The 248,159-nt window shown below is 46.4% G+C and overlaps 2 protein-coding genes across 4 annotated transcripts in view; one reads left to right on the plus strand and one right to left on the minus strand.

Moving 5' to 3' along the window:
• The first annotated feature begins 11,427 nt into the window (after positions 1–11,427).
• Positions 11,428–161,045, plus strand: HGH1 (HGH1 cochaperone). 3 transcript variants are annotated; one of them, XR_014444043.1, is made up of 7 exons: positions 11,428–11,537; positions 13,432–13,977; positions 41,904–42,004; positions 45,944–46,042; positions 71,769–71,860; positions 76,891–77,062; positions 112,610–112,732. XR_014444043.1 is itself a non-coding variant. In XM_083145063.1 (7 exons), the coding sequence occupies exons 2-7, from the start codon at positions 13,445–13,447 to the stop codon at positions 124,577–124,579; spliced, it is 1,071 nt and encodes a 356-aa protein (XP_083001189.1). In that variant the 5' UTR covers positions 11,486–11,537; positions 13,432–13,444; the 3' UTR covers positions 124,580–124,765. The 3 variants fall into 3 exon arrangements, 2 of the variants coding, with proteins under 2 accessions (XP_083001188.1, XP_083001189.1); XM_083145063.1 differs by lacking the exon at positions 76,891–77,062 and adding an exon at positions 124,457–124,765 and having other exon boundaries at positions 11,486–11,537; XM_083145062.1 differs by lacking the exons at positions 76,891–77,062; positions 112,610–112,732 and adding an exon at positions 160,879–161,045.
• Positions 161,046–194,011: 32,966 nt separating this feature from the next.
• The window catches only part of MAPK15 (mitogen-activated protein kinase 15), a 124,990-nt gene continuing 70,842 nt past the window's right edge, over positions 194,012–248,159 (minus strand). The window contains 5 exon segments of the mRNA XM_083145064.1: positions 194,012–194,496; positions 210,455–210,619; positions 210,777–210,874; positions 218,664–218,925; positions 235,894–235,999. Coding sequence (XP_083001190.1) covers positions 194,293–194,496; positions 210,455–210,619; positions 210,777–210,874; positions 218,664–218,925; positions 235,894–235,999 — 835 coding nt within the window. The 3' untranslated portion in view covers positions 194,012–194,292.

Here is a 248,159-nt window from a genome sequence, read left to right on the forward strand (position 1 = left end):
CCTACATTACCCATACCTCCCAGCATGCCCCTCTCCAGGACACAATGCTCTGTTCCTGGGCTTCCCTGGTAATGTATGATTGCCAGCACCTGTGGTGACACCTTTCTTATCAGTTACCTAGCTCCCCACAGGTGCTGGCAATCCTACATTACCCATACCTCCCAGCATGCCCCTCTCCAGGAGGACACAATGCTCTGCTCCTGGACTTCACTGGTAATGTAGGATTGCCATCACCTGTGGTGACACCTTTACCTAGCTCCCCACAGGTGCTGGCAATCATACATTATCCATACTTCCCAGCATGCCCCTCTCCAGGAGGACACAATGCTCTGTTCCTGGGCATCCCTGGTAATGTATGATTGCCAGCACCTGTGGTGACACCTTTCTTATCAGTTACCCAGCTCCCCACAGGTGCTGGTAATCCTACATTATCCATACCTCCCAGCATGCCCCTCTCCAGGAGGACACGGTGCTCTGTTCCTGGGCTTCCCTGGTAATGTAGGATTGCCATCACCTGTGGTGACACCTTTTTTATCAGTTACCTAGATCCCCACAGGTGTTGGCAATCATACACTATCCATACCTCCCAGCATGCCTCTCTCCAGGAGGACACAATGCTCTGTTCCTGGGCTTCCCTGGTAATGTATGATTGCCATCACCTGTGGTGACACCTTTCTTATCAGTTACCTAGCTCCCCACAGGTGCTGGTAATCATACATTATCCATACCTCCCAGCATGCCCCTCTCCAGGAGGATACAATGCTCTGTTCCTGGGCTTCCCTGGTAATGTAGGATTGCCAGCACCTGTGGTGACACCTTTCTTATTAGTTACCTAGCTCCCCACAGGTGCTGGCAATCATACATTATCCATACCTCCCAGCATGCCCCTCTCCAGGAGGACACAATGCTCTGCTCCTGGGCTTCCCTGGTAATGTATGACTGCCAGCACCTGTGGTGACACCGTTCATATTAGTTACCTAGCTCCCCACAGGTGCTGGCAATCCTACATTATCCATACCTCCCAGCATGCCCCTCTCCAGGAGGACACAATGCTCTGTTCCTGGGCTTCCCTGGTAATGTATGATTGCCAGCACCTGTAGTGACACCTTTCTTATCAGTTACCTAGCTCTCCACAGGTGCTGGCAATCATACATTATCCATACCTCCCAGCATGCCCCTCTCCAGGAGGACACAATGCTCTGTTCCTGGGCTTCCCTGGTAATGTATGATTGCCAGCACCTGTGGTGACACCTTTCTTATCAGTTACCTAGCTCCCCACAGGTGCTGGCAATCTTACATTATCCATACCTACCAGCATGCCCCTCTCCAGGAGGACACAATGCTCTGTTCCTGGGCTTCCCTGGTAATATATGATTGCCAGCACCTGTAGTGACACCTTTCTTATCAGTTACCTAGCTCTCCACAGGTGCTGGCAATCCTACATTATCCATACCTCCCAGCATGCCCCTCTCCAGGAGGACACAATGCTCTGTTCCTGGGCTTCCCTGGTAATGTATGATTGCCAGCACCTGTGGTGACACCTTTCTTATCAGTTACCTAGCTCCCCACAGGTGCTGGCAATCTTACATTATCCATACCTACCAGCATGCCCCTCTCCAGGAGGACACAATGCTCTGTTCTTGGGCTTCCCTGGTAATGCATGATTGCCAGCACCTGTGGTGACACCTTTCTTATCAGTTACCTAGCTCCCCACAGGTGCTGGCAATCCTACATTACCCATACCTCCCAGCATGCCCCTCTCCAGGACACAATGCTCTGTTCCTGGGCTTCCCTGGTAATGTATGATTGCCAGCACCTGTGGTGACACCTTTCTTATCAGTTACCTAGCTCCCCACAGGTGCTGGCAATCCTACATTACCCATACCTCCCAGCATGCCCCTCTCCAGGAGGACACAATGCTCTGTTCCTGGACTTCCCTGGTAATGTATGATTGCCAGCACCTGTGGTGACACCTTTCTTATCAGTTCCCTAGCTCCCCACAGGTGCTGGTAATCATACATTATCCATACCTCCCAGCATGCCCCTCTCCAGGAGGACACAATGCTCTGCTCCTGGGCTTCCCTGGTAATGTATGATTGCCAGCACCTGTGGTGACACCTTTCTTATCAGTTACCTAGCTCCCCACAGGTGCTGGTAATCCTACATTATCCATACCTCCCAGCATGCCCCTCTCCAGGAGGACACAATGCTCTGTTCCTGGGCTTCCCAGGTAATGTATGATTGCCAGCACCTGTGGTGACACCTTTCTTATCAGTTACCTAGCTCCCCACAGGTGCTGGCAATCATACATTATCCATACCTCCCAGCATGCCCCTCTCCAGGAGGACACAATGCTCTGTTCCTGGGCTTCCCTTGTAATGTATGATTGCCAGCACCTGTGGTGACACCTTTCTTATCAGTTACCTAGCTCCCCACAGGTGCTGGCAATCATACATTATCCATACCTCCCCGCATGCCCCTCTCCAGGAGGACACAATGCTCTGCTCCTTGGCTTCATTGGTAATGTATGATTACCAGCACCTGTGGTGACACCGTTCATATTAGTTACCTAGCTCCCCACAGGTGCTGGCAATCCTACATTATCCATACCTCGCAAAAAAGGGGGGAGGGGGAGAGGCCGAGGGCACTGGGCTATTATGACAGAGGATGAGAAGGCATTCTCCAATCAACACAATCAAATGTTTTATATCGTTATAAGGTTGTGGAGGTGCTCCCAGGGAGTAGGGTGAATATAGGCAAAAAAAATTGATATCCAAGGGAGGATATCAGCAAAGTCTCCCGGGTGGGGCACAGCCTTCTAAAAAAGTGTAACTGTTAATACTAAACTTTATTAAGTTAAAACATGACCCTAAAGTTGGGTCAGACAAGGACAGAAGACGAAAACAAACAGATAACACTTATAAACGCTATATGAGAGAAAGTAGTGAAATATAATATTATACAAGATGTCTGTGGATTTTGGGAGGGAAAATCCCTCCAAGTACCAATAACTGTATATGAATGTACTTGAATAAATTTCTGAAAATCCTATCAGACAATAAACACCTCCAATAACAATGTATGTTCTCAGTTTGTGAATCAATGTTCCCTGTAAATCCCAATACTATCGCTGATAATGTTTCACCAGAGTATCTATAAGTAGCAAAGTGAGAGGAGGTAGAAAAGATACCCGAGTTTTAGTTTGCTAAGGGAGTCGCTGCTGCCTGTGCATGTGACAGATGTCAGTGAATGTACAGTTGAGCGGACCTTGAGAGCGTCACAGGTGTTGGAATATAGATGAGACAGTTTCTGCTGTTTCCAGGGGTGACCTGCCTGGCTCTGTTATACAAACGACAGCGCAGAGTCGGGTCTCGGGTCCCCTAGAAATGAGAGAACCCTGAGTGAGTAAAGGTAGTGAGTAAAGAATACTCCTTCACTCTATCCCTGGTGTATGCTGCTGTCCTCTGTGTACAGTAGTGACTGTAGTGAACAGAGGTTGAGCGATACCACCCTGGTAGTGAGGTGTAGAAAGAAGTATGGTCTGCACATTAGTTGGTGGTGGCAGGATTACCTAGGTCTTCTCCTGTTGTCAGGTGAGTGACATTGCAGGAAGATTGACACTTGGGATCCCACTATTTGCTGCTAAAATGGCAGAGAAAATAGGTTGAAATAGAGACGCAGGTAAATGAGTTGCTATCAAGCCTATTATTCCTATTAATGGGAGTTGGATAAACAGTAGGTAAATAATTTAAACAAATATATTAGACTTTATGGTCATAAGTCAAACCATTATTATGTACATACAGTGCTACAATACTTGGATTACCATAGATACTCAGATAATGGTAGTTTAGACAGGTGTATCGGAAATCATAAGCCAAACCAACTAATAGTGTTAGTGCACTATTTTGAATTATAGGTGGCAGTTTGATATCACATATAATGCGTAAAGTGCTGCAATAATTTCATTAGCACAAATGCTCAGATAATGCCACTAGGGCTGATACACTCACGGACATGGACCCCAGGGCGGCCGTTTTGCAGGTGATGCAGAGATCTGTATGGTGCACCCAGGCAAGGTAAGAGCGCTGTAGTAGGGTGAACGCAAGTGCCGGCAGAGGAGACGCGTGCCTCCGTGATGTACAGGCGCCGGAGTCCCGGTGCTGTGTGTTCAGCGGGAGCCGGCAAAAGATAATCTGGGGATTGAGGTGTCCAGGTGCCGGAGTCCCATAGTCCAGCGCTGAATGTCCGCCACTCCTCCAACGCAGATTTGACTGCCAGTAACTCCTGCTCCCCAATGGGGTAATTCTTCTCCGCTGGAAGAAACTTCTTGAAGAAGAAGGCACAGGGGTGAAGCACCTGATCCTCTCCTCTCTGCGACAAGATTGCCCCTACCCCCTCTGAGGATGCGTCCACCTCAAGAATAAAGGGTTTGTCGAGGTTTGGCTGGAGAAGGATTGGGGCGGAGACAAAAGCATCCTTTAGTTGTAGGAAGGCTTGGGAGGCCTCAGGTGACCACTGACTTGGATCTGAGCCCTTACGGGTAAGAGCAGTAGGGGGTGCAGCAAGGGTGGAGAAGTTCCGGATGAAACGACGATAATAATTTGAGAAGCCCAGAAACCTCTGGATGCCTTTAAGCGTGGTGGGCGCTGTCCAGTCTAAGATGGCTTTTACTTTTTCTGGATCCATCTCTATCCCAGTGCTGGAGAGAATGTGGCCAAGAAATGGAATGGAAGTGACCTCAAAGACGCACTTGTCTAGCTTGCAGAACAATTTATTTTGTCGAAGGCGCCGCAAGACCTCAGCTACAGTTTGCCGATGGAGATGGAGGTTAGATGAGAAGATGAGGATGTCATCGAGATACACCACAACGGAATGATACAGTAGATCTCGAAATATGTCGTTTACAAATTGCTGGAAGACGGCTGGAGCGTTGCAAAGACCAAATGGCATCACCAGATATTCGTAGTGGCCGTCTCAAGTGTTGAAAGCCGTCTTCCACTCATCTCCAGATCGAATTCGGATCAAGTTGTACGCCCCTCTTAGATCCAGTTTAGTAAAGAGGAAAGCCCCTCGGATTTTATCGAATAATTCAGTGATAAGGGGCAAAGGATAGCGGTTCTTGATCGTTATATCGTTCAGACCCCTGTAGTCGATACATGGCCGGAGGGTTCCATCTTTCTTTTTTACAAAGAAAAACCCCGCTCCGGCTGGCGAAGTAGATGGGCGAATGAACCCTTTATTCAAGTTCTCACGAATGTAGTCAGACATGACTTTGGTCTCAGGCAGAGACAAGGGGTAGATGCGGCCCCGCGGAGGGTACTTCCCACGTATCAATTCTATCGGACAGTCCCAGGGACGATGAGGTGGCAGGGTATCGGCACCTCCCTTGCTGAAGACGTCAGAAAAAGGAAGATATGGTGTGGGTAACGACAAGGGTAAAGCTGGCGAAGGCGAAAGACTGGGACCTCCCACTTCTTAAGGATTAGTTTGATGGAGTGGAATGACACGAGACATGCAAGTAGTTAGGCAGTTCGTACCCCATGCTTTGATCTCCATACGGGTCCAATCAATATGAGGGTTGTGTTTAGTAAGCCATGGTAGGCCCAGGACTACCTGGTGTGAGGACTGAGGAAGGACAAGAAATTCTAGAGTCTCTTGATGTAAAGCACCCACGAAAACTGTCATTGGATTGGTTTGAAGGGTGATTTGCCCACTGCTGATGCGACTCCCATCTACTGCAGTAAGAACCAACGGATGGGCCAAAGGTTGCACCATCAAGGAATGTTGAAGGACGAAAGACGAAGAAAGGAAGTTCCCAGCAGCTCCGGAATCTAGTAGAGCCTGGATCTTGATTTTCCCCTGAGGGCACACAAGGGTAACAGGAATGGTGGGTACAGTTGAAGAGGGAGATGAAAGCAGGACTCCTAACCTGGCCTCCCTCGGGGAGGTTAGGAGCGGCCGTTTCCCGGACGCAGTGGACAGGAAGACAGCAGATGAGCGGAAGAACCGCAGTACATGCAAAGATTCTCACAACTTCTACGGGACTTTTCTTCAAAGGAAAGCCGAGAGCGGTTGATCTGCATGGGTTCGTCTGGAGGTGTGGTTGTGGAGGGACCTGGTCTAGAAACAGGAACAGCATTGATGGTGAGACGAGGACGGAGACGATCGGAACGATTTCTCTCTAGTTGACGCTCCTGCATCCGTAGATCTACTTTGTTGCACAAGGAGATGAGTTCAGCCAAAGTAGCAGGGGAGTCATGGGTAGTTAATTCGTCCTTGATACGACCTGCCAGCCCATTCCAGAAGGCGGAGACGAGAGCCTCTTCGTTGCATTTTAATTCCGAAGCCAAAGTCTGAAACTGCACAGCATATTGTCCCACTGAATGACTACCCTGGCGAATCCTCAGGATCTCAGTAGCGGCAGAAGACACTCTGCCAGGCTCGTCGAAGATACGACGAAAAGAGGTAATGAAAGCTTCATAGTCATGGAGCAGGGGATCAGCACGTTCCCAGAGTGGGGACACCCAGTCCAGAGCTGACCCTGCTAGGAGAGACACAATATAAGCCACCTTTGCCTTGGAGGTAGGAAAGTGAGAGGACTGCAAGGTGAAATGAACTTCGCATTGGTTCAGAAACCCACGGCATCCTTTCGGTGAACCATCATATTTGCTGGGGGTTGGTAATTGCATGTGATGAGGGACTACGGGTCCAGGTGTAGGAACAGGAACTGGAACCTCTGGTGCTGGAGCCACAGAAACTGAGGGAGCCGCCTGGGGCGGAGACAAGGCCTGAAGAAACTGAGCCACTTGGCGTTGGGTAGCCTCTACTTGCTCCAGACGAGCCACGATGCTGTGAAATGCGTCCGCCATGGAAGCCTGTTCTTCACCCGACTCCATCGAGTCAGTACAAACTGTCACAACTGAAGGGCTGGATGAAGTCGTGTGGTGTGTAGCAACCGGAGACAGACCAGAGGAGGAAGGATTAAATCGTGCAGGTTTAATAATAGAATTCATAAATGGAACGATACACACTTGAATACTTTCTTTAAGTGGCAGTTAGTGGTAATAATAATAATTGGCCAGCAAGGCACTTGAAAGAAGAAAAAGTTAATTTAAACAATGACAGTTCAGGACACAGAGGACGGCAGGCTGGGGTCTTGAAGAATGAGGGAATCCGGAAAGAGAATGTGCTTGATGGAAATGAGGGATCCTTGAAGACTGAAAGAAGATGGATGATGACTGAAGAATGGGAAGTTGCTTGGAAGCAGACGGCTTGAAGAGCTAGGCCAGGAAGCTCAGGGATGCAGGCAGAGACCAGACTGTGGAGAGAACTGGCAGCGATGGGGTTAAGCTGAACCGAAACCAAACACAGAGCACTGGAAGCAAGGCACCAAGTCAGGAGAGGTGAGTCAGAGAGCCGGAGTCAGCTGGGAGCTGTGAACACCTCTGGAGACTCTTTGTACTGACACTGAACAGGCCTAGGCAGATCCCCTATATCCCTAGATCGCGGCTGCCATTGGCTGTCAGGTCAGTATGGGCGGAAACCTCAGACATGGACCAATCTGCTTATTTGCCCTTAATCAAGATGGCGGCGCCGGCCTCCCGGCGCCCCTACAGCACATCCTGCTACACTTGCCGGCGTCCCACGCTGCCTGCTGCCATCCAGACTGCCGCTGCCTGCTGCCGCTGACCTGGAGACCACTACACGCTAGCCGACGGCGGGCGCGAACGGGTGAGTAGTATGCCCGCCGCGCACCGCCGCGGCGGCGTGTGACACCAGGATAAAATGACAGGGGGGGCACTATGATAAAAGAGGGTTTAGGTGGGGGAGGGGCAGTGTTAGTGGTGCCAGTGTACATGCTAGGAGAGCGGCAGAGAGAGGGTGGGAATTGGATTAAAAATAGGCCCTGGCATTTAAAGTATGCAGGCCCACTATGGCGACAAAAGTGAAGGATGTAGTTGTGCGCACGCCGAAGGCGTGCTCTGGAAAGGGGGCGGGGACACTCAACAGGGGGCGTGTCCTTTAGTGTAGTGTACAACACCATATACAACTTCTACACATTATGCAACAAAATACTAGACCCCATTATACTTGCCCCTTACACATGATGCCAAATGGAATGAGCCAAAATTCACATAATGCCACATGGATTGAGCCAAAATTCAAATAATTCCACATGGATTGTGTCAAAATTCACATAATGCCAAATGGATTGAGCCAAAATTCACATAATGCCACACGGATTGAGCCAAAATTCACATAATGCCAAATGGATTGAGCCAAAATTCACATAATGCCAAATGGATTGAGCCAAAATTCACATAATGTCACATGGATTGAGCCAAAATTCACATAATGCCACATGGATTGAGCCAAAATTCACATAATGCCAGACGGATTGAGACAAAATTCACATAATGCCACACGGATTGAGACAAAATTCACATAATGCCACATGGATTGAGCCAAAATTCACATAATGCCACACGACACGGATTGAGACAAAATTCACATAATGCCACACGGATTGAGACAAAATTCACATAATGCCACATGGATTGAGCCAAAATTCACATAATGCCACACGGATTGAGCCAGAATTCACATAATGCCACACAGATTAAGCCAAAATTCACAATACGCTTCATAAACAGGGACATTGTGCGCCAAAGGCGCGCATTAAACATTTACACCATAATGTCCATTACACATTAAGTTACACGCCATTACGTCCATTATGCCAAACACCATAATGCCTATTAAAAATTATGCTATATAAGTGCTGATTATCTACATGCTCATTGCCAAGGGTTCCATGCTCATTGCCAGAGGTTCCATGCTCGTTGCCATGTGGGATTACATGCTCATTGCCAAAGGGGAATACATGCTCGCGGTAAATGGGGGACAGCCGCCGCCAGGACAGTGGCAGAGCCTGGCTGTATTCAGAGCACTGCAGGTCCTGGCTATTTTAAATAATACCCCTTTCACACCAGAAAATGCATTCCCAGGTTGGCCCCTTTTACACCAGCCCAGTCCCTGCATTTTCTGGTTTGAGGGGGAGAGAAAACCACCCCTCCCCCCCTTTAACCTCGGAACCAACTGACCCATTTACATGCGACAAGTATCATATTGAAGAACTGTTGAGTGGGCTTTGAATGATTTTGGTCCAGTGAAACTGGAACGTTTGGTTCCAGAGTAATCTGCCCTCAAAGAACATGAACTGCCATGAAATTACATTTCAACAATAAAAAAATCAAGCTTCTGTGATGCCAGGGGGGGAACTGGCAGCCGTCGGAACCGGGTAGGGGTCGGAATTGACGGGTCCCATATTATCCTATAGGGAAAAAACGTTACAGCTTTGCCAGGCGATATCTCTGTTTCCCGGGGGGCTAGAGACACGGGGCTGGGCTCGTTGGAAAGCCCTGGTCCTCAGCTAAATGACAAATTAAATGACAGGGGGGGCACGTGCCCTCCCCCCCTGAATCCGCCACTGGGAGGTAACTATGATATAACAGTGTAATGTGATCTAGGTGACATGAGGGAGATTGCTAGACTAATGAGGGAGATAGGGAGATTGCTGCTATGTCAGGGAGTCTCCTGCAGAATGCAGATGGGGAGGTAACTATGATATAACAGTGTAATGTGGGCTAGGTGACATGAGGGAGATTGCTAGACTAATGAGGGAGAGAGGGAGATTGCTGCTATGTCAGGGAGTCTCCTGCAGAATGCAGGAGGGGAGTTACTATGATGTAACAGTGTAATGTGAGCTAGGTGACATGAGGGAGATTGCTAGACTAATGAGGGAGAGAGGGAGATTGCTGCTATGTCAGGGAGTCTCCTGCAGAATGCAGGAGGGGAGGTAACTATCATGTAACAGTGTAATGTGGGCTAGGTGACATGAGGGAGATTGCTAGACTAATGAGGGAGAGAGGGAGATTGCTGCTATGTCAGGGAGTCTCCTGCAGAATGCAGGAGGGGAGGTAACTATGATGTAACAGTGTAATGTGGGCTAGGTGACATGAGGGAGATTGCTAGACTAATGAGGGAGAGAGGGAGATTGCTGCTATGTCAGGGAGTCTCCTGCAGAATGCAGGAGGGGAGGTAACTATCATGTAACAGTGTAATGTGGGCTAGGTGACATGAGGGAGATTGCTAGACTAATGAGGGAGAAAGGGAGATTGCTGCTATGTCAGGGAGTCTCCTGCAGAATGAAGGAGGGGAGGTAACTATGATGTAACAGTGTAATATGAGCTAGGTGACATGAGGGAGATTGCTAGACTAATGATGGAGAGGGAGATTTCTGCTATGTCAGGGAGTCCCCTGCAGGATGAAGGAGGGGAGGTAACTATGATGTAACAGTGTAATGTGATCTAGGTGACATGAGGGAGATTGCTAGACTAATGAGGGAGATAGGGAGATTGCTGCTATGTCAGGGAGTCTCCTGCAGAATGCAGATGGGGAGGTAACTATGCTATAACAGTGTAATGTGGGCTAGGTGACATGAGGGAGATTGCTAGACTAATGAGGGAGAGAGGGAGATTGCTGCTATGTCAGGGAGTCTCCTGCAGAATGCAGGAGGGGAGTTACTATGATGTAACAGTGTAATGTGGGCTAGGTGACATGAGGGAGATTGCTAGACTAATGAGGGAGAGAGGGAGATTGCTGCTATGTCAGGGAGTCTCCTGCAGAATGCAGGAGGGGAGGTAACTATCATGTAACAGTGTAATGTGGGCTAGGTGACATGAGGGAGATTGCTAGACTAATGAGGGAGAGAGGGAGATTGCTGCTATGTCAGGGAGTCTCCTGCAGAATGCAGGAGGGGAGGTAACTATGATGTAACAGTGTAATGTGGGCTAGGTGACATGAGGGAGATTGCTAGACTAATGAGGGAGAGAGGGAGATTGCTGCTATGTCAGGGAGTCTCCTGCAGAATGAAGGAGGGGAGGTAACTATGATGTAACAGTGTAATATGAGCTAGGTGACATGAGGGAGATTGCTAGACTAATGATAGAGAGAGGGAGATTTCTGCTATGTCAGGGAGTCCCCTGCAGAATGAAGGAGGGGAGGTAACTATGATGTAACAGTGTAATATGAGCTAGGTGACATGAGGGAGATTGCTAGACTAATGAGGGAGAGAGGGAGATTGCTGCTATGTCAGGGAGTCTCCTGCAGAATTCAGGGGGGGGGGGGGGTAGCTATGTGGTAATCATACATTAAGAAGAAAGTGTAGGAACAGAGCATTGTGTCCCTCCTGGAGAGGGTCATGGTGCGAGGTATGGTGTTATGTATGAGGGTAATTTCATTAGTCATCCTAAAAATGCACAAATACATGTATTATTAGAGATCGCAGACTTTGGACTCCGGTAAAATGGCCGCCACCAAGCGGCACCACAGACTCCTCCACTGTCTGCTGTGTAATGTTACTGTACTCCTCTAGTTCCTTCTCCTAAGCCCCGCCCTAATAGTCATCAGTGTACGACGGAGAACAAGCGACAGACATTCGGGGAAGCGTCCGTCACATGTGCAGCTCACACGTGAGTGTTCTGCCCCATACTGTCCCGGGATTCTCCATACTGTCCCTTTATTATCCATACTGCGCCCACTTACATTATGAATACTGCCCCACTTATATTATCCATACTACCCCCACTTATATTATCCATACTACCCCCACTTACATTATCCATACTGCCCCACTTATATTATCCATGCTGATCCCACTTATATGATTCATACTGATCCCACTTATATTATCCATACTGATCCCACTTATATTATCCATACTACCCCCACTTATATGGTTCATGCTGATCCCACTTATATGATTCATGCTGCCCCACTTATATTATCCATACTACCCCCACTTATCTTATCCATACTGCCCCACTTATATTATCCATACTGTCCCCTTATTATCCATACTGCTCCCACTTATACGATTCATACTGATCCCACTTATATTATCCATACTGTCCCCTTATTATCGATACTGCTCCCACTTATATGATTCATACTGACCCCACTTATATGATTCATACTGCCCCCACTTATATTATCTATACTACCCCCACTTATATTATCCATACTAACCCCACTTATATTATCCATACTACCCCCACTTACATTATCCATACTGCCCCACTTATATTATCCATACTGTCCCCTTATTATCGATACTGCTCCCACTTATATGATTCATACTACCCCACTTATATTATCCACACTGTCCTAGCATTATCCATACAGCCCCCTTATTATCCATACAGCCCCAGCATTATCTATATTGACCCCCCCTTATATTATCCATACTGTCCTAGCATTATCCATACTGATCCCACTTATATTATCCATACTGTCCTAGCATTATCCATACTGATCCCACATATATTATCCATACTGCCCTCCACTTATCCATACTGCCCCCCTTATTATCCATACTGTCCTAGCATAATCCATACTGATCCCACATATATTATCCATACTGCCCTCCACTTATCCATACTGCCCCCTTATTATCCACACAGCCCCAGCATTATCTATACTGACCCCCCTTATATTATCCATACTGCTCCCACTTATCCATACTGTCATAGCATTATCCATACTGTCCCCCCCTCATATTATCCACACCGCTCCCACTTATATTATCTATACTGTCCTAGCATTATCCATACTGCTGTGGTTGTGTGCTGTGTGCTGTGTGTGTGTGTGGTGTGTTGTGCTGTGTGTGAGTTGTGTGGTTTTGTGTGTGTGTGTAGTCTGCTGTGGTTGTGTGTGTGTGGTCTGCTGTGGTTGTGTGTGTGTGTGTGGTCTGCTGTGGTTGTGTGTGTGGTGTGCTGTGTGAGGGTTGTGTGTGTGTGGTCTGCTGTGGTTGTGTGTGTGGTCTGCTGTGGTTGTGTGTGTGGTCTGCTGGCTGTGGTTGTGTGTGTGGTCTGCTGGCTGTGGTTGTGTGTGTGGTCTGCTGTGGTTGTGTGTGTGGTCTGCTGTGGTTGTGTGTGTGGTTGCGTGTGGTGTGTGTGCGGCCTGCTGTGGTGGTCTGCTGTGTGTGAGTTGCGTGTGGTTGCGTGTGGTGTGGTCTGCTGTGGTTGTGTGGTGTGGTCTGCTGTGGTTGTGTGGTGTGGTCTGCTGTGGTTGTGTGGTGTGGTCTGCTGTGGTTGTGTGGTGTGGTCTGCTGTGGTTGTGTGGTGTGGTCTGCTGTGGTTGTGTGTGGTGTGGTGTGCTGTGGTTGCGTGTGGTGTGGTCTGCTGTGGTTGCGTGTGTGTGCGGCCTGCTGTGGTGGTCTGCTGTGTGTGAGTTGTGTGGTTGTGTGTGTGTGTGCGGCCTGCTGTGGTTATGTGCCCTATAAGTCCACTATTCGCAGAGACTGTACATAAATGTCTGCGTGTACCCAGGATCCATTGCGCTCATGTCTTATTGTTCCCTCCTCAGGTTTAAGAATCTTATGGAGCCATCGCTTTGCTGCGAGTTCCTCTCCTTCCTGAGCCCAGGGACTCGGGCTGATGTAAAGAGCCAGGCACTGGAGTATGTGCTCGGGGTGAGTGCGACACCTCAGGGGAGGAGGAGCCTGTGCGAGTTGCCAGGATTACTGCAAACTTTGCTAGACTTGACCTCTAACATATCACCACCAGTTGTCCAGGATTCCTATCACATACTGGTGAATTTGACCTCTGACCCATGCACTCACCTTGCTCTTCTGGATATCCCCATGCTGCTCCCTACACTGATCAATCGCCTGTGTGATGCGCAGTACATTTATGCTGACTCTGTCTGCACAGCACTCTGCAACCTGAGCCGTGAGGAGGAGACCTGTCGCTCGGTGCTTTCTGCTCTAAAACCTTTGGGAATGAACCAAATTGTGGAAATGATCTGTTGTCCCAAATACAATTCAGCTGCTAAACTGGACTATCTCGGACCTCTACTGTGTAATCTGACTCAGCTAGCAGAAGGCAGAGACTTTATACTGGACAGAACCAGGTGAGATCTGGCCTGTGTCACTGCACGCCGGGTAATCTGTGCCGGGCGCCTGTGTCACTGCACGCCGGGTAATCTGTGCCGGGCGCCTGTGTAACAGCACGCCGGGTGATCTGTGCTGGGTGCATGTGTCACTGCACGCTGGGTGATCTGTGCTGGGTGCCTGTGTCACTGCACGCTGGGTGCCTGTGTCACTGCGTGCTGGGTGATCTGTGCCGAGCGCCTGTGTCACTGCGCGCTGGGTAATCTGTGCCGAGCGCCTGTGTCACTGCGCGCTGGGTAATCTGTGCCGAGCGCCTGTGTCACTGCGCGCTGGGTAATCTGTGCCGAGCGCCTGTGTCACTGCGCGCTGGGTAATCTGTGCCCGGCGCCTGTGTCACTGCGCGCTGGGTAATCTGTGCCCGGCGCCTTTGTCACTGCGTTCTGGGTAATCTGTGCCGAGCGCCTGTGTCACTGCGCGCTGGGTGATCTGTGCCGGGCGCCTGTGTCACTGCACGCCGTGTAATCTGTGCCCGGCGCCTGTGTCACTGCGTGCCGGGTAATCTGTGTCACTGCGCGCTGAGTAATCTGTGCCGGGCGCCTGTGTCACTGCGCGCTGAGTAATCTGTGCCGGGCACCTATGTCACTGCACGCTGGGTAATCTGTGCCGGGCGCCTGTGTCACTGCGCGCTGGGTAATCTGTGCCGGGAGCCTGTGTCACTGCGTGCCGGGAGCCTGTGTCACTGCGTGCCGGGAGCCTGTGTCACTGCGTGCCGGGTCCCTGTGTCACTGCGCGCCGGGTAATCTGTGCCGGGCGCCTGTGTCACTGCGCTCTGGGTAATCTGTACTGCGCGCCGGGTGATCTGTACCGGGCGCCCGTGTCACTGCACGCCGGGTGATCTGTGCCGGGCGCCTGTGTCACTGCGCGCCGGGTAATCTGTGCCGGGCGCCTGTGTCACTGCGCTCTGGGTAATCTGTGCCGGGCGCCCGTGTCACTACGCGCCGGGTGATCTGTGCCGGGCGCCCGTGTCACTGCACGCCGGGTTATCTGTACCGGGCGCCTGTGTCACTGCGCGCCGGGTAATCTGTGCCGGGCGTCTGTGTCACTACGCGCCGGGTGATCTGTACCGGGCGCCCGTGTCACTGAGCGCCAGGTGATCTGTACCGGGCTCCAGTGTAACTGCACGCCGGGTTATCTGTACCGGGCGCCCGTGTAACGCTGCACTACTGTTATATATCCAATACACATAGATTACAATAAGTAATAGAGTAACAAATTCTGGAAGTCAAAGTAATAATGGTGAACACCATCACGGTAACGGACGCGGTAATTCATCAGTACAGGTGTAATAGGGGTTTCAGAGTGATAGTCACATGGTATAATAGTATGTTATTACACTCCCAGCTAGGAAGAGACTGAATGACTCTCTTATATTTCACCCGTGTCTATTTACCATGCAGCACTTTCAGATGAAAACATAAAGCGGAACTCATTAAGTGTAAAGTGCGACAGCCCGGAGACAAGCTGCTGCCACTTTGGTAATGTAGCCCTTCTACTCATTCCCTGTCATTCCTCTGGGTGTCCCTGCAGCACCACTATCTAAGCCTCACCCATGCAACTGGGACCGCCATAGTCATGTGCTTCGGGGCACCCATGTGACAGCAGGATATGAATGGTCACTGTAATTCCCCATCAGTTTCGCGCCATGTGATATGGATGCTCACTGTAATTCCCGGTCAGCCCCGCGCCATGTGATATGAATGGTCACTGTAATTCCCGGTCAGCCCCGCGCCATGTGATATGAATGGTCACTGTAATTCCCCATCAGTTTCGCGGCATGTGATATGGATGCTCACTGTAATTCCCGGTCAGTCCCGCGCCATGTGATATGAATGCTCACTGTAATTCCCGGTCAGTCCCACGCCATGTGATATGAATGGTCACTGTAATTCCCTGTCAGCCCCGCGCCCTGTGATATGGATGCTCACTGTAATTCCCGGTCAGTCCCGCGCCATGTGATATGAATGGTCACTGTAATTCCAGGTCAGTCTTGCGCCATGTGATATGAATGGTCACTGTAATTCCCGGTCAGTCCTGCGCCATGTGATATGAATGGTCACTGTAATTCCCGGTCAGTCCTGCGCCATGTGATATGAATGGTCACTGTAATTCCCGGTCAGTCCTGCGCCATGTGATATGAATGGTCACTGTAATTCCCGGTCAGTCCTGCGCCATGTGATATGAATGGTCACTGTAATTCCCGGTCAGTCCCTCGCCATGTGATATGAATGGTCACTGTAATTCCCGGTCAGTCCTGCGCCATGTGATATGAATGGTCACTGTAATTCCCGGTCAGCCCCGCGCCATGTTATATGAATGGTCACTGTAATTCCCGGTCAGCCTCGCGCCATGTGATATGAATGCTCACTGTAATTCCCGGTCAGTCCCGCACCATGTGATATGGATGCTCACTGTAATTCCTGGTCAGTCCTGCGCCATGTGATATGGATGCTCACTGTAATTCCCGGTCAGTCCCGCGCCATGTGATATGGATGCTCACTGTAATTCCCGGTCAGTCCCGCGCCATGTGATATGGATGCTCACTGTAATTCCCGGTCAGTCCCGCGCCATGTGATATGAATGGTCACTGTAATTCCCGGTCAGTCCCGCGCCATGTGATATGAATGGTCACTGTAATTCCAGGTCAGTCCTGCGCCATGGGATATGAATGGTCACTGTAATTCCCAGTCAGTCCCGCGCCATGTGATATGAATGGTCACTGTAATTCCAGGTCAGTCCTGCGCCATGTGATATGAATGGTCACTGTAATTCCCGGTCAGCCCCGCGCCATGTTATATGAATGGTCACTGTAATTCCCGGTCAGCACTGCACCATGTGATATGAATGGTCACTGTAATTCCCGGTCAGTCCCGCGCCATGTGATATGGATGCTCACTGTAATTCCCGGTCAGTCCTGCGCCATGTGATATGAATGGTCACTGTAATTCCCGGTCAGTCCCGCGCCATGTGATATGAATGGTCACTGTAATTCCCGGTCAGTCCTGCGCCATGTGATATGAATGGTCACTGTAATTCCCGGTCAGTCCCGCGCCATGTGATATGAATGCTCACTGTAATTCCCGGTCAGTCCCACGCCATGTGATATGGATGGTCACTGTAATTCCCTGTCAGCCCCGCGCCCTGTGATATGGATGCTCACTGTAATTCCCGGTCAGTCCCGCGCCATGTGATATGAATGGTCACTGTAATTCCAGGTCAGTCTTGCGCCATGTGATATGAATGGTCACTGTAATTCCCGGTCAGTCCTGCGCCATGTGATATGAATGGTCACTGTAATTCCCGGTCAGTCCTGCGCCATGTGATATGAATGGTCACTGTAATTCCCGGTCAGTCCTGCGCCATGTGATATGAATGGTCACTGTAATTCCCGGTCAGTCCCGCGCCATGTGATATGAATGGTCACTGTAATTCCCGGTCAGTCCCTCGCCATGTGATATGAATGGTCACTGTAATTCCAGGTCAGTCCTGCGCCATGTGATATGAATGGTCACTGTAATTCCCGGTCAGTCCTGCGCCATGTGATATGAATGGTCACTGTAATTCCCGGTCAGCCCCGCGCCATGTTATATGAATGGTCACTGTAATTCCCGGTCAGCCTCGCGCCATGTGATATGAATGCTCACTGTAATTCCCGGTCAGTCCCGCGCCATGTGATATGGATGCTCACTGTAATTCCTGGTCAGTCCCGCGCCATGTGATATGGATGCTCACTGTAATTCCCGGTCAGTCCCGCGCCATGTGATATGGATGCTCACTGTAATTCCCGGTCAGTCCCGCGCCATGTGATATGGATGCTCACTGTAATTCCCGGTCAGTCCCGCGCCATGTGATATGAATGGTCACTGTAATTCCCGGTCAGTCCCGCGCCATGTGATATGAATGGTCACTGTAATTCCAGGTCAGTCCTGCGCCATGTGATATGAATGCTCACTGTAATTCCCGGTCAGTCCCGCGCCATGTGATATGGATGCTCACTGTAATTCCTGGTCAGTCCCGCGCCATGTGATATGGATGCTCACTGTAATTCCCGGTCAGTCCCGCGCCATGTGATATGGATGCTCACTGTAATTCCCGGTCAGTCCCGCGCCATGTGATATGGATGCTCACTGTAATTCCAGGTCAGTCCCGCGCCATGTGATATGAATGGTCACTGTAATTCCAGGTCAGTCCTGCGCCATGGGATATGAATGGTCACTGTAATTCCTGGTCAGTCCCGCACCATGTGATATGGATGCTCACTGTAATTCCCGGTCAGTCCCGCGCCATGTGATATGGATGCTCACTGTAATTCCCGGTCAGTCCCGCGCCATGTGATATGGATGCTCACTGTAATTCCCGGTCAGTCCCGCGCCATGTGATATGGATGCTCACTGTAATTCCCGGTCAGCCCCGCGCCATGTGATATGGATGCTCACTGTAATTCCTGGTCAGTCCCGCGCCATGTGATATGAATGGTCACTGTAATTCCTGGTCAGTCCCGCGCCATGTGATATGGATGCTCACTGTAATTCCCGGTCAGTCCCGCGCCATGTGATATGAATGGTCACTGTAATTCCAGGTCAGTCCTGCGCCATGTGATATGAATGGTCACTGTAATTCCCGGTCAGTCCCAGTGAGAGCAGTTCTGTGGGTCTATCACCTCTGCACACACATTATGGCGTGCCACACTGGTGACAATTGGAGTAGGAATTATGTAAACACATGTACGGGTGTTAATGGCGGTGATTTACGCTTTATTGATTTTCGGTAGGCGAAGCACCTATACTCACAGTTTAGGTATCCCAATGGCAATGCTTAGTGGGAGAATGTGAGCGGAATCTTCCACCATTGTCTGTATCCCTGGCAGGCTGCTTATTACATTGTCCACCTCTAGTCAGCGATAAACCAGTGTCCCAACGTCGGGTAAATGACTGTCGGGACCGCGTCCGGCACCCGTATGTGTGGAGCACTCTTTCCACAACTAAGGGATGTTGTCAATAGCAACCAGTCAGAGTCTACTTATCTAGAAGATAGTTGAATCTGGTTGGTCACTATGGGCAACATGTGCATGTGGGGCGCTTGCATCCGCTCGCCAGCGGGGGTGTTCTGGCGGGCCCCTGCGCAGGATGAGCGGCACTACATCTGTATGGTCATCTTTACCTGATATTGTTGCGAAGAATTTGTTTTCTAAATCATTCACTTTAGTTCAGAGTTGTGTAAGTGGTGAGATATGAACTTTAGCTGCGATTCTCGTCTCTGCAAATGAGATCCTTTCAGCGAGGTGTTGAAGCTGCCTGGTGGTATTAATGGCATCTACGTTGCTAGTATGAGAAACGGGGGGGGGGCTGCCTGCGTTGCGCAGCACTGGACTTCTCTTTTTCTCTGTGATGTGGCCTTTGGTATCCAAATTGTATGAAGTCTTCAAATCATTGATGCATACATTTATAAATCTTTCAGAAAAGCATACATACATGTACATAAGAGAAGCCGAAGAGTATCTTCTGACATAGGGCCTGATTCAGAGGTTACTGCAAGTGCGGTTCTCTCCATAATCAGTGAAGACTCATATGCAGCCTATAAGCCAGAACGGCTGGAGGAGGTCTAATGGTCACTTCCAGTCCGCTTTCAGGGAGTGCCTGTGACGTCAGCGCCAGAGTCGTAGATGACCACTAGGGGCAGACGTACAGTTGCAGAGACGGAGGATTCAATGGTTTGTGAATTACGTATGGAATAGCGGGTTGATAGTGAAGTGATGAATTTACTCGCAGACTTGTACGGGTTTTCTTTCTGTCTGAGCGACGGATATATACTGGCAGTGATCTCTCTGATCACATAACAGAAATTATTGTAGATTTGTACAACTACAGGGCACAAGCATAGCCCCACACAGATAATTACATTGTACTGCCCCAGGAGCCCATTCCCCACCGCTACAGTCATTACAGAATTATAAAATAAAGGCAATTTTCTTTCATCCACTAGGAGACATTGGAGGGAGATTGCACTGGGGGGTAAAGATGGTGGTAAGTGGGAGCTCCTCCCCTTCTATGACCCAGCAGCCCCCACCCCCAGTCTTTAACATGTGCATTGGGAGCCAGTCACTGTTGCACTGAGCTCCAGCATACAATTGATTATTTTTTTTCTCAGTTCTTCTGGACAACTTAGCAGCCACCTCAGGAAGAGCCCCCCCCCCCCCCCCCACCTACTATAGAAGTGGGGTCCCTGCGACCTGTGGTCCCCAGACTGTATACTGCACAACTCCCCACTTGCTGCCTCTGCTAACCTCCCCGCTGTATGTTAAGTGGTGGCCCACACAGGATTCCACGGACAGCAAAGTGCACAACTGGGGCTGCCATTGGGGAACAAACAACAGGACTGGGTACTGTTACCAGCACAGGCGAATCTAAAAATATGTTAAGGGGTGGTCCCAGATACAACTACTCCTGAAGTAGGGACCCTTACGCGTCTAAACAGCCTGCACCGAAAAGGTGGCGTGGCCTCACAAAATGGGGGCATGGCTTAGGTCTGGGGTAGCCAACCCTAGTCCTCGAGAGCTACCAACAGGGCATGTTTTGCAGGTCTCCTCACAGAATCACAAGTGAGCTAATTAGCTCCATCTGTGGATCTTTTAAATTGTGTCAGTGATTAATGAGTGCAGCTGTGCAGCAGCTAGGTTGTCTGGAAAATGTGAACTGTTGGTAGCTCTCGTAGGCTAGGGTTGGCTACCACTGGCTTAGGCCCTCACCTGCTGCCTGTGACTGTGCCACCTTCTCATTGACACTCAGTCAGACACAGCCGGCGTGTGCAGGAACTCATTTTACTGTGCCTCATGGGCAGAATGCAGGTGGGTGCACAACTTGCGATTACTCGTTATTACGCCACCCATGTCGCACACAGCCAGAGAAAGCAGGGCGGCTGCGTGCACCTCGTGACGTCATCACACCTGGTCGTGAACTTGACTATTTACATTGGGGCTTGACAAAGCTGTGTTAGACAGTGAAACGTATACGTTGGCATAGAGCCATTTTGAAATGCTTGTTAGCCTGAGATAAAATTGTGATATATTATGTTGTATTAGCACTGAAATATAGGATCCCAGAGCACGAAGTAGAGCTATTATACCATAATTGAAATATAGGATAAAGATAGGAAGCTCTGTGGGATAATCACACAAAGGAATATATGTGATACTATATCAGTGCAATAGTAACTGAGTGTGATATCCTCAAGTGATCAGCAGAGAGCACCAAAGGTCCACTATTCTATAAGTGACCTATACACCACTGTATAATCACATATAAACTGATTGTGGCATTCTCAGTGACCAGCAGAGGGTACTAAAGGTCTACCATTCTATAAGTGACCTATACACCACTGTATAATCACATAAAAACTGAGTGTGATATCCTCAAGTGACCAGCAGAGAGCACCAAAGGTCCACTATTCTATAAGTGACCTATACACCACCGTATAATCACATATAAACTGAGTGTGGCATTCTCAGTGACCAGCAGAGGGTACTAAAGGTCTACCATCCTATAAGTGACCTATACACCACTGTATAATCACATATAAACTGAGTGTGGCATTCTCAGTGACCAGCAGAGGGTACTAAAGGTCTACCATTCTATAAGTGACCTGTACACCACTGTATAATCACATATAAACTGAGTGTGACATTCTCAGTGACCAGCAAAGGGTACTAAAGGTCCATTATACACACCAGGGATTATATCCTCTAAAACCCTATAATAACTTAAACTTGTATACCACCGTACAAACTACATACAAACTATAAAAATCAAGTGTGATATACTATATGACCAGCAGAGGACATTAAAAAGGTTTAATATACATACAAGTGACTAATAAACGACAGGTATATTTCCTGAAAATCTGTGTAACCCTCAAAAATTAACCAGCAGAGGGCATTTATATATAAAAACGTTCAAGAAAACACAGGGATTTTTCCTTGAGACACACAAATTGGACCTATAAACTATAATTAATGTACCCCATATTCTGCAAAAGGCAAATGTGAGTTCCCCTGTGGGGATTGTTTACCGACCCATTAAGCTAAACTGCATGCTGAGCTATGGGATGTCTGTGTCCTTGCAACCACCACGGCCTCAGAGAGCCCCCAGAAGACATTCTGCCTGGACTGCTGTGGGCTCTGAAAGGCAGAGACTGACAGAGGGCATCAGACACATTCCCCAAGTGGTCACACTGCAAAACTCATATGCTACTCTTGCAGGGTTGGAATGTATGACCAACATAGGCAATAAAGAACAGGAAGATATGAGGACTTCTACCTCTTCTAACTGTAGGACCAGGAAAAAAAAAGGACTGCACTTCTTTTGGGAGATTCCATAATTAGAGGAGTTAATCTGGGAAATGCTACTAAAGTAGAGAAACAAGTAAGGTGCTTACCTGGAGCCACAGCTCCAAGAGATAAAGAACGCATGCTAAGAATTGTAAAGGCAGCAAGAAAAGATGGGGAGGTGGATGTCATTGTCCACCTAGGCACAAATGACCTGGTTAATGCTGAAGTCATGGCCGTAAAAGATGAATTTAGAAAGTTAGGAACTGCTCTAAAACAGGTGGCAACCACTGTAACTTTTTCAGAAGTATTGCCAATACACCAAGGGGAAGATAGAACTCTGAGAATTAGAAACTTCAATATTTGGCTAAGGAATTGGTGCAACGAGGAGAGATTTGGATATTTAGGTCAAAGTCAAGCTACCTGGCAAGACAGAGCCTTATATAAAAGTGATGGCCTGCACCCATCTTCAAGGGGAACGAGAATATTAAGTGAGAAGTTTGGAAGCTTCATAAGCAACTATTTTAACTAGCAGAGGGGGGCAGTGAACCAAATAAGAATGAAGAAATCTGCTCTCCCAACCTAGAGGTATTGTCTCTGCAGGCAAATGGAACAGAAAGCCTATCCACTGCAACAGAAGATAATGCCGATCAAAACCGAATAGATATAGGCAGAAAGATGAACATAGCTAGCAGCAGGAGAAGCAAAAACACAACTTTAAGAGCTATGTGTGCAAATGCTAGGAGCTTAGGAAATAAAATCCCAGAACTAATTGCAATAATGACAAGGGATGAACTGGATATTGTGGCTATTACAGAGACATGGTGCAATGAAAATCATGACTGGGACATAGCTATACCAGGATATACTTTATTTAGGAAGGACAGAATCGGAAAAATTGGAGGAGGGGTTGCAATATATGTGAAAAAATATATAAAGACTACCTTAATACAAAGTATTGAAGAAAAAACGGAGGCCCTTTGGGTGACCATAGAAACAGGGGAGAAGGCGATTCTTCGTATAGGGGTGATCTACAGACCACCAGGTCAGGAAGAGGAACTAGACAAGAGCCTATTGCAGGACATCAATAAAATGGCATTAAAAGGAGAGGTGATAATCATGGGAGACTTTAATCTACCTGATGTAAACTGGGAGCTGCCTGTTGCAAGTTCCACCAGAAGTAGGGACATGCTGAATTCCTTGCAAGGAGCATCCCTCTAGCAATTGGTGAGGGAGCCCACTCGTAAGGACGCAATATTAGACTTAATACTTACAAATGGTGACAGAATATCTGACATAAATGTGGGTGAAAATCTGGGATCCAGTGACCATCAAGCAGTATGGTTTAAAATAAAGACAGAGACTGACTCATCGCACACAAAAACAAAGGTGTTAGATTTTAGGAAGGCTGATTTTGTAGAGATGGGAAACTCTGTAAGGGATTATTTGGCAGAGTGGAAGAACTTGGAAGGAGTGCAGGATAAGTGGGAAAAATTAAAAAGTGCAATTCTAAAAGCAACAGAACTGTGTCAAAAGAGTTAGGAAAAACACAAGAAAAAGAAAGCCATTGTGGTTTGCAAAAGAAGTAGCAAGTATTGTGAAAGCAAAAAAGTTGGCCTTTAAGAAATTTAAGCAGACGCAGAAGAATGAGGACAAAGAGGTGTATCTTGTTAGACAGAAGGAGGCTAAGAAGGTAATCAGATGTGCAAAAGCACAGGCTGAAGAGAAAAGGGCCCAGTCAGTGGGTAAAGGGGGGGGGGGGGGACTTTTTTTTAGGTATATAAGTGAAAGGAGAAAAACAAAAAGTGGAATAATTAGACTGAAGACAGAGAGTGGAAGTTTTCTTGAGGGGGACAATGTAATAGCAGATAATATTAATAATTATTTCTGCTCAGTATTCACTGCTGAAAGAGAGGGGAAGGGGCCACAGTTAAGTTGCAAGTATAGTCAGAAAACTGAGGGAGAGACAATTACATTTACAGAGGAGAAAGTCCTCACAGAACTCTCAAAACTGAAAGTGGATAAATCAATGGGGCCAGATGGGATACATCCAAGGATACTAAAAGAGCTTAAAGGGGAGCTGGTAAAACCAATAACATAATTATTCAACCAGTCACTAGCTACTGGAGTAATCCCAGAGGACTGGAAAACAGCGAATGTAGTCCCACTGCACAAAAGTGGAAGCAAGGAAGAGGTAAGCAACTATCGACCAGTGAGCCTTACATCAGTAGTAGGGAAATTGATGGAAACACTCTTAAAACAAAGAGTTGTAGAATATCTCAAAACCAGCAATTTACAGGATCCAAAACAGCATGGGTTTACTTGGGGAAGATCATGTCAAACAAATCTTATTGACTTTTTTGACTGGGTGACTAAAGTAATAGATCAAGGTGGGGCTGTAGATGTAGCTTATCTAGACTTTAGTAAAGCTTTTGACACTGTCCCACATCGCAGACTGTTAAATAAACTTGAAAGCTTGGGATTGGATTCTAAGATAGTTGAATGGATAAGAGCGTGGTTGCAGGACAGAAAACAGAGAGTTGTAGTAAACGGAGTACAGTCAAAGGAGGGAAAGGTTACAAGTGGAGTACCCCAGGGATCTGTACTTGGACCAGTGCTTTTTAATATCTTTATTGGTGATATTGCAAATGGAATTGAGGGTAAAATGTGCCTTTTTGCAGATGACACAAAGGTATGCAACAGGGTAGACACACCAGGAGGGGTAAAACAAATGATTGAGGATCTAGGCAGATTAGAGAAATGGTCAAGAGAATGGCAACTACAGTTTAATGCCAAAAAATGCAAAATCATGCACTTGGGTCTCAGAAATCCAAAGACTCAATATAGTATAAATGGCACTTTAATGGAAACTACTGAGGAAGAGAGGGATCTAGGTGTCACTATTTCAGGGGACTTAAAAGCAGGTAGGAAATGTAACAAAGCAATGAAGAAGGCAAGTCAGATGCTTGGTTGCATAGGGAGAGGTATCAGCAGTAGAAAGAAAGAAGTAATAGTGCCACTGTATAGGTCATTGGTACGACCTCACCTAGAGTATTGTGTTCAGTTCTGGAGGCCATATCTCCAGAAGGATATAAATACATTAGAGACTGTACAAAGAAGAGCAACTAAAATGGTGCATGGCCTACATCACAAAACGTACCAGGAAAGACTAAAAGATCTTAATATGTATACTTTAGAGCAGAGAAGGGAAAGGGGGGACATGATAGAAACTTTCACATATATCAAGGGCTTTAACAAGGTACAGGTGGGAGACATTCTTCACAGGAAGAGGACATGCACTGAAACTAGAGGGAGGAAGATTCAGGGGAAATGTGAGGAAGAATTTTTTCACAGAAAGAGTAGTAGATAAGTGGAATAGCCTCCCAACAGAGGTGGTAGACACAAATACAGTAGTACAATTTAAACATGCTTGGGATAAGCATATTGATATCCTTACATAAAAATAAGGATCAAATATGGTTTGAGGTAACATGTTTAAAAAAAGGGGCAGACTAGATGGGCCAAGTGGTTCTTATCTGCCGTCAAATTCTATGTTTCTATTAAGGTCACGGCACAAGAATAATATCACTGGCCACAATACAACAAGCCTCTTTCAGGTGGACTTCTGTGTTGTTATAATACACTGATTTCTTTCACGAAGTGTTTATATGTTCCTATGTCGATGTCTTTACCTCTATTTTTCATGGTGATTCCAATTTTCCATATAAAGTAATATAGGAAATATTAACGAAAAACCTATTAAAAGTAATATTTTATTGTAATACTGACTTCTAGTGCGTTCTCCACAAACCGTCCCTTTCCCTCTTCTTTTTGAAAACTATTTACATTGGGGAAAAGGCAGGGGAGGCGGAGCTAGTCATCCCGTCAAGCTCCGCTAATATGTTCCTGACCACCGGGTTGACCTAGTTATAAAATGTGCAGATCGGCAGTATTTCTAATGCGTGGTACCCAGTTACCATCTCTGTGTTTTTTTACAACAGCACTTGTTTAGCAGCAGACCTTGTCATACAGTATGTACTGAACGGGTCCCAGGGAGGAGCAGGCGGAGCCTATTCAGGGCGGTCTCTCAGAAATGGGAGACTTTCAGTATACGGCTGCTGGTTGGTCTTTGCTACAGCAGCTTTCTCACAAGATGGAATAATCCTGTTCCCAGCATCCATTTTATAACCAGATCCCTGTTAGTGGCCCTTATTCAAATCTGATCGCGGTACAAATTTGTTCTCAAAATGGGCAATACCATGTGCACTGCAGGTGGGGCAGATGTAACATGTATAGAGAGAGTTATGGGCCCCACACACTACTAAATCACTCATGTAAATCGCTGTGTGTGTAGATGTGCCCAAGATTCAGAAGGGACGGCTCAGATAATTTCAGGGCAGTCGCTTAGGAGCTCCTGTGTGGCACAGGCAGATGAGCAGGGCCTTCTGAATGGATGATGCGCCCCCCCCCCCCACCCGCGTCACCTCCGACCCCTCCCCCACTCGCAGCACATACAAACCGCCCTCCCCCACCCCTTCATCTGCATAACTTACCCTGGTCTCGGCGGCAATCCTGGTCTCCAGTGGTGTCGGTCAGGCTCCCCCTCATCTATTGGTGGCGAAAGCAGAAAAAAAAAATTAAAAATGGCCACAGCCAGCCATTGGGCCTATGGTGACTTCACTGTCCCTCCCTATGCGCTATTTTCTGACAATATTCCTTTTAATTGATAATAATTATCGTTTAAACAGTATATCACTATTGTTGGGTATAATTTGTTTTTTTTTTTTTTTTTTTTTTTTTGGTACCCCATGTGGGAGGACCGTTTGGACCCGAAAGACCATTTGATTTAGAGTTTCAGCACTCAGAAACATACCAAGGTCCTTTTCTGTGGTAATGCATGGATCTTGGATTAAAAGGGGAAAGTGAACAGACCCAGCAATCTCTTAATTTAAATTTTTGCTACTTGGTAATGGGCCTGTACTATTTGAGTCAGCCCATGTCTGAGGCTTCTCTGCTTTATCAGAAACGTAATCAGGTATCTTCATTATCATTACCATAAACCATATTACTGTCACTTATCGTAGCTGCTAGGCACAAAATACAGCCTCAGACCCTTATCAGGTTTGGGCCTTAATAACATTTTAGCAAACTGCATCGTTGAATTTAACTTTCAGCTTTTGAGCTTTGCAGATGTTGGAGTAGTCAGTTTGGACTTGTAGTTCAGGCATATACTGCAGTTCTGTGCTTTTTGGTACTGTAACTGCTTCTTTCTTTCTGTGGACTTGTCATTGCAGCTGGCTTTGCTTCAGCATCTGCTAGATTGCTTTCTTTGGTCTGGTTCCCTGTGTGTGCTTGTATCTTTATGATAGTTACTTTGTATGACTTCATCAATGCTTGGAAAAGTTTTTTTTATGAGGTCAGCGTGCTGTATCTGGAATCTGTATAAAGGTTTGCTGTTGTGTTCTTCGCATGTTTCAATGCTTTAGTGAGGGCCACAAGTTCTGCTGCTTATGCTGACAGCTCTACTGGTAAGGCTCTAGAAATCACCACCTCACTCTCTGTGGTGACATCATAGTCAGTGTAGGGTGTGCCATCTTCATAATATCTGGACCCATCAATATACAGTTCATAATGAGCATTGGGTATGGGGATGTCATGGACGTATGGGAATGTCTGAGTCTCTTGTTTCATCTAAGCAAGTCAATCATGGGAAAAATTTATGACATGAATATTCGCTTCTCACCTCCACCTTCTTCCGAATCTACTTCCATTCTCTGGGCTGCTGTAGATAAAGGTGTGCTTGTAGAAGGTGCTTGTTCCAATATTCTCCCTCATTTTGAACATTTGATGTTCACACGAGAATTGTTGGCGGGTTAAGATGCATCTCTTTATTGTCGCATTGGTTGCACTCAATATGGAACTTCATACTTGGTGAGTCTGGCTGCTGATAGGTGCTTAGTTCTGGCTTATTGCAGAATTTCAGTTACCACATGTGGTACTTGTATAGTCAGTTCATGATTGAGAACAATGTCTTTTAATACAGCCGCAGGTGCTTCTTGGATAATATTTTCAGGCTTGTGGAGTAGTAAGCAAGAGGTCTTGTCCCATGTAGCTGCGTAAGGACTCCCAGTGCGTGTTCCTTTTCCTTATGACAGTAGAGGAAAAAGGATTTTGAATAGTCTGTAAAGCCTAGAGCCAGTGAAGAAGCTATGGCTGCCTTTAGTTGCTGAATTGCTTGAGACATTTCTTCATCTGATGGGCATGGACTTCTTTGTAGCATCATACAAGGTTTGCATATAAACGGATGCAAGAGGGATCCAGTCCCTGCAATAGCCAACCAGGCATAGGAATGACCTTATTTGTTTAACAGTCTTTGGTACCTTGGCTTGCAGTATGAGCTTATTCCTCTCTTCTGTCAGGTATCTGATGCCTTGAGAAATGCAGTGGCCCAAGAATATGACTTTGTGTTTGCAGAGCTGTAATTTTGTCTTTCGATGCCCTGCAGTCTTGCTCTTCCTGGAACTTGAGTCTTTGATGATAAGCATAGAGCAGAGTGCATTGGCCAATCATTCACCGTAAACCAGGCCCCTGATGGTGGGATCTGATCCAGCAAGGTGTGTCGATTTTAGGCACAATGGGACAGTTTATTAGCAGTCTTTCAATGACTTATTTTGTACCAGTCTGTATTGAACTTCACCAGAACCGGTGACATCATATTTCTGGACAGAACAGGTGTATTGCTGTGGAGATCTGCACTGCACAAGGACACCAGACCACAGGAAGGCTTGGACTTATTTGCTGATGGCTGCTGGCTGCTGTTTGTTCTGTGGTGAGTGGACATTGCAGTTGCATGCTGACATCCAATATTCATTTTTTTTTTCTTTCCAAATCGGGCAGCATGGTATCAGCAAAGTCTGCAGGAAAACTTTCTAAAAGAACACAAAATACAGCAACTTCTATTTCTGGCATATAGTTTTTTTTATACTATTTGACCTTTATTTCATGCCTGTCTTTGATGCTTGCATAAATTGCAGAATATCAGCTCCTAATAGGTTAACACAACATGTTGGTGATGTGAGGAATTAAACTTTGTATGGGCGTTCATTTATCATTGATAGGTTAAGGGGTTGGCTTACTCTTCTGGAGTAGGAGTGTCTGTCCGCCCACCCAAGTACCTTTTAATGTACTTCCTCATTTAGTCCATTTTGCTACTTCATACACAGACATTACACATAATTGTATTACTAAGAGACTGTAGTTTCTGCCCTGTGTGAAGATCAACATGGAGTACTGCGTCTTCATACCTTCCCACGAGGTTAGTCAAGATGTTCTTTTTCCTTGAATATCTATCTGTGCTAAAACATTACCTTTTGGGTTTATTTGATGATCAACTATAAGGTCTGTCTCTAAAGTTGAACAACATTTTATACGGGTGGCTTTGTTCTAATACATATACATATTTCCTCTTTTCTATATTTTTTTCCAACTTCCTCTAAATCTTTAAAAATCTGTAATTACACTTAATATTACATATGAACAAATTTAATTCAGGGCATAAAGCCGTGATTCCCAAAACTGTGTGCCTAGGCATCTTGGGGTGCCTCAGGACACTTGCAGTGGTGCCTTGGGTTGGTGGACCAGGATCAATTCATATTAGTTATGTGCAATGTAACAGGCAAAACAGTGCTGGTGGCTGCTAATTATAATATATGTAGACAAACAGGAGCAAATCCTGTCCCTCACCAGATAACTGTGACACATAAACACAATGTACATAATTTTATATATTTTCTGAATAAGAAACATTTGGCCTAGGGGTGCCTTGAAAACATTTTTATGCTAACAATCTATAGTTAGCAGCATTTGTCATTATAGTGTTCTACTGTACCATTTCAAATGGTCTGCTTCTGACAATTTGCTCTAAATCTATTCAACAAAAATCTACACATACACATATATATACATATACATATACATAACAATAGCTTATTATAACTAAATTCTAGAGGACTTAACAATATTAAGCATTTCATTCAGGTCTTGGAATTAGTTCCCCTTTTTTTTTTATTTCGTGTCACAGGAAGCATCTGGACTGTGAAATACATCTCTGTCTTTTGTATGTGGTATGAGTTCTGATTGCGCTACACTGAGTAATATTGTGCTCTGGTGGGTTCATTTATCACAATGCTGTAAGTACATATACTTGTGATACTGTAAGTCTCAAATACCCAAATAATCCTGTAACCAATAACCGTGTATAACCTGGCTCCCCTTCCTTTCTTTATCTGCAACAACCTGACAATCGGAACGCTCCATTCAAGCCCCTGCTCCCTCTCCAATGGACTGATCAAATCCAATGAGTGTGGCCTTATCCACTTGCGGCGAGGCAGGATGTGATGTTGTGCAAGGAAGTATAACTGTGTATTACTGGCTTTGGATTTGTTATGGATCTGTCTAAGGCTGCTGTATGAAAATCAACAAACCCCTTCCACCATCTCAATCTATCTCTATGAATGAGACATTGACCAATAGTACCTGTGAGAGTGCTGCTATTTTGAATGCATTTAAACACCAAGAATAAACGCGACCTACAACCTTTTTCACAAATTCTGTCTCTAAATGGCAACCAACCATAATAACAAATTCTATTACTTTGTTTTCATTAGTGACCTGAACAGTTAACTGAATTTATACTGGATCTTTAATGCTAGCCGTTTGTACATTTACAATCTGAACAAGGTATGACATGGAACAATGTGACAATGTGAATTTGCAAGTCTCCTTTCTTTAGTCACTATTAAAAAAACCTCATAATATTAATTTCAAAAACCTCTGTTTCAAATATGACAACTCAATACTAGGATAGTTTGTCTGATCACATCATTTTGTACATTAACTGTAGTTTTAAAATCTGTTGGTCTTGCTACCGCAATTGTGATTCTCTATAATAATCTTTTATCTTATAACATAGGACTATACTATTTCTACACTTTACACAAGTTCCACGTAGTGACATAGGTCATAGAGACCACTATTCCATAAGAGCTGTGTCCTAATTGGTTCAATTATAACACTGTGTACACACAGCACAATTTAGCATGAAATTTTAGATGACACTGAACCTTATTCACCTTAATATTTACCTTAGACAGAACAGTATAAGAAACATTTCTACTGCCACAAAAAACTATTTCAAAATACAATGCATTGTTAAATGTGTGTGATCTGAATATTTCGGGTTACTAAAAATGGCGTAAAAAGGGTGACATAAATGTATAATTTGTTCCATATAAACGTGGCTAGACTGATGCACAGAGAGGGTCTGACTAAGCAACAGTGATCGTAAAGCAACCAATCTTCTGTTTGCTTACCCGGGGTTGTGTCAGAGTCTCCCTGCGATATCTAGCATAGAACTGAGACCATTAGATATCTCCCCTTTGCTTGCCATCCCGGACGAGCCCCCATATAATAACGTGAAATAATTACCTTCGATATATTCAGTCACCTCTGCTTTACCTTACCTTTACTGATCTGATCAGGAGAATACAAGAAATAAGATACCAGACAGTTGGATCATAATTGCAAGTATTCTATCGTTTATTTGCACGGACACATATTTATACATAGTAACAAAAGCATGGAACCTCCCTTCAGGGGTAGGTCTTACAGGAAATTCATACATATTCATTATGACCCTCCTCAATAGGGTTGGGCTTCAATCAGAATATTGGTTCAAACATGATTTGCGTAGCAGACGTGCACTTCCATTTTGTAACAAAGGAGTGGTCTTCCAGTAAACTGGATTACCCTAGACCTCCCATATTCCTGCCCCCTAATGCTGTTTGTCTGTAAATAACTTATGCCTTACATGGTCCGAAATCTGGTTCTAGCTGCCTCTTGTGGTCACTGACCACTGTCTGGAAACACAGCACTTCCTCAAACCTAGGTGTAACTTCTTATGTTTCAGCAAACGCTGCAAAAGCCAAATGTCAGCTTACAAATCACATTGTTTAACTTATTGTGAAATTTATTAGCTCATATGTGCTTTGTCTATTACCCATATGAATATGCAGACCCCAGGGGGGTCTCTATCATGGGTCTCTATCACTATCAACCCTGCAGCCACCACCCAGGGCTGCAGGGGATAGCCCTGGAGAGGGAAGCGACTCCTTTATTTGGTTGGTCCCCGCCTCCCCAAAAACTCACGGCCTGGACTGACTAGTTAGAGTAATGCTTTGGCCACGGGACCCCGTCAAGTGTGTTCCCTGGCTATGGCATTACACTCCCTGCTAGTGGAGCCCGGGGCTGGTCATGGTGGGGACCCACGCCATTTATTTACATTATTTTTCTTATATAGACAAAGAAAGTTACACTCCCCAGGCTTTATTCCAACCCATTATTTAAATTTGAAGACTTTTTTTTTTTTTTTATTCCCCTGAAGTCACCTTCACATTCTGTGAGAGATTTGAAATCTCTGATGCTGAATCTCTGGAACAAATCTCTCTGTGTATAGGGCCTTTAGATTTGTGTGAGTTATTTTGTTTCTGTGCAGGGTAAATACTGGCTGCTTTATTTTTAGACTGCAATTTAGATTTCAGTTTCAACACACCCCACCCAAATTGAACTCTCTGCACATGTTACATCTGCCCCACCTGCAGCGCACATGGTTTGCCCATTTAGAGAACAAAGTTGTACTGTGACAAGATCTGAATAAGGGCCAGTCTATAAGTCTGTGGGAAAGGTTTATATCATATTGAAGGAACGACTTTGCCTCCCTCTGTGCCCTATAGGCCTCCAGGTCTCTCTCTCTGTGAGTGAGACAGTGTTTGTGTCTCCTACATCACATGACTGGCAAAGGTGCAGCTACTAGCTCCTAGTTGTCTCAGGCAGATACTTGCGCTACTATTCCCACCATGTGTTATATATACGGGGCAGTACGGATGGTGTAATGGTTATATTACTGCCTCACAGTGCTGAGGTCATGGGTTCTATTCCCACCATGTGTTATATATACGGGGCAGTACGGATGGTGTAATGGTTACATTGCTGTCTCACAGCGCTGAGGTCATGGGTTCTATCCACACCATGTGTTATATATACGGGGCAGTACGGATGGTGTAATGGTTACATTAGTGCCTCACAGCAGTGAGGTCATGGGTTCTATTCCCACCATGTGTTATATATACGGGGCAGTACGGATGGTGTAATGGTTACATTACTGTCTCACAGCGCTGAGGTCATGGGTTCTATCCCCACCATGTGTTATATATACGGGGCAGCACAGATGGTGTAGTGGTTAGCATTACTGCCTCAAAGCAGTGAGGTCATGGATTCCCACATGACCCTAACTGCAGAGTTTGTATAATCTCTCCCGTGCTTGCATGGAGTCTTTCCAACCTTTGACACTAGTCCTATTGTTCATTCTAGCACCCACCATCTTTGAAAACCCATGCAGTTCCTCTTCCCTGCATGGGGTGTCGCTGTCTGCTGTGGTGTTTCTAGCACAGGTCTGGTTTGCATATCAGTGCTGATATACAGACCACACTGTGCAAGAAGCACTACAGCAGACAGCGACACCCCAGGCAGGGAAGAGGAAGGGTTTTCAAAGATGGCGAGTGCTAGAATGAACACTACTAGTCCCACACACCTCTGTGCCTCAGTGAGGGTTATATAGTTACATAGTAGTTAAGGCTGAATAAAGACTTGCGTCCATCGAGTTCAACCTCTGATGATTTAACTGCAGAACTGGCAGCTTCCCATGGGGTACTGACCTTACTTAAGCTCGTCTGAACCCTTTTTGGGCCCCCCTCCTCTTCTTCCACCTCAGCCTGCTTTAGTCATCAGGCTTGGCTAAGTTGTAGTTGGCCTGGGAAAGCTTATGGGTTCTGTGACTTTCTACGTATTCTGTACTAATTATCCTCCAGTAGGATAGTTCAATTCTGACATGCTGTCCCAGGAACAGGAGGAGGACAGAGACTTAAGTGAGGTGTTGGATATTAATGATCCTTTCCAACAAGTGTTCCCTCGGGTTGTGAAATCTCTCAATCTGGTGATCTGTCCCGTCTTAAAGATTCAGGATACAGACTTTCAGGAATCTCTTTGTAAGAAACAATGAGCTCCCATGGTTTTTCCTTTTTCACAGCAATTGGTAGACCAGTTACTAGTAGCTTGGAGACCCCAAGGCAGATGTTTTCAGGTACCCAGACATTGCTTGTCGAATTATCCTTTGCCGGCATATATTGATTGAGTGATGGGAAACCCTCCTCTGGTAGACTCTTCTGTGTCTCGGTTGTCCAATGTAGGTACACTTCCATTTTTTGGAGTTGTGTCTCTGAGGAAACTGAAGATGAAGCTCAAGTCCATTTATATTGCTGCAGTTGTGTTGCTCATACTGGCACTTGCTGGTTCATGGGTCATCAAGACCCACAGCTTTGGGCTGAGGAATTGGTTTACTGGTCTCCGGAGTTCCTCGGGTCAGAGTACTGACTGAGCATATTCAGGAGTCGGCTGCCTTCTCAGGGGATGTCTTCAGGGATATCGTTCAGGTCAGCTCCCTCATCTGCTTCTCCTCAGGAAGTCATATTCTGGGCCGCCTTTTCAGACCTTTTGGGTCCCCAGATTTTTTTGTAGTAGATCCAGGGGCCACTAACATCCTGCACACCCCAATCTGGGAGCTTTCATGTGATTCGCTGTTTAGTGAGACTATTTCCAATTTTTAAAATTTAATAACACAATAAAGTGCTGGAAAGGGTGTAGGACCTGTACCTCTGACACCCTTTCCAGCACTTTATTGCACCTCACCCCAGATCCAGACCAGCCGCCCCAACAATAGAACTTGTCCACCCACTCCATCACCTCCAAAGCACCACCTATGGACTTCCTCTTCACCACCCCATGGTCCTAAAATGGAATAAAATCTCCTGGTGACTGCACTGTGGTAACTATAACCAATCTTACAAACAAACCATATGTGGAGTGTGGCGCACTTAGCCTGAAAGATGTTCAAGGACTCAAATCCAATTTTTCACAGGATTTATTAAAATACAACAAACACATATGTGATGCAAACAAGGGGGGGGAACAAAAGATGCAATACTTGTTGGAATACAAATTTTACACTCCAGTCTCAGGATACAAATAATCAATCATAAAATGGATATCTCTCCATCTATGAGCACTGCGGTGGGCTATACTATGATGGTAAAAGTCTGCGGCACCACTGCAGTGAGCTTTTTCCGATTGGTTCCAGAGTCCAGAAAGTGCTTGGTGCGTTTCCAATAAAGTGCATCCACGATAAAGTGTAGAGTGCCTAGGTGCTTTGTTCAGAAAGTGCAGTGGCATAGGGTAAACAGCAACGTGTTTCGGAGACTAAGATCTTAGTCTCCGAAAGGCTTCAACTAAACAGCCTTTCTCTATCATTCTTATGGGATACAGGGAGTCGTTCTTAACGATAGGGAAAAGAGCTTATCCGAAGGAGACAGGCACATATAAAACTTTATACAGGGTGTACTGGCTCCTCCCCTCTGCTCCCCTCCCTCTAGCTTCAGTTTGAGAACTGTGCCTCAGGAGAAGCACAGATCAGGAAGAGCCTAACATGGAAGACAGTGGTCTTACTAGCCCTAGCTTCGGCTAGGAGGGTCTCGGAGCTAGGGGCATTGACTTGCAAGAGTCCATATTTGATATTCTTTGAAGACAGGGCAGAATTGCGCACTAACCCGCGCTTTCTACCCAAAGTGGTGTCTGCGTTCCATGTGAACCAGCCAATTGTGGTTCCAGCTGGTGGGCCTCATTCTGAGGTGCCAACGTCTTTGGACGTGGTAAGGATTCTCCGTGTCTACATCAGGAGAACAGCGAGGATTCGCAAAACTGATGGACTTTTTGTCTTTTATGACGCCCAAAAGATTGGGCATCCTGCTTCCAAGCAGTCTATTGCACGATGGATATGTGCAACCATTAAACAGGCTTATGTGGTAGCTGCCCATGCCGGTTGGGGTGAAAGCTCACTCTACTTGTTCTGTGGGGACATCCTGGGCGGCTGCCCGAGGAGTTTCGGCCTTACAATTGTGTAGAGCAGCCACATGGTCTGGCCAACACACTTTTGTCAAATTCTACAAGTTTGACGCTCTGGCCACTGAAGATACTCAGTTTGGGCAAGCGGTGCTGCGGCAATAGGTTCCGCACAATCCCGCCCGTTCTAATATCTTTGGTATATCCACATCGTTAAGAACGACTCCCTGTATCCCATAAGAATGATAGAGAAAATAGGATTTTAATACCTACCGGTAAATCCTTTTCTCGAAGTTCTTATGGGATACAGGGCGCCCGCCTCTGTGCGGAGGTTTGCCTTGCTCACTTTGTGAGTTGTGGACCAATACTGGGTCCTTCTGCTACCCTTTTGTTCCTGGCGGGGTGTAGGTTACCTAGGTAACTTACTGTTACATAGTGTACCTTAAAGGTTCACGAGTGTAAATTGTCACTTAGGTGATAATTCCTAAATACATTGTTCCAGTGGGAACACAGTTCAAAAAAAAAAAAAAAAGTTGTCATGTTGACATATTCTTAGGCCTTAGACTTCCCAGGTTCTGGGGTTGCTAATGTGGTCTGTTATGTTGAATGTTGGGTGTGCTGGATGAATCTCACAACGGTAAATATACACATATTCCTCTCATATTGTTCTTCTCCTTCGGCACAGTTCACTTAACTGAAGCTAGAGGGAGGGGAGCAGAGGGGAGGAGCCAGTACACCCTGTATAAAGTTTTATATGTGCCTGTCTCCTTCGGATAAGCTCTTTTCCCCATCGTTAAGAACGACTTCCTGTATCCCATAAGAACTTCGAGAAAAGGATTTACCGGTAGGTATTAAAATCCTATTTTTTACGGTTTGGAATTGGGTAATTCTTACGACACTAGCAGCTTGAGAGGTTAGGGCAGTGGTTCCCAAACTGTGCGCCTAGGCTCCCTGGGGTGCCTCGGGACACTTGCAGGGGTGCCTCGGGTTGGTTGTCCAGGACCAATTCTAATTATTTCTGGACAAAACCAGTGCTGGTGGCTGCGTACCACATAACTGTCCTTTACCACATAACTGAACCTAAGAAGCACATATAAACACAATCTACTTAATTTGATATATATTTTTTGGGGCCATGGGGTGCCTTGGAAAAATTCTGATGCTCTAAGGTGCCGTGATTAAAAAAAAGATTGGGAACCCCTGGGTTAGGGTTTAGCGTTCTGGATTGTCACCTTTGTGATTGTTGGTAAACCCCTGAAACCAGTCTTCAAATAAATATCTTGGAGCTCCTGTCCATGCGAATTGTAGCCAGGATTCTCCGATGGACGGCACAACCATCAAGTGCCTCAGTATGTTCAGAACTCGGGATCCAGAGGTTATGGGGGTGGATGCACTTTTGGCCTCTTGGCCATACTGCCTGGTTTCCTTTTCTACTCAGGGTAATCTTTCTGGACTCTGTCATGGGCTGCTGGCTCTGGTTTGGCCACGTTGGGTCTGGTTTTCGGATCTTCAACTTACAGATGACCTGTGGTCTCTTCCTCTTCAAAGAGATCTTCTGCAACAAGGTCCACCATGACTTAGTGTGGTTGCAGTTAATGGGGTGACGGGTAAGGCTGAGATTCTGAGGCGTTGGAGCTTTTCAGACTCTGTCATCCCAGGATGTTTAGGGCTCAGATCCCAGACTTGTTTGCGCACTACCATCATGTGTGAAAAGCTTATGGTGTATTATCTGTCTGTTTTTTTTTCTTCCTTTTTTTCTTTTTTGCAAATGCTTGTAAACCCCCATGATTCGATATTGTGCACTACATTCATTCTGTGGATACATTGTGAGCTTCTTTGTTTGCTTGCTTTGTTTTGCATGGCTCTCCTGCTCGTAGTAAAAACTTTGGGATGTCCATCCAGTGTCTCCTAGTGGATGGAAGAGAAAATAGGATTTTGGTACTCACTGATAAATCTTCTGAGTCCACAGGAGACATTGGACGCGTGCCCAGAGTGGCTTCTCCTGCCTAGTTATGTGTTCTTTTTGTGTTTCTTGTTGTGTTTTTGTGAATGTTCTACCCTTTCACTGTTAAGGATCCCTTCCGCCCATTTCTTGACTGGGGGCTGCCAGCTCACACTGACACTCGTCTATATTTATTATTTATTAACAGTGTCTTATATAGCAAAGCAGATTCCGTTACAGTGTCTTATATAACGCAGCAGATTCTGTTACAGTGTCTTATATAGCGCAGCAGTTTCCGTTACAGTGTCTTATATAGCGCAGCAGATTCCGTTACAGTGTATTATATAGTGCAGCAGATTCCGTTAGTGTCTTATATAGCGCAGCAGATTCCGTTACAGTGTCTTATATAGCGCAGCAGTTTCCGTTACAGTGTCTTATATAGTGCAGCAGATTCCGTTACAGTGTCTTATATAGCGCAGCAGATTCCGTTACAGTGTCTTATATAGCGCAGCAGATTCCGTTACAGGTTCTTATATAGCGTAGCAGATTCCGTTACAGCGTCTTATATAGCGCAGCAGATTCCGTTAGTGTCTTATATAGTGCAGCAGATTCCGTTACAGCGTCTTATATAGCGCAGCAGATTCCGTTACAGTGTATTATATAGTGCAGCAGATTCCGTTACAGTGTCTTATATAGCGCAGCAGATTCCGTTACAGTGTCTTATATATTGCAGCAGATTCCGTAACAGCGTCTTATATAGCGCAGCAGATTCCGTTACAGCGTCTTATATAGCGCAGCAGATTCCGTTACAGTGTATTATATAGCGCAGCAGATTCCGTTACAGTGTCTTATATAGCGCAGCAGATTCCGTTACAGCGTCTTATATAGCGCAGCAGATTCTGTTACAGCGTCTTATATAACGCAGCAGATTCCGTTACAGTGTATTATATAGCGCAGCAGATTCCGTTAGTGTCTTATATATCGCAGCAGATTCCGTTACAGTGTCTTATATAGCGCAGCAGATTCAGTAAGTGTCTTATATAGCGCAGCAGATACCGTTAGTGTCTTATATAGCGCAGCAGATTCCGTTAGTGTCTTATATAGCGCAGCAGTTTCCGTTACAGCGTCTTCTATAGCGCATCAGATTCCGTTACAGCGTCTTATATAGCGCAGCAGATTCCGTTACAGCGTCTTATATAGCGCAGCAGATTCCGTTACAGCGTCTTATATAGCGCAGCAGATTCTGTTAGTGTCTTATATAGCGCAGCAGATTCCGTTACAGCGTCTTATATAGCGCAGCAGATTCCGTTACAGTGTCTTATATAGCGCAGCAGATTTCGTTACAGCGTCTTTTATATAGCGCAGCAGATTCCGTTACAGTGTCTTATATAGCGCCGCAGATTCCTTTACAGCGTCTTATATAGCGCAGCAGATTCCGTTACAGCGTCTTATATAGCGCAGAAGATCCCGTTACAGCGTCTTATATAGTGCAGCAGATCCCGTTACAGCGTCTTATATAGCGCAGCAGATTCCGTTACAGTGTATTATATAGCGCAGCAGATTCCGTTACAGTGTATTATATAACGCAGCAGATTCTGTTACAGCGTCTTATATAGCGCAGCAGATTCCGTTACAGGTTCTTATATAGCGCAGCAGATTCCGTTACAGGTTCTTATATAGCGCAGCAGATTCCGTTACAGTGTCTTATATAGCGCAGCAGATTCCGTTACAGTGTATTATATAGTGCAGCAGATTCCGTTACAGTGTCTTATATAGCGCAGCAGATTCCGTTCCAGTGTCTTATATATTGCAGCAGATTCCGTTACAGCGTCTTATATAGCGCAGCAGATTCCGTTACAGCGTCTTATATAGCGCAGCAGATTCCGTTACAGTGTATTATATAGCGCAGCAGATTCCGTTACAGTGTCTTATATAGCGCAGCAGATTCCGTTACAGCGTCTTGTATAGGGCAGCAGATTCTGTTACAGCGTCTTATATAACGCAGCAGATTCCGTTACAGTGTATTATATAGCGCAGCAGATTCCGTTACAGTGTCTTATATATCGCAGCAGATTCCGTTACAGTGTCTTATATAGCGCAGCAGATTCAGTAAGTGTCTTATATAGCGCAGCAGATACCGTTAGTGTCTTATATAGCGCAGCAGATTCCGTTAGTGTCTTATATAGCGCAGCAGATTCTGTTAAAGTGTCTTATATAGCGCAGCAGTTTCCGTTACAGCGTCTTCTATAGCGCATCAGATTCCGTTACAGCGTCTTATATAGCGCAGCAGATTCCGTTACAGCGTCTTATATAGCGCAGCAGATTCCGTTACAGCGTCTTATATAGCGCAGCAGATTCTGTTAGTGTCTTATATAGCGCAGCAGATTCCGTTACAGCGTCTTATATAGCGCAGCAGATTCCGTTACAGTGTCTTATATAGCGCAGCAGATTTCGTTACAGCGTCTTTTATATAGCGCAGCAGATTCCGTTACAGTGTCTTATATAGCGCCGCAGATTCCTTTACAGCGTCTTATATAGCGCAGCAGATTCCGTTACAGCGTCTTATATAGCGCAGAAGATCCCGTTACAGCGTCTTATATAGTGCAGCAGATCCCGTTACAGCGTCTTATATAGCGCAGCAGATTCCGTTACAGTGTATTATATAGCGCAGCAGATTCCGTTACAGTGTATTATATAGCGCAGCAGATTCCGTTACAGCGTCTTATATAGCGCAGCAGATTCCGTTACAGGTTCTTATATAGCGCAGCAGATTCCGTTACAGGTTCTTATATAGCGCAGCAGATTCCGTTACAGCGTCTTATATAGCGCAGCAGATTCCGTTACAGGTTCTTATATAGCGCAGCAGATTCCGTTACAGTGTATTATATAGTGCAGCAGATTCCGTTACAGCGTCTTATATAGCGCAGCAGATTACGTTAGTGTATTATATAGCGCAGCAGATTCCGTTACAGCGTCTTATATAGCGCAGCAGATTCCGTTACAGTGTCTTATATAGCGCAGCAGATTCCGTTACAGTGTCTTATATAGCACAGCAGATCCCGTTAGTGTCTTATATAGCGCAGCAGATACCGTTACAGCGTCTTATATAGCGCAGCAGATACCGTTACAGCGTCTTATATAGCGCAGCAAATTCCGTTACAGTGTCTTATATAGCGCAGCAGATTCCGTTACAGTGTCTTATATAGCGCAGCAGATTCCGTTACAGTGTCTTATATAGCGCAGCAGATTCCGTTAGTGTCTTATATAGCGCAGCAGATTCCGTTACAGTGTATTATATAGCGCAGCAGATTCCGTTACAGTGTATTATATAGCGCAGCAGATTCCGTTACAGTGTCTTATATAGCGCAGCAGATTCCGTTGCGCTTTACAAAGGAGACGGTGATATAACAAGCAGGGTATTTACAGACAGTCAGAGGTAGAAGGGCCCTGCTCGCAAGCTTACAATCTATAGCGAAATACCCATTGTAATCTCCTTCCAGTGTCTCTTGTGGACTCAGAGAAACAGATTTATCAGTGAGTGCCAATATCCTATTTTTGTGTATATATGAACATTCTGCTACCATTTTTCTTGTCTTGTAATTGGATATCTTGTGTCCTAGGTGTGTGGTGCAGCGTCTGCTCCCCTATACCCATAGCCAAGGGTCAAATGTGCACAGAGGGGGAATTGTGGGGACACTGAGGAACTGCTGCTTCAATCACAGTGAGTCACACAGTAATCTCTTCAAATCCTTCTGTCTGTATCGCTGTGATCCTGGCCCGCACCCCCTGTGTATGGCTGTGACCCTGGCCCCTTGTGCATGGCTGTGATCCTGGCCCCGCACCCCCTGTGTATGGCTGTGACCCTGGCCCCTTGTGCATGGCTGTGATCCTGGCCCCGCACCCCCTGTGTATGGCTGTGACCCTGGCCCCTTGTGCATGGCTGTGATCCTGGCCCCGCACCCCCTGTGTATGGCTGTGACCCTGGCCCCTTGTGCATGGCTGTGATCCTGGCCCCGCACCCCCTGTGTATGGCTGTGACCCTGGCCCCTTGTGCATGGCTGTGATCCTGGCCCCGCACCCCCTGTGTATGGCTGTGACCCTGGCCCCGCACCCCCTGTGTATGGCTGTGACACCTGGCCCCGCACCCCCTGTGTATGGCTGTGACACCTGGCCCCGCACCCCCTGTGTATGGCTGTGATTCTGGCCCCGCACCCCTGTGTATGGCTGTGACCCTGGCCCCGCACCCCTGTGTATGGCTGTGACACCTGGCCCGCACCCCCTGTGTATGGCTGTGATCCTGGCCCCGCACCCCCTGTGTATGGCTGTGATCCTGGCCCCGCACCCCCTGTGTATGGCTGTGATCCTGGCCCCGCACCCCCTGTGTATGGCTGTGATCCTGGCCCCTTGTGTATGGCTGTGACCCTGGCCCCGCACCCCCTGTGTATGGCTGTGACCCTGGCCCCGCACCCCCTGTGTATGGCTGTGACCCTGGCCCCGCACCCCCTGTGTATGGCTGTGACCCTGGCCCCGCACCCCCTGTGTATGGCTGTGACCCTGGCCCCGCACCCCCTGTGTATGGCTCTGACCCTGGCCCCGCACCCCCTGTGTATGGCTGTGACCCTGGCCCCGCACCCCCTGTGTATGGCTGTGATCCTGGTTCCGCACCCCCTGTGTATGGCTGTGACCCTGGCCCCGCACCCCCTGTGTATGGCTGTGACCCTGGCCCCTTGTGTATGGCTGTGACCCTGGCCCCCTGTGTATGGCTGTGATCCTGGCCCCGCACTTCCTGTGTATGGCTGTGATCCTGGCCCCTTGTGTATGGCTGTGACCCTGGCCCCGCACCCCCTGTGTATGGCTGTGATTCTGGCCCCGCACCCCTGTGTATGGCTGTGACCCTGGCCCCGCACCCCTGTGTATGGCTGTGACACCTGGCCCCCTGTGTATGGCTGTGATCCTGGCCCCGCACCCCCTGTGTATGGCTGTGATCCTGGCCCCTTGTGTATGGCTGTGACCCTGGCCCCGCACCCCCTGTGTATGGCTGTGACCCTGGCCCCGCACCCCCTGTGTATGGCTGTGACCCTGGCCCCGCACCCCCTGTGTATGGCTGTGACCCTGGCCCCGCACCCCCTGTGTATGGCTGTGACCCTGGCCCCGCACCCCCTGTGTATGGCTGTGACCCTGGCCCCGCACCCCCTGTGTATGGCTGTGACCCTGGCCCCGCACCCCCTGTGTATGGCTGTGACCCTGGCCCCGCACCCCCTGTGTATGGCTGTGACCCTGGCCCCCGCACCCCCTGTGTATGGCTGTGACCCTGGCCCCTTGTGTATGGCTGTGATCCTGGCCCCTTGTGTATGGCTGTGATCCTGGCCCCGCACCCCCTGAGTATGGCTGTGACCCGCACCCCCTGAGTATGGCTGTGACCCGCACCCCCTGTGTATGGCTGTGATCCTGGCCCCGCACCCCCTGTGTATGGCTGTGACCCGGGCCCCGCGCCCCTTCTGTATGGCTGGGAACCGGGACCTGGACCCCCTGTGTATGGCTGTGTTCCTGGCCCCCTGTGTATGGCTGTGATCCTGGCCCCGCACCCCTTCTGTATGGCTGGGAACCGGGACCTGGACCCCCTGTGTATGGCTGTGTTCCTGGCCCCCTGTGTATGGCTGTGACCCGGGCCCCGCGCCCCTTCTGTATGGCTGGGAACCGGGACCTGGACCCCCTGTGTATGGCTGTGTTCCTGGCCCCCTGTGTATGGCTGTGTTCCTGGCCCCCTGTGTATGGCTGTGACCCGGGCCCCGCGCCCCTTCTGTATGGCTGGGAACCGGGACCTGGACCCCCTGTGTATGGCTGTGTTCCTGGCCCCCTGTGTATGGCTGTGACCCGGGCCCCGCGCCCCTTCTGTATGGCTGGGAACCGGGACCTGGACCCCCTGTGTATGGCTGTGTTCCTGGCCCCCTGTGTATGGCTGTAATCCTGGCCCCGCACCCCCTGTGTATGGCTGTGACCCTGGCCCCTTGTGTATGGCTGTGATCCTGGCCGCGCACCCCTGTGTATCGCTGTGATCCTGGCCCCGCACCCCCTGTGTATCGCTGTGATCCTGGCCCCGCACCCCCTGTGTATCGCTGTGATCCTGGCCCCGCACCCCCTGTGTATGGCTGTGATCCTGGCCGCGCACCCCTGTGTATCGCTGTGATCCTGGCCCCGCACCCCCTGTGTATCGCTGTGATCCTGGCCCCGCACCCCCTGTGTATGGCTGTGATCCTGGCCCCGCACCCCCTGTGTATGGCTGTGACCCTGGCCCCGCACCCCTTTGTATGGCTGTAATCCTGGCCCCACACCCACTGTGTATGGCTGTGATCCTGGCCCCGCACCCCCTGTGTATGGCTGTGACCCTGGCCCCGCACCCGTTTGTATGGCTGTAATCCTGGCCCCGCACCCACTGTGTATGGCTGTGACCCTGGCCCCGCACCCCTTTGTATGGCTGTAATCCTGGCCCCGCACCCACTGTGTATGGCTGTGATCCTGGCCCCGCACCCCCTGTGTATCGCTGTGATCCTGGCCCCCTGTGTATGGCTGTGATCCTGGCCCCGCACCCCCTGTGTATGGCTGTGATCCTGGCCCCGCACCCCCTGTGTATCGCTGTGATCCTGGCCCCCTGTGTATGGCTGTGATCCTGGCCCCGCACCCCCTGTGTATGGCTGTGATCCTGGCCCCCTGTGTATGGCTGTGACCCTGGCCCCCTGTGTATGGCTGTGATCCTGGCCCCGCACCCCCTGTGTATGGCTGTGACCCTGGCCCCGCACCCCCTGTGTATGGCTGTGATCCTGGCCCCGCACCCCCTGTGTATGGCTGTGACCCTGGCCCCGCACCCCTTTGTATGGCTGTAATCCTGGCCCCGCACCCACTGTGTATGGCTGTGATCCTGGCCCCGCACCCCCTGTGTATCGCTGTGATCCTGGCCCCGCACTCCCTGTGTATCGCTGTGATCCTGGCCCCGCACTCCCTGTGTATGGCTGTGACCCTGGCCCCGCACCCCCTGTGTATGGCTGTGATCCTGGCCCCCTGTGTATGGCTGTGACCCTGGCCCCCTGTGTATGGCTGTGACCCTGGCCCCCTGTGTATGGCTGTGACCCTGGCCCCCTGTGTATGGCTGTGACCCTGGCCCCCTGTGTATGGCTGTGACCCTGGCCCCCTGTGTATGGCTGTGACCCTGGCCCCCTGTGTATGGCTGTGACCCTGGCCCCCTGTGTATGGCTGTGACCCGGGCCCCCTGTGTATGGCTGTGACCCGGGCCCCGCGCCCCTTCTGTATGGCTGGGAACCGGGACCTGGACCCTGGGTATGGCTGGGAGCCGGGACCTGGACCCTGGGTATGGCTGGGAGCCAGGCCCCCCACCCCCTGTGTATCGCTGTTATCCTGGCCCCGCACCCCCTGTGTATCGCTGTGACCCGGGCCCCGCGCCCCTTCTGTATGGGTGTGACCCGGGCCCCCCACCCCCTGTGTATGTGCCATCCTGTATACAGACTGGCACTGTTCTTCTGTTGCCTTGTACACAACAAGAACCACATGTCAGTGAGCAGACTCCTCTCTGTATAAACCCAGCACCTTTGTGTCATGTAGTCATAGTCGCTGCTCTACAGACCTCATATTGGAATATATGTTACAGGAGACCACGTCTGGTTGCTGGGTGGTGATGTGGATCTGTTGCCCTTCTTATTGCTGCCATTGGCCGGAGGAGAGGAGTACACTGATGAGGAGACAGAAGGTAAGTAACAAGCACAGAGACATTGACAGAATGGCCGTCGTGTTGGTAACGTAGTAGGAAGAACGCTGGCTTATGATTGGTGCTGGTGTAGGGAGTTGGCTGTTATCACGTTATTGTGGTTATAGTTTACAAAAAATTATAACTTGTAGGGGTGTAGGAAGGTTCTGTGTAAGGAAGAAGGTAGGTGGTCCTCATGGTCCTGGTTATTACTGTTACATGAAGAAGGCCGGGTTCTGTGTAAGGAAGAAGGTAGGTGGTCCTGGTTATTACTGTTACATGAAGAAGGACGGGTTCTGTGTAAGGAAGAAGGTAGGTGGTCCTGGTTATTACTGTTACATGAAGAAGGCCGGGTTCTGTGTAAGAAAGAAGGTAGGTGGTCCTCATGGTCCTGGTTATTACTGTTACATGAAGAAGGCCGGGTTCTGTGTAAGGAAGAAGGTAGGTGGTCCTGGTTATTACTGTTACATGAAGAAGGCCGGGTTCTGTGTAAGGAAGAAGGTAGGTGGTCCTTATGGTCCTGGTTATTACTGTTACATGAAGAAGGCCGGGTTCTGTGTAAGGAAGAAGGTAGGTGGTCCTGGTTATTACTGTTACATGAAGAAGGCCGGGTTCTGTGTAAGGAAGAAGGTAGGTGGTCCTGGTTATTACTGTTACATGAAGAAGGCCGGGTTCTGTGTAAGGAAGAAGGTAGGTGGTCCTCATGGTCCTGGTTATTACTGTTACATGAAGAAGGCTGGGTTCTGTGTAAGGAAGAAGGTAGGTGGTCCTGGTTATTACTGTTACATGAAGAAGGCCGGGTTCTGTGTAAGGAAGAAGGTAGGTGGTCCTCATGGTCCTGGTTATTACTGTTACATGAAGAAGGCCGGGTTCTGTGTAAGGAAGGAGGTAGGTGGTCCTGGTTATTACTGTTACATGAAGAAGGCCGGGTTCTGTGTAAGGAAGAAGGTAGGTGGTCCTCATGGTCCTGGTTATTACTGTTACATGAAGAAGGCCGGGTTCTGTGTAAGGAAGAAGGTATGTGGTCCTCATGGTCCTGGTTATTACTGTTACATGAAGAAGGACGGGTTCTGTGTAAGGAAGAAGGTAGGTGGTCCTGGTTATTACTGTTACATGAAGAAGGCCGGATTCTGTGTAAGGAAAAAGGTAGGTGGTCCTCATGGCCCTGGTTATGTCTGAGCTGTTACATGAAGTAGGCCAGGCCCTGTGTAAGAAAGAAGGTTATGTCATAGACGAGAACACAATGGAGTCAGTAGAATTGGTATGGGGAGAAATCACAGGTAACATTAAAGGGGCTAAAAAAACGTACAATATTGGGTGTGTTATAAGCCACCCAACATAAAGTAGGAGGAGGAAAAAGACCTTGCTACAGGTGGGAAAAGCAGCCAGCTTAGGGGACATTGGGGCAGATGTATTAAGCCTTAACAAGAGATAAATGCAAGGGTGATAGAGAGATAAACGTCCAGCCAATCACCACCTAACTGCCATGTTACAGGCTGTGTTTGAAAAAGTCAGTAAGGAGCTGATTGGCTGGACGTTTATCTCTTTTTATTACCCTTGCATTTATCTCTTGTTAAGGCTTAATACTGTACATCTACCCCATTATTATTATGGGTGACTTTAACTACCCAGAAATAAATTGGAAGGATAGGTCATGTGGTACCGCTAAGGGAAATGTTTTATTGGATGTCCTAAATGACCACTATTTGTATCAATTTATTGAAAGTCCAACCAGAAATAACAATTTCTCTTTCAATGGTCCTGGTGACACAGCTCAACATTGGGATGTAGGAGGGTCTGTAGGAGCCAGGCACCTATCCTAAAGCTTTTGGAGGGAAGGCTCCTCCCTTCTGCATCTCAGACTCTTCAGTTCGTGTTAGGTGCCCACTGGAGTGGGTGCTATTCTAAAGGGCTGCCGGAGCAGCCGAAGGATTAGAGTTAGTTAGGGTTTTTATTATTTTATTAACTTTTACTCTAGCTAGGTAGGCACAGTGTGAGGATTCTCACACTGGTAGCGCAGCAGGAGCTGACAGAAGCGCGTCCTGTCAGCTCGCTGTGCACAGGGGAGACGCTGTCGGGCTCTGAAACCGGCTTCACGCTAGGTGGGGATCATGGGGGACAGGCGCTCCGTGATGGCGGCGGCCATTTTCTGCGGAGCTTGCACACTGAGCTCCTATCTGAGAGGACAGCAGTGTGTTACAGGCATGTTCCAAGTGGTCCCCAGCTGAGGGGGAGATACTGGAACTAGGAGATCCTACAGTGGGAGCGGCTGACTGGGGGTGGTTGGCGCCAAAAGTCACGGACCCCGCAGCAGCAGGGACTTGGTCTCTTCCCTCACTCTGTTTTGGCGCCATTCGGAATGCTTGCAGCGGAGCTGAGCTGGCTGACAGATCCTGACAGAGTGATTGGATTTCCTGGGCATCGTTTTCCCCACTGTGAAAGCTTCAGCCAGATAAGTGACTGTAGTACATTGGCTCTGTATAAAACGCCTGTACAGTGAATGCGCTGTGACTGTGTTATTTTACATCATGTCTGAGCAACAGTCTGTGGCTTTGGGGGAGGGAGCCCTTAATGCATTGTGCGCTTGCAGTGTTTGTACACTGAAATTTGCCCCTGAGCAGATGGCCAAGGGGGGCTTGTGTATTACTTGCGCTGCTGTGAGACCCATAGGGAGTGAACCCCAGAGGGTAGAGCAATCGGAGCCTGCGTGGGCCAGTGCCCTGGGCAGGTCTGTGAATGCCTTAGTGCAATTGCTGGACAGGCAGAGTGATGTGTTGGTATATTCCCCTAGACCTATGTCATCATCTCAGCAGTCCTCTGGCTCCTTGCCTCTGACCCAGGCAGATCCTGGCTTCCTTCAGGTCATGCAGGATACTGCTAAGGGGATTAGCAGGTTTAATGAATTGCTAGACAAAATGGATGTTGATGCTGTGGGGACCCCTAAAAGGTCTTACTCAGTACCATTGCTTGTTGCTGATGAGGAAGGAGAGTATACAGACATTCCCTGGGATCAGGGTAATGATTCTGAGGATTCCTCGGACGCAGGGGTGGAGGATTTGATTACTGCTGTAAAACAGGCTTTGAATTTGTCTGTGGAGGATAAAACTCCTGCAAAAGGTGTGTTTAAACGGCAGCGTAAGGAAGCTGTTACCTTCCCTGCAGATGAAGGTTTACAGGATTTATTGGAAGGGGCTTGGAAAACGCCCGATAAAAGGCTGCAGATGCCAAAGAGATTTTTAAGTCTATACCCCATGCCTGAGGCTCATGCAGACCTCTGGGAGAAAGTTCCAGTGGTAGATGCTTCTGTGGCACGATTGTCAAAAGCCACTGTGCTACCAGTTCAGGGGGGGGCAGCCTTTAAGGACCCCGTAGATAAGAAGCTGGAGGGTAACCTCAAGGCAATTTTTGAAGGGGTGGGCTACACACTTCGCCCTCTTATAGTTTCAGCCTGGGTCTCTAAGGCCATGATTGTGTGGGCTAATGACCTGTGCACTATTTTACATGCTGATCCTTGTGTGTTGTTACTCGCGGAGAAGCTTAAAGCAGCTGCAGAGTATGTGCTTGAGGCTGAGGAGGAAGCTCTCAAAATGGCTGCCAGAGTTTCCACAGTGTCCGTCAATGCCAGGGGAGTACTCTGGCTTAAAGCCTGGGAGGCGAATAACGAGTCTAAGAAGGCCTTAGAGGCATTAGCTTTTAACCGAAAGCTGTTGTTTGGTTCAGAACTGGAAGAGATTATTAAGCAGGGCACGGGAGGCAAAAGTACCTTCCTGCCGGCTCCTGCAGCCAAGCAGACATCAAGGTTTTCTGCTTTTAGGCCGTCCTTTCGGCACTCCCCTAGAGGAGGTGCGTCCTTTCGAGGACAGTCCTTTAGGGGAAAGTTTCAGTCCTCCAGGGGCAAGGCCCCAAAGTCTAAGTTTGGTTCCTTTCATAAGAAACCAAGCACCAAAGGAGAGGACAAGCCCTCCGCATGACTACCGGGGGATTTGCCCGGCGGTGGTCAAGGTGGGGGGGGGGGCGTCTGACACGGTTCAGGGACGCGTGGGCATTGTTAGACCGGGATTCCTGGGTATTAGACATTATATCCCAGGGTTACAGAATTCCCTTCAAAGGTCTTCCTCTGAGAAGATTCATTCCTACACCACTACCAAAGGAGGCTCGGCTCCGTGCGGCTCTCTTGGGAGCGGCTCAATCTCTTTTAGAGAAAGGTGTGGTGGTCCCAGTCCCCCGAGCGGAGTGGAAAAAAGGCTTTTATTCCACTCTGTTTTTGGTGCCCAAACCAGACGGGTCTTTCAGACCGATCCTAAATTTAAAGTCATTAAATATCTATCTGTGGGTAGTCTCTACGGTCTGTGCTGCTAAGCCTGGACCAGGGAGAATTTTTGGCGTCCATGAATGTCCAGGACCCATACCTTCATGTACCTATCCATCCAGAACATCAGGCTCTATTGAGGTTTGCGATAGGAGACCTACATTTACAATTCCAGGCGTTGCCCTTCGGTCTGGCTACAGCACCAAGGGTATTCACCAAAATAATGTCAGTAATGGCGGCAGTGCTTCGGCTGAAGGGAATCACTGTGATTCCGTATTTGGACGACCTGCTGTTCAAAGCAGAGTCGGAGGAAAAGTAAAAGAGTCACTTGGCAGAAGCCATCGGGTTTTTGCAGGCTCACGGTTGGCTTTTAAATTTACAAAAGTCTCAGTTGGTGCCGTCACAGAGACTCCAGTTCCTGGGAGTTGTTCTGGATACCCACCTACATCGGGTATTCCTACCAGAGGCAAAGGCCAGGGACCTGGCTGCCTTGGTCCAGGAGATCCTCGGGTCTCAGAGCACATCAGTTTGGAGGTGTCTCAAGCTGTTGGGGAAGATGGTGGCGTCTTTCGAGACGTTACAGTTCACCAGGTTCCACTCTTGAGTGTTCCAGTGGAACACCCTGACATCTTGGTCGGGGAATACTCAGACCATGAAGTCAGAGCACATAGTGTTGTCTCCAGAAACTCGGTCTTCCCTGAAATGGTGGATGGAGGTGGATTCCCTTCAGTGGGGTCGGTCTTTGCAGTCCTGGAACTGGCTGGTAGTCACTACCGACGCCAGACTCAGGGGCTGGGGGGCAGTGGTCTTGGACCTGCGTCTGCAGGGCTTATGGACCTCGGAGGAGTCTGCCTTGCCGATCAATATCCTGGAACTGCGGGCTGTGTGGAAGGTGATATTTCTGGCAGGAGAAAGATTACAGGGTCTTCCTTTAAGGATTCAGACCGACAACGCCACAGCTGTGGCGTACCTGAATCACCAGGGAGGCACACGCAGCAAACTGGCTATGTGGGAGGTTTCCCGGATCTTCCTGTGGGCGGAACAGAATGTTCCAGCGTTGTCAGCGATATTCATCCCAGGGGTGGAGAATATAGAGGCCGACTTCCTGAGCAGGGAGGAGCTGCTGGAAGGAGAATAGAGCCTGAACCCACAAGTATTTCTTCAGATTACACTGAAGTGGGGAACTCCGGATGTGGACCTGATGGCATCAAGGTTCAATCATCAGGTGCCCAGGTTCTATGCCAGGACGAGAGATACACGAGCCGAAGCAATGGATGCTATGACCATCCCCTGGGAGGGGAATCTACTTTATGTCTTCCCGCCGGTTCCAATGCTGGCGAGAGTATTGAAAAAGATCCAGGCCCAGGCAATTCCGGTGATTTTAGTGGCCCCAGATTGGCCAAGGAGGTCCTGGTACTCGAGGCTTCAGAGATTGTCTGTGGACTCGTGGTGTCTACCTCTGAGGTCAGACCTGTTAAACCAAGGGCCGTTCAATCATCTGGATTCAGCTCGGCTAAATTTGACGGCTTGGCTGTTGAGACCGCCATCTTGAAGAACAAAGGGTTCTCAGAGGCTGTGGTTAACACCATGATAAAAGCTAGGAAGTCAGTGTCTTCTGCAAATTATTATAGGGTCTGGAAGACCTATATTAGGTGGTGTGAAAGGCAGAAGTCACACACATCTCGATTTAGATTGGCTAAATTGCTGGAGTTTTTGCAGGATGGGTTCTCATCTGGGTTAAGCCTTCAGTCACTCAAGGTACAGATCTCGGCCTTGTCAATTTATTTTCAAAGAAGAATAGCACTGTTACCGGAGGTACAGACCTTCCTGCAGGGGGTTTCTCAATTGAAACCTCCCTACAAACAACCAGTAGCTCCATGGGATTTATCTCTGGTTCTGGAGTGTCTTCAAAAGGCGCCTTTTGAGCCGTTGAGGTCGGCTGACCTTAAATTCCTTACATGGAAGCTGGTATTTTTGTTGGCGGTTGCGTCAGCAAAGAGAGTATCGGAGTTGGGAGCATTGTCCTGCAAGTCTCCCTTCCTTATATTTCATGATGATAGGGCTGTCCTTCGGACAGTACCCCAATTTTTACCAAAAGTAGTCTCTGCTTTTCATTTAAATCAGGAGATAGTTCTACCTGTGTTTCAACCTCCAGAGGGTTCAAGGAAAAGGGACAAATTGAGGAATTTGGATGTTGTGCGCGCCTTGCGCATTTATGTGGACAGAGTAAAGAGTGTCAGGAAGACTGACACTTTGCTAGTTTTGTATGATGTACACAAAATTGTTTGGCCTGTTTCTAAGCAGACTATTGCTAGGTGGTTGCGTTCTGTAATTGCTTTTGCATATACTAAGGTTGGTAGGCCTGTACCGGCCAGGATTAATGCTCATACCACCAGGTCAGTCGCCACCTCTTGGCGGTTCGACATGGGGCCACAGCTGAGCAGGTTTGCAGGGCCGCCACTTGGTCATCTGTTCACACGTTTGCCAAATTCTATAGGTTCCATGAGTTCGCGTCGGAGGACGCATCATTCGGGCGAGCAGTGATGAGAGCTGCAGACCTGAGCGTACCCACCCAAAGGACCGGCTCTGGAATGTCCCAATGTTGAGCTGTGTCACCAGGACCATTGAAAGAGAAAAAGGGATTTTTGTAAGAATTTACCGTTCGAATCCCTTTCTCTGATATGGTCCTGGTGACACAGCGATCCCTCCCTTGCGCTCAGTAAGTATGCCAGGTTCATGATGTTTCATGTTATATATGGTTAAAAGTTATTTTGAAAATTGTGCATATAATATGTGCAGGCGTTTGTACTGAGTTAATGTATTCCAGTGGCTTTGAAAGATTGAACTGAGGAGTCTGGGATGCAGAAGGGAGGAGCCTACCCTCCAAAAGCTTTAGGATAGGTGCCTGGCTCCTACGGACCCTCCTACATCCCAATGTTGAGCTGTGTCACCTGGACCATATCAGAGAAAGGGATTCGAACGGTAAGTTCTTACAAAAATCCCTTTATCCTGGGTAAGCAACAATGGGGACATTATTTCTAACATAACCTTAAGGGAGACATTGGGGAACAGTGATAACAATACAATCACATGTGATTAAAATTTTAACAAAGATAATTATATTGGGGCAAATAGTTGCTTAAATTTCAGAGTCCTTAAGGGATACAAACTGGAAAGAATTATGGTACTTGTGTAGTTTCACGGCGCCAGCATGGCGCTGTGCGTCTGAGTCCCCTTGCGGGTCTCGCTTCGCTCGCCCACGCTACGGGCTCGGTGGCTCGCTACGCTCGTCGCGTAAAATCAACTCCATGCCAACATGGATAGTGGGGATATGTACTATCCATGTTGCCATGGAGTTAAGTTACTTTATTTTACATAGTTTGTGGTGCTGTGAAACTACACATGTACCAGAATTATTTAGAGGTATGGATACTACTAAAAGGTGGCAAACTTTAAAAAAATACTGCTGCAGGGCACTAATAAATTTATTCCTAGGGTAAATAAAAGAACTAATGTCAAAAGGAAATCGATGTGGCTTAACAAAAATTAGAAATGGCTAAAAAAATGAGGGCATTCAAAGCGTTTAAACAAGATGGGTCACCCGAATCATTTGCCGCATATAAAGAATGTAATGAAATTAAAAAATACAATCGAAATGGCTAATTTAGAGACCGGACAAAAATAGCCGCAGATAGCAAATCTAACCCCCAAAAATTCTACAGTTATATAAATGGGAAACGGTTAAGGAAGGAAAATATTGGCCCACTAAAAAACAAGCAGGGTACCCTGTAATAGAAGGAAAAGAGAAAGCGGAATTATTCAATTAATTTTTTGCTTCGATATTTACAAGGGAAGAATCTTCAGAAGATCTCCCACAGATTAAATGCTCGGCTCTTGATTGCTCCCAAATTGTATGTTTGAGTGAGGAAATTGTCATGAATAGATTACAGAACCCAAATAGTAACAAATCTCCTGGCCCGGATGAAAAACACACAAGGATACTAAAAGAATTGAGTTCTGTCATAGCACTACTATTATATCTGATATTAGAGGAATCAATAGACTCAGGGATTGTACCAAGGGGCTGGCGCATAGCGAACATACCAATATTGAAGAAATGTAGCAAATCTAACCCTAAAAAAATATAGACTATTCAGCCTTACATCCATTGTGGGGAAAATATTAGAAGGAATAATAAGAGATAGCATCCAAAATTTATTCGAACAGGGAAAGGTGATACGTAAGGCTCAGCATGGGTTTGTTAAAAATAGATCATGTCAAACTTTGAATTTAATTTGCTTCCATGAAGAACTCAGTAGATGGGTGGACTTAGGGAAAGCTGTTGATGTTTTACTTCTTGATTTCACTAAAGCTTTTAACACAGTGGCTTATAAAAGGTTGTTAATAAAACTAAGTAACTTAGAGGTAGGAGATAAAATGTGTAATTGGATTAAAACCTGGTAGCACAATCGGGGACAGAGAGTGGTGGTAAATGTCGTACATTCCAGCTGGGGTAAGGTAAGGTCCAAAGTGGAGTCCCACAAGGTTCAATATTGGGACCCACCTTAGTGAGTTAGATTGCAATATTTGCGGATGACATGAAACAGTAAGGAAATTAACTTCGCTAAGGATGTGGATACATTACAAAGCGACTTAATTAAACTAGAAAGGTAATTCATTATGGGAGCAAAAATGAACAAGCTACTTTTAGGCTAAATGGAGATATTATAGGGAATTCTGCAGTGGAGAAAGACTTAGGGGTCATCACAGATTATATATTGGGTAATAGTGCACACTGCTCAAGTGCAGAAGCAAACGGGACACTAGCATGCATTAAATGGGGAATGGATTCAAGGGATGCCAATGTGATACCAATGCCTTGTAGAGAGGCACGGAGACCACACTTGGAATACAGTGTTCAGTTCTGGGCACCGCACCTTAAAAAGGACATAAATGAATTGGAACAGGTACAGAGAAGGGCGACTAAACTAATAAAAGGTCTCAAATCACTAGAATACAAAGATAGGTTATACCAGGCTGAATATGTTTTCACTGGAGAAACGGAGGCTGAGAGGTGATGTGATTACTATGTTCACATACAGGATTGGGAATCATATGGAACTGGGAGATGATTAGTCAGTAACAGGCCTATACTTAGGACACGCGGGCATGTACTGAGGCTGAGAGGTGATATGATTACTATATACATATACAGGACTGGGAATCATATGGAACTGGGAGATGATTGGTCAGTAACAGGCCTATACTTAGGACACGCGGGCATGTACTGAGGCTCGGCGAAAATAAATTCTGTACTGAATTAAGAAGAGGATTCTTCACCATTAGAGCAGTAACATTCTGGAACTCATTGCCGGTGGGGTGATTACAGCAACTACTGTTACTGAATTTAACAACTGGATACATATTTGTCCTCTTAAAGAATCCTATAGATCAGAGGAGGGAAAGAAAGCAACTCTTTTTATTGGGCACTTCTTATACTCATATAACTTAACTGTTATAATATTTTATTCAAATTTGGTTAAAAAGACATAAATAACATATAAGACATACAGTGTGTATTTAGTATACTGAATTATCCCTGTATACGTGTGGCATACTGTAGAATATATCGCCTAAAATAGGTTAATAACCGTGTAGTCAATTGCGAAAGATGAATTACTTTAACTCAATCAGATTTGAGTATCAGTCTACTGAATTTCTGATGCGATCAGTGAGGTTCCTATTATCTGCTGTCTAGTGTTAGGCGACATAGTGCTTCAACATTGTAATCAGTTAGTAAATGTAACCCTTTTGGCTGTGTTACACATCAATAGTTGTATTTAAGCACATCAATTTGATACAGTATAGTATACATATTACCTAAAGTATCAATTCAGTAATAAGCAGTTGTGGAGACCGTTTATGTGAGAGAAGATCTCACACAAGGTTGCTGCTTGCTGTGTGTATGACATCGGATGTAGCACGAGTTTCTTCAATCCACCCTGTATGCCAGGCATGTCCAAACCATGGCCCTCCAGCTGTTGTGAAACTACACACCCCAGCATGCCTTGCTATCATTTTAGCATTCCCTAATAGCAAAACTGTTGCAAGGCATGATGGGACTTGTAGTTTTACAACAGCTGGAGGGCCATAGTTTGGAAATGCCTGCTGTATGTTATACAATAGTTGAGAAATATAGGTGCAGTAAAAGGAAAAAACCTCCACAGAACTAGCCACTAGCACCTACTAATTCCTCTCATGTAATTAATACAGTGGAGGGGGGAATTTGAGTGTTTGATCTCCGTGCCTCAGAATTCTGGCAGGTGCAGGGAGTTACTACTGCAGGTTATTGCCATTTGCCGATGAGTGAACCCGAGATTAAGGATAGTAACCTTAACCCTATAGATTGTAAGCTTACAGCAGGGCCCTCCTACCTCCAAGTCTGTCTGTTGTTACCCAGTTTGTTCTATCACTGTCTACTATTGTAAAGCGCAACAGAATCTGCTGCGCTATATAAGAAACTGTAACGGAATCTGCTGCGCTATATAAGAAACTGTAACGGAATCTGCTGCTCTATATAAGTTTTGCAATAAATTAACATCCATCCATGACCTCTTTATCTCTCACAAATTCAACCTGCTGGCAGTTACAGAATCCTGGCTCACACAATCAGACACGGCCTCGCCTGCAGCACTGTCACATGGTGGTTTCCACTTCACTCACACCTCCAGGCCTGGTAACTGTAAAGGAGGTGGAGTTGGTATATTACTGTCACAAGACTTCACATACTCAGTTCTACCATCTGCTCCTTCACTCACATTTACATCATTTGAAGTTCACTCTATTAGGGTTTTTTCCCCTTTCTCTCTGCGTGTTGCTGCTATCTATCGCCCACCTGGGCTTCCCAAAACTCAATTTCTAGAAGATTTCTCTGCCTGGCTCCCCCATTTCTTATCCTCTGACATCTCCACTGTCATCCTGGGTGACTTCAATATTGCTATTGACAGTCCACCATCTTTGCATGCTTCCAAACTCCTCTCTCTAACCTCCTCTCTCAGCCTCTCCCAGTGGTCTGACTCCTCTACTCATGAGGAAGGCCACTGCCTTGACCTTGTTTTCACCAGGCTGTGCTCAGTCTCTGATTTTACTAACACTCCCTTCCCTCTCTCTGATCACAATCTCATTACCCTCTCACTCTCTTCCATTACCCCAAGCTCACTGACACTGAAATCATGCAAGCCTACTCTAACCCGCAGAAATACTAATGCAATTAATTTTCCACAACTTACCACCTCCCTGCAACAACAGCTCTCACTAATTTCTACATTTACCTCTCCTGACTCTGCTGTTTCCCACCTCTACCAGACTCTTGAAACAGCCCTTGATGACGTGGCTCCAGCTACCCATTACACCCCACGTAGGCTTAGATGCCAACCGTGGCACACCAAAACAACAAGACAATTACGAAATCAGTCACGTAAAGTAGAACGCCAATGGCGCAAATCTCGCAGTACGACTGATTTCCTCGCATATAAAACTAGCTACTACTCCTACAGCAATGCTTTGGACACTGCCAAACAAACAAAAAAAAGCGACTTTTTAACACCTTTAAGTCTCTTCTGTACCCTCCCCCTCCTCCCCCACCGGCTACCATCAGTGCACAAGAACTTGCCACCTACTTTTAGGACAAGATTGATAACATCCGAGATTAAATGGTATGCTCTTCCACAACCTCTAACCCTCTTTCTTTCCCACCTGAACCCTCTGGCACTTTCTCTTCGTTTGAGCCCACAAATGAAAAGGAAGTATCCGCACTCTTCTTATCCTCTTACTCTACTACCTCTCCTCTCGATCCTATACCTGCGCAAGTCATTAAAAATCTATCTCCTGTGATTATTCCAACCTTAACTAAAATCTGCAATCTCTCTCTTACTACTGGTACTTTTCCTTCTCTGCTCAAACATGCAGTGATAACTCCTATTCTAAAAAAAAGAATTCTGACCCTAACTCTCTCTCTAACTATCGTCCTATATCTCAGCTCCCATGCCTCTCCAAGCTACTGGAGAGACTTGTCTACTCTCGCCTCACAAACTTTCTTAACTCTAACACCCTATTAGACCCACTTCAGTCAGGTTTTCGCTCTCAACACTCCACTGAGACAGCACTGACTAAAGTGGTGAATGATCTGGTAACGGCTAAGTCTAAAGGCCATTACTCACTACTTATTCTTCTTGATCTTTCTGCTGCATATGACACCGTCGATCACTCTCTTCTCTTACAAACACTACACTCCCTAGGTCTTAATGATACAGCCCTTTCCTGGTTTACATCTTACCTATCTGATCGCTCTTTTAGTGTTCGCTTCTCTAACTCTACTTCCTCTTCATTACCTCTGTCAGTTGGAGTTCCGCAAGGTTCAGTCTTAGGTCCTCTGCTCTTCTCAATCTATACCTCCTCTCTTGGCAAACTAATCAGCTTTTTCGGATTTCAGTATCACTTGTATGCTGATGATACTCAAATCTATCTATCAACCCCAGAGTTGTCACCAGTGGTTTTGGGTCGAGTTTCTGATTGTCTCTCTGCCATCTCATCTTGGATGTCTTGTCGCCAACTCAAACTCAATATTTCCAAAACGGAATTACTTATATTCCCGCCAACTAAGAACAGGAACAGTTACCATCCTGACAACTCGATAATCTACCCTACCCCACAAGCTCGTTGCTTAGGGGTCATCCTCGACTCTGAACTGTCCTTTCTTCCCCACATTCAATCTGTCTCCAAATCATGTTACATGCATCTAAAAAACATATCCAATATACGACCCTATCTCACACAAGACACTACTAAATCTCTTATCCATGCACTCATTATATCCCGCATTGATTATTGCAATAGTCTCCTAACTGGTCTTCCCAAGAACAGACTCTCACCACTGCAATCAATTTTAAATGCTGCTGCTAGGCTGATCTTCCTTGCAAGACGCTCATCGTCTGCTTATCCGCTCTGCCAGTCCCTCCATTGGTTGCCTGTATATTACCGTATTCAATATAAAACACTTCTACTTGCTTATAAAGCTATTAACCATACTGCACCAGCATATATCTCTGCACTTATCACACAATATCTCCCATCTCGACCACTCCGCTCTGCACAAGATCTGCGTCTCTCTTCTGCACGGATCACTAGCTCCCATTCATTATTACAGGACTTTTATCGGGCTGCTCCCATCCTATGGAATGCCCTTCCACGCACATTAAGACTCTCCACTAGTCTCCAAACTTTCAAGCGTTCCCTGAAAACTCACCTCTTCAGGCAAGCCTATCATATTTATATACCGCACACATAACCCTCCGAGGCACTTATGTATTATATAGCTTCCCTTCTGGACTTGTAACTGCTATGCTATTACTGGTGCCTGTCCTTATGTTTCCCCCCTATATCCCTATAGATTGTAAGCTTGCAGCAGGGCCCTCCTACCTCCAAGTCTGTCTGTCTGTTACCCAGTTTGTCTTATCACTGTCTACTATTGTAAAGCGCAACAGAATCTGCTGCGCTATATAAGAAACTGTAAATGAATCTGCTGCTCTATATAAGACACTGTAACGGAATCTGCTGCTCTATATAAGACACTGTAACGGAGTCCGCTGCGCTATATAAGACGCTGTAACGGAATCTGCTGCGCTATATAAGACACTGTAACGGTGTCTGCTGCGCTATATAAGACACTGTAACGGAATCTGCTGCACTATATAAGACACTGTAACGGAATCTGCTGCGCTATATAATACGCTGTAACGGAATCTGCTGCGCTATATAAGACGCTGTAACGGAATCTGGTGCGCTATGTAAGACGCTGTAACGGAATCTGGTGCGCTATATAAGACGCTGTAACGGAATCTGGTGCGCTATATAAGACGCTGTAACGGAATCTGCTGCGCTATATAAGACACTGTAACGGAAACTGCTGCGCTATATAAGACACTGTAACGGAATCTGCTGCGCTATATAAGACACTGTAACGGAAACTGCTGCGCTATATAAGACACTGTAACGGAATCTGCTGAGCTATATAAGACACTGTAACGGAATCTGCTGCTCTATATAAGACGCTGTAACGGAATCTGCTGCGCTATATAAGACACTGTAACGGAATCTGCTGCGCTATATAAGACACTGTAACGGAGTCTGCTGCGCTATATAAGACACTAACGGAATCTGCTGCGCTATATAAGACACTGTAACGGAATCTGCTGCGCTATATAAGACCCTGTAACGGAATCTGCTGCGCTATATAAGACACTGTAACGGAATCTGCTGCGCTATATAAGACATTGTAACGGAATCTGCTGCTCTATATAAGACCCTGTAACGGATTCTGCTGCGCTATATAAGACGCTGTAACGGAGTCTGCTGCGCTATATAAGACGCTGTAACGGAGTCTGCTGCGCTATATAAGACACTAACGGAATCTGCTGCGCTATATAAGACACTAACGGAATCTGCTGCGCTATATAAGACCCTGTAACGGAATCTGCTGCGCTATATAAGACCCTGTAGCGGAGCCTGCTGCGCTATATAAGACACTGTAACGGAATCTGCTGCGCTATATAAGACCCTGTAACGGAATCTGCTGCGCTATATATAAGACGCTGTAACGGAATCTGCTGCGCTATATATAAGACGCTGTAACGGAATCTGCTGCGCTATATATAAGACGCTGTAACGGAATCTGCTGCGCTATATAAGACACTGTAACGGAGTCTGCTGCGCTATATAAGACACTGTAACGGAATCTGCTGCGCTATATAAGACCCTGTAACGGATTCTGCTGCGCTATATAAGACGCTGTAACGGAGTCTGCTGCGCTATATAAGACACTAACGGAATCTGCTGCGCTATATAAGACGCTGTAACGGAATCTGCTGCGCTATATAAGACGCTGTAACGGAATCTGCTGCGCTATATAAGACACTGTAACGGAATCTGCTGCGCTATATAAGACACTGTAACGGAATATGCTGCGCTATATAAGACCCTGTAACGGAATCTGCTGCGCTATATAAGACGCTGTAACGGAATCTGCTGCGCTATATAAGACCCTGTAATGGAATCTGCTGCGCTATATATAAGACGCTGTAACGGAATCTGCTGCGCTATATATAAGACGCTGTAACGGAATCTGCTGCGCTATATAAGACGCTGTAACGGAATCTGCTGCGCTATATAAGACGCTTAGCGAGCCACCGTGCCCGCAAGGGGCTTTTTGCGCTCGCCATGCTGTCTAAGTACGGGCAGTCAGGATTCCGACGTTGGGCTAATGACTGTCGGAGCCCCATACCACACCCATATGAACCTATAATGGAATCTGGGGCGATATATAAGAAACTGTGGTACTTGTGTATTATCACGGCGCCCATCGCATCGCATACCACTAAATAGGGTATGCAATGCTATGCGATGCAATTTCCTCGTGAAAAAGCCCGAATGTACAATTAAATATCGCATGCCAGCAAATGATATGCGATGGCATGCAGTTTTTAATTGTACAAGCACCCTGATGGGTGCATACAATGTTAAATGCCCCCAGAATGTTAAATGCCCCCCCATTGTCAACGCGACCCCCACTATCAACACCAACCCGAAGCATGGCGAGCCCGGCGGTACACGTCCTCCGACCTTTTCATACCCCCACTATCCACGTCGGCGTGTAGCTGATTGCAGATAGTGTGGCGAGCGGACGCGGAAGACATGTAAAGTAATCCGCGTGCGCTCGCCACGCTTCGGGCTCGGTGGCTCGCTGCGCTCACCACACTGTCTAAGAGCAACTCCACGCGGACGTGGATAGTGGGATATGAAAAGGAGGACGCGTACCGCCGCCACGCGTGGGGGTGGCCTTGACAATGGAGGTGCATTTAACATTGTAAGCACCCATCAGGGTGCTTGTACAATTAAAAATCGCATTGCATCGCATGCCGCTATATTGCATGAGATGCGCTGCAGTATGATCAACATCGTGGGCACCGTGATAATACACAAGTACTGAAACTGAAAATAAATAAATATAAGAGTATTCGTTGACACACATGATGTTCGGACTGGACCACAAACCATCTAAGATAGAATTACCTCGTCTAATAACTAGCAGTTATAAAAATGCTCAATAGTTGTTGTAGATTGATTACTTTGTATGCAGGTTATACGCATCTGGCAAGTTGGCAGTAAAATAATATAACTGTAATGATATGCTTTATACTTGTATTATATCTGAAGTCTCTCTCTATAGAAGATAACGATATAAGTAGTATAATGATTTCTTGTTACTTTACCACCTCTTTACGCATCATATTGGAAAGGCACTGCCTAGGAGCTGATATTGTCCTCGTCCTTGTATAGTTATACCTGCAGCATTGCCCGGCAGTGGGGTTGCCATATGCGTAGTATTAAAATCCTCTTCTCTTTAAATTCTGGGTTCTTGAATTATTATTTTGTCTGTGCCGAGTAACATTCCCCCTTTGAATCCTATAGATACTCAAGTCAGTAGTTAAGTCAAATAGATTGAACTCGATGGACTAATGTCTTCTTTCAACCTTAATTACTATGTTACTATATATATTACCTGGCTGTCCCCACACACCATCACCATACACCCCTGCCATTCCCCGGTATTGGTACATGTACACTACCTGGCTTTCCCCACACACCATCACCATACATCCCTGCCATTCCCCGGCACTGGTACATGTACACTACCTGGCTGTCACCCCCACACCATCACCATACATCCCTGCCATTCCCCGGTACCGGTACATGTACACTACCTGGCTGTCACCCCCACACCATCACCATACACTCCTGCCATTCCCCGGTACCGGTACATGTACACTACCTGGCTGTCACCACACACCATCACCATACACCCCTGCCATTCCCCGGTATTGGTACATGTACACTACCTGGCTTTCCTCACACACCATCACCATACATCCCTGCCATTCCCCGGTACATGTACACTACCTGGCTGTCACCCCCACACCATCACCATACACTCCTGCCATTCCCCGGTACCGGTACATGTACACTACCTGGCTGTCACCACACACCATCACCATACACCCCTGCCATTCCCCGGTATTGGTACATGTACACTACCTGGCTTTCCTCACACACCATCACCATACATCCCTGCCATTCCCCGGCACCGGTACATATACACTACCTGGCTGTCACCCCCACACCATCACCATACACCCCAGCCATTCCCCGATACCTTTATATGTACACTACCTGGCTGTCACCACACACCATCACCATACACCCCTGCCATTCCCCAGCACCGGTACATGTACACTACCTGGCTGTCACCCCCACACCATCACCATACATCCCTGCCATTCCCCAGCACCGTTATATGTACACTACCTGGCTGTCACCCCCACACCATCACCATACACTCCTGCCATTCCCCAGCACCGGTACATGTACACTACCTGGCTGTCCCCACACACCATCACCATACATCCCTGCCATTCCCCGGCACCGGTACATATACACTACCTGGCTGTCCCCACACACCATCACCATACACCCCTGCCATTCCCCGGTACCGGTACATGTACACTACCTGGCTGTCACCCCCACACCATCACCATACATCCCTGCCATTCCCCGGCACCGGTACATATACACTACCTGGCTGTCCCCACACACCATCACCATACACCCCTGCCATTCCCCAGCACCGGTACATGTATACTACCTGGCTGTGCCCACACACCATCACCATACACCCCTGCCATTCCCCGACACCGGTACATGTACACTACCTGGCTGTCACCCCCACACCATCACCATACACCCCTGCCATTCCCCGGCACCGGTACATGTACACTACCTGGCTGTGCCCACACAACATCACCATACACCCCTGCCATTCCCTAGCACCGGTACATATACACTACCTGGCTGTCACCCCCACACCATCACCATAAACCCCTGCCATTCCCCGGTACCGGTACATGTACACTACCTGGCTATCACCCCCACACCATCACCATACACCCCTGCCATTCCCCGACACCGGTATATGTACACTACCTGGCTGTCACCACACACCATCACCATACACCCCTGCCATTCCCCAGCACCGGTACATATACACTACCTGGCTGTCACCACACACCATCACCATACACCCCTGCCATTCCCTAGCACCGGTACATGTACACTACCTGGCTGTCACCCCCACACCATCACCATACACCCCTGCCATTCCCCGGTACATGTACACTACCTGGCTGTCACCCCCACACCATCACCATACATCCCTGCCATTCCCCAGCACCGTTATATGTACACTACCTGGCTGTCACCTCCACACCATCACCATACACCCCTGCCATTCCCCGGTACATGTACACTACCTGGCTGTCACCCCCACACCATCACCATACATCCCTGCCATTCCCCAGCACCGGTACATGTACATTACCTGGCTGTCACCTCCACACCATCACCATAAACCCCTGCCATTCCCCAGCACCGGTACATGTACACTACTTGGCTGTCACCCCCACACCATCACCATACATCCCTAGCACCGGTACATGTACACTACCTGGCTGTGCCCACACACCATCACCATACATCCCTGCCATTCCCCGGCACCGGTACATGTACACTACCTGGCTGTCACCCCCACACCATCACCATACATCCCTGCCATTCCCCGGCACCGGTACATGTATACTACCTGGCTGTCACCCCACACCATCACCATACATCCCTGCCATTCCCCGGCACCGGTACATATACACTACCTGGCTGTCACCCCCACACCATCACCATACATCCCTGCCATTCCCCGGTATTGGTATATGTACACTACCTGGCTGTCCCCACACACCATCACCATACATCCCTGCCATTCCCCGGTACCGGTACATGTACACTACCTGGCTGTCCCCACACACCATCACCATACATCCCTGCCATTCCCCGGCACCGGTACATGTACACTACCTGGCTGTCACCCCCACACCATCACCATACATCCCTGCCATTCCCCGGTACCGGTACATGTACACTACCTGGCTGTCCCCACACACCATTACCATACATCCCTGCCATTCCCCGGCACCGGTACATGTGCACTACCTGGCTGTCACCCACACACCATCACCATACACCCCCGCCATTCCCCAGCACCAGTACATGTGCACTACCTGGCTGTCACCCACACACCATCACCATACATCCCTGCCATTCCCCGGCACCGGTAAATGTATACTACCTGGCTGTCACCACACACCATCACCATACATCCCTGCCATTCCCCGGTACCGGTACATGTACACTGCCTGGCTGTCACCCCCACACCATCACCATACATCCCTGCCATTCCCCGGTATCGGTACACGTACACTACCTGGCTGTCACCCCCACACCATCTCCATACATCCCTGCCATTCCCCAGCACCGGTACATATACACTACCTGGCTGTCACCCCCACACCATCACCATACACCCCTGCCATTCCCCGGCACCGGTACATGTACACTACCTGGCTGTGCCCACACAACATCACCATACACCCCTGCCATTCCCTAGCACCGGTACATATACACTACCTGGCTGTCACCCCCACACCATCACCATAAACCCCTGCCATTCCCCGGTACCGGTACATGTACACTACCTGGCTATCACCCCCACACCATCACCATACACCCCTGCCATTCCCCGACACCGGTATATGTACACTACCTGGCTGTCACCACACACCATCACCATACACCCCTGCCATTCCCCAGCACCGGTACATATACACTACCTGGCTGTCACCACACACCATCACCATACACCCCTGCCATTCCCTAGCACCGGTACATGTACACTACCTGGCTGTCACCCCCACACCATCACCATACACCCCTGCCATTCCCCGGTACATGTACACTACCTGGCTGTCACCCCCACACCATCACCATACATCCCTGCCATTCCCCAGCACCGTTATATGTACACTACCTGGCTGTCACCTCCACACCATCACCATACACCCCTGCCATTCCCCGGTACATGTACACTACCTGGCTGTCACCCCCACACCATCACCATACATCACTGCCATTCCCCGGCACCGGTACATGTACACTACCTGGCTGTCACCCCCACACCATCAGCATACACCCCTGCCATTCCCCGGCACCGGTACATGTATACTACATGGCTGTCACCCCCACACCATCACCATACATCCCTGCCATTCCCCAGCACCGGTACATGTACACTACCTGGCTGTGCCCACACAACATCACCATACACCCCTGCCATTCCCTAGCACCGGTACATATACACTACCTGGCTGTCACCCCCACACCATCACCATAAACCCCTGCCATTCCCCGGTACCGGTACATGTACACTACCTGGCTATCACCCCCACACCATCACCATACATCCCTGCCATTCCCCGATACCGGTATATGTACACTACCTGGCTGTCACCACACACCATCACCATACACCCCTGCCATTCCCCAGCACCGGTACATATACACTACCTGGCTGTCACCACACACCATCACCATACACCCCTGCCATTCCCTAGCACCGGTACATGTACACTACCTGGCTGTCACCCCCACACCATCACCATACACCCCTGCCATTCCCCGGTACATGTACACTACCTGGCTGTCACCCCCACACCATCACCATACATCCCTGCCATTCCCCAGCACCGTTATATGTACACTACCTGGCTGTCACCTCCACACCATCACCATACACCCCTGCCATTCCCCGGTACATGTACACTACCTGGCTGTCACCCCCACACCATCACCATACATCACTGCCATTCCCCGGCACCGGTACATGTACACTACCTGGCTGTCACCCCCACACCATCAGCATACACCCCTGCCATTCCCCGGCACCGGTACATGTATACTACATGGCTGTCACCCCCACACCATCACCATACATCCCTGCCATTCCCCAGCACCGGTACATGTACATTACCTGGCTGTCACCTCCACACCATCACCATAAACCCCTGCCATTCCCCAGCACCGGTACATGTACACTACTTGGCTGTCACCCCCACACCATCACCATACATCCCTAGCACCGGTACATGTACACTACCTGGCTGTGCCCACACACCATCACCATACATCCCTGCCATTCCCCGGCACCGGTACATGTACACTACCTGGCTGTCACCCCCACACCATCACCATACATCTCTGCCATTCCCCGGCACCGGTACATGTATACTACCTGGCTGTCACCCCACACCATCACCATACATCCCTGCCATTCCCCGGCACCGGTACATATACACTACCTGGCTGTCACCCCCACACCATCACCATACATCCCTGCCATTCCCCGGTATTGGTATATGTACACTACCTGGCTGTCCCCACACACCATCACCATACATCCCTGCCATTCCCCGGTACCGGTACATGTACACTACCTGGCTGTCCCCACACACCATCACCATACATCCCTGCCATTCCCCGGCACCGGTACATGTACACTACCTGGCTGTCACCCCCACACCATCACCATACATCCCTGCCATTCCCCGGTACCGGTACATGTACACTACCTGGCTGTCCCCACACACCATTACCATACATCCCTGCCATTCCCCGGCACCGGTACATGTGCACTACCTGGCTGTCACCCACACACCATCACCATACACCCCCGCCATTCCCCAGCACCAGTACATGTGCACTACCTGGCTGTCACCCACACACCATCACCATACATCCCTGCCATTCCCCGGCACCGGTAAATGTATACTACCTGGCTGTCACCACACACCATCACCATACATCCCTGCCATTCCCCGGTACCGGTACATGTACACTGCCTGGCTGTCACCCCCACACCATCACCATACATCCCTGCCATTCCCCGGTATCGGTACACGTACACTACCTGGCTGTCACCCCCACACCATCTCCATACATCCCTGCCATTCCCCAGCACCGGTACATATACACTACCTGGCTGTCACCCCCACACCATCACCATACACCCCTGCCATTCCCCGGCACCGGTACATGTACACTACCTGGCTGTGCCCACACAACATCACCATACACCCCTGCCATTCCCTAGCACCGGTACATATACACTACCTGGCTGTCACCCCCACACCATCACCATAAACCCCTGCCATTCCCCGGTACCGGTACATGTACACTACCTGGCTATCACCCCCACACCATCACCATACACCCCTGCCATTCCCCGACACCGGTATATGTACACTACCTGGCTGTCACCACACACCATCACCATACACCCCTGCCATTCCCCAGCACCGGTACATATACACTACCTGGCTGTCACCACACACCATCACCATACACCCCTGCCATTCCCTAGCACCGGTACATGTACACTACCTGGCTGTCACCCCCACACCATCACCATACACCCCTGCCATTCCCCGGTACATGTACACTACCTGGCTGTCACCCCCACACCATCACCATACATCCCTGCCATTCCCCAGCACCGTTATATGTACACTACCTGGCTGTCACCTCCACACCATCACCATACACCCCTGCCATTCCCCGGTACATGTACACTACCTGGCTGTCACCCCCACACCATCACCATACATCACTGCCATTCCCCGGCACCGGTACATGTACACTACCTGGCTGTCACCCCCACACCATCAGCATACACCCCTGCCATTCCCCGGCACCGGTACATGTATACTACATGGCTGTCACCCCCACACCATCACCATACATCCCTGCCATTCCCCAGCACCGGTACATGTACACTACCTGGCTGTGCCCACACAACATCACCATACACCCCTGCCATTCCCTAGCACCGGTACATATACACTACCTGGCTGTCACCCCCACACCATCACCATAAACCCCTGCCATTCCCCGGTACCGGTACATGTACACTACCTGGCTATCACCCCCACACCATCACCATACATCCCTGCCATTCCCCGATACCGGTATATGTACACTACCTGGCTGTCACCACACACCATCACCATACACCCCTGCCATTCCCCAGCACCGGTACATATACACTACCTGGCTGTCACCACACACCATCACCATACACCCCTGCCATTCCCTAGCACCGGTACATGTACACTACCTGGCTGTCACCCCCACACCATCACCATACACCCCTGCCATTCCCCGGTACATGTACACTACCTGGCTGTCACCCCCACACCATCACCATACATCCCTGCCATTCCCCAGCACCGTTATATGTACACTACCTGGCTGTCACCTCCACACCATCACCATACACCCCTGCCATTCCCCGGTACATGTACACTACCTGGCTGTCACCCCCACACCATCACCATACATCACTGCCATTCCCCGGCACCGGTACATGTACACTACCTGGCTGTCACCCCCACACCATCAGCATACACCCCTGCCATTCCCCGGCACCGGTACATGTATACTACATGGCTGTCACCCCCACACCATCACCATACATCCCTGCCATTCCCCAGCACCGGTACAGGTACATTACCTGGCTGTCACCTCCACACCATCACCATAAACCCCTGCCATTCCCCAGCACCGGTACATGTACACTACTTGGCTGTCACCCCCACACCATCACCATACATCCCTAGCACCGGTACATGTACACTACCTGGCTGTGCCCACACACCATCACCATACATCCCTGCCATTCCCCGGCACCGGTACATGTACACTACCTGGCTGTCACCCCCACACCATCACCATACATCCCTGCCATTCCCCGGCACCGGTACATGTATACTACCTGGCTGTCACCCCACACCATCACCATACATCCCTGCCATTCCCCGGCACCGGTACATATACACTACCTGGCTGTCACCCCCACACCATCACCATACATCCCTGCCATTCCCCGGTATTGGTATATGTACACTACCTGGCTGTCCCCACACACCATCACCATACATCCCTGCCATTCCCCGGTACCGGTACATGTACACTACCTGGCTGTCCCCACACACCATCACCATACATCCCTGCCATTCCCCGGCACCGGTACATGTACACTACCTGGCTGTCACCCCCACACCATCACCATACATCCCTGCCATTCCCCGGTACCGGTACATGTACACTACCTGGCTGTCCCCACACACCATTACCATACATCCCTGCCATTCCCCGGCACCGGTACATGTGCACTACCTGGCTGTCACCCACACACCATCACCATACACCCCCGCCATTCCCCAGCACCAGTACATGTGCACTACCTGGCTGTCACCCACACACCATCACCATACATCCCTGCCATTCCCCGGCACCGGTAAATGTATACTACCTGGCTGTCACCACACACCATCACCATACATCCCTGCCATTCCCCGGTACCGGTACATGTACACTGCCTGGCTGTCACCCCCACACCATCACCATACATCCCTGCCATTCCCCGGTATCGGTACACGTACACTACCTGGCTGTCACCCCCACACCATCTCCATACATCCCTGCCGTTCCCCAGCACCGGTACATGTATACTACCTTGCTGTCACCCCCACACCATCACCATACACCCCTGCCATTCCCCGGTACATGTACACTACCTGGCTGTCACTCCACACCATCACCATACATCACTGCCATTCCCCGGCACCGGTACATGCACACTACCTGGCTGTCACCCCCACACCATCACCATACATCCCTGCCATTCCACGGCACCGGTACATGTACACTACCTGGCTGTCACCCCCACACCATCACCATACACCCCTGCCATTCCCCAGCACCGTTATATGTACACTACCTGGCTGTCACCTCCACACCATCACCATACACCCCTGCCATTCCCCAGCACCGGTACATGTACACTACCTGGCTGTCACCACACACTATCACCATACATCCCTGCCAATCCTTAGCACCGGTACATGAACACTACATGGCTGTCACCCCCACACCATCAGCATACACCCCTGCCATTCCCCGGCACCGGTACATGTATACTACATGGCTGTCACCCCCACACCATCACCATACATCCCTGCCATTCCCCAGCACCGGTACATGTACACTACCTGGCTGTCACCACACACCATCACCATACACCCCTGCCATTCCCCAGCACCGGTACATGTATACTACATGGCTGTCACCCCCACACCATCACCATACATCCCTGCCATTCACCGGTACATGTACACTACCTGGCTGTCCCCACACACCATCACCATACACCCCTGCCATTCCCCGGCACCGGTACATGTATATTACATGGCTGTCACCCCACACCATCCCAATATCACCCATGCCATGCCACCCTCTCCGGCATGGTCTTGGTCGCCGGCGCCTGTCTCTAATGTCTAATTATCGTGCCTCTTTCTCTTCCCTCAGTTCTCCCACCTGATCTGCAGTATCTTCCAGAGGACAAGCAGAGGGAGACAGACCCCGATATAAGAAAGATGCTGATAGAGTGCCTACAACTGGTGAGACCACACTCTCCGCTTTAATCAGAACTTCTATTGAGTTATTTCTGTATTACTTCTTCCTACTTCATGGCAGCCTTAATGTGGGTTTGAACCCCTCCTCCTCATTATAGACAGGCGGGTTTTTACCCTAGGATCCTCCCACTCCACATATATAAGCACACTCCACCCTTAGTCTTTTTCCTGTCTCCTCCAATGTAGCAGGTAGTCAGGTTACAGTAGGTTATTTTGTGTGCTTTTTCTGCTCACGGTGAGCTGTGTGCTGCTGTGATTGGGCAGCGGGTCTGGGGTGGTGGCGCCAATACTCTGATGTGTAGTCCTGGCTGGTAGCGTGGACTTGTGGAGTTGTCTGGCATCCCTGAGCAATTTCAGCCTGAGCATTGTCATTGTGGTGTTGCTGGGGTCCGCACATTGCGTGCTGTAGCCGGGAGGCCAGCCGCAACTACTTCTGGGACCGCTATGGCGCTGCGTTCCACGGGGATTATTTCCACTGACGCACTTCCGGTACGGTGGCGGCAGGGCAATTGTGTGTATTTAAAGCTGAATTCATATGCATGCTGCTGGATCGCATGCACGTCAGAATGGAAGATTCCTCTGCCAGTAAGACTTATTTACCTCTGCCCAGGTAGGTCCTCTGAGGACTGGCTTTTGTTTTATTATTTTATGATTATTATTTGTTTGCAGTTAGTTAGTGTCCCTCTCTGTTTGTTTTATTTTCAGTGTGCCTCCTGGCCCTTAGAACAAAATCTGCAAAAAGAAGCATTGCTCTAAAATGTGTCCCTATTGTGATCAGGTTTTTGTTGCTGTTGAGGAAGAGAATGTTTGTCCAGAGTGTCCTAGAGATGTGACTCTTGGTGCTCATGCAGCTATACAGCTATCAGACTGGATGGATTGAATGAAGAAGACTTTCCTTTCTAAAGAGGAGTTTCTTAATAGCAGCAAAAGATCTAGGTCTCAAACAAGCCTTGAGACATTTCCCCCTGTGTTTATGTCTGAGGATGAAGGGTCTCTGTCTGAGGTGGAGTCAGGTGAACTAGAGTTCATTCTAGCACCCGCCATCTTTGAAAACCCATGCAGTTCCTGTTCCCTGCCTGGGGTGTCGCTGTCTGCTGTGGTGTTTCTAGCACATGCCTGGTTTGCATATCAGTGCTGATATACAGACCACACTGTGCTAGAAGCACCACAGCAGACAGCGACACCCCAGGCAGGGAAGGGGAATTGCATGGGTTTTCAAAAACAGCGGGTGCTAGAATGAACTCTAGGTGAACTCATTGAAGAAGACTGATTGAAGAATGATTGTTTAATTTATACTTGGTGGAAATAGTCTTAAAAAAAATGATATAAAACACTTAATTATAAGGAGGCTGCTAAAGATGAGAAGGATACCTTGTTTGAAGACATGTTGAGAAAGGGCAGTTGTTTTCCTATACACAAAGTTGTTAAGGATGTATTATAAAAATAATTATTTAATATTTTATTATACAGTTTCTTATATAGTGCAGCATATTCTGTTGCGCTTTACAATTGGTAACCGTGATTAAACAAACAGGGAAGATACAAACAGACATGGAGGTAGGAGGGCCCGGCCCGCAAGCTTACAATCTTTAAAAAGAATGGCTTAATGCTGATAAACGTGTGGGCTGTTTCAAGAGGGTTGATTAAATCTACCCCATTCAGGATGAGGTGTTCCTTAAATAGTGCACCATCACCAAGATCGATGCGGCGGTAGCCAAGAACACGACTAGGACAACCATACCTATGGAGGATGGGGCGCCCTTGAAAGATGCAATGGATAAAAAGAATGGAGAGACATATTTCCAGCTCAGTAGCAATAAAGTCAGCAGTGGCCGTTGCCTCAGTCTCCAGGGCTCTCAGATTGTGGTGTGTGTCCCTTCAAGAGGATGTTCGTGAAAAGGCCTCGAGATCAGATTACTAAGAATCTGGGTTCTATTAAATTGGTCGTTGATTATATATGTGAGGCCTCTCTAGATACAGTATACTGGACTTTTCTGCTAAATCCATGACATTTGGTATTCTAGCCAGGAGGACTTTGTGGTTGAAGGCGCAGCTGACATGTATTCTAAAAATAGGCTGGTTACTCGGCCATTTGAAGAATCCTTTTTATTTGGAGGGAAATTGGATGCCTAAAAACAAAAGATGTATTTTGGGAAGTCAGTCAGGATTCCTCAAGATAAATGTGGAAAATTCCCTGAGTTCTCATCTAGGCAGTATTTTAGGAAAGTCAGAAGCTATAGACCTGGTCGCCAGTTCAGGGATTGATATTCTGCGGGATCAAGGTCATTTTTTTTTGCCAATCCAGTAGAAGAGGATCTCGGAGGCAGTGACGGTGTTCCTTCCCAGTTTACTGTTCCTGTTGCGGGAAGACTTCTGAAGTTTGCAAGAAGTTGATCTAGCACCATTCAGGACAAATGGGTATTGGAAGTTGTTACCCTGGACTATCAATTGGAGTTTGTAATCAAACCAACCGCAAACCGATTTTTAGTTTGAAGAATTCCTGCTCTTCCAGAGGAAGGCTTCGCTCTAGATCAGAGCATAAGGGAGTCGGTCAATTCCAAGGCAGTAGAGAAAGTTCCAAAGTTGGAAAAATGCACCAGACTTTACTCCTGTCTTTTCATTGTAACCAAGGCATCCGGGGAGTTTCAAACTATTTTAGATCTAAGGGATCTAAACAGGAAGATGTGCAGAAGAAATTCCATATGGACACTATGAAGTCCATTCTTCTGGGGATAAGAAGAGGGGATTTTCTAGTCTCAGTAGACCTCAAGGATGCATATTTCCATATTCCTATAAGGTTTGCAGACAGGAAATATCTCAGGTTTTGCATGAAAGGAATGCACTACCAGTTTACCTGTCTCCCTTTCGGTATACCAAAGCTCTGGTAACACTCTTGGCTTATCTCAGGAGAAGAGGTATAGCAGTCTAGATTTACTTATCACAGGAAGTTCACAGTACAGTTGAGGGTGGCGTCAAGTTTTCTAGGGATGGGTGCCTTCAGCTATAGGAGTAGTGCCTTGGGCGAGATGGAGGATACATCCATTCCATTTGGCAATGATAAAGTATTCCTTAAAACCAGTGTCTTACTGTGTGATAAAGGAGTCCCTGAGTTGGTGGGCCAGCAGGCACTTACCTGTGAGAGCTACATCTCTAGAAAATCCCCAATTTCTGAGATTGTCAACAGATGCAAGTTCTCTCAGTTGGGGCGCTCATCTAGAAGGAAAGTCCTGTTAAGGAACTTGGTCACCCTTAGAGATGAGGATGTCCTCCAATCAGAAAGCGTTAAGAACAGTATGGTTAACAATCTGTAATTTCCGCATAGAGATCTCAAACTCTCATCTGAGGGTATTCTCGGACAACATGGCCACAAGGAGGTAAAAGGAGTTTGGCCCTCTTAAAGGAAGTGGAAAATATAATGTGCTTGGGCAGAAGGACATCTGAAATCCCTGTTGGCTTTCTACGTACCAGGCCGAGACAACATTGTGACGGATTTTCTAAGCAGAAATCAGATTTTCCAGGTGAATGGGAATTGGAGGAGTCCCTTTTTCATCTGGTAGTCAAGAAGTTCAGGACACCAGAAATAGACCTTATGGCGTCATTCGGCAACAGAAAGCTTCCTCGATTTTTCTCAAAACACATTATGCAAGGGTCCTCAGGGATAGATGCTTTGTCGCAAAGTTGGGACTTCACTCTATCGTACATATTTCCCCCATTTGCTCTAATTCCCAGGGTTCTCTGGGAGATCAGGGAAGAACAAGCCCAGGTTATGATTCTTCTTCCGTTCTTGCCAAGAAGACCTTGGTTTCCTCTGGTGTTGAAAATGTTGGTGGAAGAGCCTCTGAGGTTGCCAGTTCATCCAAACATGTTAAGTCAGGGTCCGCTTCTATACCCAGAATCTCACAAACTACATTTAACGGCTTGGAAATTGAGAGGCGACTGTTGAAAGACAAGGGGCTGTCAACAGAAGTAGTGGAGGTTCTGCTTTTCCTAGTGGGCCAGAGATAAATGTGATGCTCCTAATGCAAATATTCCACATGTTCTACAATTTCTATGTGATATATTCGCAAAAGGTTTGGCTGTTGCCACTCCTAAAGTACACATTTTAGCTTTGAGTGTGTTTTTGCATAGGAAGTTGTCAGATAATGAGCTCATAAAGGAATTCTGTCAAGCTATCAAAAGGATTAGGCCTAGAATAAAGTCTTTCGTTCGCCAGTGGGATCTTAACTTGGTGTTAAATGTCCTAATGTCACCACCTTTTGAACCCTTAGACAGGGTTAAGTTAAAGTTTCTGACTTGGAAAATAGTTTTTCTGGTTGCAATTACTTCAGCTCGACGAATTGAGTGAACTCCAGGTGTTATGGGCGCAAGAACTTTTATTTGGAGATTTTCTCGGACAAAATAGTTCTCAGAACTAATCCTCAGTTTCTGCCTAAGGTCATTTCCTCTTTCCATATCAACCAAGAAATCGTTCTGCCATCTTTCTATCCAGAACCAAAAGATAAAGGAGAAGAAAGGTTACATACTGTGGATGTTGTCAGAGCCGTTTCAGTTTATGTAAATACAGTTAAAAGTTACAGAAGAGACAAATCAATAATTGTTATTCCGATCGGAGCCAAGAAGGGATTTTCCCCATCGAAGCAGACCATCTCCAAATGGGTTAAGGAGATGATCATATTTGCGTATAAGAAAGTTTGGCGTGAAGCTCCTAGAGTTATAAAGGCGAGCAATGGCTGTGTCCTGGGCAAAAGAGGCAAAGGTTTCAGTCAAAGACATTTGTTTGGCAGCAACATGGTCATCTGTGCATGTCAATAGAAAACATTTTGGAGAGCGTGCTCTCAGCCAAGTAATGGCTTGAGATATGATACTCACCCTTATTCTGCTTTGATATATCCCAATTTTATGCCTGCCATGAATTAGGAAGAAATAAATAGCGGATTATACTCAAGATCATTCCTTTTCTTTGGAATACTTCATGGCAGCCTGTGATTTTCTCCCCGTTTGTGTTTTTTCCCTAGGATCGAGGGAGGAGATATTCAAAGACTGAGGGTACAAGGGTGAAGTTGTGCTTATAAATGTGGAAAGGGCGGATCCTAGGGTAAAAAACCTGCTTGTCTATAATGAGGAGGAGGAGGGGTTCAAACCCAATGTTAAGGCTGCCATGAAGCATTCAGAAGAAAAGGAATTATCGTGAGTATAATCCGTTATTTTCTCTCCACCTCTGTGCTGACCGCATGTTCCATATAGCCGGACACATTCTACCATCAGAAAATTCATTTTTTTGTGCAGTCTCCAAAAAGTTTAACGTTCTAGGAAATTCCATTCGTCATTTTGCTCCTGGATAAGGGGGATTCACATCAACTGGAATCAGACGCTCATTTGTGTTCACTATTAATTAAGTATATTAACACATTTAAACAACATAATTTTGCTCAGAGATTGATACATATACATACATAGAATATTTGTGTACCAGGTGCCAACGCCTTGATGTATAATAAGTGTCAGTCCAATGAAGTTTAATAACAGGGGCTCTGTAACGTGGTACCTGGAGAATGTGTGATCTTTGCTTGTCCTATATGGATGTGACTTCTGTCTGGTATACCGTATTCTGCCACCTTCTGGTGGTACCCTGACACTGCATTCTGTAGTAATAATAATAGGCCTGGTTGGTTCTTACTAAAGTCTGATACCTTGGTAACATGCACACAGTCACTTTGTGTTTCGTTCTGTTTGTAGGGTATACATAAATCTGTGTGTGTGTGTGTGTGTGTATATGTATATGTATATATACAACAAAATTTTAGATAACCGCACACTTTTGGTTTGTTCAAGGTTTTGTAGGTGCTGGAGCATACACAATGATATATTCCACAGAATCTAACCCAGTCACGGTATAGGACACAAGAACCAGCACACCACCATTTAGAATGCAAAAAAACTTTTTAGTTCATCTTCAGAGCCTTAAAGCAGCATGACAACTTTACAAAGCATAGGGTACTTATCGAAATCCTAGAGGGGCTGGATGATGACAACAGCTTAACCCTCGTGGCCCTTATCGCCCGACAGCTGTTTCGGAGGTCCTCCTCCTTCCTCAAGGGCTTAAGGTCTACTAACACATGTCTAAGGCTATATAGGGAACAGGGCGCCCGCCAAAATCAATCTCACCTGTGTGCGGCTACTCCGATTCCCGCTCTGCTGCGCTCCATCTGCGTTCCAGAATGCGGAAGTATCGCGGGGATCCGGCCCGGAACTACGGCCGTGACCCGCATACCTCACTTCCGCTAGACGCACTATACTCTCAGTCCGCCTCCATAACATTGCGTCCACGGGTGTCTTGGCAACCGCCGGTCAAGGTAGAAAACCCCGCCTGCCCGGCGTCGCTAGGCTGCAGTTACTGCTGTCATTCACTCAGCCTGTGGACGGGTCACACCCACCGCTGTCAGTGTAACAGTTTCACTGTTCTCCCCGGTCTTTTTAGAAAATAATTACTATACGTGATTCCCGCTGTTACTCTCCCAGCAGATGGTCGAGTTACGTCCACTGCCGTTGGTCACCAGCGTCTCACTGTTGTTTTAAATACTATTTGGAGAGGGAAGTGTAATTTGCGCGCAGGGGATCATAACACCATTACTTATATTAATACTTATGTGCCAGTACACGGCGGAGTGAGCCCATGCAGAATGCCGCCTGACAGGCACCCACATTCCCCCATCCACCTCCAACATGAATCAATAAATGCATAGCAATGACAGTGTACCATTACATCCTTATATATGTCATTCTGCACAATTTCTATCACCATATTAAATATTATATAACATACAATATTATTGCATTCTATTTTATCAGCAGCCCCTGATCATCAATAAAGATTCATATTCATCTTTACACAAGTCCAAAAGATACAATAAACAATCAGGAAAACTATTCAAAAAGGATCAGAAAAAATTGTGAAAAATTATATAGAAAATGAGAAGAAAAACCACATAACATTTTCTCAAAAGGAACCCCGGTGGTCAACAATGGGTTCATCACAACAGTCCCCATCATTTTCCTTCTCACAAGAATACGTTTAAATTAAGTTCCTCATTGAGTCCTGAAGGAAAAAGGGAGTTCAATTCATAGATGTACTCAAAAGAAATGTCTTGCAACGGGTGGTGTGCTGGTGTCCCTCACAGTCATTGCTTTTTTAATTGACGAACGGTGCATGCCCACACGTTCTTTTACCATGCGGATCGTTTTACCGACGTAGATTTTCTGGCAGGGGCATAGAATGGCATATACTACGTATTTGCTTTCACATGTTAGTCTATGCTTGATGGTATATTTTTTATTTGTGCCTGGATGTATAAAACACTCGCCCGTCATCATATGTGTGCAGTTGACACACTTTCCACACTTAAAGGCTCCATTTTTCGTCGCCAGCCAATTTGTCTTTTGATTCCTGATGCTGATATCCGACGATGTTACACAGTCCTTCAGGTTATTACTGCGCTTGTATGCAAACATCGGTCTTTCCTGGCAGAATTTGCCAATTATTGGATCGGTCTCCAGAATGTACCAGTTTTTATTGATCACTTCTCTTAATTTAGGTGATGAAATAGAGAATGTGGTCGGGAAGATAAGGCATTCTTGTTTTTTGATCCTGCTCGGTGTATGCAATAATACAGCTCTATCGAGGCTCTCACACGCCTAATCGATTCCTCAATCTCTCCTTTATTATATCCGCGTTGGATGAAATCCAAGCCCATTTTGTTTAGTGGGGGGAGGATTGATTCCTTATCCGAAGTGATCCTAACCACCCTTACCATTTGGGAAAATGGTAGGCCTCGTTTAAGTGGCCGTGGGTGGAAACTGTCTGCCAATAGTACCGAGTTTTGGTCTGTTGGTTTCTTGTAAATTGATGTTTTAAAGAGACCGTCATGAATTGACACACAAACATCTAAAAAATTTACCATATTGGGGCTGCTGACACATGTGAGCCTGATGGTCCCTGTGGTGTTGTTCAGGTGTTCAATAAACTCCCCCAGCAATTGTATACCTCCCGTCCAAATAAAAAAAATATCATCTATGAATCGAACATAAAGGGAAATAAAATCTTTGAACTGAATATTTTGTAAAATGTTGAATAACTCATAATCGTACATAAACAAATTGGCATAGGCCGGGGCCATGTTAGACCCCATGGCCGTGCCTTGAAGCTGCAAATAAAAAGAATTTTCAAATAAAAAGTAATTTTTGTGTAGAATGAAACTCATAAGTAAAAGTAAAAATTCCACGGGGGGACCTTTGTATGTTGAGCTCTTGCTCAGTGCCTTCTTGATCGCATCGAGACCAGCCTGATGTTGAATATTAGTATATAAGCTGGTTATATCACATGTTACTAACAGGCAGTTCTCAGGTGGCGGACCATAGCTTTCAATTCTCTTCAGAAAATCTGTAGTGTCTCTAAGTACTGTAGGGACTTCATTTACTACAGTCTGCAAAAAATAATCAACGAACTGCGAGATACTTTGGCACAGAGACCCCCTCGAGGAGATTATGGGTCTCCCCGGGGGGTTCTGCAAAGACTTATGTATCTTTGGGAGAACGTAGAGCAATGGGGTGATCGGGTAATCCTGTGTTAGGAATTCCTTTTCTGTGTCATCGATCCACCCATTGCTCCACCCCATGTTAAGGAAAGAGTCCACCTCTTTTTTATAGGCTGTGGTGGGGTCATATTGCAGTTGTTTATAGCATATTTTGTCGCCCAATTGCCTATAGACTTCATTAATATAATCTGACCTGTTAAGCACCACCACCCCTCCCCCTTTATCTGCTGCTCGAATTATTATTGAATTGTTATCCTTAAGATTTTTTATGGACAATTTTTCTGCAGCACTTACATTAGTGTAGGAGATTTTTTGTCTACGCATGTAGGGGATGATCTCATTACGTACCAGTCTCATGAACGTTGCTATAGAGGGGTTAAAACATTGGGGATCAAAGTCGCTTCTAGTTTTAAATGGGCGAGGTGTTACATCGGTTGTTGGGGGTTGTCTTGAAAAGTGGTCTTTTAATTTAAGTTGCCTATGGAACTTGTGTAGTTCGACTTCACAATTGAAGTCCTTCTGGCGGTAAGTCTGAACAAAAGAGAGTCCTCTCGATAATACACTATGTTCACTCTCGGTGAACTCATAATCAGATAAATTATACACTTTTATTCCCTCCAATTCTTGCCTCCCCTTGGTTTTCCTCCTATTTTTCTTCCCTCCCCTCCTACAGCGCCCTGGTCTTTTTTGTTTCTGGATCTCATGGATCCTGGATCCCTTAAAAAAGGTCCACTTCTATTGGTCGAGGACTGGTCTGAATCTGAGGTACAGGACTCAATATCGGTATAGGTCCTATTGGGGCGTCTCCTCCCCCCTTGGGTCGCCTTCCATGGTCGCGGATTACCCTGGAAGAATACCCAGGGGTATACCCTTAGCTCTTTGTAATCATCACGCACTTTTTTGTACTTTTCTTTTTTAAAGGCCAAAAGCTCATCCTTAAATTTACCAATATTGCTCTCTTATTTCAATAGCCAATCATTGGTTGTGTCTGCTTTCATGGTCTCGGTTCCTGCTTTCTCACACTCATTGATCTCTTTTTCTAGAGATGCTATATCACAATTCACCTGTTGCACCACAAGAACCATCAGGTCCATGCTACACTGGTTTAAGATCTGACACCAATTCTTGCAAAAATCTTTGCTATTACGTCCTAGATGTATGTATATGTATATATATATATATATATATATATATATATATATATATATATATGTATATATATTCTGTGCTGGCTCCGGCACTCTGCTGTCCCCCTGGACTCACTTGCTCTGGTGCCTTCAGGTGTAGCCGCTTGGGTCCACTAGCATACAACAAAGATATTGCGAGCGGCACTCAGAGACTGGATACACGAAGTAACACTGCAAATATGTGTTTAATGCAAACTTCAACGTTTCGGGGCGCTGGTCCCCTTCGTCAGGATAAACACAAGGTGTCACACACAAGATATTTATAGAAAAGACTTACCCCCCTTCTAATCACTGCTGCCCCTCCTGCTGCTCTGGTTCACCTGGCAGTGCAGCACGATGTCCATTCCCCCGTACTGCAGTTTCCTGTTTCCGGAGGAAACGTGTCATCCTCTCCCTGCCGGTCACCTGGCAGTGCAGCACGATGTCCATTCCCCCCGTACTGCAGTTTCCTGTTTCCGGAGGAAACGTGTCATCCTCTCCCTGCCGGTTCCCATGGCAACGTTCGGGTTAACAATCTGAAATAACCACATAATAAACATTAAAACCGCAATTATATGCTGTGTCATTATTCATTGTTTACAAAGTGCTTAATGTAAGTGATTTGTTGCATCAGTGCTCATGTTTTTACAAAAAGAGGCTGTACTGCTTAAGCCTGGACGACGGCTGAAGTAGCCGATATTGTGCTGAAACAAAACTATCGGTTAGTGCATACATATATATGAAGTTACATTTTGCTTCCCTCATGGTTCCCCTGTTTGGGCTATTCAGTCCCAAATTGGAATATGGTGGGGCCCATCCCACCCGCAACTATTGTGCTGGAGGCATGGTCGACATGCTGTGTCGCCACTCCCCTCCTACACTTGGTGGTTTTCTTTTGTCTACCCCAAATATTTTAAGGGACACACTGTTTATGATCACTGGTGACCAGCTGGCATTTACAAGTGGGGGGACCTGTCAGGGTGAGCATAGAAAGATGGTAATTAGATGAAATTAATCAACCCCAAGTGCTCATTGAGTCCCTTGGGGCGCATGGTACCCAATCTGTAAATCCATCGGGTTTCCAAACGCAATAGGGCTTTTCCCCTGTCACCCCTTCTCAGGCTTGGGGGGACATGGTCAATTATCTTGTATTTTAACATGGCCATGCTATGTTTGGCCACCACGAAGTGCTTGGCTACCGGTTGCTCGCCAGCGCCAGCACTGAGTGCTGCCCTAATTGCTTGTCTATGCTGTGCCATGCGGACCTTAAATTGGCATTCCGTTTTGCCAACGTAGTAAAGTCCGCATGGACATAAAATAACATAGACCACAAAGCGACTGGTGCATGTGAGGGGCCAGTTAATTTTAAACCTTTTCCCCGTGTAGGGGTGTCTGATAGAATCCCCAGTCTCCATGTAACTGCAAGTCGTGCAGTTGATACACTTGAAGCATCCATTGCCCCTTTGCAAAAAATGGGTGGGTTTGGGTTTCTTGAATTTAGATAAGTCTGTTTTGACCACTAGATCCCGTATATTTTTGCCCCTGGAATAACTGGGCATTAGGCGTTTACTGGCTAGCTCTTTTAAATCCCTATCTGTGGTGATGATTGGCCATAGTTCTTTGGCCCTTTTAGATGTGTGTCTGCTGTTTATATTAAATTGGTTCACCCATGGATAAGGAGGCTCTGATTTCTCAATTTTTTGGGGAATTAGTAATTCTGCTCGTGGTCTTGCACTGGCCCGCTGCCGTGCTTTTACAAGCTCCCCGGGGGGGTATCCCCTCTGTTGGAATTTCAGGGTCATGGCATCCAGTTGGTGTTCCCTTTCTGATGCCTCACTGTTGGTCCGACACACCCGTATAAACTGAGACATGGGTAACCCCTTCACTGTTGCCCTGGGGTGGAAACTCTCATGCCTAAGCATGGTGTTTCGGTCAGTTGGCTTAGTGTATAAGCTAGTGGTCAATTCTTTCTCTTTTTTTGTGATCTTGATATCGAGAAAGCAGATCTCGTTTTGGTCATGCAGCATGGTGAGTTTAATGGGACTGGCTGATCTATTGTGGGCCTCGACTGTGCTAACCAGGCTTTCTACTGGGCCCTGCCACAAAATCAAAATGTCGTCGATGAAACGAAAATATAACCATACATGCTGGACTGTTTCCTGGAGGGCAGAGGTGGAGGCAGGAAAGGAGCAAAGCCTCCCAAGGGGAAATAAGCGTAATATTTAATTTATCCTCAAAGCCACTCACACCCACTGAACATGAGGTCCTAAGCAAAGGACTCTCCTTTATCCCCACACAGCAGGTGGATGAGTTTCAGTGGGCAATCGACACATACAAACTACAGAGGGGCCTGAAGATCAAGGAACACTTTTCCAAAAACCCTCCGACCAAGCAAGGAGAAGAACTGCCACCCAGGATACAAAAACTGGGTCCCAAATCACGCTTTGACCCAATTTCCAATAATGCCTCGATCAAAACCTACCACCGACTGGTGGAAAAAGAGGGACATCCACCCTACCCTAAGACTCACCATAATTTGACGTACCAGCAAAACCAAGCCCTGAAAGACCTGAGCAAAAGGCAGGACATTATTATACGGGGAGCCGACAAGGGCGGCTCCATCGTCATACAGGACACTGCTGACTATGTAGAGGAATGTCACCGTCTCCTAGGGGATGAGTCGACATATGAGAAACTCAGTGGGGACCCCACGGATGGGTACCAGAAGTCACTGGCGACTATATTGCAGGAGGCCGTCAAGGAGGGTGTAATATCACCCACGATTCACAATAAATTGTACACTGAGCATCCAACAGTGCCTATTTTTTACTCAATACCCAAGATACACAAGCACGCAACGCGGCCTCCTGGTCGACCAATCATATCGGCCAGGGGGTCGCTTTGCGAACCGGTAGCCATATTCTTGGACACATATTTCCAGCCGTGCATCCAGCACACGCCCACCCATCTACGGGACTCTTCCATGCTATTACAAAAATTGACCACCATGCCTGAAGCACCGGTGGACCTCACCATGGCTACCATTGACGTCACTAGCCTGTACACCTGCATCCCACATAGGGAGGGTGTGCAGGCTATGAGACGCCTCATCACGGGGAACCCCCACTACAGGGGCCCAGATGTGGAGTTTGTGTTACAATTGCTTGAATTTACGTTATCTCATAATTATTTTTTATTTGACAGCATGTTCTGGAGGCAGAGGACAGGTTGTGCGATGGGGTCTTCGGTGGCTCCCACGTTTGCGAACACCTACATGTGGGAGACCGAGCGCGACCTGTTCTTTGTCCTCCAGGAAACGGTCCAGCATGTATGGTTATATTTTCGTTTCATCGACGACATTTTGATTTTGTGGCAGGGCCCAGTAGAAAGCCTGGTTAGCACAGTCGAGGCCCACAATAGATCAGCCAGTCCCATTAAACTCACCATGCTGCATGACCAAAACGAGATCTGCTTTCTCGATATCAAGATCACAAAAAAAGAGAAAGAATTGACCACTAGCTTATACACTAAGCCAACTGACCGAAACACCATGCTTAGGCATGAGAGTTTCCACCCCAGGGCAACAGTGAAGGGGTTACCCATGTCTCAGTTTATACGGGTGTGTCGGACCAACAGTGAGGCATCAGAAAGGGAACACCAACTGGATGCCATGACCCTGAAATTCCAACAGAGGGGATACCCCCCCGGGGAGCTTGTAAAAGCACGGCAGCGGGCCAGTGCAAGACCACGAGCAGAATTACTAATTCCCCAAAAAATTGAGAAATCAGAGCCTCCTTATCCATGGGTGAACCAATTTAATATAAACAGCAGACACACATCTAAAAGGGCCAAAGAACTATGGCCAATCATCACCACAGATAGGGATTTAAAAGAGCTAGCCAGTAAACGCCTAATGCCCAGTTATTCCAGGGGCAAAAATATACGGGATCTAGTGGTCAAAACAGACTTATCTAAATTCAAGAAACCCAAACCCACCCATTTTTTGCAAAGGGGCAATGGATGCTTCAAGTGTATCAACTGCACGACTTGCAGTTACATGGAGACTGGGGATTCTATCAGACACCCCTACACGGGGAAAAGGTTTAAAATTAACTGGCCCCTCACATGCACCAGTCGCTTTGTGGTCTATGTTATTTTATGTCCATGCGGACTTTACTACGTTGGCAAAACGGAATGCCAATTTAAGGTCCGCATGGCACAGCATAGACAAGCAATTAGGGCAGCACTCAGTGCTGGCGCTGGCGAGCAACCGGTAGCCAAGCACTTCGTGGTGGCCAAACATAGCATGGCCATGTTAAAATACAAGATAATTGACCATGTCCCCCCAAGCCTGAGAAGGGGTGACAGGGGAAAAGCCCTATTGCGTTTGGAAACCCGATGGATTTACAGATTGGGTACCATGCGCCCCAAGGGACTCAATGAGCACTTGGGGTTGATTAATTTCATCTAATTACCATCTTTCTATGCTCACCCTGACAGGTCCCCCCACTTGTAAATGCCAGCTGGTCACCAGTGATCATAAACAGTGTGTCCCTTAAAATATTTGGGGTAGACAAAAGAAAACCACCAAGTGTAGGAGGGGAGTGGCGACACAGCATGTCGACCATGCCTCCAGCACAATAGTTGCGGGTGGGATGGGCCCCACCATATTCCAATTTGGGACTGAATAGCCCAAACAGGGGAACCATGAGGGAAGCAAAATGTAACTTCATATATATGTATGCACTAACCGATAGTTTTGTTTCAGCACAATATCGGCTACTTCAGCCGTCGTCCAGGCTTAAGCAGTACAGCCTCTTTTTGTAAAAACATGAGCACTGATGCAACAAATCACTTACATTAAGCACTTTGTAAACAATGAATAATGACACAGCATATAATTGCGGTTTTAATGTTTATTATGTGGTTATTTCAGATTGTTAACCCGAACGTTGCCATGGGAACCGGCAGGGAGAGGATGACACGTTTCCTCCGGAAACAGGAAACTGCAGTACGGGGGAATGGACATCGTGCTGCACTGCCAGGTGACCGGCAGGGAGAGGATGACACGTTTCCTCCGGAAACAGGAAACTGCAGTACGGGGGAATGGACATCGTGCTGCACTGCCAGGTGAACCAGAGCAGCAGGAGGGGCAGCAGTGATTAGAAGGGGGGTAAGTCTTTTCTATAAATATCTTGTGTGTGACACCTTGTGTTTATCCTGACGAAGGGGACCAGCGCCCCGAAACGTTGAAGTTTGCATTAAACACATATTTGCAGTGTTACTTCGTGTATCCAGTCTCTGAGTGCCGCTCGCAATATCTTTGTTGTATATATGTATATATATATATATATATATATATATATATATATATATATATATATATATATAGTGTTCATTCTAGCACCCGCCATCTTTGAAAACCCATGCAGTTCCTCTTCCCTGTCTGGGGTGTCGCTGTCTCCTGTAGTGCTTCCAGCACAGTGTGGTCTGTATATCAGCACTGATATGCAAACCAGACATGTGCTAGAAACACCACAGCAGATAGCGACACCCCAGGCAGGGAACAGGAACTGCATGGGTTTTCAAAGATGGCGGGTGCTAGAATGAACACTATATATATAAAATTATACATACTGTGTGTATATATATATATATATATATATATATATATATATATATATATATATATATATATATATATATATATATAGCGATGTGGATGGCGCGGCACTCTTGACTGTTTCAAAGGAAACCAAATTGGAGCCAGTAGCTTTATCAACGTTTCAAATTTTATTTGTCATCAGGATAAAAGATACACACAACATTAACCTTTATATAGACCCCACCATGTGCAAACAGATCCGGCCAGGGTCGTGATGCAACACGCCCCTTCCGTTACAGCAAAAGATGACGTCATCCCACCTGGGAGGCGTCAATCACCTTGATTACCATTACCATGGTAACCATGAATAAAGTACATAGATCACGTAAAACTGCCCAGCCAATATTAAATACTGGGTGTGGTAAAGAAAAGATAATAAAGTAGACCCCAAAGAGTAGAAGGTATGAGTGAAAAATACATGAAAGAACAGGAGCTCCCAGAGGCCGAGAAACAGCTACAGTCCATGAAATAACAATGTGACAGTAATACGATACAAAAAATGCTAATGATTACAATGGTTACAAATAAAGGTACCGACAAAAGAGATAAGCATATATGCACAATGTAAAAGAAAGATATTTAACGGAAAATTGAAAGTGACATTTGCTCGTTTAACCCACGGGGTGCCAGACGTTCAAGTTGGTGAATCCACCAGACTTCTTTTTGGAGCAGACGTTTGTTCCGATCGCCACCTCGCCGCGTGGGGGGGATGCAATCAATTATGCGATATCTGAGGCTAGACAGAGCATGTTTCTGGCAGATGAAATGTCTAGCGACGGGTTGGTCACTTTTACCGCTTTCAATGGCATTGCGAATGGAGCTTCTATGCATAGCCATGCGCTCCTTGAATTTACGCTCAGTCTTTCCTATATATAATAAGCTGCAGGGGCAGATTATCATGTATATCACAAACATGGAATTACAGGTGAAATGGTACTTAATTTTGTAGGATTTACCTGAGCGTGGGTGGTTGAATGTGTCGCCAGTCAGGAGGAATTGACAAGTGACGCATGTGCAGCGGAAGTTGCCGTATCGGTCATTGGGGAGCCAAGTCGATGTGGGGCTGTCAGCTTGGAAATTAATGTCAGTCTTGACCAGCAATTGTCTGAGGTTTGGAGCTCTTTTAAAGCAGGGCATCACCCTATGATCCTTAAATGGAAGTGATCTGTCGGACTGAAGAATCGGCCAGTTCTTTTTGATGGTGGTGGTCACCATGTTGGAGGCAGTATTATAGGTGGAAACCAGGGGAAGAATGTCTGTGAGGCTATTTTTCTTTTTGCAGGTAGTGGGTTTAAGCAAAGTCATTCTGTCGAGTCGCATGACTCGTTTTTTACATGCCAATAACTCGCTAAGAGTATAACCCCGCTGTTGCAGTTTCACAATGAATTCATCTAATTGTGCATTACACATGGAGTCATTGCTATTAATCCGCCTGTATCGGATCATCTGTGAATATGGCAAGCTGTTTATCAGTTTACGGGGGTGGCAGCACTGGGGTTGGAGCATGGTATTGCGGTCTGTTTTTTTTATATAGACTTTGGTAGACAAATTGTTGCGGTGTCGGCAAATGTCGACATCTAAGAAATGTACATTATCGTGGTCAATGTCGAAGGTAAATTTAATTGGACTATCTGTGAGGTTGTGAGTACAGATAAGATTCCTAAGTACATCCTGATCCCCTTGCCATAGTACAAATAAGTCGTTGATAAACCGTTTGAATAATAAACAATGTTCATTGAAAACAGTGACTGAGAAAAACACATCAACTTCAATGGAGAACATGAAAATGTTCGCATATGTCGGCGCGACCGACGAACCCATTGCGCAGCCGCGCAGTTGAAGATAAAACGAATTGTTGTACAGAAAGAAGTTGTGATTAAGAATCAAGTCCATGGACAAAACAATTTTCCGTTAAATATCTTTCTTTTACATTGTGCATATATGCTTGTCTCTTTTGTCGGTACCTTTATTTGTAACCATTGTAATCATTAGCATTTTTTGTATCGTATTACTGTCACATTGTTATTTCATGGACTGTAGCCGTTTCTCGGCCTCTGGGAGCTCCTGTTCTTTCATGTATTTTTCACTCATACCTTCTACTCTTTGGGGTCTACTTTATTATCTTTTCTTTACCACACCCAGTATTTAATATTGTGAAAAAAGCAGAGTTCCGGGAATTCTCTAGCGCTCCTTAATCCCTCTGCTGCAGTGGTTCTCAAATGGTGTTTCAATCTCAATAACACCCAAAAAAGGTACAAATGTTAGCAAGTGGAATGGGACCCGGTCTGCAGCGCTGGACAATATGAATAAATTTACTGGAAATCCCAAAGAGAAGCAGTCCACTCCGTAGTTTCAAGGTAAAAAAAGTACTGAATGCTTTATTAAATAAAAAGTCACATAAAAGGAAGAAAATTTCCTTAAAAAATCAGTATATAAAAAAGGATTCACTCTCTTCTTTGCATAGGAGAGAAAACAATTTAAAGGTAGCTCACCAGATTCTTGGAGACGCAAGTATCCCTGTATACTCCAGACTGCACTATAGGTCCTTATGGTGGGTACACCTATCTGGGTGTATGGGGTGTTTCAGGGCTGGGAGGCCGTTCTGCCACTACGGTTACCTCTCTAGTCCTTATGGATTCCCCAGATCTCAGCTCCACCCGGACTCACGGTATTGCGCTTTGGGTTCTGGAAGCCGCACTGCCACTACGGTTATTCCTTCCTCCTTCTGCGCTCACCTGCAGATCTTTACTGTGTAGTGTATCTGGATGGGTACTTTCAGGACAAAGGAACCGTACTGCCACTTGGGTCCTAAGTCCTTACTCTTCCCCAAAAGGGATCCCCGGTGTCTGGTATAACACGGAATGGAGGGCCGCACTGCCACTGCGGTTTATTTCCCTTGCGTGGTTCCCCGTCCCGGGTCCTGTTTAAAGAGTGTCCGGCTTTGATGTAAAGTGCAGGCACACTCCTCCGCCTCTGCTGCCTGCGCTTGCAGCGTTTGGCGGGCACACAGGTCCAAAAGTTCTTAGCTGGATACTGTGTGATAATACAGGGGACTCTGGTCTGTTTGGAGTCTGGTCTTTCTCCTTCTCTCCACGAGCAATATCCTCCAGCTGCTCACCAACTAGTTTCTACCAATTATGGTCTTTGTCAAGGTGCCTTGACAAAGACCATAATTGGTAGAAACTAGTTGGTGAGCAGCTGGAGGATATTGCTCGTGGAGAGAAGGAGAAAGACCAGACTCCAAACAGACCAGAGTCCCCTGTATTATCACACAGTATCCAGCTAAGAACTTTTGGACCTGTGTGCCCGCCAAACGCTGCAAGTGCAGGCAGCAGAGGCGGAGGAGTGTGCCTGCACTTTACATCAAAGCCGGACACTCTTTAAACAGGACCCGGGACGGGGAACCACGCAAGGGAAATAAACCGCAGTGGCAGTGCGGCCCTCCATTCCGTGTTATACCAGACACCGGGGATCCCTTTTGGGGAAGAGTAAGGACTTAGGACCCAAGTGGCAGTACGGTTCCTTTGTCCTGAAAGTACCCATCCAGATACACTACACAGTAAAGATCTGCAGGTGAGCGCAGAAGGAGGAAGGAATAACCGTAGTGGCAGTGCGGCTTCCAGAACCCAAAGCGCAATACCGTGAGTCCGGGTGGAGCTGAGATCTGGGGAATCCATAAGGACTAGAGAGGTAACCGTAGTGGCAGAACGGCCTCCCAGCCCTGAAACACCCCATACACCCAGATAGGTGTACCCACCATAAGGACCTATAGTGCAGTCTGGAGTATACAGGGATACTTGCGTCTCCAAGCATCTGGTGAGCTACCTTTAAATTGTTTTCTCTCCTATGCAAAGAAGAGAGTGAATCCTTTTTTATATACTGATTTTTTAAGGAAATTTTCTTCCTTTTATGTGACTTTTTATTTAATAAAGCATTCAGTACTTTTTTTACCTTGAAACTACGGAGTGGACTGCTTCTCTTTGGGATTTCCAGTAAATTTATTCATATTGTCCAGCGCTGCAGACCGGGTCCCATTCCACTTGCCAGTATTTAATATTGGCTGGGCAGTTTTACGTGATCTATGTACTTTATTCATGGTTACCATGGTAATGGTAATCAAGGTGATTGGCGCCTCCCAGGTGGGATGACGTCATCTTTTGCTGTAACGGAAGGGGCGTGTTGCATCACGACCCTGGCCGGATCTGTTTGCACATGGTGGGGTCTATATAAAGGTTAATGTTGTGTGTATCTTTTATCCTGATGACAAATAAAATTTGAAACGTTGATAAAGCTACTGGCTCCAATTTGGTTTCCTTTGAAACAGTCAAGAGTGCCGCGCCATCCACATCGCTATACTGCAAATTTCTGCTGCGGAGGCACCGACGTCTTTACCACCGGTTGTTTGGGAGTGCCGGACCATATTCACATATATATATATATATATATATATATATATATATATATATATATATATATATATATAGCAGAACAAGAAACAGGCGGCACTCAAAGGTCTTTTCAAATCCGTGTATTTGGATAAAGTAGCTTAACGTTTCGGAGCAGCGCTCCTTTTTCAAAAGCTAATGGTAATTGAAAAAGGAGCGCTGCTCCGAAACGTTAAGCTACTTTATCCAAATACACGGATTTGAAAAGACCTTTGAGTGCCGCCTGTTTCTTGTTCTGCTACCTATTTTATGTGAAGGCACCGGGGCAGCTGCTATCGTGTTTGGAGAGTGCCAGGCCGCAACCACGCCAACTATATATATATACGTACGTACATACATACATACAGTGGGGATCGAAAGGCACCCCAGGCAAGAATTCATTTTAATGTGCAAAAAGAAGCCAAGGAAAGATGGAAAAACCTCCAAATGGCATGAAATTACAGATTAGACATTCTTATAACGTCAAAAAAAGTTTGATTTTATTTCCATCATTTACACTTTCAAAATAACAGAAAACAAAAAATGGCGTCTTCAAAAGTTTGGGCACCCTGCAGAGTTAATACCTTGTACTGCCCCCTATGGCAAGTATCACAGCTTGTAAACGCTTTTTTATTTTTTTCACATTAAATTTTTATTGAGAATTTTTTTTTTTTTATAAGGTAACAGCATATGGTAAATTTAAACACGTATGGAAGCTGTAAGAGGGGGTGGTGGGGGGAGGGTACAAAAAGAAGAAAGACCGGACGGGGAGGGTATGGGGGTGGGGGGTGGGAATACATCAGGTATACAATGCAACATCATCAATTTAATAATGCACTACATAGCAGTCAGAAGGTCAGTTACATGGCAGAGGTACATGAGCTCGAGCTAGGAGATCTGAAGGAAGATAGATTGACAGGACTATGTCATGTGCTGGGGCGGCCCGAGTTCTCCCTATATATGGACCACTTAAGCCACCTCATATGCATAGAAGAGGTCAGTGTGGAACCATTGTAATCAGTGTTTATGTACTTTATTTTCAATCGCTAAAATATTGGGGATTTCTGTTGATTTCCACAACTGGGCTATGGTAGCTTTTGTGGCTATCAGGATATGGCCCAGGAGGTATTTGTCTCCTCCGGCCATTTCGTTGGGGGGTAGTGAAATAGAACCAGAAGGGGGTCCCTTGGAATATCTACTCCCAATACCTTTGAAATTAATGAGAATACCTCGCTCCATAGGGGTTGAATTGCTGGGCAGAGCCAAAAGACATTTAAGATATCTCCTACCATTCTGCAGTTCCTCCAGCAGCCAGATGAAACATCAGGCCATATTTTATGTAAATGCTCCGGGGTATAATATAATCTATAAGAAAATCTGTGGGTGTGGAGGGAACTCCTAAGAGATCTCCAAAACCCGCAGGACCCGGAGCATTAAATATTTAAAGGTTTATAGTGAATTATATGAAAAATTGACCAGGTAATGGCTGCAGCAGGGGCAAGTGAGTCTGCTTGTGACTCACTGGGAATTTAAACAAGGAAGAAGGGTTTTTGCACTTGCGCTGCCAAAAACTGGTTTTAAATCACCTGCGATCCACACTGAACAGAAGGACACCGGGGCACAAAATAATATAACAACATTTTATATAAGACAAGACATACAATACACAAATATACAGATAAGAATAATAAAATTATATGTGTATAAAAATAAGTAGGCAGATACCATATATTCAAAAAATGGGTTGCTCATATACAAATGAGAACCAAAAAAACAGGAATGGGTTTTAAAATAGCCAGCGACACCAAATGGATCATGTATTCCACATTTAAGCCTATAAGCACAGTTAGTGTATAATAGCACCAGCCGGATGGTAATAGCGGAGATGAATGGGTTAATGACAATGGAGCAAGGTTTTAGTAAGCCAGAGATATTTGTAGGAGTTGTTAGTATAGGAGCTCACTGCGATATGCCTGGTTAGCGCATGTAACGCCAGATGATGTGAGATCAGGTAGCGCAGAGACTTCATTAAATTATGCTCACCCTCCTTGATGTTTGGAGACGGAGGGGCGGGGAGCCCGGATGGCAAAAGGCTCTACCCGCTGCAGATGGTAACTGGCGTCCTTGTACTTCCAAAAGTGCGGCTGCCAAGCCGTGAGCCGATCAGCTGGTAGTAGCGGCTATACACGCTGGGCGGAGGTTTGCAGCTGGAAGCCGGGGTAGGCTGATTGTGGCGCTGGATCTGTGAAGCTGGAAGCGTGATCTCTCACGTTGTTTGGTGTGCTGGCGGATATGACGTCGACGCGTTTCGTTCCCTAGCAACGGGGACTTTTTCAAGACGATTTGCAATAGAACCCAGTCTATGGTATTTAAAGGCATCTGCAATCTGATTTTAATTATCACTTCAATGTCTCAATTATCTAATAAATTATCAATCAAACATGTGCCCGGTGTCATGGTCATATAATACAAGTAAAATATCTTCATTTAAATAAATATTATTTCAGAGAGTATATAAAATTCATTGGCAGTTAATTAGACAGCATTTGTATAGAGAGTTATACAAATGTATAAACAGTCTATAATTAGGGATATATTTCTAGGCAATCGAGTTCAGGTTAGACCTATAGACCTTTAGAGAGAAGTAGAGTTTAATTAAATACAACAGATATTTCCATATAACAGAGAGAGAATATTTTGAAAATTAATCCATAATGGATCCACATTTTGAAGATTTATTTGGAATGATTAACATACTTAAGTCAACTTAAAACATGTCTATGAATTTGATGTACTTTTTTGTCCCAGGACAATAAATATATACAACGACAATCGATTGGTACATAATTAGAATTACATAATGAAATGTGTAAAGTAGATATCAATTATTTATATCTTGAAAGATGCACTATATGAACCAGGATGAAATAATTATTCCAATATATGAAAAATAGGAGGGGGGGAGGGGAAATGGGGAGAGTAGGAGTGGGGTAGGGGCAAAAAATTTTTTTTTTATATTTTTACACATGATTTATAGTTTATTTAATCCATCTTGATTGGTTAATGTGCTATGCTGCTGATATTACTGTAATGCAGATCTGAATAGATCAAGACGTGGGGATCCGTGTGTTGAGAATGTGGGGAGTATTGTCTGCAAACCCAGGACATCATGGAAGATCCAAGTGTCCTGGGTAGACTTAAGTTCCCACAGTCAAAACACAATGTCCTCATTTATCATAGGTGATAATTCAGTATTTTCTTTGTTCGTACGCTACAAAAGAATTTTTATATATAAAGAAGAAAAAAAGAAGGAAGTGAAATCTAGGTTAGGGGGGAAAAAATGGGGCTCAGGGAGAAGGAAGCTTCCATGGACTGTAACCAGAGTCACACAGGAGGTTAGTCCATACAGGTGAGGTCTAAAGCTTCGTTTAAACCTAAGGGGCTCAGGGTGTTAAGTTTAAAAATCCAAGAAGACTCGGTAATGCACAGCTTTCTAAACCTGTCACCTCTTTTAGTGTTACTAATATGATCAATGCCCGTTATTTTGAGGCCAGTGGGATCTCCATTATGAAATTCGGAGAAATGTCGGGGAATGCTTTGGTTGACTGTTTTCTTCAAAATATTATTGCGATGTTCTCTGAATCGGGTCTTTATACTACTAGTCGTTCGCCCGACATTTTGCAACTGGCATGGACATTCAAGTAAAAAATGCAATATTCAGTATCGCAATTAATAAAGTATTTGGTACTTGTTTCCTAGCACGGCCACAAAGATCATGATCGTGGTCATCGTGAGGAAAAATCGGGGGCATCGCATGCACTAAAAAATCGAGTGCGATGGTACCGACGCGATGCCCGCGATTTCCCCATAGGGAACAATGTTAAATGCCTCAATTTACCCGCGATGCCCCCGATTTCCCATAGGAATCAATGTTAAATGGCTCAATTTACCCAAATCATCATAGGGAACAATGGTAAATGGGCCAGAAAACCCAAAAAACACCGCTGAACAGTGAAATGTCCCCCCAAAAGTAGTTTACGCCACCCCACGATCAACGCGAACCCGAAGCGTGGCGAGCGCAGCGGTACGCGTCCTCCGACCTTTTCATACCCCCACTATCCACGTCGGCGTGGAGTTGAGAATAGAATAGTGTGGCGAGCGCAGCGAGCCACCGAGCCCGAAGCGTGGCGAGCGCAGCGAGCCTTGCGAGGGGACGCGGATACCTGTGAAGCCCGCGAAGGGTCACGTTTACCTGTGAAGGTATCCGCATCCCCTCGCGGGGCTCGCCACGCTTCGGGCTCGGTGGCTCGCTGCGCTCACCACACTATTCTATTCTCAACTCCACGCCGACGTGGATAGTAGGGGTATGAAAAGGTCGGAGGACGCGTACCGCCGCCCCTCGCGGTCTCGCTGCGCTCGCCACGCTTCGGGTTCGCGTTGATCGTGGGGTGGCGTCAACTACTTTTGTGGGGACATTTCACTGTTCAGGGGTGTTTTTTGGGTTTTCTGGCCCATTTACCATTGTTCCCAATGATGATTTGGGTAAATTGAGCCATTTAACATTGATTCCTATGGGAAATCGGGGGCATCGCGGGTAAATTGAGGCATTTAACATTGTTCCCTATGGGGAAATCGGGGGCATCGCGTCTGGACCATTTAAGCCTTTTTTAGCCGCATATTGACTATTGACGCGATATTGACTTTTTTCAATGCATTTCAATGGGAAAATCGGGGGCATCGCGTCGGTCGCGTCGCAGACCACTAAAAATGACACCCGATGCCCGCGATTGTGGCCGTGCTAGGAAACAAGTACCAAATATTTAATATCAAATATTTTTCTATTGTGAAAAGATGTTATCTTATTAGTTTTATTACACATGTGTTTACATGTTAGACATATATTCTTGTTGCATCGATAATTTCCCAGAGGTCTATTGGGTAACCAAAAGGACTGGGATATTTGTGGGAGGGGAGGTAGAAGACTGGGAGCAATGTAATCTTTAATATTTTTGTTCCTTTTAAAAAATATTCTAGGTTTTGAGCATGTAGTAGGAAGAATTTTATCATATTTAAGAATTTCTGAGTTCTTCAAAATGATTTTCTTTATTTCTGTTGATTTATTATTAAATTTAGATATAAAGAGGGGGGAGTTTGATTCGAGTTTATAACTTCATTAGTAGTTTCTTTTGATTTTAGTAGATTAATTCTTACGGTGGATTCTGCTATAGAGGAAGCCTCTCGAAGTAGAGGTTCAGGGTAACCTCGTCTTTTGAAATGTCTGAGCATGGATTCAGATTGAAGTTTGTAGTCACTGTCTAATGTACAGTTTCTACGGGCCCTTAACAGTTGTTTTTTGGGGATGTTGGTCACCCAGGGTTTGTAGTGGCTACTATTATAGTGTAAATAGTTGTTTGTGCCGACCGACTTAATATAATTATTAGAAATTACCATTTGGTTGTGAATAGAGAAGATGATATCTAGGAAATTCATGGTTGTAAAGCTAAACTGGTGTGTAAAAGTGAGATTAAAAGTGTTTGAATTCAAATAATTAACAAAATCAAGTGCCAAATCGTGTCCCCTTTCCAAATAATAAATAAATCGTCAATGAAACGGCCATAGAGGACCAGATTCTCTCTATACGGACCGCCCCATATAAGTTGTTCCTCAAGGCGGCCCATATAGAGGTTGGCGAAACTAGGCGCAAATCTTGTCCCCATGGCCGTTCCAAGCTGCTGTAAAAAATAGGTGTCATCAAAAATAAAATAATTGTGAGTAAGGATGAAATGAACAGATTCAAGGATAAATTGCTTTCTGACTTGTGTGATGGTCTCATCATGGTCAAGAAAATAATTAGTTGCTCTTATACCAAGATCATGTGGTATATTTGAATAGAGTGCCTGGACGTCCAGGGTTAGGAAAGCCCACCCGTCCGTCCAGGGCAACTCATGAGTTTTGTTCAGAATATGCAAAGTATCCTTGATGTGAGAAGGAAGTGAAGTGACGTGATTTTGGAGATGAAAATCAACAAAATGTGATAAATTAGAAGTGAGGGACCCTACACCAGAAATAATGGGTCTCCCAGGAGGTGCAGTGAGGTCTTTGTGAATTTTGGGTAAAAAGTGGGAGTGATAGGGTGAAAAGGAAATAAAAACTGTGATTCTTCCCTAGATATCGCCTTCTCATGCACAGCTTTGTCCAATAGTATTTTAAATTCGGATTTATATAGGGGGGTGGGGTTGGATGGCAGGCGCCTATAATAACATGAATCATTCAGTTGTTTAAAAGCTTCATGAAGATAAGCAGTCCTATCCATCAAAACCACCCCACCCCCCTTGTCAGCCTGTTTGACCACTACTGACAGATCTTTTTTTAAAGCATTCAATGCTTGACGTTCCATTTTGTTAAGATTATCTTTTTTATAATAAGATTTATGATTCGGTTTGGCTCAAACTTTTTTGAAGTCTTCTAAAGTTTTGTTATAGAAAATATTGATAGATGAACTTTTATGTTCTAACGGAAAGAAATTAGATTTCTTATTAAAGAGGGGGTGATTTGGTTTACAGTCAGAAATGGTATCAATATTGAATAGCACTACCTCTGAGCCAGTATTTTCATTTAAGAGGGATTCAAGATCCTGTAATGATGATTGGTCATTTTTGTCCAAAATTACAGGTGCACAAATATCATCAGGAAAAGTTTTCTTAAGTTGTTTAGCAGCAAAAAAACGTTTTCTGCACAGATCTCTTGTATATTTGTTGAGATCTACAAAAAGATCAAATATGTTGGGGTCCTGTTGGGGTGCAAAATTTAAACCTTTACAAAGTAAAGATTTTTGAGCAGTGGTCAGTTCATGTTGGGTTAAATTAAAGAGGCCTGTTGTATCTACTTTATCCTTGGTTTCCTGTGATCCCTTTCCACCTCCTCTTCTCCCTCTCTGTCTCTTGTTCTTTTTGGTGTGAAATTGGTCAGGTTCTCGTAGGGATTGTAATCCTGCCAAGTTCTTGTCTGAAAAACCTGATCCTTATTATTTCTGTAGTTTGGGGTATTTTCAGAAGCAGATTGTGAAACTGGTCTGGTGTCTCTATTTTGTTGATTGGATTGGTGGTATCTACGTACAGGGTTGTTTAAGTACATTCTATCTTGATAGTGGGGTTATCTCTCTCTCTGGTTATAATTAGAATTTGATGATTTTCTGGATCTATAGGTGGGACGTTGTATTAATGGTCTATAAGTGTCTCTAGTTTGTTCATTAGGTCTAGGTTCTTTATGATAGGTCCTCACTTGATCTTTTTGGTAGTCGTTTTGGTCCCTAATCCATTTACGCTTTTTATTTGATATGAGTTCTCTCTCAAATTTTTCAACTCTTATATTGACTTGTTCATCTCTGTCTTTAAATGTGTAGCTATCTTTAAAAGGTATTAAATCATCCTTAATTTTTTCAATTTTAGCAATCTCTGGCTTACTAAAACCTTGCTCCATTGTCATTAACCCATTCATCTCCGCTATTACCATCCGGCTGGTGCTATTATACACTAACTGTGCTTATACGCTTAAATGTGGAATACATGATCCATTTGGTGTCGCTGGCTATTTTAAAACCCATTCCTGTTTTTTTGGTTCTCATTTGTATATGAGCAACCCATTTTTTTAATATATGGTATCTGCCTACTTATTTTTATACACATATAATTTTATTATTCTTATCTGTATATTTGTGTATTGTATGTCTTGTCTTATATAAAATTTTGTTATATTATTTTGTGCCCCGGTGTCCTTCTGTTCAGTGTGGATCGCAGGTGATTTAAAACCAGTTTTTGGCAGCGCAAGTGCAAAAACCCTTCTTCCCTATAATATAATCTATGAATTAATTAATAATACATTTCTGAATGATTTATACATCTGGAGAGCTTAAAACATGTCTGGAAGATAGCTTCCCAGATCCCTTCGTTGAAAGTATTGGGGAGGTCTTTTTCCCATTTAACCTGTGCAGGGAACTTCGCTTTCTGCACTACGCTAAGTAGGTGCTGGTACCACCTAGAGATGTTCCCTTTTGTAGATTGAGACGTGAGGAGAAAAGTTAGTATTTTAGGGAGACCAATCTGTGCTGGAGTTTTTGGCAAGTACTTCTGTAACCAATTGCGTAGCTGAAGGTACTTATAAAAGTCATGCCTCGGGATTTGGTGTTTTGATTGGAGGTAGGAGAAGGGGGCCACATTCCTATCCAAGAGAACATCCTGTATGGACTGAAGGCCCAATTCCTGCCATGTATTTAACTGTAAGTCCTGAATTGTGAGGGCTATTGTGTGGAGGGACAGCTGCGTGGCAGGTAATACCGTGTCCTTAGGCTATGTCAAGGTTGTTTGGATCGCCCTACATTGCTTTACTCCCCCGATAGCCAAAATATTGGGCATCCAGGGTAGATCTGATAGGGAGAAAGGAAATACAACATTTTGCTCTATGGATACCCATGGTTTGGGCGTGTCCTGGGAAAACCAGTCCCTGACTTGACTAAGCATACAAGCCGAGTGATATTTTTCCAAGTCAGGGTATGCTACTCCCCCCCCCCCCCCTAGATATTAGGCGGTTGAATTTGTTACACAGGATTTTAGGGAAAGGTCTAGGGATGGTACAAAATAGATACATTATTTTGGGAAGTAAAACCATTTTCGCCGCCACCACTCGGCCAACCCAAGAGATCTCTTGCATCATCCAATCTTTGATAATCTTTTCGAATGCCCCAAATAATGGGTCATAGTTGCAGCTCCTCAAGTCACTTTCTCTAGAGAGATTCACCCCCAGGTATTTAATCGATTTCGATTGCCAAGAATATTTGTATTTTTCTTTCAGGTGTCTAAGGACATCCTCCGAGACATTAATTGGAAGGGTCTCGGTTTTTGTCGTGTTATGCTTGTAATAAGAGATATCTGTGTAGGAGTCTAGAATATGGTGTAAATGTGTAAGGGAAGTTTCAGGCTCTAGCAGGCATAGTAAAATGTCATCAGCGAAGAGTCTGATCTTGTGGGAGATTGTACCTATCTCGGGCCCTACTATAGATCGCATGGATCTGATGCACTCCGCCAGGGGCTCGATGGCCAATGCAAACATCAAGGGTGATAAGGGGCAGCCTTGGCGTGTTCCATTTGTAATATTAAATGAGGAGATGGAGCAGCCATTGGTGGACACTGAGGCCGATGGCAAGGAGTATAACGCTAAAATAGATATTTTAACCGTAAATCCAAACCGTGGTAGGGTGGCCTTCATATATCCCCAGATAAGCCTGTCAAAGGCTTTTTCTGCGTCTAGGGAGAGGATTAGCAGTGGTAAGACTTGCAATTGACAGTATTCCATTAAGTTGACAACCCTTCGAGTGTTGTCAGACGCTTGTCTTCCTAGCACAAAGCCTACTTGGTCCTGGTGGATTAGGTTGGGTAATAATGGCGATAGTCTGTTGGGTAATAATGGCCATAGTCTGTTGGGTAATAATGGCGATAGTCTGTTGGGTAATAATGGTGATAGTCTGTTGGCTATCATCTTAGTGAATATTTTAATATCCTTGTTCAACAGTGCGATAGTTTTGCACCGCTGTAGGCGGTTTGCCTGGTTTTGGTATGGTGACAACTCAAGCCTCCAGCATCTCCTTTGGGAAGAGGAGGAGTGAGAGGCTTCATTAAATACTGATAAGAGAGCTGGTGCAATGGTGGGTTTAAACATTTTGAAAAAGTTAGAGGGGTAGCCGCCTGGGGCTTTATCTAAGGGGAGAGACTCTATTGCGACTTCAACTTCACCTAGCGCTTTTTGTAGCCAGCCAAGAGTCTTTCAATTCTTGTTTGCGGTATCTTCGCCCATTCTTCCTTATGAAAGTCTTCCAGTTCTTTGAGATTCCTGGGCTGTCTGTGACGCACTGCTCTTTTAAGGTCTATCCATAGATTTTCAATGATGTTGAGGTCAGGAGATTGTGAAGGCCATGGCAAAACCTTCAGTTTACGCCTCTTGATGTAATCCACCGTGGATTTTGAGGTGTGTTTAGGATCATTATCCATTTGTAGAAGCCAGCTTCTCTTTAACTTCAGCTTTTTCACAGATGGCATCAAGTTAGCGTCCAAAATTTGCTGGAATCTTACTGAATCCATTTTTCCTTCTACCTGTGAAATGTTCCCTGAGCCACTGGCTGCAATACATGATTGATCCAATACCATACTTAACAGTTGGACAGAGGTTCTTTTCATTAAATTATCTGCCCTTCCTTCTCCAAACGTACCTTTGCTAATTACAGCCAAAAAGCTCTATTTTGGGGGCGTGGCTTGGCCAAAGCATGTGAGTGGTAGCAGACTCTTGGAGCTCCTCACTAATCCTTTAAAAAATCCTGTTTCCTACACCCCCTACTGCACCTGAATTTGCCTATCACCTTCCTAAGTTTCCCCTGTCACCCGGGGAAGCTCTCTGCTAAACCTGCACACAACACACCTGCTGGCATCTCTATACATCCTCCACCGCGGCCTGGGCTATCTGGAGTGGACGGGGACCCGCCATCTTGGAGATCCGGTGGGCTCAGAGCTGCGGCGGGACGTGCTTTCCCCGGCCTGCACCGCAACACTTGGCCAGACCACCGCCGATCACCGCCCCGCATCTCAACACCCGGCGCCGACGAGAGGACCCGGCGCGCCTTGGTGACGCAGACTCCGGCTCCCGTCCCCCCGCTCGACTACACTGTGCTGGAGCGGCCGGCTGGATTGAGGGGGCACACGCGCCTTCCACCTCTCCACCCATCGGGAGGCGGCGGACCCCTCAGGGAGACAGAGAGGCATCAGGTGAGCCTGCCAGGAGCGTGGGTGCTCCGGATTGGCGCCGCTGCGGGGTGAGGGTTGAGACTCCACTGCTGAGACCACCATCCTCCCCTCCTCGACCCCAGCTCTGCCTGCAGCATTACAGCGCTACCTATATATAGCTGCAGTCACCCCTTCTGATCCCTCTTCCACCATACCATATTTCAACTACAGCACTGCCACAGCATATGTGTTCTTGCCTATAGTTACTGCTGTGAGTGTGTCATCAACAGGGCATTGCCCTACATACAAGGCACACCCTCCCCCCGCTCTTGTTGTGCTTCAAATTGGATAAAGTGACTCTAATACTCCTAGCAGAGTGACAGGGACTGCTTTACCTTCAACATGGGGAAAACCAATAATGCAACGGCTGCAACCAGGTTAGAGAAATTTGCCCGTGGCTCCCAATCCACATCCTCCACACAGCCCTCCCAAGCCTCCGCCCCCTCTCCACCCTCTCAGGCAAAGGACGACTCACCCCCTTCTGAGGGCTCTGCTCAATCTACACAACAGATACTGCTAGCTATATCGGCGTCTGAACAGAGAGTCACGGATAAGATCGGACAAGTTCAGTCCGATATCGCCCTTCTTCGTTACGATATGCAAAAAATAAGAGAGAGGGTGGGTGAAACGGAGCACCGTATATCCGACTTGGAAGACGTCACTAACCCCCTCAAATCTGCAGTTGCTGACCTTACTACCCAGATGTCAGCTGTCAAGTCCAAACTATCAGACATGGAGGGGCGTCTGCGCCGTAATAATGTGCGCTTTGTGGGTCTTCCTGAGAGGGCTGAGGGCTCCTCCCCCAGGAAATTTCTTGAGAGATGGCTCCTTGACTCGCTTCCAAGAGATGACTTCAGCCAACACTTCGCGGTGGAAAGGGCCCATCGCCTCCCTGCTAGAGCACCTCCGCCGGGTGCTCCCCCACGCACATTCATTGCTCGCTTTCTACACTACAAAGATAGAGACGCTGTTCTTCGTCTTGCCCGTGTGCAGGGTCCGTTGAAATTCGACAACCAAGTTGTGGCAGCATATCCGGATTTTGCAGCAGACATCCAGAAAACCCGTGCCCAATTTCTCCAGGTCAAGAGAAAACTACGGGATCATCAAATCCAGTACTCCATGCTCTTTCCAGCACGTCTACAAGTTGTGTTTGAAGGCAACACCAACTTTTTCAATACTCCCCAAGAAGCTAAACAGTGACTGGACCGAAGACCACAGGGTCCACGCTGATGTAGCTTACGTGAGAATAACGGTGTTGACTTACATCTAGCAGATACCTTAAGCCTCTAGGCCTATGGTTCGATGTTGCTTTCTCTTGATGCTGACTCTTAGTCCGTAATTACCTTTCAGGTTGCAGCTCTTGCTCCTTTTTTTTTTCCCCACAAATTATACTGTAGGATATATGTTTCCAAATGGAGCTTAATGCTGGGAAATAGTTTTTCTATAGGTGACCGCTGGTCTCTATACCTCTGGGTTCTCTAAATTCAGTTATAGTTGGGTAACTTTATACAGGTTATTTGGGATCCAAAGTATATCTAATGTTAGACAGGTATACCGGGAGGGATGGGAAGTTTGGGGTTACTGTTTTTCTTTTTTTTTTTTTTTTTTTTTGAAGGCAATATGGAACTGAATATATTCTGCAAATGGCATCTTTACATTGCATATCTAACATGTGAATATGAGCTTCGGGTATGGAAAACTTTTTTTTTTTTTACGCTGATACTTCCGGTTGTAGAGGTGGACTGTCACGGGATAGGCATGTGTATCTCTCTCTCCTACATTGCGCTCTCCAACAGCCTAGCCTCCTTCCTGGTCCTTAAATGCACCTTTTTCTATCTTTCACCCCCCTTCTCTTGCTCTACCTATGTCTCAATCTCATAGTCTGGCGGGGCTCCGCATACTCGGCTGGAATGTCAGGGGCCTTAACGACCGCATTAAGCGATCCTTGGTCCTATCGGAGATCAAGAAACATGGAGCTGATATAACGTGCTTGTCAGAGACCCACCTTGTCGGTACTAGAACTATGTCACTTAAAAAGCCCTGGGTAGGCCATATGTTCCACTCTACCTTCTCTAGTAATGCTAGGGGAGTGTCTATCCTTGTAAAAAAAACCATTGGCTTCCACCTTACCCACCACCAAGTAGATCAATACGGCAGGTATGTCTTTCTGCAAGCATACGTTATCCACATCATTATGAACATACTTGCCATATATGTACCCCCCCCCCCCCCCTTACAATAATGATGTACTGAGGAAGGCGGTGATGTTCCTTGCCTCCTTTCCGTCAGCCCCGATAGTCTGTATTGGAGATTTCAACAATGTTCTAGATAATCACCTTGATAGATGGCCGGGCACAATCAACCCTACTACCTTAGCTGCTCCCTCCCCCACTGCATTTGCCAAGTTAATTAATTAACTTAATGTAATAGATGTCTGGCGACTCAGACACCCGCAACAACAGTATTCCTGTTACTCCGCAGGACACCAAACATTTTCTAGAATTGATTTTGCACTGATCTCGCCAGATCTCGTGCACAAAACTAACCTAATTTCTTATTTACAGAGGGGAATTTCTGACCACTCCCCTAATTCTCCTTGCCCTGGACCTGGCGCCCTCTAGGGGTGCCAGCACTTGGAAATTAAACCCCTTCTGGCTCACTCTGATGGCCGATGGTGATGCGCTGGTGGAGGAGTGGTCGGATTTTCAGTCCAATAATGCTTTCTACACGGACCCTGTCATCCGTCATGAAGCATTCAAGTCTGTTATTAGAGGATCTTTTATCAAAAGGATTGCTAATATTAAGAAATCCAGTAGACAAGAGGAGGCAAAATTAGAAACTACATGCTCCCAGAGCGAGGCCACGTAGTTAAGATTTGGCTTATTGGAGGATAAGGGGAGGTGGGACGAGGCGTGTAGATTATGGACTGATTATTTGTTAGATAAGTCTAAGCGCAGACTTCTTTTTTCTGCACACGCCAGATATTCCCAGTCAGACACAAGTGGTAGCTACCTGGCGTATCTTGCTCGAGATGAAAGGCTGATGAACTCTGTTCAAAAGATACGAGACCCTGGGGGAGCGGAATATTACACCACCCCTGAGATAGCTCAAACTTTCATGTCCTTCTATCAACTAAAACAATACCTCTCACAAATCAGTATACCCACTCTCTCCCAGCGGTCTGTGGACTTCTTAGAGGCGGACCTAACGACCTCTGAGATTGAGGCTGCCATTGCCTCCTTTCCTAATAAGAAAGCTCCTGGGAGCGATGGCATCCCGATAGAGGTGTATAAAAAGTATAAAGACTTGACATGATTGGACTGTTACGCCCATTAATTGCCATCATAAGTTTATGAAACTCATCAAAAGTACCTCTTCCATATTAGGAGCAGGTCATCGATGAATCTCTTATAGAAGAGGATTCTGTCCCTAATGTCTCTGTTAAAGAACAGATCCTCCTCCATAACTGCCATGTATGCATTAGCATACGTGGGTGCGACGTGAGAACCCATCGCTACCCCCGTAAGCTGGGCATAGTAATCACCATTAAAATAAAAGTAATTGCGTTCCAGTATGAGTGTAATTAATTTAAGAAAATACTTGACATCTGGACCCGTGTATAACTCATTGTTGGTCAACAATTTTTCCACAGCATGTACACCACCATCATGTGGTATACTTGTGTAAAGGCTGGTAATGTCTAATGTTACCAGCCATACATTGGGCGGTATTCAATGTGAATACCGGCGAGGTGCAGCGAATCCTGTTTAGGATTCGCTGCACATTCGCCACGTTCCGGAGCCTCGCAGGCTCCGGTATTCAATGAGTCAGGGGCTCGCTGCCCCTGACCGGCGAATATGAGCTCCTGCGGCGAACGCCGCAGGGAGCCTGAGGACGGTGGCAGGCAGGGAGATGGAAGTCTCTCTGCCTGCCCCAGAGCGTATGTGGGGGGGAGGTGGGCTCCCCGGGTGCCAGGCAGCACAGGCTGCCCCCCGGGGGTGCCAGCAGGGGACCGGGTATATTCACTACACCCGATCGTGCATATGTAACGATCGGGTGCAGTGAATATATGAATATCTAATGAGCGGCTCGGTTCCGGCGCCCCCTGCTAGCTGCTGTGTAAAAAAAAAAAATATTTTTTTTTTAATTAAATATATATTCATGTGCTTACAGCACATGAATAAAAATAGCATGCCCCTCCTCAAAATAAAATTCCTGATTTTTTTTACACCAAATGTAAAAAACAAAACACTTTATTTTAAAAGTTCACATTCCACTTCACCATAAAAAGATAGCGATTGCTACTCGGTGAATCATGGCGAAAAAAACCTTCAAATCTATTCGCCATCTGGTCATTGAATAGGGTGATTCACCGTTTTAGTCAAAAATTCGCCAAACAGCACAAATTCGCCATAAAAACATGGCGAATCAGGCTCATTGAATACCGCCCATTGTCTGGCAATTCCCCCAGATCCTGTAGACACAACAATAGAGCCGTGGTATCTTTTAAGTAAGTTCGCCCCACCTGTACACAAGGTTGCAAATGGTGGTCCAGGTATTGAGAGACATTGCTTTACAATGAATCTCGGGCCGATATTATAGGCCTCCCAGGGGGGTTAACCCTGTCCTTGTGCACCTTCGGCAATGTGTACAGGAGGGGAACTCGCGGATAATCAGTTTTCAAAAATGACACAGTAGCTTCATCAATAACACATAATCGGAGCATTTCATTAAGTACTGTGTCTAACTCAACCTTATATCTATTAGTCGGGTCTCTGGGTAGCTTCATGTAAGTTTGAGTGGCATTCAATTGCCCATAAATCTCATTGATGTATTTGTCCACATCTTGAATAACCACCCCTCCCCCCTTGTCCGCTGCCATGATTATTACATCACGGTATGTACTGATTTGTTTGAGGGCTCTCCACTCATCGGGGTTCAGGTTGTTGTTGTGAACAGGAGATATCTTTTTAGGCTCCAAGATCTGATTGTCCACCGCTCTGGTGAATCCTTGTATAGCGACATTTTTGGAGAAAGGGTCGAATGTCGATTTTTTACGAAATTTAGATGTTTCAGGTCGACTCTGTGTGTCATCAATGTTGGCAAAAAATTCTCGCAATCTTAATGTCCTATTGAATTTATAATGATCCACCCGCCAGTCAAAGGTGTTAAAAGGATTGGTAGGCACGTACCCCAATCCCTTGTCTAAGACTGCAATCTCTATGGGTGAGAACTCACGTTTAGACAAATTGAAAACTAGGCTTTCTGTTTGCCGGTCTTCGTTCTTTTTCCCCCGGCGGATTCGGGGTTTTTTGGAGGTCCGCCTCTTCTGGTTTGTACCCCTAAAGGGGGTCTTCGGGAATTTCGTGAGCCTTTAGGTTGTACGTCTGAGTCATCAGATGAGTCCTGAAAGTCGCTGGAGGTTTGTTCACCTCTACCTCTCCAGCCTTGTTGTCGTCTCCTGTGTTGATATGGGGGGCGGTTATCAGGTCCACCTGAAAGCCAGCGGTACACTCGTGATTCTTGGTAGTCCTTGTCGACAACCTCGAATTTCTTCTTTTTGAATGCTACCAACTCTTTTTTGTAGCTATTCACTTGTGTCTGCAATTTATCGAACATCGCTGCTTCAGTGGCATGTGAATATATATATATATATATGTGTGTGTATGTGTGTGTGTGTGTACACTGTGTATGTGTGTGTGTGTACACTGTGTATGTGTATGTGTGTGTGTACACTGTTGTACCAGCGCCATGGTTCCTCAATCCTGTGCTATACCTATTCGCTCTGCATGCTTTCTGCCCCCTAGCAGGGTGTGTTGTGGCATGGGCCACAGTGCAGGGCTGTTAGGGGTCAAAGGTGCAGGTGGAGGGGGAGAGGAGGGTAGGAGGAGAGAGATGACTACTTTGTCCATTCTATCTCCCTGCTGCCTCATGTCCTGACCATCCCTGATGATCACATACTAGTAATCTTCCTAAAGGAGGAGGGAATATAAAGACATTTAGTCTGTACTATCATATTAATGAGAGTAAAGCTGTGTACACAGAGGCAAAAATCGCTGGCAATATGGTCGCTGAGTGACCATATTGCCGGCGATTGGGTGCGCGCTCCCATTTTCAGCCCCCTAGTGGTCACTGGTCGGAGGAGCATGCTTCTCTGACCAGCGACTTCCCCGGCCTCTTCTGCCGGCAGTGTGACATTTTCATCAGCCACCATCTCTGGTCACTGATGAAAACTGGACACTGAGCAATATATTGCCAGCGGTCATATTGCATCGTGTGTACACAGCTTTACTCTACCAGACGCTGTTAGTGGGAGTTTGCAGCCAACATGTTGAAGTAATGGGATAAAATCCAAGGAAGTATTGGAAATCTTAATGCCTAGATATGGTCCGTTCACCACAAAGGAAGCGGTGGATTAACAGATGGATGTATCCTTTCAGTGGTATAATAACACTTATTCCAGTTGATGTGGAGATTAGAAAATGTACCAAAAATGCATAGAAGCAATAACAAGTCATCTGCATAAAGGGCAACTGTATCCGTTCTAGAGCCACTCCTAAGCCCATCTAATGATACAAGCTAAGGCCTCGGTGGCCAACATCAACAGAGCAGGGAAAAGGGGACATCCCCTGGATAGTGTGGGAGGGGGATAGAAACCTACTTATTCAGGCCAAACCCCAGACAGTGCATGACCTCCCAAAGGTCGCGCCACTCTACAGAGGCAAATGCATCTAGCGAAACTATCACACAATTCGTGGCATTATAACGTGGGACCTGGAGATGAGGGTATGACTAGAGGTGGACATAGCAGGCAGAAAACCAGTGTGATCTGGCTTCACTGCATTAACCCTAAAGGTGCCCATTCACTTTTCCAATATGGGTCCGATTTCACCTGATTCTGATGTGTCTGACATCTGATCCGATGCAAGGTCCCATGTGGATCGGAGGTCGGACGGGTTGCACACGGGTTCATGTGCAACCTTCAGCTTTTTAGCACCCATAATATATTGTGGTACTTCTTTCCTAACAGGGCGCCCAGATTATCTAACGTAGTGAAATCGCATCGCATGCGCTTGTTCCCGCTCCCTGACATTCCCGCCCCGTCGGGTCCTCTCAGAAGTCACTCTGAGGTGATATTCTGTCTTGTACCTCAGAGCTCCCAGTATTAGGGATTTATCGCACATTTCCAGTGTTTATTGTGATGGCTGCATCCGCAGTGAATTTCTTTACGCTGCCTCAGTCGGAGGAGGAGGCGATAGCGTTCTTCCAAGGGTGCAACCTCCTTCCCGTGTCGCAGATGTGTGATAACGGACACGCTATGAGGCTTTCTGTCCGAGAGAACATGTGGCGCTGCCACGTTAAAGTCTGCAGATTGAAGGTGAGCGTGCGAGCGGCGCACTGGTTCCCGTGGTGCCGCTTGTCTTTCGTCACCATGGTCAGATTCATTTATGCCTGGTCCCAGGACATGACATCAATCCAGTTTTGCCAAGACGAGCTGGATATGTCCGAAAAGACTGCCGTCTTATACAACAGATGGATGAGAGATGCCTGCACATGTGACCTCCTGGCGCAGCCGCAGCGCCATATTGGCAGGCCAGGGAAGATCGTCAAGGTCGACGAATCCATGTTTGTCCGCAGGAAATATAATGTTGGCCGCATGCTCCCACAGCAGTGGGTTTTTGGCAGTATCTGTCGTGAGACGGGCCAGTGTTTTCTGTGTATGGTGCCTCGGAGGGATGCTGCCACATTTATGGCAGCGATTGTGGACAACACCGAGGCAGACACCACTATTTATAGTGACTGTTGGAGGTTACACCACAGAGGAACTGGAACGTGCTGGGTATTTTACATGCCCAAGTCAACCATCCATACAATTTTGTCGATCCTTCAAAAGGCGTGCATACGCAGAATATCGAGCGCATGTGGGGTGCGTGCAAGTGGCCCAACAAGCGTCAGAGGGGTACGGCACGCCACATGTTGCAGTCGTACCTGAAAGAATTTATTTGGAGGAAAGCATTGGGTGCGGAGAACCCTTTTGAAAGAGTCCTCTTCGCACTGACCCTCCTTCCTAAAGAGGACGGATGTTTAAATTATTATCTTTTTATTGTCAATTATTCGTGATTTATTAATGATTCAGTGTTTTAATCTATTAATTCTTATCGAATCATTATTGATAGTATCTTTTATCTTATCTTTATTCTTATTGAATCATTATTGTTATTATTAGAGACAGGATTATATGCATTTGCATATTTGCATATGCATTTGCATATTTTGCCCAATCTCACTGGTTATTGCATATTTTACCTAAAATCTAGTGATGGTGCATATTTTAGGCCGCGCCCCCTTTCCACTCGCGAGTCACAGCACTGCTTTGCCCTGCTTCTGCTGCTGGTCAGGTAGTGGTAGAGTGTGCAGGCTGTGGCAATATGTGCGCAGTGTGGGGAACCTTGAATGTACGATATGTCTGACACTGCTCTAGGCTGCCAATCCATGTTGATAAAAGTCAGACGGGGCAGATGCCATTACGAAGCTCCTGAACCTTTGCCTGCCCCTGGCCTGGGACTTTACACCAAGAGACAGACTTCTGCAGCAGAGGAGGCAGGCGGAAGGGTTGTGACATCACGCGGCGCTTAGGAAATGCCGTGTCATAGTGAGTATGCGGCGCAGGGAGGAAGCCTTCCACTGCGCGGCCCTCACACGCTATGCTGACATTTGATCCATCGGCGCTGGAGATGAGGGTCTGTGTAGTTGATGCAAGTAGAGCTTTGGACGCTGCAGTATGCTGTAGCAGCCAGGAAGAAAAAAATCCTGTGTACAGCACTAAACAGATGCTGTGGGCCTATTTTTTAGGTTTATTTGCAACTAATTGTATGGCAATTTTTTAATAAATAAGTTAAAAAGTACTTTTTTATTATTTAATATAGCATATTTTAACACTTTTCATGCATATTTTAAGTATTTTTCATGCATATTTGCATGCATATTTCAAGCTTTTTATGTTGCATATAATCCTGTCTCTAGTTATTATCTTTATCATTCTTTTTCATATACTTAAGTAAAAATTACAGTTCTTTGTTAACACATGTCGTCATTACTGTCTCATATGTATGATATGGCAGGTGTGAGTGTGTTCCTGAAACACCCCCACTATCCACGCCAGCCCGAAGCGTGGCGAGGGGACGCAGATGGCTTTACATGTATTCCGCGTCCCCTCGCTGTGCTCGCCATGCTTCGGGCTCGGTGGCTCGCACTCGTCGCGCTTCGGGGTGGCGTGGATAGTGGGGGGGGGGGGGCCTAAAACCTCTTTGTATGACATACAATCATATTATTGTATAGCTAATGTAATGGCATCGCACACCCTATAAAATCGCATGTGATTTTGAGGGAGGTGCGAGCAGAGTAATTTATTCACAGAGCAGTGAATAAATGACATTAAAAAATCGCATCGCACGGCTCTAAAATGGCCCATGCGATGCGATTTCCCTACGCAGAATAGCCCACTAGTGGGCGCCGTGATAATACAGAAGTACCTATATTGCATCAGATCCGCGAGTGTGGAAGCACCGTGCAGGAGAGGCTCTGCAGCTGGCAGAGAGGTCTTTCAGCCAATCAGCATTGTCCTCCCTCCCTCCCGCCTGCAGCTCCCCTGAAGTATAAACCACATGTGATTCATTGCATGGAAAATGTGACATTTGCTATTAGCAAACCAAGGCCCTGATTCTGGTTGTTTTGCAACAGCATATTCTGTAATGGATAAAATGGTGCTGTGTAACATGTGCAGAGAGAGTTTGATCTGGGTGGGGTCTGTACTTCAAACTGCAGTGTAAAAATAAAGCAGCCAGTATTTACCCTGCACAGAAACAACATAACACCAAAACTCTCCCTGCACCTGTTACATCTGCCCCCTGCATTGCAGCATGGTTTTGTCCATTAGAGAGAGAATTTGCTTCCAGTTCTGTCTGCTTGCATACTGTATAAGCTGCTTATTTCTGGGCTCACGATTATTATATACAGGTGTATTGGTGTAAGGTGCAATGTTGTGTCCTCTCTTCCCTGTAGCTCTGTGCTGTTCCTGAAGGACGCCGTATCCTGAAAGATGGAGGAGCGTATCTGATCCTGAGATCACTGCACTCCTGGGAGACGCAGCTGGATGTGAAGAGGGCATGTGAGAAGGTCATACAGGTCAGTGCCACCTACAGCTCGCCTTCCCTACTGCACTCTAACACACGGGGCATTCATTCTATGGAAACTACAAGTTCTAAACATCAAACCTTAATAAAGCATGGACATTATAACTTGGCATTTCCCTCACTGGAGGCTGCCACTGTGGAATCCTGGGTCGTTGTCCAGGTGACGCCTCCTATCCTGGATTCTCTATGTGGTGATGTGTGTTCCGGTATAAAGGTCACATTGATTATAAGGGCACGGTCGTGAATCGAACAAACGGACTTCTCTTTCTAATTTCAGGGCAAAATAGTAAAATATTAGGAATTGGGAAACGGTCAGTTTTTTTCTGCTACTTCCTGTTTGACGTTTTAGGACTATTTTCCCAAGTAGTCTATGAGGAGATTTTTGGGAAGGCATAACTCAGGGCAGAGGAAGAATTAAGACTTGGGGTTTGTTTTATTAGATAGAGCTTGTCCCAGTGTAGCGCCTTTTGGCGTTATGGTTTTTCAGATAGTTACAGTTAATTTAGTGAAATATGCCCCATTGCAAAGATAAGGCATTTCAACTTGTTGCGCCTGCAGGGGGTGTACTCAGAGAGGCTTCGCTAAGTTGGGTGTACCAAGATGGCACACAACCACTACTACTATAGTAGGGACTATTACCAATACTGAGCCCCTCATCTCTCATTTCTTCCTCCGAGCCATCTGTGTACAGGCACCCCAGCACCGCGCAGGGAGAGATTATTATTTGTATCAGGTCTCTGCCCACTCTCCATCAGTGGCGGCGGAGCCCTGGCTGTTGTCACTCCTAGTGCAGGGGATATATACATATATACTAGGTGATTCATCGCGCCCTACAGGCGCTCTTCACATCGTCGCAAGGGACTCCGCCCCCTTTACAGCCTTTATGGTCTGTGCAGGAGGGGCGGTGGGGAAATACTGGGAGTGAATGAGGTGTGGTGTTTTACCGAGGTGGATGTGGGGTTGGTGGAGTTGCAGGTGTGTTGGTGTGGTGTGGGAGTTTCAGGTGCGGGGGTGCTCTGTCTGGGTGGTGTTGGTTGGTGGGGTGTAGTGCTTGAGTGAAGCGCAGTTGTGGGGGTGCTGTGGGTTGTTCGGGCATGATGGGGTTTGTAGTGGCTGTCAGAATATGCTGGAGCTTATAGTAGTTAATGGGCATGGGGGGCATGCTGGGGGTTGGCATTGGGTACATTAAGGCTTGTAGTGGTTGGCAGTGGCCATGCTGGGGCTTGTAGTGGGTGACATTTGGCACATTAAGGCTTGTAGTGGTTGGCAGTGGCCATGCTGGGGCTTGTAGTGGATGACAGTATCCCCCCCCCCCCCCCCACAGCCTTACCCTCCTCAGTAGTGCCTAACCCTGGACCCCGCTGGCTAAACCTAATCACCCCACTCTACAGCCTAACCCACTGTGATTTCCACAGTGACGCGCTACTCTCTGACACACCAGTAACACACACGCAGGTGATCTGCACAGTGACGCGCTACTGTCTGACACACCAATAACACACGCAGGTAATCTGCACAGTGACGCACTACTGTCTGACACACCAGTAACATACACGCAGGTGATCTGCACAGTGACGCACTACTGTCTGACACACCAGTAACACACACGCAGGTGATCTGCACAGTGACGCGCTACTGTCTGACACACCAATAACACACGCAGGTAATCTGCACAGTGACGCACTACTGTCTGACACACCAGTAACATACACGCAGGTGATCTGCACAGTGACGCACTACTCTCTGACACACCAGTAACACACGCAGGTGATCTGCACAGTGACGCGCTACTGTCTGACACACCAGTAACACACACACAGGTGATCTGCACAGTGACGCACTACTCTCTGACACACCAGTAACACACGCAGGTGATCTGCACAGTGACGCGCTACTGTCTGACACACCAGTAACACACACACGCAGGTGATCTGCACAGTGACGCGCTACTGTCTGACACACCAATAACACGCAGGTAATCTGCACAGTGAAGCACTACTGTCTCACACACCAGTAACACACACGCAGGTGATCTGCACAGTGACGCGCTACTGTCTGACACACCAGTAACACACACGCAGGTAATCTGCACAGTGACGCACTACTGTCTGACACACCAGTAACACACACGCAGGTGATCTGCACAGTGACGCGCTACTGTCTGACACACCAATAACACACGCAGGTAATCTGCACAGTGACGCACTACTGTCTGACACACCAGTAACACACACACAGGTGATCTGCACAGTGACGCACTACTCTCTGACACACCAGTAACACACACGCAGGTGATCTGCACAGTGACGCGCTACTGTCTGACACACCAGTAACACACACACGCAGGTGATCTGCACAGTGACGCGCTACTGTCTGACACACCAATAACACGCAGGTAATCTGCACAGTGAAGCACTACTGTCTGACACACCAGTAACACACACGCAGGTGATCTGCACAGTGATGCGCTACTGTCTGACACACCAATAACACGCAGGTAATCTGCACAGTGAAGCACTACTGTCTGACACACCAGTAACACACACGCAGGTGATCTGCACAGTGACGCACTACTGTCTGACACACCAGTAACACACACGCAGGTAATCTGCAGTGACGCGCTACTGTCTGACACACCAGTAACACACACGCAGGTAATCTGCACAGTGACGCACTACTGTCTGACACACCAGTAACACACACGCAGGTAATCTGCACAGTGAGGCACTACTGTCTGACACACCAGTAACACACACGCAGGTAATCTGCACAGTGACGCACTACTGTCTGACACACCAGTAACACACACGCAGGTGATCTGCACAGTGACGCGCTACTCTCTGACACACCAGTAACACACACGCAGGTGATCTGCACAGTGATGCGCTACTCTCTGACACACTAGTAACACACACGCAGGTGATCTGCACAGTGACGCGCTACTGTCTGACACACCAGTAACACACACGCAGGTAATCTGCACAGTGATGCGCTACTGTCTGACACACCAGTAACACACACGCAGGTGATCTGCACAGTGACGCGCTACTCTCTGACACACCAGTAACACACATGCAGGTAATCTGCACAGTGACACGCTACTGTCTGACACACCAGTAACACACACGCAGGTAATCTGCACAGTGAGGCACTACTGTCTGACACACCAGTAACACACACGCAGGTAATCTGCACAGTGACGCACTACTGTCTGACACACCAGTAACACACACGCAGGTGATCTGCACAGTGACGCGCTACTCTCTGACACACCAGTAACACACACGCAGGTGATCTGCACAGTGATGCGCTACTCTCTGACACACCAGTAACACACACGCAGGTGATTTGCACAGTGACGCGCTACTGTCTGACACACCAGTAACACACACACGCAGGTGATCTGCACAGTGACGCGCTACTGTCTGACACACCAATAACACGCAGGTAATCTGCACAGTGAAGCACTACTGTCTGACACACCAGTAACACACACGCAGGTGATCTGCACAGTGATGCGCTACTCTCTGACACACCAGTAACACACACGCAGGTGATTTGCACAGTGACGCGCTACTGTCTGACACACCAGTAACACACACGCAGGTAATCTGCACAGTGACACGCTACTCTGTGACACACAAGTAACACACACGCAGGTGATCTGCACAGTGACGCGCTCCTCTCACACTGGTAACCACACACGCAGGTGATCTGCACAGTGACGCGCTCCTCTCACACTGGTAACACACACGCAGGTGATCTGCACAGTGATGCTCTCCTCTCACACTGGTAACACACACGCAGGTGATCTGCACAGTGACGCGCTACTGTCTGACACACCAGTAACACACACGCAGGTGATCTGCGCAGTGACTCGCTACTGTCTGACACACCAGTAACACACACGCAGGTAATCTGCACAGTGACCCCCTACTGTCTGACACACCAGTAACACACACGCAGGTGATCTGCACAGTGACGCGCTACTGTCTGACACACCAGTAACACACACGCAGGTAATCTGCACAGTGACGCGCTACTGTCTGACACACCAGTAACACACACGCAGGTGATCTGCACAGTGACGCGCTACTGCCTGACACACCAGTAACACACACAGGTGATCTGCACAGTGACGCGCTACTCTCTGACACACCAGTAACACACACACAGGTGATCTGCACAGTGACGCGCTACTGACTGACACACCAGTAACACACATGCAGGTGATTTGCACAGTGACGCGCTACTGTCTGACACACCAGTAACACACACGCAGGTAATCTGCACAGTGACACGCTACTCTCTGACACACCAGTAACACACACGCAGGTGATCTGCACAGTGACGCGCTACTGTCTGACACACCAGTAACACACGCAGGTGATCTGCACAGTGACGCGCTACTCTCTGACACACCAGTAACACACACGCAGGTGATCTGCACAGTGACGCGCTACTGTCTGACACACCAGTAACACACACGCAGGTAATCTGCACAGTGACGCACTACTGTCTGACACACCAGTAACACACGCAGGTAATCTGCACAGTGATGCGCTACTGTCTGACACACCAGTGACACACACGCAGGTGATCTGCACAGTGCCGCGCTACTCTCTGACACACCAGTAACACACACGCAGGTGATCTGCACAGTGACGCGCTACTCTCTGACACACCAGTAACACACACGCAGGCGATCTGCACAGTGACGCGCTACTGTCTGACACACCAGTAACACACACGCAGGTAATCTGCACAGTGACGCGCTACTCTCTGACACACCAGTAACACACACGCAGGTGATCTGCACAGTGACGCGCTACTCTCTGACACACCAGTAACACACACGCAGGTGATCTGCACAGTGACGCGCTACTCTCTGACACACCAGTAACACACATGCAGGTAATCTGCACAGTGACACGCTACTGTCTGACACACCAGTAACACACACGCAGGTAATCTGCACAGTGAGGCACTACTGTCTGACACACCAGTAACACACACGCAGGTGATCTGCACAGTGACGCGCTACTCTCTGACACACCAGTAACACACACGCAGGTGATCTGCACAGTGACGCGCTACTCTCTGACACACAAATAACACACACGCAGGTGATCTGCACAGTGACGCTCTCCTCTCACACTGGTAGCGCACCCACAGGAGGTGATCTGCACAGTGACGCGCTACTCTCTGACACACCAGTAACACACATGCAGGTAATCTGCACAGTGACACGCTACTGTCTGACACACCAGTAACACACACGCAGGTGATCTGCACAGTGACGCGCTACTCTCTGACACACCAGTAACACACACGCAGGTGATCTGCACAGTGACGCGCTACTCTCTGACACACAAGTAACACACACGCAGGTCATCTGCACAGTGACGCTCTCCTCTCACACTGGTAGCGCACCCACAGGAGGTGATCTGCACAGTGACGCGCTACTCTCTGACACACCAGTAACACACACGCAGGTAATCTGCACAGTGACACGCTACTGTCTGACACACCAGTAACACACACGCAGGTAATCTGCACAGTGAGGCACTACTGTCTGACTCACCAGTAACACGCAGGTGATCTGCACAGTGACGCGCTACTGTCTGACACACCAGTAACACACACGCAGGTGATCTGCACAGTGACGCGCTACTCTCTGACACACAAATAACACACACGCAGGTAATCTGCACAGTGACGCGCTACTCTCTGACACACAAGTAACACACACGCAGGTCATCTGCACAGTGACGCTCTCCTCTCACACTGGTAGCGCACCCACAGGAGGTGATCTGCACAGTGACGCGCTACTCTCTGACACACCAGTAACACACACGCAGGTAATCTGCACAGTGACACGCTACTGTCTGACACACCAGTAACACACACGCAGGTAATCTGCACAGTGAGGCACTACTGTCTGACACACCAGTAACACACACGCAGGTAATCTGCACAGTGACGCACTACTGTCTGACTCACCAGTAACACACACGCAGGTAATCTGCACAGTGAGGCACTACTGTCTGACACACCAGTAACACACACGCAGGTAATCTGCACAGTGACGCACTACTGTCTGACACACCAGTAACACACACGCAGGTAATCTGCACAGTGACGCACTACTGTCTGACACACCAGTAACACACACGCAGGTAATCTGCACAGTGACGCACTACTGTCTGACACACCAGTAACACACACGCAGGTAATCTGCACAGTGACACGCTACTCTCTGACACACAAGTAACACACACGCAGGTGATCTGCACAGTGACGCGCTCCTCTCACACTGGTAACACACACGCAGGTCATCTGCACAGTGATGCTCTCCTCTCACACTGGTAACACACACGCAGGTGATCTGCACAGTGACGCGCTACTGTCTGACACACCAGTAACACACACGCAGGTAATCTGCACAGTGACCCCCTACTGTCTGACACACCAGTAACACACACGCAGGTGATCTGCACAGTGACGCGCTACTGTCTGACACACCAGTAGCACACATGCAGGTGATTTGCACAGTGACGCGCTACTGTCTGACACACCAGTAACACACGCAGGTAATCTGCACACTGACACGCTACTCTGACACACCAGTAACACACACGCAGGTGATCTGCACAGTGACGCGCTACTCTCTGATACACCAGTAACACACACGCAGTTGATCTGCACAGTGACGCCCTGTCTGACACACCAGTAACACACACGCAGGTGATCTGCACAGTGACACGCTACTCTGACACACCAGTAACACACACGCAGGTGATCTGCACAGTGACGCGCTCCTCTCACACTGGTAACACACACGCAGGTGATCTGCACAGTTACACGCTACTGTCTGACACACCAGTAACACACACGCAGGTGATCTGCACAATGACGTCCTACTGTCTGACACACCAGTAACACACACGCAGGTGATCTGCACAGTGACGCGCTACTCTCTGACACGCCAGTAACACACACGCAGGTAATCTGCACAGTGACGCGCTACTGTCTGACACACCAGTAACATACACGCAGGTGATCTGCACAGTGACGCGCTACTGTCTGACACACCAGTAACATACACGCAGTTGATCTGCACAGTGACGCGCTACTGTCTGACACACCAGTAACATACACGCAGTTGATCTGCACAGTGACGCGCTACTCTCTGACACACCAGTAACACACACTGTGTGATAACTGTACTGTCCCTGCTTATATTGTTACCTACCTGGCTGCTGCAATGACCAGTGGTGCCGCTGATGGCTGCCTAGGTGCTGTGCAGCTCGGCGGGTATGTATTCCCTGTGTGATAACTGTACTGTCCCTGCTTATAGTGTTACCTACCTGATGAATGATAATCTTCTCACTTTTTTTGGTGTGTGTACCCAAAAGAAAAAAGAAGCTAATAGTGTAATACTGTTTACATTCAGCAGATTACGTATATAGTACAAAGGAGGTCTACTCGTACCAGAAGGTTTTGTCTACTGAGTTTGTAGACTATAACGCTTATTTGAGGGGAATCTGAGTTCCACAGAAGGATCCAATTTTGACTTCAAGAATCCAGAGTTGCAGATAAGTGCTCCAAAGGATGAGAAATAATAAAAAATTTGGTGCAATACGTTTTAATCACAACAAATATAAAAACAGGGTGTCACAGGTGGGACTAAATCAAAGTGACTTTGATTTAGTCCCACCTGTGACACCCTGTTTTTATATTTGTTGTGATTAAAACGTATTGCACCAAATTTTTTATTATTTCTCATCCTTTGGAGCACTTATCTGCAACTCTGGATTCTTGAAGTCAAAATTGGATCCTTCTGTGGAACTCAGATTCCCCTCAAATAAGCGTTATAGTCTACAAACTCAGTAGACAAAACCTTCTGGTACGAGTAGACCTCCTTTGTACTATATACGTAATCTGCTGAATGTAAACAGTATTACACTATTAGCTTCTTTTTTCTTTTGGGTACACACACCAAAAAAAGTGAGAAGATTATCATTCATCAGTAAGCGCTCTGGGACTGCCAGACATCGATTGGTATTGTATGTAGATGTGAAGTGGTTCTTCATAGTCTGTCAACCCTAAGCTGCTAATTGTTGGCGCACGATCATATTGGTCTAAATTCTCTTTTCTGCAGTGTTACCTACCTGGCTGCTGCAATGACCAGTGGTGCCGCTGATGGCTGCCTAGGCGCTGTGCAGCTCGGCGGGTAGGTGTTCCCTGTGTGATAACTGTACTGTCCCTGCTTATATTGTTACCTACCTGGCTGCTGCAATGACCAGTGGTGCCGCTGATGGCTGCCTAGGTGCTGTACAGCTCGGCGGGTAGGTGTTCCCTGTGTGATAACTGTACTGTCCCTGGTTATATTGTCACCTACCTGGCTGCTGCAATGACCAGTGGTGCCGCTGATGGCTGCCTAGGCGCTGTGCTGCTCAGTGAATATATATTCCCTGCGTCTATAATCCCCAGGGTACATCTAGCCCACACCTGTATGTCTTATGTATATCTGTACTGTAACTGTTACCTAATAGGCTGCTGCACAGCAATCCAATTCCTAGTATACACAAGTATTTCTGGCCAATAAAGCAGCTTCTGACTTTCTGTATATTCCTTACATGTCATTGTTCTACTTTCTCTGTGTGGTAAATGACTGATGGGCACAACCAGCTGACTAGGTTCCAATACCTAATTGCTATCAGTTACATACATATGTGCCATCATGCCCCTGTCCCATGCAGTACTGCAACTGGTTCTGCTCCCATTCACAGATGCCAGTGTGTAGGCATAGTGAGCATGGCGGCATACTGCACGGGCAGTTTTACTTTTTTCGACAGGTTTAAGAGTGTATAATCTTCAGCAAAATCATGTTATACAGCAGCACATAGTATTTCAGGAGATGTGTGTTCACAAACCTATGTAACAGGAGCAGCAGGAAGTTGATGTGAGGAGGGGAATGGGTGTAGAAGGAAGCCACAGACTGACAGTTATATAGTGGGAGGAGCAGGGTCCTCAGCAGCACAGAGTATATCAGGAGATGAGTGATGTGTCAGTGAGGACAGGCTGCATGTGACAGGGGCAGTGATATGATGTGAGGAGGGGAATGGGGGCAGCAGGAAGCCACAGACTGAGAGTTATATAGTGGGAGGAGCAGGGTCCCCAGCAGCACAGAGTATATCAGGAGATGAGTGATGTGTAAGTGAGGACAGGGCTGCATGTGACAGGGGCAGTTACATGATGTGAGGAGGGGAATGGGGGCAGCAGGAAGTTGATGTGAGGAGGGGAATGGGTGTAGAAGGAAGCCACAGACTGACAGTTATATAGTGGGAGGAGCAGGGTCCTCAGCAGCACAGAGTATATCAGGAGATGAGTGATGTGTCAGTGAGGACAGGCTGCATGTGACAGGGGCAGTGACATGATGTGAGGAGGGGAATGGGGGCAGCAGGAAGCCACAGACTGAGAGTTATATAGTGGGAGGAGCAGGGTCCCCAGCAGCACAGAGTATATCAGGAGATGAGTGATGTGTAAGTGAGGACAGGGCTGCATGTGACAGGGGCAGTTACATGATGTGAGGAGGGGAATGGGGGCAGCAGGAAGCCACAGACTGAGAGTTATATAGTAGGAGGAGCAGGGTCCCCAGCAGCACAGAGTATATCAGGAGATGAGTGATGTGTCAGTGAGGACAGGGCTGCATGTGACAGAGGCAGTGACATGATGGGAGGAGGGGAATGGAGGCAGCAGGCAGCCACAGACTGAGAGTTATATAGTGGGAGGAGCAGGGTCCCCAGCAGCACAGAGTATATCAGAAGATGAGTGATGTGTCAGTGAGGACAGGACTGCATGTGACGGGCAGTGACATGATGTGAGGGGAATGGACGCAGCAGGAAGCCACAGACTGAGAGTTATATAGTGGGAGGAGCAGGGTCCCCAGCAGCACAGAGTATATCAGGAGATGAGGGATGTGTCAGTGAGGACACGGCTGCATGTGACAGGTTCAATGACATGATGTGAGGAGGGGAATGGAGGCAGCAGGAAGCTACAGACTGAGAGTTATATAGTGGGAGGAGCAGGGTCACCAGCAGCACAGAGTGTTTCAGGAGATGAGTGATGGGTCAGTGAGGACCGGGCTACATGTGACAGGGACAGTGACATGATGTGAGGAGGGGAATGGGGGCAGCAGGAAGCCACAGACTGAGAGTTATATAGTGGGAGGAGCAGGGTCACCAGCAGCACAGAGTGTTTCAGGAGATGGGTGATGGGTCAGTGAGGACCGGGCTGCATGTGACAGGGACAGTGACATGATGTGAGGAGGGGAATGGGGGCAGCAGGAAGCCACAGACTGAGAGTTATATAGAGGGAGGAGCAGGATCCCCAGCAGCACAGAGTATATCAGCAGATAAGTGATGTGTCAGTGAGGACAGGGCTGCATGTGACAGAGGCAGTGACATTATGTGAGGAGGGGAATGGAGGCAGCAGGAAGCCACAGACTAAGATAAATATATTGTGGGAGGAGCAGGGTCTCCAGCAGCACAGAGTGTTTCAGGAGATGGGTGATGGGTCAGTGAGGACAGGGCTGCATGTGACAGGGGCAGTGACATGATGTGAGGAGGGGAATGGGGGCAGCAGGAAGCCTCAGACTGAGCATTATATAGTGGGAGGAGCAGGATCCCCAGCAGCACAGAGTATATCAGGAGATGAGGGATGTGTCAGTGAGGACAGGGCTGCATGTGACAGGGGCAGTGACATTATGTGAGGAGGGGAATGGAGGCAGCAGGAAGCCACAGACTGAGATAAATATATTGTGGGAGGAGCAGGGTCTCCAGCAGCACAGAGTATATCAGGAGATGAGGGATGTGTCAGTGAGGACAGGGCTGCATGTGACAGGGGCAGTGACATGATGTGAGGAGGGGAATGGGGGCAGCAGGAAGCCACAGACTGAGAGTTATATATAGTGGGAGGAGCAGGGTCCCCAGCAGCACAGAGTATATCAGGAGATGAGGGATGTGTCAGTGAGGACAGGGCTGCATGTGACAGGGGCAGTGACATGATGTGAGGAGGGGAATGGGGGCAGCAGGAAGCCACAGACTGAGAGTTATATAGTGGGAGGAGCAGGGTCCCCAGCAGCACAGAGTATATCAGGAGATGAGTGATGTGTCAGTGAGGACAGGGCTGTATGTGACAGGGGCAGTGACATGATGTGAGGAGGGGAATGGGGGCAGCAGGAAGCCACAGACTGAGAGTTATATAGTGGGAGGAGCAGAGTCCCCAGCAGCACAGAGTATATCAGGAGATGAGGGATGTATCAGGGAGGACGGGGCTGCATGTGACTTGGGCAGTGACATGATGTGAGGAGGGGAATGGGGGCAGCAGGAAGCCTCAGACTGAGCATTATATAGTGGGAGGAGCAGGATCCCCAGCAGCACAGAGTATATCAGGAGATGAGTGATGTGTCAGGGAGGACCTGGTTGTGTGTGACGTTAGGAAGGGAATATATTCAGCAGTGGAAGGAGCTGTGTCACTCACCAGCACAATGGGAATATGAGTCTCCTGTGACATTGTATGGTCACACACAGCTCTATATAAATCCAACATGAGCACTTGTTAATCTTGGGCTGTTATGATGTTGTTTCCAGTACTATAGGCTCCATAATTTGTGATGCCAAATGTCTAATTCTGAGGTTCTATGTCCCAGGTTCTGATCGGTGATGAGCCTGCACCCGGCATGGAAAACCTTCTAGAATTAAGTGTTCCATCTGAATTGGAGGAAAAACTGAAGTTACTGGATGAAGAGGAAGAACCAAAGGATGCTTCATAATACCGGTGACAGAACGTGGCTGACATGTGACTGTAATATCGGGATCATAGGAATAACCTGTGTGTGAGGGCAGGGATCCAGTCACTCAGGTTCTAAGCTGACAAACAATGGATCAGTAATATCTCTGGGAAGACCGAACTTACCGCCCTCTCTAAAATTGTCTCTTTTTTTTTTAACCTTTGTTATTGAATACAAAATAAAATGAAAATTCAATAAAAATGATTTTAAGAAGAAAAAGAAAATGTGTTCGGCTGTGATTGCTGATTGCTAAAGTTCTTGGTCTTCCTAAGAAACCCAAAAAACAAGTGCTGCATGGACCAATAGGAAGCTGCCAGCACAAATCTTGCAGCTTCCTATTGGTCCGCCCATCGCAGTAGATTTCTATAGGGGGCACCGCTTTATCTCGGTTTCCAATTATATTATATTATACAGTTCAACTTTCAGGTCAATTAAGTGGCTCATTATTCTGGAATAGAAGTAACTTTCCATTTGGATATAATAAATATATTTGTATAAATGATGTGACTGGAGGCCTGCCATTGGTGGCTACGGGTGTGGTACAGGGGTCCGACTGTTGGGACCCCGTCCGGCACCTGGTGGCTACGCCCCTTGCGATCACAGGCCATGTTTTGGTCTTCATGAACCTTCATGTGTAGGATTACATGTTATATGTAGTGATGTATGTACAGATGTAGGATTACATGTTATATGTAGTGCTGTATGCGCAGATGTAGGATTACATGTTATATGTAGTGCTGTATGCGCAGATGTAGGATTACATGTTATATGTAGCGCTGTATGCACAGATGTAGGATTACATGTTATATGTAGCGCTGTATGCGCAGATGTAGGATTACATGTTATATGTAGTGCTGTGTGCGCAGATGTAGGATTACACGTTATATGTAGTGATGTATGCACAGATGTAGGATTACATGTTATATGTAGTGCTGTATGCGCAGATGTAGGATTACATGTTATATGTAGCACTGTATGCACAGATGTAGGATTACATGTTATATGTAGTGCTGTATGCACAGATGTAGGATTACATGTTATATGTAGTGCTGTATGCGCAGATGTAGGATTACATGTTATATGTAGCACTGTATGCACAGATGTAGGATTACATGTTATATGTAGTGCTGTGTGCACAGATGTAGGATTACATGTTATATGTAGCGCTGTATGCGCAGATGTAGGAGTACATGTTATATGTAGCGCTGTGTGCACAGATGTAGGATTACATGTTATATGTAGTGCTGTATGCACAGATGTAGGATTAGATGTTATATGTAGTGCTGTGTGCACAGATGTAGGATTACATGTTATATGTAGCGCTGTATGCGCAGATGTAGGATTACATGTTATATGTAGTGCTGTATGCACAGATGTAGGATTACATGTTATATGTAGTGCTGTATGCACAGATGTAGGATTACATGTTATATGTAGTGCTGTATGCACAGATGTAGGATTACATGTTATATGTAGTGCTGTATGCACAGATGTAGGATTACATGTTATATGTAGTGCTGTATGCGCAGATGTAGGATTACATGTTATATGTAGTGATGTATGTACAGATGTAGGATTACTTTTTATATGTAGCGCTGTATGCGCAGATGTAGGATTACATGTTATATGTAGTGCTGTATGCGCAGATGTAGGATTACATGTTTTATGTAGTGATGTATGCACAGATGTAGGATTACACGTTATATGTAGCGCTGTGTGCACAGATGTAGGATTACACGGTATATGTAGTGCTGTGTGCACAGATGTAGGATTACATGTTATATGTAGTGCTGTGTGCACAGATGTAGGATTACATGTTATATGTAGTGCTGTGTGCACAGATGTAGGATTACATGTTATATGTAGTGCTGTATGCGCAGATGTAGGATTACATGTTATATGTAGTGCTGTATGCACTGATGTAGGATTACACGTTATATGTAGTGCAGTGTGCACAAATGTAGGATTACATGTTATATGTAGCGCTGTATGCACAGATGTAGGATTACATGTTATATGTAGTGCTGTATGCATGGATGTAGGATTACATGTTATATGTAGTGCTGTGTGCGCAGATGTAGGATTACACGTTATATGTAGTGCTGTATGCACAGATGTAGGATTACATGTTATATGTAGCGTTGTATGCACAGATGTAGGATTACATGGTATATGTAGTGCTGTATGCACAGATGTAGGATTACATGTTATATGTAGTGCTGTATGCACAGATGTAGGATTACATGTTATATGTAGCGTTGTATGCACAGATGTAGGATTACATGTTATATGTAGCGCTGTGTGCACAGATGTAGGATTACATGTTATATGTAGTGCTGTATGCACAGATGTAGGATTACATGTTATATGTAGTGCTGTATGCACAGATGTAGGATTACATGTTATATGTAGTGCTGTATGCACAGATGTAGGATTACATGTTATATGTAGTGCTGTATGCACAGATGTAGGAATGCCTGTTATATGTAGTGCTGTATGCACAGATGTAGGATTACATGTTATATGTAGTGCTGTATGCACAGATGTAGGAGTACATGTTATATGTAGTGATGTATGTACAGATGTAGGAATGCCTGTTATATGTAGTGATGTATGTACAGATGTAGGAGTACATGTTATATGTAGCACTGTATGCACAGATGTAGGATTACATGTTATATGTAGTGATGTATGTACAGATGTAGGAATGCCTGTTATATGTAGTGATGTATGTACAGATGTAGGATTACATGTTATATGTAGTGATGTATGCACAGATGTAGGATTACATGTTATATGTAGCGCTGTATGCGCAGATGTAGGATTACATGTTATATGTAGTGATGTATGTACAGATGTAGGAATGCCTGTTATATGTAGTGCTGTATGCACAGATGTAGGATTACATGTTATATGTAGTGATGTATGTACAGATGTAGGAGTACATGTTATATGTAGCACTGTATGCATGGATGTAGGATTACATGTTATATGTAGCGCTGTATGCGCAGCTGTAGGATTACATGTTATATGTAGTGCTGTAGGCACAGATGTAGGATTACATGTTATATGTAGCGCTGTATGCATGGATGTAGGATTACATGTTATATGTAGTGCTGTATGCACAGATGTAGGATTACATGTTATATGTAGTGATGTATGTACAGATGTAGGATTACATGTTATATGTAGCGCTGTATGCACAGATGTAGGATTACATGTTATATGTAGTGCTGTATGCACAGATGTAGGATTACATGTTATATGTAGCACTGTATGCACAGATGTAGGATTACATGTTATATGTAGCGCTGTGTGCACAGATGTAGGATTACATGTTATATGTAGTGCTGTATGCGCAGATGTAGGATTACATGTTATATGTAGTGCTGTACGCACAGATGTAGGATTACACGTTATATGTAGTGCTGTATGTACAGATGTAGGATTACATGTTATATGTAGCGCTGTATGCACAGATGTAGGATTACATGTTATATGTAGCGTTGTATGCACAGATGTAGGATTACATGTTATATGTAGCGCTGTATGCACAGATGTAGGATTACATGTTATATGTAGCGCTGTATGCACAGATGTAGGATTACATGTTATATGTAGTGCTGTATGCACAGATGTAGGATTACATGTTATATGTAGCGCTGTATGCACAGATGTAGGATTACATGTTATATGTAGTGCTGTATGCACAGATGTAGGATTACATGTTATATGTAGCACTGTATGCACAGATGTAGGATTACATGTTATATGTAGCGCTGTGTGCACAGATGTAGGATTACATGTTATATGTAGCGCTGTATGCACAGATATAGGATTACACAGTATATGTAGTGCTGTGTGCACAGATGTAGGATTACATGTTATATGTAGTGCTATGTGCATGGATGTAGGATTACATGTTATATGTAGTGCTGTAGGCACAGATGTAGGATTACATGTTATATGTAGTGCTGTAGGCACAGATGTAGGATTACACGTTATATGTAGCGCTGTGTGCACAGATGTAGGATTACACGTTATATGTAGCGCTGTGTGCACAGATGTAGGAGTACATGTTATATGTAGTGCTGTAGGCACAGCTGTAGGATTACATGTTATATGTAGCGCTGTGTGCACAGATGTAGGATTACATGTTATATGTAGCGCTGTATGCACATATGTAGGATTACATGTTATATGTAGTGCTGTATGCACAGATGTAGGATTACATGTTATATGTAGCGCTGTATGCACATATGTAGGATTACATGTTATATGTAGCGCTGTATGCACAGATGTAGGATTACACGGTATATGTAGCGCTGTATGCACATTTGTAGGATTACATCTTATATGTAGCGCTGTAGGCACAGATGTAGGATAACATGTTATATGTAGCGCTGTGTGCACAGATGTAGGATTACATGTTATATGTAGTGTTGTATGCGCAGATGTAGGATTACATGTTATATGTAGTGTTGTATGCGCAGATGTAGGATTACATGTTATATGTAGCGCTGTAGGCACAGATGTAGGAGTACATGTTATATGTAGTGTTGTATGCGCAGATGTAGGATTACATGTTATATGTAGCGCTGTGTGCTCAGATGTAGGATTACACGGTATATGTAGTGTTTTATGCGCAGATGTAGGATCACATGTTATATGTAGCGCTGTGTGCACAGATGTAGGAGTACATGTTATATGTAGCGCTGTAGGCACAGATGTAGGATTACACGTTATATGTAGTGCTGTATGCGCAGATGTAGGATTACATGTTATATGTAGTGTTGTAGGCACAGATGTAGGATTACATGTTATATGTAGTGCTGTATGGGCAGATGTAGGATTACATGTTATATGTAGTGCTGTATGCACAGATGTAGGATTACATGTTATATGTAGTGTTGTAGGCAGGGCCGGCGCCACCACTAGGCAGGATAAGGCATTTGCCTAGGGCGGAAGTTAGGATCAGGTGTGACCCCTGGACCGAGGTAAGCTGCAACTATCAAAGTATCCCTCCCCCCGAGTGACTCGGCGGCCTTTGTCGCATCACTCGCCACCCGTTCCCTCCGGTGGTGCGATGTCTGGCACTTCCCCCCCACCCGTGGAGCAATGCAGATAGGACGCTGCTATGCGCAGTTGAGTGCCGGATTGGGACTGCAGCCACCTAGCGTCCATCTTGCTGCTCATACACACCCCCGGCAGCCCGGAGTCTGACAGCGGCGATGTCCCCCCAAGGAAACGACAGCGGCTGACACATCTGAGCTTGGAGGAGAAGGCGCTCACGAGGTGCGGTTACCCTAACACTCCCAGGGGGGAATGTGTGTGGCTGGGCACTGGCAGGGTCGGTGCTGACAGTGTGTGGGAGATTGCCTCCCAGCAGGTGGAGCGGATGAGCGCTGGGGCGCCGCTGAAACCCCCCCCCCCCCTCCTTGTTGCCTGGGGCGCTCCAGTGGCTTGCACCGGCCCTGGTTGTAGGCACAGCTGTAGGATTACATGTTATATGTAGCACTGTATGCATGGATGTAGGATTACATGTTATATGTAGCACTGTATGCATGGATGTAGGATTACATGTTATATGTAGTGCTGTAGGCACAGCTGTAGGATTACATGTTTTATGTAGTGCTGTATGCATGGATGTAGGATTACATGTTATATGTAGTGCTGTAGGATTACATGTTATATGTAGTGCTGTAGGCACAGCTGTAGGATTCCATGTTATATGTAGCGCTGTATGCACAGATGAAGGATTCCATGTTATATGTAGTGCTGTAGGATTACATGTTATAAGTAGCGCTGTAGGAACAGCTGTAGGATTACACGTTATATGTAGCGCTGTATGCACAGATGTAGGATTCCATGTTATATGTAGCGCTGTATGCACAGATGTAGGATTACATGTTATATGTAGTGCTGTATGCACAGATGTAGGATTACATGTTATATGTAGTGCTGTAGGCACAGATGTAGGATTACATGTTATATGTAGTGCTGTGTGCACAGATGTAGGATTACATGTTATATGTAGCACTGTATGCATGGATGTAAGATTACATGTTATATGTAGTGCTGTATGCACAGATGTAGGAGTACATGTTATATGTAGTGCTGTAGGCACAGATGTAGGATTAAATGTTATATGTAGCGCTGTGTGCACAGATGTAGGAGTACATGTTATATGTAGTGCTGTGTGCACAGATGTAGGATTACACGGTATATGTAGTGCTGTGTGCACAGATGTAGGATTACACGGTATATGTAGTGCTGTGTGCACAGATGTAGGATTACACGGTATATGTAGTGCTGTATGCACAGATGTAGGATTACATGTTCTATGTAGTGCCGTACGCACAGATGTAGGATTACATGTTATATGTAGTGCTGTGTGCACAGATGTAGGATTACACATTATATGTAGTGCTGTACGCACAGATGTAGGATAACATGTTATATGTAGCGCTGTGTGTTGAGATAGTATATCCCACTAACCCACATATGTTTGGAAAGATTGTATTGTCCCACTGAGGGGTTAATTCTGTTCAGTGAGAAGTGAGGAGAGGTGATATCTCTTTTGGAGTTTATTTCTGAAAAAACAGAAAGGAAGAGAAGTTTTTTCAGTGATGAGGTGAGAGCATATCTCCCAACTGTCCCGCTAAACGCGGGATGTCCCACAGTGTCTATTCGGTCAGATTGGGGGAAACGGCCGTCGGTGTCCCGGGGGGGGGGGGGGGGGCAGTTGGGAGTTCCCCACAATCTGACCGAATAGACGCTGTGCGCATGCGCACAGTGTCTATTCGTGGCTGAAACGGGGCGCGGCTTAATTAGCATAAGCCGCGCCCTCATTTGCATAGACCATGCCCCCCCTTTCGGGCGAGTGTCCCTATTCTACTATGAAGAAAGTTGGGAGGTAGGTGAGAGTAACATCAGAAATAACTCTGTAGGAGATTAAAGACAGGAAATGGTTAATGATATTGATAAGAGAGTAAAGTTTTATTCCTAAATTATGTGAAATATCCAAGGAGTGCTACAGAACTGTTTTCCATAGCAAGGACATTTAAACAATTATGTGTTGAAAGATCTTAGAATTAAAGATATTTTTTTCCCTTTTGAAAAAGCACAATGAATAGATTTAAGTTATTGCAATGTTTGTATGGGACAGTGATCAGCAATACCCAAGGATGACCTCCAGCCCCCCCCCCCCCCCCCCCCCCCTTTGCTTCCCTCATGTGATAATGTTGTTTTATCAACATCTGTTTAAAAACTGCCATTTTTTTCCCAAATGACAAATGCTTATATGATGTCTGAGCTTAATAATGCTATTGCTTCTGCTTGCAGTTTGAAATTAAATCCCAGGTGTGACCATTCCAGAGAAAAGATTAATTTACAAATTAATGCATTTAATTCTGCACAGAAAAAGAAATGGTTTTTTTTTTTTTTTTTTATATATATTATTATTACTGAGCCACTAGAAATTCTTTAGAAAATAATATTGAGTCTGCAGGTAACTCCGCAGAATCATTATTTAAGCCCTTAATAAAAATCCAGATCTTATAGTGATCATTATAGTATGCATAGTAAGTTGTGTTTTATGCTTACTGATTTATCTGATTGCATGTTGCCATTTTATTAGATCCATTGGTCATGCATATGAGCCCACAAATAAGGAATGGAGGTCACAATTAGGTGCAGCACTACTGGGTACTGCTACTAGTAATCGCATTTGCTGCACAACTAATCATGATATTATCTCAAATATTTATAATGATTTAATGATTGTTTTTTTCCTCTACCTTCCCCCATGGCAGCCATTACTATGGGTTCCTCCCTTCTGGGTAGTCCTTCGGAAAAGAAAAAAAGACACCAGCCCTATAAGAAGGCTCCACCTCCCTGCTCCGGTGTCTTTTTTTCTTTTCCGGGTAGTTGGAAGGGCTTACCCTGTGAAGTGCTGCCTGGATACCGCTGCTCAGGTGTGAGGACTTTGCTGCAGCTGGTGGGGTCCGGTCCCAGAGTTTGTGCCGCATGCAAACCCCGAAAGGGGTAAGCTGAGTCGGCGGCATCCTCAGGAGTGCACTATCAAGCGGCGCGGGATAGGGTTTGCAGTGTAACTCCTGGCCTGTGTTAATCTCCGTAGAGAACAGGCGGGTGTCAGGTGGTGCGCGACGCGGGAGATGACGCGTGCATAACAAGTAGCCGGCTGGAGGAAGAAGCCGGAAGACGCCGGGTCGCGTGGATGCTGCTGCGACTGCTGCACGGAGCGCGGTTGGACGGGTGAGAGAGTCTGATATTTTTTGTTGTCCACTGCATCACCAATGCTTGCGGGGAGAGAGAGAGAAGTAAGCGCCTTGTATTTTGCTTTTGTCAGAATTCTGTGGAAAGTAGTAGTAGTAGTAGTACGTTTATTTATAAGGCGCCACAAATAAACGGAAAGGATTGTCTGATAAATGGAGTGAGCAGGGTAACGTGGCGCTATCTGAAGGGATCTGCCTGATGGATCTCTCGAGGTGTGTCCCAATTTTACCTCAAGATAAATACAATAATGAAAGGGGTGTAGAGATCCACACGTGGGCGCTCCCTGTGTTTCGGGAAGTGAGAAGAGGGAGAGATGGAGAAGATAAAGGGGGAGTGTGTTACTTCCCTTTGTTTTTCTTCTCCTGTATGGCTGCTTTCTCCTGTAGATGTTCTTAGGTTTAGGATATTCCCGATTTCCAATGTGTCTCGGTGATCATGTGGAAAAAGATGAAATAAAGATTGTAGAAATCCACAATGAGAGGTATCTCTGGGGTCAAAAAAGTGTTATTACAATGTCACTTCGAGCTACGGTGGCGTACCGAACTCACTTGTGACGACAAGGATACAGGTGCATCAAGGTATCTTTTGGTTCAAAAAGGGGGTGGCGTACCCGTACTCACGTGGTGGGACGGAAATCAAAGCGCATCAAGGTTTCTTTAAATATCCATTTTATTGGAAAAGATTAAAACATCAAGGGGATACAATAAAAGGGGGTGTGAAGAGGAAGGTGAGGTGCCTTACCAAGTGATGGTTGGGTAAAGTCAAGCCGGATAACCTACACCCAAGTTCTCACAGGTTAGCTAAACTCACCTTCACAGCTTCTCTGCCTCCTGGGGGTACACTAGATCTGGGCCGACATGTTTCGGGATACTACTATCTCTTCTTCAGGATCCAGACTAGTGTAATCCTCGTGGTTCCATATATGTGCTATAGCACTTCCGGTTCCGGGTTACGTGACACCGGAAGTGAACAAAACGGTATTTGTCTATTTGAACAGAATGGTGCTCTAATGTGTATACAATAAGGGTACATAGTCCCCCTTGCTGATGTAGCATCTTCTATCTCCAAACGAGATGTATTGCGGGTGTGGGGTGGATATAAGAGGATGTCAATATGCGGTAATTCCGGAAGTTTGTAAGCCGTGACCGGAAGTCGCTCCGACGGAGCTTATCCTGTGAACACACGGAAGTTCAGTAGTTCCTGGTGGCTTCGTTTGGGGGCGGAAGTGCCGCGAGCGCAAGTCTGTAAGCCGTGACCGGAAGTTGCTCCGGCGGAGCTTATCCTGTGAACACATGGAAATTCAGTAGCTCCAGGTGGCTTCGTTCGAGGGCGGAAGTGCCGCGAGCGGGTGTTCCGCTACCGGAAGTTCGTCTGCCTCGGTTTATCCTAAGTACACCCGGAAGTGTGTTTCTAGTTAATCCTCCTCAGCTTCATTGGGTGGAGGAAATGATGGGGACGGGAGTTGTGACGCATGTCTGTTTGGATATGCTGATTCGCTGTCCTGTGGTGCAGGATATAATGGGTTTATTGCTAGAGGATGATCTGAAATACAAATGGAATAATGAGGGAGAGAGAGAGGATAGGTGGGGAAAAGAATGTAGAAAAATGAGTAAAAATTGGGCGGTGTACTACAAAATGAGTGAAAAGCAAATATTCTATAAAAGAATGAACGGAAGAAAAAAACAAAAAATGAAGAGATGAAATAGATATGAATGATGAAAAAAATATATATATAATTTCCAGGGAAAGGAAATATATAGTTAGATGAGAAAAAAATATATGAAATAATTTTTTTTTAAATAAAAATTTAAAAATCAAAAATAAATAAAGAAAACAATAAATGAAATAAAAATAAAAATAAATAAATATAATAAAAATAAAAATAATAATAAAATAAAATAAAATAGAAATAAAATAAATGAGAGAAAGATATGAGTGAGTGTATGTGAGAAGAAAAATGGGTACTTATGTATTATCTGGGCTCCCATGTTAAATGTACCCCATTTTTTCATACCCCTACTATCCAACTACGCATGGAGTTGATTTTATATAGTGTGGCGAGCGCAGCGAGCCACCGTGCCCGAAGCGTGGCGAGCGCAGCGAGCCCCGCGAGGGGATGCGGTCTCATAAGAAAAACGGGAGCCCAGATATTACATAAGTACCGAAAAATGGAAATAGGAAAAATAAAAAGATGTATGTACATACATATGGATAATGAATGTAAAGCTTTGAAAGTGAATACTATTGCGGATACAAATGATAGGAATATGAGGATAGAAAAACGAGGAAGAAGGAAAGGGAAAGGAAAAGATGTCTACAAAGTGATGGGAGATGGAAGGACAAGAGGTGTGGGTTTGGATAAGAAGGCTAACCAGAATATCATTTTAGAAGCAAGAGAAGGAAGGGAAAAACGCAGAAAGAAGGAGATTTTGTGGGAAGTGAGTGGGGAGTGAAAGAAGTGGAGGTGATCAGAGGAACCATTTTAATTCAAAATCTTGGTTTAGGCCTGATGGTATGAGGGTTTTGAATTTGTATATGAGCTTCATTTCTGCTCTGGCTAGATTGACTTCTTGATTCCTGTTCTTCCAACTGTTGTTGATTTTTTGAATCCCGACAAATCTCTTTATGTGATTGATGGAGCAGTTGTGTTTGGATTTGAAATGGTTGGAGAGGCTATGGGTGGATAGCCCTTTTTTAATGTTCCTCAGGTGTTCTGCAATCCTTACTTTTAGAGGTCTAGTTGTTCTGCCGATGTAGAATAGTCCACATGTGCACTCAATTGTGTATATGACATTGGATGTTTCGCAAGTGATGAATTCCTCTATCTTCTTTTTATTGTTATTGATGGTGATGTCAGTGTATTTGGATGTTTCTGTTTTTATACTCCTGCATCCTATACACATTGCACAGCGGTGGAATCCCTTGGTTTGTATTCTGGTTCTTTTTTCTTCTGGTAAGCAGCTTTTTACTAGATGGTCCTTCAGGTTTTTGGACTTCCTGTATACAAATTTGGGTTTGGGAGGGAGGATATTTTTGAGGATGGGATCTTGTTGTAGGATGTGCCAGTTCTTCTTGAAAATACTCTCTACTGTTTTGTGGTTACGGTCGAATCTAGAGAAGAAGGCGAACTTGAATTGGTCATTATTCTCTTTGTTCTTTTGTTTATTTTGTAAGATGATATTCCTGTCCTTTAGGTTGACCTCTTCTATTACTTCCTCAAGGGTGGTATCTTTGTATCCTTTTGCCTTGAACTCTTCCTTCATGGTTTTAGCTTGTGTACGGAATATTTCGCTGTTGCTACAATTACGTTTAAGACGTAAAAATTGGCTTTTGGGGACGCTTTTAAGCCAGGGTGCATGATGTTGACTATTGACGGGTATGTAGGTATTTGCATCTGTTGGTTTATGGTATGTTTTGGTTTGCAGGGTGTTATTGTCGATGTAGATGGTGAGGTCCAAGAAATTAATGGTGTTTTTGCTGAGTTGGAATGAAAATATGATGTTCTTGTTATTTTGATTGAGGGATTCCGTGAAGTCCTTTAGTTCTTGTTCCTCTCCTTCCCATATTATCAACACGTCATCGATGTATCTTTGCCATTTTTGTAATTTGGTGCCCCAGATACTGTTATTGTAGATGGTGGTTTCCTCCCAGTACGCCATGAAAAGGTTGGCGTAACTGGGAGCAAATTTTGTCCCCATTGCGGTTCCTCTAATTTGTAAATAATAATTGCCTTCAAAGTAGAAAAAGTTATTGTAAAGAATGAATGAGATGGAGTCTGAAATGAAGGCTTTCGTGGATGGTAAGTGATCGTTTTTTTCCAGGTAATGTTTTACTGCTTGGAGACCATCTTCGTGTGCTATGCATGTATATAAGGCGGTAACGTCTCCAGTTCCTAGTATCTTTTGATTGTTCCAGGTTTCATTTTGTAGTTGTCTAAGTAAGTCCCCAGTGTCTTTGAGATAGGCCTGATTCTGTTTTACTAATGGTTGCAAAAAGGAGTCGATCAAAGCTGAAAGATTGGAGGTTAACGAGTTGGTACCCGCTATGATGGGTCTTCCTGGCGGGTTTTTCTTGTCCTTGTGGACCTTAGGAAGAATGTATATAGTTGGAGTTGTGTCTTCCTCGATGTTGATGAAATCGTGTTCTCTTTTGTTGATCCCTCCACTTAGCAGATGTTTGTCGATGAGTTTCTTGAATTCTCCTTTTATTCTTGTGGTGGGGTCCTGGTTGAGTTTTTTGTAGGTGCTTCGATCGTTAAGGTGTTTGTATATTTCCGTTGTATACTGTTCTTTATTCATTATGGCGATTCCACCGCCCTTATCGCATGGTTTGATTATTAAACCTTTTTCTTTTTCCAGGGTTTTTACCGCCTCTCTTTCTTTTCTTGTTAAATTGTGTTTGATTTTCTTTTGTTTATTGTTTATATCTTCTATTTCTTTGATGACTATTTTACTGAATGTTTCAATGAAATTACCTTTGATGAAGGTGGGGTAGAACTTAGATTTTTTCTTCATGATGGTATGTGGAGCTTCTTCTACGTTTTGTTGGCTGATCGGGGTATCTGGGGATTCCAAAGTTAAGACAGTTTGATCTGTTGTTTCTAAGTCCTTCTTAACAAAATATTTTTTCAGGGTGATCTGTCGGATGAACTTATGTACGTCAATAAATTTCTCAAACGGATCTGACGTTGAGGTCGGGGCATACTTGAGTCCTTTGCATAGTACACCTTCTTCTGTTTTTGAGAGAGGTCTATCACTCAAGTTAAATATCATTGACGATGCGGTGGTGGTTTCGTCTATGGTTCCTGGTATCTGGGTGAAGTCTTTTCTCCTTTGAATTCTCTTTCTGTTCTTATAATTTTTCTTAGAGAGTTTGCCCCCTCTTTTTCCCCGTGTGGTACGGAGTTTTACTTGAAGATGAGCTTTCTTCTTTTTCTTCTTTCCTCCTCCGTCCTTTTTGTCTTTATCTCCAGTCTTGTCCTTTGTTCTAAAAAAGGATGTCTGGTGGGGTTGGTGGGTTCTTGGAGGAAGGTTTCTATATTGGTATAGCTGGGGCCAGGAATTGCTTCGTTTGTTGATCTTTGTCTCATTATGGATGTTGTATTTTCCAATGGAGATCTCTCCTTTCTTGAATTCCTTCTTCTGGAACTGGATGAGTTCTTCCTATTTTCTCTCCCAGTGTGTCGGGATTCGATGTTCCTTTCTTGATGTATGTATGGATTGACTTTGTTCCTTAAATTTTTCTTTGAAGATTGTCTCTCTTGTATGGTGTCGTTACGAGGGTAATCACTGAAGTGAGGTTTTCTGTTGGGAGCTGGATATTCTCTATACTGTAGTCTTCTACTTCTATTGGCAGCTTGTGATGATCGTTCATATTGGTTTATTTGTGAGATATGATTTTGATGTCTCCTCCAATCTTGATAATTTTGATATTTTCTATCCGGTTTATCTGGGGTGTGTCTTCTATGGATGTGAAGAGAAGATTTGTATGATGTTCTCTGTGGGGCTTCTCTCCATGAAGCTCTTCCTTGTATACAATCCCCGTTATTTCTTGTTTTGCTAGTGTGTCTGGGTTGTTGGTATCTCTCTTCACGGTTTCTATATTCAGGGGTATGGGTTTTGTTTGTTTTCTTTTTGTGTTTCTCTTTCTCTCCTGTGGTAGATTTTGTATGTGGTTTCTGGGGCGGGCCAAATTTGTAATAGACGTAATCCCTTTGGAGTTTTTTCTGTTTTTTTGCTGTAAGTTGTTTGGTATTTTTGTCTATCCTATCTATGATGTTTTTTTCTAGGGTGGGAAAGGTCTCCATATTGGAAAATGGTTCGATGAGTGTCTGTAGGAGATCCACTCTTTCTGAAGTTTCTTTAAGTTTCTTCCTATGTTCTTTTAAGACTAATTCCATGAGGGAAAAGGAGCATGTGTTCAGAATGATATTCCATTCTTTGGCGAAATCTTCCGATTGATCTTGAAATGTTGGACTTTTCTTCATGCGTAGGCCTTTAGGGATGATGTGTTCAGCCATATATTTCTCGAGTGTGGCGACCTCCCACCACAGCTTGTTTTCTTTGACTAGCCAGTCTCCCAATTTGAACATGGCTAGTTTCAATTTTTCATTCGTCATTTCCGTGTCTTCTTCATTATGTGTGATCCTGAATACTTCTTCTGTATCTTCTTTTCTTTTTTCCCTATGTCCGAACATGATATCGCCCGAACCCTGCTAGCTGGGAGACGAAACTAGAGTGATAAATGGAGTGAGCAGGGTAACGTGGCGCTATCTGAAGGGATCTGCCTGATGGATCTCTCGAGGTGTGTCCCAATTTTACCTCAAGATAAATACAATAATGAAAGGGGTGTAGAGATCCACACGTGGGCGCTCCCTGTGTTTCGGGAAGTGAGAAGAGGGAGAGATGGAGAAGATAAAGGGGGAGTGTGTTACTTCCCTTTGTTTTTCTTCTCCTGTATGGCTGCTTTCTCCTGTAGATGTTCTTAGGTTTAGGATATTCCCGATTTCCAATGTGTCTCGGTGATCATGTGGAAAAAGATGAAATAAAGATTGTAGAAATCCACAATGAGAGGTATCTCTGGGGTCAAAAAAGTGTTATTACAATGTCACTTCGAGCTACGGTGGCGTACCGAACTCACTTGTGACGACAAGGATACAGGTGCATCAAGGTATCTTTTGGTTCAAAAAGGGGGTGGCGTACCCGTACTCACGTGGTGGGACGGAAATCAAAGCGCATCAAGGTTTCTTTAAATATCCATTTTATTGGAAAAGATTAAAACATCAAGGGGATACAATAAAAGGGGGTGTGAAGAGGAAGGTGAGGTGCCTTACCAAGTGATGGTTGGGTAAAGTCAAGCCGGATAACCTACACCCAAGTTCTCACAGGTTAGCTAAACTCACCTTCACAGCTTCTCTGCCTCCTGGGGGTACACTAGATCTGGGCCGACATGTTTCGAGATACTACTACAGATAGCGCAGGCCTTATGCTTGCTGGCGAATCGCCAGCAGCATGGCGCGCCATCTGACTGAGACGCGCGTGCGTCCCCCACGCACGCGCGTCTCAGTATCCGGCCGGCCGGCGAGGCGGACGCAATACTGTCCGCCTCCCGCTCGAGGGGGGCTGGGGGGACCCGAGGAGGCTGTGGGGGGGTGCGGGCGCCCGGTGTGGGCACCGGGCGACCGAGGGCAGCACCGTCGGAAGGGGACGCGCGCGCACCTCGTGCGCGCGCGTCCCCTTCCGACACACAGATGGCGCGGGAGCAGGGAATGGCGATGGCGACGCCATCGCCATCCCCTGCAAAGATGAGCCCGGCCCCATCTGTATCTCTTCTTCAGGATCCAGACTAGTGTAATCCTCGTGGTTCCATATATGTGCTATAGCACTTCCGGTTCCGGGTTACGTGACACCGGAAGTGAACAAAACGGTATTTGTCTATTTGAACAGAATGGTGCTCTAATGTGTATACAATAAGGGTACATAGTCCCCCTTGCTGATGTAGCATCTTCTATCTCCAAACGAGATGTATTGCGGGTGTGGGGTGGATATAAGAGGATGTCAATATGCGGTAATTCCGGAAGTTTGTAAGCCGTGACCGGAAGTCGCTCCGACGGAGCTTATCCTGTGAACACACGGAAGTTCAGTAGTTCCTGGTGGCTTCGTTTGGGGGCGGAAGTGCCGCGAGCGCAAGTCTGTAAGCCGCGACCGGAAGTTGCTCCGGCGGAGCTTATCCTGTGAACACATGGAAATTCAGTAGCTCCAGGTGGCTTCGTTCGAGGGCGGAAGTGCCGCGAGCGGGTGTTCCGCTACCGGAAGTTCGTCTGCCTCGGTTTATCCTAAGTACACCCGGAAGTGTGTTTCTAGTTAATCCTCCTCAGCTTCATTGGGTGGAGGAAATGATGGGGACGGGAGTTGTGACGCATGTCTGTTTGGATATGCTGATTCGCTGTCCTGTGGTGCAGGATATAATGGGTTTATTGCTAGAGGATGATCTGAAATACAAACGGAATAATGAGGGAGAGAGAGAGGATAGGTGGGGAAAAGAATGTAGAAAAATGAGTAAAAATTGGGCGGTGTACTACAGAATGAGTGAAAAGCAAATATTCTATAAAAGAATGAACGGAAGAAAAAAACAAAAAATGAAGAGATGAAATAGATATGAATGATGAAAAAAATATATATATAATTTCCAGGGAAAGGAAATATATAGTTAGATGAGAAAAAAAATATATGAAATAAATTTTTTTGAAATAAAAATTTAAAAATCAAAAATAAATAAATAAATAAATAAAGAAAACAATAAATGAAATAAAAATAAATAAATATAATAAAAATAAAAATAATAATAAAATAAAATAAAATAGAAATAAAATAAATGAGAGAAAGATATGAGTGAGTGTATGTGAGAAGAAAAATGGAAATAGGAAAAATAAAAAGATGTATGTACATACATATGGATAATGAATGTAAAGCTTTGAAAGTGAATACTATTGCGGATACAAATGATAGGAATATGAGGATAGAAAAACGAGGAAGAAGGAAAGGGAAAGGAAAAGATGTCTACAAAGTGATGGGAGATGGAAGGACAAGAGGTGTGGGTTTGGATAAGAAGGCTAACCAGAATATCATTTTAGAAGCAAGAGAAGGAAGGGAAAAACGCGGAAGGAGATTTTGTGGGAAGTGAGTGGGGAGTGAAAGAAGTGGAGGTGATCAGAGGAACCATTTTAATTCAAAATCTTGGTTTAGGCCTGATGGTATGAGGGTTTTGAATTTGTATATGAGCTTCATTTCTGCTCTGGCTAGATTGACTTCTTGATTCCTGTTCTTCCAACTGTTGTTGATTTTTTGAATCCCGACAAATCTCTTTATGTGATTGATGGAGCAGTTGTGTTTGGATTTGAAATGGTTGGAGAGGCTATGGGTGGATAGCCCTTTTTTAATGTTCCTCAGGTGTTCTGCAATCCTTACTTTTAGAGGTCTAGTTGTTCTGCCGATGTAGAATAGTCCACATGTGCACTCAATTGTGTATATGACATTGGATGTTTCGCAAGTGATGAATTCCTCTATCTTCTTTTTATTGTTATTGATGGTGATGTCAGTGTATTTGGATGTTTCTGTTTTTATACTCCTGCATCCTATACACATTGCACAGCGGTGGAAACCCTGGAAAAGAAAAAGGTTTAATAATCAAACCATGCGATAAGGGCGGTGGAATCGCCATAATGAATAAAGAACAGTATACAACGGAAATATACAAACACCTTAACGATCGAAGCACCTACAAAAAACTCAACCAGGACCCCACCACAAGAATAAAAGGAGAATTCAAGAAACTCATCGACAAACATCTGCTAAGTGGAGGGATCAACAAAAGAGAACACGATTTCATCAACATCGAGGAAGACACAACTCCAACTATATACATTCTTCCTAAGGTCCACAAGGACAAGAAAAACCCGCCAGGAAGACCCATCATAGCGGGTACCAACTCGTTAACCTCCAATCTTTCAGCTTTGATCGACTCCTTTTTGCAACCATTAGTAAAACAGAATCAGGCCTATCTCAAAGACACTGGGGACTTACTTAGACAACTACAAAATGAAACCTGGAACAATCAAAAGATACTAGGAACTGGAGACGTTACCGCCTTATATACATGCATAGCACACGAAGATGGTCTCCAAGCAGTAAAACATTACCTGGAAAAAAACGATCACTTACCATCCACGAAAGCCTTCATTTCAGACTCCATCTCATTCATTCTTTACAATAACTTTTTCTACTTTGAAGGCAATTATTATTTACAAATTAGAGGAACCGCAATGGGGACAAAATTTGCTCCCAGTTACGCCAACCTTTTCATGGCGTACTGGGAGGAAACCACCATCTACAATAACAGTATCTGGGGCACCAAATTACAAAAATGGCAAAGATACATCGATGACGTGTTGATAATATGGGAAGGAGAGGAACAAGAACTAAAGGACTTCACGGAATCCCTCAATCAAAATAACAAGAACATCATATTTTCATTCCAACTCAGCAAAAACACCATTAATTTCTTGGACCTCACCATCTACATCGACAATAACACCCTGCAAACCAAAACATACCATATACCAACAGAAGCAAATACCTACATACCCGTCAATAGTCAACATCATGCACCCTGGCTTAAAAGCGTCCCCAAAAGCCAATTTTTACGTCTTAAACGTAATTGTAGCAACAGCGAAATATTCCGTACACAAGCTAAAACCATGAAGGAAGAGTTCAAGGCAAAAGGATACAAAGATACCACCCTTGAGGAAGTAATAGAAGAGGTCAACCTAAAGGACAGGAATATCATCTTACAAAATAAACAAAAGAACAAAGAGAATAATGACCAATTCAAGTTCGCCTTCTTCTCTAGATTCGACCGTAACCACAAAACAGTAGAGAGTATTTTCAAGAAGAACTGGCACATCCTACAACAAGATCCCATCCTCAAAAATATCCTCCCTCCCAAACCCAAATTTGTATACAGGAAGTCCAAAAACCTGAAGGACCATCTAGTAAAAAGCTGCTTACCAGAAGAAAAAAGAACCAGAATACAAACCAAGGGATTCCACCGCTGTGCAATGTGTATAGGATGCAGGAGTATAAAAACAGAAACATCCAAATACACTGACATCACCATCAATAACAATAAAAAGAAGATAGAGGAATTCATCACTTGCGAAACATCCAATGTCATATACACAATTGAGTGCACATGTGGACTATTCTACATCGGCAGAACAACTAGACCTCTAAAAGTAAGGATTGCAGAACACCTGAGGAACATTAAAAAAGGGCTATCCACCCATAGCCTCTCCAACCATTTCAAATCCAAACACAACTGCTCCATCAATCACATAAAGAGATTTGTCGGGATTCAAAAAATCAACAACAGTTGGAAGAACAGGAATCAAGAAGTCAATCTAGCCAGAGCAGAAATGAAGCTCATATACAAATTCAAAACCCTCATACCATCAGGCCTAAACCAAGATTTTGAATTAAAATGGTTCCTCTGATCACCTCCACTTCTTTCACTCCCCACTCACTTCCCACAAAATCTCCTTCCGCGTTTTTCCCTTCCTTCTCTTGCTTCTAAAATGATATTCTGGTTAGCCTTCTTATCCAAACCCACACCTCTTGTCCTTCCATCTCCCATCACTTTGTAGACATCTTTTCCTTTCCCTTTCCTTCTTCCTCGTTTTTCTATCCTCATATTCCTATCATTTGTATCCGCAATAGTATTCACTTTCAAAGCTTTACATTCATTATCCATATGTATGTACATACATCTTTTTATTTTTCCTATTTCCATTTTTCTTCTCACATACACTCACTCATATCTTTCTCTCATTTATTTTATTTCTTTTTTATTTTTATTATATTTATTTATTTTTATTTTTATTTTTATTTCATTTATTGTTTTCTTTATTTATTTTTGATTTTTAAATTTTTATTTCAAAAAAATTTATTTCATATATTTTTTTCTCATCTAACTATATATTTCCTTTCCCTGGAAATTATATATATATTTTTTTCATCATTCATATCTATTTCATCTCTTCATTTTTTGTTTTTTTCTTCCGTTCATTCTTTTATAGAATATTTGCTTTTCACTCATTCTGTAGTACACCGCCCAATTTTTACTCATTTTTCTACATTCTTTTCCCCACCTATCCTCTCTCTCTCCCTCATTATTCCGTTTGTATTTCAGATCATCCTCTAGCAATAAACCCATTATATCCTGCACCACAGGACAGCGAATCAGCATATCCAAACAGACATGCGTCACAACTCCCGTCCCCATCATTTCCTCCACCCAATGAAGCTGAGGAGGATTAACTAGAAACACACTTCCGGGTGTACTTAGGATAAACCGAGGCAGACGAACTTCCGGTAGCGGAACACCCGCTCGCGGCACTTCCGCCCTCGAACGAAGCCACCTGGAGCTACTGAATTTCCATGTGTTCACAGGATAAGCTCCGCCGGAGCAACTTCCGGTCGCGGCTTACAGACTTGCGCTCGCGGCACTTCCGCCCCCAAACGAAGCCACCAGGAACTACTGAACTTCCGTGTGTTCACAGGATAAGCTCCGTCGGAGCGACTTCCGGTCACGGCTTACAAACTTCCGGAATTACCGCATATTGACATCCTCTTATATCCACCCCACACCCGCAATACATCTCGTTTGGAGATAGAAGATGCTACATCAGCAAGGGGGACTATGTACCCTTATTGTATACACATTAGAGCACCATTCTGTTCAAATAGACAAATACCGTTTTGTTCACTTCCGGTGTCACGTAACCCGGAACCGGAAGTGCTATAGCACATATATGGAACCACGAGGATTACACTAGTCTGGATCCTGAAGAAGAGATAGTAGTATCTCGAAACATGTCGGCCCAGATCTAGTGTACCCCCAGGAGGCAGAGAAGCTGTGAAGGTGAGTTTAGCTAACCTGTGAGAACTTGGGTGTAGGTTATCCGGCTTGACTTTACCCAACCATCACTTGGTAAGGCACCTCACCTTCCTCTTCACACCCCCTTTTATTGTATCCCCTTGATGTTTTAATCTTTTCCAATAAAATGGATATTTAAAGAAACCTTGATGCGCTTTGATTTCCGTCCCACCACGTGAGTACGGGTACGCCACCCCCTTTTTGAACCAAAAGATACCTTGATGCACCTGTATCCTTGTCGTCACAAGTGAGTTCGGTACGCCACCGTAGCTCGAAGTGACATTGTAATAACACTTTTTTGACCCCAGAGATACCTCTCATTGTGGATTTCTACAATCTTTATTTCATCTTTTTCCACATGATCACCGAGACACATTGGAAATCGGGAATATCCTAAACCTAAGAACATCTACAGGAGAAAGCAGCCATACAGGAGAAGAAAAACAAAGGGAAGTAACACACTCCCCCTTTATCTTCTCCATCTCTCCCTCTTCTCACTTCCCGAAACACAGGGAGCGCCCACGTGTGGATCTCTACACCCCTTTCATTATTGGAAAGGATTGTCTGCTTGGAAGCAGGTGTGTTGGAGTAGTACTGAGGCGGTAACTCTTTCCCTGCTGGATTGAAGAGGTGATTGTGGATGCAGTACTCTCTTACTGAATGAGCAGTGGTTTTTTTGCATAAGCTAAAGTTGTATATGCTTCTATTCAGCGCACCACCTTGAGATTATGGAGGAGGAAAACCGGCAGGCTGTTAGGAAGTCAGGGTAAGCCCTAAGAGAGGAATAATTTTTTAATGGTGGTGGTCATTAGTTTTTTATTTTTATTTTTTGTTGTGGCACCACTGTGTTTGTTACTTAGGTGATATTCTTTGTTGGTAGGTCTGAGACCAGCAGAGAAAAGGAAGCTAAGCAGAAGAGATCACACAAAGCTAAATGCAGTTCTTGTGACAAATCTTTGCCTGAGAGGCATGTGGGCAGCCTGTGTGAGGCTTGTAAGACCCCGCTGCAAATACCTATGGTTCAGATGAACAGTCTGGTAGATATGCTGAAAAAATCACTGTCAGATACCTTTATGACTAAGGAGGATTTTTCCAAAATGAGATCTAAAAGGAAACATGCTGTATTAAGTGATTCAGATGAATCAGTGGAAGCAGCTGACAGTGTGCATGTGCTGGATCAAGATCCTGACATTGATGATGAGGATCAATTACAGGATAAGTCTGAGTCTGACTTCAGTACAGACATGATTAATAACTTATTGGGACTGATTCACAAGTCTTTGAACATAGAGGATCCAGCAGAAGATCTTAATTTGCAAGAATTGCTGTTTAAAGATAAAAGGAAAAAGAGTAAAGTTTTTCCATTATCACAGACTTTAAAAGGGGTGATTGCTGATGAGTGGAAACACCCAGATAAAAGGATTGCTATACCAAGTAGGATTGCAAAAATGTATCCATTTGAGAGGGAGCAAGTTTCATCCTGGGATGAGGCCCCTAGGGTGGATGCAGCGGTCTCTAGGATATCCAGGAAGACTACGCTTCCACTAGAGGACGCAAACATTTTTAAGGATCCCATGGAAAGGAGGATCGAATTGGGCCTTAAAAGGCAACACTTGGTAGCAGGGGCGGCATTAAAGCCTGCTGCAGCAATGGCGGTGACCTCCAGAGTTCTCAGAGGCTGATATATTGGATGGCATAAAGAGGTCTGAGTTAATCAAAATGATTCAGGACATACAACTGGCAGTACAGTTCTTGTGTGAGGCCTCTTTGGACTCAGTGCGCCTGGCTGCAAGGGCAGGGGCCACTACAGCAGCCATCAGGAGAGCCTTATGGCTAAAGCCATGGGCTGCAGACGTCCAGTCAAAGAACAAGTTAATGTCTCTTCCGTTCCAGGGTGATTACCTGTTCGGAAAGCAGCTGGATGATCTGGTGACAAAGATATCTGGGGGCAAGTCGGTTTGGTTGCCCCAGGACAAAAAAGAAGAATGTGCCTAGTAGGTTCAACAGATACCAGCCACAGGATTATAGGGAAGCCAGGAGTTATAGGCCTGGCAGGGCCTATAGAAGGGGATCCTGGATATCCAGGGCAAATTTTCGGGCCCAAAGGGGCAGAGAAAATAGATTCCCTTCCAAGAAGGAACAGCAATGACGCCGACCCTCAAAGGGTAGGTGCCAGACTGGTAAAGTTTCATCAGGTCTGGCAAAGGTCCACCACAGACAGGTGGGTCTTGGAAATCATCCAGTCAGGATACAAGATAGAGTTCAAAACGTGGCCAGGAAATCTGGTAGTAGAATCCCCTATTCCCAGGGACAAGGAGGAAAGGGAAGCTTTGTTTTTGAGTTTGGAAGAGATGATGGCCCAAGGCGTGGTCACTGTAGTACCAAGAGGACAAGAGCCTCTAGGGTGGTACTCTCGTTTTTTTATTATAAAAGAAGCATCCGGAGGTTTTCGTACCATTCTGGATCTCAGACGTCTCAACAAAAAGGTGCGCATCAGGCCATTCAAGATGGAATCAATCAAGTCCATACTTCCAGAGATAGGTCCAGGAGATTTTATGACTTCAATAGATCTCAAAGATGCGTACCTTCATGTGCCAATATTCGAGGGACATCGAAAATTTCTACGTTTCAAGATTCTAGGTGTGAGCTATCAATTCACGGCCCTCCCATTCGGGTTGGCAACTTCCCCACGCACATTCTCAAAGGTACTAATAGTACTAGTGGCAAGACTGAGGCAAGAAGGCATAAAGCTATGGCCTTACCTAGACGACATACTTATAGTGGCAAGCTCCAGGGACGTTGTGCTACGTCACACAGAAAGAGTGATTCAATGTTTGGAGCAACATGGGTGGCTTATAAATCGAAAGAAAAGTCATTTAGAGCCAACTCAGAAAATACAATACTTGGGAGTGATAATAGACTCCGCCCAAATGAAGGTGGCATTAACCGCCGACAGGAGGTTGAAGTTGATACAACAAGCCAATATGATGAGGATAAGATCAACGGTGAGGTCACAGGACTGTATGAAGGTGCTGGGTCTCATGGCGGCCGCATTAGAGACAGTGCAATGGTCCAGATTTCATATGAGGAAAATACAGGCCTGCTTTCTCATACAATGGAACAAGGACAGCAAAAATCTGATGCAAAGAATAGTGTTGACAAAGGCGGCAAAATTAGATTTGGCCTGGTGGTCAGACGACGATCGGCTAAGACAGGGAAGGTCGTTCGCCCCCATGGAGCAAGTAGTCGTGACTACGGATGCCAGTCAAATAGGCTGGGGAGCAACTTGTGGTCCAGGGATTGCACAAGGAAGATGGTCCCCATCCTGGGGAAAAGCACACTCCAATGTGAGAGAAATGGAGGCAGTGGTCAGAGCGTGTCGTCAGTTCCAGAGTCAGATTCAGGGCAAAGAGCTCATCATCAGATCAGACAATCGGGCTGTAGTGGCCTATATAAATCGCCAAGGCGGAACAAGAAGTCGCAGTCTGATGGAAGTGGCAGACAGGTTGTTGGCCTGGGCAGAGACTTCTGTTCTAAACATAACATCGGTCTTTCTGGCAGGGAAAGAGAACTACAGGGCAGACAAATTAAGCAGGAAGACCTGTCTACCAGGAGAATGGTCGCTCAACGACGAAGTTTTCACCATGTTAGTGAGGAGATGGGGTCTACCTCAAGTGGACCTCATGGCCTCAGCAGAGAACAACAAGGTACCAGTGTACTTTTCTCGATTCAAGGATCCGCAAGCAGAGCAATGGGACGCGCTGACGGCCACCTGGTGGATGAGGCGTGCCTATGTTTTCCCACCGATTCCGGTAATTCCGAGATTGTTGAGGAAAATTCAGAGGGAGAAAGCAGAGGTAATAGCGGTACTACCTTATTGGCCACGGAGGGCGTGGTTTGCTTCAGTACGCCAGATGGCGGTGGAAGAACCGTGGACGCTTCCGTCAAGACCCGATCTTCTAGTTCAGGGGCAAATATGTCAGCCGCAACCTTTGACCTGGAAGTTGACGGCCTGGCGGTTGAAACCAGGTCATTGACTGAAAAGGGTTTTGAAGGGGAAGTGGTCCAAACCTTGCTCAAGGCTAGGAAGGGATCCACTTCTGCAGCGTATTACAAAGTGTGGAAAAAATACGTATCAAGGTGTAAGGAGAAGATGCAGTCGCCGAGGGAAGTTACATCAGTACTAAGTTTTCTGCAAGTAGGACTGCAGATGGGACTGTCCTTAAGTACTTTGAAGGTACAAGTCTCAGCCCTGTCGGCAATGTTGGACTGGGACTTGGCAGGGGACAGGTATGTCCGAAGGTTTATTCAGGCAGTAAGAAGACTGAAACCTAAATTTAGATCTCCCATGGCACCTTGGGACTTGAATTTGGTGCTTGGGGTGCTTATGGAACCTCCGTTTGAGCCCTTACACGAAATTTCATTATTATTTCTTTCCTGGAAAGTTTTATTTTTGGTGGCAATTACGTCTGCAAGAAGAATTTCAGAATTGCAAGCGTTGTGGGCAGAAGAGCCTTTTCTAAATTTTTTTGAGAATAGGGTAGTTCTAAGAACTAATCCACAATTCCTACCAAAAGTTGTGACAGAGTTTCACATAAATCAAGAGATTGTTTTGCCCTCTTTTTGTATGAATCCTACAAACGAAAAGGAGAAGCGTTTGCATAACTTGGATATTGTGAGAGCGCTAAAAGTTTATGTTCAGAGAACAAAAGAAGTTCGAACAGTCAAGAATCTGTTTGTTCTAACAACTGGTGCTAGAAAGGGTCAAATGGCCTCAAAGGCGACATTGGCGCTGTGGATTAAGGACTGTATCCTCAAAGCGTATCAAGTGAGGCAGAGAGAGCCACCTGTGAGCTTGAAGGCACACTCTACAAGAGCAATGGCCGCTTCCTGGGCGGAGAAAGGATCCGCTTCAGTGGAAGAATTATGTAAGGCGGCAGGATGGTCGTCGATACATACATTTACAAAACATTACAGACTGGATGTAATGTCTTCAGCAGACGCTAAGTTCGGGAGGAAAGTTCTTAGCGCAGCTCTATGAAAGTTTGAAGAAGTTGTTCTGAAACTATGATTTATGATTATTATGATTTCGAGGAGGCAACAATTCGGTGCTGGTTGTGAGTATGCCCTCCCGAAAATAATAACTGCTGGGGTATGACCCATAGTAATGGCTGCCATGGGGGAAGGTAGAGGAAATATCAGATTATTACCTGGTAATATGTTTTCCTCTACTCCACCATGGCAGCATATATTCCCATCCCTTACGAATTGTTGTGTATTGTGTTATGTGGAATAATTATTTCTGTTTATGTATTAAAGCTGGAGAATGCAAGACACCGGAGCAGGGAGGTGGAGCCTTCTTATAGGGGCTGGTGTCTTTTTTTCTTTTCCGAAGGACTACCCAGAAGGGAGGAACCCATAGTAATGGCTGCCATGGTGGAGTAGAGGAAAACATATTACCAGGTAATAATCTGATATTTCTCAGAGTGGTTAGGAAGAGATTGTGTATTATTAACAGGAATCCATGAGAGACTGCTGTCAGAAGGCACTAACCGATATGAGGACCCTCACGGGGTTAGAGGATACAAGTGATTCTCATAGGAATTAGCAATTAGTATTTTGATGAGTTTTCAATTACTCACCCTGTCACAAGTTTCTGAACATCTATGGAACACAAGAAATAGTTTTTAATTTTTTTTTACAACAAAGCATATTATTTAATACCCATAGTATTTGCAACACTCTGTTATTGCAGGTTATCTACCCAGTGTGATTATTCTTATTTATTTTTTGGTGCAAATAAATTCACTTTATAGTTATGGAAGTATTACAGTCATCTAGTCATTGATTTATGATCTGCATATCTCTTACTATCATATAGCAGATAGTCAGGACTTACTACATTTATTTACAGCACAGTCCAATATACGTGGACTCAATTAAGCCAAAGTTTTATTGACAGCCCCACTATGTCCCACAATGAGTTGCATGATTCCTACCACGATGCTGATTCAATATGTTTATGATCTAATGATGTGTTTAAATTCCTTACAGGATTCTCTTACTGACACCTTTTCTATTACTACTACTAAATCTAACTGACACAGAGCTGACAAAGTACAATATACTGATACATACCTCCCAACTTCTGCAGCTGGGAGGTCGGGACTCTCGCGCGGCGAAGCTCACTTGCGAAAAGGGGGCGTGGCCTCGTGGGATGACGCGTCCTCCGGCCGCGCCCCCGTTTTCTGCCGCTCGTCGGCGCTGAATAGATGCTGTGCGCATGCGCACAGCGTCTATTCTTGGCAGGCTGGGGGGACTCCCAACTGTCCCCCCCCCCACCGCGGGACAATAACGGGACGCGGGAACGTCCCCGAATATCGGGACGTTCCCCCGCGGTAAGCGGGACATTTGGGAGGTATGCTGATAACATCATTGCTTCATTTGAGGCTCTGATACACGCACTGACCGAAACCACAGCACTGGATATATCAGATATCTGTCTTTACTATAATGAACAACAAGCCGTGGCCTTGGGAATTGGAACACATATACACATGGGGGTTCACATAGACCCATTGGGTGCAACAGTTGCGCACTTGACCGAGTGGCATCTGCTTTACCAACATGTTTAAGGACTGTGGCGGCTGCTGCAGCCCTTGTATAGAAATTACAGAACACTGCACCCTAGGGGCGAGATTCTCTATCACAGAAATGCGGTAAAAACCCCGTTATCGGGGTTTTTACCGCGTTTCTGTATTCTCTAACCCCCCTTCGCAGTGGCAGCGCTGCGGAGGGAATCGCCAGAAAAAGCTGGCGGTTCCCTGCAGAATCCTATGGGCTTCTTACCGCAGCGCTGTGTGAGGGATCCGTCACGGATCCCTCCCAGCATGCCCCGCGGCCGGAGCGTCGGTCTACGCATGCGCAGACGGACTCCCGGGTCATAGACCTGGAAGTCCAGCAACGGCGCCGCATCGCAAGGGACAGCTCTTACCGCAAGAGCTGTCCTTTGCGTTAATGACCGCATATTTTAGAGAATATGCTGTCATTAGAAATGCGAATGCCGGCGATACTGGGCTGCGGATTTTAGAGAATCCCGCCCATTGTGTCTCTAATACTACATATCTTCTAATGAACTCCTCAAGGACAAGACACGTTTCCAGTGCATGGATCGCTCGTTGGGAACTTTTGCTCCCGGCGCCACATGACCTGACCATTGTCAGGGGTGGTACGCTAAATCCTGCTACTCTGCTGCCTGGTGGGACCTAGGAGTCCCAGAGGATGGAGGGAGAGTAGAAGGATTTAGAAGATGATTCAGTGCCGGAACTTATGAGTTCATGAGGCCCAGGTGCAAATCTACATTTTTGGGCCCTCCTCTTCCACTCCAACCCAAGTTCACAATATGCCACACAGCAGTGGGTGGCAGAAGTGGGCCCCTTAGTCTTCAGGGGCCCCGGTGCAATGCACCTGCTGCACCAATGGTAGTTCCGCCTCTGAGATGATTGTGAGGAATATTTAAAGCAAAATTTCTCCAATCAGACCTGATATCTCTGACACGCCACTGCCATCTACAAAGATTGCAGTTGTCACCAACAAGGAGACTCGGGATGGCCATATACGGGATATGCGGTAGTATTGGATTTAGAGATCCTCATTTTCCATCTTGATTTTGCTAAACGGTTTTAGTCAAAATTGAACATGTTAACAAATGCACATTGAGAACACGTTATTTAGGGTGGGTGTGGAGAATACCATGAGTTGACTTGAGGTTTTTTTGACTCCTCAGCAGCCACTGAATCTGTCCCCTTATAAGATCATTATTTGAATTGATATATACATTTTTTGGGGGAGACCATCAAACCGTATTCAACATCCAGCAGCAGACTTGTCACTCTAATTCTCACAGCATCTAAAGACTTTACCAGAAAAGCAAACAAGCTTATGAAGGGTGAGAAAATTCTTACAATTAAATGTCTCGTAGATCAAAGGCAAGACCCGTCCCTGTGAAACAAACCGGTTGAATTAATGCGTCTCACTGCAAGAAGGTTTCCGACCCGGTGGTGATATCAGTTGAAGGAAAAAGATACTGATGCAGATAAATATTGTGACTTTGGTTTTAACTTAATAAACTTATTGGATGACGGGCCTGTCCAGGGCCCCCACACAGACCAAGACAAGATCCACGGAATCGGGGGCATCCTTAGTGGTGTCCCTGCGGGTTGTGGGCAAGAAGAGGTCCACTGAATTGGGGGATACCCTTAGTGGTGTCCCTGCGGGTTGTGGACAAGGTGTAAAAGAAGGATTCCCATGAGTGACCAAGTTTCCCATACACTCACTGACTGAAGAAGTCATTCTTGTTTTTTTAAGTTTCCATCTTTTTATAGTGAATGAGGGTTACCAGGGATTGGTTGCTGGCAAGGACAGTGTGTATAGTTATCAAAGAGGTATTACTAGAGTCATGGTGGTGTATTTTACTTCTGCTTTTAAGTTTAATCCCACAAGTATAGTAATAATCATAACAGACACACATATACATCATACTACTATATCCCTATAGATTGTAAGCTTGCAGCAGGGCCCTCCTACCTCCAAGTCTGTCTGTTGTTACCTAGTTTGTTTTATCACTGTCTACAATTGTAAAGCGCAACGGAATCTGCTGCGCTATATAAGACATTGTAACGGAATCTGCTGCGCTATATAAGACACTAACGGAATCTGCTGCACTATATAATACACTAACGGAATCTGCTGCGCTATATAAGACACTGTAACGGAAACTGCTGCACTATATAAGACGCTGTAACGGAATCTGCTGCGCAATATAAGACACTGTAACGGAATCTGCTGCGCTATATAAGATGCTGTAACGGAATCTGCTGCGCTATATAAGACACTAACAGAATCTGCTGCGCTATATAAGACGCTTTAACGGAATCTGCTGCGCTATATAAGACGCTTTAACGGAATCTGCTGCGCTATATAAGACACTAACGGAATCTGCTGCGCTATATAATACACTAACGGAATCTGCTGCGCTATTTAAGACGCTTTAACGGAATCTGCTGCGCTATATAAGACACTGTAACGGAATCTGCTGCGCTATATAAGACGCTTTAACGGAATCTGCTGCGCTATATAAGACACTAACGGAATCTGCTGCGCTATATAATACACTAACGGAATCTGCTGCGCTATATAAGACGCTGTAACGGAATCTGCTGCGCTATATAAGACGCTGTAATGGAATCTGCTGCGCTATATAAGACGCTGTAATGGAATCTGCTGCGCTATATAAGACACTAACGGAATCTGCTGCGCTATATAAGACACTAACGGAATCTGCTGCGCTATATAATACACTAACGGAATCTGCTGCGCTATATAAGACACTGTAACGGAATCTGCTGCGCTAAATAAGACGCTGTAACGGAATCTGCTGCGCTATATAAGACACTAACGGAATCTGCTGCGCTATATAAGACGCTGTAACGGAATCTGCTGCGCTATATAAGACGCTTTAACGGAATCTGCTGCGCTATATAAGACACTAACGGAATCTGCTGCGCTATATAATACACTAACGGAATCTGCTGCGCTATATAAGACGCTGTAACGGAATCTGCTGCGCTATATAAGACGCTGTAATGGAATCTGCTGCGCTATATAAGACACTAACGGAATCTGCTGCGCTATATAATACAGTAACGGAATCTGCTGCGCTATATAAGACACTAACGGAATCTGCTGCGCTGTATAATACACTAACGGAATCTGCTGCGCTATATAAGACACTAACGGAATCTGCTGCGCTATATAAGACACTGTAACGGAATCTGCTGCGCTATATAAGACGCTGTAACGGAATCTGCTGCGCTATATAAGACACTAACGGAATCTGCTGCGCTATATAATACACTAACGGAATCTGCTGCGCTATATAATACACTAACGGAATCTGCTGCGCTATATAAGACACTAACGGAATCTGCTGCGCTATATAAGACACTAACGGAATCTGCTGCGCTATATAATACACTAACGGAATCTGCTGCGCTATATAAGACACTGTAACGGAATCTGCTGCGCTATAGAAGACGCTGTAACGGAATCTGCTGCTCTATATAAGACGCTGTAACGGAATCTGCTGCGCTATATAATACACTGTAACGGAATCTGCTGCGCTATATAAGACACTGTAACGGAATCTGCTGCTCTATATAAGACACTCTAACGAAATCTGCTGCTCTATATAAGACACTAACGGAATCTGCTGCGCTATACAAGACGCTGTAACGGAATCTGCTGCACTATATAAGACGCTGTAACGGAATCTGCTGCGCTATATACGACGCTGTAACGGAATCTGCTGCGCTATATAAGACACTGTAACGGAATCTGCTGCGCTATATAAGACACTCTAACGAAATCTGCTGCTCTATATAAGACACTAACGGAATCTGCTGCGCTATACAAGACGCTGTAACGGAATCTGCTGCGCTATATAAGACGCTGTAACGGAATCTGCTGCGCTATATACGACGCTGTAACGGAATCTGCTGCGCTATATAAGACACTGTAACAGAATCTGCTGCGCTATATAAGACACTGTAACGGAATCTGATGCGCTATATAAGACACTAACGGAATCTGCTGCGCTATATAAGACACTAACAGAATCTGCTGCGCTATATAAGACACTAACGGATCTGCTGCGTTATATAAGACACTGTAACAGAATCTGCTGCACTATATAAGACACTGTAACGGAATCTGCTGCGCTATATAAGACATAAGATCTGCTGCGCTATATAAGACACTGTAACAGAATCTGCTGCGCTATATAAGACACTGTAACGGAATTTGCTGCGCTATATAAGATAATATCGGAATCTGCTACGCTATATAAGACACTAACGGAATCTGCTGCGCTATATAAGACACTGTAACGGAATCTGCTGCGCTATATAAGACACTGTAACGGAATCTGCTGCTCTATATAAGACACTGTAACGAAATCTGCTGCTCTATATAAGACACTAACGGAATCTGCTGCGCTATACAAGACGCTGTAACGGAATCTGCTGCGCTATATAAGACGCTGTAACGGAATCTGCTGCGCTATATAAGACACTGTAACAGAATCTGCTGCGCTATATAAGACACTGTAACGGAATCTGATGCGCTATATAAGACACTATTGGAATCTGCTACGCTATATAAGACACTGTAACGGAATCTGCTGCGCTATATAAGACACTAACAGAATCTGCTGCGCTATATAAGACACTAATGGATCTGCTGCGTTATATAAGACACTGTAACAGAATCTGCTGCACTATATAAGACACTGTAACGGAATCTGCTGCGCTATATAAGACATAAGATCTGCTGCGCTATATAAGACACTGTAACAGAATCTGCTGCGCTATATAAGACACTGTAACGGAATTTGCTGCGCTATATAAGACAATATTGGAATCTGCTACGCTATATAAGACACTAACGGAATCTGCTGCGCTATATAAGACACTGTAACGGAATCTGCTGCGCTATATAAGACCCTGTAACGGTGTCTGCTGCGCTATATAAGACACTGTAACGGAATCTGCTGCGCTATATAAGACACTGTAACGGAATCTGCTGCGCTATATAAGGTGCTGTAACGGAATCTGCTGCGCTATATAAGACACTGTAACAGAATCTGCTGCGCTATATAAGACACTGTAACGGAATCTGCTGCGCTATATAAGACACTGTAACGGAATCTGCTGCGCTATATAAGACACTGTAAATAAATAAATACTACTGATGCTCCTAGGTTTCGGTATGCATCAGAGGATGGTAAAAAAAATACTGATAGCCAATATGTTAAACTAATTAGAAGGTTTAAAATAAATATATGAGTAATAACATAAAAGTAACTGAGAACGCCCACACCAGAACCATTGATACAATATATCTAGTGAGGTATCAGTAAAGAAGAGGCATTCTAAGTAAGGATGGTAACAATGGTGCAAACATAATATCTATATGCAAACTGACACTTCTTCTTTAAACGCTCATCATGAGATGATAGAAAGAAAAGGGAAACTGATTGTCGGGTATATTATCATCTACGGTATCACTCCGGTAATGTTGGGTTAATGCTACTTACAGTATATTTGCAGTCAAATCAAACAACACTTAACTTTCTATGTAGGATTCACACAAGTGAATCTTATGAGGTTACTGACTCTCCCCAGTTTAAAACTAACAAAGTGTCCAAAGTATAATCAGGAAAGTATCACATGTATTAACAAAATTTAATTGTTTCTTATGATGTTTTCTCAAACATACTAAGGGCCTTATTCTGGTCTGTGCGGCCGGAGCCGAATATGCGGCCAGGACCGTGCGTCCTAAACCCCGCCTTCCGTACGGATCGCTCACTCCGTCCGAATGCGGTAAGCCGCTGACCGCACGGAGCACGAATGGATTTCTCCTCCTCCATCTCTGGGAACCTCCCCCATCATTCGATTATCGCATACCATCGAATGCAGGACCGAGTGGTCAGGCAGCTCCCGCGAGCTCAGACCACACGGGCATTTCTCCGTGCAAAAGCAGGGATCTGGGCGGGCAGCTGACATCCGGCGATGTCATATGTCCGCCCTCTACACGTGCGTCACGGCCGCATTACCATACGTACGCCCAGCGTTTGCATGGGAACGCCCATGAAACGCGGGGTGTAAACATATGGTAATGAGCCCAAATAGCCCTTCACACCCCTCTCCACCCCCTGTTCGTAGTGTACACATTTCATGCGGAATTTGGACGTATGTCCCTTTCGCACATGCGCAGACACAAAACATTGGCGGACCGACCGCACGCGGACATATCCGCACCAACCAGAATAAGGGCCTATGTTATAAGCCGTGGACATTACCACAAGGATCATAGTATATTTGCAAACTTAAGGTTTCTAAATGGTTTACAAACCAGATCTATTGTAATAAATTTTACTTTTACTAATTAATACAGTGAACATGAACATTTGAAAGTAACATATGGTATATTAACCCCTTACCGCCGCAGCCTGTTTTTGCCTTCCTGACAGAGCCCTTTTTTTCAAATCTGACATGTATCACTTTATGTGGGGATAACTTTTTATTGCTTTTACTTATCCCAGTGATTTTGAGAGTGTTTTCTCGTGACACATTGTACTTTAAGTTAGTGGTAAATTTTGGTCGATACAGTCTGTGTTTATTTGTGAAAAATACCAAAATGTCGTAAAGAAATGGAAAATTTTGCGATTTGCAAAATGTTAAATTTTCTGCTTGTGAGACAAATAATCATACCACTCAAAATAGTTAATAACTAACAAAGACCATATGTCTACTTTATGTTGCCATCATTATTTCAACCTCCTTTTTTTTTTTGGACACTAGGGGGCAGCAGAGACAAAATTATACACAGAACACAGAAAACGCTGCAATTGGCTGTTCACATTTGAACAGCCAATCGCAGCGATCGCCGATGGGGGGGGCATCGCTGCCCCCCCTGGGCAATGAGGGAAGATGTCTGCTGTCAGGGACAGCAGCCATCTCCCCTCTGTCACCGCGTCTATAGACGCGGTGACACTTTAAAGTCATGACGTACATTTATGCCATGCGTCGGGAAGTACATCCCGACCATGACGTAAATGTACCTCAAATGTCGGGAAGGGGTTAAAAGAAACATTTATTTACATTATCCCCACATTATAACATTTGATTGGTACAAACATCACAAATACTAAACTGATGGTGACGTTAAAATGAAAACTGGATAAAATGATTTGGGGTAAAAAAATTAGTTTACTAAACAGGTGTGAGTGATGTCATTCCCTACAGTTGGTTTATTTGGTTAAACCACAATTACTGGTTCGCATAAGTCAATGTTATATATGCTTTGAGAAGTTTAATGTTTTTTTGCCAAGATAATATTATTGATTCCTCTGTATATTAGGGAAATGCCTCAAGAATGTTTTCCGGTGTATTAAGAGAGACTGATGATGCGTTTTGCGAGATATATGAACTTTCATCGGATATATGACCAAGTTCAGAGGATGGAACTGTTAAAACAGAAATAACGCATCAATAATTCTATGCTTTTGTTATACTCTGTTTTCTCAAATACTGTTATTTATTGCTGCAGATGGTGTTAGCTTGTTGCACAAGGTACTAGCCACGGCGTATGAGGCCTACCCTTTGCGCTAAGCAGCAGGTGTTTGTTAGAAGCAGCAACCATTTTGGCAACCATGACTTGCATAAAAATATTATAAAATGGCTGAAGATACAGAACAGTGCTGTAAAAGTGATTTCTTATAGAGAATTGTTTTTGGTTTTAGAAGCTTAAGAATGTGATGTTGACAGTATAATGGAGCAAGGACAGACAGCTAGTCTCCACAAAACTTATCAATAATATGGGAACAGGGCCACACATGCGTAGACCCCAAGGCCACTGAATCTTTGCCTAGTAACAAGGAAGTTGGGTGTTGGGTTAATTATGACATCATGATTAAGACATGACAGAGCTTGCCAATAAGACTCAATGCTTATGAGTAATTAATTAATGTGATTAAGGTTTAAATATCAGAGTTAGAGAAGGAAGAGGAAGGCAGTTGAGGAAGAACAGGCAAGCACGGGGGGGGGGCTGGAGGTAACTATGAAGGAGGTTTAATGGCTGATCACTGTCCTTAAAAGGTTTTCATTTTGATTTGATTTAGAATTATTGTTTAAGTATTAGCTAATCAATTTCATGTTTCTTGTGTTAGTCTGCATTTGCAAATACTTGTAATGAAGCTATTTTTCAAGTAAAGCATTGTCATACATTTTATAACAAGGTTGTGTTGGTGTGCAATCATTTCAGCATTGCCGTTATATTTAAAAGTTATAAAGTAAATATATATAAGTTTGGGTTATCAATCATATCCAGGCATTATCAGGAATTTTTTTTGTAAATATGCTTATTAAGGTTCTCACATCAATAGCAGCAAGTCATACATTCAAAAACAACCAATTTTGATTATATTGTAATGTTTACCCAAATTACTAGCACATTTTATCTGACAGATACTTCTGGATCTTTCGCCTTTTCAAAGGCTTTGTAAATAGCTTCTTTGAGTGTGTTTGGTCTGCTGTCAATAAAGGGGGCTTATACTCTATAGAATTTAGATACAGGTATATGAGCATTTTTAATAGTATTGTAGCGATCGTAATACATGTATTTCATCAGGAGGGTTTCCACATCCATCACAGAGGGGATGTTAGGTTTTATCCAGGTGTTGAGGATGACCTTTTTGGCTACTGTTACCACCATTGTAAGGATCATGATGAGGTGGGAGTGAGAGGGGGGTATAGCCCAAGTTTCGAAATTTGCAAATAGTAGGGGAAGGGGGTCTAGGGTGGCGGAAATATGGAAAGTACGTTTAATAAAATAGACTATTTTATACCAATTTTTTTTTTATACATCTACAGGACCAGAAGTTGTGGAAGAATGTCGCTGTATGAAACCTACATTTTGGGCACGAACCATTCTCCTCTGGGAGTAAAAGTGATCTACGGTGTTGGGAGATGTATGCCCTGTGTACCAACTGGACATGTACTTCCTGCAACACTGAAGAGCCTAGAATTTTAATAGTTGTTTCATAATGTTTAAAGATGGAATCATTATTTGGAAATAAAGGAATGTCTTTTGACCAACTGAGAGTCGTGGCAGTCCAGTATTTTTCCTTGGGTAATAAAGACAATTCTCTATAGAGTAATTTAGTTTTAAATTGACCTCTCTCAAATTTTGACATTACCATTGACATCTTTGATCGTGGTGTAGTTAGGGGGAATAGATTTGTTAGGGCTCTGGCATAGTGGTGTAGCTGATGGAGTGAAAACCCGGAGTTAAGGGGACCGAATGCAGCCTGCCCCCCGGGTTGAAGACCTGGGACATGCTTCATAGGCCTTTTTGGCACAGTCTACGGAATATGGCGCAATTAATACTAGGTAGGAACATGGGGTTTCCCAGGGGGAGACGCGAGGATCACATCCAAGGGCTCCAGAAACAGAACACCATGCCGAGTGTATATCAATGAATAGTTTGTTTTTCCAGAGTGGAGGGGGAAGCTGTGACTTTGGAGTATGGAGTAGGGCTCCTGGGGAGTAAGGGGTGCACATAGCGCTATCTAATGTATAGTCAGAATAGTTACTGAGTTCCGACAACCAGCCCAGAGCAAAGCGGCACAATAGGGCTCTAGAATATTGTTTTAAATCAGGTAGGTTTATTCCCCCCAAATCTTTTGGGAGGTGTAGTTTATGAAGGGAGATTGTCATTCCATAAGTATGTACCTAGTATAATCTATCTGTGTGTGAGGGAATTTGCACACCCAAATATTTAATCTGAGAATTTTGTATTTTAATGGCACCTAGGTTTGATTCTGGTGGGAAGAGCGGAGGGGGGCCTTTAAGCATCATAAACTCCGATTTGTTGACATTGATTTTATATCCGAAGAAGGAGCTGAATTGCTGTATAAGGTTAAAGATTTCAGGAAGGGAGTGTGCGGGAGCTGTCAGGAAAAGGAGCATATCATCTGCAAATAGTGATAGACATAAATCCACATGTCCTATTTGTATACCACTGAACAATGGGGATTGTCGGAGGGCAAGTGCTAGGGGTTCTAGGGCCAGGGCAAAAAGGAGAGGAGATAAGGGGCATCCGTGTCTGGTTCCACGTAATATGGGGAAGGGTTCAGACAAGGAACCGTTGCATAGGATTCTGGAGGCAGAGTCTGTATAAAGTATCCGTATTAAGTCTACAAATTGGGAGGGGAAGGCAAATTTATTCAATACGGTGTACAAATGGTCCCAGTGGATCATGTCGACCGCCTTTTCCGCGACATTATCGCGAGCGGGGCGTCCGACCTACCCAACGGAGCACTGCAGAGCCCCCAAAACTTTACGAATATTGGTGACAGGGTTTCTACACATGACAAACCCCGTCTGGTCTGGATGAATTAGGGAGGGGAGGAACGTTTTTAATCGTTCAGCCAATATTTTTGTGAGGATTTTATAATCAATATTTAGGAGAAAGATTGGGCGATATGAACCTGGATCCAAAAGGTCTCGTCCAGGTTTGGGGAGCACTTTGAAGGTGGCCGTGTTGAAGCACCGCAATATTTTTGTGAGGATTTTATAATCAATATTTAGGAGAGAGATTGGGCGATATGAACCTGGATCCGAAAGGTCTTGTCCAGGTTTGGGGAGCACTTTGATGGTGGCCATGTTGAAGTACTGCAGGGCTTTCTGTGAAGTGAGAATGAAATACTAGCACTGGAGTTATTTTGGGGCACATTACCTTAAAAAATTCTGAAGTAAACCCGTCTGGGCCCGGGGCCTTCCCTACCTTTAGTCCCCCGATGGCCTTCTGTACTTCCTCGAGGGTTATTTCTCTGGCCAGTGAAGTGGCTCCTAAAGAGGAGAGCTGTGGGAGTTCTAGATTGTTCCAAAAAGCATTTGCTTGGTCTAGGTCTGAGGAGTGGGCGGCATATAGGTGGCTGTAAAATTCATTGAGTGTTTGTGCTATCTGAGAATTAGTGGTTGTCAGCGTGCCATCTGTGCGTCTAAGTGGGTGGATGGGGCTTGATGACCTTTTAAGAGGTTAGATAGGAGTTTTCTGGTTTTGTTCCCGAACTTATGGAATTTAGCATTGGCTGCGAAGGAGTAAAGGGACTCTGATTTAATAAATAGGCCTTCGAATGTTAATTTGCTTGTTGGTATGGGGACCTATGTATATCAGAAGGGAGATCTTTAAAGCGGGTATATGCTTGTGTCAATGTTTCTTGTGCTTCTGTTACTTCTTTTGCTAGGGATTTCTTTTGAAAAGAGGTGTGGGAAATGATGGCGCCTCTAATTGTGGCCTTTGAGGCCTGCCAGAAGAGGGCTGGGTCTGTTTGCACTGTGGTGTTATTGTGGAACTCAGTCATCCCAAGTGGAGTTGATAACATTTTTAAGATTTTCTGAGTTAGCGAGGGATGATGGGCCTCTCCATGTAATGACAGATTGTTTTTCGGGAGATATCGCTATTTTGGTCCATATGACAGCATGGTCTGACAATGAGATGGGTTCTATGTACGTTGCCATTACTTTAGGGAATAGACTGGATGATAGCAAGATGTAGTCAATGCGAGAAAGTGTGCCCGGAGAGGCAGGTGTAGTCACGGTCTGTTGGGTGAAAAACCCTCCAGATATCAATCAGATGTAGTTTCTCCGCCTCAGCTGGCACGCCCAACTTCGGAAGGGACCTATTGGATGGGAATCGTCTGTCAAGTTTGGATATAAGGTTCAGGTCTCCACAGAGAATAATGGGAAGGTGGAGGTAAGGAGTTAGTAATTTAATAATATTTCGAAAAAAAAAAATGGTTTGGAATAAGCATTTGGGGCGTATATATTTAATATTAGGTATTGGGTTTGAGCCACAGAGATGCGGCAAAGCGTAAATCTGCCTTCGGGATCAGACTGAATTGTTTCGGCTGTTAATGGGGTCTGTCTCCTGGCCAGAATCACAACCCCCTGGACTTGGAGTTGAAGGATGCGGAGGAAAGAACCTGCCATTTATTTCTACAAATAAATGAAATTAAAACTTCCCAATACGGACTGCCCACAGCATGACTTTCTTTGCCCTAATGCTTTTGCCCAGGCTCCCACTTCCTCCTTGGGGAATGACCGTGTCAATTTCTGTGGCCCGGTACGAGGGGACCGTTATGCTCCCCCCCCCGTCTCTGCCAGGACTGTCATGCTGTAGTTTACACTGCAAGTGACCACATTGCGATGACCCGGGAGGTCCCTGCCTCGCCGGATCTCATCAGGAGGCATGCTATCGCCCTTGACCCTATGCGCTCCTGCGGGAAGGAGCCAAACTCTTGGTAGCGAAACACACGAGATGTCGCCATTCTAACCAAACATTTTTCTATGAAAATAGACCTCAAGCTCCTTTCCATGAGGCTAAAAGTTTTGAGGCTAAAAATCTATAAACGCTGAGAGCGCAACCTAAAAGCTGAATTAATGTCTAAACATCTGCCTCCTTGCTCCCTGGCCCGGGCCTCCCTGGTGTTCCCCTTGGGACTGAAATTGGCGGGGTTAGGGAAGGCCCTACCCTATGCCATTTTCGTGCTAATCTCCCTGATGGCTTAAGCCCGCCTATGTATTTGCCAGTCCCTGATGCTGCAGGTTTTCTTGATGGCTAATTATCCCCTTTGTCTGCTGTGCTCCTTAGTGCTGGAGACTAAACATGCATTTAAAGAAGGGTCCTGCATTTCCATTCAGGCTTACCAAGCCATGTAAGTGAACTAACACCTCAGCCAATGTTCCAATGTCCCTTACCCATTGGCTGGTAGCTCAGGTCAATGCCCTGTTACTGACCCCAAAACCGTCCATCTCGCTGGGTGCCCCCTTGCACCGTGGCTGCAGACCTACCCTTTTCCTTAATCCATTCTGCCTGCCTGTTTGCTAACGCTCTGCCCTGTTCTGACCATTGACCAATGCTCCACATGTCCAAGGTCATGCCGCTGGGCTCTTCCAGCCGAGCGATGTTGAGGCTTTTGCCATGGCACGAGGGGTGATTGCCCCTTCCCTGCCCCACTCCACACAAGGGGATGCTGCACTGCCGCAACTCCCCCTTGCCTCCCAACTCTCCCAGGAAATGCCATGATATCCATGAGAACATTACTTGTACTGATCTCTCCAACCATGCATACCTTATGGCCCTGCATCTGCAATACAGATTGCCCAACTGTGTGGCTGCCATCACCATGGGGGGTGAGGAGAACGCAGCCCTCCCTCCTCCTCCCAGACCTAGCATAGGATCTGTGTGGCTGTTATCACTATGGGGGGTGAGGGACACCACCTCCCCCCTCCTTCCTAGGCCAGCAGGGCTACTTTTTGCCATGAAAACCGTGGCAACTACTAACCTGCCCTCTGTCCGTATAATAAAGGAATTCCTATGTTCTTTCAGGAATGACTGAAAATGTCCATTATACCTAATTGCGCGCGACAATCCATAGCCAAAGTCCATAAAATCGGTTTTACAGTGACTAAATTATACCCCTCTTGATGGCGATAAGGCCCTGCCTTTTAATATAGATTGGCCATATGTTGCTTTGTTGTCACTCTGTACCGGGACGCGTGCATTTTGAAACCCATCCTAGGCACCCCCTGCAACATCACCCATAGCATTACTAGCATTTGGTTCTTATAATGCATAACTTTCTAGCATTGCTAAACATTCTACATCCCTTGGATGCTACCTAGCATTGCTAACATTCTGGGTAATTATTGCCTTCCCTTCTTGGCGTATTATATCCTGGATAATGCCTACTGGCATACTATTATTATTACCATTTATTTATAAGGCGCCACAAGGGAAACGGTAACTACCAGATAGCCTTGCTAACCTTCTGGATAATGTATATAGAGCTCATGGCCTACTACACGGTATTGCAAACATTCTGTATACTGTCTACCTTGGCATACTACACGTTTTTCAGGTTATCAACATTTGTCTTACCAATCCTGTGCGTCGTTTGTTTTGCTCGTGGTATCTCCTTGCCCGGCTCCTGATGCCACACATTGGCGGACTCTGATGCCCTCCGGTGTATCCCCTCCATCCGTGCTGATAAACATGCTCACCCTGATGAAATTCTTGCTCCTGCCTCTTCTAAACGAAGTGTGCGGCTGCAGCCAACCCTTACTGCTGCGCCGTGGTGTTAGCTGCTCTGCACTGGTGAATGTTGATCGATTTGATCAGTTGCAGCCACTAGGGGGAGCCCCTCCAGGCCAAACTCCTCTGTGCTGCTGCTGAACTCCTCCTCCACTTCCTCACTGAATCTGCTGCTGCTGCTCCCTTTGTCCTGCTGGACTCCTCCCCCACTTCCTCCTCATGCTGGCTATGGGAACAAGGCCTGGGAGCTGTGTGGTAAATGGCTGGATTATGCTGCTGTACTCACTCAGATGGCGTGGATAGGTTTCCCCATGTCTTCTGACGACGACGTTACTATTGCAGTTTTCCCCAGCAGCTGCGAGGCAGGATGACACAGACTGCTGCTGCTCAGCTCCGATCCCTGGCTGGCTGCTGATGGTGATTTTCGCTCCTCTGTCTGCATCCTGGATCTGCCTGAGCCGTGTCCCCATGCTGCTGCTATGCTGTGTTGTGGCCTCTCCTCTCGAGCCGCATGGATGCTGGCTGTATGCTGCCTCTGTCGCTGAAGCCCCTTCCACACTTTGGCCATTTGCCCACAGTTGTGAGGCAGGATAACGCAGACTGCTGAAGTCCTGCTCTGGTCCCTGGCTGATGGAAATCCCCTTTGGTGCTCAAAGCAAGGTATGGAGGCCTTGCCCTTTGTCTTCTCAGTGGCTTGTGCTTCAGCTTTAAGCTGCTGATGCTGCTTGGGGAGGTGTGCGTCCTGGCTCTACTTGTGCTGAATGCTGCCTCCCCCACTGGCCTGGCTGTTTAAACCCCTCCCGGTCAGACTCCCCCCTGCTCTCCCTGACTGGCTGGCCGGAGCGCTAGGTGTGAAAGGAGGGTCAGGCATACCTGCCTGCCCCCCTGACCTTCCCGCCGTTCAGACTCCGGTACGCCATTGCCCTGCCCCCCTGTGCCGCTCCGGGCGCCATTTTGGCTGCCTGCGCTCCCTCTGTAACTCACAGACCGGGTAGAGCTTTCAGCATGATGGTCTGTGAGGTAACCTTAAAATACAGTTTTTCTGTGGCTGGTGTTATACAGAATCCAGCTCAGGTCAGATGCTGGGTAAATAAGGCTATGGGGGTATGGGCCTCACAGATTTCAGCAGAGGTTTGTGAGGGTTCTGACCCCGCCTCTTTTGTTCAGCTTGCTGAACAGATCCAGGAGGCTTCTACTTTTTAAATAGAAGCCTCATCAGATATTTGTATGGTTGCAGCCAGAATTTCTGCACTCTCCATATCAGCTCGCAGAGCTCTTTGGCTATGGGACGCAGAGAACAAACAAGCAGTGGAGGCTCTTGAATTCAATGGTGATGTCCTGTTCGGGCCGGAGCTCAGTAAGTGGATATCCCAGGCAACAGGAGGTAAGTCTCACTTTCTTCCTTCAGCAGCTCCACCAGCTACTCGCAGGTAGGGGTTAAAGTGAGGGGGAATTGGGTGGAACTGAGTTCCACCACCTCTAATGGTGAGGTGGAACGTTTTAACCTCCACATTGGTCCTGCACAGTAATTTTCACAGAGAAGCATTCTAGTTTGCAGGGGATGCCAAAAACCCTACCACTGGCCCTGTCTCTGCCTAATGGGGGTAGGGGAGGAGGGGTATATAGGTGGCATAGAGAAATTAGTTCCTCTACCTCTGCATGACCACTTTAAGCCCTGCTCGCAGGACTCCACAAAGGCCTTCCTTGTGGTCCTTTCGTCCCACTAGCAGATTCAGAGGATGTGCTCCATCACAGAGAGGTTCCAGAGGATGTGGAAGAGGCGCCGCTGCAACCAGCCAGGAACCCAAGTCCACCAAGCCCACTGCATGATGGTCTCCCGTCCCATCTGGGGGATTCCAGGGTCGGGGCTCGACTGAAGTCCTTTTGTCACGTCTGGCTGCAGTCTTGTCAGGACTCGTGGGTAAGGGAACTTGTAGCCCAAGGCTACAAGATTCACTTTCGTTGGTCTCCCCAAAGCAGGTTCTTCAGTGTATTTTAGGCTGCATGGCCTTCTGGCTGTATAGCATTGTAGCTGTAAAGTATTTTTAGTGTTAAGTATTTAATATTAATATAACTTTGGAGATACACTGGAGATAAACAGGAGAGGAACAGAAGGACAGACTATTCTACACTGAGTCACCTGATCCAGCAACACCAACAGTCTGCACACCCTAATATCACCACTCACATTTTCTCTGTAACCAGTTTAGTGTGCTAGATTCCACATCAGTTCTCTGTGCATTGTATATGTCCCTCTACACCTGCTTCTCACACTACTTACCCTAACTCTGCATTTATTTTTCTTATCTCTATTTTGACACTATCTTTCTGAACTATACTGTGGTACCACAGCCATGGTTCCTCAATCCTGTGCTATACCTATTTACTCTGCATGCTTTCTGCCAAGGGTGCAGGTGGAGGGGGGATGAGGAGGATTGGAGGAGGGAGAGGACTGCTTTGTCCATTCACTCTACCTGCTGCCTCATATCCTGACCATTCCTGCCATTCTCACTTCTTGTCTTCAGGTCCCCTTACCTGCACCTCATGTCACCTGTCTGTCTCCCCCTCCCTCTAGATTGTATGCTCCTTAGAGCAGGGTCCTCTTCCCTCCTGTTATCACAGCACTCTTCTTGCATTTCAACTACAGCTCTCTTCCTCACCTACAATCTATACCTGCATCTATTCTCATTCACTTACTTATATCTCAGCCGTATTGTGTACTAAGAATTGTGCTGTAATTGTGTTATGTCTACTTCTGTGTAACCTGTACTGTTCTAGTGTGTTCTATATGTACGATGCTGGCTGGTGCAATCACCATTTGGCGCCGCTGAATGGCTGCCTGGGTGCTGCACAGCTCAGTAATTATATATTCTCCATGTCCGTGTCCCTCAGAGTACATCTAGTATATATATATATATATATATATATATATATATATATATATATATATATAGGGTAGCGGGGGGAGTGCTGCACTCACGGCGTCTTGTTCAAATAAATACAAGCAGTCTTGTTGAACTTGCAACCTTTCAATGCCTTTATTCTGGCATTTTCGTCAGGTATGAATGCATGATACAAAAAGTCTTACCTTATAAAGCACCCAGTGAGCACGCCATCTCCTTAGAGCGGGAAGCGCTGTTCAGGATCAGGACGCAATAAGATGACCTCACAAGAGAGGAGGTAGTGTGTGAAGCCCATCACCAAGGTTACATGACAACAAAAACACTACAGAGAATGGAGAACGGGATTGATTAGTAAAGCAAAGCATAATACATATACTATATCAAATGCAGTTTTTTCATACACAGAATACAAAAAATGGACACGGAAAGAAAGCACAATACAGAAATAATAACATGAGCGCATAATTACATATGTTAAAATTTAGAGGAACGCACCTAAGCCTAGGTGCTCATTAAGTCCTTTGGGGGACAGTGTACCTAAACGATAGATCCATTTAGTTTCCAATTGGATCAATTTTTTTGATCTGTCACCTCCCCTAATAGAGGGTGGTTGGTGATCAATCATTCGGTACCTCAATGAAGCAAGGGGGTGGGGATGATTACAGAAATGCCGGGCAACCGGCTGTTCACTATGCCCTTTAGCTATCGCAGTCCTGATAGCCGACCTATGTGCTGTCATACGGTCCTTGAATTGGCAATCAGTTTTGCCAATGTATGACATACCGCAGGGACACAGGATTTGATAAACAACGTATTTGGATGTACATGTGAGTCGATGTTTGATGAACATAGTTTTGCCAGTCAAGGGGTGTTGGAATGTGTCACCAGGCAGCATAAATTGACATGTTGTGCATGTACATCTAATACATCCCTTACGTGTGTTAGCATAAGGATCATAAGTATTATCTAGGCTAGAGATATCTGATCTTACCAATATATCTCTAAGGTTGCGTCCTCTAGTATAGCAAGATAATAGTCTAGTTTCCTCTAAGCCAAGGTCAGGGTCAGTTTTAATGATGGGCCAGAGGTTTTTGGAGATTTTGTTAATACCCTCACTCGCTGGGTTATATTGGCATACCCAGGGGAGTATTTTCATTTTGTTTTTGGCTTTGCGTGGAGTTTTAATCAGAGTATCCCTATCCAGGGATAAGGCTCTACTTTTAGCTGACAACAGTAATTCTAGTGGATATCCTCTCTGTTTAAATTTAGCAATCATAACATCCATTTCTTTATCAGCCAATAAGGGGTCAGATGTTATGCGTCTGATGCGTACCAACTGAGAGTAGGGTAACCCCTGCTTAAGCGGTTTAGGATGGAAGCTATCAAACATTAACAAGTTGTTTCTATCAGTTGATTTAGTATGCAAAGATGTATGTAATTTACCCTCCTGAAGTGAGATTTTCACATCCAAGTAATGGATGAATTCAGGGCTGATAGTATACGTCAGTTTGATAGGGTGGTCCCTACTGTTATGGGACTGTATGATAGCATCAAATTGCTCAGCTGACCCCTTCCAAAACACCAACAAATCATCGATATATCGACAGTAATACAAGATGTCTGCCGATATATCGGTATCATTGAAAAAAATCATATCCTCGACCTCAAACATGTATACATTAGAGTATGCTGGTGCCATGGCAGATCCCATGGCACACCCATGGCATTGCAGGAAAAAGCGATTATCGTATAGAAAGTAATTTTTAGTTAATGCAAACTCAAGTAATTTTACATGAAAGTCCAGGCAATCTCCACTGAAAGTACCTGAGGTTTCCAGCAGTCTTCTAACCGCAGCCAACCCTCCCTCATGGGGGATTGCGGTGTAAAGACTCTGGACGTCGATACTACACAGTAGCACATCACAATCGAAGGTAGGTAGTTCAGCTAATCGCTTAAGTAGCGTATTAGTGTCCAGAAGAGAGCGGGGATGAATTTGGATCAGGGGCTGTAGTATAGAGTCCAAATAAAGAGCAATCGGTTGGAACAGTGATTTAACAGCAGCAATTATGGGTCTCCCCGGTGGCTTATTTAAAGATTTATGAATCTTTGGAGTGGTGTAGAGCACCGGAGTCACTGGGTAGGCAGGCAGAAGTGCTTTATGTAGTTTCTCTGACAGATGACCATTGTCAAAGCCATATTTAAGTAGGAGTGCTACCTCTTTTTGAAAAGTTGGTGTAGGGTCTCCAGGTAAAAGTCTGTACGTAATAGGATCCTCCAGTTGTCTGCTGATCTCCTCTTTATAATCTTGGAGGTTCTGGATGACCAGAGCACCTCCTTTATCAGCTGGACGGAAAATAAGGCCTTTATTGGATGCCAGATGTTTTAGAGCCATAGCTTCATCCTTTGATAGATTATTATGGACCACAGGAGGCTTTTTTGTAATTTCTGTAGTATGTCTATCCAGCATTCTTGTAAAGGTTCGGACCGATGCATTAGATGATAATGGATCAAACGTTGATCTTGGCATGATTTTGATTAATTTAGGCGGGATGGGGGCAGTATGATCCTCAATTACTGGAGATTTTGCAAAGAATTCTTTAATTTTCAATTGACGGTGTAAACGGTATTTCTCTACTTGCCATTGCAAGGAGTCCTGTTTATATGTAGGGATAAATGACAAACCCTTTGTGAGAACTCTTTGTTCAGTAGGATTGAGTTCATAATCTGACAGGTTTATTACTAGGTCCTGTAATTTTTCGGTGGCCTCCCTAGTCGCCCTCTGCCTTTTACATTGTCCGCCACGGCGGGTAAACCAGCGGTGCCTGCTTTTCTTCTGTCCCTGTTTCTGGTGGCCACGGATAAAGGGCCCATCTGTGTTGCAGACGGTGCTGGTGCTGGTTCTGAATCACTTGCCGTGGAGGTGTTCTCATTAGATGAATCAAGCTGCCGGGGATTGCGCTGTCGGCGTCTGAAAAATGGCACCCTAGGATTGCCTTTATAGGTCGTATCTGTCCATCTGTATACCGTATAATTGGCGTAATCACTTTCCACCTTCAATTTTTTATCTGCTTTGAATTTAATAAGCACCCGCTTATAAGTCTGGATTTGGTTATCCAATTTGGTATACCAATCTGTAGCAGTATCTTCCTCCAATAGTGGTCTAACTGTCTGTTCAAGTTCGGTGATTTTGGTTTTTATTATATTCATCTCCTTTGTGGATTGCTCAATTATCAGGAGTATAAGATCAAGTGAACATTTGTTCATGATTCCTATCCATTTTTTACAAAATGCAGGATCATTGCGGCCGATGGTAGGCGAGTTTTTTACCCGTAGCCCACGGGGTATTTTTTTAGAACGGTAGTAGTCACTTAGAGTTATACAATGATAATAGTAATCAATTTCTTTCCGCTTCAGATGTAATAGTTTGCGGTAGGCATCTTCATTAGATTTAGCCTCAGCTTGCTCCTCAATAATCTCAGTGTAGAGAATGTCACTGGCTTCGGCTTCTGAATAGCTGTGGAGTATTCCCAGTGACTGGATATTATGGATATATCCACTGATTTCTGGCTCAGATGGTAACGCAGTATCCATGTTAGAATCACCCAATCTGCACAAAGCTCTGCAATTTAAAGTTCCATGCAACAGATGGTAGCGAGTACAGTGTCACAGCAAAAGCATCTAGTACAATCTAGATGCACAGATCACGGAATAACACACTCACTGATGTTGTTAGAGTGGTAGAGGGAGCCTTGTAGATGCGATGCACAAACGTGGATCCCTTAGTACATAGTCCTTTGTACCGGCTCTCCATCTAAAAACAGCTGATGCGCCGGGTGTCAGTACATAACACTCGTCGGAGCGAGTGTATAGACAGGGTAGCGGGGGGAGTGCTGCACTCACGGCGTCTTGTTCAAATAAATACAAGCAGTCTTGTTGAACTTGCAATGTTTCAATGCCTTTATTCTGGCATTTTCGTCAGGTATGAATGCATGATACAAAAAGTCTTACCTTATAAAGCACCCAGTGAGCGCGCCATCTCCTTAGAGCGGGAAGCGCTGTTCAGGATCAGGACGCAATAAGATGACCTCACCCGCCTAAATTAATCAAAATCATGCCAAGATCAACGTTTGATCCATTATCATCTAATGCATCGGTCCGAACCTTTACAAGAATGCTGGATAGACATACTACAGAAATTACAATAAAGCCTCCTGTGGTCCATAATAATCTATCAAAGGATGAAGCTATGGCTCTAAAACATCTGGCATCCAATAAAGGCCTTATTTTCCGTCCAGCTGATAAAGGAGGTGCTCTGGTCATCCAGAACCTCCAAGATTATAAAGAGGAGATCAGCAGACAACTGGAGGATCCTATTACGTACAGACTTTTACCTGGAGACCCTACACCAACTTTTCAAAAAGAGGTAGCACTCCTACTTAAATATGGCTTTGACAATGGTCATCTGTCAGAGAAACTACATAAAGCACTTCTGCCTGCCTACCCAGTGACTCCGGTGCTCTACACCACTCCAAAGATTCATAAATCTTTAAATAAGCCACCGGGGAGACCCATAATTGCTGCTGTTAAATCACTGTTCCAACCGATTGCTCTTTATTTGGACTCTATACTACAGCCCCTGATCCAAATTCATCCCCGCTTTCTTCTGGACACTAATACGCTACTTAAGCGATTAGCTGAACTACCTACCTTCGATTGTGATGTGCTACTGTGTAGTATCGACGTCCAGAGTCTTTACACCGCAATCCCCCATGAGGGAGGGTTGGCTGCGGTTAGAAGACTGCTGGAAACCTCAGGTACTTTCAGTGGAGATTGCCTGGACTTTCATGTAAAATTACTTGAGTTTGCATTAACTAAAAATTACTTTCTATACGATAATCGCTTTTTCCTGCAATGCCATGGGTGTGCCATGGGATCTGCCATGGCACCAGCATACTCTAATGTATACATGTTTGAGGTCGAGGATATGATTTTTTTCAATGATACCGATATATCGGCAGACATCTTGTATTACTGTCGATATATCGATGATTTGTTGGTGTTTTGGAAGGGGTCAGCTGAGCAATTTGATGCTATCATACAGTCCCATAACAGTAGGGACCACCCTATCAAACTGACGTATACTATCAGCCCTGAATTCATCCATTACTTGGATGTGAAAATCTCACTTCAGGAGGGTAAATTACATACATCTTTGCATACTAAATCAACTGATAGAAACAACTTGTTAATGTTTGATAGCTTCCATCCTAAACCGCTTAAGCAGGGGTTACCCTACTCTCAGTTGGTACGCATCAGACGCATCTGACCCCTTATTGGCTGATAAAGAAATGGATGTTATGATTGCTAAATTTAAACAGAGAGGATATCCACTAGAATTACTGTTGTCAGCTAAAAGTAGAGCCTTATCCCTGGATAGGGATACTCTGATTAAAACTCCACGCAAAGCCAAAAACAAAATGAAAATACTCCCCTGGGTATGCCAATATAACCCAGCGAGTGAGGGTATTAACAAAATCTCCAAAAACCTCTGGCCCATCATTAAAACTGACCCTGACCTTGGCTTAGAGGAAACTAGACTATTATCTTGCTATACTAGAGGACGCAACCTTAGAGATATATTGGTAAGATCAGATATCTCTAGCCTAGATAATACTTATGATCCTTATGCTAACACACGTAAGGGATGTATTAGATGTACATGCACAACATGTCAATTTATGCTGCCTGGTGACACATTCCAACACCCCTTGACTGGCAAAACTATGTTCATCAAACATCGACTCACATGTACATCCAAATACGTTGTTTATCAAATCCTGTGTCCCTGCGGTATGTCATACATTGGCAAAACTGATTGCCAATTCAAGGACCGTATGACAGCACATAGGTCGGCTATCAGGACTGCGATAGCTAAAGGGCATAGTGAACAGCCGGTTGCCCGGCATTTCTGTAATCATCCCCACCCCCTTGCTTCATTGAGGTACCGAATGATTGATCACCAACCACCCTCTATTAGGGGAGGTGACAGATCAAAAAAATTGATCCAATTGGAAACTAAATGGATCTATCGTTTAGGTACACTGTCCCCCAAAGGACTTAATGAGCACCTAGGCTTAGGTGCGTTCCTCTAAATTTTAACATATGTAATTATGCGCTCATGTTATTATTTCTGTATTGTGCTTTCTTTCCGTGTCCATTTTTTGTATTCTGTGTATGAAAAAACTGCATTTGATATAGTATATGTATTATGCTTTGCTTTACTAATCAATCCTGTTCTCCGTTCTCTGCAGTGTTATTGTTGTCATGTAACCTTGGTGATGGGCTTCACACACTACCTCCTCTCTTGTGAGGTCATCTTATTGCGTCCTGATCCTGAACAGCGCTTCCCGCTCTAAGGAGATGGCGCGCTCACTGGGTGCTTTATAAGGTAAGACTTTTTGTATCATGCATTCATACCTGACGAAAATGCCAGAATAAAGGCATTGAAACGTTGCAAGTTCAACAAGACTGCTTGTATTTATTTGAACAAGACGCCGTGAGTGCAGCACTCCCCCCGCTACCCTGTCTATACACTCGCTCCGACGAGTGTTATGTACTGACACCCGGCGCATCAGCTGTTTTTAGATGGAGAGCCGGTACAAAGGACTAATATATATATATATATATATATATATATATATATATATATATATATATATCAGTACTGTTACTGGATACCTATCTGGCTGTGCAATCACCATGTGGCGCCGCTGAATTGGCTGCCTGGGTGCTACACAGCTCGTTAAATATGTTCCCCATGTCCGTGTCCCTTATTAGAATGCATCTAGTGCATATCTGTACATGTGACGTATATCTGTACTGCCATTGATACTTGTTCCTTGTACTGATAAACCTTTGTATTACAGTATGTGCATTGTTATTTTTAATGTCTGTAAAGCGCCTTGAGTCCTGTTGGAGAAAGTGTGCTATATAAATAAAACTTACAAGATTCACTTTCGTTGGTCTCCCCCAAGCAGGTTCTTCAAGACCGGTTTGACGATCTCTCAGGAAAAAGCACTACTTCTGTTGTCGGTGGTCTCCAAACTGCAGACAATGGGAGTTGTGATTCCGGTACCCGAAGATCAGTGTACTCAGGGATACTACTCCAGTCTTTTTCTCGTGCCAAAGCCGGACGGCTCGGTATGACCTATATTAAACCTAAAGGATTTGAACCCGTACTTACAGGAGGTCAAATTCAAGATGGAGTCCCTGCAGTCGGAGATACAGGGTTTGGAACAGGGAGAATTCCTGGTATCGATATCAGGGATGCATACCTACACATCCCCATTTGGCCTCCTCACCAGGCTTTCCTTCGGTTTGCAGTACAAAATCATCACTGACAGTTCCAGGCCTTGCCGTTCGGTCTCTTATTGGCCCCCAGGGTCTTCACCAAGGTGATGGCAGTGATGGTGGAGGTCCTCCGCTCTCAGGGGGTAAAAATTATCCCTTATTTGGACGATCTTCTGCTGAAGAGCCATTTGAGGTATACCCTATTGTCCGATAGGTACTCTTTACCTAGCACGGCGCCCAACGCGGCCATTGCGGGCATTGAATGCACTAAAAAATCGGGTGCGACGCGACCGACACGATGCCCGCGATTTCCCATAGGGATCAATGTTAAATTTCTTAATTGACCCGATTTTTCTGTTCAATGCCTCAATTGACCCGATTTTTCCATAGGAAACAATGTTAAATGGCCCACAGAGGCCAAATAGGCACCCTAAAGTGAGAAATGGCCCCCACAATTGTTAACGCCACCCCACGATCAACGTGAACCCGAAGCGTGGCGAGCGCAGCGGTACGCGTCCTACGACCTTTTCATACCCCCACTATCCACGTCGGCGTGGAGTTGAGAATAGAATAGTGTGGCGAGCGCAGCGAGCCACCGAGCCCGAAGCGTGGCGAGCGCAGCGGATACCTGTGAAGCCCGCGAAGGGACGCGTTTACCTGTGGTATCCGCGTCCCCGCGCGGGGCTCGCCACGCTTCGGGCTCGGTGGCTCGCTGTGCTCGCCACACTATTCTATTCTCAACTCCACGCCGACGTGGATAGTGGGGGTATGAAAAGGTCGTAGGACGCGTACCGCTGCGCTCGCCACGCTTCAGGTTGACGTTGATCGTGGGGTGGCGTTAACAATTGCGGGGGCCATTTCTCACTTTAGGGTGCCTATTTGGCCTCTGTGGGCCATTTAACATTGTTTCCTATGGAAAAATCGGGTCAATTGAGGCATTGAACAGTAAAATCGGGTCAATTGAGAAATTTAACATTGATCCCTATGGGAAATCGCGGGCATCGCGTCGGTCGCGTCGCACCCGATTTTTAGTGCATTCAATGGCCGCGATGCCCGCGATTTTTTTACCTGCGATGCCCACGATCAAAATCGTGGGCGCCGTGCTAGGTAAAGAGTACCGTCCAATATACTTCTCACACAGAAGACTAATTTCTCACGGGTGGATCCTGAACTTCGCAAAGTCCCAGCTCCAACCCTCTCAACGCCTTCTGTTCCTAGGGATGACTCTGGACACCCACCAGATTAGGGTTTCCTTCCATCCGACAAGATTCAGTCCTTGCAGGCCCTAGTCCGGATGGTGCTACGATGACGACAGGTATTGGTACATCTTTGTACCAGAGTCCTAGGAAAGATGGTGGCCTCCTTCGAGGCAATCCAATACTGTAGCTTCCATTTGCGACCTTTGCAATTGTCTCTTCTCCATCAGTGGTCAGGATAACACCTGCATCTTCAACAGCAGGTGACTATCACCTTGAGCATGTCTGTCTCTACTGTGGTGGCTAAACTCCGAAAACCTGCTAAAGGGCAGGAGGTTCGGAATTTGGGAGTGGACGCTCCTCACCACAGACACCTTCGGGGTTGGGGAGCTGTCACTCTAGATCACCAGTTCCAGGGGTTATGGATGAGACCAGAACGCCTGCTCTCCATCAACATCCTGGAACTCAGAGCTGTGTACTATGCCCTCTTGCAGACGAGACACCTTCTGAAAGACAAAGCCATCAGAGTCCAGTCCGACAACGCCACGTCCGTCACCTATATCAACAAACAGGGCTGCACTCAAAGCCAGGCGGCCATGATGGAGGTGAGCAGGATCATCCTGTGGACTCAGGCCCATGCTCAGACATTTTCAGCCGTCTTCATACCCAGAGTAGACAATTGGGAAGCCGACTTCCTAAGTCGGCAGGATGTCCACCAAGGAGAATGGTGTCTCAACCCACAGGTGTTTCAGACCTTAGTGCGTCGTTGGGGCCAACCGCAGGTGGACCTGATGGCATACCATCACAATTTCCATCTTCCCAAGTACTTTGCGCGGACTCCAGACCCACAGACCGTGGGGGTGGATGCTGTTAATGGCGATTAAATATGACCAAAGAAACAATAAGTGAAAAAGCACAGGTTACGTATTAGGTCCGTAACCTGCGTACCCTTTATACCTAGCTACGTGCGAACAAAACGTAGCGCAGCGTAGCGTACCTTTATTGTGTATTACACACCAAAGAACCAATACCTTAATAAGAGATCCTTTCGCAGTACTTTGACTCTAATCTGCGAATATACCTTTTAGGACAGTGTCCGTAATATACCTTATCGCTATGCGAATAACAGACACAACCACAGTATAGAAGTAAGGAGGTAGAAACTCCGTTAAAAGATGTATTTAAGTCCCTAATGGACAAAAGGGGTTTACAGGAATAGAAAATACAGGTATAACAAGTAATACAGTAGTCTAACAATGAGTATAATAATCAGGCTCTGCTAGGGGAAGAAAAACAGATACAGGATACAATCAGCCCACAATATAATAAAAGAAAGTACAGTGAATGCAAACGTTTACCGTCTCATCAAATATGCGCAGCGCAGTCCGGTCGGAGCTCGCTATCGTTCAGGGTTGAACTATAGCCCGGTCGAAGGTCAGGGAAAGGAAGATGTGCCGAAGTGACTGAGGCCGCCCTGGGTCACCTATCTTATAGGGTCAGAAGGGGGAGGTCAAAGGCCATTCCTATTGGTCAGGGTTCGTATGTCAAGTCCTCTGTGATTGGGGCAAAGGTGCAGGGGGAAGGTGAACTTTGGAGTCCTTTGTATGTTGGTATCGTCGTCAGGGGTTGTAAATAACAGTAGAACCGGTTACAACTAGATTCCTTTGTTATACACTTTTTAACAGAAACTGTCTTGGGAATATGGATTTTATCCATAACTATCGGGCCGTATGGATTGCGATTTATTCGCAATGACCGGAATACTGCGCATAAGAAACGGAACGTAACGGTACTAAACATTATACAGACGGATGTATGCAATGCTAACTAAGCTATGTGTGGTGCTCTAAACCTTTAACTATATTTTATTTAGTGTCAGTATGTTATTATGAATTTATGTGTAATAGTATGGCTGCGCTTCTGGTCCACTTTGTCACACAGACTCGGGTATGGAAACTTTATTTGCGCAAATCTGCGAACCAAAATGGCGGCCATACTATCCTAAAATGGCGTGTATGCACCTCGACTTTAACAATGCGCTGGTCGCTCCTTGGCTGTTTCAGTTTGTGTACCTGTTTCCTCCATTCCCATTGATACCTCAGGTATTGCAATGCATACGGAGGGAGGAAGTCACGGCCCTTCTAATAGCGCCGGACTGGCCTCTTTGCTCTTGGTACATCAACCTAACGGCTCTGCTGGTCGATGAGCCGTGGCCACTACCTCTTCAAGAGAACCTTCTCAGTCGTCTTTCCAGATTTAGGATGTCTTCATTTGATGGCGTGGCTGCTAAATCTTAAGGCGAGCAGGTATTCCAAGAACAGTTATACCTACCATGATGAGGGCCAGAAAGGAAGTCACTTTGAGACACTACCACCGGATTTGGAGGTCTTATGTGGGTTGGTGCGAGGGGTGTGGGGTTTTCACTACCCTGTTCAAGAAAGCTAGACTTCTCCTGTTTCTACAGGCGGGTTTGAATTCCGGTTTAAAGCTGAATTTCCTGAAGGTTCAGGTCTCGGCCCTCTCCATATTTTTCCAAAAACGTTTGGCCTTCATTCCAGAAGTACAAACTTTCTTCCAAGGGGTGCTGAGGTTACAACCTCCTATTAATCTGCCTACGGTGCCCTGGGACCTAGACTTGGTTCTCAGATACCTACAATCATCAGTGTTCAAACCATTAGAAGACATGGACCTCTGTTACCTTACTTGGAAGGTGGTTCTTCTGTTGGCTCTGGATTTGGCCAGAAGAGTCTCTGAATTGGGAGCACTCTCTTGTCATTCTCCCTTTCTATCATACACCCTGAGGAAGGACTAGTAGAGTCCAAAACGCGTTGGTGGATGCAGAGCTGCCATAGGAGGTCCTAAAGCTGTCCCTTAACATCGGATCCTGGCAATTGTTGGACTCATTCTGGGTGAGAAGAGCTTTTGTCGGTGTTTGCTGCTGTACCTACCTGTGGAATCTGCTCTGTGCTGCTATTGAAAATATTTTTTTTAATCTTATTTTATATGGAGTGTCTGTGAGAATATAATACCACTTGTTTTATGGAGAATTGGAGGTCTGTGTTCCTGGAGTGAAAGAAACCTTTACGGGAATGTAGGGAATGTGTCCCAAGTCAGTACTTTTCCTTTTTGTGTGCAAACCTTGTATACAGGGGAAGATTATTGAAAAATAAAGATACCTTTACATGAAAGTATGGATTGTCCCTAAGGTCAGTGTCATCCTATATGATTGGAAGGAACAAGACTAAAGTAAAGATACCTTTGTAGGAATATAGGGACCAATATCAAGGTCAGTGTGGCTTTATAGCTTACACCGGGAGAAAAAAAACTGATATTGGTCACCCCTGTCTGGTAGCACCCTGTTGGATCACACTATTTCTGGTAACAATCTTTATGACTGCCTGGGAGGGGAAGTAGAAGGGGAGGAGTTGGTCACACTAATTTATATTTAAAGTGCCCATGCTCCCTGTGGTCGCCTTCTATTCCCCAGTGTAACTCCAGTGACAGCTGTGGACTCCGAGAAAAGGATTTACGGTAAGTAGAGAAATCCCTGTTTCTAGAAAATCTTTAATTGCACTATTGGGCTGGTGTGGATTCATAGTTATGTACTGAAGATTAAATATATTTTTTAAGGAGTTTTTTTATTGGATATTGCTAAGTGTATACAGTAACAAAAATAGCAATATTGATGTGTACAATTTAACATTATGTAAAGTACAAATAAGCAAAGCTGGAACAATGTTATTTAACATGTTAATGGTTTTGAGGGATTTAACAGAATATGACGTGTACAGTAGATTACCAATTTCCTGTAATTAACAAAAGTATAAAGAATACCGTACTCACAATAGCAGACAGACAATGGGGATGGAAAGAAAAAGGGGTGTGTGTGTGTGTGTGTGTGTGTGTGTGTGTGAAAGTGAGGTATTACTAGTAAATGAGAATAAGAGTACTTAGCAACATCTGATATATATTAATATACCATAAGCTATTTTTCTTGATCTCATTGGGCAGAGTTATCATTGTTAAAGATACTCAAATTTTGATGGAAATGTGCTTTAGTAGAATCATAAAGTGTGTCAATAAATAGAAATTGTGAACTCCTTTAGTTAGGTAAAGTCTTGCATATTTCCTTTCAAAATATAAAATGCGTAAGAGGTTCTGCTTAACTGCGGAGCTGTTCTTTTGTCCAATGTAATAAAACACATTTCCTAGCCAGGGAGATTATGGTAATGGGCAAAAGGGTTGAGCTTTGTTAATATTTTCCATAGGCCAAGAATTAAAGTTGAGTCCCATGAGTGCCGCCAGGTCAAAGGAAAGAGCCATGTTGAACATGCTAGAAGTAAAGGAAAGAACGTTATACAATAATTTTTTCAACTTATAGCAATGCCACATACAATGGGGAATGATGGCAAGGATACAATAATTTTTTCAACTTATAGCAATGCCACATACAATGGGGAATGATGGCAAGGATTTTCTTGTCTGCATTCCAACGACATTTTTGTAGTAAGAGGAATATTGGTTTTCCATCTGTCCAACAGTATATCCCATTGAGCATGATTAGCATATAATTGCTTTACCAGTATTTTATATAAATATTGTAATGTATAGTAATAACAGATATTTCTGTTGGGATGTTAACCTGTTTGGATTGGATTAAAGCTGCTGGGGCGGAAGGGGAAAATATAGCTCTATCTAAAGAAGAGTCAGTATAAAATGATTTATATGTCATCCAATCACTAACATATCTTAAAAATATTGTTGACGTGTATGTAGTTATATCCGGGTATCCTAGTCCTCCTTCTGTTTTAGGAGTTTTAAGTTAAATTTTGGCAATTCTAGGGCATTTGTTATGCCATAAGAATTTAGAGAATATAGATTCCACTTTTAAAATATCTACCTTTCTTGAAGCTAAATGGGAGCATTTGCATACAATAGAGACGTTTTGGGAAAACTACAGACGGAATTACTGCCAATATTCCCAATAATAGGAAATCGGTAACTCTCTCCAGGATTCCAATTTTGTTGCAATAGCATAAATTATGGAAGAATAATATAACTGAGAAAGGTCAGTGTAAGGACTCTGGAGGGTACCGCCAGACCTGCCCCCTAACTCTGTTGCCTCCCCTTGTAGTTGATGGACACGTGTGTGTGACCAGACGTCTGCCCTTACGCTCTGGCTACGCCCTTCGGGTCCACAGACAGCGGCTCCTGGTCTCACGGGACCTGGCCAATAGAGGATTCCCGGTTACCATCAGCAACCTCCTGTTACTAACTCCGCCCACTACACAGTGGGTGGGGATATCGCTGCCACCACCAGACTTCTCCTACGTGGTGCCTGGAACCACAGATACTTCCTCAGGCCCAAACGCTGGCACCTGAGTACTACCTGCTGGAGTGAGAGCGTCGACACGCTGCTGACAACCCCCCCCCCCGACTGGCGTCGATTGGTTCCCCACTGGTCACAGACCAGACCTCTGCTTCGATAGCTGACAGAGCGGAACTTGGAGGACGCTGGATACTTGTGCCCAGAACAGCCGAAGAATGGAATTATTGCAGTAATCCTGTTGGTCGCAAGATGAAAGTAGTCATCTAGGTCAAAAGATGGTTTATTTGCCAATAGATCTTAAAAGATCTCTTCTCCTATCATAGAAGGCACAGAATACAGATGTTTACAGCATTCAAGTAAGGTAGAAGTACAACTTTACAGGCAAAATTTGTGCCTTTTTTATCCAAAATCCAATACACATCGCCACAGGGGGTAATGCCACCATGTTCTCCCCACCCAATCAGCATTGTGCAGGAGGTGTACATGCCTGGGAAATTTACATTCATATGACAATTGGAACATTTTCCTGTCACAAATAGATCCAGATTACATGTCATAGGGTTCAATCCAATTTCCTTAGAATACTTAACTTTCAGGAATGGTGGAGATCATTTGATTATCTCCTGGACATGTTTGCTTAAAGAAACACAAATGTCTGTGCATTACACACCTCACACACAGGATGGCATGGGTTCAATGACACATCGCATATACAAGTTTCCTTATTAACACCTTTACACAGTAACTTCAGACACAAAGCCTGTTACCTGCTGTGTCTTGGCCACTCACAGATCTTCTGCCAGGAGAAGGCTGTTTATCATCTAATTTCCTCATCACCAAGATTGCTAAATCCCTTCCTCCAGAAATGTACAAAGTGCATTTTAAGTTTAGAATGCATCTCTCAATACAATATACAAAATATATGGTACAGTCCCAGCTCAGTGCTAAACATATATTTCATAAATACATATACTTTGTGCCTTGTGCCCAGCAGCAGGCTGCAACTCACAGCAGCACTGCAGAAGGGGTCCTGTCCCAGCTCAGTGCTGCTCATACAGTTTAAAACATGTCAAGTGCCCTTGTTCTGAATAATGGCGAAACACAGAGAGTGAACCCCTTCAGTGCTGTGGCCGCCATTAACCCTGTGTGCCGGGCTCTCCGGCCACAGTGCGTTGCTAGGCTTCACCACTAACAGCATTTGACGGAGCTGGTTATGCCGGCTACGTCCCCAATGCCGCCTGGTCTTAAATGGGACAACGTGTCCGCCAAGGCAAGGAGAGTGCAAGAGGGAAACTGACTAACCCGGATGGGGCAGGCTGGGACACCCCCAGAATAACCCTGGGTGTAAGTGCGTACAAGATGACTTGCACACACAAAGGTTGACACAAACACAACATAGATGCAACAATGCACAGATATGGTATATAAAATATAACAATAGTGCCGCTGTAACTGAGGTGATAAAGTTACAGTGCAGGTGCAACAATGCACAGGGATGTAAAACAGAAAAACTACACAGCACTCGGAGAGGGAAACCCCTAGCAGCCCTCACTCCTTGGGGGAAGTCTCGGTCCCCCTAGTAGTACAATAGAGAGAGTAGGAGAGGGGAGTGATGGCGCTCGGGGGTTTGGTGGGGATAGTTTTTACATCAAACTATCCCCACCAAACCCCCGAGCGCCATCACTCCCCTCTCCTACTCTCTCTAATACACAGAGATGGTATATAAAATATAACAATAGTGCCGCTGTAACTGAGGTGATAAAGTTACAGTGCAGGTGCAACAATGCACAGGGATGGTATTAATACTAAACAGCCCACCGGTATACAGAAGTGGTAAAGGGCCTCATTCAGGTTCATGCGCTCGCATGCACATTCGCAAGCACTCTTACCAAAAAACCACACGCACGCATCGGGCGAAGGCACGCCTATAGTGCTTGCGAAATCATTCGCACGCAACCATACTTAAAAGGGGGGTGGACTATCATTGCGCGTACGTGTAACTGGTCGCTCGCACCCACACATTTTCGTACGCACACTCACCTCAGTCTGCTAACGGTGGGATTTGTTTGGTTGTAGCGCATTGGTTTGGTCAAAATAACTTTAGCAACAGAAGAAGATTGTATCTGCTAACACTTGATTGCTGGTGGTATGCAATCAGAAGTTGTGCTGAGTTAATTGTCTCATGAAATCAACCATGTATTGGTGTCAATAGTGTGCAGGTGCCATTGATTTACCCATTGATTTATCCATTTCGTGCGTGTGTTTGCTCCGTACGAATGAGCACATTACAAGGAGCAAGGTGTGCGAAACTAAAAACCTGCTTTGAGCTGGCGAAAAGTTTTGCGTTTGAGGGGAACAATCCCTCTTGCACTCATGCGAAAGCACACCCACCACTCATAGTGTACGCCCACTTTTGCTCATTATAATGGTCGCGCCCATGCTAACGCCCACTGCACGCCTACTACCTATGCACTCATTCGCACGGAGAAATCTACGCGAAAGTTTGCTTGCGAGTACTTTTTTATTGGATTGCACATGCGCAGTGCGTTAGCTGCACATGCGCAATGGGGGTAGCCGGGTGAAACGTGCGAATTCGCATGCGTACGCGCCAATGTGAATAAGGGCCAAAGTATACTGTGCGAGTGCAACAATGCACAAGGATGGTACACAAGAGTAATAGCCCCAACAATAAATGTAAACAAATATGCTGGTAAACAAAGCCAATAGAGGCTGCAGGAAAAACCCCAGACTTATCTGGGACAATGGAACCACAGATGAGGAGGGAACTAGCAGCGACACTGGTACACGGACGGCAGCTGAGTGACAGACTGGAACAGTACCAGGAATACACTGCAGGAGCAAGTACAAGGCTGGGTCTGGACACTCAGAAGGAGTGCTAGCTGGAGTACACCAGGCTATAGCAGGATACCATAAGGCCAAGGCAAGCACAAACTCCCACAGAGAATAGGAGCTCAGACAAAACAGACTTGCACATAGCACTGGGAACTAGGAAATATGAGCTTTGACTGGCCTGTTTGAACAGGTCAGGATGCCTTATGAAGGCCTCAGGTAATCAAGGCAGCTGTGCACCATCCAGCCCAGCAGGGCTAATGAGGTCAGACTTGTGCATAAATTAATTCATAGGATATTGGGCTGTAATAGCACAGACTCAATACTGGAGGCCACCAGAGTCGATTACCAACACAGACTGAAATTAACCCAAGACAGACAAGATATATAAGAGTCATAAATGTTGACTCCTAACAGTCAGCACATATTTTAATACTGAGGTATTTAAAACACGACAAGGAAAGGTTGAACGGGATATCCAATGAACTTATGGTACTTGGATCATATTTTCCAAGTGATAATCGTTCTGATTTTGATAGATTAATCTTATAACCAGCGATTTTCCCAAATGAGTTGACGAGGTTCAGTATGGCTGGTAATGTATGGGATGGGTTAGAAATAAAAACTAAAGTGTCATCAGCAAATAAAGCAATTTTTATCTCCTCTCGTCCCATTTTAATCCCTTGCATAAGGTGAGAAGTTTGAATCGTCACTGCTAAAGCTTCAATAGCGATATCGAATAAAATGGGGGATAGTGTGCATCCCTGGCAGGTACCTCTGCCTAGTTGAAAAATAGAGGAATATAAGCCATTACAAGCTACTGTAGATTTGGGGGATGAGTAGAGGATATGGATTATGTTTATAAAACTTTTGCAGAGTTTGAAATAGGTGGGGTCATAAAACTAAATCAAATGCCTTCTCTGCGTCCAACGCGAGCACCATATTCAGTGCCCTGTCGGAGACAAAGAAGGCATCAGAATGCTGAATGGTAGCCAACATCCTGCGGACATTAACCACTGCATGTCTTCCAGTAATAAAACCGGTTTGGTCCTTATAAATTATTAATGGTAGAAAAGGTTTCAATCTCTCCACCAATATATTAGTAAATATTTTATAATCGATATTGAGCAGAGAGATTGGCCTATAAGAGCCTTTTAAATTAAGATCTCAACCTGGTTTAAGTAATACTTTTATAATAACATCTGAAAAATTTATGGGTAAAGTGCCTGAATTTATTATGAAATGAAAACAGTTGGTCAACGGTTGGAAAATACATTTGCCCATGATCTTACAAATTTTGTTAAAGTAGCCATCTGGGCCAGGTGCTTTAGCTAGTTTCAATTTACCAACCGCCCATTCAACCTCCACAGCTGAGATTGGTTCTATTAAGTTTTGTTACATTAAGCTTGTTATTTGAGGTAATTCCAAAGAATCCCAATATGAAGAGGGAGAAAAATAAGCTGATGAGTTTGGTTGGGTTGAATCTGTCATCGGCTCGTCTGGGCACATCCGCGGAGAAGAATACAATGCCTCATAGAAGCATTTCATCTCCTCAACAATTTGTCTATCAGAATTTGTTAGAGTCCTGTCTGTCCTTTTCAATGGGTGTATAGTGTTACAAGATCTTGACCCCTTTAACCATGGGTCTTCAAACTGTGGCCCTCCAGATGTTGTGAAACTACATGTTCCAACATGCATTGCCACATTTTTTCCTATAAGAGCATGCCAATACTGTCAGGGCATGCTGGGACATGTAGTTTCACAACATCTGGAGGGCCACAGTTGGAAGACCCATGCCTTTAACAAATTAGTCAACAGGTTTCCAACTTTATTCCTGAATTTATAAAATTTGGAATCTACATAAAAAAGATATTGGTCCGCACAAAGTTGTAAATATTCATGAAAATGTAGTTTAGCTGAAAGATAATTATTCTTATTTGCTATTGTTGGGTCCATTTTAAACAGCTGAAAAGTGGTAGTTAAATTCATTTCTAAGTCTATATATGTAAGATTGTGTTGTTTTTTAATTGTTTTGTAATATAGGCTATAATCTCTCCACGTAACACAGCTTTGGCTGCTTGCAGGATTACAGTTTTTAAAAGTGACGTTATCAGAGCAATAGTTTGTCCATGAGGTAATACATTTTTCTCTTAATTCTCGGGAATGGGATAAATGGGAAGGAAATATCCACATTGGTTTACACGGATTTGTATGTTCCATATTTGTTGCCATGGTGATTAGTCCATGATCAGAGAGTACTGGGGGGAAAATTTGGACCACATTAATTTTTGGAAATAATGGTTCAACTAATAAGATATAATCAATTCCGGACCATGTTTTATGTGTCAAAGACATACAAGTAAAATCCTTATTTGTCGGGTTTAGAGCTCTCCATGTGTCAATAATATTTAATGATTTTGCAATATATGGAACTCCTATTTTCGGGAGTGCGGGTATATGTATATGTTTTGGGGGAGGGGATCTATCTAAGATATGAGATGAAATTACCATAGCCACCTAGTAGTAAAGTAGAGGGATCATACTTATGCAGTTTTGAGAGAAAGCTGAAAAAGAATGATTTTTTTATATAGTGTTGGAGCATATAAATTACATATAGCTAATACAGAGTGTTACATATCTGCCGTTAGGATCAGATACAGACGAGGTTACCTGAATATTTACATTTTTCTTTTCTAGGGTAACAACGCCACCGGATTTTGAATTAAATGAGGTAGAGCCCAAAATCAACCAGCCTAACATTTGTGATTTTCTTCTGGCATAAGATGTGTCTCTTTGAGACATATAATATAGATAGGTGGGGATAGGACAGGGAGGGTATTTGTCTGCACACTCTGAGTAAGGTCTATATTTTTTTGGACCTATGTTGCCCGCTATTTTATATATCTTGCGGGGGTGCCACTCAGGGTAACTATAATATATGGAGAAAGAATGGTAGCACAGAAGTTTATGCAAAAAAGTGGTTACGCTGGTTGAGTGCACACTGGAAAAAAATATTTGGTACTTGTGGAGTATCACGGCTCCCATCGTATGGCATCATATGGCATTGTATGCCATATGTAGTGGCATACGATGGTATACGATGCGATTTTTACTGATTTTTGGTCAAAAATTGTATGCAATCGCATCGGATGCCATACGATGGCATCCGATGCGATGGCATACGTTTTTAATCTTAAATGCATCCAAATGCATTAAAATGAGTATGAAACATGTTAATTAGCCCCCAAATGTCATTTTTCACTGTGTACCACCCCCAATATCAACGCCAACCCGAAGTGTGTCGAGCGCAGCGAGCCCGCGAGGGGCGGCGGTACGCGTCCTACGACCTTTTCATACCCCCACTATCCACGTCGGCGTGGAGTTGAGAATAGAAAGTGTGGCGAGCGCACCGAGCCCGAAGCGTGGCGAGCGGACGCGGATACCTGTGAAGCCCGTGAGGGGACACGTATAGCTGTGAAGGTATCCGCGTCCCCTCGCGGGGCTCGCCGCGCTGCGCTCGCCACACTTTCTATTCTCAACCCCGACGTGGATAGTGGGGGTATGAAAAGGTCGTAGGACGCGTACCGCTGCGCTCGCCACGCTTCGGGTTGACGTTGATAGTGGGGGTGGTACACTATGAAAAATGGCATTTGGGGGCATTTCACAAGTTTACTACACATTTCAATGCATTTTGATGCATTTCAGTGCAAAATCGGGTGCGATCGCATCGCATGGCATGCGATTTGATCGTATACGATGAGATTTTTTAGCATACGATCAGCATATGATCAAGGTCGTGGGAGCCGTGATACTCCACAAGTACCAAATATTTTCTTTTATCTCGTATTTATTGTATTATTTGTAATAATTGAGTCAATAAAAATTAACTTTTAATAAACGTATTTTTTAAAAATGACCCCTCTGTTTTGACATACAGTATAATATACACTTTCTGTCTGTTAAGATATGTCAGTAATTTACGACGCTTAGCTGGTGTATGTATACCTCTGATGTTCAGAGAACCCACAGTAATAGACATATTAAGCTGTAAACATTATTATGATTACATATTGTCTGTACAAAAATAAGGGGATTGGGAAAAACATGACGGATGGGGGATACACGACAATACAATAAAAAGAAAACTTATCAAAAGGCAGCTAAGCATATATATAAGATATTACCATTGAACCAGTGAGCGCAAGCTACCAATCCCATAGCATATATAAGATATTACCATTGAACCAGTGAGCACAAGCTACCAATCCCATAGCATATATACTGTAAAATATGGACTTCCATGAAACTGACTGGTAAATGAGTTACCAATTTTATACAGAACAAATACATCATAATAAGGGTGTGGTATAGCACACCGACAGTCGAGATCCCAACCGCCCGGACTCAAACAGCGTGGGGAGTGCAATGAAGCCCCTTGCGGGCTTGCTGTGCTCGCCACGCTGCAGGCACAGTGGCTCACTACACTCGCCACCTATTCTAGGGAGAATAGCCAGTGGCCATCGGGATCCTGAGTGTCTGGGTTTTAACAGTTGGAATTCCGATGTCTGTGTAATGACTGTCGGAATCCCTACAGTCTGTCAGCCATCCGGCCCCCCATAATAATGCATGTGAATTTTTTACCAAAAATAGAAATGAAAGAAACGAAGATTAGCCGGCAAGGGCCTCACCCAAAGGCTCAGTATATATTCAAATAAACTATAAACAATAAACATGCTAGTTGACTATATAGGTTAAGTATAGAGAATATACCAAGTATACCGGAAGTTATAAGTAACATGGATAGGGACAGGTTGTCCTCTCATGGTGGAACAGTGTCAGTTATGGCCTCAGCGTCACGCTGGTGATTTTCTCTTGCTAAGAACTCCTCAGCCTCCTTAGGATTGATGAAATCTTTAAACCCAGTTCCAGTGAATATTCATAACCGAGCTGGATACATCACATAGAACTTTTTAGAGCGTTTGTCTTTCGTTAAAGCAGTATATATTGAAGTGAATGAACGTCTGGCCTTGGTAACATCTGCCAAAAAATCTTTAAAAATGCGAAGGGTATATTTTCCCCATGTAATAGGGTTTATTTTACGTGAGGCTATCCAGATTGCCTGTTTGTGTAAGTCATTAAGGACTTTTAGATTAACAACCATTGGTCTGATATTGAGGTTTAAATTGCCCCAGCCTATGAATCCTTTCAATGACAATGCCCAAACATACTGGGCAGTATTCAATGAAAACATTGACAACGTGCAGCGAATCCTGTTTAGGATTCGCTGCACAGTCGCCACTGCCCGCCGTGTTCCGGAGCCTCGCTGGCCCCAGTATTCAACGAGTCAGGGGCTCGCTGCCCCTGACCGGCGACTTTTAACTCCCTGCCTGCCCCAGAACGTTTGTGGGGGGGGAGGTGGGCTCCCCGGGAGCCAGGCAGCACAGGCTGCCCCCCGGGATAGCCAGCAGGGGAGCAGGTATTCACTGCACCCGATTGTGCATATGTAATGATCGGGTGCAGTGAATATATGAATATCTAATGAGCGGCTCGGCTCCCGGCCCCCTGCTGGCTGCTCTGTGTAAAAAATATATATATATATATATATATTTTTTTTTAATTAAATATATATTCATGTGCTGTAAGCACATGAATAAAAATAGCATGCCCCTTCTCAGAATAAAATTCCTGATTTTTTGACACCAAATGTAAAAAACAAAACACTTTATTTTAAAAGTTCACATTCCACTTCACCATAAAAAGATAGCGATTGCTACACGGTGAAGCATGGCGATAATAACCTGGAAATGTATTCGCCATCTGGTCACTGAATAGGGTGATTCACCGTTTTAGTCAAAAAATCGCCTTACAGCACGAAAATAGCACAAAATCGCCATAGAACATGGCGAATCAGCCTCATTGAATACTGCCCACTGTCTCAATGTGGAAAAGATTGGGCAAAGTATTTCTGGCAATATGTTCCAAAGCTGGATCCCAGTAATTCTGAAGTTGTTCCGTATCAGTCTATTTTCAATATTGTCCAGTGAATCTAAGAGCCGTTTATTATATTGCTTTAAAGTACGTACAGTGGCTTGTAAATTGGATATGTTATCCATGTTGTCACTTAGAATGTCTACAGCTGAGAATTGTATATCAGATAAGCGGGATATCTGCAGTAATATCTGGGTCGTGGTAGTTTGAATTGCTGCCACCAGATCCCTGTAATGAAGTGTGGCCATATTTGTGCAGCCAGCGGTACCTGGATCATATGGGTTGCTGTCAGTGATCACCATTTTCGCTGCTGGAGTCCCCGGGGAGTCTGCTCCATTTTGTGTTCAATTGGCTTTTTCTCTTGCCTCTACTGTTGTGGTAGTTTGTTTAGCAGCTGGCAGAGGTCCAAGGAACTTGTCCATCTCTGTGGGAGTCTGATAGGGGGATTGTGACCAATCTCTGCGTGCCGTTGACAGCTGGATTAAGCTGGGAGCCGAGGTGAGCAACAGAGCGGCAAGGAGAAGCTGCTCACTCCTTCATGCCGGAAGCGGAAGTTCAGATTTATTATGTTTTATGTGTTGAATTAATTTATGACTTCAATATTTACTAATGAATTTTATGTTTAATAAAAAACAGATTGCACTCTCTTAATTTATCACTGTTCAGTTCATCAAGTAGTTGTCCAAGTTGCTTATGGGAACAGCAAATTCAAACATTTGAGGATTTAGGATTTCTATCTATAATCATGGTGATATGTGCTATAGTTGTTGCGCCTAATTCTTTGTTTTGTAACGTACATCTGCCTGTAATATTTCTGTATGCTGGGCCCCCTATCCATAGGGGAGGGACCTTTTCAGGACTTATATCTGAGCAAATAAACATCCATTGCCTCATTTTGTGACCAGCACGGGTATGCCAAATATAGCCCCGTACCACGACTGTCCTGGTCTGTAGTCAGTGACCAGTGGGGGAAAGCAGCCGAAATCAGCCAGGTGTGTCAGCATACACTGTAGCCATGGTTCCAGATGTCACGTGGCGGCAGCAATATTATACCCGCCCACTGTGTAGTGGGTGAAACCTAGAATTTGACGGCAGATCAGAACCATTTGGCCCATCTAGTCTGCCCCTTTAAAGGTGGAGTCAGTAAGAGGGAATCCCTATTGGCCAGGGCCCGTGAGACCAGAATCTCTATCTGTGACAGCGAAGGGCAGGCGTCTGGTCACAATCACCTTACTAGATTGTACCCAGCTGGGTACACACTGGACGACAGGTACCGACACATGAAATAATCTAATACATCACGTAGTAATACACGGTACTCTTTACTTAGAAGGGCGCCCACGATTTTGATCGTGGGCATCGTTAGTAAAAAATCTCGGGCATCTCGGGCATTGAATGCACTAAAAAATTGGGTGCGATCAACCGACGAGATGCCCGAGATTTCCCATAGGGAACAATGTTAAATGTCTCAATTGACCCAATTTTCCTGTTCAATGCCTCAATTGACCCGATTTTTCCATAGGAAACAATGTTAAATGGGCCACAGAGGCCAAATAGGCACCCTGAAGTGTATAATGGCCACCCGAATTGTTAACGCCACCCCACGATCAACGTCAACCCGAAGCGTGGCGAGCGGCGGCGGTACGCGTCCTACGACCTTTTCATACCCCCACTATCCACGTCGGCGTGGAGTTGAGAATAGAAAGTGTGGCGAGCGCAGCGAGCCACCGAGCCCGAAGCGTGGCGAGCGCGAGCCCCGCGAGGGTACGCGGACAGCTGTGAAGCCCGCGAGGGGACGCGGATACCTGTGAAGGTATCCGCGTCCCCACGCGGGGTTCGCTGCGCTCGCCACGCTTCGGGCTCGGTGGCTCGCTGCGCTCGCCACACTTTCTATTCTCAACTCCACGCCGACGTGGATAGTGGGGGTATGAAAAGGTCGTAGGACGCGTACCGCCGCCGCTCGCCACGCTTCGGGTTGACGTTGATCGTGGGGTGGCGTTAACAATTCGGGTGGCCATTATTCACTTCAGGGTGCCTATTTGGCCTCTGTGGCCCATTTAACATTGTTTCCTATGGAAAAATTGGGTCAATTGAGGCATTGAACAGGAAAATCGGGTCAATTGAGACATTTAACATTGTTCCCTATGGGAAATCTCGGGCATCTCGTCTGTCGCATCGCACCTGATTTTTTAGTGCATTCAATGCCCGAGATGGCCGAGATGGGCGCCCTTCTAAGTAAAGAGTACCTAATACACTGTTACTATAGAAAATAACCACACAAGAAACTGAATAAATAAACCAAATCTATTATAGCTCAGTAGAAAGATGCTGTACACGGTAGAAATATCACATGGAAATACAGGACTTGGACTTTATTGCACTTTGTGTATTGTCTGATTGGTGGTCCCAGGATTGGCCGATATATAAGGCACATATCATATGGTATGTTATAATGTATGTGACAGACATGAAATGTCCTCTGAGGACAGCAAAGGAACAGGCACTTAGACAGCTGCTGGACAGGGGGGGGGCTGGAAGATAGGGCCAGTGTGCTCACAGTGGAAGATCCCGTCACTTTTCCCCATTTGAAAAGCTCTGGAAGGGCAAACTCTGCAGCGCAGACTTGCTGATGGTCCCATAGGCCTGTGTGTAGCTCTGTAGAGAAGCCTTAGGATCTCCGGCAGTACCAATGTTGTTTGTTCCTTGGAACATCTTCCTACTGAATTTCTGAGCAGATCGCAGCTCACGAGTACCGGCTATTGGAGTGCGCTGGTTCTGAAGGGAACAAAAAAAAATATCATTGCTGTCTCCAGTACCCCCCCACCAGCAACCCCACTAGTATAGCCAGGACATCCATCAGTCACATTAGGTGTACCCCCCACCTGTGCGGCCGGGACACCAGTCACACTAGGTGTATACCCCCCCTCCCCCCAACAGTGTAGCCGGGACACCAGTCACACTAGGTGTACTCCCCACCAGTGCGGCCGGGACATCAGTCACACTAGGTGTACTCCCCACCACCACCACCAACAGTGTAGCCGGGACGTCAGTCACACTAGGTGTACTCCACCCAACCACCAACAGTGTGGCCGGGACATCAGTCACACTAGGTGTAAACCCCCCCACCACCACCACCATCACCATCACAACCACCAGTGTAGCCAGGACATCAGACACACTAAGTGTACCTCCACCACCACCAGTTTAGCTGGGACTTCAGTCACACTAGGTATAACCACCCCTCCTCCCCCAACAACCCCACTAGTATAGCCGGGACATCAGTCACACTAGGTGTAACCCCAACACTACCAGTGAAGGCGGGACATCAATCACACTAGGTGTACCACCACCACCAGTGTAGCCGGGACATCAGACACACTAGTTGTACCCCCCACCACCACCACCACCAGCGTAACCGGGACATCAGACACACTAGGTGTACCCCCACCACCAGTGTAGCCGGGACATCAGACACACTAGGTGTACCCCCACCACCAGTGTAGCCGGGACATCAGACACAGTAGGTGTACCCCCACCACCAGTGTAGCCGGGACATCAGACACACTAGGTGTAGCCTCACCACCAGTGTAGCCGGGACATCAGACACACTAGGTGTACCCCCACCACCAGTGTAGCCGGGACATCAGACACACTAGGTGTTCCCCTACAGCCACCAGTGTAGCCGGGACATCAGACACACTAGGTGTACCCCCACCACCAGTGTGGCCGGGACATCAGACACACTAGGTGTTCCTCTACAGCCACCAGTGTAGCCGGGACATCAGACACACTAGGTGTACCCCCACCGCCAGTGTAGCCAGGACATCAGACACACTAGGTGTACCCCCACCACCAGTGTAGCCGGGACATCAGACACACCAGGTATACCCCCAACACCAGTGTAGCCGGGACATCAGACACACTAGGTGTACCCCCACCACCAGTGTAGCCGGGACATCAGACACACTAGGTGTACCCCCACCACCAGTGTAGCCGGGACATCAGACACACTAGGTGTACCCCCACCACCAGTGTAGCCGGGACATCAGACACACTAGGTGTACCCCCACCACCAGTGTAGCCGGGACATCAGACACACTAGGTATACCCCCAACACCAGTGTAGCCAGGACATCAGACACACTAGGTGTACCCCCACCACCAGTGTAGCCGGGACATCAGACACACTAGGTGTTCCCCTACCACCACCAGTGTAGCTGGGACATCAGACACACTAGGTGTACCCCCACCACCAGTGTAGCCGGGACATCAGACACACTAGGTGTACCCCCACCACCAGTGTAGCTGGGACATCAGACACACTAGGTGTACCCCCATCACCAGTGTAGCCGGGACATCAGACACACTAGGTGTACCCCCATCACCAGTGTAGCCGGGACATCAGACACACTAGGTATAACCCCACCACCAGTGTAGCCGGGACATCAGACACACTAGGTGTACCCCCATCACCAGTGTAGCCGGGACATCAGACACACTAGGTGTACCCCCACCACCAGTGTAGCCAGGACATCAGACACACTAGGTATACCCCCAACACCAGTGTAGCCAGGACAGAATATAGTTTGTCACGTTGTGGTGCACCAAAAAGAAAAATTAAACTAAAAAATGTATCTAAAATATAAAAGAAAAGAAAAATATATTAAAGTAAATTTAGTTTACTTTAAAACTGTGAAATATGAAGACTACATATATCATGAAACAAAGACAAGGTGAATACAGTGCACGTGCGGTGTCTCTATGCACTGGTTCCCTTATTAGAATCTATTATTCAGTGCGAGCTAATGTACGTCAATCCCTGAAATGATTATGGCTCACTGGCCTGTAAATTTGATATATGGGAGTCAAATTGTGCTCATCAATCAAGGATCTAGTCTGTGTATGTGTGTGGATAAATCCTTTAGACACAGTAATTAGGTCTCTACCCGGATTCCAGAAGTGAAGAAAGGAAGTGTTACTGTGTAGAAGTATTGGTAGAAGCCGGTCAGCCAAGGACATATCATTTCCTGTCTGACGTCTGGCCAGCACTTCCCAGAGAGTGAGTATAATCAATATATGGCCATATACCCAAGTATGGAAGTATGATGTTGATATACATACAATGTTGTGGTCGCCCTGTATATAACACATACACTGTAACTTTATTTATTGCAGATCTGACACAGTTCGCACTGATGCGCTTTATTAAGTCGCAACATCAACAATTCATTGATACAGTGCGTTATGAGATGGGTCTTATTTAATAGCAGAGATTTCTGTAAATGCCAATCATCATATAAGCTATATTACTAGGTGGCAGAGCCGTGCCGTGTTGCTACAGCGGTGCATAGAAGAATCTCTCCGACACAGTGGGCGCTGGCTGACAGGGGCATAGTAGCCCACTAGTACAGCTAACCAAGTGCTCACGCTATGGGATGTACTACTGCCGGGGTATGTAACAAGATGCCTGCGGCACGGTGGGCGCTAACCGTCAGAGATAAGGTGACCCGCTCACACTATGGGATGTACTACTGCCGGGGTATGTAACAAGATGCCTGCGGCACGGTGGGCGCTACCCGTCAGAGATAAGGTGACCCGCTCACGCTATGGGATGTACTACTGCCGGGGTATGTAACAAGATGCCTGCGGGACGGTGGGCGCTACCCGTCAGATATAAGGTGACCCGCTCACGCTATGGGATGTACTACTGCCGGGGTATGTAACAAGATGCCTGCGGCACGGTGGGCGCTAACCGTCACAGATAAGGTGACCCGCTCACGCTATGGGATGTACTACTGCCAGGGTATGTAACAAGATGCCTGCGGCACGGTGGGTGCTAACCGTCACAGATAAGGTGACCCGCTCACGCTATGGGATGTACTACTGCCGGGGTATGTAACAAGATGCCTGCGGCACGGTGGGCGCTAACCGTCACAGATAAGGTGACCCGCTCACGCTATGGGATGTATTACTGCCGGGGTATGTAACAAGATGCCTGCGGCACGGTGGGCGCTACCCGTCACAGATAAGGTGACCCGCTCACCACCCGCTCACGCTATGGGATGTACTACTGCCGGGGTATGTAACAAGATGCCTGTGGCACGGTGGGCTCTAACCGTCAGAGATAAGGTGACCCGCTCACGCTATGGGATGTATTACTGCCGGGGTATGTAACAAGATGCCTGCGGCACAGTGGGCGCTAACCGTCACAGATAAGGTGACCCGCTCACGCTATGGGATGTATTACTGCCGGGGTATGTAACAAGATGCCTGCGGCACGGTGGGCGCTACCCGTCAGAGATAAGGTGACCCGCTCACGCTATGGGATGTACTACTGCCAGGGTATGTAACAAGATGCCTGCGGCACGGTGGGCGCTAACCGTCAGAGATAAGGTGACCCGCTCACGCTATGGGATGTATTACTGCCGGGGTATGTAACAAGATGCCTGCGGCACGGTGGGCGCTACCCGTCAGAGATAAGGTGACCCGCTCACGCTATGGGATGTACTACTGCCAGGGTATGTAACAAGATGCCTGCGGCACGGTGGGCGCTACCCGTCACAGATAAGGTGACCCGCTCACGCTATGGGATGTACTACTGCCGGGGTATGTAACAAGATGCCTGCGGCACGGTGGGCGCTACCCGTCAGAGATAAGGTGACCCGCTCACTCTATGGGATGTACTACTGCCGGGGTATGTAACAAGATGCCTGCGGCACGGTGGGCGCTAACCGTCAGAGATAAGGTGACCCGCTCACGCTATGGGATGTACTACTGCCGGGGTATGTAACAAGATGCCTGCGGCACGGTGGGCGCTAACCGTCAGAGATAAGGTGACCCGCTCACGCTATTGGATGTACTACTGCCGGGGTATGTAACAAGATGCCTGCGGCACGGTGGGCGCTACCCGTCAGAGATAAGGTGACCCGCTCACGCTATGGGATGTACTACTGCCGGGGTATGTAACAAGATGCCTGCGGCACGGTGGGCGCTAACCGTCAGAGATAAGGTGACCCGCTCACGCTATGGGATGTACTACTGCCGGGGTATGTAACAAGATGCCTGCGGCACGGTGGGCGCTAACCATCACAGATAAGGTGACCCGCTCACGCTATGGGATGTACTACTGCCGGGGTATGTAACAAGATGCCTGCGGCACGGTGGGCGCTAACCGTCACAGATAAGGTGACCCGCTCACCACCCGCTCACGCTATGGGATGTACTACTGCCAGGGTATGTAACAAGATGCCTGCGGCACGGTGGGCGCTAACCATCAGAGATAAGGTGACCCGCTCACGCTGTGGGATGTACTACTGCCAGGGTATGTAACAAGATGCCTGCGGCACGGTGGGCGCTAACCGTCAGAGATAAGGTGACCCGCTCACGCTATGGGATGTACTACTGCCGGGGTATGTAACAAGATGCCTGCGGCACGGTGGGCGCTAACTGTCAGAGATAAGGTGACCCGCTCACGCTATGGGATGTACTACTGCCGGGGTATGTAACAAGATGCCTGCGGCACGGTGGGTGCTAACCGTCACAGATAAGGTGACCCGCTCACGCTATGGGATGTACTACTGCCGGGGTATGTAACAAGATGCCTGCGGCACGGTGGGCGCTACCCGTCAGAGATAAGGTGACCCGCTCACGCTATGGGATGTACTACTGCCGGGGTATGTAACAAGATGCCTGCGGCACGGTGGGCTCTAACCGTCACAGATAAGGTGACCCGCTCACGCTATGGGATGTACTACTGACAGGGTATGTAACAAGATGCCTGCGGCACGGTGGGCGCTACCCGTCACAGATAAGGTGACCTGCTCACGCTATGGGATGTACTACTGCCGGGGTATGTAACAAGATGCCTGCGGCACGGTGGGCTCTAACCGTCAGAGATAAGGTGACCCGCTCACGCTATGGGATGTACTACTGCCAGGGTATGTAACAAGATGCCTGCGGCACGGTGGGCGCTAACCGTCACAGATAAGGTGACCCGCTCACGCTATGGGATGTACTACTGCCGGGGTATGTAACAAGATGCCTGCGGCACGGTGGGTGCTAACCGTCACAGATAAGGTGACCCGCTCACGCTATGGGATGTACTACTGCCAGGGTATGTAACAAGATGCCTGCGGCATGGTGGGCGCTAACCGTCACAGATAAGGTGACCCGCTCACGCTATGGGATGTACTACTGCTGGGGTATGTAACAAGATGCCTGCGGCACGGTGGGCGCTAACTGTCAGAGATAAGGTGACCCGCTCACGCTATGGGATGTACTACTGCCGGGGTATGTAACAAGATGCCTGCGGCACGGTGGGCGCTAACCGTCAGAGATAAGGTGACCCGCTCACGCTATGGGATGTACTACTGCCGTGGTATGTAACAAGATGCCTGCGGCACGGTGGGCGCTAACCGTCACAGATAAGGTGACCCGCTCACGCTGTGGGATGTACTACTGCCGGGGTATGTAACAAGATGCCTGCGGCACGGTGGGCGCTACCCGTCAGAGATAAGGTGACCCGCTCACGCTATGGGATGTACTACTGCCGGGGTATGTAACAAGATGCCTGCGGCACGGTGGGCGCTAACCGTCACAGATAAGGTGACCCGCTCACGCTATGGGATGTACTACTGCCGGGGTATGTAACAAGATGCCTGCGGCACAGTGGGCGCTAACCGTCACAGATAAGGTGACCCGCTCACGCTGTGGGATGTACTACTGCCGGGGTATGTAACAAGATGCCTGCGGCACGGTGGGCGCTACCCGTCAGAGATAAGGTGACCCGCTCACGCTATGGGATGTACTACTGCCGGGGTATGTAACAAGATGCCTGCGGCACGGTGGGCGCTAACCGTCACAGATAAGGTGACCCGCTCACGCTATGGGATGTACTACTGCCGGGGTATGTAACAAGATGCCTGCGGCACAGTGGGCGCTAACCGTCACAGATAAGGTGACCCGCTCACGCTGTGGGATGTACTACTGCCGGGGTATGTAACAAGATGCCTGCGGCACGGTGGGCGCTACCCGTCAGAGATAAGGTGACCCGCTCACGCTGTGGGATGTACTACTGCCGGGGTATGTAACAAGATGCCTGCGGCACGGTGGGCGCTACCCGTCAGAGATAAGGTGACCCGCTCACGCTATGGGATGTACTACTGCCAGGGTATGTAACAAGATGCCTGCGGCACGGTGGGCGCTACCCGTCAGAGATAAGGTGACCCGCTCACGCTATGGGATGTACTACTGCCAGGGTATGTAACAAGATGCCTGCGGCACGGTGGGCGCTAACCGTCAGAGATAAGGTGACCCGCTCACGCTATGGGATGTATTACTGCCGGGGTATGTAACAAGATGCCTGCGGCACGGTGGGCGCTACCCGTCACAGATAAGGTGACCCGCTCACCACCCGCTCACGCTATGGGATGTACTACTGCCGGGGTATGTAACAAGATGCCTGTGGCACGGTGGGCTCTAACCGTCAGAGATAAGGTGACCCGCTCACGCTATGGGATGTATTACTGCCGGGGTATGTAACAAGATGCCTGCGGCACAGTGGGCGCTAACCGTCACAGATAAGGTGACCCGCTCACGCTATGGGATGTATTACTGCCGGGGTATGTAACAAGATGCCTGCGGCACGGTGGGCGCTACCCGTCAGAGATAAGGTGACCCGCTCACGCTATGGGATGTACTACTGCCAGGGTATGTAACAAGATGCCTGCGGCACGGTGGGCGCTAACCGTCAGAGATAAGGTGACCCGCTCACGCTATGGGATGTATTACTGCCGGGGTATGTAACAAGATGCCTGCGGCACGGTGGGCGCTACCCGTCAGAGATAAGGTGACCCGCTCACGCTATGGGATGTACTACTGCCAGGGTATGTAACAAGATGCCTGCGGCACGGTGGGCGCTACCCGTCACAGATAAGGTGACCCGCTCACGCTATGGGATGTACTACTGCCGGGGTATGTAACAAGATGCCTGCGGCACGGTGGGCGCTACCCGTCAGAGATAAGGTGACCCGCTCACTCTATGGGATGTACTACTGCCGGGGTATGTAACAAGATGCCTGCGGCACGGTGGGCGCTAACCGTCAGAGATAAGGTGACCCGCTCACGCTATGGGATGTACTACTGCCGGGGTATGTAACAAGATGCCTGCGGCACGGTGGGCGCTAACCGTCAGAGATAAGGTGACCCGCTCACGCTATTGGATGTACTACTGCCGGGGTATGTAACAAGATGCCTGCGGCACGGTGGGCGCTACCCGTCAGAGATAAGGTGACCCGCTCACGCTATGGGATGTACTACTGCCGGGGTATGTAACAAGATGCCTGCGGCACGGTGGGCGCTAACCGTCAGAGATAAGGTGACCCGCTCACGCTATGGGATGTACTACTGCCGGGGTATGTAACAAGATGCCTGCGGCACGGTGGGCGCTAACCATCACAGATAAGGTGACCCGCTCACGCTATGGGATGTACTACTGCCGGGGTATGTAACAAGATGCCTGCGGCACGGTGGGCGCTAACCGTCACAGATAAGGTGACCCGCTCACCACCCGCTCACGCTATGGGATGTACTACTGCCAGGGTATGTAACAAGATGCCTGCGGCACGGTGGGCGCTAACCATCAGAGATAAGGTGACCCGCTCACGCTGTGGGATGTACTACTGCCAGGGTATGTAACAAGATGCCTGCGGCACGGTGGGCGCTAACCGTCAGAGATAAGGTGACCCGCTCACGCTATGGGATGTACTACTGCCGGGGTATGTAACAAGATGCCTGCGGCACGGTGGGCGCTAACTGTCAGAGATAAGGTGACCCGCTCACGCTATGGGATGTACTACTGCCGGGGTATGTAACAAGATGCCTGCGGCACGGTGGGTGCTAACCGTCACAGATAAGGTGACCCGCTCACGCTATGGGATGTACTACTGCCGGGGTATGTAACAAGATGCCTGCGGCACGGTGGGCGCTACCCGTCAGAGATAAGGTGACCCGCTCACGCTATGGGATGTACTACTGCCGGGGTATGTAACAAGATGCCTGCGGCACGGTGGGCTCTAACCGTCACAGATAAGGTGACCCGCTCACGCTATGGGATGTACTACTGACAGGGTATGTAACAAGATGCCTGCGGCACGGTGGGCGCTACCCGTCACAGATAAGGTGACCTGCTCACGCTATGGGATGTACTACTGCCGGGGTATGTAACAAGATGCCTGCGGCACGGTGGGCTCTAACCGTCAGAGATAAGGTGACCCGCTCACGCTATGGGATGTACTACTGCCAGGGTATGTAACAAGATGCCTGCGGCACGGTGGGCGCTAACCGTCACAGATAAGGTGACCCGCTCACGCTATGGGATGTACTACTGCCGGGGTATGTAACAAGATGCCTGCGGCACGGTGGGTGCTAACCGTCACAGATAAGGTGACCCGCTCACGCTATGGGATGTACTACTGCCAGGGTATGTAACAAGATGCCTGCGGCATGGTGGGCGCTAACCGTCACAGATAAGGTGACCCGCTCACGCTATGGGATGTACTACTGCTGGGGTATGTAACAAGATGCCTGCGGCACGGTGGGCGCTAACTGTCAGAGATAAGGTGACCCGCTCACGCTATGGGATGTACTACTGCCGGGGTATGTAACAAGATGCCTGCGGCACGGTGGGCGCTAACCGTCAGAGATAAGGTGACCCGCTCACGCTATGGGATGTACTACTGCCGTGGTATGTAACAAGATGCCTGCGGCACGGTGGGCGCTAACCGTCACAGATAAGGTGACCCGCTCACGCTGTGGGATGTACTACTGCCGGGGTATGTAACAAGATGCCTGCGGCACGGTGGGCGCTACCCGTCAGAGATAAGGTGACCCGCTCACGCTATGGGATGTACTACTGCCGGGGTATGTAACAAGATGCCTGCGGCACGGTGGGCGCTAACCGTCACAGATAAGGTGACCCGCTCACGCTATGGGATGTACTACTGCCGGGGTATGTAACAAGATGCCTGCGGCACAGTGGGCGCTAACCGTCACAGATAAGGTGACCCGCTCACGCTGTGGGATGTACTACTGCCGGGGTATGTAACAAGATGCCTGCGGCACGGTGGGCGCTACCCGTCAGAGATAAGGTGACCCGCTCACGCTATGGGATGTACTACTGCCGGGGTATGTAACAAGATGCCTGCGGCACGGTGGGCGCTACCCGTCAGAGATAAGGTGACCCGCTCACGCTATGGGATGTACTACTGCCGGGGTATGTAACAAGATGCCTGCGGCACAGTGGGCGCTAACCGTCACAGATAAGGTGACCCGCTCACGCTGTGGGATGTACTACTGCCGGGGTATGTAACAAGATGCCTGCGGCACGGTGGGCGCTACCCGTCAGAGATAAGGTGACCCGCTCACGCTGTGGGATGTACTACTGCCGGGGTATGTAACAAGATGCCTGCGGCACGGTGGGCGCTACCCGTCAGAGATAAGGTGACCCGCTCACGCTATGGGATGTACTACTGCCAGGGTATGTAACAAGATGCCTGCGGCACGGTGGGCGCTACCCGTCAGAGATAAGGTGACCCGCTCACGCTATGGGATGTACTACTGCCAGGGTATGTAACAAGATGCCTGCGGCACGGTGGGCGCTACCCGTCAGAGATAAGGTGACCCGCTCACGCTATGGGATGTACTACTGCCGTGGTATGTAACAAGATGCCTGCGGCACGGTGGGCGCTAACCGTCAGAGATAAGGTGACCCGCTCACGCTATGGGATGTACTACTGCCAGGGTATGTAACAAGATGCCTGCGGCACGGTGGGCGCTAACCGTCAGAGATAAGGTGACCCGCTCACGCTATGGGATGTACTACTGCCGGGGTATGTAACAAGATGCCTGCGGCACGGTGGGCGCTAACTGTCACAGATAAGGTGACCCGCTCACCACCCGCTCACGCTATGGGATGTACTACTGCCGGGGTATGTAGCAAGATGCCTGCGGCACGGTGGGCGCTAACCGTCACAGATAAGGTGACCCGCTCACGCTATGGGATGTACTACTGCCGGGGTATGTAACAAGATGCCTGCGCCACGGTGGGCGCTAACCGTCAGAGATAAGGTGACCCACTCACGCTATGGGATGTACTACTGCCGGGGTATGTAACAAGATGCCTGCAGCACGGTGGGCGCTAACCGTCAGAGATAAGGTGACCCGCTCACGCTATGGGATGTACTACTGCCGGGGTATGTAACAAGATGCCTGCGGCACGGTGGGCGCTAACCGTCACAGATAAGGTGACCAGCTCACGCTATGGGATGTACTACTGCCGGGGTATGTAACAAGATGCCTGCGGCACGGTGGGCTCTAACCGTCACAGATAAGGTGACCCGCTCACGCTATGGGATGTACTACTGACAGGGTATGTAACAAGATGCCTGCGGCACGGTGGGCGCTACCCGTCACAGATAAGGTGACCCGCTCACGCTATGGGATGTACTACTGCCGGGGTATGTAACAAGATGCCTGCGGCACGGTGGGTGCTAACCGTCACAGATAAGGTGACCCGCTCACGCTATGGGATGTACTACTGCCAGGGTATGTAACAAGATGCCTGCGGCATGGTGGGCGCTAACCGTCACAGATAAGGTGACCCGCTCACGCTATGGGATGTACTACTGCTGGGGTATGTAACAAGATGCCTGCGGCACGGTGGGCGCTAACTGTCAGAGATAAGGTGACCCGCTCACGCTATGGGATGTACTACTGCCGGGGTATGTAACAAGATGCCTGCGGCACGGTGGGCGCTAACCGTCAAAGATAAGGTGACCCGCTCACGCTATGGGATGTACTACTGCCGTGGTATGTAACAAGATGCCTGCGGCACGGTGGGCGCTAACCGTCACAGATAAGGTGACCCGCTCACGCTGTGGGATGTACTACTGCCGGGGTATGTAACAAGATGCCTGTGACATGGTGGGCGCTAACCGTCACAGATAAGGTGACCCGCTCACGCTATGGGATGTACTACTGCCGGGGTATGTAACAAGATGCCTGCGGCACGGTGGGCTCTAACCGTCACAGATAAGGTGACCCGCTCACGCTATGGGATGTACTACTGACAGGGTATGTAACAAGATGCCTGCGGCACGGTGGGCGCTACCCGTCACAGATAAGGTGACCTGCTCACGCTATGGGATGTACTACTGCCGGGGTATGTAACAAGATGCCTGCGGCACGGTGGGCTCTAACCGTCAGAGATAAGGTGACCCGCTCACGCTATGGGATGTACTACTGCCAGGGTATGTAACAAGATGCCTGCGGCACGGTGGGCGCTAACCGTCACAGATAAGGTGACCCGCTCACGCTATGGGATGTACTACTGCCGGGGTATGTAACAAGATGCCTGCGGCACGGTGGGTGCTAACCGTCACAGATAAGGTGACCCGCTCACGCTATGGGATGTACTACTGCCAGGGTATGTAACAAGATGCCTGCGGCATGGTGGGCGCTAACCGTCACAGATAAGGTGACCCGCTCACGCTATGGGATGTACTACTGCTGGGGTATGTAACAAGATGCCTGCGGCACGGTGGGCGCTAACTGTCAGAGATAAGGTGACCCGCTCACGCTATGGGATGTACTACTGCCGGGGTATGTAACAAGATGCCTGCGGCACGGTGGGCGCTAACCGTCAGAGATAAGGTGACCCGCTCACGCTATGGGATGTACTACTGCCGTGGTATGTAACAAGATGCCTGCGGCACGGTGGGCGCTAACCGTCACAGATAAGGTGACCCGCTCACGCTGTGGGATGTACTACTGCCGGGGTATGTAACAAGATGCCTGCGGCACGGTGGGCGCTACCCGTCAGAGATAAGGTGACCCGCTCACGCTATGGGATGTACTACTGCCGGGGTATGTAACAAGATGCCTGCGGCACGGTGGGCGCTAACCGTCACAGATAAGGTGACCCGCTCACGCTATGGGATGTACTACTGCCGGGGTATGTAACAAGATGCCTGCGGCACAGTGGGCGCTAACCGTCACAGATAAGGTGACCCGCTCACGCTGTGGGATGTACTACTGCCGGGGTATGTAACAAGATGCCTGCGGCACGGTGGGCGCTACCCGTCAGAGATAAGGTGACCCGCTCACGCTATGGGATGTACTACTGCCGGGGTATGTAACAAGATGCCTGCGGCACGGTGGGCGCTACCCGTCAGAGATAAGGTGACCCGCTCACGCTATGGGATGTACTACTGCCGGGGTATGTAACAAGATGCCTGCGGCACAGTGGGCGCTAACCGTCACAGATAAGGTGACCCGCTCACGCTGTGGGATGTACTACTGCCGGGGTATGTAACAAGATGCCTGCGGCACGGTGGGCGCTACCCGTCAGAGATAAGGTGACCCGCTCACGCTGTGGGATGTACTACTGCCGGGGTATGTAACAAGATGCCTGCGGCACGGTGGGCGCTACCCGTCAGAGATAAGGTGACCCGCTCACGCTATGGGATGTACTACTGCCAGGGTATGTAACAAGATGCCTGCGGCACGGTGGGCGCTACCCGTCAGAGATAAGGTGACCCGCTCACGCTATGGGATGTACTACTGCCAGGGTATGTAACAAGATGCCTGCGGCACGGTGGGCGCTACCCGTCAGAGATAAGGTGACCCGCTCACGCTATGGGATGTACTACTGCCGTGGTATGTAACAAGATGCCTGCGGCACGGTGGGCGCTAACCGTCAGAGATAAGGTGACCCGCTCACGCTATGGGATGTACTACTGCCAGGGTATGTAACAAGATGCCTGCGGCACGGTGGGCGCTAACCGTCAGAGATAAGGTGACCCGCTCACGCTATGGGATGTACTACTGCCGGGGTATGTAACAAGATGCCTGCGGCACGGTGGGCGCTAACTGTCACAGATAAGGTGACCCGCTCACCACCCGCTCACGCTATGGGATGTACTACTGCCGGGGTATGTAGCAAGATGCCTGCGGCACGGTGGGCGCTAACCGTCACAGATAAGGTGACCCGCTCACGCTATGGGATGTACTACTGCCGGGGTATGTAACAAGATGCCTGCGCCACGGTGGGCGCTAACCGTCAGAGATAAGGTGACCCACTCACGCTATGGGATGTACTACTGCCGGGGTATGTAACAAGATGCCTGCAGCACGGTGGGCGCTAACCGTCAGAGATAAGGTGACCCGCTCACGCTATGGGATGTACTACTGCCGGGGTATGTAACAAGATGCCTGCGGCACGGTGGGCGCTAACCGTCACAGATAAGGTGACCAGCTCACGCTATGGGATGTACTACTGCCGGGGTATGTAACAAGATGCCTGCGGCACGGTGGGCGCTAACCGTCACAGATAAGGTGACCAGCTCACGCTATGGGATGTACTACTGCCGGGGTATGTAACAAGATGCCTGTGACATGGTGGGCGCTAACCGTCACAGATAAGGTGACCCGCTCACGCTGTGGGATGTACTACTGCCGGGGTATGTAACAAGATGCCTGCGGCACGGTGGGCGCTAACCATCACAGATAAGGTGACCCGCTCACGCTATGGGATGTACTACTGCCGGGGTATGTAACAAGATGCCTGCGGCACGGTGGGCGCTAATTGTCACACATAAGGTGACCCGCTCACGCTATGGGATGTACTACTGCCGGGGTATGTAACAAGATGCCTGCAGCACGGTGGGCGCTAACCGTCACAGATAAGGTGACCTGCTCACGCTATGGGATGTACTACTGCCGGGGTATGTAACAAGATGCCTGCGGCACAGTGGGCGCTAACCGTCACAGATAAGGTGACCCGCTCACCACCCGCTCACGCTATGGGATGTACTACTGCCGGGGTATGTAACAAGATGCCTGCAGCACGGTGGGCGCTACCCGTCACAGATAAGGTGACCTGCTCACGCTATGGGATGTACTACTGCCGGGGTATGTAACAAGATGCCTGCGGCACAGTGGGCGCTAACCGTCAGAGATAAGGTAACCCGCTGACGCTATGGGATGTACTACTGCCGGGGTATGTAACAAGATGCCTGCGGCGCGGTGGGCGCTAACCATCACAGATAAGGTGACCCGCTCACGCTATGGGATGTACTACTGCTGGGGTATGTAACAAGATGCCTGCGGCACGGTGGGCGCTACCCGTCAGAGATAAGGTGACCCGCTCACGCTATGGGATGTACTACTGCTGGGGTATGTAACAAGATGCCTGCGGCACGGTGGGCGCTACCCATCACAGATAAGGTGACCCGCTCTCGCTGTGGGATGTACTACTGCCGGGGTATGTAACAAGATGCCTGCGGCACGGTGGGCGCTAACCGTCACAGATAAGGTGACCCGCTCACGCTATGGGATGTACTACTGCCGGGGTATGTAACAAGATGCCTGCGGCATGGTGGGCGTTAACCGTCACAGATAAGGTGACCCGCTCACGCTATGGGATGTACTACTGCCGGGGTATGTAACAAGATGCCTGCGGCACGGTGGGCGCTAACCATCACAGATAAGGTGACCCGCTCACGCTATGGGATGTACTACTGCCGGGGTATGTAACAAGATGCCTGCGGCACAGTGGGCGCTAACCGTCAGAGATAAGGTGACCCGCTCACGCTATGGGATGTACTACTGCGGGGGTATGTAACAAGATGCCTGCGGCACGGTGGGCGCTAACCATCACAGATAAGGTGACCCGCTCACGCTATGGGATGTACTACTGCCGGGGTATGTAACAAGATGCCTGCGGCACAGTGGGCGCCAACCATCACAGATAAGGTGACCCGCTCACGCTATGGGATGTACTACTGCCGGGGTATGTAACAAGGTGTACCCCCTCCACCACCACCAGTGCAGCCGGGACATCAGTCATACTAGGTGTACCCCCCCCCCCCCCACCACCAGTGCAGCCGGGGCATCAGTCACACTAGGTATAACCACCACCCCCCCCCCCCCCCCCAACAACCCCACTAGTATAGCCGGGACATCAGTCACACTAGGTGTACCCCCACCACCACCTCCAGTTTAGCTGGGAATTCAGTCACACTAGGTGTACCACCACCAGTGTAGCCAGGACATCAGTACCACTAGGTGTAGCCCACCACCACCAGTGCAGCTGGGACATCAGTCAAACTAGGTGTACCCCCCCCCCCCCCCTCCACCACCACCAGTGCAGCCGGGGCATCACTCACACTAGGTATAACCACCCCCCCCCCCAACAACCCCACTTGTATAGCCGGGTCATCAGTCACACTAGGTGTACCACCACCTCCAGTTTAGCTGGGAATTCAGTCACACTAGGTGTACCACCACCAGTGTAGCCAGGACATCAGTACCACTAGGTGTAGCCCACCACCACCACCAGTGCAGCTGGGACATCAGTCCCACTAGGTGTAGCCCACCACCACCACCACCAGTGCAGCCGGGATATCAGTCAAACTAGGTGTACAACCCCCCCACCACCACCAGTGCAGCCGGGGCATCAGTCACACTAGGTATAACCACCACCACCCCCCAACAACCCCACTAGTATAGCCGGGTCATAAGTCACACTAGGTGTACCACCACCAGTGTAGCCAGGACATCAATTCCACTAGGTGTAGCGAACCCCCCCCACCACTGACTAGTGAGTTCTGGACATCAGTCCACCAGTGCAACCCCCCCCCCCCTACTCCATGGCCAGTACACCTTACCCCACTCACCAGCCTCGCACTAACTGCTGCTACGCTTACGGCTCCTGTGGGTGCTGTCTCCTTCCGGGTGAGCAGGGTGTTGGGAGCTGCGGCTCGTGCTTGCTGGGCTAGGGAGAAAGAGCGAGCCCTGATAATAGGAGCAGTTTTTCCTCTTGGTTCTGAGTTTTTATTGACCTTTGTGGAGAAATAATCAAATGTCTGTATTATTTGTAGTTCTTGTGAATCAGCCAAAATCAGTTGTTTTTTTTTATGGTGGAATAAAAAACATTTGACTTCAGTGAACCCCTTTACATCCCAGTGTGAGAGTATCATAGTGTAGCAGCTGACTTACCCCGTGCATGCCAGGCTGTGAGGCCACATTCTGCTCCTGGTTAGACTGACATCCTGACTTCCTGTGTGGCGTGCTACCTCGCCAATGACCAGACCCAGCTGATATTCAAATACAGAAACAAATTAAAATGTCATTAGGTGGGAAAACTGCACAAATCGGAGTATAAGGAAAAAGGGATCTTTCTAAGAACTCACCGTTCTAATCCCTTTCTCTGAGTCCATCCTGATGACACAGCTCAACCATAGGATGTAGTGGGGTCCGAAGGAGCCAGGCTCCTATGCTATGACTTTAAGAAGCCGGCTCCTCCCCTGCTGCATCCCAGAAACTTCAGTTTAACTTCAAGAGCCCACTAGGATACATGACTCTGTGCATATTAATATGTTCGGGCGTTGTACTATCACAAAACCATATAATATGAAACGGTATAACCACTTACTGAGCGTAAAGGGAGGGATCGCGGTGTCACCAGGGTTCTGGACTCAGAGAAAGGGATTCAAACAGTAAGTTCTTACAAAAATCCCCTTTTCTCCATCGTCCATCCTGGTGGCACAGCTCAACCATGGGACGTTCAAGAGCCGGTCCTTAGGGAGGATACGCTCAGGTCCGCAGCACATAGAACTGCTCATCCAAATGAAGCATCCTCCGATGCAAACTTATGGAACCGGTACAATTTGGTGAAAGTGTGAACAGAGGACCAGGTGGCAGCTCTGTATAACTGCTCTGCTGAAGGCCGTGACGCACAGACCAAGAGGAAGCAACCGACCTGGTGGTATGGACATTCACCCTTGCCAGAACTGGATGACCAACCTTGGTGTAGGCAAAAGCTATAACTGACCTCAACCATCTAGCAATAGTCTGCTTAGAGGCCGGCCATCCTCTTATGTACATCATATAGCACCAGCAATGAATTGGTTTTGTAAAAAAAGATTTCACTCTGTCTTAATAAATGCGTAGAGCGCGAACCACATCTAGTCGCATAAACTTGTCCCTGTTTCTGGTCTACTCTGGAGGGCAAAATACTGGAAGCACAATGTCCTGGGTTCAAATGGAAATCAGAGACCACCTTTGGCAAAAACTTTGGAACCGTACAAAGCACGGCCCTATCATGAAAAATTAGGAATGGAGGCTTACAGGACAAAGCCCCCAATCAATGGAAATGCAGGAAAGACATATGCTAGCCTGAATTTCCAGGGCACGGTCATGGCATCCACGGTCCGGGAACAAAACATTGGAACCTGACAATTGTGTATTGATGCCATTAAGGCCACCAGTGCACCCTGAGGTCCTGGAAAACCTCTGGGTGTAAGGCCCACTCCCCCTCCAGCAGGTCTGACCTACTGAGGAAGTCCGCCTCCACATTCCTGACACCTGGAATGAATACTGCTGATAATGCTGGAACGAACATGCAGTTCCACCCACTGGAAAATCTGGGACACTTCTCACATCACAAGCCTGCTGCAAGTACCTCCCTCATGATTCAGATATGCCACCGTTGTGGCATTGATCGACTGAATCCTGACTGGAAAACCCTTTAGAACATCCTCCGCCTGCAGAAGGGCCCTCAGAACCGCTCTGAGCTCCAGAATATTTAATCGGAAGCATAGATTCTGAACGGGACCATAGGCCCTGTAGTCTGAGATGCAGAATCACAGCACCCCAAGCCTTTGAGACTCACATAGGTTGTCACCACTAACCAGTCCCAGGACCGTACAGATCGACCCATCTGAAGAGTCTCCACATCCGTCCACCACAACAGGGAATCCCTTTTTTCCGGCATCAAAGAAATCCTCTCATGTTTTATTATGTCGGTATCCACTGATCACTAGGTCAATATGTTCCACTGGAATACCCTTGAATGAAACCTTGCATACTGCAGGGTTTCGAAGGTAGCTACCATCTTGCCCAGCAGCTCTCGGCACATCCAGACCAAAGGACTTGAAGCCTGGAGTATCGAGAACACTAAGAGCCAAACCCCCTTGGCCTTGACCTCTCGATGTAAGAGAGTGTACAGGACTACACCCAAAAACTGCAATTTGAGATGGAATCAGGTGTGACTTCCTGAAATTCAGGATCCAACCTTCCTGTATGTAGCAACTCCTCTGACTCATGCCTTGAACAAGAGGTCATCTAAGTAAGGAATTATCACAATTCCCTTTAACCTGAGTGATGCAGCCATGACGCCATCACCTTGGTGAACACTCTTGGAGCTGTTGCCAGTCCAAATGGAAGAGCCTGGAACTGCCAATGCCGAGAGCCCACTACAAAACGAAGCAGAGATTGAGTCCCTTTCAGAATAGCTACGTGAAGATATGCATCCTAAATGTCTATAGACGCCAAATACTCTCCCGGCTCCATACTCAGTAACACTGAACTCAGAGACTCCATTCTGAAATGATCAACCCACAAATGTTTGTCTAGGGATTTCAGATTCAGGATGGATCTGAAAGACCAGTCTGGCTTGGGAACCAAAGTGGAATAAAATCCCTTCCTCCATTCCTGAGAAGGCACTGGAATAACCACGCCATTGTGAATGAGAGAGGTTATCGCTCCCAACAGAGCCCCTCTCTTCCTCGGCTCCCGAGGCACAGGGGTAAGGACAAAATGGACTTGAAGTATCCCATTTTAAATGTATCCTGTAACCCTGAGAGACTATTGCCCGTACCCAAGGATCCTATGTGGACCTCAGCCAAGCATCCTGAAACTGCAGGAGGCAACCCCCCACACTGCCCTCAGAATGGGGAGTCCACACACCATCATGCTGCTGACTTATCCTCTGGCTTGGAGGAATGCTTCTTGGCAAAAGCACCAAAATGGGACTTGGAAGACTTTCCCCTATTTGCAGGGAATTCTCCTACTTGTCTGACCCCTGCCAGATGCCCCACTCCGAAAGGAGGAACGAAATGCACCAAAGCGGGGACTGCCCTGCTTAGAAGATGGCCCAGGCAGAAAGGAACTCTTTCCTCCCATAGCCTGCTTAATCAAGGCCTCCAATTCAGCACCAAAAAGGACCTCACCTTTAAACGCCAAGGCCTAAAGTGATTTCTTGGAATCACTAACCGCCTCCCAGGCTTTGAGCCAAAGGGCTCTCCTAGCCATGACAGAAATGGCTGACACCTTGGACGCCATTGTGATCCCTTCCTGGGCTGCTTCACAGGGTGATTCCGACAGTCATTACTCCGACGTCGCCACCTATTTTATTCTCCCCCATAAAGGATCCCCATACAGGGAGAATAAAATAGGTGGCAAGCGCAGCTCGCCACCGTGCCCGCAGTGTGGCAAGCGCAGCAAGCCCGCAAGGGGCTTCATTGCGCTTCCCCCGCTGTGCAGTCAGGATTCCGACGTCGGAGTAATGACTGTAGGTTTGTTATACCACACCTGCTTCACACACATATTCTGTTGCACATTTTAACTTTTCTGCCAAAGAAACAAGCTCAGGATCAACATCAGTAGGTAGCTGAGAGCACAACGTATCTGCCCATACCATCATGGCCCTAGAGACCCAGACTGATGCCATAATAGGACACAGGGTAAACCCCACCCCTTCAAAAATGGCCTTAAGGCAGCCCTCCAGTTTCTTGTCAAGCGAATCCTTAAAAGCTGCACCTCCCTGTACAGAAAGATCTGCGGTCTTAGACAGACGGGCTACAGGTGTATCCACCAAAGGCACCCTTTCCCATAACTTTATATGCTCCTCCGGCATGGGGTATAAAGTATCAAACCTCTTGGGCATAACAACCTATTTATCCGGCATCTTCCACGCCTCCCCCAGAAGATCTGACATACTTTTGTCAGTAGGAAATGTGACCGCAGACTTGCGTTGCCTTTTAAACACACCTTCTTGCTGGACAGTGTCAATCTCAGCCAAGCTTGGCATACGGCCAAAATCAAATCTTCCACACCTGGGACAGAGGTATCCACAACCTCCTGCTGTCACTACACAGTTTCAGCAACACACTCACCCTCCTCCTCTGAATCCAGATTAAGGAGCGGTGGCTCAGATAAGGGGTGTCTGGTAGAGGTAACCGATGCTACCTTCTGAAACTGTTCCATGAACTCACTCATTTTATGTACTCTGTGTGCTGCATAACCTGCAACAGGGCAGGATCTCCCTGAGAGGGTGGAGGGGAGCTCACAGAAGACTGAAAGGTAGACAATAATCTAGGGGAGAACTGGTAGAGAGTAGGTGCCAGGGATGGCGTGTATGTGTTGGGCAGCTCACACAGAGGAATAGTCAGTTCCTCAAAACAAGATGCAAACAAGTAAAGGGAAAAAGTGGAGCGCTAGATATTAAAAATAATAACAAATTATTCAAAAGTATTTTAAAAATGAATAACGGTACATCAATTGGGCATCACAGAGTTATATAAAATGTATTTTACATTCTAAATAAATAATCAATGTAATGGCTACTTGTTGACTTGTAAGAATAAAATAAATAATAAACTTGGACTGAGCAGTTAGACTTGTGGTGGCCTCCCGCCTGTGTGTGTTGGTAGCTCCTGAGGTTTGTTTTCTCATTAACACTGGAAGTTATGATGATGGGTATCCAGAGAACCTGACTGGGTGATTGGTGCTGTGTTGTAATGTCTCTGTCCACATTAAATGGGGCAGGGTCACAGGCCAGTAGAGAAGGCAACCCAAAAATTGAGCAGGTGGTGGTGTCCCCAATGCTATCTTCCAGTAAAGGAAAAGGGTCCTCAGGCAAAGTTTTTGAAAGGAGTAAATAAAAAGGAGATATTCACAGCGGGGTATCCATCCAATATGCTTCAAAGTCCAAAGGGGTTGAGCATCCAAGGATACAGATATTTTGAACAGTGCAAAAATGTCAAGCACTGCCCAGAATAATTAACCAAAGTGCACTTATCTGACTGCTGCTGTTGTAGCTTACTTAGCGGTCACAGGGAAAAGCGCTGCTCAGAATAGTGTAAGTACTGCACTTATCTGACTGCTGCTGTTGTAGCTGACTCAGCGGTCACAGGGAAAAGCGCTGCTCAGAATAGTGTAAGTACTGCACTTATCTGACTGCTGCTGTTGTAGCTGACTCAGCGGTCACAGGGAAAAGCGCTGCTCAGAATAGTGTAAGTACTGCACTTATCTGACTGCTGCTGTTGTAGCTGACTCAGCGGTCACAGGGAAAAGCGCTGCTCAGAATAGTGTAAGTACTGCACTTATCTGACTGCTGCTGTTGTAGCGGACTCAGCGGTCACAGGGAAAAGCACTGCTCAGAATAGTGTAAGTACTGCACTTATCTGACTGCTGCTGTTGTAGCTGACTCAGCGGTCACAGGGAAAAGCACTGCTCAGAATAGTGTAAGTACTGCACTTATCTGACTGCTGCTGTTGTAGCGGACTCAGCGGTCACAGGGAAAAGCGCTGCTCAGAATAGTGTAAGTACTGCACTTATCTGACTGCTGCTGTTGTAGCGGACTCAGCGGTCACAGGGAAAAGCACTGCTCAGAATAATGTAAGTACTGCACTTATCTGACTGCTGCTGTTGTAGCGGACTCAGCGGTCACAGGGAAAAGCGCTGCTCAGAATAATGTAAGTACTGTACTTATCTGACTGCTGCTGTTGTAGCGGACTCAGCGGTCACAGGGAAAAGCACTGCTCAGAATAGTGTAAGTACTGCACTTATCTGACTGCTGCTGTTGTAGCGGACTCAGCAGTCACAGGGAAAAGCACTGCTCAGAATAGTGTAAGTACTGCACTTATCTGACTGCTGCTGTTGTAGCGGACTCAGCGGTCACAGGGAAAAGCACTGCTCAGAATAGTGTAAGTACTGCACTTATCTGACTGCTGCTGTTGTAGCTGACTCAGCGGTCACAAGGAAAAGCGCTGCTCAGAATAGTGTAAGTACTGCACTTATCTGACTGCTGCTGTTGTAGCTGACTCAGCGGTCACAAGGAAAAGCGCTGCTCAGAATAGTGTAAGTACTGCACTTATCTGACTGCTGCTGTTGTAGCGGACTCAGCGGTCACAGGGAAAAGCACTGCTCAGAATAGTGTAAGTACTGCACTTATCTGACTGCTGCTGTTGTAGCTGACTCAGCGGTCACAAGGAAAAGCGCTGCTCAGAATAGTGTAAGTACTGCACTTATCTGACTGCTGCTGTTGTAGCGGACTCAGCGGTCACAGGGAAAAGCACTGCTCAGAATAGTGTAAGTACTGCACTTATCTGACTGCTGCTGTTGTAGCGGACTCAGCGGTCACAGGGAAAAGCGCTGCTCAGAATAGTGTAAGTACTGCACTTATCTGACTGCTGCTGTTGTAGCTGACTCAGCGGTCACAGGGAAAAGAGCTGCTCAGAATAGTGTAAGTACTGCACTTATCTGACTGCTGCTGTTGTAACGGACTCAGCGGTCACAGGGAAAAGCACTGCTCAGAATAGTGTAAGTACTGCACTTATCTGACTGCTGCTGTTGTAACGGACTCAGCGGTCACAAGGAAAAGCGCTGCTCAGAATAGTGTAAGTACTGCACTTATCTGACTGCTGCTGTTGTAGCGGACTCAGCGGTCACAGGGAAAAGCGCTGCTCAGAATAGTGTAAGTACTGCACTTATCTGACTGCTGCTGTTGTAGCGGACTCAGCGGTCACAGGGAAAAGCACTGCTCAGAATAGTGTAAGTACTGCACTTATCTGACTGCTGCTGTTGTAGCTGACTCAGCGGTCACAGGGAAAAGAGCTGCTCAGAGGAATCTCACATTGTAGTTTGCTGATCGCAAAATCGTTCCTTTCAGCTCTGCGGACTGGGAAGAAAGAGCGCCAAACTACAGCCAGGAAGAGACCAAGTATCTGCTTCAGTGGAGAGGTAGTGCGCTTTGGCTCCCTCCCCCATTAGCCGAGTCCTCTGCCTCCCAGTGTCTCTCCCTCCACTGGGGATCACTTGGGAGTGCCCTGCTGCACAGGGCTCTTGTAACTAGCTTGTTCTCCATCTCAATGGAGTGCGCTGGTAAGCCCTTTTGAAAATAGCGGCACCATAACGGGGTTCAGCCATCCATGAGAGCCAATTTAAGGTCCCCAGGGCCCAGCAGAGGGGCCAGTGCGCTGAGCAGGGAAATAGCACTGCTTACACACCAGCTCACAGAGAGATGACAGGCAGCGCTACTGTCAGCCCCTGCAGCGCAGAACAGTGTGAATAAGTTTCCTCAGGAACCTGCACTAGCTAAAGTAAATAAAACAAAAAACGCTAACCCTTAAATAGGCTGCAGCCCCTCAGCATATGCACCCACTCCTGTGGACACATAAAACGAAACTGAGGATTTCTGGGACAGAAGGGAGGAGCCTGCCTCTTAAAGTCATAGCATAGGTGCCTGGTTCCTTCGGATCCTACTACATCCCATAGTTGAGCTGTGTCACCAGGATGGACGATAGAGAAATACCGAAGACATCGGCCAGTCCAACTACAAGGACAGAAAGGCTGAGCGCTACAGAGGGAGGGGCAAAAAAAAGCGACAGCGCAAGAGATGAGCCTTATAGGGAGAGAGATAAAAGTGCCTAAGGGTCAGAGGTGAGAGAGAGAAGTTCAAGAGCATGGGGTCAGGGATAGATAGACACGTGCCAGAGCATGGGGTCAGGGATAGATAGACACGTGCCAGAGCATGGGGTAAGGGCTAGAGAGAGATGTGCCAGAGCATGGGGTAAGGGCTAGAGAGAGATGTGCCGGAGCATGGGGTAAGGGCTAGAGGGAGAGGTACAAAAGCATGGGGTCAGGGCTAGAGAGAGAAGTGCCAGAGCAAGGGGAAAGGACTAGAGAGAGATGTGCCGGAGCATGGGGTAAGGGCTATAGGGAGACATGCCAGAGCATGGGGTAAGGACTAGAGAGAGACATGCAAGACCAGCATGTATATGTGATGAATATAAATACATGATGTAAGTCTATATGACATACACTGTGCCACGCTGTGTGTTATAGGGTTATACATGGGAGCCTTAGGTTTAAGACCAGGTTGCAGGCTGTCTGATTGTCCAGCAGGTGCAGGAACGCTGTCGGTCGGAGGAGGAACGCTGTTGGTATTTGATGTAGGGGCTTCTGTGTCCTCTGTTGCTTGCACACAACTTGAATTCTGGGATTGTTTGGTCACAGCGTCTGCACTCGCTTTCAGGGTTTCTCGTTTTTGTCGCCGAGTGTTAATTTTTCTTTCAAGAATCATCTGCAGGAAAACAGCAACATGTCAGTCAGGATTTGTGTCTGCACAGAATGAAGAGCAGGTAAGATTCCGTGAAGGACACTGAATAATACTAGGGTATAGATGGAGGTGTGTGGAGCTGGGCACTAGACAACTCCAGAATTAATGGTATGCAGATGGAAGTCCAAACATTTAAACCTGCGGCTGCCAAATCCGCAAAAACAAAAATCAGTCCAACATCAGACTATTCAGAAACATGGAAAAATACAGAATATGGAAATATTATTGCACTGAATTATTATGGATGAGGTATGTGATATGTTCTCAATGTAATGTACTCACAGTAAAGGAATCCCAACAATGTTATGCTGCAATGTCTTATTCTTTGTAAATATCCACAAAAATTGTTTTTTTTCGGATATATTCAGAGGCACATATATCCATAAGAAGTGTCCTTTAAGAATCCAAAATGGATTTATTCAGGCAACAGTAAAAAGCAGCAAATAAAAAACAAAAAACAGTCTAAAAATCACATAAAACATCCCAGATCATACTTGCCTACCTGGCCCTCTATATGAGGGAGAAATTGCTCTGTTCCTGGACTTCCCTGGTAATGTATGATTGCCAGCAACTGTGGGGAGCTAGGTAACTGATAAGAAAGGTGTCACCACAGGTGCTGGCAATCATACATTACCAGGGAAGTCCAGGAACAGAGCATTGTGTCCTCCTGGAGAGGGGCATGCTGGGAGGTATGGATAATGTATGATTGCCAGCACCTGTGGGGAGCTAGGTAACTGATAAGAAAGGTGTCACCACAGGTGCTGGCAATCATACATTACCAGGGAAGTCCAGGAACAGAGCATTGTGTCCTCCTGGAGAGGGGCATGCTGGGAGGTATGGATAATGTATGATTGCCAGCACCTGTGGGGAGCTAGGTAACTGATAAGAAAGGTGTCACCACAGGTGCTGGCAATCATACATTACCAGGGAAGCCCAGGAACAGAGCATTGTGTCCTCCTGGAGAGGGGCATGCTGGGAGGTATGGATAATGTATGATTGCCAGCACCTGTGGGGAGCTAGGTAACTGATAAGAAAGGTGTCACCACAGGTGCTGGCAATCATACATTACCAGGGAAGCCCAGGAATAGAGCATTGTGTCCTCCTGGAGAGGGGCATGCTGGGAGGTATGGATAATGTATGATTGCCAGCACCTGTTGGGAACTAGGTAACTGATAAGAAAGGTGTCATCACAGGTGCTGGCAATCATACATTACCAGGGAAGCCCAGGAACAGAGCATTGTGTCCTCCTGGAGAGGGGCATGCTGGGAGGTATGGATAATGTATGATTGCCATAACCTGTGGGGAGCTAGATAACTGCCATCACCTGTGGGGAGCTAGGTAACTGATAAGAAAGGTGTCACCACAGGTGCTGGCAATCATACATTACCAGGGAAGCACAGGAACAGAGCATTGTGTCCTCCTGGAGAGGGGCATGCTGGGAGGTATGGATAATGTAGGATTTCCAGCACCTGTGGGGAACTAGGTAACTGATAAGAAAGGTGTCACCACAGGTGCTGGCAATCATACATTACCAGGGAAGCCCAGGAACAGAGCATTGTGTCCCCCCTGGAGAGGGGCATGCTGGGAGGTATGGATAATGTATGATTACCAGCACCTGTGGTGACACCTTTCTTATCAGTTACCTAGCTCCCCACAGGAGCTGGCAATCATACATTATCCATACCTCTTATCCCTGATAAGAAAGGTGTCACCACAGGTGCTGGCAATCCTACATTACCAGGGAAGCCCAGGAACAGAGCATTTTCTCCCACATGGAGAGGGTCAGGTAGGCAAGTATGTCCCAGATATGTGCAGGAACTGGTCAGAGCAATGTTATAATAGAGTGCTTCAAGGTATGTTCTCATGTGAGAATACGGGTTCTTCAATCATCCAGACACCAGACTGATTAAACCAAAATAACGGTTTATTTTTAACAGCACACACAAAAAGATAATAAACAGGAACAATAGGCAGATGTAGTATAGAAACACTATACAGGTAGCTGTCCAAACGGGCCGTCCTTGTAGAGTCACAGTTCCAACCCAATTCCACACAGCAAAACTATCGCTTATCCACACAGCAGTGATAGCAGATGAGTCCTCCAAATTCCACAGGGATCCCCACCGTCCGCAACCCTATCACGTATTCCACATAGCCGTAATAGTGCAGGAAACCTGTATAAGTCCACACAGCACTGGACGCTCTACACAGGGGTATAGTTCAGCCCACCCAGGGCAGATGATGTGTTCCACAAGATACCTTGGCAGAGTATTACCTCTTAGCCCAGGATAGCAACTAACATATAACACAGCACACACCAACTACTATAAGAAGCACACAAAGGAAAACGCTCCCCCCCCTTTAAGTTGTCAATAGTCAACTCGGGCAATCTTTGAGCTGGGACACAGCATGGTGACAGGTTCCTGCAGAATACTGGTTGCTGGACGGGCTCTGCTGAGCTGGGGCCGAATGCCCACCGCTGCTCCTGAAGGTGAGGAGTCCCAGCCGCTTGGCCTGTTGGTGCTGGAGGCACCCGCCTGGTGAGCTGGATGCTACACACTGTCTGCTGGCCCTGAAGATGATGCAGATGTTCTGGCGAGGTCTGGAGGGGCCTCAGTCTCCTCCCGTCTGCCCCTGCTTCTCAAGGTCAGGGGTCTTAAAAATCTGTTTTTTTTTCAGCCTATTTTTCCTTCAGTTCTGAGCCAGGATTGGCTGTTTCTTGAATCCTCGGATGTAAATGACCCCCGAGTTCTGTGTAGGGATTGTCTGCCTCTGGAATCCCAGAAATATACAAGGTCCCTGGTGTTCTTTGGCTCCCTGCTGGGCTGGTGCCTGGGCATCTGTAAGAAGCCCAGGCTGAACAAAAGCCAGGTAATTGTGCTGATAAGGGGGTGGACCAGATGGGTAATCAAAACAGACCCTTGTTGTCAGTTGTGAGGTCACAGACGGTTCAGCTGGCTGATGTTTTGTGAGGGGGATGTTGAGATAGGGGGTGTCAGCTGTCCGCATTTTCTGCTTGTTTCATACACCCTTAGAGAAATAGTACAGCCCTGCATCTAGCAGGGCATTCACAGGCCTGAGAATGCCTGGTAGTCACTGGGTGCTGTTTAGGAATAGGTGGGTATCCGCCCTCTGTGTTGGGGTGCAAGCCTGTAGGACTTTGAGGGGGGGGGGGGGCACCCTAAGGATCATCACATCTCACATGGCAGAATTATATGGGGGATATTATGCCCGGGACGCCCTATGCTGTCTGTAATCCCTGTATAGATCTTTTCAGCAGACAGGTGATCCTCTAATGTGACCCACACCTACTGTAGAATGATGTCTCCAAGTGTGATCTTCAGTCTCTCCTGGCTATCCATGTGAGGGCCAACGTGATCTCTCTGTAACCTGGACAACCCTGGACTTTTATACAGGTGGGTACAGCTGATGAAAAACCACCGGCAGGCGCATGTTCTCACTGGACGAGCATCGTACGCCATCTCGCTGCCAATGAGCTTCTACCTATTACAGGTCTTCGTCAATGCACCCAGTATTAGGTAGAAACTCATACACACTCTTAACATAGTCTGGATAATGGCTGTAGAAAAGACTAAATTACCATGTTAAGGCAATTGAGCTAAATTGGGGTTTAGGACTGGACCTTATGACAGTAGATCGTATCTCAGTGGTAGTCTCCATGGTTGGTCTACCACCAGAAACTGATCCAAGTACCATGACCCCTGAGACCAATCTGCCACTATTAGAAGGGCTTGACCCTACTGATTACATGCAGGAGCATGGGAATTGGTAGAAACAGATACCTGAAATGGTCCAGTGATCCACAGCTGGTCCTTCCGTGTCCCATACGGTGGAACTTCCTGTTCAATCTATCGGTCTATCTCTAGCAAAGCCCATTTCTACACAATCAAGTTGAATATGTCTTGATGCAGGGAACATTCTTCTGGGTGAACCCTGGACCAAGTGAGAAAGTTGGGTTTTCCACCCCTGGAATAAAAACGCCCGATATGGTCGGTACACATTTCCTGCCCCCATAATAATCTGGGTGGTCTCCGCCATAACCAGTTTGTGTTTCCCCTATACTAAAACTCCCTAGCCTCTGGCCTCCTCAGCATCAGCATCCGGTAGGAAATCACCTGACCCAGGAGGACTCCCACAAGTCACTGTAAGCAAGAAGGTGTCCACCATTACCAGATGGAGCCTCTAATTTCCAGGTAAGCACCTTTTTTCCAAAAAAAAAATTCTTTCTTGAGCCTCCTTTGCCCACTTAGAGTTAACTGGTGCTCCCATGGAGGGACTGAACCCCTACCTGTGCCAGTGATGGCTAACCTTGACACTCCAGCTGTTGTTGAACTACACATCCCAGCATGCCCTGCATCAGTTTTAGCGTGGCCAAACATTACTGAAACAGTAAGCGGTGGCGCCGGTCACAGTTGCAGCCTCAGATGGAAGAATATCTTTGGGTCCCAGCACACCTGTGTATTCCTAATGACCATCTTCCTGGGCCCGGAGTGGGATGCAGCAGGGGGTTAGCAGATACCAGTACTGCTCCTAATACCTGCTCCTCTAACCTTGATTCCATAAGGTGATTCAGGGTATAATTTTAGGCTAGAGAAAAAACTAAAATCTATACACTCGTCATGCCTGGCCCTAAAATAACTGGTGAGATATGGGAAGAGGAGGGTATATAAGGCCCCTCTTAGGGCCAGATGATTTTGTTGGGATGCAGACAGGACTGTGGTGCAAACCCTATGAGATTGCAGACCCAGAAGATATACCTGGCATGCAAAACCTTGTGCCCAAGGAGTCTGAGTAGATGGAGAAGACAGAAGCATAGATAGTCCGTAGGCTGAGAAGCACTGTTGTGAGAGCTTTGACATCACCTCAGCCAAGGTGGCCACCCAATGTAGAGTCTCCTCAAGTGCGGGAGTAGTCACAGGCAAAGCGTCACCCTGGGACTTTACATGACATTCCATTGTACCACTCTTGTCAGAGAGTAATGGCATGAGCTAGTTTTCATCTCCTCTATAGAGTTGTAGAGGGGAAGAAGAAAACAATAACCAGCCTGAATCTCTGGAGGATACATCTGGAAGGTGTCTGAAGCAGGAACTGGTGGGCTGTCCATGGGAGGAAGCAGGAGTGGCCAGGGTTAAACCTCCTCTAAGGGCCTGGTGGACAGACACACATGGCTCATTTTTTTTAGGTGGATTCCAGAACTTATACTGACTTAAAAGGATATGAATAGACGACAATGTGAACCGGCACTACATACATTTTAAATAAACATGCAACATTCATTTAGAAGGGTCGGGCAACTGCAACATTGCAATATTGGTCACAGGGCCTAATTCAGTAAGTATTGCATGTGATAATATGCTTGTAGCATAATATGCGATGCAAATGCAAAAGTAGATGCATACCACCCCCTGCTTGCATAGAACCTCCCCCTGCCTGCACACAGTTACATAGTAGGTGAGGCTGAATAAAGATTTGCGTCCATCTAGTTCAGTGGTCTCCAACCTTTTTTGGGGCGAGTGCTACTCGCATCAAAATAAACCGCCTGAAGAGCTACTAAAATAAAAAAACTGCATAATAACCAAAAAATGAACTTTACACATTATGCCACAGACTGTAATGCCCCCTGACACATTATGCCACACACCGCAATGTCCAATATGCCGCATACACACCTCCCAACATTGGAGGAAGAGGAGAAGGGACATCTGCGCGTGCCATAGGCATGCGCCCGAAATTAGGAGGGATGACCTACTACCGTGGTACTCCTGCGAGGCCACGTCCCCCATTTTTCCCGCTATGGGAGCAAGGCCAGCGCTCTGAGAGCTGCTGGCCATGCCCCCAGCCTATCTGAATAGATGCTGTGCGCATGTGCACACCATCTATTCATGGTAGGACACTGCCGGCCCCAGGTGGGATGCAGGACAGCCCCCCATGATGCTACACGACGCAATGCCCCTGACACAAGATTCTATACACAGTAAGGCTTCTAATAAAGTAAAATGTAAATAACCTGCTTGCTGCCAGGGGTTCATTTTTGTTGCCAGGGGTTAATCCTCATTGCCAAGGGGGTCACTGATTGCCCCCTCCATCTGCCCATCTTCACATTGGCATAGTGGGCAGTTGCACCATAATAAATTCCTCCATAATAAGCTCAGCTCCATCATCCTCCTGCTGGCTGCTGCAGTGTTGGGAGCTCAGCTCCATCATCCTCCTGCTGGCTGCTGCAGTGTTGGGAGCTCAGCTCCATCATCCTCCTGCTGGCTGCTGCAGTGTTGGGAGCTCAGCTCCATCATCCTCCTGCTGGCTGCTGCAGTGTTGGGAGCTCAGCTCCATCATCCTCCTGCTGGCTGCTGCAGTGTTGGGAGCTCAGCTCCATCATCCTCCTGCTGGCTGCTGCAGTGTTGGGAGCTCAGCTCCATCATCCTCCTGCTGGCTGCTGCAGTGTTGGGAGCTCAGCTCCATCATCCTCCTGCTGGCTGCTGCAGTGTTGGGCGCTCAGCTCCATCATCCTCCTGCTGGCTGCTGCAGTGTTGGGCGCTCAGCTCCATCATCCTCCTGCTGGCTGCTGCAGTGTTGGGAGCTCAGCTCAATCATCCTCCTGCTGGCTGCTGCAGTGTTGGGAGCTCAGCTCCATCATCCTCCTGCTGGCTTTCCTCCCCCCCCCCCCCCCCACACCATGCGGTCGACTGTCCCCAAGGTCAACAGGGTTAAAGGTCAACATGGGCCAAGGTCAACATGGTTTTAGGTCGACAGTCATTAGGTCGACATGAGTTTTTCACTGTTTTTTGTGCCGACAGGTGGTATTTCATGCCCTACCATCCACGAGGGCGTGATGGGAGAATAAAATAGTGTGCCGAGCGCAGCGAGGCACCGTGCCCGAAGCATAGCGAGCGAAGCAAGTGATGCGAGGGGCTGCGGTGCGACTCCAACTGTGTCCATGTCCACTGTGTCGACATTCGGGTAAAAAAACAGTGAAAACTCATGTCGACCTAAAACCATGTCGACCTTGAGCCATGTCGACCTTCCGGGGTCGACCTAATGACTGTAGACCTGAAGTCTGTTCTGACAGATGTACCGCTTCCCACCATGCAAGAAGTTATATTTGACTTAGCGTCTGACAGGGAAGCGCTGCAGTTTTACCCTCAAGTGCCTGGAGCGCTTAGCGTGGTGCTCCCTGTCAGACACTAGAGGTCAAATAAGACTCCTAGCGCCTGTCTCCTCTGATACCCGGAACAAGGACTATGGCAGGAGATGGCAGCGGCGGCTGTAGCGGCACAAGTCGGCGGCTGGTATAGCGGCACAAGCCGGCAGCAACAGCGGGCGGCCCGGTCAGGGAGCAGTGGTAGAGCCACCTGTTTCGCTCAGGCAAGCTACCGGTAGCTTGCGAGCGATGGGTTGGCGACCACTGATCTAGTTCAACCTACGTTTATAATAGTTTATCCCTTGTTGTACAGTATTTTCCGATATTTTAAAGACAGATTATGTTACTTATTTGTACCTGTGGATGTTTTTAACCAATAAATGTTTATCCAACCTTATTTTAAACGTATTTATAGTGTCTGCCGACACCACTTCTCCAGGAAGAGAGTTCCAAAGTTTGACTGCTCTGACTGTTCAGAAATTTTTTCTTCTAGATGAACAAAATCTTTTTTCTTCTAATCTAAACTCGTGCCCTCGCGTCCTAGATTCCTTTCTAGCAGAAAAAAGGGTGTTTGACAGTTCCTTATATTGGCCCCTAATGTATTTATACATATTGAGCATGTCCCCCCTTAAACGTCTCTTCTCTAGTGTAAATAGTCCCAAATTGCTTAATCTCTCCACGTAGCTTAAATTCTCCATTCCCCTAATAAGCTTTGTTGCTCTTCTTTGGATTTTTTCTACTTCTATGATGTCCTTTATATAGTGTGGGGCCCAGAACTGTACTCCGTATTCGAGGTGTGGTCTAACCAATGATTTGTACAGAGGCATAATTACTTTTGAGTCCCTAGTTTCCATGCCCCTTTTAATACATGCTAGAATTTTGTTGGCCTTTTTTTGTTGCTATATTACATTGAGCGCTACACCCTAGTTTGTTGTCTATTTGGACTCCTAGATCCTTTTTGAGTACTGATTTACCCAATTCCTCCACGCTTAGGTTATAACTAGCACACTGGTTATGTCTCCCGAGGTGCATGACCTTGCATTTGTTCACATTGAACCTCATCTTCCACTTTTTTCCCACTCATCCAGATTGTCAAGATCATTTTGAAGCGTGGTGACATCTTCTGATGATTTAATAACTCTGCTCAGTTTTGTATCGTCCGCAAAGATGGATACATTGCTGAGTAACCCCATCCCAATATCGTTAATAAAAATGTTAAACAAAATGGGCCCTAGAACCGAACCCTGTGGCACTCTGCTTAGTACTGGTATCATATTAGATACGGCACTGTTCACGACCACTCTTTGTTACACAGCCAGTTCCCTACCCATCTACAGATATTTGCCCCTAATCCCATTTCCTCCATTTTATTTATCAACTTCTTGTGTGGTACGGTGTCGAAAACTTTAGCAAAATCTAGAAAAATTACATCTACAGCGTTTCCATTATCAAGGTTTTTTGTAACCTTGTAGCAGGACTGATAAAAATATAAATATATACAGTAAATTGCATTAGTCTGATTTAAGTGATCTCCGGTTGTTTTGTTTTTGCACTAGCTTCAGTTAAACAAGCCTCAGTACACATACCTATGCTGACACAGTAGTTAATCATTCTACGTCAGGTAGTACACTGACAATTCAAACTTATGTCAGAAAGGGTTGTAATCTAACTTGGTAGGAATATACTATAAATGTATAAATTATTGCTTTGGTATACAATATAATCTTTAGAAGTATAGTGGGTGTTTGTCATATGAATATAAATGGATGGTAGGACAAGAAGGGAATATATATATATATATATATATATATATATATATATTCCGTGTGTCGGCACCAGTTTTGAAATAGTAGGCTTTTTCTTGCCAGGTGCCTCCCGTATGCTCCGACTGATACACCGGGGCACTTCACACTCTCTCTGACGGTGGCACTCTGGACTTGGAAGAAGAACATACAGACCACTTTGGGATTGTGTTCCAGCTGAAGGGGAGGGGCCAGTAATTGCTATGGGTGGGGTTTTAGGTATATATACCTGCTTTGTATGTTTGTTCTTTGGCTTGATAAAAACGCAATAAAGCGTTGAAACGTTGCTACACCAAAGTGGTCTGAATTTTCTTCTTCCAAGTCCAGAGTGCCACCGTCATAGAGAGCATATATATATATATATATATATATATATATATAGAAAAAGCAGAAAGAGAGTGCGCCACTGATATGAGTTTACACCACCACAATCACTGCAATATTACAGAGTCATGTTATAAAACGGTAGTTTTAATACAAAATCACATAAAAACAATTGATAAAAGACTTTGTCTTGCAGTTCATTGATTTCGTATGACAGAAGTATCTTGTATTGTTTTTCACAAAAGACAGAAAACACCCAACGCGTTTCGTCAACAAGTGACTTCCTCAGGGGTAATAGTTCTAGGTGGTGAGAGCAGAAATGGAGGAGATCATATTAGCTACTACATTGGTGGCCGTCAGTGGATCAAAGGAAACAATTTCTAATGTACAAACCACTATGTAGATCAAATACTGGATGCGCAATTAGCGTATAGTAGTGTCTTTTTCAAAAGCAACGAGTAGAGGGATCTCCGTTGGATCCTATTAGGATGTGCATAATAGGCAGCATCTGCAAAAATGGTATACACCAATATCAAGAGGAGGGTATAATGTGGCAAGGAGGAGGAGGGCAAACGTACATATATATATAAATATAACGGTACATACCACTATGTGGATCAGAACACTGGATGCACAGTTTGCATATAATAGTGTCTTATCAAAATCAACAAGTGGGAGGATCTCCGTTGGATCCTGTTTGGATGTGCTATATAGGCAGCATCTGAAAATGTGGTATACACTAACATCAGGAGGAGGGTATAATATTACGGGGAGAAGGACGTGCATGTGTATGGCAATATAATATGAACAGATCTTACATACCCAATTTGATTAAAAATTTCTAAAAGTCAGATTCTCCGGCAGAAACAGACAGAAAGCGATATTCTCCCAAACACCTACAAATATGGGGGGTGTAGGGGAGTATCAGTATCGTAACATAATGTGTACAATCAAGGTTTAGGAAAATAATACATTATAAAGTTTGTGATATCAGGCAGAAAGCATAAGTGCACACAGACTGATTATCATTACAGACTGATTGTCATTACACCCTCAATTAAGTGTATCACTGGGTGGCATGTGCATACACAGTGGTTAGCAATGCACCATCACTTAGATGTATCACTAGGTGGTAACAATCCAACATGTATTAAACGTCTGTGTGAAGACATAATAGAACAGCTTACAACAAAAATTCAACATAAACTGTTGTAAACATCTTAACTTTAGTTCCAAGGCTGGCTGCCAATAGAACAACTAATTACAAGCCATATTTAATATGGAGAGAGTACAAATAGAGATCAAATACCTTTTATAGTGCGAGAAGGAGCGCCTGTCTGTCATCCACTGCCGATAGCAGCCATGACAGACTGGCTCAGTTTATATGAGGGAGACCTGCGGTCGTCACTTCCTGTGGGCGTGTTTAATATGTCACCTGAATATACCTATTTAATGTGGGTTTAACCCACCATAGATGGTCTCCAGATAACTGTACATGGAGAGCACTTATAAGGGTCTTGGTATGGCTAAGGGCCAGTGGAGTGGCAAATCTAGTTTAAAGACATGCAGAACCGAGTGCGTTCCACACTGCGGTTCATCACCGTCACTTCCGGTTCCGGAAGTCGGTGAATGGGGGTCTGGAATAAATAAATGAAGTTGGAACGCAGTTTGCGTTCCACCTCTTGAAGATGCGGCTTCCACCGTCATTTCCGGTTCCGGAAGTCGGCGAATAGGGTCTGAAGAATGAGGTTGGAACGCAGTTTGCGTTCCACCTCTAGAAGACACGGCTTCCAAGCGGTGACGGAGCGCACTCCGAGTTCCGCTTAGTGGCACCTTGTAATGGGCATAAATAGTCCATGTCAGGAATGGAAAATATGAGGTTGGAACGCAAACTGCGTTCCACCTTAATGACGTGACTTCCGGTGTGGTGGGGCGCACAGATAATCAGTGCTGGGAATGATATATACGCAAATTGCGTTCCACCTTAAAGAGATGTGGTTTCCGGTGTTATGGTGCGCACTCTGCGTTCCATTAGATCTTTGCATTGATTAGTTTAAAACATTATGTTTATTACAAATCAAGGAATACAGAAAAGGTCCTATACTAAATGTTAGTGTCAGTGTAAGACTAATATATTATTACCCTTTATTGGGCAGTTTATTGACAAAGTGGTGTAGCTGGAACGCTTTTAGCGTACCAGTGCTGGACCAGGAAGTGGGAAATGTGTATTGACATAGTGTCTGTCGGGGGATGTGTATTTAAACCCGCACTTAAGTGAATTAATATTTTAAATTTAGGGTGTCGGTTATATAACCCTAAAATAACCTAATGTATTATACCTGTGGGTGAATACTTTATTTTTTTTTTTTTTTTATAATAAATTATATATATAATCCTGACCCTTTAGAGTCGTGGTGTGAAATATTAATTTGAAAGTGTACCAACTTACTCCAAAAGAGGACCTTCCCTCCTAAATAGATTATTTTAACAACAAAATTGGGAAGTGCCCCCTAACTATAGTGGGTGCTCGAGTCTCCTTTAGACTCTCTCCATTTACAAACGTCTGTACCTCTTAAACCAAATCTTATTAGCAATAGTGCACAGTGTCATATATAACAATATGTCCACAACAAGCGGAACAAAATATCCATAGATTTACAGATTGGGACAAGTCTTACTTGAAACAGGTGTTACCTAAACATTAGTGACCCAATAAACAGAATTTCATATACAATTATACATAAACAGTTTTATACAATTATACATAAACAGTCTTAGTGTGCCGTTAGGCAAAAAAGATGGAATAATAGAAAAGATGTGTAAAGAAATACTTAAAGGGTGACTTATTTTTTAGAATTAGATGAGATATGTTATTTCTGGCCTAAGAATGACACAATATCCACGCTAACCACTGTGTATGCACATGCCACCCAGTGATACACTTAATTGAGGGTGTAATGATAATCAGTCTGTGTGCACTTATGCTTTCTGCCTGATATCACAAACTTTATAATGTATTATTTTCCTAAACCTTGATTGTACACATTATGTTACGATACTGATACTCCCCTACACCCCCCATATTTGTAGGTGTTTGGGAGAATATCGCTTTCTGTCTGTTTCTGCCGGAGAATCTGACTTTTAGAAATTTTTAATCAAATTGGGTATGTAAGATCTGTTCATATTATATTGCCATACACATGCACGTCCTTCTCCCCGGAATATTATACCCTCCTCCTGATGTTAGTGTATACCACATTTTCAGATGCTGCCTATATAGCACATCCAAACAGGATCCAACGGAGATCCTCCCACTTGTTGATTTTGATAAGACACTATTATATGCAAACTGTGCATCCAGTGTTCTGATCCACATAGTGGTATGTACCGTTATATATATATATATATATATGTACGTTTGCCCTCCTCCTCCTTGCCACATTATACCCTCCTCTTGATATTGGTGTATACCATTTTTGCAGATGCTGCCTATTATGCACATCCTAATAGGATCCAACGGAGATCCCTCTACTCGTTGCTTTTGAAAAAGACACTAGTATACGCTAATTGCGCATCCAGTATTTGATCTACATAGTGGTTTGTACATTAGAAATTGTTTCCTTTGATCCACTGACGGCCACCAATGTAGTAGCTAATATGATCTCCTCCATTTCTGCTCTCACCACCTAGAACTATTACCCCTGAGGAAGTCACTTGTTGACGAAACGCGTTGGGTGTTTTCTGTCTTTTGTGAAAAACAATACAAGATACTTCTGTCATACGAAATCAATGAACTGCAAGACAAAGTCTTTTATCAATTGTTTTTATGTGATTTTGTATTAAAACTACCGTTTTATAACATGACTCTGTAATATTGCAGTGATTGTGGTGGTGTAAACTCATATCAGTGGCGCACTCTCTTTCTGCTTTTTCTATTTCTCTTCCTTTCCTCCACTAACAGGGAGGACAAATAGAGTTGCTGCCTCATCATATAGGTATTAGCGCATTGAAGGGGTACCCCATTTTTATATATATATATATATATATATATATATATATATATATATATATATATATATATATATTCCCTTAGGCTGATTTAGACTATTTTAGTTTCTAATATATGTTTTTCCCAATAGCCAAAGGTCACTACTAGTCAAGTGTTTTTCAACCTTGTCTTAATCCTGGGACAATACATTCATGGTTGAGGTATATGTATTATAATGTTGCAGTCTGGACTTTTGCACCTATGAAACAGCATGCTCAGGAGTTCTGTGGACTATATGGCCAGGACTTTGTCAGTGTTAGAGCAGCCTCATTCTTGGATGAAACACTGACTGCAGAAGTGCCAGGAAGAATTGAAATCAACTCAGCCTCTTGTCGCAGAGGGCGGGGCTCCTGAGTTTGCTGATGTGTATGCTGTATTGGAAATGCTGCTGATAATAACCGCTGATAAGTATACTTTTTAATAAATTCATATTTTAATGATTTGTTGAAGTACTTTTCTGGGAATCCACCCATCTGGGTCTCCGTAAATTTAAACCCACCGGTAACAAACCCCTTTATAGAAACCTAGTAGATTAGTTTGGCATGAATGATTTTTCACGAACCCATGCTGGTTATTACTGAGTAAACTATGAAGGTCTAAATATTCCTGGATACCATCTCTTAAAAATCCTTCAAATAGTTTACCCACTACTGATGTTAAACTCACAGGTCTGTAATTAGCGGGATCCTCCTTTTTTCCTTTTTTGAATAATGGCACTACCTCTGCTATTCTCCAGTCTTTTGGTACCTTTCCTGATGATAGTGAATTATCAAAGATATAATGTAGAGGGGAAGCTAATTCCTCCCTTAATTCCATTAGTACCCTAGGATGAATCTCATCTGGCCACGTGATTTTTTTGTTTTGATTTTGCTGAGCCTCAATATTATTTCCTCGGTAGAGAATTCAATATTGAGGTCTGGCTTGTTCATCCCATTTGTGGTGTGTGCATTCCACAGTCTGCTCTTCCTTAGTAAACACTGATGAGAAGAACTCATTTAACAGTTCTGCTTTTCCCTTGTCCTCCGTAAAACTTTTTCCATTGATATCGGTTAGTGGGCCTATGTTGTCCTTAATTATACGTTTACTATTTATGTATTTGAAGAACTTCTTGGGGTTAGTTTTGCTTTCAGTGGCTATGCACTCTTCATAATCCCTTTTAGCTACTTTGATTGTCCCTTTGCAAATTTTGTTTGATTCTTTGTATTTGGTGAACGCCTCCTCATTTAAGTTATTTTTATAGAATTTAAATGCTCTTGTTTTATTGTTGACCTAACTTTTTTGTACAACCATGGTGGCTTTTTTTATTTATTTTTTATTTATTTACAGTTTCTTATATAGCGCATACATATTACGCAGAGCTTTACAGAGTATAGTTGAACATTCACATCAGTCCCTGCCCCAGTGGAGCTTACAATCTATATTCCCTACCACATGTACACGCGCACACAGACATTCTATGGTTAATTTTTGTTGGAAGCCAATTGACCTACCAGTAAATTTTTGGATTGTGGGAGGAAACCGGAGTACCCGGAGTAAACTCACGCAAACACGGGGAGAATATACAAACTCCGCACAGTTAGGGCCATGGTGGGTATTGAACCCATGACCTCAACGCTGTGAGGCAGTAATGCTAACCATTACACCATGTTTGTTTAATTTATCCTTATTTACTTTAGGAATGTATTTAATAGTTAATGATTCAAGTACATTTTTTAGAGTATCCCACATTTCCTCAGCATTTTTCCCACACAATTCTTTTTAGGGCTTCTCTGAATAATTCGAAGTTAGCTTTTCTGAAGTTTAGTATTTTTGCCGATCCTTTATGATGTAATTTACTGAAGTTGATTTCCAGCGAGACCATATTGTGGTCACTATTCCCTAGATGTTCTCCCTGCCTGCACATCGCTCCCTCCCACACCTGCAAACCTCCCTGCCTGCATATACTGGTAACCTCCCCCCTGCCTGCATACCCGCCCTGCCTGCATAGCATCCCCTGCCTTCATATCCACCCTGCCTGCATATAACCTCCCCCTGCCTGCATAGCATCCCCTGCCTTCATATCCACCCTGCCTGCATATAACCTCCCCCTGCCTGCACACCACCGTCCTCTACTTGAATACTGCCCTGCCTGCACACCACCTCCTCCTGCCAACATATAACCTCCCCCCGACCTGCACACCACTTCCCCGCCTGCCTACATATAATCTCCCCTGCCTGCACACCACCTGCCCCCCTGCCACATAGCACCCACCTGTCTGCACAATACCCTGGCCTGCACATCACCTCCTCCCCCCTCTGCCTGCATATAACCCCCTTAACCTGCACACTACCTCCTTCTGCCTGCATACCTGCCCTGCCTGCACCCCCCCCCCCCCACCAACATAGCTCTCCCCTGCCTGCATACCCGCCCCGGCCTGCTTAGCACCCTCTGCCTTTATATCCACCCTGCCTGCATATAACCTCTCCTTGACTGCAAATAACCTACCCCTGTCTGCACACCACCATCCTCTACTTGCATACTGCCCTGCCTGCACATCGCTCCCCCCACACCTGCAAACCCCCCTGCCTGCATAGCTTCCCCTGCCTTCATATCCACCCTGCCGGCATACCCGCACTGCCTTTATATTCATCCTGCCAACATATACCCTCCCCCTGTCGGCAAATAGGCTCCCCCTGCCTGTACACCACCGCCCTCTACTTGCATACTGCCCTGCCTGCACACCACCTCCCCCTGCCAACATATAACCGTCCTCCCCCCGACCTGCACCCCACCCCTGCCTGAACACCACCTCCCTGCCTGCATAACTCCCCCCTGCCTGCACACCACCCTGGCCTGCACACCACTTTCCCACCGGCCTGCATATAACCTCCCCCTGACCTGCACCCCACCCCTGCCTGCAATTCACACACACCCCTGACACATAGCTCCCACCTGCCTGCATATAATCTCCCCATCTGCACACCACCTGTCCCCCTCCGCCTGCACACCTCCTCCCCCTGCATATAACTCCCTTACCTTGCACACTACCTCCTTCTGCCTGCACACCACCTCCCCTGCCAACATAGCTCTGCGCTGCCTGCATACCCGCCCTGCCTGCATATCACCCCCCCATCTGCCTGCACAACACCTCCACCTGCCTGTATATCACCCCCAGCCCGCACACCACCTCCTCTCCCCTCCACCTGCACACCACCTCCTCTCCCCTCCACCTGCACATACACCCCCCGTCTGCACATTAACTCCTTCCACCTCCGGCATATTACCTCCTCCCCCTGCCTACATACCACACCTCAGGACTGCATTTGGAATCGCAGTGTCCCTTTGCGACTGCAGCCTGACCTTACAGACTGTGCTTCGTGGTGCAGTCCTTTGCCTGTCCACTCCCAGATATCAGGCGACATGCACAGTTTCTGTAAACGCCAGCCGCCCCTTCCCCATCCTCCTCTGTGAATGCCCCTGCCTGTCATTTATATGGGATGGCAGGACCTGCATGTGCGCAGTTTTCCCACCATCGGGAGCTACCTCCGCGGATCGCAGCTGAATCAGGGCCATGGAACCCTATCAGGGAGATACATCGATCATTTTCCAAATCACTCACCTCATACAACTTATTTCGATATTCAGCCACAGACAATTGGATGTCGTCATCCAGAGGTAGAATGACATCATAATCCAGGGCTGGCTCACGTGCTGGAGCATGGAACCTGCGCGGCAATAATCAGTCACCACAATAATTATTATTTATGTACAGCCAGCATATGCCACAGTGATATAATCATCATGTAGTTTTTACAGAGCCTATAATCTACAGGTCCAGAGAGATCAGACCCAGAGCAATGCTGGACGGGGTGAGTATGGGGAATACATGGGGGGAGGGGTACCTATAATCTACAGGATACACATTATACATGGCCCAGAGAGACATGGCACTGACCACTGAATAGTTTCAATGACTTTTGAACATACTTTGTTACCAATGATATGAACATGGTTTTCACCTCCAACTCGAGTTCGGAATAAATTCCTGGAAGTTCCTGGACCTGACACTTTGGAGTAAATGTACTAAGCCGGACGTATATGGACAATAACCATTCAAACAGGATAGGCCATATATGTCCTGAAAATACAAACGGAGAATATGACAAATTTACAAAGATGTGGTATTCTCCGATATCGTAGCCGTTGGTACCAATTCGTATTTATTTGTATATATGGCCGCCAAATACGTACGAAGCGGCAGCATCACACGGATCAGTCAGATCCCCCCTATGGCTATAATCAGCCCATGCTCATTGAACCAGTCCTGGTTTTAGAAATTCAGGGGGACAAAAATGGGGTACCCCGCCAGAGGACATGGTGAGTGTCAGGATCCGATCAGGTGATGGATCGAATAAATCATGCCTCCAATTATTAGGTGTCAGAAGAAGGCATTTCATGTAGTCTGTTCGTGAAATCATGTCTTCTGTAATTATTATGTGTGAAATCAATGTATTTCTTCTGTACTGGTGAACTATTGGTGACCCAGGGAGGTTGGGTCTGTATTCCCTCAGAGTGACCATCTGTAGAAATCATCTGAAGTTAAATTGTCAGATAAGATCCGAGACCCCTCATAAACCATGGTCCAGAAGAGAGGTCAGAGATTTTCTCCCCCCTCCACTAAAGGTCTCTTATCACATGAGGAATGGGTATCAATCACTTTGAAAACAGCAGACAAATTCTGCATGTACTGTAGAAGATCCATTATCTAGGGACATTCACTACGTACAGCAGGAAAAGGGTCAAAATCCCAAGGGTGGGAGGGATGAGGAAGCCTACAGATAAAACCACTCTCTTGTCAACTTCTTGGGGGAACAGCAAACTAGCTGGAAGCAACAGGAGATTTCATGTGGAGATCCCCCCCCCCCTCCCTACAGAACCAGTACTTGGGTGTAAGATAAAGTTCTGTCATTTTTCCCTTTTATTTTGTTTGAGATGTACTTCTCTTCTGTGTACTTTAAAAATCATTGTAATATCTTTTAATCATTTTTATCACTAAAGCTCTGTAGTATTTCTAGGAATAAATAATACATATTTCCAGTTTCTGATTTTGTGTTCTTTGGACCTGTAAGCCAAAGAAGAGAACGCTACAACGTTACCATTTTTATATTGCATTGTGTGGTCAGGTGCGAGCAAGGCGCTGAAATCAGGCTTTGCTGGTGGCGGCGTACCTCATAGAGGGGACTCGTGAGTCCAAAGTGAACCTCAGTCACGGCCGGAGCTGCTCAGATTGACGTATAATTTCCTTTCACAGATATCCTTACGGATTCTACTGGAGAAGTGGACTGGCCTATGATGGACCCTATAGGGGAGTATGGATGGATGAAAGTTTTATTTTTCAGGATGCTTGTGGGATTTATTTGGCTATTGGTTATGTTGTAGAACTACAAGACCCAGTGGGCACTTTAATGCCCCACATGTTGGGACTTGAGGTGTTGCAAGTCCCTGCATGCAGTGGAGACTTGCTGGGACTTGTAGCGCCACAACACAACCGAATAGTTATTTATTATTTTTTACACTTTATGGCTATCAGGGGCACTGGTGACATCTGGCTTGGGGTGCCATGGTGGGGGGCCTTTATGGGGGGGGGGGGGGCCCACTCCTCCATGGTCGTGGCCTAGGCTGACCAGCCACGGGTTAATGCTTTGGCTGTGGGCCCATGTATAAAAAGTCTCCCCCGGCTTTGGCTGTTTGGGCCCGGTGCTGATTTACAGAATACGAGGAACCCCTACTAATTTTGTCCCTCCGTATTTTGGGAACCAGAATTGGCCCATATGCTTGGTGCTGGTTATAGTAGTACAGGGGGACTTTTTCACCCCTGTATTTCTGCAACCAGGACCAGGCTCAATGAGCCCAGGGCTGGTTATTATCGGGTGGGTGGACCCCACGCCGTTTAAAAAAATAAAAAAATAAATTTATTCTAATTATTACAGAGAGACGCATCGCACGGATCTGACTGATGTGACAGATCTGACGGATCCGAGCGATGCTTCAGCAAATATGGATGGAGAATGTGTCACATTCATTAGGATTTTTAGCTGAATTTGCGTTAATTCAGCAGTATGAATGACCATGGCCATTTGTGTCAGAGTTCTATCGATGTATGGTCCACACATTCATAATGCCGAATTCTTCTGAGCTTGCCATTCGTAAAAACAGGAACTTGTCCGAATTTGACAGTTAGTAAATAAGTGCCAACTAGGGACTCCAGGCCATAATTAAGATGGAATGGGTATGAATGGGTGCATTCCCCCTTATGAAGAACCTGTACCTCCCTGCACCTTCCCCCACTGTCTGCCATGCTCAACACTGCAAAATCGCTCAGCATGGCAGGACCCTCCGCCCTGTGGCTGCATTGCTCAGACTGACCTCCTGGTTCACCCTGCACCCTCCCCCGGTGTCTGCCGTGCTCATTACTGATTGGTTAGAATGGCAGGACCCTCCGCCCTGTGGTTGCATCTCTCAGATGGACCTCCTGGTCTCCCCTGCACCCTCCCCCAGTGTCTGCAGTGCTGGTTGCTCAGCATGGCAGGACCCTCCGCCCTGTGGTTGCATCTCCCAGACGGACTCTCCCCCAGTGTCTCCCATGCTCACCACTGATTGGTCAGAATGGCAGGACCCTCTGTCCTGTAGCTGCATCTCTCAGGGGGGACTTCCTGGTCCCTCCTGCACCCTCCCCCAGTGAAAGACTCGATGGTACCGGTGTTCCCATATTCTGATGTTTGTAAAAAAAAAAAAAAAAAAAAATATTGTGTTTTCAAACATTAAAAATAAATATATTTTCTTCTTTGGTTTGGCTGAAGAAGGGTAACGTCAGGCCGAGTACACTGCACAAGCGACACATTCCTTGTCCCCCCACCTCCATACACTTCTGCAATTTGGCCTGTTTCCATCAGATTGTGATAGATTAGCCCAAGAAATCAGATGAAAAGTGGCAACATCGCAGGTGTCTGACATGTGATTGGATCCGATGAGCGTTCCCCTGCACATCAGATACAAGTCGGAGGTCATATGTGCCGCACATAGGATAACATGGAATAGGATCTTGGTGGATGCTTTTTAGCTCCTTCAATGTATTGTATTTGATTCCCTATGGATTCCTACGGAAGCTCCCCAGTAGTCCTTACACAAGCGATAAATCACATGCAATAAAAAATGGCACGTCAAGGGAAAATCGGAACAAAGTCTGTGCTTGCCAACCCAGGGGAAACGGTCAATCCTCTAACAAGTGGAGAGACAGTTTGGAGTGCACTTGTAAAGGTGCCCATACACGGTATATCTGCCGATATATCGGATGCAATATCGGCCGATATATCGATGCGATCCGAAGCGATTTTTGACCGGTTCATACTGATTTTATATAGTGTGGCGAGTGCAGTAATCCGTGTCCGCTCACCACACTTCGGGCTTGGTGGCTCGCTGCGCTTGCCACACTATATACATTCAATTCCATGCGTAGTGGATAGTGGGGTTATGAACAGGTCAAAAATCGCTTCGGATCCCATCGATATATTGGCCGATATCACATCCGATATATCAGCCAATATCACATCCGATATATCGGCCGATATCGCATCCGATATATCTGTGCCGTGAAACTACACAAGTACCCTAGATTGCATCTACGTATGCGATGCGGTCTAAATTGCATACAGTAATTGTACTGTGTATGGGCACCAACAACTGCTAGTACAAAACAGGACGGTCACTCTTGTATAATCAAAAACCACAAGAAAAAAGCAGTGCTGACATTGTATTTAAAGATTGGATAACCTTTAAAATGTATTACTGTTTCATAATAAAACCAATATAATTATTAAAACAATTCAACTAATGTGCATTTCATAACAATTCATAAAAGACACTGTCACCCGGATGGTGCGTCTACACAGGGTCCGCTCCTAGAGTTGCCCCTAAGTGATCCGCACTAATGATATGCTGTCACGTCAATAGACTGATATATTTACCACGGTTTGGATGAATCAAATTGGTTTTGTTCAAGTGTCTCCCGTTTGAGGCTGGCGGCTTGGAGGTCCCAAAAGTCAAATTGGAGCTTTGGTGTATATTACGGAAGCCAAGAGTTCGCATTAGATGGAGTCAGGAAGACTGTACTTGGTAGAAGTTACCACATCAGATAGTGGATGATGAAGGTGATAGAGCTTCTGATGTAGTGAAACACGTAAGGGCTTTGCTGCAGACACTTACCTCACCCATCTACTGACTGAGCGGTTCGGACAAGCCCCAAGAAACTGCCACTACCTTCATCATCCAATATCTGCTGTGGTAACTTCTACCAAGTACAACATAAAATAATTGTGGGAATTCCAATATATGAGGTGCAAGACTGAATGGAAAAAGTCACCGGTTACTCTGATCCTTCAGTGTTGTAATGTCCCTGTGTTTCCTTTCCTCTGACTCCAAGGTGTGTTCATACAGATATGTAAAGAGATTTAAAAAGTAGGGATTAACTGGTGTTCCACAGACAATATTGAGTGTCTAATCGACAATGAAGTGACAGATGAGCGTACCCAACTCACGGTAAGTATTGTATCATATAGACCCGTAGCATTTTCTTTGTCTGTAGACTTCTTTATTTATGGTCTTTGTAGATATGGACCTGTGTCTTCATGAATACAGTGATGATCTATGTGGATGTGGACATGTGGAAATAATACAATGTGTAAACTTGTTCTTTCCTTCGAGCAATCACCCAGAAGTGCAGGAAGTGATAAGCATACCTCATTCACCAAGAAAGAGGGAGGTAGACCTCTCTCATCTGTTACTTCATTGTCGATTAGACACTCAATAATTGTCTGTGGAACACCAGTTAATCCCTACTTTTAAATCTCTCTAAATATCTGTATGAACACACCTTGGAGGTCAGAGGAAAGGAAACACAGGGACATTACAACACTGAAGGATCAGAGTGACTTCTTCCATTCAGTCTTGCGCCTCACATATATTGGAATTACCTAAATGTTTATGTTATGCTTATGTTTCTTTGGGTTGTAGGGTAATACAGCATAGAGGCAGCAGTGCGCAGTTAGAGGTCAACCTCTATAAATTCCTATTGTATTCTATCAAGTATGGTCTTCCTGCTTCCATCTCAGGCGAACTTTTGGCTTCCATAATAAAAAGGTGAGACTCGAAATATGAGACGATCGTGCAAAAGTTAATTTATTTCAGTAATTCAACTTAAAATGTGGAACTAATATATTATATAGACTCATTACAGCAAAGTGAGATATGTCAAGCCTTTATTTGTAATAATATTGATGATTACAGTTTATGAAAAACCCAAATCTCAAAAAATGAGAATATTGTAGGCACAAAGTGTCACTCTAATCAGCTAATTACTCCAAAACACCTGCAGAGGGTCCTGAAAAGCCTCACACAAGGAGTGGAAGGGAAAAGTGTGGAAGATAAAGGAGCACAAGCAGCAGGGATGTCCGCAGCCTGGAGAGGATTGTCAGGAAAAGGCCATTCAAAGGTGAGGGGGAGCTTCACAAGAAGTGGGCTGAGGCTGGAGTGAGTGCATCAAGAGCCACCACACACAGACATGTCGTATTCCGCTTGTCAAGCCGCTCCTGGACAAGACACAATGCCAGAAGCGGCTTACCTGGGCTAAAGAAGAAAATAACTGGTCTGTTGCTCAGTGGTCCAGAATCCTCTTTTCTGATGAGAACAGATTTTAAATCTCATTTGAAAAACCAAGGTCCCAGAGTCTGGAGGAAGAATGGAGAGGCACACAATCCAAGATGATTGAAATGCAGTGTGAAGTTTCCACAGTCTGTGTTGATTTGTGGAGCCATGTCATCTGCTGGTGTTGGTCCACTGTGCTTTATTAAGTCCAGAGTCAATGTAGTCCTCTACTAGGACATTTTGTCCAGCAGGAGTTAGCACCTGCCCACACTGCAAAAAGTACCAAAACCTGGTTCCATGACCATGCGATTATTGTGCTAAATTGGCCAGTGAAACTCTCCTAACCTGAACCCCATAGAGAATCTACAGGGCATTGCCAATAGAAAGATGAAAGACATGAGACCGAACCATGCAGAAGAGCTGAAGGCCACTATTGAAGCATCCTGGTCCTCCATAACACCTCAGCAGTGCCACAGGCTGATAGCATCCATGCCACGCCGCATGGAGGCAGCAATTCATGCAGAAGGGCCAGAACCCAGTACGAAGTACATAGGCATGATTATACTGTACAGGGGACTGAGTACATAGGCATGATTATACTTTACAGGGGACTGAGTACATAGGCATGATTATACCGTACAGAGGACTGAGTACATAGGCATGATTATACTTTACAAGGGACTGAGTACATAGGCATGATTATACTGTACAGGGGACTGAGTACATAGGCATGATTATACTGTACAGGGGACTGAGTACATAGGCATGATTATACTGTACAGGGGACTGAGTACATAGGCATGATTATACTGTACAGGGGACTGAGTACATAGGCATGATTATACTGTACAGGGGACTGAGTACATAGGCATGATTATACTGTACAGGGGACTGAGTACATAGGCATGATTATACTGTACAGAGTACTGAGTACATAGGCATGATTATACTTTACAGGGGACTGAGTACATAGGCATGATTATACTGTACAGGGGACTGAGTACATAGGCATGATTATACTGTACAGGGGACTGAGTACATAGGCATGATTATACTGTACAGAGTACTGAGTACATAGGCATGATTATACCGTACAGAGGACTGAGTACATAGGCATGATTATACCGTACAGAGGACTGAGTACATAGGCATGATTATACCGTACAGAGGACTGAGTACATAGGCATGATTATACTGTACAGGGGACTGACTACATAGGCATGATTATACTGTACAGAGGACTGAGTACATAGGCATGATTATACTGTACAGGGGACTGAGTACATAGGCATGATTATACTGTACAGAGTACTGAGTACATAGGCATGATTATACTTTACAGGGGACTGAGTACATAGGCATGATTATACTGTACAGGGGACTGAGTACATAGGCATGATTATACTGTACAGGGGACTGAGTACATAGGCATGATTATACTGTACAGGGGACTGAGTACATAGGCATGATTATACTTTACAGGGGACTGAGTACATAGGCATGATTATACTGTACAGAGGACTGAGTACATAGGCATGATTATACTGTACAGGGGACTGAGTACATAGGCATGATTATACTTTACAGGGGACTGAGTACATAGGCATGGTTATACTGTACAGGGGACTGAGTACATAGGCATGATTATACTGTACAGGGGACTGAGTACATAGGCATGGTTATACTTTACAGGGGACTGAGTACATAGGCATGGTTATACTATACAGGGGACTGAGTACATAGGCATGATTATACTGTACAGGGGACTGAGTACATAGGCATGATTATACTTTACAGGGGACTGAGTACATAGGCATGGTTATACCGTACAGGGGACTGAGTACATAGGCATGATTATACCGTACAGAGGACTGAGTACATAGGCATGATTATACTGTACAGGGGACTGAGTACATAGGCATGATTATACTGTACAGGGGACTGAGTACATAGGCATGGTTATACTTTACAGGGGACTGAGTACATAGGCATGATTATACTGTACAGGGGACTGAGTACATAGGCATGATTATACTGTACAGGGGACTGAGTACATAGGCATGATTATACTTTACAGGGGACTGAGTACATAGGCATGATCATACCGTACAGAGGACTGAGTACATAGGCATGATTATACCGTACAGAGGACTGAGTACATAGGCATGATTATACCGTACAGGGGACTGAGTACATAGGCATGATTATACCGTACAGGGGACTGAGTACATAGGCATGATTATACTTTACAGGGGACTGAGTACATAGGCATGATTATACTGTACAGGGGACTGAGTACATAGGCATGATTATACTGTACAGGGGACTGAGTACATAGGCATGATTATACTGTACAGGGGACTGAGTACATAGGCATGATTATACTGTACAGAGTACATAGGCATGATTATACCGTACAGGGGACTGACTACATAGGCATGATTATACTGTACAGGGGACTGAGTACATAGGCATGGTTATACTGTACAGGGGACTGAGTACATAGGCATGGTTATACTGTACAGGGGACTGAGTACATAGGCAGGATTATACTGTACAGAGGACTGAGTACATAGGCATGATTATACTGTACAGAGTACTGAGTACATAGGTATGATTATACTGTACAGAGTACTGAGTACATAGGCATGATTATACCGTACAGGGGACTGACTACATAGGCATGATTATACTGTACAGGGGACTGAGTACATAGGCATGATTATACTGTACAGGGGACTGAGTACATAGGCATGATTATACTGTACAGGGGACTGAGTACATAGGCATGATTATACTGTACAGAGGACTGAGTACATAGGCATGATTATACTGTACAGGGGACTGAGTACATAGGCATGATTATACTGTACAGGGTACTGAGTACATAGGCATGATTATACTGTACAGGGGACTGAGCACATAGGCATGATTATACTGTACAGGGGACTGAGTACATAGGCATGATTATACTTTACAGGGGACTGAGTACATAGGCATGATTATACTGTACAGGGGACTGAGTACATAGGCATGATGATACTGTACAGGGGACTGAGTACATAGGCATGATTATACTTTACAGGGGACTGAGTACATAGGCATGATTATACTGTACAGGGGACTGAGTACATAGGCATGATTGTACTGTACAGAGGACTGAGTACATAGGCATGATTATACTGTACAGGGGACTGAGTACATAGGCATGATTATACTGTACAGGGGACTGAGTACATAGGCATGATTATACTTTACAGGGGACTGAGTACATAGGCATGATTATACTGTACAGGGGACTGAGTACATAGGCATGATTGTACTGTACAGAGGACTGAGTACATAGGCATGATTATACTGTACAGGGGACTGAGTACATAGGCATGATTATACTTTACAGGGGACTGAGTACATAGGCATGATTATACTGTACAGGGGACTGAGTACATATGCATGATTATACTGTACAGGGGACTGAGTACATAGGCATGATTATACTGTACAGGGTACTGAGTACATAGGCATGATTATACTGTACAGGGGACTGAGTACATAGGCATGATTATACTGTACAGGGGACTGAGTACATAGGCATGATTATACTGTACAGGGTACTGAGTACATAGGCATGATTATACTGTACAGGGGACTGAGTACATAGGCATGATTATACTGTACAGAGGACTGAGTACATAGGCATGATTATACTGTACAGAGTACTGAGTACATAGGCATGATTATACTTTACAGAGGACTGAGTACATAGGCATGATTATATTGTACAGAGGACTGAGTACATAGGCATGATTATACTGTACAGAGGACTGAGTACATAGGCATGATTATACTGTACAGAGGACTGAGTACATAGGCAGGATTATACTGTACAGAGGACTGAGTACATAGGCATGATTATACTGTACAGAGGACTGAGTACATAGGCAGGATTATATTGTACAGAGGACTGAGTACATAGGCATGATTATACTGTACAGAGGACTGAGTACATAGGCATGATTATACTGTACAGGGGACTGAGTACATAGGCATGATTATACTGTACAGGGTACTGAGTACATAGGCATGATTATACTTTACAGGGGACTGAGTACATAGGCATGATTATACTGTACAGGGGACTGAGTACATAGGCATGATTATACTGTACAGGGGACTGAGTACATAGGCATGATTATACTGTACAGGGGACTGAGTACATAGGCATGATTATACTGTACAGGGTACTGAGTACATAGGCATGATTATACTTTACAGGGGACTGAGTACATAGGCATGATTATACTTTACAGGGGACTGAGTACATAGGCATGATTATACTGTACAGAGGACTGAGTACATAGGCATGATTATACTGTACAGGGTACTGAGTACATAGGCATGATTATACTTTACAGGGGACTGAGTACATAGGCATGATTATACTTTACAGGGGACTGAGTACATAGGCATGATTATACTGTACAGGGTACTGAGTACATAGGCATGATTATACTTTACAGGGGACTGAGTACATAGGCATGATTATACTTTACAGGGGACTGAGTACATAGGCATGATTATAGTGTACAGGGGACTGAGTACATAGGCATGATTATACTGTACAGGGGACTGAGTACATAGGCATGATTATACTTTACAGGGGACTGAGTACATAGGCATGATTATACTGTACAGAGGACTGAGTACATAGGCATGATTATACTTTACAGGGGACTGAGTACATATGATGGCATGACAGGGCCGGTGCAAGCTATCTAGGTGCCCTAGGCAAACCTACAGGGTACAGCCCCCCCCCGCCCCCCAACTTCTCACATACACAATTGACTTTTAACATTTTTATTAGCTACATTTTTAGATTAACAACATAAATTATAGCATCAATAAATACCATGTAACAGTAACATATCCCGCATATCCCGCCGCGCTGGCTCGTCCATTGGGAGTTACGGCACTGGCGTAGGGGAAGCTGGGTAGCAGCGGGCGCACATAGAAATGTATGGACAGTCAGTGAATAGCTGAGAGCTCTCAATCAGAGAGCTCTCAGCCAATCACTGGCTGTCCATTCATTTCTATGTGCAGGGTGGGTTCATAATTATATTGTACTGGGCAGTTGGCACAGAGCAAGTCCCCCACACCAGCAGCTGCCTACTACAGACAGACAGACATTTAATTTATTATGAATTAACAGCCAGCACAGACTGACTGAGTAGCTGGGGGGTCGGGCGGGTGGGGGGTGGATGTCGACTCCGCCACCCGCCGGAGATTTAGGTAGCCAAGCATTGTGTCCAGCGCACGGGGAGGGGGCAGTGCGTTGAGGCTGACTGTCCGCCCACCGCCGAAGTTCACCGCTGGCTGCTGTAGCTGATGAGCGGCGGCGGGCGGCAGCCAGGGATAGGGAGTGGGACTGACTGTCTGTGACTGTCAGCGGCAGCACGGGCAGGCTCCGGCGGGGGGGGGGGATCCGAATTAACTTACCTAATAGCTGAGACGCTGCAGCTTCAAGTTCAAAGTTCCTCCGAGCTCTTCGCCTCTGCGGTAGGCAGCGTACCTTCCTGCTGCTGCTTTGTTCTTCCTCCTGCGGCTCACTACCACCCTCCAGTGGCCGGCGCCCTAGGCAAATGCCTAAACTTGCCTAGTGGTGGCGCCGGCCCTGTGGCATGATTATACTTTAGGGCCAACATTTCTGTATTTAAATTCTTTTTTTTTAAATTGATTTCATGTAATATTCTAATTGTTTTGAGATTTTGGATTGGGCTTTTCATAAACTGTAAGCCATAATTATAGGCTTAAAATACTTCACTTTGCATGTACTGAGTCTATATAATAGTTTCGCCTTTTAGTTAAATTACTGAAATATTAGGAGTTATGGTAAACCTACCTTCGGTTAATTCCTTTTCCTCAAGGTTAAATGGGACCACAGGGATGACATTGGGGTTATAGGTGGATGCAGAGGATTAGGCACCAATCTCCAAAGTTTTGGGGCCTCCAAGCATGCCTTGCTCCTCTCCCCTATAACCCCGCCTCCGTGACAGAACATCAGTTTAGTAACAAGTCCAGCAGAAAGCAGAGAATGAAAGAAGAGAGAGTTAACGGACACTGTATCACACCCACTCGTACAGAGAGGAAAAAGGACCAGTGACCAAGTCGCAGATGTCCCCACCATCA

Source organism: Crinia signifera, chromosome 5, assembly GCF_055691185.1.
Source record: "Crinia signifera chromosome 5, ASM5569118v1, whole genome shotgun sequence".
NCBI classification, from domain to species: domain Eukaryota; kingdom Metazoa; phylum Chordata; class Amphibia; order Anura; family Myobatrachidae; genus Crinia; species Crinia signifera.

Coding starts and splice junctions, on each gene's coding strand:
- HGH1 (XM_083145063.1), top strand. CDS start 13,445: ATGGAGCCATCGCTTTGCTGCGAGTTCCTCTCCTTCCTGAGCCCAGGG. Junction 13,978..41,903: donor TTTATACTGGACAGAACCAG/GTGAGATCTGGC, acceptor CTTGTGTCCTAG/GTGTGTGGTGCAGCGTCTGC. Junction 112,733..124,456: donor CATGTGAGAAGGTCATACAG/GTCAGTGCCACC, acceptor TCTATGTCCCAG/GTTCTGATCGGTGATGAGCC.